At 40.9% G+C, this 288,358-nt stretch overlaps 2 pseudogenes; one reads left to right on the top strand and one right to left on the bottom strand.

The window, feature by feature from the left end:
• Positions 1-101,342: 101,342 nt before the first annotated feature.
• LOC150003015 (selenide, water dikinase 1 pseudogene) lies at positions 101,343-102,449 on the top strand (annotated as a pseudogene).
• A 100,887-nt stretch (positions 102,450-203,336) lies between these two features.
• Positions 203,337-203,771, bottom strand: LOC150003014 (small ribosomal subunit protein bS6m pseudogene; annotated as a pseudogene).
• Positions 203,772-288,358: the final 84,587 nt, after the last annotated feature.

Raw genomic sequence — 288,358 nt, 5'->3', positions numbered from 1 at the left:
TACGCCATATGTGGTTGTGAAGCAGGTCTCTGGCCCTAAGCAGCTGCCCGCAGCCTGGCTCCTGGCTTAGAAGAGGGAAAACAGCTGAAGAAGGAGGGCTGGGTGTCACTTTTCCTCCATTTGTCTTGGAGGCTGACATGGGAGAAAACCCCAAAGGGCCGAATGTACCCTCACAGTTTCACCACAAGTATCCTGACTGGGCATCTGGTGCCGAGCTGATAGTGCAGGCCCGGCCGCAGCCCCGCCGGAAACCGCGCTGCCAGCGGTTGGAGGCCGCAGGCCCAGACAGGAAGTGCACCCGGACGTACCCCAGGGCCCATAGCCTTGGCACAGGCCTGCTGCCTTGGACCAGGCCCAGCGCCATTTTGAAGCTGGGCTGGACTCTGGGACTCTGGCTCAGGATATAGGGACTGGTCTGTCTCCTGCCTGCATAGGCTTGGGAAATGATAGGAAGGGAAGACAGAAACTCCATATTGGGCTAGATAGAAACCAGAGTGGAGCATAGCCTCTTCCTTACCAAGGCCAAACCCTCCATGGTGCCCCACACCAAGCCCTTTAAATTCTCAGCTTCCATCCAGTAGTTGGTTCCATATTTACCTTAACAGGCCCAGTACTAAATGCAGGGAACACAGAAGCGAACAGAATGGTATTAGGCATCAGGAAAAGCAGACGGAATAGGGGGCATAGTTAGGAATAATCAGTGTCTTACCTGTGGGTGATGATGCCTATGGGTGATGATGGAGAGGGAGGAGTCCATTTTCTGGCCTCATTTTTTGCCTTTCATTCAGGAGATGGAATATAGACAATTCTTCTAGGATGAGAAAGACAGTAGCTCATTCAAATGTTGGTGGGAAATAAGGAAATCATAGGAAGAGAAAGGTTGCAGATCTACGTGAGAAGGGGCCAATAGAGAGGAAGTCCCGGCAAGTGATTGAGGACTGATGGGAGAGCTTTCAAGGGAGGTCTCTGAGCAATTGGCCCTGCCTCCCACCAGCACCTCAAGGACACTGGTAGAGGACTGTATGAGCTTCTCCAGGATGGCCTCCCTGTCCCTCTGGGGGGCCTCTGCCTTACACGGTTTGGCACTGCTCTCGAAGTGCAGTGGACTGCTTGCCTCACTAGACCAGGAGCTCACTCAGTAGAGTTAAGGAGGCAGCATGACAGTGCCTGTGATTCATTTAACAAATGTCTTTATTATGTAACAGACTCAGCGCCTAAAGGCATCAGGGGTATAGTAAGTGGGACAAAGCCTTGTGTGACTTTTAGAAAGTCAAGAAACAAAAATCTTTCAGGTAGTAATGAATGCTACAAAGGAAATAAAATCGGGTGATGTGATCAGTTGATTTAGTTTGAAGGGTTGGGGAGATGTTTTTGGGAGGAGACAGCTGGAAAGTGGGAAGTGAGGCATAGTAGAGTCTTGGCTGTAAAAGTGAGTGAATGCTGCTCTTTCCCTCTTGGTCTCTTCCCCACCCTGCCCCATCCAGACTCTGGTGGCTGCAAGTCAGGTTTCATGGCACACCTCTCCAGGGTGACCCAGCTTCCCTCTCCCTAGGCCTGGGCCCTGGCACTTGCTTTCTTTCCCAGTCCCTGTTGTTGCACTGCACCCTCCCCTCCTATATATCAAGGCATGGTTATACCCTTGCCAGGCTTCTGATGAGGTATGTGACCCACTCAAGACTCGGCTGGTTTCTGTACCCTGAGCCCCACACTGCTTGTATGGAGATTGGGGACATAACGATATGAGGCCTGAAAGAACTCAGTAATGAGGTGCAAGTAAAGTCTTATAACAGTGCTGGCTCAAAAAATGGAGTCTCCTTAACACATACTAGAATGATCAACATATCCCTTGAAAGAGCGTAGCTATTTACAAAGTGCCTTTATAAGTGTCTGTTACTTTTCAGGTGGCAGATGGGGATCTCAGTACATTGGGTTGTGGTCCAGCTCTGCAGCCAGTTCCTGGGCAGTCTTGGGCAAATCCCTTCCATCTCCAGGCCTAAAATCTTCCTGTATAATGACAGGCCTAAAGTCTTCCTGCACAGTGACAGAAATTTGCCTTCTAGTATTGACACTTTGGGATGCTGGGGCCAGGCATGTGAGGAAAGCCTCAGGAGCAGCCTTAATTGATGAGGAAGGAGGCACGGGGTTTTTTCTGTTTTGTCAAATTCTCCCTTTCCTCCATTGCTAGGCTGGGCTGTCAATGGGGAGAGCTGAACCTGATCTCTGCGAGGCTTGGTTTCTTGTTGCCCTGTCAGTGCGTGCTGGGGGCACTATGATGTGGAGCATATCCTTCCTGTCCCTTCATGACTAGCACTAGCAGAGGTGGATGGTCTCTTTCTTTGTCTCTATTTCATGTGTACCCTCATGGGAGGCAGCAAAGGCACACAGCCACAGGTGGGCAGCCATTCCAATGCTCGGGTGTACCTGCTCTGCCCACACCCATGGTTCTCACCAAGGCTCACAGACACTCATGCACAGATGGACACTCAGATATATGTGCACACATACTGTTTTGCTGACTCACATACACTTGATATTCACTGACTGTCCACCATGTGCTGGGTGCCGCCCTTGGCCCAGGGGAGACAGGGAATTGGGTAAAATTCCCACCGTCATAGACCATGGAAGTTCACAGATACAATATCATAATAACAGCCTACACTCAGAGCACTTACACTATGTGTCTCACTGCCCTGGTCACCTCGTGCATCTGACTCTGTTAATGGTTAGTAGTTCCTATTATCCCACTTTGCAGCAGAGGGAACTTGCACAGCAGGTGCCTTTTCTCACCCACAGTCTCCTCTGTGAGCACACAGGGCATGCAGGCTGCTCCAGGGGTACTCTCATTGCAGAAACATTTCCGTGCTCCCTCAGATCCTCCACATGGTGCTTTCACACACACCATTTATTCCCACAGCTTTCCCACCCCCTGCTCTTGGGTCCTACCTGGCTCATGAGGGCTTCCCTTCTGGATAGCACCTGTTTTCTCAGCCTCAGCTCCTGTTGCTCTGACCCATCCCCCTTAATGCTTGGCACTTCCCGCCATCAGGCTGGGAGCCCAGGGGCAGGGCTGTGCTGGGTTCACTGGTCTTGTGCTGGGTTTTCTGCCCAGCACAAGGCCAGTGGGAAGGTGGGTCTGTGCATGTAGTGAGGGACTATTGGATGAAAACTAGATGAAGGGACAACCTCTTACCTGCTGGTACCCAGAGCCCTCCTAGAGAGCTCCGGTTTTTCTGCATTGTGAGTCCAGGTTACTGGAGTGGGGTGCTGCTTGGAGCCAGGAGGGAGCCAGGGTGACAAGATGCAAAATGGGCTCTGCGGTGAGTGGACCCAGGTGAGGGACTCCCGTAGCATGGGGGTAGGATGAGGAAATTGTCAGAGGTGAAGACTGAGCCCTGAGGAGGAGACCCCTTTGAACTTGACAGGGCTAGAGAGGGTCAGTTTGGGCTGGGGTTCCTCTGCACACCTGGGGCACAGGAGGGGCAGAGACAACTCAAGGAAGGTGTTATGTTGGGCTGTGGTGTATGTGTTATGTGCATGTGTGCATGCTCCTGTGTGTGTGTGGTGGGAGGCAGCCTGGGGCAATTGACCTGACCATGGAGCATTGTCTAGTGAGAAATCTCCAGTATGAAACTTTGCAAATCACTTTTGACACATTAGATCAGTCACAGCACCTTCTCCATATACTGCACAAATCTTTTTTTTTATATTTCTGTTGCATTTTTACCTTTCTTGAAATAATAAAGCATAATGTGCTTAAAATGTCACTTAGTCTATCTTTAGTATTAAAATGGCTGCACAAAAATTCTAACAAAATTGTTTCAGGTGAAGTTAAAGACAACTAAGTGTTATTAGATCCATCTTATGGAAAAAACCAAATGAACGTTTTGACCATCCCAATCCGTCATGCTGTACCACTAGTGATGGATGCCCACTTGACCTATCTTCCTTCACCTCCCATGATTTGTCTCCCTGTGATGGATGCCCACAGGCTTCATCTTTCCTTTATTCCCAAGGAGGCTGCAAGGATGACTGGCCACAGACTGGGGTGGGAGGGCTAGTGGGCCACAGAAGCTCTTCTAGGATGGACACCATTTGTCCCTTTTCATGGTGTCCCTGCTGTTTTGTGCACTTTGCCTTCAGTGTCTTTTTAGTCCGTATAGCAGATCTGGGATGGAGGTGTAACTCATCTTCATTTACAGTGAGGACTGGAAGATAGAGTGGAGAAATGACTCTTCTGGGGCCAAACAACCATCAGACAAATCTGGGGCAAGACTTGGTGGTAAGGACTTGCAGAGCGCTGGGAACAGCTCTTAGCCTGGTCCAAAATGGGAGCACTTGGCCAAAGCTCCAGGCTGCTCTGAAGTATCAGTGTCTCCAGAGAGTAGCTATGTTCACTGTTGGAAAGGAGATAAAGGAAGGTGCAGTGCCTGGTCAAGGTGAGAAAAACTGACGCAGAGGGTAGTTCTTGAGAGAAAGTCCAGGATAGGGTAGCTCTGGTTTAATACCCCTGTAACACATAATCGTATTTGTTTATATTGTGTTGTATTTTTTATATTATCATTTATCCCCTTATAACCCTCTTACCCCTGTAGTCACCACACTTTTGTCCATGTCCATGAGTCCTTTTTCATTTTTGCTCCATCCGTCCACTCCTTAGCTCCCCACTCTAGCGCTGTCAGCCTCTTTTCTATCAATGAGTCTGTCTCTATTTTGCTTGTTAGTTCAGTTTGTTCATTAGATTCTACATATGAATAAGCCAGTCAGACAAAGACAAATACCATATAATTTTATACATAATCTACAAAGATAGCTGCTACTGAACTCCACGCTCTCTAGTCACTTGACTATCTGTGAGGGATGAAATTCCTTTATTTGATTTACATTCTTTTTTTTTTTTTTTTTCAGTTACCTTTTACTTAGGCAAGGGCAACTGGTTTTCCACTTATGGTAGTGATATAAAATTTCATTTAAAACTAAATTAGGCCTTGAACTGACCTGATTAGGGAGGAGGTGGTATAGCAGAGATCTCAGCCTTACTGGCTCTGGGCAGGCATCCTGTGTTGGTTGGGTAGCTTTGCTACTTGCTAAGAGGTGGCTATCTGGGAGGCTGGCATTTGGGGTGGTTTTGGAATCAGCAGGGTGTTTGAGAGCCTGAGTCTCATCCATAGAATGAGCATAGACAAGGTACTCAACTGCCCTGTGCCTTAATACCCCCACTCATAAATGGGGGTAATATTAACTTCTAACTGAGAGAGTCATTGTTGGTGTGGGGCTCAAATGAAGCAACAGTGGCAAGGCATTGGCCCATGGTAAACACTAGATAGGGGTGTGTTGTTATTTAGACTGGGGGATGGGAGCATATGGCACAGAATGTGAAGGTGGAACTTGATTGAATGCTGGCAAAACATACATCAAATTCAGTCTATTTCAGGGGGGAAGCTGAATCTCTTGTTTATTGTTTTTAAGAATTTATTTCTAGAGAGAGGGGAAAGGAGGGAGAAAGAGGGAGAGAAACTTCAATGTGCAAGAGGTACCTTGATCAGTTGCCTCTCACACGACCCCAAGTGAGGACCTGGCCGGCAGGCAACCCAGCCCCTGACTGGGAATCGAATTGGTGACCTTTTGGTTTGCAGGCTGGCAGCCAATCACTGAGCTATTCCAGCCAGGGCTAAGTCTCTTGTTTTATGCCACTCTTCACTGGACCCAATGGAACACAGGGGTAACTAAGAGGTGGCTATCTGGGAGGCTGGCATTTGGGGTGGTTTTGGAATCAGCAGGGTGTTTGAGAGCCTGAGTCTCATCCATAGAATGGGATAATCCCAGAGAGGAGGGCAAAGACTCCTTGACCGAACTCTCATCGACTCTTCTGAACTCTCTCCCCAGCTAGGCTTTGACTTTTGGGCTTCTATGTTCTTCTCTACATTGTCCAATTTTAGCAAAAATCCTGATAAGTTAGTTTAGCTAGAATCCCCAAACCGTGATATCTGATCAAGTTTCTTACGCACCACTGTCTCCCAGGTGATGTCTGATCACCTACTTGGCCTACCTTTAGCAAGAATCCTGTTAATTGATTTAACCAGAACACCACCCCTTTACCTCTGTAATTTTCTCTTAGTCATTTTCCACCCACTCTGTGGCTATAAATTCCCTCTTCTTTGTATTCAGGGTTGAGCTCCATCACTCTTCCCCACTATAAGACCTCATTGTAGGGGCCCTTTTTGAATAGTCTTTATTACTGTCTTTAACAAGTGCCATGAATAATTTTTTCTTTAATAGGGGTGATGGGAGACCATGCATGTAGAGCACACAGCAGGGCACTTGATAAATGCTGTTGTCCCCATCATCCCACAGGCCAGCCATTGGGCATCGAGTCTGGCTTCTTCACATTCTTCCATGGATGTGTTCTGTGGTCCTGGACAAAGTTTCTGCTCTGTTTTCAGGGCCTTGGTTTCTCCTTTGCAAAGTGTGGCAACAGGGCCCTGGCCCCTGAGTGGTGAGCAAGGTTCAGGTAAGAGCTCACCTTGCTCCAAAGACCTGAGGTTGGTGGGAATTCTGGGCCCATCACCACCAGATGGCGATCCTGCCCAGGAAATCCCTTCTCCCCAGGAGTAGGCTGGGCAGTGACCAGATCACAGAAGCTGGGCATTTCTCACTAGCTGTGGGTCACTTTTTCCAGTTGGTGGCTGGTGCTCTGGCATGGAGAAGCTCTGTTGAGGGTGGCCAAATTTTACTTTTGAAGGGTGAAGAAGTGTGGTGCTTGCATGAAGGGTGTAGTAGGTGACAGCCTGGGTGTTGGAACCAGCTGTCTAGGGTTTAGATTCTGGCTCCTACTCTCACTGGCTGTGTATAGTCTTACCTGCCTCAGTTTCCTTATCTGTCACAAAGGCTTATCACTGGATCTACCACATAGGGCTCTTATGAAGACCAAACAAGTTGATGGTTGCAGAGCACTTAAGCAAGTGGGCACCAGATAAATGTCAGCAATTATTAGGAAGTTCCTGTTCCAAGCCAGGCCCCTTGATATAACTGGACATCCTCATACCATTGGTTCTTCACAATTACCTCATAGGAGGAGGCTCCTAAAGAAAGTGGAGCTTGGGAAAAGACAACCAAAGTTTCCACCAAGATGGAAAGGTCCCAGCAGTGTTTGAACTTAGTTCTACCAGCTTCCAATCAGGGGTGAGTTATACCACATAGTCTTGCAGCAATGGACTGAGAGCCTCCTGGACCTCTAGAGGGAGCTTTGGTCAGGTCCTATGGGGACAGGGGACATTCTCAGGCTAAAGTCCCTGCCCTGGAAGCATCCTGTAGCACTAGGAGATGACCTTCCTGGAATCCCAGCTAGATTCCATGCTCCTTGACATGTGCCAGGTTAATTTCTCCCTCCATGTTTATGCTTGTGCTGTGCCTGCTACCTTAACCCCCTCTCCTATTCAAATCCTCTCTATCCTTGAAGGGCCAGGTGAATTATGTTCCTCCATAAACTTCATGAAACCTTTCCCAGTGACTCCGACAGCCGCTGATTGCCTTGGTCTGCAAGGAAACTTCCTTTTTTTTTCTGCCTGGAAAAAACTTTTATTCATTCTTTAAAATCCAGCCCCCCAGCATTACCTCTGAGAAGCCTTACTGCTGCTCTCCCCTCTCTCTTAGATGGAGACAATTACTGCTTTGCTGGGCTTTCTGTGCATTCAAATTACAATGTCAAAACAGTGTCACTGCATTGGTTTACATTCGTATTCTGTTTTAAAAACTGGAAAAATAATACATGATAATGATCAGAAGGGTCATTTTCTACTAGCCCCCAGTTGCCAACCTCCCTCTACCAGAGGAAAACTTGTTAGCAAAGTCTTGTGAATCGCCAGGAGACTCTCCATGCCTATACAAGAGTGCTCACATTGTTTCATTGTGCTGCAGTGATATCTCTCTGTGCATTACTCTACGCCTAGCTCCCTGGGGCTTGGATCTGAGTCTGACTTAGGTGGGTGCCCTGAGCCAGCCCTGGGCTAGGCCAGAAAAGATGCTTAGAAGTTGTTGTTGGGCTGGTTTTGCACATAATCCTGACTCGCCTCATGTAACCTGTGACCCAGTGAGTTGTCTGGCTGCTGACTGCAGGTTGCACCAGCTGGCTGGCAGATATATTTTATCTTCCTGTAGAATATTATTATCATTATGAAAAGTTGAATTGATGGTCAACATTTTTCTTTTTAAAATAATTTTTTACTTTTCAATTGAAGTTGACATACAATGTTATATTAATTTTAGATGTACAACGTAGTGATTACAAATTCATGTAACTTACAAAGTGATCATCTGGAACAGCCAAATACCCATCTGACACCATACATAATTATTACAGTATTATTGACTATGTTTTCTAATGCTGTACTTTACATCCCCATGACTTTTTAAAATAATTTTTTATTTTTCTTTAACCCTCACTTGAGGATATTGTTTTTATTGATTTTATTTTTATTTAAAAAATGTTTTATTTATTTTTAGAGAGGGGAAGGGAGGGAGAAAGAGAAGGAGAGAAACCTTGATGTGAGAGAGAAACATCAGTTGGTTGCCTCTCATATGTGCCCTGAACAGGAACTGAACCTGCATCGCAGGCATGTGCCCTGATGAAGAATCAAACCAGCAAGCAACCTTTCGCTTTGTGGAACAACACCCAACCAACTGAGCCACAATGGTCAGGGCATGTTTTTATTGATTTTAGAGAGAGAGAGGGAGAAATACAGATTGGCTACTTCTCGTACACCACCGACTGGGGATCAAACCCACAACATCATTCATTATGTGCCCTGACCAGTGATTGAACCCATTTGGAATATGGGACCATGGTCCAACTAACCAAGCCACCTGGCCAGAGCCGTGTTTTATTTTTCAATTACAGTTGACATACAATATTATATTAGTTTCAGGTGTACATCCTAGTGATTAGACATTATACAGCTTAGTAAGTGATTATCCTGGTACGTCTTGTACCCATCTGACACCATACCTAGTATTAGAATATTATTTACTATGTTTCCCAAGCTATGCTTTACATCCCCATGACTAATCTTTAATAACCCAATTTTTACTTCTTAATCCCTTCACCTTTTTCACCAGTTTCCCCAACCTCCCTCCCATCTGGCAGCTGTCAAAATGTTCTCTGCACCTATGAGTCTGTTTTTGTTCTGTGTGTTTGTTTATTTTGTTTAGATTCAATTATTGATAAATATGTATTTACAACCATTTTATTATTCATATTTTGATCTTTTTTATCTTCTTAAAGAAAACCTTTTAACATGTTATGTAATACTGATTTGGTGGTGATGAACTCTTTTAGCTTTTTCTTGTTTGGAAAGCTCTTTATCTGTCCTTTGATTATAAATGATAGCTTTTCTAGGAAGGGTAATCTTGCTTGTAGGTCCTTGCTTTCCATCACTTCAAATATTTTTTGCCAGTCCCTTCTGGCCTACAGAGTTTTTGTTGAGAAATCAGCAGACAATCTTGTAGGCAACTAACTGCTTTTTTTTCTTGCTGCTTTTAAGATTCTGCCTTTGCATTTTAACCTTTGGCATTTTAATTATGATGTGTCTTGGTGTGAGTTTCTTTGGATTTATCTAACTTGGGACTCTCTGCCCTTCCTGGACTTGTATGTCTATTTCCTTCACCAAATTAGGGAAGTTTTCTGTCATTTTTTTCAAATACGTTTTCCATTTCTTTCTCTCTCTCTTCTCCTTCTGGGACACCCATGGTACAAATGTTGGTATGCTTGAAGTTGTCCCAGAAGATTCTTACACTATCTTCATTTTTTTTAAATTCTTTTTTCTTTTTCCTGTTCTGAGTTATATTCCAAATTACTGATTTGATTCTTGTTTTCATGTACTCTACTGTTTTCTTTTAAATTTTATTTATTGATTTAAAGGGGGGGAACATCAATTTTTTTTTTTTTAAGATTTTATTTATTTTTATAGAGTGGGAAGGGAGGGAGAAAGAGAGGGAGAGAAACACCAACGTGTGGTTGCCTCTTGCTTGCCCGCAACTGGGAACCTGGTCAGCAACCCAGGCATGTGCCCTGACTGGGAATCGAACCGGTGACCTTTTGGTTTGCAGGCCAGCGCTCAATCCACTGAGCCATGCCAGCCATGGTTCAGTTTGTTGTTCCACTTATTTATTCGTTCATTTGTCGATTCCTGATTCTTGTATGTGCCCCGATCAGGGATTGAACCCGCAACCTTGGCATATTGGGATGATATGCTAACCAACTAAGCTGTGTCCAGGCCGACTCTACTGTTTATTCCTGGTAAATTATTCATTTTAGTTTTTGTATTCTTGATTTCTGACTAGTTATTTTTTTTGGATTTCATGTCTTTTTTTATCCTGTTGAAGTTCTCACTGAGGTCATTGAACATCTTTATAGCCAGTGTTCTGCATCTTGTAGATTGCTTGTCTCCATTTTGTTTAGTTCTTTTTCTGGAGTTTTGTTCTGGTCTCTCATATGTGACATGTTTCTTTGTCTCCTCATTTTGGCAGCCTCTTTGTGTTTGTTTTTATGTATTAGGTAAAGCTGCTACATCTCCTGGGCTTGGTAGAGTGGTCTTATGTAGTAGGTATTCTGTAGGTTTCAGTGGAACAGCCTCCCCAGTCACCCAAACAAACCACTCAAGGTATACCCACACACACACAATGTGTGGGGTGTTTACGCCCTCCTGTTGTAGGTGAGCCTTGATTGCTGTTGGCATGTCAATGGGAAGGATTTACTCCGGGCCGATCATCTTCAGGAACTGACTGAACACTAACCACTGTGGAGGGGCCACCCCACAGAGCAGAACTTATTCCAGCGAGGCTCTGGTGCTCACTGAGTCCACCCCTTGAGTATGTCACTTGTGGAAGTGGTTGGGTGTTGATGCTCCTCAGGTGGGACCTCTGTAGCCAAGATATCACTTCTGATTTTTATTTGCCATATGTGGGTGTAGGACCAGCCAATACAATGTCTCCACCCCTCCTCCAGTCTCCTGTGGCTTATTAATTCCCTAATTATAGGACTTCTATTCAGCCAGACTTTAGGCAGTTCTGAACAAGGGTTGTTCTGTAGTTTAGTTGTAATTTTGATGTGGTTGTGGGAGAAGGCGAGTACCACATTTACGTATGCCACCATTTTGACTGGAAGTTTCATGTCCAATATTTAAGAGTCAGGAGAGATTCCCTAAATTTGAATTTTCTATACCTCTTGAAAAAATTCAGATGATTGGGCCACATGGGGCCTCTGCTCTGCCCAGTCCAAATAGCCTCTGGTGCTCCTACTGCCAGTACCACTCCGGTCCTTATACTGGAATAGGCCCTTAGACCCCGCATGTGTGGCCATAACTGGCCACTGAGTGAGGATGACAGGCTTGCAGAGAAATCATGAGTGACAGGGGTATGTACCAGCTGAGTGACAGATGGGGGTTGGAGGGATGATTGAGAAGGAACCAGGTGTCATCTGCAGACCCTAGGCCCAGTCCTCTTGGATGATGTCACCCAGGATAGTACTGAGGTGGAAACCTAGGCTACACATAGATGGTGCAATATGTGGCAGTGCCTGCCCTGCCATGGATGCCAGTGGCCCTGGCCATTGGGTACAGACACATGGGGGAGCTGTTCCAGGGTAATCTATAGGAACACATGAGCCAGGGGCAGGTCGACAAGGTGTGGGGCACTCATGGGATGTAGCCGAGTTCACATAGCACTGAGGACAGTGAATAACAAGCATAACACAGGTTGTTCACTGCATGGAAGGACAGGGGCTGGGAATGAATGGGGGCGGTAGGGTCTGGGGCACATGGGGCCTGTGGTTCAGACCTTCCCAAAGCTGGAAATACAACTTAAAAAAGTAGACTTAAAAATTTAAAGATGGAAACTCAATTACCTAGGAAGCAATCTAAGTGTACCAGTGGGTCTTCAGTATACCATGTCTGATTGGCTAGTACCATCATTTCTTCTGAGAAAAGGTTTTATTTTATTTTATTTTCCCTAAAAAGTGGGAATCTCATCATCTCAGAGTACAGGGAAGCCCTTTCGATGAATACATTTTGCTCTATAGAAAACCCACTGGGTTGCTCTCAGGCTTCTGGTTCCCTGGCAAGGAGACTGGTGTAAGGGAGGTCCTGAACCTGGTGACTCCAAAGGCACTTTGGGCCTGCCTTTCCCCTACCATGTCCGGGCCTGAAGTCTCTGTCCAGCTGCAGTAGAGGGAAGCTCTGCAGTGCTGGGAGGGGGATGCCAGCACATTGGTCAAGGAGGCTGGCTGGGTCTGATGGAGCCCTGGTTGGCCCAAGGTTCTAGACCTGGGCATGGAGGCTCAGGAGTCAATCCAACTATGGGATGCTTTCAGGCTGAGAGGTCCTGTGAAGGCTCCCATCCATTTGCCTGCACATCAAGGGTCTGCTCAAGGCCAAGGCCAGCTCAACAGTAAACCTGGCTGCCATGATGCTCGCTCAGCCTCACATCTCAGGGTACCCAGGGCCAGGCCCTGCAGGTTCAGGGGTAAGGCTGAGGCTGAGGGGTTGGGGCAGACTGTCTCTTCTCTTACTTGTTTCTGGTTGAGGCCTCTGTCTTCCCTTTCCCAATGTGCCCCCATATGCCCTAGCTCCCTCTGTGGGGGTGCAGCATTGGGAGGTTGTTGACAATTTGTGCATTAATCTCTCTGTCTAGGGCCTCCTGGTCAGGTGGTGCTTATCAGGGTTACACTCCTGTCAGATGGGCCTTCCGGAGCCCAAGGGCGAGGGGGTGGGGGCAGCAGCAGGAGCCCCTGCTGCAGGGCCTGGAGGCTGCCTCACTATTCTTGGGCCTTCATATCCTCTCACCACCACTACCCCCACCTCTGCCCCTGCGGCTGCCTTCTTTACCACATCAGGATACAGAACATTGCATGAATTCCGGTCTTAATGGAATTATTTCAGAATTCTGGTCAACCGCAAACTTAGGGTATTTCACAAACTATCTATCACTGCTGTGTGGTGGAAAGAACCTGGGCTGGGGGCAAGTAACGAATACAGGGAGGCCCCTGTCTACCGCATGTGTGGGGGTGGTTGAGTCCCTGCCCACCTTGCTGCTCCTCCCAGCGGCACCCACAGCTTTGTAGGCAGATGCCCCCCGTGTCTACTGGGGTGTTAGGGTAGAGGTGGGTTCAGGAGAGGCACATGGGCCAGGCCCTGGGATGGAAAGAATGGATGGGGGAGAGGCAGAGTAGTGGGTGGAGAGCACCCAGGTTTGGGGTCCACTCCCGGCTCCACCACTTACTAGTAGTGGGACCTTGGCAAGCACTTTGTGAGGCTCTGTTGCCTCAACTGTAAAATGGGGTTATGATACTCACCTTTCAGTTCAACAGATATTCAGAGACCAGCAGGACTCCAGCCCTTGCTAATTCTTCTAACTCTTTTAGGACTGTTACAGGATGCATGTATAAATGCCTGGCTAATAGTAGGTACTTAGTAACTGCTAGCTGCAAGAGTAGTACTAGTAGCAGTAGTACTACTTGAGGTCATGCTTATAACTCTGGGATAGTAAATATATCATCTGTATACTGTGAGTCTCATTCCACATCATGCAGACATGGACAAAAAATCATCAATACACTCTCTCCTTTAAGCTTTGACAGTACCTCAGAATCCTTGTTGTCACAGTGCCCAGGCAACACTATCAACTTCCAAAGTAGGCGGATAAGAGGAAGCTTCTTTGTTTTTCTGGCCCCAATTGATGGGAGTGGTGAAAGTTGGCAGGGCACGGGGTCCCCACTCTGCTTCCTGTTTCCTAAAATTCTTGAAAGATCTAAGCCCTTCTTCCAGGGAGCTGCCTTCCCAGAAGGCCTAAGCAGAGCAGGGGTTGGAGGGGTCAATCCCATCTCCTCCTTCATAGGCTTCCCTCAGACCAGGATGAGGAGGCCTCAGTGCTGAGGGGTGAGGGTGGGGGTATATGATATAGAGGCCTGGGCTTACCTGGCACAGGATTTGCTTCTCACAAGGATCCGGGATTCTAGGTTGTTTGCTCAGCAAGATGCTCCCAGGTGACATTGACCAGGTTGTGCTGGAGTACCTGGAGGGTTGCTGCGAGACCCTGAGCCAAGCCTGGTGCCAACCCTGAACATGAGGAAGCAGGCCCCATGCCCTGGGAAGCTCTGTTCCTCCTGAGGGCACTAATAAGGGTGATGGAGGGATTATTTGAAGTCATGATGGACCCGGCAAACCCAGGACTTCTGTCCTTATGGCAACTCCTGAGGGCTAACTAAATTAGTCCCCACACCTGTTTCTTTTTTGTTGTTTTTAAAAATGAGGATGACTGTCTCATGTCCCACTGCTGCCCTTCTGAGTCCTTCACTAGGTGGTCTGTGCATCTGTAGTCTCAGATCTGAGCAACTGTATTCTTCCATAAACAACAAGAGTATACTACCATATTGCCTAGAGCACCTGGCTCCGCCCCCTCCTTTTTTTTTTTTTTTTTGAGATTGTAAATATTGGCTATATTCATCTGCCTCATTCTTATATTTTTAAACTTTTTATTTTGGAATAAATTTAAACTTACAAAAAAGTTATGAATAAGAATAATATAAAAATCACCTGTATATCATTTACCTCCTTTCACTCATTTACATTTTACTTTATCATTTTCTTTTGCTTTCTTCTCTTCCCCCCTCTTCTCTACTCTCTATATGTCTGTCTGTAAGTGTATGTAAGCACACAGTATTATGTATATTGTGAAAATATAATATATATCTTTGAACCATTTGAGAATAAGTTCTTTAAAGATTTTAGTATGCATTTCCTAAGAATAAAGGTTTTTTTTTTTTTTTTTTTTTTTTTACAGAAACACAACACAGTTATTATAGCCTCAACACAGTACTTTAATCTACTGTCTGATCTTATCCTGCCCATTGTCCCAATAATGTCCCTCAGACACAGACCCAGCTGAGGGTTAGGGACTGCATTTAGTTTTCTTGGGACTTGTTAAAGCTTCCAGAGCACGTCATCACCCTCATTGAATGAACTCTCCCAATGATGGGCATTTCAGATATTCCTACTGAACACCCTCATATGTACGCCTCTGGTTGACAGGAGAGACACCCATACAATGAATTCCTAGGAGTGGATTTGCTGGATCAAAAGACACATGTCTACCACATTGCCCTCTGATTTACCCCTCCAGGAGGGTAGGACATGCCACTGTCCCACAGCTTCACCCACACAGTGTCTTTGTGCATTTTTGTACCTCTTCAGTCCCCATCATTATGTCTGACAAAGTTCAAAAAGAAAGATGGAAAAAAATTATGAATTTTAAGATGTCTGAATTTGCCTATAGACCAACTATTATATGGCATTAATAAAATATGTTGTTAGTGATTGTGATATATTTTGACTATGTAGAAAAAGGTTCTAATTCCTTTAAGATGTATACTGGAATATACAGAGGAGCAGTAATATGGAGTTTGTGATTTACTTTAAAATATGTCAGCATAAAAAGTGAAGTGAATTAAGGCTGAAGAGGTGGTTTCAGGGGTGGGAATGGGGCCAAAGGGTTCAGTGGGAGGCAGCAGGTGGTGCAAGGTGTCTGGAGGTGTGGCCCTTTGGCATCCTGTCTTTCCTTCTCTTCCTGTCCCCTGGTACTGGAGGTATTTCATAGGAGAGTTGAGTTTGGGATGCATTTGGGACTGGAAGAGGGCAAGGTGATACTGGAGAGTGATGGTGTTTTGGGTGAGCTGTTGAGTCAGAAATGATGGCACAAACCACTGTTATCATTACTAATAGCAACTTATTAAGAGCTAGGTGTGAGGACTTTGGGCCAGGATGGAGACCTAGATAGACTCGCTAGCTCTCCCTCCACAGCTAAGAAGGAATACAACTACCTCAAAACTATAGACAACCAGAAGTTCCAGAAAATCGAGCTGCATGGAAGTCCAACAAAGATATAAAGAAGAAATACTCATCCAGACAGGTAGGAGGGGTGGAGCCAGGGTGGAGAGGACGCGGTGTGGTGGTGGCAGCGGCAGCAATGGCAGGCTGGCAAAAAGCGCAGTCACACATTTTAAAAAGTCAGGAGGGACACCTGGGAGCGCTCCTAGCACCAGACCAGACTGCACAGCTCACGGCTCCAGCGCTGGGGAAAATAAAGTCTTATTGATTCTGACTGTGCAAACCAGTGCGGGTTGGGGTGGAGGAAGAAACTGCTGGTCCCTCTGCAGAGTCCTCTTGTTTAAAGGGCCCCCAGGGTCCTAAAATGTCTGCTGACCCACCCACTCTGGGAACCACAACCAGGGCAACAACTAGAGGGGCACCAGTCCAATACAGAACTGGGAGAAGTGCCTGGAAAAGGGGCGAGTGCTGGGCAAGCAGCATTGTTCTCCCTCAGACCCCTCCCCCACATACAGCACCACAAAGTGGTGAAACAGGTTGCTCATACTGATGAATACTTAAGGCTCCACCCCTGACAACGTAACAGGTGCAACAGTTCTACCTAAGACACAGAGACAAACAAACACAGAAGCCTGTCAAGATTAGGAGACAGAGAAGTATGGCCCAAAAGAGGGAACAGATCAAGGTTCTAGTGGGAGGACTGAGCAATGAGGAGATAGCCAACCTAACAGATGCAGAATTCACACCACTAGTGATAAAGATGCTCACAAGTTTGGCAGATATGCTAAAGTACAGCAAACGCATAAGGGAAGAAGTGAAGGCTATGCTAAATGAAATGAACAAAAATCCACACAAAATCAATGGTGAAGAGAAGAAAACTGGGGTTCAAATCAATGATTTGGAACATAAGGCAGTAAAAAAACAGTCAACCAGTACAGAGTGAGGAAACAAGAATTGAAAAAAGTGAGAGGCATAGGAACCTCTGGGACAACTTTAAACGTGCCAACATTCAAACCATAGGGGTGCCAGAAGGAGAAGAGCAAGAGCAAGAAATTGAAAGCTTATGTGAAAAAATAATGAAGGACGACTTCCAAAATTTGGCAAAAGGAATAGACATACAAGTCCAGGAAGCACAGAGAGTCCCAAAGAAGCTAGGTCCAAAGAGGACCACACCAAGACACATCATAATGAAAATGCCAAAGCTTAAAGATAAAGAGAGAATCTTAAAAGCAGCAGGAGAAAAACAGAGCATCACCTACAAAGGAGTGCCTATAAGACTGTCAGCTTATTTCTCAAAAGGAAATTTACAGGTAAGAAGGGACTGGCAAGAAGTATTCAATGTGATGAAAGGCAAGGACCCACAACCAAGCTTACTCTATCCAGCAAAGCTATCATTTAGAATGGAAGGACAGATGAAGTACTTCCCAGAAAAGATAAAGCTAAAGGAGTTCATTATCACCAGGCTATTATTATATGAAATGTCAAAGTGACTTACTTAAGAAAGACAAGAAAAAAATTATGAAAACTTAAATGACAACAAACTCACAACTATCAACAACTGAATCTAAAAATTAAAAACAAAATCCAACTAAGCAAACCAGAATAGGAATAGAATGATAGATATGGGGATCATTTTGAGGGTTATCAGATTGGAGAGGGAAGGGAGAGAAATGCAGAAATGGTACAGGGACTGAGAAGCATAATTGATTGGTACAAAATAGATCAGGGGAAGTTAAGAATAATATAGGAAAGGATGAAGCCAAAGAATTTATATGCCCAACCCATGGACATGAACTAAGGGGGTTGAGATTGCTGGAGGGAAGGGGGGTACTGGGCAGAGGGGAGCTGAGGGAAAAATAATTTGGACTACTGTAACAACATAATCAATAAAATATACTTTAAAGAAAAGAGCTAGGCACTATTATTATACCCATTTTAAAAGTAAGAAAACTGAGCAAAAGACAGGTCAAGGAGCTTACCACAGACACTCAGCAGGGATGGAGGAGCCACTCTAAGAAACTCAGGCAGTCTAGGTCCAGAGTCTTGCTTTTGACCACCAGCTGAATGGTTATGGGGGTGTTGGATTATCTGGAATCTTCAAGACACATCACATTTTAAAGTTGCATTGATTTAGTCTGAATTATCAAACTTGTATAACTTTGTAGAAAGTTTTCAAAATAACAAAACTAAAATAAACAAACAGTCTTTCACCACAGAACTACCATACTTACCATGATCATTCTGATGTGCTTTTACCCAGTGGACAGTTTTATGAAGATAACTTTTTCTTCCCTCCCTCCCTCCTTCCCTCCCTCTTTCTATGATTTTCTAAGGCTAGATTTCCAGAAATAGATGGATGAGGCAAGGGGGATAAATTTTTTTAGGTTTTAAAAAAATAGTTCTTGGCAGCTATTGTGTGATGCCCAATCCTAAACAAGGGAATTCCTATCAGTGGAGGCTGAATATAGGAGTTTCACCGATCAGAAGGTGTATCTTAGATCCCTTCTCAGAGGCTTTTGGGAAGTGCTGACATCCAGACATCATTATCACTGATGGTTTCTTTTATCTAAAGCACTTTCAGGAAGTGCCACGGTCTGTCAGAGAGTGACACAGTCCCAGACTCAGCTTTGCTTTTGGGTTTTCTCTTGAGAGATAGAGGCGTACCACAGAGAGCAGGCAAGTATAGGGCACACTGAATGCACTGAAGGACCACCTTGAAAGTATGACTGAAGGGTAGAGTCTGAAGGCCCCAAGACCTGAGATTGCAATGCCAAGCCTCCTAGGAACACTGCTGTGTCAGGCCGTGCAGGTTGTGCACTGCCAGAGGTACCATTTACACAGACTATGACTGAACAGGGCCCCTGGAAATGAGCATTGTATCGCCTTGACAACTTTATAAGGCAGCTCTGGCTGAGCTGGTAAAGCGCATGAGTGAACAAGACAGGTGTCTGCAGATGGACTCCATATAAATATTCTTCACTTCCTTCAAAAGAAAACTCATATCTGCTTGCTTTACTTCCTATTTTTGAATTTTTGATAGACACGTTACCAAGAACTATGTCTCTGCCATAAGAACAACAGTGTAAGCATTTTAGAAATGAAAACAGTATCTTACCTTCAGTGGCAGTGGCAATAATAAATAGTGGGAACTGATGAACTGGTGATCATACACACTGCGTAAAGGGGTGGCTGCTACTCAGCTCCAGTGGATTGGGGCTATGGGGAAATTTAGCTGTTTCAGTAGCTTAATCTCTGTGTGTCTCATTTTCCTCAACTGAAAATGGAGATAACAGTAGAAACTTTTGCAGTCATTGCAAGGATAAATTAATGTAAGTTTAGCACTTGAACCTGTGCCTGGCTGTATATGTTCCTGTGGTGACTTCCTGTTGATCCACAGATGACAGTGGGAGGGAAATATGTTCTTTAACCAAATGGATCAATAATAGTAATAGCAAATAACAGTTGCAGTTTGTAAGGCCCTTTTCATCAATATTATTTCATTTAATTTAATCCTTACAATCATCCAGGGGTTTTTGACTCTAAATTTCAGATGAGGAAACTGAGGTACAGAAGGTTTTAAGTGCTTTGCCCAGGGTCACACAGCCTGGAGGTGATGTTATTTCCAGCCCATTGCTTGGGACAAATGCTGAGTGGTCTGGAAAGTTATTTTAGGAGTGGAAGAGTTGCTTCTTCAAAAATCATCTCTTGTGAGGGGATGTGCAGATGATGTTTCAGGTGAACACAGTTTTGCCTTTCTGGGCGTGTTTTCTCCCTAAAGGTGTGAGAAACACTCATAATAAAACACTGAGACACAGGACTTCAGCCGCAAAGCGAGGCGTTTACTCACAAGTCTACAGAAACGGTGCACAGCCAGCCAGGGGCATGCATGCTGAAGCAGAAAAAGCAAACTGGTTTTATCCTAACACGAGTAGTACCCCCTATTGCTCCCCTCTTTCTCCATTAACTGGATACTCTGGAGTTAACTAAGGGTAGTCATTAAGTAAGGGTAATCTGATGATAGGTCTGTCTCTACCTCTCCTTTGAAGATTCTTAAACTTGTTTGCTGAGTTGTCTAGCTACATTTCACATTTCTTTGTCTTTGGTGATGAATATCTCCCTTCCTTTGATCTCAGAGACATTTGTGATGATCTGTGGAATGTTATTTTCTGACTTGTATACTTATATTCTCCCTTTGTTTTACTGTTGACTTGGAGACCAACCCCCTGATTCACGATTCAACTACAGTTGGCCTTAGCTATTAATTATTTCCTACTGGCTTGAGAGTCACTAGCTTCCTTGTCCTTTACAACTCCCCCTATCTCTTTTGGAAAATTGACTACTCAAACCTGTAATTTGTCCCTTCAAACCTCACAAGGATTTCTTGTCTCTCTGCCTCATAGCAAGAATTTCCTTTGGCCTCCAGAGGAGGAGATTATTTTGCTGATAAGTTACTGGCATCTGTTTAGTTAGTGCAGTCTCAATTAATCTCTGAATTAAACCTCTGATGCAGGGAATAATACAGCAGCCTAAAGCAGTAAGGATGCCAACTACTACTGTGAGGGAGTAGAGAGCTGCCATGATCATTCCTTTCTATTTGCCAAACCAATTTTTTAACTATCCTGTTATAGGATCATGGTTTCCTGAATTTTCTGACAGTTCATTTGCTAGGGTGGTCAGTCTCTGTAGAGCCTTAGTGATAATTCCATCAGGAGCTGTATTATTGGGGATAAAAGTGCAACACTGTCCCCCAAGCATTACACATACACCTCCTTTTTCTGCCAACATCATATCCAGTGCAACCCTGTTCTCCCAGGTCATTTGACTGGTGACATCTAATTGTTGAGCTATTCCTGTTACAGCATCCCTGGTATAATTGATAAACCTCTGCTGGTTATAATAAATATAGTTTACCCAATCAATATTCTTATTGTTGGCCACCAGAAGAGGACTGACTCCAAACCTGCTGCTATTTGATTTCTAGCCTTAAATTCATCTGGAACTCCTCTAGGGGCCCCAATGGCATCAATGTAGATATGAGGATTGAAAGATTCACCAGGTGCTGTTGACCTCTTTTTCCTCACCATTCTATAGTCAAAGTCCCTCCCATCTCTTTGGGGCCTTGGAGGAACCAAAGCCATTTGCATAACTAAGATACTAGCTACCAGCCATAGATATGCAAAGGCATCTTGAAGCTGTCCCCTTCACCCACCCCCCAACCGCAGACTCTGGGGAACTTTTTGGGACCCTACTCTGTAACACTGACCCCCCTCAGACTTAAGACCCTTTATTGGACTTCTGCCCAAGATGGAGGCATAGACAGACACACTGCGTCTCCCTTCACAAACTAAGAAGGAATACAACTACCTCAAAACTAGAGACAACAAGAAGTTCCAGAAAATGAAACTGCATGGAAGTCCAGCAAACAAAGATATAGGGAAGAAATACTCATCCAGACAGGTAGGAGGGGCAGAGCCGGGGCGGACAGGACGCGGTGTGGTCGCAGCGGCAGATGCAGCAGTGGCAGCAGCGGCAGTAGCAGGCTGGCAGAAAACGCAGTCACATGTTTTAAAGTCAGGAGGGACACCTGGGGAGCACTCTCAGCTCCTCACCGGACCTAGCAGCTCATGGTCCAAGCACCGGGGAAAATCAAGTCTCATTACTTCTGACTGTGCAGACCAGTGGGGGTTGGGGTAGAGGCAGAAACTGCCAGTCTCTCAGCAGAGTCCGCTTGTTTAAAGGACCCCTATGTTCCTAGAACATTCACAGACCCACCTATTCTGGGAACAACAGCCAAGGCAGCAGCTAGAGGGGCACCAGTGTGGTGTGGAAGTGGGAAAGGGGCCTGGAAAAGGGCTAGTGCTGGGCAAGCAGCATTGTTCTCTCTATGACCCCTACCCCACATAAAACACCATAACGTAGTGAAACAGGTCACCCTGTACTGATGACTATCTAAGGCTTCGCCCCTTACAACGTAACAGGATGGACAGCACTACCTGGGATGTGGAGGCAAACAAACACAGGAGCCTGTCAGAATGAGGAGACACAGAAGTATGGTGCAAAAGGGGAAATGGACCAAGGTTCCAGTGGGAGAACTAAGTGACAAGGATATAGCTGACCTAACAGATGAGGCGATAGACAAACTAACAGACCCAGAATTCAAAACCCTAGGGATAAAGATGCTCACAGGCTTGACAGATATGCTTGAGTATGGCAAACGCATAAGAGAAGAAGTGAAGGCTATGCTAAGTGAAACAAAGGAAAATCCACACAAAACCAATGGTGAAGGGAAGAAAACCAGGGTTCAGGTAAATGATTTGGAACATAAGGAAGAAAAAACAGTCAACTAGTGCAGAATGAGGAAGCAAGAATTGAAAAAAATGAGGAAAATTCCCAAATTTTGTGAAGGAGATGGACATACAGGTCTGGGAAGCACGGAGGGTCCCGGGCGAGCTGGACCCAGAGGGGACCACACCAGGATGCATCATATTTGAGATGCCAAAGGTGAAAGATAAAGAGAGAGTCCTGGGAGCAGCAAGAGAGAGGCAGAGAGTTGTCTACAGGAGGGTGCCTATCGGACTATCAGCTGATTTCTCAGAGGACACTTTGCAGGCAGGAAGGGACCGGCATCAGTATTCAATGTGATGAAGGGCAACATGCAACCAGGACTACTCTATCCAGCGAGGCTGTCATTTGGAATGGAAGGGCAGATGAAGTGCTTCCCAGACAAGGTAAAGCTAAAGGAGTTCATCATCACCAAGCCATTATTATATGAAATGTCAAAGGGACTTACTTAAGAAAAAGAAGATCAATACTATGAACACTAAAATGAGAACAAACTCACAACTATCAACATCTGAATCTAAAAAATAAAAACAAAATCCAACTAAGCAAACCAGAATAGGAACAGAATCATAGGTATGGGGATCATCTGGAGGGTTATCAGCTGGAGCAGGGGTGGGAGAAATGGGGATATGGTGCAGGGACTGAGAAGCATAATCGATTGGTACAAAATAGACAGAAGGGAGTTAAGAATAATATAGGAAAGGGTGAAGCCAAAGAACTTATATGCACAACCCATGGACATGAACTAAGGGGGGTGGGATTGCTGGAGGGAAGCGGGGTACCAGGCAGAGGGGAGCAAAGGGGAAAAAACTGAAACTACTGTAATAACACAATCAATAAAATATACTTTAAAAAAGTGTTAAAATAATCCAGAAAAAAGACCCTTTATTTATTTATATACATATTTTTTCATTTTTAAATTATTGTTTGTTACAGTTGTCACATCTTCCCCGCATTGCTCTCCCTTGCCCTGCCCACCTTCCTCCTCTCCCACAGTCAGTCCTCACACTGTTGTCCATATCCATGGGTCATTTACATTAGTTCCTTGACTAAACCCTTCCCCTTCTTTCTCTCCTTCTTGTCCTCCCTCTTAAGACCCTTTATAATCTTAAAAGGGACAATGGGCTAAGGTCTTGTGCTCCTCTCACTGCTTCAAGCTGGACATGGTCATTGTCCTATCTATCCTTGGGACTAGAAATCCCTAATAGAGTGGGAGTGTGGAGGGGAGGGTGGCCTTCCCACATGGGGAGGGATCTTGTAAAGTCCAGGTCGGTTGCTGTCCCCAGGCATGCTCGGTTTCCAAGGGCTGGCACTTCTGAAAAAACTGGCATCCTTGTCATATTCTGGGGGCAACAGGTTTGGCAACAGAGTTAAAAGGCATAATTAAAACTGTAGCCACTAGATGACAAAAGGCAGGTATTAAGTTTTCAATGTCCCACATTAGGAAAAAAATGGCTTCTTTGTTTGAGGGTGTGCAAGGCGCGTCACACCTGTTCAAAGCCCCTTTGCCCACTAAACTTAGTTTGGGATGAGGGAAATAGTTTAGGTTTCCCCCTCTCAGACCTCTGGACCCTTTCTGTCTAAGCCATTAGGACAGAAAAAGAGAAACCAGTTTTAAAGTGAAGCCCACAGACCACCCTATACTTCACCAACTCAACCACTTAGTTTAACCAGACTGTTGTCTCTCAGGAGACAACAGTGCAGCTGGGCTTCTTAAGTGAGGCCTATACATACAGACAATTACTTGGGTAATGAGATTATAGACTTATGCTTTATGTAAACAGAAGGAAGAATACACGTGTTAATTCACACAATACAACCCACAAACCAGACTCTGAGTCTGTAAGACTGTGGAGACATCCAGTCACAGGGCCTTTGATGAAATTATTTTAATAGTGACAATTTGACAGATCCTCCTTGTTTGTAAATTGAGCATCCTTGATGATGTTACAAACCCAGTTTCAATTTCCAAATGAAAACAAACTTTAAAGACAGTTAACTGGCCTAGTCTAATGTCTACTAATGAGTACTGTGATTTTCCTTGAATCACTATTTTTCTCCTTAATATTGTCCTCATTGTCATTAAAGGACTACAGTAAGTCCAGTTTTAAGTAAGCCTGTTTATTTCCATAAAAACAACAAGAGCAGCAATTGATTATATATTATCTTTAAGTCTGCTTTGCTGGAGCTCACACAAGGAACCTTCAGGTTAACTTTTAGTCTGCCCTTCTGGGAACAGAAGCTGAGCCACACACCTGCCATCTGGCCTAGCTTGTAAAACCCATGCTTTTTTCAAGTCCTTTGGGTTTTCCATTGTGCCTTAAGGTTCCTTCTAGGCATCTTTCAGGAAAGCAATCTTTATTCCTTCCCTGGAAAGATTGCCGTGAACAGCACAACCAACCAAGGTATCAAGCTTGTTCCTCATGGGCTTTCATTAGCTTTGAGAGTCAATTCCAGTTCCTTGGGGCTTTCTGGTAACAACCAGAGCCTACGCATGACATTCCAGTCAAAGTCTTGGTTAACAAAACCACCATTAGTAACTGGTCTTATTAGTTTTATGCAAAGAAACCTTACATCATTACTTAGTTTTTCAGAATGCCAAATTTTGGAGGGATCAAGCAGGGAGAAAAATATACAGTGTGAAGGAAAATCTTTGTCCTTCTAATATTCACTAAAATTGTATTTCCATGACTTATACTTTCTTTCGTATACTTTCCTTCATGTGAAGTTTTAACTTTCCCTGGGAAACCTCAGTTTTTCCTTTCACAGTATAAACAGAGTAATAATTCAAAACACAGAAAGCTAGGCACTCGCAGAGCAGAAAAAGATGGCAGTGGAGTAGGTAGCGGTGTTGTCTGCTCGCTCCCATTGAAGAAGGACTTGGAGTACAAACACAGGGAGGAGTGAGTGAGTGTGGATTTCAGATAGTGCAAACAGGGAAGGGAGTGTGGGAGTGGCGTGAAGGAGGGCAGGATGGAAAGTTCGGCTGCGCTCTCCAGGCTGTCTCTGGGCCTCCTAGACTGGCGCGTCTGCTGTACCGCACCTGAAAGGGGAAGCTGCTGACCAGCTCATTAGCTGGGAGCTGCTTGGAGGCTTCCCTCTGCCAAGGGCGCACCAACCACCAAAGTCCCGCAGTGAGTCAACGAGGTTTGGCTGAAATAGCCGGAGGCATGGGAAGACAGTGAACAGCCTGGACTGTGAGAAACTATGAACTGAGTCTAGGTGGGGACTCCCTTGGCTGCAACCTGGGGCTGAAAGCTCTGCACTCTGGGTGCTCATGCCAGAGCTCCACCAAACAAAGGGGCAGATCTGAGCCACCAAGAGGGGCCCATACTGGAAAGCTGTGGCAGAACTGCAGACTCCGTAGGGACTCCAGGTGGGCAGGTGGTGCACGAGCTGGTGCTGCAGCTCAGGAATGGAGACAGGACTGGAGGCTGAGCAGGCAGCAGGCCCAGGAGTAAGAGACTAGCAACCCCAGAATCAAGCTGGATCTCCTCACAGCCAGCCAGCGAGAAAAGATTTGAAACTCATGGAACTTTGACCAGGGTTGAATCCAGAAAAAGAAGACTGCGCCCAAAGGTTGAACTGAGTAAAAACTTTTTCTTTCTTTCTTTCTTTCTTTCTTTCTTTCTTTCTTTCTTTCTTTCTTTCTTTCTTTCTTTCTTTCTTTCTTTCTTTCTTTCTTCTTTCTTTCTTTCCTTTCTTTTCTTTCTTTCTTTCTTTCTTTCTTTCTTTCTTTCTTTCTTTCTTTCTTTCTTTCTTTCTTTCTTTCTTTCTTTCTTCTTCCTTCCTTCCTTCCTTCCTTCCTTCCTTCCTTTCTTTCTCTTTCTTTCTTTCTTTCTTTCTTTCTTTCTTTCTTTCTTTCTTTCTTTCTTTCTTTTCTTTCTTTCTTTTTCTTCCCTTTTTTCTTTCCTTCCCCCTTTTCTTTCTCTCTTTTTTCTCCCTCTCTCTTTTCTTTTTTTAAAAACTTTTTCTTTAACCTGTTTCCTATCTTCTCTCCCTCCTATCCTTCTTTAATTTTTGTTTGTTTGTCTGTCTGTTTTGTTTATCCTCCCTCTCACACTAAACATATAGCATGTAATTGCTATATAAATATAATATTATACACTTCCACTTTCTCACTTCATTCTGCATTCTTCCCTCTTTTTAAACATACAATGTAAATATTACTTACTGTCTCACATAGCCTAGACCCAACTTGCTACTATTATTCCATCATCTTCTTTCTCAAAAATTGTCTTTCTTTCATTTAAAACAACTCTTATCTGTTTCTCCTATAGTGTAATAGTCTTAACCTCTTTACATTTATATTAATACTGGCTCCTTTGCTGCTGATAGTGGAATTGTGGGTGGGGGATAATTTTGAGGGTGTGGGTTTCTTGCCTGGGGTGTGTGTTTATGTTTTAACAGCATCTCCACAAAAGAACTCAAGACAAGGTGGGCAGAGTGACTCTCAATCAACTAGCCAGAGGGAAGGATCCACCAAAGAGTAACTGAAATATAACCAGGCATCTTAAACAAATGGCATAAAGGGCATCCCAAGAGCGTCAGGCTCAGGAGATCAAAGAGACTGCACCACTGAATCTCCCAGGTCTCCTATGAAGAATCTCATACCATGAAGGCGGGAAATCAAAGCAGACAAATCTAATAAACCAAAACAACCAAGAAGAAGAATCCGAAAGATCCAAGATGGCGGAAGAGTAAGTGGAAGCTACACTAACCTCCCAGGACCAGTCTGGATTTACAACTTAACTTTGGAGAAATCATCTGGAATAACCAACTGAACACTACCTGGAGAGAAGTCTTATAACCACGGAGAGACAGAAAAGGCCGCTATGTAATAGAACCTCTGGGCTGCTCTTATTGAAACAAAACCCACAGGCTGTTTAGTTAGGGGCCCGATTGACCACCGCCAGAATTACAACTCTCAGTACTAGAGTTTAATGAAAAGAAAAAGAATTGTTTATTTAACAGTTAAGTAGATTTAGATTATTTGCTGATTTCTGCGGTTGAGTCTTATGTTCTTTAAAATACCCACAAACACATAGTTCTGCCTCCCGCTACCAAACCGGGCCAGCCTTAGAAAAGTCGGAAACACCGTTTCCCTACTTCCTAGGCACAGTTCAGCTTTACCAGTAGCTGCCAATCACTCAAATCTGATTGGGGAGGTTCTTTCTGTGCTGTGGTGCCCTCCAGTTCTCAATGCAGAACCGCCTGGATTCTCAGCCTCCTTGTAAACTGCCTTCTTCCTGCAAACCATCTAGCTCTCCTCTCCTTCTCAAAACTGCATGGCAAGAGCCTCTTAAAGCAGCCTGGAGAGCCCTCTCAAAACTGCATGGAGAACTTAGCTTCTTTAATCCGCATGGAGAACCTAGCTTCTCAAAACCACATTGAGAAGGCCCCTTCACCAAGCTGCATGGAGGGAGCGTGAGAGAGAGAGAGCAACCTGGAGAGCCCCCTCTTCCAAACCACATGGAGGGAGAGCGAGAGAGAGCGAGAGAGCCAGAGCGCGCTAAAATGTCTGCAGCTGCTTATATATCCCTGACTGTGTCCTCTGATACAGTGGGTGTTGCAACCAGTTCTGACCATTCACAGAACCCTACACAGGTTCTGTAGGCTTCTTCTGTACCATCCCACAGTTCAAAACTCCTCCCATCTTCTTGGGCCTTGGAAGTATCAAAGCCATTTTGCATAACAAAGACACTAGCAACTAGTCCCAGGCATGCAAAGGCGTCTTAAAAGCTGCTTCCTTTACCCCATCCCCCAGCCACAAACACTGGGGTTTGTTTTTGGACACCCCTGTTTCTGTAAAAGCTACATCACAATGTGACCGGTCGGGAGTGCGGAGACGTGGAAGAACTGGCTTGGCTCCCATGGGTAGCAGCTGAAGGGACTGAGAAACAGCTCAGCAGCTGGGGGTTCCCCCTGAGAAGGGCAGGGTCTGAACCCCAAGCTGGACTTCCCAGCCTACAGCAACAGAGTGGAAAGTAAAATAGTATACAGCTGTGAAAAGCAAAAAGCCACAGGGTTTCTTGCAGCCATAGAGAAACAGCTGGAGAAAAAGAGCTCTTAAGCGGATCACATACAAAAATATTTTGGCCCCCACTTACCCTGGGCTCAATCAGAGGGAAGGCAGAGAGGACTAGAGTTGCTTGGGGAGAATTTGGCACGGGGGCTTTGAGGGGAGAACCGGAGGAGCAGTCGACCGGGTCCCAGTGCTGACTCACCCCCAGTACTGCAGGCAAACCATTCCCCTCTTGAGTGGCATCAGCCTGAGGGGAAGCAAAGGCCCTGCCTACAGGAATTAAGCTGCCACACCTTCGGTTCTTAAGCCTGAAGGCTAATCACAGATTGAATAGATTAATAACTAAAGGAGACAGACAAAGGCAGTAGATCCCTGGAAGTCTCCAACAGGCTGCCTAGGGCCAGACTGGTACACGATCTGATGCCACCGGGGGCAGATCCAGGAAGTGCAGATCAATCTAAGAAGCAGCAACAAACAATAACAGTCACAGAAATGGGGAGACAGAGAAACAATCCCACATCAAAAGGGAAAGTACAATCCCCAGAAAGAGTGCTAAATGAAATAGAGAAAAGCAAACTATCAGATATGGGATTCAAAACATGGATTATGGGGAAGATCAATGAGCTCAGCGAGCTCAAGGAAAACTACAAAGAACTCCAGGGGAATTACAAAGAAGTCCAGGGAAACTACAAGGAACTTACTGAGAATTACACCAGTGTGAAAAAGGACATAGAAGCTATCAATAAGAGCCAGGAGGAAATGAAGAATACAATTTCTGAATTGAAGAACACAGTAGAAGGAATTAAAAGCAGGCTAGAGGAAGCAGAAGATTGAATCAGTGAGCTGGAGGACAACATAGACAAAAACTCCCAGACAGTACAACAAAATGAAAAAGGACTGAAAAAGAATGAAGAGGTTTTAAGATAGCTGCAGGACAACATGAAACATAATAATATCCGTATCATAGGAATTTCAGGAGGAGAAGAAGAGCAAGGGATAGAAAACCTGTTTGAAAAACTAATGACAGAAAATTTCCCAACATGAGGAGACAAAGAGTGATGCAAGTCCCAGAAGCACAGAGGGTCCCAATGAAGATGAACCCAAACAGGCCCACTTCAAGACACATCATAATTAAAATGGCAACATTCAATGACAAAGAGAGAATTCTAAAAGCAGCAAGAGAGAAACAACTACTAACATACAAGGGAGCTCCAATAAGGCTATCATTAGATTTTTCAGCAGAAACACTACAAGCCAGAAGGGAATGGCAAAAAATATTCTAAGCAATGAAAAATAAAGGCCTACAACCAAGAATACTCTACCCAGCAAGGCTCTCATTCAAAATGGAAGGTGAAATAGTAGTTCCAAGACAAAAGAAGGCTAAAAGAATACATCTCCACCAAACCAGCAATGCAAGATATGCTAAAGGGTCTGCTTTAAGAAGGTGAAGAAACAGAGAGGAACATGAGTACAAAGGGGAAAATGACAATGAATAAGTACCTATCGGTAATAACCCTAAATGTAAATGGATTAAATGTTCTAATCAAAAGGCATTGGGTAGCTGAATGGATTAGAAAGCATGACCCACATATATACTGTCTAATAGAGACCCACCTTAGAACAAAAGATATACATAGACTGAAATGAAGGGATGGAAAAAAGTATTTCAAGCAAATGGACATGAAAAAAAAAGCTGGGGTAGCAATACTTATATCAGACAAAACAGATTTCACAGCAAAGGCCATAAAAAGAGACAAAGAAAGACATTTCATAATACTTACAGGAAAAATCCATCAAGAAGATATAACCCTTGTAAACATATTTGCACCCAACTTAGGAGCACCCAAATATGTAAGGAAAATTTTGAAAGACTCCAGGAAAGATATAGACAGCAACACACTCGTAGTAGGGGACTTTAACACCCCATTGTCAACAAAGGACAGATCTTCGAAGCAAAGAAACACCAAAGATATTGAGGCACTGAACAACACTCTAGATCAAATGGACTTAGTCAATATATATAGAAGTTTTCACCCCAAAGAAGCAAAATATACATTCTTCTCAAGTGCACATGGAATAATTTCAAAGATAGACCACATAGTAGGACACAAAACAAGCCTCAATAAATTCAAGAAAATTGAAATTATATCAAGCATCGACTCAGATCACAATAGCTTAAAATTGGAAATCAACCTCAAGGAAAAACTCAAAAACATTCAAACTCATGGAGAATGAATAACATGCTATTAAATAATGAATGGGTTAACAATGACATCAAGGAAGAAATCAAAAAGTTTCTGGAAACAAATGATAATGAACACACAACATCTCAAAGCCTATGGGATACAGCGAAAGCAGTCCTGAGAGGAAAGTTCATAGCAATACAGGTCTACCTAAAAAGATAGAAGAATCTCTAATAAAAAATTTAACCTTATAGCTACAAGAACTAGAGGAAGAACAACAAGCAAAGCCCAGGACGAGTAGAAGGAAGGAAATCATCAAGATCAGAGCAGAGTTTCCCTGGCTGCTGTGGCTCAGTGGATTGAGCGTCGGCCTGCGAGCCAAGTGTCGCTGGTTCGATTCCCAGTCAGGGCACATTACTAGGTTGCACATCACGTCGCCAATTAGGGGCGCCAGTGAGAGGCAACCATACAGTGATGTTTCTCTCCCTCTCTTTCTCCTTTCCCCTTTCTCTAAAAATAAAATAAAACAAACAAATAAACAAATAAATAAAAAATTAAACAAACAGAGAAACAACAACAAAAAAAAAACCTGTCCAAATTGCAGATTCATGGGCAAAGTAAACATTATTGTTAAAAAAAAAAGATCAGAGCAGAGTTAAATGACATAGAGACTAAACTAACAGTTCAAAAGATCAACAAAAGTAGGATCTGGTTCTTTGAAAAGATAAACAAAATTGACAAGCCTTTAACCAGGCTCATCAGGAAAAAAAGAGAGGACCCAAATAAATAAAATCAGAAATGAAAGAGGATAAATCACAACCGATACCACAGAAATACAAAAGGTTGTAAGAATTTATTAAGAACAATTGTATGGCAAGGAATTTGACAACATAGAGGAAATGGACAAATTTCTGGAAACACATAATCTTCCAAAACTGAATCAAGAAGAAGCAGAAATCTTGAACAGACCAATAACAACTAATGAAATTGAAGCAGTAATAAAAAAAACTCACGGCACACAAAAGCCCTGGACCGGATGGCTTCACAGGTGAATTCCACAAAATATTTAGAAAAGAACTAACTCCTACTCTTCCCAAACTATTCCAAGAAATCCAAGAAGAGGGAAGGTTCCCAAACTCTTTCTATGAAGCCAGTATTACCCTAATTCCAAAACCAGGTCAAGACACAACAAAGAAAGAAAACTACAGGCCAATATCACTGATAAACATAGATGCTAAAATCCTCAACAAAATATCGGCAAACAGGATCCAACAACACATTAAAAAGATCATACACCACGACCAAGTGTAATTCATCTCAGGGATGCAAAGATGATTTAATGTTTCCAAATCAATAAATATAATACACCACCTAAACAAAATGAAAGACAAAAATCAGATGGTCATATCAATAGATGCAGAAAAAGCATTTGATAAAATATAACACCCATTTATGATGAAAACATTCAGCAAAATGGGAATAGAGGGAACATACCTCAACATAATAAAGGCCATATGCAGGAAACCTGAAGCCATCATCATACTCAATGGACAAAAACTGAAAGCATTCCCCCTGAGATCAGGAACAAGGCAAGGATGTCCACTCTCTCCACTCCTATTCAACATAGTGTTGAAGGTCTAGCCACAGCAATCAGACAAGAAAAAGAAAAAAAAAGGCATCTAAATTGGGAAAGAGGAAGTAAACTGTGATTATTTGCAGACGACATGATAGTATACATAGAAAACCCTATAGACTCCACTAAAAGACTACTCGACATAGTAAGCGAATTTGGCAAAATAGCAGGGTACAAAGTAAATATACAGAAATCTAAGGCATTTCTATACACCAACAATAAAAAAACAAAATCCCGCTTACAATAGCAAGAAGAAAAATAAAGTATCTAGGAATAAACTTAACCAAAGTGATGAAACACCTGTATTCAGAAAACTACATAACACTGAAGAAAGAAATTAAGGAAGATACAAATAAATGGAAGAAAATACCATGTTCATGGTTGGGAAAAATCAATATTATTAAAATGTCCAAAACACCCAAAGCAATTTACAGATTCAACGCAATCCCTATTAAAATACCAATGACATATTTCACAGACCTAGAAAAAATACTTCAAAAAATTTATATGGAACTGTTAAAGACCCCAAATAGCCAAAGCAATCTCGAGACAGAAGAACACAGCAGGAGCAATCACAATACCAGACATCAAACTATACTACAAAGCCACTGTGATCAAAACAGTCTGGTACTGGCATAAGAACAGACATATAGATCAATGGAACAGAATAGAGAGCCCAGAAATAAACCCAGGCCTATATGGTCAACTAAAATTTGACAAAGAGGGAAGGAGCATAAAATTGAGTGAGAAGAGCCTCTTCAACAAATGGTGCTGGGAGAACTGAACAGAGACGTGCAAAAAAGATGAAACTAGACCACCAACTTACATCACACACCAGAGTAAACTCAAGATGGATCAAAGACTTAAATGTAAGCTGTGACACCATAAAAGTCCTAGAGGAAAACATAGACAAGAAAATTTCAGATATCTCACGTAGCAATATTTTCACCGATACATCTCTAAGGCAAGAGAAATTAAGGGAAAAAAAATGGAACTACATCAAACTAAAGAGTTTCTCCTCAGCAAAAGAAAACATTAGCAAGATGTAAAGGAGACCAACCATATGTGAAAACATATTTTTCAATGATACTCAGACAAGGGATTGATCTACAAAATATATAAAGAACTTACACATCTCAACACCAAGAAGACAGACAGCCCAATTAAAAAATGGGCAAATGACCTGAACAAACACTTCTCTAAGGAGGATACACAGAGGGTCCATAGACACATGAAAGAATGCTCAATATCACTAACCATCAGAGAGATGCAAATAGAAACCACAATGAGATACCACTTTACACCTGTCAGAATGGCCCTCATCAACAAATCAACTAAAAACAGGTGCTGGCAAGGAAGTGGAGTAACGAGAACCCTACGGCATTGTTGGTGAGAATGCAAACTGGTGCAGCCACTGTGGAAAACAGTGTGGAATTACCTCAAAAAACTAAAAATGGAACTTCCTTTTGAACTAGCAATTCCACTGCTCGGATTATACGCCAAGAATCCTGAAACCCCAATTCAAAAGAACTTATGTACCCTTGTTTCATAGCAGCACTGTTTACAATAGCTAAGTGCTGGAAACAGCCTAAGTGCTCATCTGTAGATGAGTAGATTAAAAAACTGTGGTCCATTTACAAAATGGAATACTATGCAGCAGAAAGAAAGAACAAAGTCCTACCATTTGCGATGACATGGATGGAACTAGAGAGAATTATGCTTAGTGAAATAAGTCAGGCAATGAAAGAAAAATACCTTATGATATCACTAATACAGAAGACTAATGAAGAACACAAACAAACGAACATAGTAGAACAAGGAACAGAATAACAGTTACCAGGGGGGATGGGGAGGGGGAGAAGGGGGATAAGTAAGAGAAGGGTCTAGTCGAAGAACATGTATAAATGACTCATAGACATGGACAATGGGGTGGGATATGACTGTGGGAGAAGGGGTGGGCTGGGTCGGGGGGAGCAATGGGGGAAAATGGGACAACTGTAATTGAAAAACAATAATTTAAAAAAAAAAAGAAAGAAAGCTAGGCACTCTCATTAGTATGTCCATGGCCTCCTAGAGAGATGTGCCCTTGGCAGAGACATGCTCACTTGCTCAGGCTGGAATGCTCATTAGCCCTGAATGACTCTTCCTGGGTCCTGGGGTATCAAAGGCATGTTCCCTGATTGGTTTGCAGACAAACTTCCCTAGGTCTTATCGGCTGAAAACAGATACAGAGAATTCCAGAATAGAACAGAACAAAATTCAGAACAATAAAATTTAAAACACATTACACTTATAAAATCAGAACATAAGCACCCCCATTGCCTCGGACTGTGAGGGCTGGAGGGGTTGGGGACAGAGGAGCAGGCTCCCGGTCTCTCAGCAGAGAGTAAATGGCAGAAACCATCTTGGACCCCCACCCCACACAAAACACCACAGCGTGGTGAGAAGGGTCGCTCGGTTGTGACAAGTGCATGGGGCTCTGCCCCCTATAGTGTAGGAGGTGTGACAGCCTCACCCAGGAAGCAAAGGTAAACACAGAACTGTCAGGATGGCAGGGATTATGTTAGAGATCCTGGTGATACAGCTGACCAGACAGCAAATATCTAATTAACGGATCAGCAGATAGGAAATCTTTCTGAGGCACAGTTCAGAGCCATTGGTTATATGAACGCTTACAGACCAAACAGCAGATCTTACACAAGATGGGGAAGGAATGAAGGCTAGTCCTGCTGAAATGAACAAAAACACATACAAACTCGTGATGAGGCAAAGAAAACCAGGGATCAAATCAACAAATCGAAACATGGGGAAGGAACAGTCAACCAGTGCAGAAAGAGGAAACGAAAAGTGAGGAAAATGAGGAGAGGCTCAGAAACCTATGGGACAGCTACAAGCAGGGCAACATCTGAATCATAGGGTTGCCAGAAGGTGAAGAAGATCAAGAAATTGAAAAATTATGTGAAAAAATAATGAAGCCTAACTTCTCTAACTTGGGAAAGGAAATAGACTTACAGGTCTGGGAAGCACAGAGAGTTTCAAAAACACTGGACCCAGGGAGAACCATATAAAGATACATTATAATCAAAATGTCAAAAATTAAGGATGAAGAGAGAGTCTTAAAAGCAGCAAGAGAGAAGAAGGGAATTGCTTACAAGGGGGTCCCAATAAGACTCTCAGCTGATTTCTCAAAAGAAACTCTGCAGGCAAAAAGGGACTGGGAAGAAATATTCAAAATAATGAAAAACAAAAATCTATACCCACGATTACTCTATCCAGCGAAGCTGTCATTCAGAATAGAAGGGCAGAGAAAGTGCTTCCAGAACAAAGTAAAACTGAAGGAGTTCATCGGATCCAAACCACTGTTATATGAAATATTAAAGGGACTTGTTTAGGAGAAAGAGGATCAAAACTATGAACATTAAAATGAAAACTGTATCACAACAACCAACAACATAAGCTAGGGAATTGAAACAAAGGCAAACTAAGTAGGCAACGAGAGTGTGAAAAGAATTATAGGTATGGGGAACATTTTGGGGGGTGTCAGCAGTGAGGGGGAAGAGGAGAAAGGGAGGGAGATGGTACAGGAATTAAGAAGCATAATAGGAAGGAGTGGAGTAGATAGGAAGATATTGAGAAGAACTATGTGCACAACCAATGGGCATGGACTAAGGAGGGGACAACTGGACAGAGGTGTGTCATTGTTTGGAGGGGAAGGAAGAGAAAAGAAATTGGAATAACTGTAACAGCATAATCAATAAAGCATATTTTTTAAAAGTTTTAAAAAATCGGAACACAAACAGCTGAGGTTTCCTTTTCCTAGGTTTAAAAACTTTCATAACTCTTTCCATTATTTTTACAACTTTTCACAGACCCGCAACATTCACAAACTTTCTAAATACCCTTTATGGATTTAACCATAACATGCTTCCAATTCTTGTTCTTTTCCACACTGTGAAGGACTATGCTTAAACTGAGTCTTTGGTAGCAAAAGTTCCTAGATGTGCAGCTTTCTGAAGCTTCTGCTTCTCCTCTATTCTAATACACACTTTTTGAGCTTCCCTGAGAAGTTCCTCAATTGGTCTATTGTTCCATTCATCTCCCTTCTACAATTTCTTACATATATCTGACCAGCTTTTTGTTACAAAGGTGACTTTTAAGAGTCCCTGCCCTACAACATCCTCTGTATCTCTAGAATACTTTCTTATCTGGTCCCTGAGCCTCTGTAGGAATGCCAATGGAGTCTCATCTCTTTCTTGCTGTATCTCAAATGCCTTGGAGACATTCTGTGTTCTGGGAATGGACTCCTTGATTTTCCTGATGATGAGACTTCTAAGGTCATTCATCTGAGCCCTATCCTCCAGCCTGTTACCTTGTTTCCCCCCAAATAAGACATCCCCCCAAAATAAGACCTAGTGCAATTTTTTTCAAGTTTGGAAATATAAGGCTTCCCCTGAAAATAAGACCTAGTGGCAGTCATTGCTACAGCTCCCTCAATGACCTACATTAGCGTTAGCAGATCATTTAGCTAGGTCTTACCTTGTGTGGGAGGCATCTGCTGTCCGGAGAACATGAAAGCGGGAACACTGCAGCCGCTTCTCCGAGGACCGTTGTGCACGGGTGAGCTGGAAGAGGCCAGCCACTGCAGCTGCCACGTTTGCTGTACACAGAAATAGTCACAAGAAATTCTTGATGGAATTCAGAGTTTGGCTGGTTATGCTGATGTTTGTGATGACATGACTACAGTATATTAATAAATGTTGATTTTTTTGTTCAACAATAAATGTGAATTCTTGTTCATGGAAAAATAAGACATCCCCTGAAAATAAGATGTAGCACATCTTTAGGAGCAAAAATTAATATAAGACACTGTCTTATTTTCAGGGAAACACAGTATTATCCCATCCAGTATCTATCTATATTGGGAAACTTTTATTCGGCTGGGACAGTTTCCTGACCCAGAGGATCCTTTTTTCAGCAGACTGTCTGATCATTCTCCTTTCTCCCCCACTGCAGAGGATGTCTAGAATAGACATTAAATCTGCCTCTGTGTAAAAACAACACTCTTCTTTAAGATATGGACATATCCCCACTGCTGAAGCAGAGGAGGTTGAGGGCCCTCCAGTTTTGTAGAGCTATCCCTGCTAGAGATTCTAGTTGTTCCTGGAGTGCAGCCAGGGTATTCTCACTCATAGATAGTGCTTCAGCTGTGTCATGGGAAAGTTAGTGCTGTATACCTAGTGAGGTGCCCCCTCTTACAACCCTGGAGGTGATGCCGATTGGCAGTTGAGCTGTGTGTCGCCTCCTCTGCCATTGTTAAACTGTCTGTGTGAGAAGAGGGGAGAGCAGCCTCTACCGCTACCACTTCCACCACAGTTTGAAGAAAAATGTCGTGAGTTTTAAAAGTGTTACTTTTTTTTCTTTTCTGCATGGGAGAGGCAGGCACTCTGCACTTTCTGTAACTTGTAATAACCTTGAGTAGGAAGTTAATTACCCAATTTATCTTAGGACCTAGTAGCTTTTTAGAGGGTTAGATGGCCGCTTGGCTAGCAGACTTAACATTGTCCTTCCTTGCAGCTTTTGCAAGGAGTATTCAGATGCAAATTGAATTGCTAGAAGTCACCTGGGATAGAAAGAAATGCTGCAAGCTTTGGGGGAATAAGGAAATTCTTAAGGTCCTGTTTGCATTGCTTTAATTCCTTTTTAAATCTAGAGTAAGTTTCTGCTGGTGCTGTGGGTGTCATGGGAATGGCTACTGGCTGGGCACCTGTTAGGTGTCCCTGGCCTGATCCATTTGTACTGTCTGTCCACAGTGTCTCTTCCCAGTTGGCTGCTGGTTGGCCAGGGCTATAAGGCAACGGGAGACTGGACAGAGGGTCCGAGGGTTTATCTTCTTTTTCTTTTACAGGGAAGAGATCTGGGGATCTACTGGTAGGTGGTAACCAGCAGAGAGCGTATTCCTCCTTTTCCTTAGAAGCTGATGCCTGATCACTCACATATAAGATGAGGGCTTAACAGACCCAAGTTTCATCAGACCCAAGTAGAGGCCAGAAAACAGATTGCCCCTTAATTGGTTCCTTTGGCCAAAGGAGACAACTTTATTTTACCATTTTTTGTTTTTCCTTATTCTGAATGTGGGTATCCTCTCCCCAACGCTCTAACATTCTCCCTAATGGACTATCAGGTGGAATGTCTATAAGGTCTTTCTTTGCCCTATTTCTTTGAATTTCCCTGGGCTCAGAATTTTTATTTCTCATCCTCAGTCGATTCCTGTGGCTGAATCTTGCTGTGTCCTTCAACCCCACTTACTGGAGATTTCTTGAACACGAACCCTCTTTGTGTTCTTAACCTATCTTTACTGGAGATTTCTTGAACGCTAATCCCGTGAGCTCAACCTCCCTGTACTGGAAGTTTCTTGTCTACGTCCTGTATGCTCAACCCCCCATATTGGGGGATTCTTGCACACAGTATGAGCTCAGGTACACACACTCGACCTCTGAGGATGACCACCAAGGCAGTACTTAAGTCCAACTTTTTTACTTTGGCCCATGCAGGAAGTTGCCTGGTTGTTGCGGTGCTTGCTTTTTCTTCCCTGCATTGGTTCTACTGCTGTCCCAACAAGAGGTCTTAGGTCCATGTCCAGACACTGTAAGGCAGGCGGGTCTTGGGTTGAGCAGGCCACCCAAAAATGGGTAGAAGGCATCTTCCCGCCTCGGCTCAGAGTCCCTCCCTGCACATAGGCGGAGGATCCCAGATGAGCCCCCAAATTGTGAGAAATGTAGTGCCTCCCTTCTCCCCAGTTTCTCCAGTAACGATACTCCGGAGTTATAATCTAATGCAATTAACTAAGGGTAGTTATTAACTAAGCATACTCTGACAATGGATCTGTCCCTAGTTCTCTGTTGAAGATTCCCTAACTTGTTTGCTGAGTTGTCTAGCTGCATTTCCTATTTCTCTGTGTTTGGTGATGAATATCTTCCCCCTTTGATCTCAGAGACATTTGTGATGTCTGCGGAATGTCATTTCCTGACTTGTATACTTATATTCTTCCTTTGTTTTACTGTTGACTCGGAGACCAACCCTGATTCATTATTCAGTTACAGTTGGCCTTAGCTGTTAATTATTTCCTACTGATTTGAGAGTCACTAGCTTCCTTGTTCCTAAGAAAGGGAAGGGGTTGCAGGCAAAGTGGGAGGGATGTCCCTCAGAAGGCTGGAGAACGCTGCTCCATGACTTTGGTTCTCTAAGGGAAGAAAACCACATTTCCTGAGCACCCACCACATGCCAGACATTGTCAGAATATTCAGGTCTGTATGTTGTCAGGCCTGAATTTCCAGGTGCAAGTGCAGACCCCTTTTGACAGGTGAGGAGACCAAGTTTCAGAGAGCTGGAGCCACTTTCTCAAAGGCATGGCCAGATGGGAGACCCTGAAACTTCCACCACACTCCAAAAGGGTAGAGAAAGAACTCCTTGGCAGCCATTGTTTTCTTCTGCCCTCTGTTCTCCAAGACCCACCCTCCTAGGACTGAGTCCTCCTTCTCAGTACAGCTTCCTGTGTGGTTCAGGGAAGACACTGTGATGGCCCTATGTGGCCCCCTCAGAGAGCATGGGGCAAATCACTGGTCCATGGAGCCTTCCTTCTCCTCTTCCAAGGGATTCTCTCCTTTATCCCATCTACTGCATTCTTGATGCTTACAAGAACTCTTCTAATCAAGGCTAAGCTCATGAAGCTGCAATAAGTACATGAACTTTTAAGAGTGGAAGTCTTTATTAAGATGATTGTGAATTCACTTGTCATTTTAAGAAAGAACATTGAGAGAGCCTGTGAACCTTTATCCAGTTTCCCCAATGGTGACATCTTGTAAAACTATAGTATGACATCACAATCAGGATATCGACGTTGATGTCACCCACTAATCTTGTTTTGATGGCCTGTTTTATCTGCACCATGTTGTGTGTGTGTGTATGCATGCACTCATGCTGTGTTTAGTTCTATGCAATTTAGCACCTGTATAGGTTCACATATTCACCACTATAGTGAGGATAGAAAAGAGTTCCTGCACCATAGGCTCTTTCTTGTGGCCCTTTCACATGGATTTCAATGAAGAGGTGGAGACCTGGAATTGACCACCCTGGTCTCCAGGTTTGAGCTTTTCAGCAGCCCTGGAGGTTGGCACAGGCATCCCTTTTTGCAGTTACTTTGCCCACAATGGTGCAGCTGGGATCCAGGAGCCAGGATTGGCCCGGGACATGTAACATCCACAGACCTTTCTCTTTGCCTTAACCACATTATCAATAAGAATACTACTACTACTACTACTATAACAGTTATACATGTTTGTTTAAAAAAAAATCAAACAGGACTGAAGGGGATACAATGAAAAGTACAAGAAGACCTCTGTTTTTCTACCTTCCTGAACGGGAACACCTGTTTTCTAATGTATTTCTCAAGTTATTTTTTATGCATTTCCAAGTCCATATATGAATATTCTTTTTTTTAAAAAAGATTGACTCATACTAGATATTTTGTTAGAAATTCATTTTCATTTAACCATGAATCGCTCCATGTCTCTATATGTCTCTACATATAGATCTTTCTTCATTTACTTTCTTTTAAAATCTAAATGATTGATTTTAGAGAGAGAGAATGTAGAGAAAGAGAGAGAAACATCAGTGTGGTTGTTCCACTTGTTTATGCATTCATTGGTTGATTCTTTTTTTTTTTACATTGTATTTTATTGATTATGTTGTTACAGTAGTCCAAATTTTTTCCCCTTTATTACCCTCTGCCCAGAGACCCCCTTCTCTCCAGCAACCCCACCCCCCTTAGTTCATGTCCATGGGTCATGCATATAAGTTCTTTGGCTTCACCGTTTCCTATATTATTCTTAACTACCCCCTGTCAATTTTGTACCAAACAATTATGCTTCTTAACCCCTGCACCATTTCCCCATTTCTCCCCCTTCCCTGTCACAGCTGATAACCCTCCAAATGATCCCCATATCTATGATTCTGTTCCTATTTTGGTTTGCACAGTTGGATTTTGTTTTTATTTTTTATATTTAGTTGTTGATAGTTGTGAGTTTGTTGTCATTTTAATGTTCATAATTTTGATCTTTTTCATAAGTAAGTCACTTTGACATTTTATATAATAATAGCTTGGTGATGATGAACTCTTCTAGCTTTACCTTGTCTAGAAAGCACTTTTGCTGCCCTTGCATTCTAAATGATAGCTTTGCTGCATAGAGTAATCTTGGTTGTAAGTCCTTGCTTTTCATCACCTTGAATACTTCTTGCCAGCCCCTTCTTGCCTGCAAAATTTCTTTTAAGAAATCAGCTGAGAGTCTTATAGGCACCCCTTTGTAGGAAATGCTCTGTTTTTCTCTTGCTGCTTTTAAGATTCTCTCTTTATCTTTCACCTTTGGCATTTTAATTATGATATGTCTTGGTGTGGGCATTTTGGGGTGTAGCTTGTTTGGGACTCTCTGTGCTTCCAGAACTTGTATGTCTATTTCCTTTGCCAAATTTGGAGAGTTTTCCTTCATTATTTTCTCACATAAGTTTTCAATTTCTTGCTCTTTCTTTTCTTCTTCTGGCACCCCTAGGGTTCAGATGTTGGCATGTTTAAAGTTGTCCCAGAGGTTCCTAAGCCTCTCTCATTTTTTTCAATTCTTGTTTCCTCATTCTGTACTGGTTGACTGTTTTGTTTTTTTTCCCCCTTATGTTCCAAATCATAGACTTGAACCTTGGTTTCCTTCCCTTCACCATTGGTTTTGTGTGACTTTTCCTTCGTTTCATTTAGCATAGCCTTCACTTTTTCCCTTATGCGTTTGCCATACTTAAGCATATCTGTCAAGCCTGTGAGCATTTTTATCACCAGTGTTTTGAACTCAGAGTCTGTTAGGTTGGCTATCTCCTCGTTTGTTTGTTTGGCTATCTCCTCGTCACTTAGTTCTCCCATTGGAACTTTTGCCGTTCCCTCTTTTGGGCCATACTTCTCTGTCTCCTCATCTTGAAAGGCTCCTGTGTTTATTTGCCTCTGTGTCTAAGGTAGAGCTGTCGTTCCTGTTACGTTGTAAGGGGCAGCGCCTTAGGTATTCGTCAGTAGAGGGCGACCCATTTCACCACGTTGTGGCTCTGTTTGTGGGGGTGGGGTCTGAGAGGGAACAATGGCACTTGCTCAGCACTTGCCCCTTTTCCAGGTACTTCTCCCACTTTGTATGGGAGGACTGGAGCCTCTCTAGCTGTTGCCCTGACTGTTGTTCCCAGAGTGCGTGTATCTACAGACGTTCTAGGACCACGGGGGCCCTTTAAACAAGCGAACTCTGCTGAAAAACTGGCAGTTTCTGCCTCTGCCTCAACCTCCACTGGTTTGCACAGTCAAAAGCAATGAGGTTCTATTTTCCCTGATGCTGGGATTATGAGCTGCGTGGTCTGGTGTGGGGCTGGGAGTGCTCCCCATGTGTCCCTCCCAACCTTTTAAAATGTGTGACTGTGCTTACCACTGGCCCTCCACCCTGGTTCTGTCCCTCCTACCTCTCTGGATGAGTATTTCTTCTTTATATCTTTGTTGGACTTCCATGCAGCTTGATTTTCTGGAACTTCTGGTTGTCTCTAGTTTTGAGGTAGTTGTATTCCTTCTTAGTTGTGGAGGGAGACACAGCATGTCAGTCTAGGTCTCTGTCTTGGTCGGAATTTCATTGGTTGATTCTTGTATGTGCCCTGACCAGGGGTAGATCTGGCATCCTTGGTGTATCAAGATGACACTTGAACCAAATGAGCTACTTGGCCAAGGCCTAAATGTATTTTAAAAGATAATGCATTCATTTCATTTAAGACCCAAAAGGTATGAAAGAGCACACAATGAGAGACCCCTCCTCTCCCTCCTCCCTCAGTTATGCTCTGTGGAGAGCCAATATTATTTGTTCCTGTGAGTGCTCCTAAAGACAGCTTTCCCGTATACCAGCAAATATGTATATAAATGCTCCCCTCATTTATTTCACTGAGATAATCAACATATAACATTATATTATCATCAGGTGTACAACATAATGATTTGATATTTGTATATATTGTGAAATGATCACCACAATAAGTCTAGTGAACATCCATCACCACACAGTTATAAAACTTCTTTTCTTGTGATTAGAATGTTTAAGGTCTACTCTCTTAGCAACGCAAACATGCAGTAAGTGCTATTATCATCTATAGTCATCACACTGTACATTACATCTCTGTGACTTCTTTATTTTATAACAGGAAGTTTTTACCTTTTGGTCCCCTTTACTCATTTCACCCACCCTCACTCCTTGCCTCTGTTCTCTGTATTTATGAGCTTTGTCTGTTTGTTTTATTTTTTAGATTCCACATACAGTATAAGTGAAATCATACAATATTTGCCTTTTTCTGTGTGACTTATTTCACTTAGCATAATTTTTTCAAGGCCCATCCATGCTGTTGCAAATGGCAGAATTCCTTTTTTTAAAACTCCTCACTCAAGGATATGGTTTTGTTTTTTTAAAATTGATTTTAGAGAGATGGGGATGGAGACAGAGAAACATCGGTGTGAGAAACATTGATTAGTGGCTTCCTATATGCACCCTGTTGAGGGATCAAACTCTCAAACTTTTGGTGTACAGGATGACACTCCAACCATCTGAGCCCCTGGCTAGGGAAGGATTTCTTTTTTTAATGGCCGAATAATATTCCTCTTCCCCTCTTTATACCAGGATTCTGCACCTAGATTTTTCTCCCTGAACAATATCTCTTGGAGACCCACTGGTAGTTTCTTCCCTCTCTTTCATTGCAGTATTCTATTGCAGTATTATACACATACACACACACACACACACACACACACACATATACTGTAACATATTTAAGCTGACTCCTATTTTTATCCATGTAGGCTGATTCCAATTTTTCTTTGTGTGTACTACAGGAGATGAGAATCTTTAATGGTAGAATTCTGTGCACAGTGACAGCACAGATGACGAATTTAAGGGACCCAAGATGGCAGAGGAGTAAGTGGAAGCTACACTAACCTCTTCCCAGGACAATCTGGAATTACAACTAAACTGTAGAAAAATCGTCCTGAAAAACTAACTGAACACTAGCTGGTGAGAAGCTTATAACCAAGGACAGACACGAGAATTTGGGGACAGGAGTTCCTGAGCACTCTTGTGAACATTTGTGACCATCAGATGTCAGGTGTCCTAGAGCAGTGGTCCCCAACCTCTTTGGCACCAGGGACTGGTTTCCTGGAAGGCAATTTTTCCATGGACAAAGGTGGGGGAATGGTTTCGGGATGATTCAAGCGCATTCCATTCAAGCTCACCTCCTGCTGTGTGGCCTGGTTCCTAACCGGCCCAGACCAGTACCAATTCACAGCCTAGAGGTTGGGGACACTTGTCCTAAAGGATCAGGGAGCCTCTCTACCCAGCTGTCATGGGGACATGTGTCAGCAAGTTTCCTACCAGTGACATTTACAGATGGGTGACTCAGAATGCTATTCAATATGTATCTTGCTTCCTTCTGCCCTTCACTTTTTCTAGATTCTCCTTCAATCCTCCCCACCCAGTGAACAGAACCAAATCTAGGATCCTGTAAGGACCTCCAGGTATTGAGTCAAGAATGTCATCGCAAACCAAAACTGTGAGAATTTAGGTTCCTTATTGGGTTTATTTCTAGATAAATGGGAGCTGAGAAAATTTGACTAAGACTTCTGATTTGAGATCTTATGATCAGGGACACAGTAGCAACTTTTGCTCTTCCTGGGGTGGTGGTGAGAGAGTCGCAGTTCTGCTTTGGCAGTTGATGAATTTGTGTGAACTTGGCAACAACTCAGGCTTAAAGAGATCAGCTGGGCTCTAGCCTGGTGTCATGTTTACCTTTTTTTATTATTTTTGGTAGTGTGGGTTTTGAAAAGGGAAATTAAATACCAACAATTTAATAGACATACCCTTAAAGCATCTAATTTTGTTAAGTCGGAATATTTCACTGAACATTTTCTGTGGAATTCAACTCTCCCACGTGACCCCAGGAATGGTTTGAACTTGGATTGTGGATTTTAAATATTTCAATTTTACTGGGTACATGGCATAGATGAACATAGCAAAATCTGATGTTTGCATTTGGTTAGTGCCCTTTGAGGATCCGACCCTTAAAAATGCCAGGGGTCACTATGTCTTCTCAGTCTTAGTGTGAGGAACCATGACAAGCTTTTGTAATAGCTCAAGTAGGACCCTAATGACAACATTGGGGCTGTGCTGCCTCCAAGTCTAGGTTCACTGGCTCCAGGGTCTGCCCATACTGGCAAAGGAAAGTTTCTATGGATTTGTTTTCAGAACGTCCCAGCACTGTCATCCCAGCCTCTGGGGTAATAGTCTCAAGCAGATTCCAGTTCCCAACAGGCCTCTCTGCTCATGACCAGGTTGCCTTCAAGTGCTTCTTCAATTTCCCCAGAACTCTAAATCTACCCCTTCTCACACTTAGCTCCCCACCCTATGATTTCTTTGGGGCTGTGCCTCTCCCCTTCATGCTTCACCCATGTTCATATCTCCCCCTGAGGGAGGAAGCTCCTGTAGGCTCTGCCATTTGCAGGCCTCTCCCTTTCATCTCTCCCTGTGAGATCTAGTTCTCTTTCACAGCCCTTCTTCTTCCTTAGGGAACCGTGCAACACAAGGATGTGGGAGTCTCATCAATATTGCACATAGGTGGGTCTCAAGTTCCGATCTTCAAAATTGTCTCTAAAAGAGGTCTAACACCAAGAGAATGAAAAAAAACAAAAAACAAAAAAAGCCACAGACTGAGAGAAAATCTTTTCAAAAGACATATCTGATAAAGGACTTCTGTCCAAAACATACAAAAAACTCTTAAAACTCAACAACAAGAAAACAAGTAACCTGATCCAAGATGGCAACAGAGTTGCTAGCAGCTCTGTCCACTTGCTCCCAGACTCGGACTGGACTTGAAGTCAAAACACAGAGTGGGGAGTGAGTGAGAGCATCTGTGGGTGAGCATGAATGTGGACAAGAACATAGGGAATGAAATGGGGTGGGAAAAACTGGCCCTCTTGCAGGGCTCCCGGGATCTGGCGGCCTGTGCTTTCTAAGTGGAGCCCCCATGGCTGCCCAGCACAGCGCCTCTGGCTGCACAGAGTAGGGGCAGCTGCAGATTGGCTCAGGAGCCAGCTGCGAGCTACTGGGGTGGAGAGAGAAAGCCTGAGAGGTGCAGCCCCCCAAAACAACTTGGTAGGAGCAGGCCCGCCCTAGGCTGAAGATCTCTGGAGGGAGCAGGGTCAGCACTCTGCTACTGCCCAGTGTTATTGTATAGCTGCGGGGCTTTTCCCAATGCTATCTGGGAAAGGTCCAGAGAGAAACTTTACATAAAACTGTTGGAGGCTCTGAAAGATGGTGGCCAGCCCTGGCTGTGAGAGACTGTGATTTTGGGGGAGGGGGAGTGCATGGAGAAGAGGTCCCCCAGGGACCAGCGCTACAGTGTGGAGGCCACACAAGGACTTTTAAAAGGGGCGGCGGAGGTGAGACCCGAGACTTGGCAGGGACCTGGGGGCTTGCACACCTGTGCACAGGGCACAGCAGCTCTGCTAACCAAAAACTCAGAGCGATAGGGTACATTGAAGGAATGGTGGGACACTACCCAGCACAGATTGTGAGCAGAGGGATGTACAGAGTTGAAAATTTGGGCCGAACCTCAAGCAAGAAAGTGTCAGACTCAGGACTGGGAGGCAGGAGCTGAATGCCTGAGATTTGCTGCAGCCAGCCAGATCCCCTCACAGACAGATGAGCCCAACACCCACTTGTGGGATTACAGGAACTGCAGATCAGTGAGTCCAGGTTCAGGAATTTCCTGCTAGGAACATTTCCACAGGGCAAAGAAGAGAAAGCTCAGAAAAGGCCCTTCACCAGGCACCAGGAGCTACACAGTTCCTTAGCCCTGATCTACTAAACCCAGCAGAGCAGAGAGAATAGAGGCAGGTGCAACAAGGTGCTATCTTCTTGCTTGCATAGCTTTTTAACATTCATAACTTGCTCTTCAAGTTTGGGCCTATTATGTCACCGGGTTTTATATTATAGTTTATTTCAAATCTCATATTTTTCCTTCCCTTCTCTTACTCCATTTTACCTTCTTCTTTTCTCTTCTTATTTTTTACTTAAATTCTACTTTCTCTCTTATGACAAATTGTTTCTATTCCACATTCTTACAGTCTCTCCCCATTCCAGCCTCTCAAAATCATTTGTGATTGTCATTAGTCATCTCACATTCTTTTTCTCATTCTTAAAATATTCTTATTCTTTCTCTACCTTTATCAATATTTCCTCATTAGTTGCGGATAAGGTGGTGATTGTTGCACTTCTTCAACTTATTTCTAGATAGTCACTATTTTTGTATTTCAAATCTAATTTTTACTGTTCCCCTCTCCTACTCTATTTTGACTTCCTCCAGCCCTTTCTATTTTTGTTTTAAATGTTAATTTTCCCCTATCTTAGCCTGTTTCTCATTTCTCACTCTTAAAATTTCTTCTCCCGCTATCCTCCCAAAATAACTTCTCTTTCTTCTAGACATCTCTTAAGCTTTTCTTTCCCCCCACTCTTATTCCCATCCCACCTATATAGGTCTTAGCTCATTTGTTATTTATAGTACTGTGGTGGATTTTTTTCTCCAGTTAGGTCCCAATAAAATAAATAAATAAATAAGTTGTTTTTCTTTTTCTCACTACACACACACACACACACATGCACGCACATTTTCATAATTTTGGTTTAAACCTAATACTATACACCTCCCTTCTCATACTCCATTCTGCCTTCCCTCCTCCCTTTTTTAATTTATGATGTAAATTTTACTTTCTCTCTTTACTCTGTCTCAATTCCCTACTCTTACTATTGCTCCTCCCTTTACCCTTGAAAAACCACCTTTCTTTTAGTTAGTCCTTTTATATTCACTTTCCCTTCCTTATAATAGTCTTAATCTCTTGCCACTCTTGTTAATATTGGCTTATTTGCTGTTGATAGAGTGGTTGTAGGTCGGGGTTATATTTGGATTTGTTTCCTGGGCAGTTTGATTTTGTTCTGGTAGCACCTGTACAACAGTATACAAAACAAGGTATGCAGAGTGACTCTCAGTCAGCCAGCAGGAGGGAAGGACCCACCAAAGAACAACCCAACAACAACCAAAACCCAATTACAACAAGAGAGCTGACATAAATGGCATAAAGGGCAGCACAAGAGCATCAAGCTTCGGAGCTCAAAGGGACTGCACCCCTAAGTCCCACAAGTTTCCTACCACAGAAGGCCACACCATGAAGATAGGAAGTCAAATCGGATCAATCTAATATGCAGAAACAAACAAGAAGAGTCATCTAACATGGGGAGAAAAAGAAACAACCCTCAATAAAAAAGAAAGGAGGAATCCCCAGAAAGACTGTTAAACAAAATTCAGGCAAGTAAACTATCAGATATCTAGTTCAGAATGAGGATTATAAGGATTCTTAAGGCACTCAGTGAGAACTACAAAGAACTCCAGGGGAGCTATAAGAAACTTACTATGAACTACACTAGCATGAAAAAGGACATAGAAATTATCAATAAGAGGCAGGAAGAAATGAAAAATACAATAAAGATGAAATGAAGAACACTGTAGAAAGAATTAAAAGCAGGTCAGATGAAGCAGAGGGTTGAATCGGTGAACTGGACGACAAGGTAGAAAAAAGTTCTAGACAGAGCAACAAAATGAAATAAGACTCAAAAAGAACAAAGAGGGGTTAAGGAAGTTGCAGGACAACATAAAACAGGTCACCCTGTACTGATGAAATCCTAAAGCTCCGCCCCTTACAATGTAACAGGAGCTACAGCTCTACCTTAGACACAGAGGCAAACAAACACAGGAGCCTTTCAAGATGAGGAGACAAAGAAGTATGGCTCAAAAGGGGGAACTGATCAAGGTTCCAGTGGGAGAACTAAGTGACGAGGAGATAGCCAACCTAACAGATGCAGAATTCCAAACACTGGTGATAAAGATGCTCACAGGCTTGACAGATATGCTTGAGTACGGCAGACACATTAGAGAAGAAGTGAAAGCTATGCTAAGTGAAATGAAGGAAAATCCACACAAAATCAATGGTGAAGGGAAGGAAACCAGGGTTCAAATCAATGATTTGGAACATAAGGAAGGAAAAAACAGTCAACCAGTACAGAATGAGAAAACAAGAATTGAAAAAAATGAGGAGAGGCTTGGGAACCTCTGGCACAACTTTAAATGTAACAACATCCGAATCATAGGGGTGCCAGAAGGAGAAGAGGAAGAGCAAGAAATTCAAAACTTATGTGAAAAAATAATGGGGGAAAACTTTCCAAATTTGGCAAAGGAAATAGACATTCCAGTCCAGGAAGCACAGAGAGTCCCAAACAAGCTAGACGCAGAGGGGACCACACCAAGACACATCATAATTCAAATGTCAAAGGTTCAAGATAAGGAGAGAATCTTAAAAGCAGCAAGAGAAAAACAGAATGTCACTTACACAGGGGTGCCTATAAGACTGTCAGGTGATTTCTCAAAAGGAACTTTGCAGGCAAGAATGGGCTGGCAAGAAGTATTCAAGGTGATAAAAAGCAAGGACTTACAACCAAGATTACTCTATGCAGCAAAGCTATTATTTAGAATTGAAGGGCAGATGAAGTGCTTCCCAGACAAGGTAAAGCTAAGAGAGTTTATCATCATCACCAAGCCATTATTATATGAAACGTCAAAGGGACTTACTTAAGAAAAAGAAAATCAAAACTATGAACACTAAAATGAGAATAAATCCACAACTATCAAAACTGAATCTAAAAAATAAAAACAAAATCCAACTAAGCTAACCAGAACAGGAACAGAATCATAGGTATGGGGATCTCTTGGAGGGTTATCAGCTTGAAGGGGGTAGTGGTACAAATAAGGAAATGGTGCAGGGATTAAGAATCATAATTGATTAGTACAAAATAGACAGGGGGAAGTTAAGAATAATATAGGAAAGGGTGAAGTCAAGGAACTTATATGCATGACCCATGGACATGAACTAAGGTGGGGTGGAATTGCTGGGCAGAGGGGAGAAAGGGGAAAAATAATTGGGGCTACTGTACATAATTAATAAGATACTTAAAAAAGAATTTCATGGTATTGAATTTGACTGGAAGTGTGAACTCATATATATTATGTTAAAATATCAAATATATTTTATTCAATAAAAGACCACAAAATAAATCCATTCATTAGTAGTAAGCACATTTATACTAAAATTGTGCTCTCTAAACACCGTTCTTCACTGAGCGAAAACAGAGGTTCATGGAGAAATGCTTGATTCCTGGTCTGGGATAGTAGAAGCACAAAATGAGTTTGGAACATCTGGTCATGTGAGAGGGCAAGGTAGCTACTGAAGATGACCAGTGTCATGTCCAAAAGATTCAGGAGACAACTTGAATAATTCCTACTGGCCAAAGATGGGACAACCACCTGGGCATCAATAAAAAAAGCAACTGTAATAGACTGTAAACACATCACATCATATGGTGCTACAAACAAACACAAACTTACTCTCACCGTTGGGAACCTACTCATTAATCTGAAAAAAAAAATAAAGGTACATAAGAGGAAAAGAACTGAGCATTTATTCTTTTCTTATATCAGCTGTACCATTGGGTAATCTAGTAGTAGATAAGAGGAACTTTTTCTTTACAGATTTATTCCTACTATTGAATGAAGAAGCATAATGAAAATAGAATGCCACCATTTCCCCACCGTGGGGAATGTTTGAAGCTGTAGCTTCCCAGTGAAGCAGGTAATCTCATTTTCCAATTCAGTTTATTAGGCTTCTTAATGTCTGATTTCCTTTGCTTCTGTCCTTTATTAGTATCTTGTTACCTACAGTAACAAGAGTTCTTTATTTGTCAATTTAACAAAAAATATGTCTATGTTTCTCCAGTCACCTTATTTTTTTAATGTATTTTATTGATTATATTATTACAATAGTTCCAATTTTCTCCCCTTTACTCCCCTCCACCCAGCATCTCCCTCCCCCAGCAATCCCCCCCCCAAGTCCATACCCATGGTTCGTAAAAAATAACTCCTTCCAGTCACCTTATTTTATATAATATGGTTTACCTAAAGATTTACTGGGAAAACCTGAGGCCAATTTTAATTTTTTTAAGTAGAGAAATATGTTATTTATTTATTTTTTTACTTTATTTTTATTGCTGACACTATTACAGATGTCACCATCCCCATACCCCTTGCCCACCTCCACTCAGTCCCTGCACCACTTCTCTCTGGCCATCATTACACTGTTGTGTCTGTATATGGGTTATGCATATATGTTATTTGACTAATCCCTTTTGCAACCCTAATTAATGTAGGCATCGATCAACTTCTGCTAGCATTATAACAGAGAGACAACCAGGCATGACATGCCTCCTGATGAAAGAACAATCACCATCTGTGAGATAGTCTTGCCTGCAGAAATCAAACCTGAATCTGATCCTGCTTCTAGCTCCAATTACCAATTTTAGAGAATGCAGAGAGGAACATCTAATTCCCATGCTTCTCAAACTCCAGAATGTTAATGAATCACTGGGAAGCTTGTGAAAATGAAGTTCTGATCCAGCAGGTCTGGGGTGAGCCTGAGACAGTTTGCATTTCTATCAAGGTCCTGTATGCTGCTGCTGCTGCTGCTGCTGCTGTAGCACGTTCACTCCGAGCAATGAGGGTTAGGTGACCCCCCATGGAGATGCAAACAGCAAAATCTGCACTAAAGAACACGTTTTCCCCCCCAACATATAAATTTCAAGAAAGAAAGGAGATTAAAGAGCCTTAGACATATTAACCAGTCATAATGGGTGATTCTTGTTTGGATCTTGATTTCAACAGACAAACTTAAAAAAAGTGGTGACATTTATTAAATAATTGGAAATTTGAACATTGACAGGGGCTGCTTTAACAAAGTACTGCAAACTGGATGACTTAGAATAACAGAAATGTATTGTCTTGTATGTCTGAGGCTATAAGTTCAAAATCAAGCAGGTACTGGCAGGGCTTTCCTTCCTCTGAAGTCACCAGGGAAAGATCTTTATTTGCCTTTGGTAGCCCCAGATGTTCTTTAGCTCACGAACGCATAACCTCAATTTTACATCGCATTCTCCTTGTATCTCTTCCATCATATTTCCTCTATGTATGTCTATCTTGGTGTCCAAGTTTTCTTCTTATTAGGACACCAGTCAGATCAGATTAGGGTTCATCCTAATGACCTCATTTTAGCTTGATCATCTGTATAAAGTCACATTCCTCACATTCCTAGGTACTGGGGGTTAGGATTTCAACATACAAGGGGGCACCAAAAACAAAAAAAACAAAAAAAAACCCAGAATTATCTTCTGGATGGAGGGCTCCCTGTAGTACAGGCTTCCCCTGCTAGTTGAGTGTTCTAGGAACCTATTTGTATCAATGTACCAGCTGGTGTTGTGAGAAGCTGCATTCAGATTCAGTGAACTGTTTTTGAAGACTCAAAGCATTTGCTCATTTCACGGTGGGTGATTTACGAGTGTATCTGCCCACACCTTGCTGAGTTTTCAGCAGTTTTTGATCAAAAACAGCATGACCCTCATGCCCCATCCTCCCTATCACCTGATCTCGCCCATAACGACTTTATTTTTTGTTTCCCCGGATGAAAAAAGTCCTTAAAGGAAAATGTTTTGCCAATGTGGAAGAGGTGAAAACACAAAAAACAAACAAACAAAAAAGCCCCAACAATATGGCAGAAGCACTAAAAGGCATCAGAATTGATGAGTTCAAAAACTGTTTTGAGCAGTGTCTTGATAGATGTATTGCATCAAATGGAGAGTACTTTGAAGGTGACTGAGGTTTAAATATGTAAGAATAAATACACAATTTTTATAAATAAATTCACTTTTTTTGTCCTCATCTTTTTTTTGGGGGGGGGGGGGATACAATTCAACCCACAACACTAGATTTTTGATAATATTAAGAAACTAATGTTAATTTTTTAAAAAGTGTTATAATGATACTATGATTATATTTTAAAAGTTTATTTTTCCTTCAGAGAAACATTCTAAAATATTTACAGATGAAATTCTATAATGTATATTCGTGGTTTGCTACACAACAACATGGGAGCAATTATGGAGTAAATACATGACAACAATAAAGCAACATTGGCTCTGAGTTAAAATTGCTGAGCCTAGGTGATGGATGGGTATATGAGGAGCCATTAAATATTCTGTTTATGATTACAAAAGTTTGAAGGTTTTGATAATAAAAGTAAAACAAAAATATGAATAACAAACAACAAAATGAAAAACTTCCCACAGAGCTGACTTGGCCCTATCTCTATACCCCATATAGGGTCTCCCCCAGGCCCACCTTCTCCCACTAGAGAAGTCCCCTCATATAGGCAGCCTGACTGGGGCTTCCCTCATGAGTTCCCCAGGAACCTCTGGGGCCCAGACATCCTGGTGGGCTGCAAACAGCTCTTCTCCCCCTGAAATTTCCTCCACTCCCCTTCCATGCTGTACCTCCCCTCAGTCAGCTTTCCCTGCACAGGAAAATGCCTGGCTGCAGTCTTTGCCCTCTTGGGGGCAGCCACTGCTCAGGGAAGAGATGCTTGGCCCCAGTGCAGCAATAGGCTGTGTGCTCAGGTGGGTGGTGGAGGGCAGTGCCCTGGGCCTCATCTGCTACACCCAAGGGCAGGCTACATGGCCTTTGAAGGGACAGTAGCTTGGGGATTTGTTTCCTCTGAAAAGAATTTGGCATGGTTCTATTTGTGGTCATTTCTTTCCTAGCTCTCTGAGGTACTCTGGGCCAGGCCTCAGGTTCAGGGCATTAGGACCTAATGGTCCTCTATCAGGGATGCTCTGTTTGTTGGGGAAAGAAAACCACAAGCAGAGAGTGGCCTCTCCCTCCAGGAGTGAGACAGCCTTACAAAATATTAAACAATATAGACAAGACAGAATAGCATTGTGATAAATTTTAGAATCTTATGATTGTTTAAATTGCACAGATTAACACCTTTAAAGAAAAAAAACAAGATAGGATATTATAAGAAGGTAATATAAGAAGTGTGAAAACAAGGCTTAGATAAAATGGCCCCTGACCTCTTATGAGTCAGCTCACAGACCCCTGTCTTGCCAGTTTTCCACAAGAGCTCTCCTCAGAGGTTCACCCCTGGGACTCTCCACAGGCAGGCATGTCTCCCAGGAATCCTCCCTCATACCTATGATCCCACAGGGCTAAAGGGGAGGAGGGAGGAAACTAAGGAAGAAAGGTGGCTTCTTAGAGCCTCCTAAGGACAAGGGTCTTGGCCACAAGGCCTCCCAGCCCAGGCTGTCATTGCTGGAGGACTGCATCCTATCTTTCTTCATACAAAGCTGCAGAGAGGCTGGTTGTAGGTCAGCCACAGATGTGCTTCAACTTGTTCATCATGGTAAATTCTTTCCACAACTGTTTGTTGGCACCTACTGTCAACTACAGTTCTAAGTCTCTGGGAAACAACAGTGAATGCAAGAGTCCAAAACCCCTGATTCTAGAAGAGGGGCTGACAAACAATAAAGACAGCAAAGAAGTAAATTGGATAAGTGTTAGAGATGTATACAATGAAAACATTGAACAAGGGAGCAGAATAAGGGGGTAGCTGTGGCCATCATGCAGATGTCATCTAAAAAACCCATAAGTTTAGGATCTCTTGAAGAATAGGATTCTCTAGCAACCCCCTGGGCTTGGATCCTGACTGGCAAGTAAGAGCTGAGGCCACAGCTATGGTTCTTTTCATTAGCCACAGTCCACAGCACTCCTTAACACCTCCCATAGTCCACCTCACTCATTTATTTCTGCCTGTTCATGTGGATGTCAACCTGGGATAGGAGTGTACACATGATTGTCCTTCAGCATTTTCAAGTTTGAGGCAGGGATACTCAGACTTTAATGTGTTTTAATCACTTGGGGATCTTGTGAAAATACAGGTTCTGATTCAGTAGATCTGAGGTGGTCCCTGAGATCTGTTTCTGATAAGTTCTTGGGTGCTGCTGATGCTGCTAGTCCACAGATCACACTTTGAGTAGCAAGCGGTTCATTGACCTAATCAATTTACTTAGGACTATTTAAAAAAATCCTTCTTGTCTTTTATAAAGTACAACTGGTCCAGGCTGGTCTTTGTTTTGTAAAATTTACTGCTAACTTCATGCTGTGGTCCAAGGATTACATCAGTCTGTGATACTATGAGCTCACCCCAGAGGCTTCTACCCTGTCCACACATTAGAATCACCTTGAAATGTTTCTAAAATATCCCATCCCAGACAAATTTAATCGCTTAACTAGAATGGCTATAAATGCTTCACAGGTGATTGCAGTGTGTGATCAGGGCCAGAAGTCAGAAAGGTGCCTGCAGCGCATGAGAGGAGGCATCAGGAAGCATCATGGAACAAGTGACATGGTGGGTTTCCTGTGGACTGTGTCAAATGAGAAAGTGATAGTGCTGGAGTTGGACAGACAAAGGGCCCAGGATCAGGGGAGGATGAAAAAAGGATTCAGAATTTGAATGAAGTGATTCAAAAAGACCCCACAGGAGCCTCCTCAAGTACACTTTGTTTTCACAGTGACTTTGGTACCAGGACTTAAGTAGATGGGAAGAATCTCAGGGATGCAGAGGCCCCTGCAACTTGCAAGGTGGGCATTTTGAGACATGTGGGGTGGGTCAAAAAGGACTCAAGTCCTAGAAGTTTGCCTCGTTTGTGAATTCTACACAGAACTGGATTTGTGTTTTAGAAAAACTGTGCTGTGTGGTGTGGGGAAGGCGGGTCAGAGGCTAGAGTTAGGAAAACCAAGTTAGGAGGCTCTTGGCTTGTTGGGAAATGACAAGAGCATGTCATGAATTAGGGGTTTGAGGAGCTGCTGTGGGAGTGTGGGAAGACCCTTGGGGAGGCCCCAGAGTTTTCCAGTGCTCTCTACAGACAACTTTCCCAGTCTTAGACCTGTTGATTGCATGGGACCATAATGGGGTCCATGGTCAACTGAGGAGGGGGCTGGCTAGGAAGTTCAGTCACCTTTCAACTAAGATGATTCTTGCTCCCAACCTTATTTCTTCAAGGTTTGGAACTTAATTCTCATTGTCACCATTCATGACATCATCAGTGGAGGGAGTATTCTGTAAGTTTTCCTGATTGTCTCAATGCTTACTAAGAGGAAAGTGAGAAGATCATGAGTTATGTCACCACCACTTTTGTGTCTCATGGTTGTGTTGTGGAAGAATGCTAAAGAGAATAAAATTGATATTGCTTTTCCCAGAGATCTTCTTTGGTTTGTAATATATTGTGCTTTCAGGTTAGACATCTATGGGCTTTTATTTATTCTGCAAAATCAAATTGGTTTGATTTCCAGTTTCAGGAACCATGTTCTTTTCACTCATCCCAAACATGTAGCACACTCCAGTGTTTATAAGAGTAAAGCAAACTCTAGGAGGCAGACAGGAACTATAGATAGCTAGCATCAGCAATCTGAGGGAGGGATGCTCTTTATGCAGTAAAATGCCTTTCTGAAGTGTGTGGGGAGGATAAGAGTTGTGGTTTGGAAGGAGATGAGAAAATAAAGAGTTATGCTGTTGTGCTAAGAAATGAGCTGACATTTGGGAAAGCTGAGATAAAAGGGGAAGGAATAAGGAGAGGGGAAGACTGGAACCCATGGAAAAGGGAGCCAACAAGAAATTCTTGGTGATGAGATTGCCACAGAACTCTTAGTTACTCCTATTAATTACTCTTAATTAGGCTGTTTCTATCCAATTGAGGTGTACATTGCTGTCACTTAAACTGCCCTAAAGCTTCAGAAAAATCACCATATTTCTGGTGTCTTCCATGAGTGATCTTGGATGTACAGGGGAGTGGATTAAAGAGAAGGGTGAAGTTTCATCTTCAAGTCACTGTGGAGATGAGGGAAGACACAGGATGCAGAGGAATGAGTGAGGACAGAGTCAATGTGGAGTCACAGATGGCCAAGATAATGAGAATCCCAGGGCACCTATGGGAATGGAGAGTATTGGGCAGGTCACAGGATGAAGAATTGGTGATGTGAGCCAATGCTACTGAGCTCCTGAATCCAGAGGCAACATACACATATGTAGGACCCACCACATCTACACCCTACAGGGTGAGATAGCCACATGTCAGGTCACATCACTAAACTCAGCTCTCAGATCATTTCTTTAGTAGTCAGGTCTTTTATTTTTTGGTTTTAAGGGAACAGAAACTCAACCCAAACTGATATAAAGAGGGGAAAAATAACTGACTGGTTAATTCATTTAAAAGAGTCAGGGCAGGGGTAGTTTCAGGCATGACTGACTTAGGGGCCCATAGGTCAGCAGTGAAACCAATACCTAAACATGTTTAGGTATTAGATCATAGAATCTAAAGGTATAGGTATAGGCTTTAACTAAGTGTTTCAGTTGCTTTGGTTGTCAAATAGCTTATAGTCAAAGATTAAGAAAATATTAGCCATATTCTGAAAGGCTGCCTCTAGAGCAAATTCCAGGAGAAATGTCTAAAAGCACTTTGCTTGAGATAACATAAAAATACAGCTAGTTAAGCACAAAACAATGATAGCTTAAACCAGCATTTTTTAACCATTTTTTTTAATGTCATGACATACATAATTACTAAAATTCTGTGGCACACCAAAAAATAAATTTTTTGCCCATCTGACGAAAAATAGGTATAATTTTGATTCAGTCACACTAATTGGCTATTGTTGTGTTGGCTGTTGTATTTTTTTTTAAGTATATTTTATTGATTATGTTGCTATAGTAGTTCCAATTTTTTCCCCTTTGCTCCCCTCTGCCCAGTACCTCCCTGCCCTCCAGCAATCCCACCCCCCTTAGTTAATGTCCATGGGTCGTTCATATAAGTTTTTTGGCTTCAACCTTTCCTATATTATTCTTAACATCCCCCTGTCTATTTTGTACCAACCGATTATGCTTCTAGCCCCTGCATCATTTCCCCATTTCTCCCCCTCCCCCCTCCCAGCCGATAACCCTCCAAATGATCCCCATACCTATGATTCTGTTCCGTTCTGGTTTGCTTAGTTGGATTTTGTTTTTATTTTTTAGATTCAGTTGTTGATAGTTGTGTGTTTGTTGTCATTTTAGTGTTCATAGTTTTGCTCTTCTTTTTCTAAAGTAAGTCCCTTTGACATTTCATATAATAATGGCTTGGTGATGATGAACTTCTTTAGATTCACCTTGTCTGGGAAGCACTTCATCTGCCTTTCCATTCCAAATGACAGCTTTGCTGGCAGTTGTCATTTTTTAAAAATTTGACAATCTAAGGGAAAAGAGGTCAGTGCTCCTGCCATGGCACACTGGTTGAAAATTGTTGGCTTAAACAATGGCAATAGTCACAAGATGTCTAGTTTCTGCTTTTTTTGCTTTAAAGATAACATCACTGACACACAATTATGAGAAATTTTGTGAAATCTTGATTCTTCAACCCAGCACCCCTTGTTTTCACAATATAACTTTGGTTGCTGATGCACTGTTTGTCAGCAGGAGGAGATAACTCTAGGGCCACAAGGAGAATTTACGTTTGTTTTGTAGAAGGAATAAATGCCTTTAGGAAAGTTGTGACCAGCTGCTGCCATCCAGAAGTCTGGTTGTACAAAATATTATCTGTGACTGAAGAAACACAAACTTTCCCATTGATTCCTTTGAAATTTGTCCTCTCTTACTCCCTAGCTACATAAAAACTCCCTATGTTTGCTTTTTTGGGAAGACAGATTTAAGAGTTCTTGCTTTCCCATCCTCTTGCTTTGGCCAAATTGAATAAACCTTTCTCTATTTCTAAGTTTGGCTTACCAGTGTTAGGCTTATTAGCTCAGCAGGCACACAAACCTGAAATTTGGGGGGTGATGCAGTTAAAACAGGACTCCAGGCTTTTCCAGCTCTTGGCTTCTGGTTTTTTTGCTATTCCCTATATTCTCAGGCAGAAGCCTCTCCTGGTGGTGGCAAGACTGAAATGCAGAATTTTGAAGTGTGTGGGAAATTTAAAAGAAAAAGAAAAAAGAAATATTACTGAATAATACCAAGAGAAACCTGTGGGCAAGGTGTAGCTGGAGGAAGTTTCTATAAGCAAAAGGAGGGTTTAACTGTGAGCCTTTGCCTTTGGAGTTAAACTCCTTGTCGCAAGAGAAGAGGAAAAGTTTCAGTGGAGTGAGGCAAGAGGAAAAGTAAGTGGGTGGAGGGCATTTGGGCTAAAAGAGGGCTTTCCTGAGGCAAAATTTGTTCTTGGCCTAAGCCTTGCATGGTCTTACCTTCATTTCTCAGGCTACCTTGCAGCTAGGATGACCATGTGACCAGTTCTGGTCAATGAGACATAAGCAGCTATCTGTTTGGAGAATTTCAGGCAAAGCTTTTGTTGTCTTTGGAAAGGACTATGCAGCCAAAGTCAGTGCTGACTCTTCCCCTGCTTCCTCCCTTGAGGTCTGGCGGCTATCTTCTGAGCCTTCTTTTTTTCTTCTGTGAGTGAAGATATATCTTAGAGTCCCAGCTTGGGAAAGGGTTTAGCTCTCTCTAAACCATATGGATTAAGAATATATTTTTAAATGATAGAAGCAATACATATTCAATATAAAAGTTAAAATAACATTCAGGTATGTATAGTAAAAAGTGGAAGTCACTCAGCCCCTTCTCCCTCCAGTCCCAACTCTACCAAGGTAGCCTCAGATAACAGAATGGGGAGAAGTCCCATGACCTTTTCCTGGACTCTATAGACTATGCTGAAACTTTTCCAGCTGAATTCTGTGACCTCAATCCACATGAACACACATAGATCAGCCTCATTCCTTCAAGTAGCTCCAGAGAAGTTCCATGGTGGGCTGTATCATAGTTTATTTAGAATGGACATTGAGGGGATCAACTAATATTATTTTTAGCTTCATTGCCCATTTTCCCAAGAAAAAAGAAGCCATTATCATTGTCCTTATTAACTGGCATTTAGTGGGTAGTCACTGTAGACAGGACACTGTGATCTTTTGAGGGACATGGACCAAAACCAGACAGAATCCTTGTTCTGAGGGGTTGGCTGGGTCAATATATCAAAAACTAAGACCACAACTGAGCACCAAATGAGTAAGTTTGGGAGGAGGGAGTGGGAATGGGTGGTTGTCTGGGGTGGTCCTCACATGAAGGAGAAGTCTTTGGAGCTGATTCTGGAAGGCTAAGTGGCAGGGAGGGCTACTAGGTGGGATAGCAGGATGGTCAAAGGTGCCGAGGCAGGGAGAATGAGCAGACTTGTTTCTCCAGACACACCCCAGGGTGTCTGGGAAGAATCATTTTTCCCAAAAGAGGTAAAATTAAGGTCCCAGAATTCATTATCTGGCCTTTTCCAGGGCTCACAGACTCATACCTGCTTCTGTGGTGGTATTTTTTTCCCTTTCTTTCTCATTCTCAACTTTTTTAAACATAAAAATAGTTGTGAAGTGTTCAAGATGCCTTTCTTTAATGACATCTTAGCCCTTAGGTTCCATCAGAGCACTGCTGGCAAAGAATGTCCCCTGTCACCATGGTTGCTTGCCTTTATTTGAAGTGTCTGGCTGAGCTATCTTCTTGTGACATGCTTCTTTCAGAGCAAATTATTCATGCCCTCTCAGACCCTACTGTTTTCCCAGCCCCCACTCGTTCATCCTGCAGGTGTGAAGACAGGCCCTGCCTTTGTGTGTACAAAGCGTGTCCCCTTCCCTCTGCTCCCTCTTGGATCCTCTCCAGGCCTGTCAAGTTTTTCCTGTTCTGAGGAGTGCAGGCTGATGTCTCTTGTCATCCAGGAGAGGGCTGTGCAGCCCCCAGCCCACCTTTAATCTCCACCTCCACAAAGGGCAGCCCTGTCACTCAGGGGGACTGCCATCCACCCCTCCTCAGGCAGGAGGAAGCAGGGCTAGCAGAACAGCCACAGTCCTCCAAAGGACAGGCTGCTAGGGGAGGGAGCAGGGGCCCTGGACAGAAAGATGGATGTTGTGAAGCCATCTTGGGCTACCAGGATCATGGAACCAAGCTTATATTGGGGAAATGTGATGGCCCTGTGCATCAAGTGAAATTCCAGATCTGATAGCTAGTGGTTAGTGATGGGTGGCATCAGGTGACAGCCTCAGGACCACTATAGGAAAAAGAAATGACCTACAGAAATAGGGTCAGCAGCTCTATTCTCCCCAATTCTTCCCCTGCCTTCTGGATGAACAGTAATGAAAATATGATGGAGAAAGGCAGGAATGCAGTGAGCTGACTGGGACTGGCTGGGTGCTGGGCCAGCTCATTTGCCTTTTTCTGTACAGATATTTCCTCATTTGTACAAAGGGGAACATAGCGTGGCAGCACCTGCATAGAGTAGGTGCTCACTGTTACTATTGGACCATGGCACAGAGCAGAAGTGAAAAGCTGGGCCTGCAGACAGGCTTTCTCTGAACTACCCAGTGTTTAAGAATTTATTGTTCAAGTTACTAACATGGGAAAATGTGGAGATTACATATGTAAATCTGGCCACACCTTACTTCAAGGTAACAGAAGGCTGGAGTTGAGTGGTACCTGTCTCCTGAAGGAGGTACAGGTACGCCCAGCTCTCCTCAGCCCCCACTGCTCCCTATCTTTGCACACCTGGCCAGAATTGTCCAGTTTTGTGCTTTGCCCAGCCCCTGGAAGCATTGAGGGAGCTCTGGTCCTAGAATAGACTACTAATGGTTTCTATGATCTGTGTAGCTTCTTTGAGCCTCAATTTCTTCATTTTATAAAATTGGACTCACATCTGCATTAAAGGAAAACAAAAGAGGCATATGTACATCACTAACTCTGCACCTGGCACAAAGAGTAGATCCTTAACAAAAAGGAAGATGTCATTACTGAGTTTTGGTTGTCATTGTTTGTTATGGGACTGGTGTGGTGTGTACTCCATGGGGCCATACTCCTCCCACTTCCATGGGTGGGTCAGAGGGCAGTATAGTACTGAGTCAGTCAGGCTCTTGGGCTCCCAGAGCCTCTGCTACAACCCACAGGGAAATGTAGCAGAGGAGCAGCCAAAGGGTTCTGCAGGTGGCTGTGTCTACGCAGAGGCGGACCCTCCTGGAAACCCCCTGTCCCCAGAAGCTGGCTTCTCGGAAGGGAAGACAGGTGCTGGGTGCCAATTCAGAGCTCCCTACTGTAAATTAATCCACACAAGCAAGTGCTTCCTGTTCAGTTTGGGACAATGGACAATAAATGCAGCCAGTCCTCTGGACTCCTCCCCCTGACCTCAGAGGTTTTGGAAAGAATTTCCCAGTATACACACATCGCAGGTGTATGTAGCACTCTGCATTGTTCTAAACTTGGAGCTGAACTGGGCCCCTTTCTCTCAGGAGTCTCAAGCTCATTCTGGAATTGAGCCCAAGGAACCTTCACTCTTACCCCAAGACACACGTTTCCTGGGGAAGTAGACCCCTACATGACATATATTGAATAAGCTTCCTTTGGTTTAATTTCACTTAATGCATTCATAAATCCCCTACTACGCACAGAGCCTCTGCACTTCTCAGCATATCACCAAAAAGCTGCTGTTTAAACTGAGAACCACATATACATGCTGTGAAGCAGGCACTCAAGTCAAGCGATATGCACCTGGACAGGTTCCAATATTCCCATCTTACTTGGGAGGCTTAAACATGGGTACTGTTTTATATCACTGGCAAGTAAGGACAATTAGGAGCGTTATTAATTACAGTAATTTTCAACCCCAAAGATAATCATTATGTAAGCAAGACTGGCTTGGATTGTTTTCATGGGCCAATGTAAGCTCTAGTGGAGGCTGGTTTCTTGAGAGAAGAGTCCTACAGGTTAGGGGGACATGAGGCTTCTTTTTAACTCCTAAGGCAGATTAACCAGGACCATGTGGTTTGACTGCAATATGGGCACCAGTGCATGCACTGGCCAAGGAATTAATAGTCATTCTGCCTTGCCTGGGGTGTGTTTAAATCTTGTCTTATTAAGAATAAAGGACTAGTGCATTCTTAAGAGAAAGGAGGAGAGGAGAGCTGGGAGATCCATTCTGAAAGGCTTTGGGTAGGATTTGGGTCTGAGGAACTCTCTGTATGTGTGACTTTCCCATTTTTTCTACATGAAATCTGAGCTGCTGGTGAGGCCAAGGGACCTGCCTGGAGCTCAGGAAAAGAGTGAGCAGCCTCCTTGCCCTGGGTCAGCTCTGCATCTGTCCAGCTCATAGTGAGCAGGTGCTTTGAGGCAAATATGTCCTGAAAATTCCTGCCCCCAAGAAGCTTTTATTTGTGGATACTGGGACTGCCTGTGGAGCATGGCTTATGGAGTTGCTGAGGCTGGGTGGGTGCAGATGAAGCTGTGGGCTCTGTTACTTTTTCTGATGTCATCCCTACAGCCGGGCTTCTCTTGCTCTCACCTCTCTGGGGAGGCCCCATTTGAAGAGCCAGTCCTTCCTGCCTTCCTGTCCCTTCGTGTGAGCAATAATAAATCTCTCTCTCTCTCTCTCTCTCTCTCTCTCTCTCTCTCTCTCTCTCTCTCTCTCTCTCTCTCTCTCTCTCTCTCTGTTTCAATGATGATTGGATTGTTGGAATCAAAGAGGCCCCCTGGTGAGTCAGGCATTTCCCATTGCCCTATTTCAGCATCCTCTACTCTTAGCACTGAGATTTTTCCACGTCCTATTTGGAACTGATAGGAAACCCTTTCATTGTTTTACTATATGGATATTAGCACTGATGAAGGAAGCACTCAGTCAGATAATTTGGCTGCTGCAGTGAATTGGCTTCTAACATGAGTGTGCCTAGAATCAATGTGTCCCCACCCCCCAGTGACCCCCAGACTTGCAGCCACTGGGGCACTCTCAGCCAGTATGGACAGGGGCTCTGGGCAGCCAGGGGCTTTGCCAGCTGAGAGACAAAGGAGTCTGTGATGAGTTTGGCTCCTGTCCCCACTGCCCTTGTCCCCCCATCCCACACTACCATTTAAAACAGACCTCTTTTTCTGAGAGAGAGAGAAGGAGAATCCTTTCTTGAGTGCCCACAATAGGATAGGACTCTGCTTGGCCACCTCTCCCTCTCAGTACTGATTTCCAGTTAGGTTCTCTGAAGCCCTGGGGTTCTGGAGATAATTCCTGGAGACCTCTGAGCAGCTTCCTTTTGATCTAATTTCCTTTTTTAAAAATTAAAAAAAAGATTCTATTTATTGATTGTAGCGAGAGAGGAAGGGAGAAAGAGAAATATTGATTTGTTGTTCCACTTATTTATTCATATTGACTGATTCTTGTATGTGCCCGTCAGAACATGGCGGTCCAGGCAAGTGCGATCAGCAGGAGGGAGTGCAGCTTTTACCGTGGCTTCTACCGCGGCTGTGCAAGCTCTGTGCACAAAGGCTCCCTCCTTCAGCCCAGTTCCTTTGGGGCATCTGCTGCCTACACTACCCATTCATTGTCAAAATATGGCGGCAGCTGGAGCATCCACTAGACTTTTGATATATGCAAATGAGCTGTATGCAAATTAACTCAGTCCCAGCTTCCCCAATGAGAAATTGGAATAGACTTTGCTCGTTCCCAGAAGAAATGTTAATGGACCTATCATGACATATAGACTGAGAAAAAGCTGGGAAATGTAAATAACTTATTGAATGTGTTGCTGGGCAAAATTCACCCTAACCAAAATGTATGTTCAGAAAGATGTGGAAACGGCACCTGTAAGCACAGAACAGGAAATTCCAACTCGCTCTTAAAATGATTTGGGAGTTCTCTTCTTCTTTCTCTCCTGTCTTGTACTAGTGGGTTCCTTGAGGTGGACTGGCAGCTTCTCTCTTTTCTCTAACTCCTTTCTCTTCCTTCTCTGAATAAACCTAAGTGTGAAAACCTGAGTGATTTCTCAGAGCAAAGGCAACCTGGCAGTTCCCTGACTGGGATTAAACCGGCAACCTTGGTGTACGGGGAGAATGTTCTCAACAACTGAGCTACCCGGCCAGGGTTCTGACCTATTTTCCATGAGCACTTTCTGTGTAAGAATATTTGAGTGAAGCATTTGCTGCTAAAAAAGTCATTGGAAGAACCATTGCCTGACCACAACTTTCTAAGGTAAGTATTTTATTTTGCAATTAGATATTTGTGGATGGTAAGGCTGGACTGTCAGTCTATGAGGATGAGTTCTGTATCTATCATGTTCACTGCGCTCTCTGGGCCCCTAAATGAGGGCTTAACCTAGTAGATGCTCAATAAAAATCTCTTGAGTGAATGGTTGTCATCTTTCTCCCTCTCAGGCTCAGGGATGGTAAGTGATTTTCTCAAAACACGAAGCAGGATTTGAACTAAATTTTTTCTCTTTCCGGGAGAGGCTGCAGCTCTGGGGATGGGGATTGGGATGGGGATGGGGATTGTGGGGAGAAAGATGACCAGTGTTCCCCACAGCATTCTTATTTCTGGTAAGAAAGGATTTCTCCTTGATAACTTCTGACCCATTTTTTAGTTAAAATGACAAGCCATGTCCACATCCCTGGTTAAAGGTGCTTGTCCTCCAGGAAACATATGTATTTGGACAGAGTCATCTGTTTAGGAGCTGCTCCAGAGGAAAGGGCCATACTGCCTGGCAGGTCTCAGGTCTCTCCTTTCTGCTGGGTCCTCGCCTGACTCTTGAATCCTAGCCACAGCTGCATTTTGAATGTCTAGTATATTCCAGGTCCTAAGCCAGGTGCGTGGTGCAAAAATAATGTCCCATTTCAAGGTCTATTTTAAAAATGAAAAAGCCCATGATTATGAAAATATTTATTCATTAACATAACCTCCTTTGCTTTCTAGAACCTCATTCCATCTGCCAACTAGCTTATAAATGCCACGCTTGTAAAATTCTCTAGATTTTGAAGCAAAATATGAATCCAATTCATTTTCAACCTCTTCTCTTGATGTCAACCTAAGACCATCAAAATGGTTCTGTAGTCCCCGAAACAAGTGATAATCAGAAGGAGCAAGGTCAGGAGACTGTGGAGGATGAAGCAATATTTCCCAACCAAGCTCTTTCAAGAAATTTTTGGTGAGTGGAGCTGTGTGAGGATGAGTATTATCATGATGGAATATGACACCCTTTCTGTTGACTAAGGAGGGTCGCTTTTGGTTCATAGCTGCTTTCAAACGACAAAGTCGTTCACAGTAAAGGTTAGCAGCAATTGTTTGATTGTTCTCTAACAGTTTGTAATGGACAATTCCTTCCATATCCCACCATACTCCCAACATGATCTTCTTCAGATGAAGTCCTTCTCTTGGTTGTTGAACTCTTCTTTCTCCTTGACTGATCCACGATCGGTGGTGTTTAACGTTATGGTAATGGATCCACTTCTCAGCACCTGTAACAAGTCTACCTAAAAACGGTGCCTGAAGGTGTCATGAAAGCAATGATTCACAACAAGCAACATGGTGTTGCAGATTCTCTGGAGACAGTTTGTGTGCGGCCCATTTTCGAACTACTGAAACCTTTCCGATCCTTTTCAGCTGGCGTAACACGGTTGTATGGGTTACATTAAATTGTTCTGCAAGTTCCTTGGAGGTAATAATGGTGGGGTTTTCTGTGACAACAGCTTCCCACACTTCGGAATCAAGTATTTTTGGATGACCCTCTATTGGCTCGTTTTTCAAACTGAAATCCCCACTTTGGAAATGGGAAAACCATCTCCTGCAACTTCTTTCAGTCACTGCATCGTCCCCATAAGCTCTTTGAATAGACTTTGCTGCTGTACTCGCATTGACACCTTTATGACACTCATAGAGTAAAACATTTCTAATGTGGTCTTTAGATAGGACAAACATGGGTGCAAATATTGCAGGTGATTATGAACAATACTTTGATAATTTGAAAAAGTATAAATTAGTCACTGTGACATCAAAAAATTATAAGAAGAGGCACAAATTTAATAAATATGATCTAAAACTTTCTTTAAAAAAATTTGGACATTACTTTTGCACCAACCCAATATATTATGGACAGTCTTCAAAATAAGCCTTACATAACAGAGGTTGGATGTCCTGCTCAAAGTCACACAGACCTGGTGATTGTAAACCTGGGCCCTTCTAGGTCTCTAAGATGCTCAGCTTTGATAACTTAATAGGTTGGGCATTCAGAAGGCTTTGGGGAGCTTGTGGAAAAACACAGATTTCAGGCCTTACCCTTGGTGATTCTGATTCAGTGGGCAGGGGGTAGGGTCTAGGAATCTTCATTTTGACAATTGTCCAGGTGATTGCCACATGGAGGCAGGTTTGTAAATTGCTGGTAGATGATTCGTTGTCTAATCACCTCTCCTGGCTTAGGTGTGGAGAGTTGCTTTTGTTCCATAGTCTGACTGAGATAATGATGCTGGTGGGAAAACAATGTTTCTTTAATTCCAAAAATCTTACCCAGAAGGGTGAGTCCTAGGGCCCAGACTATTTTATCCTGAGATAAATTTAAAGTCTTATGTCTCGTCATCTTTTAGCTTAATTTTATTTATTTATTTTAACATGGTGAAATAAACATAATATAGATAGCATTTACCATCTTAACCATTTTCAGGTGTTCAGTTCAGTGGCATTTAGTACAATCACATTGTTGTGCAACCATCACCACTATCCATGTCCAGAGCTTTTTCATCTTCAAACTGAAAATGAAACTGAAATGAAACTTTCAGTTTTCATTAAAACCTGAAAGTCTGTGTCTATTAAACAGTAACTGCCCATGCCCTGCCCCAGAGCCTGACAACTACCATTCTACTTTCTGTCTCTATGAATTTGATTCTTCTAGGGACTTCATATAAGTAGAATCATACAGTATTTGTCACATTATGACTGGCTTATTTTGCTTAGCATATTGTCTTCAATGTTCATCCATGTTGTAACGTGTATAAGAATTTTCTTTTTAAGGCTTAATAATATTCTGTAGTATGCGTACATCACATTCTGTTTGTTATTTATGCTATAATGAACACCTGGGTTGCTTTAGCTTTATTTTCTTTTCCCCTCCACCCAGTACCCTACTTCCTTCCAGCAATCCCATCCCCCTTAGTCCATGTCCATGGGTCATACATGTAAGTTCTTTGACTTCACCCTTTCCTATATTATTCTTAACTTCTCCCTATCTATTTTGTACCAACCAACTATGCTTCTTAATCCCTGCACCATATACCATTTCTCCCTCTTCCCCTTCCCAGCTGATACCCCCAAAATGTTCCCATACCTATGATTCTTTTCCTATTCTGATTGTTTGCTTAGTTATTGTTTTTACTTTTTAGATTCAGTTGTTTTTAGTTATGAGCTTGTTGTCATTTTAATGTTCATAATTATGGTCTTTTTCTTAAATAAGTCCCTTTAACATTTCATATAATAATGGCTTGGTGATGATGAACTCCTTTAGCTTTATCTTGTCTGAGAAGCACTTTTTTAAAAAAAAATTTATGTTTTGATTTTTCAATTACAGTTGTCCCATTTTCCCCCCATTGCTCCCCACCACCCAGCCCATCCCTTCTCCCACAATCATATCCCTCCCCGTTGTCCATGTCCATGAGTCATTTATACACGTTCCTTGAATAAACCCTTTTTATCTGCCCTTCCATTATAAATGATAGCTTTGCTGGATAGAGTCATCTTGGTTCTAAGTCCTTGCTGTTTATCACTTTGAATACCTCCTGTCAGTTCCTTCTTGCCTGTGAAGTTTCTTTTGAGAAATCAGCTGACAGTCTTTTAGGCACCCCTTTGTAGGTAACTCTCTGCTTTTCTCTTGCTGTTTTAAGATTCTCTCCTTACCTTGAAACTTTGGCGTTTTAATTATGATGAGTCTTGGTGTGGTCCTCCTTGGGTCTAGCTTGTTTGGGACTCTCTGTGCTTCCTGGACTTGTTCATCCATTTCCTTCACCAAATTTTGGAAGTTTTCCATTATTACTTTTTCACATAGGTTTTCAATTTCTTCCTCTTCCTCTTCTCCTTCTGACACCCCTATGACTCAGATGTTGGCACGTTTAAAGTTGTCCCAGAGGTTCCTAAGCCTAGTCTCGCATTTTTTCAATTCTTATTTCTTCCTTCTGTATTGGTTGACTGTTATTTCTTCCTTATGTTCTAAATCATTGATTTGAACCCCAGTTTCCTTCCCTTCACCACTGTATTTGTGTGGATTTTCCTTTGTTTCATTTAGCATAGCCTTCACCTCTTCCTTTCTGCGTTTGCTGTACTTAAGCATATCTGCCAAGCCTGTGAGCATCTTTTTTACCAGTGTTTTGAATTCTGCGTGTGTTAGGTTGGCTATCTCCTTATCACTGAGTTCTCCCACTGGAACCTTGATCCATTTCCCCTTTTGGGCCATACTTCTCTGTTTCCTCATCTTGACAGGCTCCTGTGTTTGTTTGCCTCTGTGTCTTAGGTACAGCTGTCGCACCTGTTATGTTGTAAGGAGTGGAGTTTTAGGTATTCGTCAGTACAGGGTGACCCGTTTCACCACGTTGTAGCGCTGTATGTGGGGGAGGGGTCATAGAGGGAACAATGCCACTTGCTCAGCACTTGCCCCCTTTCCAGACACTTCTCCCACTTCCATATGGGACTGGAGCCCCTCTAGCTGTTGCCCTGGCTGTCGTTCCCAAAGTGGGTGGTTTTGCAGATGTTCTAGAACTCTGTGGGCCCTTTAAACAAGCAGACTCCACTGAGAGACCAGCAGTTTCTTCCTCTGTCCCAACCCCCACTGGTTTGCACAGTCAGAAGCAATGAGGCCTGATTTTCCCTGGCTCTGGGACCGTGAGCTGTGCAGTCTGGTCAGGAGCTGGGAATGCTCCCCAGGTGTCCCTCCCCACTTTTTAAAATGTGTGACTGTGCTTTCCGTGGTCCTGCTGCTACTGCCGCCCCTGCCGTCACCACCACATTGAGTCCTCCCCGCCCCTCCTACCTGTCTGGGTGAGTATTTCTTCTTTATATCTTTGTCCTTTGGACTTTCATGCAGCTCCATTTTCTGGAACTTCTGGTTGTTTCTAGTGTTGAAGTAGTTTTATTCCTTCTTAGTTGTGGAAGGACACCCAGCATGTCTGTCTACGCCTCCATCTTGGCCGGAAGTCCCTTTATCTTTATTTTTACATTATATGAATGTAGACCTAAAACTGAACATGTGCACTATCTACTTCCACAGCAATCAAATCAAATAAAATCAAATCAAATACATTAAATACAATTAAAATAAGGTAGTGAAATTTAAATAAACAACACACACATACATCACTAGATGACATTGTCTTATTGAAACCTTGTGAAAACAGGAAGAGAGTGCTGGTCATCTTGGTGCAGATTCCATAGAATCTGGCATGTTCTTTAACCACTGTGATGACACAGTTCTCCTACAGTTTTTTACTATTTGAACTATTGCAAAGCCTTACTTTTTATATCACACACAAATGCCATTTGCCTCTTTCCCATCACAAAAGCATCCTTTACATTTTATGCTCACCTTTGTTCTTTTCTTGGTGTTCTATGGCCATTAAAGTAGTACCTAATGGCTAACAGGCAATGACAGACCTGAATGCTGGTAATGTGATTGCCCTTGGTTAGAAATGAGCCATGCAAATTATTATGGAAAATGACTTCCCAATGTTAAAAGCTCTTGGTGAACCAGAAGAGGCTGGAGACTACATTCATGGGCCCCAGTTTGAGAAACACTGGTTTAGCCTCTTGTTCAGGCTGCTTCTTCCTGCTTGTGATGTCAGTTGTTGTCTGAAGTTACTATCTAGTCTTCCAGGTTCTCAGCAGACTTTCAGTCTGTCCTGGCTGACCAAAGGCAGCCCCTTATTCTATTTCAAAATCCTTAGTCTCTCTGAGACTTCTGTTTAGTGCTTGCTTCTCTACTTTTGTCAGTTCGTTATTGAGCAGAGATGCTGGTAGAGATCTGAAATTAGAGAAACCCACCTCTTTAGAACATAGGCTCTATCCATGCCCTGTGCATTTGGACGTCCTTCCCCCATGTTTTTCTTTTCCTTTTCCCCCATTCATGGACCTTGTAGAACTTGGATTATTTTTAGTGATATGAGTCACCATTTATTGAGCACCCACTATGTGCCACAGGCTAAAGCCAAGTTCTTGACACACATTGTTTCTTTGAATCATCACTACCCTTCAAGAAGGACCATGGTGTCCCCACTTTTCACATGGGACCTTCATAGACTTCAGGTAGTTTGCCCAGGGCCACATGTGCAGAAAGTGGCAAAGCCAGGACTGGCTGACTCCTCTGGGGCTCCACACCACCCTCACCAGTGGGGGAAATTCTTTGGGTAAAATTCTTGGGCCATTGCTATTTGATTCTGTCAGTAGGATAGAACTGGCTTTGAGGCCAGTTCCCAGGTGTGCCTGTCCCAGCATGGAAAGTTAGCTGGACTCTTCCAGGCCAGCACTTTTTCAAGCAGCTGGCACTGAAGGTGAACAGACATCTTTTTCCTAACATCAGTGTTTCCCTGATTGTGTAATAGCTGCAACTAGACTATAATATGACTAAATCTATTTTTTTTCTCTGTAAATGCCTGGTGGTCCATGTGGGTATGATGGGTAAACCAAGCTTTGGCAGAGGTGCTCCTTGGCACCCATAGCTACTTATTATTTTATTAATGTGGAAAAGTAGTTTCACATCCAAACAACAGCCTTACAAGAGAATTTTAGGAACACAAGTAGTTCATAAATTGGTACTTCTTGTCTTTGCTAGGGTGGAGGGGATGGATACAATAGGTAGTTTCAAACACTGAATGAGATAATACATACAAAAGCCTGTAGCACAGTGATTAGTACATTGAATCCACTCAAAAAAGTAGTCCCTGTTTAAGTATTATTACTGTTACTGTTATTTCATGTAAAGGCAACATCTGTGTGACTCAGGATATTAGGACTGGGACCAGTGAATTGCAGCTGATACATTTCTCATAAATAAAAGGCTTCTTAATTCATCAAGGCTGTTCAAAAATGGAACAGAGCAGTAGTGAGCCCCCTATCATTGAGAGTGTTCAAGCAGAAGTGAGCTATTGAAGAAGAGAATGTACAGTATGAAGGGGGGCTTGGGCCGTTGGACTTTGAAGTTCCAACCAAATGTCAGGTTCCAGCTTCTCTCACTCCCTCCACAAACTCGGGGTTGAGTCATGCTAACTCTCCACCTCATCTAGTACACACCTCTGTAAAATGCTTCATGACACCTTCAGTGGATTTGCTCAGTGAGCAGAACAAGGACTTTGGAGCCAGCAAGTTCTAAGTTTGAATCCTGGCTTTGCCACTGGCCAGGAGTTCAACCCTAGGCAAGGTATCAATACTTAACATTTTCTGTGCCAGCCAAATGGAACTAATAGTACTGATCATCTGGGGTTGTTGAGAGGATGAAATGGGATAACATATGTAGAGTGGTTAGTATGAAACGTGACTCCAGTTGTATCACTTACTGGCTGGGAAAGTCACAATTTCTCTGAGTGTCATTATTTTCTTTTTTTTTTTTTTTTGGTTTTTCAATTACAGTTGTCCCCTTTTCCCCTAATTTCTCTCCCCTACCCAACCCACCCCCTCTCCCGCAATCATATCCCTCCCTGTTGTCCATGTCCATGAGTCTTTTATACAGTTTCTTTGACTAAACCCTTTCCTTACTTATCCCCCTTCTCTCCCTCTCCCCTCCCCCCTATTGACTGCTATTCTGCTCTTTTTTCTATTTAGTTCCTTTGTTTGTGTTGCTCTTTAGTTTCCTGTATTAGGTGATATCATATGGTATTTTTCTTTCTTTGCCTGGCTTATTTCACTAAGCAAAATTCTTTATAGTTCCATCCATGTTGTTGCAAATGGCAGGAGTTCCTTCTTTCTTTCTGCTACATAGTATTCCATTGTGTAAATGTTCAACTCTGAAATTGGGGATGATGCCTAGCACAAGGTTATGGTCATTGTGACATTGGCAATCACTATGAGATACACCTCGCATACGGAGAGCCCTTGACAAATGATTATTCCAGGCTTAACCAAATCCTTCCCATGTGCCATTAAACCTTCTTCAATTTTCCTTTTTTGCTAACAATAACTAACATTTATTGAACACTTATTATGTTCTAGGCAGTGTTCTAAGTCACTTACATAAAATAACTAATATTTTTAAAGTATATTTTAATATATTGTTACAATAGTTCCAATTTTTTCCCTTTGCTCCCCTCTTCCCAGTACCCCCCCCCCCTGCCCCCAGCAATACCACCATCCCCAGTCCATGACCATGGGTTGTGCATAAAAGTTCTCTGGCTTCACCATTTCCTATATTATTCTTTTTTTTAAAAAAAATTAATTTTTATAACAATAAAAAATAACAATCCCCCCCTCTCAGACTTAAGACCCTTTATAATCTTATAAAGGACAATGGGCAAAGGTCTCATGCTCCTCTAGCTGCTTCAAGCTGGACATGGTTGTCGTTCTACCTACCCTTGGGTCCAGAAATCCCCAATAAGAGTGGGGATGTGGAGGGGAGGGTGGCCTTCCCACATGGGGAAGGATCTTGCAGATCCAGGTCAGTTGGCTGTCCCTGGACAACGGTGTGCTTGGTTTAAAAGGCTGGCATCCTTGTTGTATTCTGGGGGCAACAGATTTGGCAACAGGGTTAAAAGGCATCATTCAATTCATAACCACTAGATGACAAAAGGCAGGTATTAATTTTTCAATGTCCCACATTAGGGGGAAAAAAAAATGGCTTTTTGGAGGAAGGTGTGTAAGGCACATCACACTTGTCCAAAACCCTTTTGCCCACTATACTTAGTCTGGGCTGAAGGGAATATAAAATAACTCATATTATTCTCTCCAGAACCCTGTGGATGGGTAGTATATTATCTCTGCAACACAGAGGAGGAAAGAGACTCTTGGAGAGATTAAGTGGCTTTCTTAGAGTCACCAACTACTTAAATGGCAGAGCCAGGATTTGAATCTGGATCTCTTTGACTGCAAAGGTTTTGTTTAAGAGAGAATCAATGTGTAGACTTGCAGGTTGCTTGGGTGGCTGGACGCCTGATTTTCAGCTGCATCCCCTTTGCAGCTTTGGCAGCTGGCACCAGGATGCCAGACCATAGTCTCTCTGGGAATGGAAGGTGCTTACTGGCTCAGGAAGAGTTTGAAACCTCCCCTTTGCTCTTGCCAACGCCATGCTGCAGACCATGGGAAGTGCATTTCCCAGCATCAACACCCACAGCTCAGAGTACTAGAGCTCTAGACTAATGCAAAGTGGTGTGACCAACAGGCAATGTAGAGAGCAGTAGGAAGTCAGGAGGCAGCAGTTCTACCCTGGCCCATCTTCCAATGGCTGTGACTTTGGGCAAATTGGTTAAGCTCTCTGAATTTCCCCTTCCTCCCTTTTTAACATGAAGTGCCACTAGAGATTTCCAGATAGAAATTCCAACACATCATTTCTCTGACTGTTAGAACAAGAACTAGAAATATTATTTACATTGGCAGGAAAATGGGTTAGGACAAGACAGTCAAGAAGAGAGACCTCAAAATAAACTGAATATAAGGAAGTGGCTAAAATATTGACTAAGATTTCTCCTGAGATCCTGGAGTTCTAACTGCAGATAAACTGTTCCCTTTGGTGAGAACTAAAGGGTGATCATAGTGGGCAAATGAGCTGAGCTTGGGCCTAGGTGTAAGGAAGAGGAGGTGCTGACCAGGGGCTGTGCTTGGCTCTTCTTCCTCAGCAGATCTACAGAATCTGTTTTCTGTATCTTTCCTTCCCTGTTATATTTTGAGGCAGACACTTGGCAACCAAACCTTCTACAGTGATGCTGTCCTAACCTGTGACTGGATTTGGCACCTTTGTTTTCCATTTAGGTTTATTGTCTGCCATTAAAATATGCTGATACCAAATGGCAGTGCTATTTCCATCTGGCCTACAGGCTCAAGCAGTTTAATGGTAGTTGTGGGTTGCCAGAATTTGTATGTGTGGAAACAGAATTCAGCATTAGCATTTTGGCTGGTAGTTGCCCACTTTGTTCTTAATACTGTCTGCCTTCCCTCAAACTCTCATCAAAGGGGATATTAAATCATGAATGAGAACTCTTTGGGAATTAAAATAAGGTACTCTTTCTTCTGTGAAATAGGAAGTCATGGCTTTTTCTTTTAAAAAATGACATATGAGTTTTTGATTTTTGTAAAGATGACTAAGTGTGTTGTGCCAACCTGGGAAGCAAGTCTCAAGACATTTCAGAGGAATGAAATAACACAGAAGTGTTTGCTGACTACAATATAATGAACCTAGAAACAATGACTTAAAAGATAACTAAAAAACATTTAAAAAAATTGAAATGTTATGCATGTATTATGTAGATACCTATGTCCTTTTCCATTTTTGTTCAATCTCTCCAACCCCTACCACCACCCTTGGCTGTCATCCTGCTCTTTATCTATGAGTCTGTCTCTACTTTGCATGTTAGTTCAGTTTGTTCACTAGATTCCACATATGACTGAAATTATATAGTATTTATCTTTGACTGGCTTATTTCACTTAGCATAATGTTCTCCAGGTCCATCCATACTGTTGCAATGGGTAAAATTTTCTTCTTTTATATGGCTGGATAGTATTCCATTATGTAAATGTCCCATGGTGGTTTTATCCACTCATCTACTGATGGGCACTTGGGCTGCTTCCATATGTTGGCAATTGTAAGTAATGCTAAAATTTTATTAATGTTTACAGTAGAGAAGTTTAGAGTCTTTGCAATACTAAAATAGTACATCCTAAAACAATCTAAAGATTGTAGAGAAACTTTTTGAGTGTGTTACTTTTTAGATAAACATTGATCTGCTGCCTCTCACATGCTCCCCAACTGGGAATCTGGCCCACAAGCCAGCAACCTTTTGGTTTGAGGGATAACACCCAACCCACTGGGCCACACCAGTCAGGGTTGAATGTGTAACTCTCTATCTGACAAAAGTTTCAGATGTTAACTAAGCCTGAGATTCTAGGAGAAATTCCATCAAAAAGAAAACGCATGTTCTAAAAGTTACTGAGAAAGGTAAGAGTGTATTAATATGTGGATTTGACCATTTCTCCTTGTCTGTTTACTGCTGTTGTTTCTTCTGGTTTTCACTCATGTGATCTTGTCTCTGTCTGTGCCTCATTCAAGAAACTGAAGAAAAAGTGAAATCAGATAAAAATAAATCAGGCTGGGATTGAATCATCATCTTTTCAAATAATTTTTCTCCCCCAGTCTCTCAAGTAAAAAAAAAAAAAAAGAATTAAAAATAAAACTGAGTCAAAGAAAAAAAAGGTAGCAATTAAAAAGTATTTTAATGAATGATATTTTAAATATCACATATAAAAATGAGTGTAATGCAGTTAAAGTGATACTTAGAGGGAAAATTATAGTCTTAATACATATATTAGAAAAGAGGGAAGGTTGAAAATAAATGAAGCAAGCATTTATTTCTCTTTCTCTTTCTGGTTTTTAAGGTGCATTTAGAGAGCTTGACAGGTAAATGAGAACATGCTATTTTTGCATCTTGCCTATATCAGGTTTAACATTTTTGTGTGGCAGAATGTTGTATACATCACAACAAAAGTCCTCATCTAATCTCATATGTCAACAGCATTTAATATGGTTGATCACTTGTTCATTCTTATAATTCTTTATTGTAACTTTTTTCACTTGGTTGCCAGGCAGTAGTGAGCAGGAGCCAGCTCATATCAGCTTGCAAGAGTTGATTGTGTGCCAACAACCTGTTCAGTGACATCACATTGGTACCTTGAAATGGACTGTGGAAATAGGAAAACAAGTCAGTGTATTTTTTCTCTATCTATCAATCATTCCTCTATTATCGACCTATCTATATCTATCCACCTATCTATCATCTATCTATCATCTTCTATCTATCTACTCATCTGCCAATCATTGATTATCTATCTACCTATCTACCTACCTTCAGTGATCATGTTTACCAGTTTTAACACACCACTAGAACACCACTCTCTCTTGTTTCTACTCACTTTCACCAGTTGCTCTTAATCAGTGTCCAGAGCTGGTATTTCTCTGGAATGCTAAACTTCAGAGTGCCCCGGGACTCAGTCCTCAGACCTTGTCTCTTCCATCTACTCATTCCTTTGGTGATCTCTCTCAGTCTTTAAACACTAATGACTTCCAAACAAATCATCTCCATTCCTAATTACTTCCATGACTCCAGACTCATACATCCCACTGATGATTTCCACACTTTGGGTTGGTTATATTTGCAGTGCCCACTTAGATATCCAGGTGGATGCGAGGTGACTTTCCTGAGTAATAGCTTTCCAGAACATTGGAAAGGAGTTGCTCTCAACAAGGATAAAAAATCTGAGAGAGAAGCACATTAAAAAGGTAGGAAAGCAAAGTGGTAGTCACCAAAAGTGGTTAAAATATGTCTAGGAAGAATTGAGGTTTAAGTGCATTATTTAAAGTTGAGCATGTGGGATGAGTACGTTGGGGTTATGGGAGAGAAGGTTTTAGGTGACATGCCAATGGCCAAGAATATTTGTTTAAAGGTGTTTTAGCATAAGATTAAAAATCATAGTGACATAAAAGCTTTTTCTTAAAATGCTTTCAATTTAAAAACCAAGTGAGTCTAAAGGATAAATAGTAAGTAAATTATCATTTGCTTACAGGTGTTAGACAAATAAAGAAATAATGTGAAGGTGGTATGGGAATGACTGATGTTTGAGAACTCCATGATGCAATAATCAAACATTTCAAAACTGGAAGGAAGTGGGTGGTGAAAGCTAACTAAAATCAATATCCATTCTCAACTCTCTGCTCCCTTGGGGCCCTCCACTGTGGAGGCTGGAAAGCTAACTACTTCTGCAGACACTATTATAGCTAGAAGTGACATGTGACTCAGTTTTTGCCTATGATATATTAGCAGATATCTGCAGGAGGTGGCTTTGAGGAAGGCCTTTGAGGAAAGCCTTTTTCTTCTGATAAAAAGAGGTGGATTCAGAGGTGATTCCTATGGGCCATGTGGGTGACTGGGAGTCTCCACTTCCCTTTCCTTCTCCCCTCTCCCTTCCTCTCTCCTCTTGCTCCTATGGGCCCATGAGGTGGACCAGGAGTCACCTTTCCCCTACTCCCTTGCTCCTATGCGACCTTGAGTCAGTCTGGGAATTTCCTCTTCCCTCTACCCCACTTCCCCCTTTTTCCCTCAATTAAAAAAAAAAAGAGAGAGAGAGAGAGATGGATTCAATCAATTCAACACTTTGTCTTTCCTCCTTCTCCTTGCCTTGACTGTGGATTTAATGGTTGGAACTACAGCAGCCATCTGTGACAACAAAGAAAGAGAATCAATCACAGAGATTTCAGCCCAGGCATGCATCAGCCACTGAACAACATTCTGGATTTTTCATTATGTGAGAAAAATAAAGCCCTATTTGTTTAAGTAACTGAGAGATTTTTTTGTGCATGTATGTGACTGAACACAATTCTAACTGTCCCCAAGTCTATCATAAACTTAGCTACCTTATAATGATCTTCCTAAAATGTAAACATGATTGTGACCCTCTACTGCTTGAAACCCTTCCCTTGGGAGATACCATTTTCCTCTACCAGACTAGCAAAACAAAAAAGATTGAGCATGCTCCATGCTTTTTAACAATGTAGGGAAACAAGTCCTAGCATTCACAGTGGATGATACTATACATTTGTACAATACTTTGGGAGAATAATGGGTAATGTCTCTCTAAGTTAAATAATCTCATAACCTTCTTGCCAGGAATTCATTCCGCAGACTCAGCAGAGCACTGATCCCTCCATACCCTGACCCTAGCCCAGAGATACTCTTCACACTGGTTGGTGAAGCTAGGCACAGGAAAGCTGTGGGGCCTGTCCTAGTTGAGGCTCACATTTTTGTGACCAACTAGTGGCCGTGGATTTCTACCCCATTGCACAGGCTTGCGGCTGGGCCCTGCCTGACAGTAATAAAGAACGTGGAGACTTCACTTGCCTGCCACAACCCAGTGGCAGGAAACATTCCAAGAGCACCTGTTTCCTGAGGACCCTGTCAAGAGCTCCCAGACACCATCTGGGCACTGTCCCAGATGTTTGCATTAGGAGTTTAGAAAAACAATTCAACTTTGACTAATCACTTTTTAATTTTTTTAGGTGCATCCCAAACTCTCACCTCTGCCCCACTACCTTTTCTAGCTCCTCTCAGGAGTTCTCTAGGCTGACACACACACATAGATAATGCACTCACACATACACACACTCACCTATACACGCAGTCACCCCACCCCACCCCTACACACATTCACAAATACACCTCACACATTCACACATGCACACATTATGCACTCACCACACACACCACGCACTCATATACCATACACGTACACTACACACACACATATACCACACACATATACACATTCACCACACAATGCACTGACACACACAAAGTACTCACACATACACACATTAACCTATACACTCACCTGCACCCACATCAACTCATACACACACAGCACACGCACATGCCACACACAGACACACTCGTATGTATACACATTCACACACCCCAACTCACACCTTACATATACACAGAGACACTGTTACAAGTCACACACTTGCACATACACACACACACACACACACACACACACATCGCTTTTTACATAGTTCTGAAGACCAACCTACTTCTTTGAGGTTGGAAGGGAAAGGATCAGCTTAAGGCAGTAGTGGTCCCAAGAACATGATCTATGGAGCAGTGTTTATGAGCACAGATCCCAGAGCCAGGGTTGAATCCCAGGTTAAGTGCCATATGTGTTTGTTTAAAAAATTGCAACAAATAAAAGTAACACCAAATTCAGTACTGATATATAACATGATTTTCCTGATTGCATACTTCTGAATCAGTTCCCTGAAGTTCAGTGTTTCTCCTTTCATGGATGTCCTTGTTTTGCTGTACCTATGTGGGAACTGAGGTCTCCTGTAAAGCAGAGAAAACTAAAGCAGAGAAGTCTTGTCTCACTTTTGATGTCACACAGCCTGCCAGAGACTGGGGCAGGTCTGTTTCCATTGTGAACTGTCCAGGGAATGCCCCCAGCACAGTGCCCAGCAGTTTGCCGTATGGGGCTTTGTGAAGGGAAGCAGGACAGGTGGTCTCTGTTGGAGGCAGTGGGCATCACCACAGGAAACTGAGGTGACCTCAGTGAAGCCCACCAACTAGAGTTAAACACAGCCTGTCCAGCTGGACAAGGTCCAATTTTCGGGTGGCTTGAGGGCAAAGGCCCAGGAGGGGCTCTGGCACTGGTAGGGTGGAGGGTGCCAGGAGGAGGGCTGGCAGGCACTATGGTTGGCTGAGGCTTCCTCAAGCCTTGTTCTGGTCTGCTGCCAGGCCTGATGGCCCTAGCAGGGCTGACTTCTGAGAACAAAGCATCCTACAAGAATTCCGACTGGGTAATGTGATGCATTGTGGAAACTCGCAATTGCCAGGCCAACTCACCCCACCATTGTTTACAATTTGAGGGCCTCAAAGTCACCACTGGCACTTAAGATGGCAAGGACCCCCTTACTGGGCCCACCTCTGAAATTCCACCACTGCTTTGACGCTCACCTCACCTCTCCCCTTCCTGTCCTCAAAAGTGTTTTCCTCTGACCAGTGAGGGCAATGGGAGGAGGTGCTTCCTGCCTGGGCTTGACTGCTGGGCTGAGCAGAGACTCCCAGGCAGTTATAGCAGCGAAGATTTCCTTCCTGAAAAACACACCAGCCTCTGCTTTCTGTCCCTCTGTGTTTCTCTTCAGAGAGAGCCTGGGCTGCCTCTGGTTCTTAGCCCCTAGCTGTGGGCCCAGCCCACCTGGACAACCAGCCTCAGGGACAAAGGGAAAGTCAGCAGTCACTTGTGGGCAGGTGACCTGTCCTTGGTGAGGTCAGACTGCAGGACCCTGGCTCTCAGAGACAAACAGGGTAGCCACCACTAAATTATAATAGAAAGAGTCAGTTTCTTCCTCTGGGTTCCACAATCTGCTGAGGCTGCCTCAGAGTCCAAAGCTCCTGTGCTCCAGTTTTCTTATCTGTATATGAGAATCTTTTCCTCACTCCCTTATCTAATCTTTCCACAAATCCTGCTAGCTCTACCTTCACAAAGCGTCTAGAATCTGGCTCCTTGGTCCTAGCCCACCCTGAGCCCTCAAACCCTGCCTAGTTTCCTTTTGTCCCAATACAAGCTTGTCTCTACATGGCAAGCAGCAGGACCCTATTCAAACCAAAGTTTCCTCTTTGCTCAAAACCTTCCCAAGGCTTCCATGTCATTGAAAAGGAAGTCTTCCTCTCCCCTCCCTCTCCTTTCTTCCAACCTCACTACCTCTACCTCAGCCACAGTGGCTCCCTCGCTCCCCTCACACCCACAGGCACACACCTGCCCCAGGTCTTTTCAATGGCTGCTCCCTCTTCCTGAAAGGCAGTTACTTCAGGTATAAGCAAAGATTTGCTTTCTTATGTCCTTTGAATTTCTACTCAAAAGTTGACTTCTCCTTTTAACTCTCCTCTTTCCCACTCCTTGCTTCACGGTCTCCCAGGTATTTTCTTGCTTATTTAGCTGGAATGCCAGCAGAAAGGTGGAGGGTAGTAACACTTGCTGCTTTGGAACTGCTGAATCCTGACACCCAGAATAAAGCCTGGTCCTTAGAAGGTGCTTCTAAACAACTGTTTCATGAGGGAATGAAGAGCATCTGCCTTAACAGGTTATTACAGGATTTAACTCAGGTAATGCTTGTCAAGTCCTTAGATAGTTCTGACATGAGGAAGTACTTGGTGGATGATACTTAGTAGTAGTACTAGTTGCACTGTAGTTCTGATGGCTGTTTGTTGGAAATCCTTGGTAAACCAGCAACCATTTCCTCTTTCATTGATAACTCACCCCAACCCCCTCTGGGAACTGCCCATGTATTTTGCTGGGGCTGGCCCCATCTGGCTCTGGAGTGGGCCACTCTCAGCCATAGCTAGTCAGTGCCCTGCATTCCCTTGCCTATAGCAATGGGCTCAGAGATGCTGGTGGAGTACATCTAGGCTGAGTCTCCAAAATGATCCCAGAAAAACAGCAGAAATGACCTGAACTCTGCTACCATCAGGGAGTAGAAAATTATGAGGTTGCCATTAAAACTGCTAGTTCAAGAACATAGCATTTTAGGACTTCCAGCCAAGATGGAGGCCTAGACAGACATGCTGTGTCTCCCTCCAGAACTAAGAAGGAATAAAACTACCTCAAAATTAGAGACAACCAGAAGTTCCAGAATATCAAGCTGCATGGAAGTCCAACAAACAAAGACATAAAGAAGAAATACTCATCCAGACAGGTAGTAGAGGCAGAGCACAGGTGGAGAGGACATGGTGTGGTGGTGGTGGTGGTCGTGATGGCAGTGGCTGTAGCAGCAGGCCAAGGGAAAGTGCAATCACATGTTTTAAAAAGTGGGTAAGGACACCTGGGGAGCGTTCCAAGCTTCTGACGAGACCGCACAGCTCACCGTCACAGAGCCAGGGAAAACCAAGCCTCATTGCTTCTGACTGTGCAAAACAGTAGGGGTTGGGGCAGAGGAGGAAACTGCCAGTCTCTCAGCAGAGTCCACTTGTTTAAAGAGCCCCTATGGTCCTAGAATGTCTGCAGATCCACCCACCCTGGAAACGATGGCCAGGGCAACAGCTAGAGAGGCGCCAGTCCCATACGAAAGTGGGAGAAGTACCTAGAAAAGAGGCAAGTGCTGAGCAAGTGGCATTGTTTCCTCTATGACCCCTCCCCCATATACAGCGCCACTATGTGGTGAAACGGGTCGCCCTGTAGTGACAAATACCTGACTCTGTCCCTTAGAACATAACAGGAGTGATAGCACTACCTAAGACACAGAGGCAAACAAACACAGGAGCCTGTCAAAATGAGGAGACAAAGAAGTATGGCCCCAAAGGGGGAATGGATCAAGATTCCAGTGGGAGAACCAAGTGACGAGGAGATAGCCAACCTCACAGATGAGGAGATAGCCAACCTAACAGATGCAGAATTCAAAATACTGGTGATAAAGATGTTCACAGGCTTGACAGATATGCTTGAGTACAGCAAATGCATGAGGGAAGAAGTGAAGACTATGCTAAGTGAAACAAAGGAAAATCCACACAAAACCAATGGTGAAGGGAAGGAAACCGGGGTTCAAATCAATGATTTGGAACATAAGGAAGGAAAAAAACAGACAACCAGTACAGAATGAGGAAACAAGAATTGAAAAAAATGAGAGAGGCTTAGGAACCTCTGGGACAACTTTAAACATGCCAATGTCCAAATCATAGGGGCGCCAGAAGGAGAAAAGGAAGAGCAAGAAATTGAAAGCTTATGTGAAAAAATAATGAAGCAAAACTTCCAAAATTTGGTGAAGAAAATAGACATACAAGTCCAGGAAGCATAGAGAGTCCCAAACAAGCTAGACCCAAGGAGGACCACACCAAAACACATCATAGGTAAAATGCCAAAGATTCAAGGTAAAGAGAGAATCTTAAAAGCAGCAAGAGGAAAGCAGAGTTACCTACAAAGGGGTGCGTATAAGACTGTCAGCTGATTTCTCAAAAGAATCTTTGCAGGCAAGAAGGGGCTGGCAAGAAGTATTCAAGGTGTTGAAAAGCAAGGACTTACAACCAAGATTACTCTATACAGCAAAGTTATCATTTAGAATGGAAGGGCAGATAAAGTGCTCCCCAGACAAGGTAAAGCTAGAAGAGTTCATTATTGCCAAGCCATTATTATATGATATGTTAACGGGACTTATTTAAGAAAAAGAAGATCAAAACTATGAACACTAAAATGACAACAAACTCACAAATATCAACAACTGAATCTAAAAAATAAAAACAAAATTCAACTAAGCAAACCAGAATAGGAATAGAATAATTGGTATAGGGGTCATTTGGAGGGTTATCACCTGGGAGGGGAAAGGGGGAGAAATGGGGAAATGGTGCAGGGATTAAGAAGCATAATTGGTTTGTACAAATTAGACAGGGGGAAGTTAAGAATAATACAGTAGTCCCTCTCTGTATCTCAGTTTGCTTATCTCAGCCTCACTGTATCGCTGAATTTAAAAAAATATTATATTTAATTTATCGTGGATTTTTGCTATATAGTGAAATTTTATGGTACTGTATACATATGTTGTTAAAGTTACATAGGTTTAAGAGTGTAGAATATGTTTAAGAACATAAGTAGTGTTTATAAAAATGTGGAAAAGGCTAATAAGGGAGTGGGAAAGGTTAATAAGGGACTGGAAATAGATTATAAGTGTGTGGGAAGGGCTTATAAAGCCTCAAAATATATAAAAATACTAAAGTAAATGTAAGGTTTCTACTTCACGGATTTTCACCTATCACGGGGGAGTCTAGAATGTTATACCCATGATAAGTGAGGGAATACTGTATAGGAAAGGCTGAAACCAAAGAACTTATATGCATGACCTGTGGGAGGTGAGATTGCTGGGGGAAGTGGGGTACTGGGCAGATGGGAGCAAAAGGGAAAAATTGGGACTACTGTAACAATATTAATCAATAAAATATACTTCAAAAAAAAGAACACAGTGTTTTATCTGTGATTTAGCAATCAGAGGCCACTTTAGCTGTTACAGCTGCCAGTTGAATCCCATGAAACTGGAGCTGGACCCTAGAATATCATTGTAAAGAGACCCAGCACCTCTCTAACTATGCTAATGAGCAGAAACTCCTCAAAGGCCTCTGGAGATGGCCTCTTCCTTGTTTGCTTTCCAATTCACACATGAGTCCACCACATTGGTGGACCCTAACTGAACCTTGTAGTAAAGGTGTCTGGGAAATGATGTTTATAAGTTTGTAGCATCTGGATTTATAGTGCAACTCACAGAAGGAAGTAGGAATAGATGCTGGGGGCCCATCAGCTCTGCCCAGCCCCTACCCCAGATTCTTCAGGTCCAGTTCAAGGAAGCTTTCCTGACAAATCAGTGTGTAGGGCTGGGCCCCCCTCTCATATGCCCTCTTGGCATCCTGTACTTTTTCTAGTGCATACACTTTGATTTATACTGATGAGCGTGTGCTGTGACCAACAAGGCCTATATTTCCACAAGATTGCGTGTCAAGTAGGGATGCCTCCCTCCTGTGAGAGGTGGACGTGGCACAGGGAAAAGGCTTTAATAAGAGCATTACTGAAGGAACCCTACAGCCTTTCTCCCCACTCCTGAAGAATTTCCTGCTTGGATGGCCTTTCCAACAGCTACCACATGCTATTTTGAACTGCTTCCTGTTTTGGAGGTATCTGCCTTCTCTTCTGGAGCCCCTTGTTAGCACACTAGACTTTTACCTCTAGTCTCTCCAGATGCTTACTAGGTTGCAGTGCTTACACTTTCAGTTACATATATTTTTAAGAGATGTTTTTTAAAAAACACTGAATGTAATGCAGCTGTGAGGGAGGACATCTAGAGAAGAATATAGGTTGGCTTAAACTCCAAGAAGATGTAAGGAGGAAACACTTCCCAGGGCACCGGCTGAGGTTGCCTGGGCAGTGTCTAGAGCAACAAGAACCCTGATTTGTGTTCTACTCTGAACATAATTGAACTCTGGACTTTGGCTCTAGTAGTTGGATCTTGCCCTGAAGTAGAGAAGTGTCCACTGCTCTCTGGAGATGCACTAATATGGGTGAGTGGTTACTGCAAGGAGAGGAAAGAAGGGGGAGTAGGTGTGGGTGGAAACTGGAGCCAACAGCCCACCCACCATAACTTTACTCTTCCACTCTCCTCTCAGTCAGTTTTGGTTGTCTTCTGTGCCTTATCTCTACCAGCCAGCACACTTTGAGCTGCAGGCAACAGAAAGCCAGTGTCAACCTGGCACAGGTGGAAATTCCTATAGAGGGAGTGGGAGGAGTAGCACTTGCTTCAAGGGGCTCAGACATCAGAGGAGCCAGTCTCTCCTCAACTCTTGTACCCATCATGATACAAATGGCCCCTGGCCACTCTAGGGCCCGCTGTCTCCCTGGTTCAAATTTTTGTATGGCATTGCCTGCCAAAGTCCTGATATTTATCCCAATTGGACCAGGTGGCCTGGCATTTCTACCCTGAAGCAGAGCACAGTATCACTGGAGGTGGCAGGACCCCTGAATGTAAATTGGGGTTTAGGGGTCACTTGAAAAATGTTTATTGGATTAATGAATGGATGAATGAACAAACAAACCACTCAGCCTCAGGTGCTAATAAGAGATGGATTGCAAAAGTCTATATTGGTGGGGTGGGGGGAGAGCAATGGGGGAAAAAGTGGCACAACTGTAATAGAAAAACAATAAAAACAAATTAAAAATAAATAAATAAAATTTTTAGAAGCCTATATGGGGGAGGTCCTGTGTTTGGGGCTTGTACCTGGGGAAGGGGTATAGGCCAGAGACAAGAAGTCACAGGCACATGAAGGAGCTGCTTGGAGTTGTTTCCTCTCTCAGGTGAGAGGCCTGACCTGTGCCACTGGGCTCTTTCTGCACTATGCACAAGTCCTGCAGTGACCACCCTGTGCTCACCTTCCCATCATATTCAACAAAGTTCTTGTTTGGGAGACACCAAGGGGAGTAATTAGGTTTCTGTATGAGCTTCAGTGTTGAAGGTATGTGGGGCAGATTGCTAGCTCCCCCCCTTACCCATTGATAGCTGCTCTCCTCTTTCTATGGTCAGAGAACATGCAGCAAAGCACATGACCACTTTCTAAAATTATACCCCACAATCTTCTGTGGTCCCTCCATCCTGCTGCCTGGAAGGGGATCATGGGGATGGACCATCTTGGACCTTGTAGGGATGGTAGAAGAACAAAGCAAAAAAAGCCCGGGACACTGACATCCTGGAGACATGTCAGCCCTAGAAGTCTATGACCATACTAGTGGAGAGAAACAAATTTCTGTATTGTTTGTGCTACTCTTTTGTTCTATAATTGAACTAAAATAGGGAAGAGGCATCTCATGGGCTAAATGTCACGGGGGACCACAGAAGTCTGAGAGCGGTCCCCCAGAGAGTCGTCGTCATCGGCAGCTGTCCGTCTCGAGAGACAATGGCGTAGCTTCTTGAGAGTCTATCTGCACCGCCGAAAATGGCTGTGCAGTTCGACTCGGGAGTGACAATCCCTGCCGCACTTGTTACAGGTGAAGGCAGATGGCTGTTGTTGCTGCTGTTGACGCTGCTTCCGCCTCGATCTTTTCTGGACCGCCTCCTCGTTGCGCGCAGCCTCTGCACGTGACGTACCTTGCCTGACCACGAGCCTCCAGGCTAGGCGGTCGTCTGCTTGAACTTCCCATGTGTTGAGATTGATGGAGCATTGTGTCATGTCCTTTTTGCAGATGTCTTTGAACCGCAGTTTTGGGCGCCCTGTCATCCTCTTGCCTTCTGCTAGCTCGCCGTAGAGGAGGTCTTTGGGAATACGGCCTGCATCCATTCTTTTGACATGGCCGAGCCACCTGAGGCGTCTCTAAGAACTGCATGCAAACTGCTCATGTTGGCTCGCTTCAGCACCTCGGTGTTGGGGACCTTATCCTGCCAGGTGACATGCAGGACGCGTCGCAGGCACCTCACGTGGAAGCTGTTGAGTTTCCTTTCGTGCCTTGCGTAGGTGGTCCACGTCTCGCTGCCATAGAGGAGACTGCTGAGTACGCAGGCTTGGTAGATGCGCAGTCTGGTTTTCTCAGTGAGGCTGGAATTGTTCCACGCTCGCCGGTTCAGTTTGGCCATAACTGTGGCTGCCCTGGCGATTCTCCGATTGACCTCCAAGTCGACTGACAGAGAGCTCGAGATGGTGGACCCGAGGTAAGTGAAATCGTTGACAACCTCCAGGGTGTATCCGTCGATGGTGATGCATGGGGGAGTCCCCGTGCCTTGAGCCATAACGTTCGTCTTCGTCAGGCTGATGGCTAGTCCGAACTCCTTGCATGCGTGGGAAAGGCAAGTGACTAACTGCTGGAGTCCCTCTTCGGAGTGTGATGTCAAGGCTGCGTCATCGGCGAAGAGCATCTCACGGATGAGCACCTCTTTGACTTTGGTCTTGGCTCGTAGACGGGCCAGGTTGTAGAGCTTGCCATCGGATCTGGTGTGAATGAAGACACCCTCGCTGCAGTCCTTAAAGGCATATTGGAGGAGCATGGAGAAGAAGATTCCGAACAGCGTAGGCGCGAGGACGCAGCCCTGCTTTACTCTGCTGCTGACTGGGAAGGCCTCAGAGGTTGCGCCGTTGTAGGACACCGTGCTGTGCATGTTGTCGTGAAAGGACATGACCACAGCAAGCAGATGTGGTGGACAGCCAATCTTCCGTAGCAAGCTGAAGAGTCCGCTTCGACTGACCAGATCAAACGCCTTCGTGAGGTCGATAAAGGCGAGGTAGAGTGGTTTATGCTGCTCGAGACACTTCTCCTGCAGCTGGCGTAGGGAGAAGATCATGTCCACTGTTGATCGGCCAGCTCTGAAGCCACACTGGGACTCTGGGTAGACGCGGGAAGCAAGGGTCTGCAGGCGGGCAAGAGCAACCCGGGCGAATACTTTGCCGACGACGCTGAGGAGAGAGATGTCCCGGTAGTTGTTGCAGTCGCTGCGGTCTCCTTTGTTCTTGTACATGGTGATAATGTTGGCGTCTCTCATATCCTGGGGGATGTAACCCTCCTTCCAGCAGAGACAGAGTAGATGGTGGAGCGGAGAGTAGCTCCTAGCTAACCCACCAATGGGATTCTGTGCCCAGGATCTTTCTAACCTGCTGCCAACCCTGAACCTACTAAAGCCTCTGTGGCCCTCCTTTCTGTCCCGCTCTACACCAAAGACTATGTTGGCTGGAAGTACAGTACATACAGTGGGATGGCTCCCTCTCCTGGCCTGAAGCACAAGCTATGGGTGGTGGGGCCAGACCCAGAATAAGACCCGGTGCCCCCAGTTAATGCCCTTCCAAATTCAATCACTTTCTCTCTGTCCATGGCCACCCCTCCTGGAGGCCCATTAAGGAGCTGCCCACTACCTCCATCTCTGTTCTCAGCACAGAAACTCTCCTGCCATCTCCAAAACACCCCCACATGCCAGGAAGTACCAAGGATTCCCCATCTCTGAAAGGGAAGGCCAGATGTACTGCTACCTAGGTGAGGCCTGGCTGCCCTTCCAGAAACTCCCAGCCTCTTCCTGCCTGGCTTCCTGCCAAAGCCCTTCCTAGAAACTGGGCCCAACCTGCGCCCAGCCCAGGGTGCCAGTATTTCCACATTTCAGATGTGATTCAGCCAGCCTTCCCTGGGTAGAGCTCTTTTAAAAATTTTTTTCTATAACTTTCTCTTTATTTTTTAAATAATACTTTATTGATTATGCTATTACAGTTGTCCTAATTTTTTCCCCTCCACCCAGCACCCCCCACTCTCTCAGTCAATCCAGCCACCAGTGTTCATGTCCACGAGTCATGCGTATAAGTTCTTTGTTGTTTTTTTTTAATGTTTTTTATTGATTATATTGTTACAACAGTTCCAATTTTCTCCCCCTTGTTCCCCTCCACCCAGCACCCCCCACTCTCTCAGTCAATCCAGCCACCAGTGTTCATGTCCACGAGTCATGCGTATAAGTTCTTTGGCTACTCCATTTCCTATACTGTACTTTACATCCCCATAGCTATTCTGTAACTACCTATTTGTACTTCTTTAAAAATGTTTTGTTTTATTGACTCTAGAGAGAAAAGAAAAGAGTGGGAGAAAGGGAAAGAAACATCAATGTGAGAGAGAAACATCCACTGGTTGCCTTTAAAAAATTGTATTGATTATGCTATTACATTTGTCCTAAATTTTCCTCCTTTAGTCCCCTCCACCCAGCACCCACCACTCCCTCAGACAACCCCTCCACCATTGATCATGTCCATTGGTTATGCATATAAGTTTTTGGCTCCTCCATTTCCTATATTGTACAGATTTATATTTCTTAATCCCATTACCTCCTCACTCATTCATGCACACCCTTTTCCCAGTGTTATGGGAACTCCCCTGTAGGTAACTAATTGCTTTTCTCTTGATGCTTTTAAGATTCTCTCCCTATCTTTAACCTCTGGCATTTTAATTATGATTTGTTTTGGAGTGGTCCTCTTTGCATCCATCTTGTTTAGGACACTGCTTCCTGGATTTGCATGTCTATTTCCTTCATCAAATTAGAGAAATTTTCTTTCATTATTTTTTCAAATAGATTTTCTATTTCTTGCTTTTTCTCTTCTCCTTCTGGCACCCCATGTGAATGTTGGACCTCTAGAAGTTGTCCCAGAGGCTGCTATACTACCCTCATTTTTTTTGGATTCTTTTTTCTTCTTGTTCTGATTGGTTGCTTTATGCTTCCTTATGTTCCATATCATTGATTTGATTCTTGGCTTCATCCACTCTACTGTTGTTTCCCTGTAAATTGTTCTTTACTTCAATTAATGTATCCTTAGTTAGTGAATCTGTTTTATGCTGTTAAAGTGCTCACCAAGTTTCCAGAGCATCCTTATAACTAGTGTTTTGAACTCTACATCTGATAGACTGCTTATCTCCATTTCACTTAGTTCTTTTTTCTGGAGTTTTGATCTGTTCTTTCATTTGGGCCATGTTTCTTTGTCTCCTCGTTTTGGTATCACCCCTGTCTTTGTTTCTATGTATTACATAGAGATGCTTCGACTCCATGTCTTGGTAGTGTGACCTAATGTAGTAGGTGTCCTGAGGGTCCAGTGGCACAACCTCCCCTGTCACTCAAGCTGGGTACTCAAGATGCACCCTCTATGTGGGCTGAGTACACCCTCCTCTTGTAGTGAGCCTTGATTGCTGTTGACATATCAATGGGAGGGACTTACTAGTCCAGTCAGCTGCAAGGACTGGCTGTGACCACTTACCAACAACCTCCGCCCTCTGTGGAGGATCAGCTGTGCAGGGGCAGAGTGGTGGTGCTCTGACATGGTCTGTGTTGTCCACTGTGTGCGCTGGCCCTGAGGTTTCCCTGGTGGTGCAGGCCAAGGTAAGCCCCCACCTTTGTTTTGCTTGGACCCACCCCCCTGAGCTGATTGGTTGCCTCTTACACACCACACGACTGGGAACCAAACCTGCAATCCAGGCATGTGCCCAGACTGGGAATCAAACCGGTAATCTTTTGATTTGCAGGACAATGCCCAACCAACTGAGCCACATCTGGCTGGGGCCCTGTTTGTACTTCTTAATCCCCTCACCTCTTCACCCGTTCCCCCATATCCCTCTGCCATCTGGCAACCACCAAAATGCTCTCTGTATCCACAATTCTCTCCCTGTTCTTGTTTGCTTAGTTCATCTTTTAGATTCAATTGTTGATAGATATGTATTTATTGCTATTTTATTGTTCATAGTTTTTATCTTTTTCTTAAATGAGTCCCTTTAACATTTCATATAATAATGGTTTGGTTATGATGAGCTCCTTTAGTTTTTTCTTGTCTGGGAAGCTATTTATCTGCCCTTCCATTCTAAATGATAGCTTTGGTGAGTAGAGCAATCGTTGCTGTAAGTCCCTGCTTTTCATGACGTTGAATATTTCTTGCCAATCCCTTCTAGCTTGCAAAGTCTCTTTTGAGAAATCAGCCAATAGTCTTTTTTTAAAGGATACTTTAATGATTATGCTGCTACAGTTGTTCCAGTTTCTTTTCCCTTTGCTCCCCTCCACCCAGTTACCCCCTTCCTTAAACCCCCGCCCTTAGTTCATGTCTCTGTGTCATGCATGTACGTTCTTTGGCTTCACCCTTTCCTATACTATTATTAACATCCCCCTGTCTGTTTTATTTCTACCAATTATGTTTCTTTTTCTAAAAAAATTTCCTCTGGTCCTTTTATTTGAATATTTATGGTTTATAAAACAATAGGCAGGATTATACTATACATATGAATTGGATTTTGCAGATTTTAACCTAGTATTTCCCACATCCCAAAGAGCCTCAGGGATTTTGAGAAAGAATAACAAAGTAGGAGGGATTACAATACCTGATATCAAGCTATATTACAAGGCCACCATAATCAAAAACAGTCTGGTACTGGCATGAGAACATACATACTCATAGATCAATGAAACAGAATAGAGAGGCCAGAAATAAACCCAAGTCTCTATGGTCAATTAGTACTTGACAAAGGGAGCAGGAGTATAAAATAGGGTAAAAATAGCCTCTTAGATAAATGATGTTGGGAGATCTGGACAGGTATGTGAAAAATAATAATAATAAAACTAGACTACCAGCTTACATCAGTTATGGTTCTTGGTCCCTGAACTATTTTCCCCTATCTCCCCCTTCCCCCTCCCAGATGATAACTCTCCAAATGATCCTCCTACCTATGATTCTGTTCCTGTTCTGGTTTTTGCTTAGTTCATTTCTGTTTTTACTTTTTAGATTAAGTTGTTGATAGTTTTGAGTTTGTTGTCTTTTTTTTTTTTTTAGTTTGTTGTCATTTTAATTTCCATAGTTTTGATCTTCTTTTTCTTAACATAACTCCCTTTAACATTTCATATAATAATGGCTTGGTGGTGATGAACTCCTTTAGCATTACCTTGTCTAGGAAGCATTTCATCTGCTCTTCCATTCTAAATAATAGTTTTGCTAGATAGAGTAATCTTGGTTGTAGGTCCCCGCTTTTCATTACTTTGAATACTTCTTGCCAGTCCCTTCTTGCCTGCAAAGTTTCTTTTGAGAAATCAACTGATGTCTTATGGGAACTCCTTTGTAGGTAACTCTCCTCTTTTCTCCTGCTGCTTTTAAGATTCTCTCTTTATCTTAAACATTTAGCTTTTTAATTATGATATGTCTTGGTGTGGTCTTCTTTGGGTCCAACTTCTTTGGGACTCTTTGTGCTTTCTGGACTTGTATGTCTATTTCCTTCTCCAAATTAGAGAAGTTTTCTTTCTTTCTTTCTTTTTTTATGGAGGTCATTTTTTTTTTTTGTTGTTGTTGTTTGTTTATTTATTTTATTTTTAGAGAGAGGGGAAAGGGGAAAGAGAGGGAGAGAAACATCACTGTGTGGTTGCCTCTCATTTGTGCCCCCAACTGGGGATCTGATGTGCAACCTAGTAATGTGCCCTGACTGGGAATCAAACCAGCGACACTTGGCTCTCAGGCCAATGCTCAAACCACTGAGCCACATCAGCTAGGGTTGAGAAGTTTTCTTTCATTTTTTCAAATAAGTTTTTAACTTCTTGCTCTTCCTCTTCTCCTTTTGGCACCCCTATGACTCGGATATTGGTACATTTAAAAGAGTTCCATAGGTTCCTAATTATTTTCTCATTTTCTTCAATTTTTGTTCTTTCTGTTCTGGGTGAATGTTTATTTTTTCTTTTTATCCAAATCACTGATTTGAATCCTGGCTACCTTCCCATCACTGTTGGATGGTTTTTCTTTATTTCTCTTTGTATAACCTTCACTGCTACCTTTATTTTGTGGCAGTACTCAATCATTTCTCTCAGCATCCTGATTACCAGTGTTTGAACTCTGATAGGTTGGCTATCTCCATTTCGTTTAGTTCTTTTTATGAGGTTTTGTTCTGTTATTTCATTTGGGCTGTATTTTTTTGCCCCCTCAGTTTGGCAGCCTCCCTGTGTTTGTTTCTGTGTATTGGGTAGTGCTGCTTTGACTTCATGTCCTGGCAGTATGGCCTAATATAGTAGGTGTCCTGTAGGGTTTCATGGCGATATGCCCTTCGTGTGGGCTGAGTATGCTCTTTTCTTCTAATTGAGCCTTGGTTACTATTGGAAAATCAATGGGAGGGATTTAACTATGCCAGTCAGCTGCAAGGACTGGCTGTGATCACTTACCACCAACCTCTGCCTTTCATGATGATCAGCTGTACAGGGTTAGGGTGGTGGTACTCAATGTGGTCTGTAGCTGTCCACTGGGTTTGGTGGCCCTGGGGTTTCCTGGGTGGTACTAGCCTAGGTCAGACAGCACCTGTGTATTACCCAGGATGCCCTGCCTGAGCTGTAAAGCAATATAAAACAGCCATTACTTGTGCTGGGCTTTGAGATTCCTAGGCAAAGCCAAGCTGCTGGTGTTACTGGGTTGGAGCTCACTGAGGCGAGCTGTTGCTTGTGTGATAGGTTTTAGGAAGTTGTGCATCATGAGCCAAGATCAGCCATTCACATGGAAAAGTAACTTGGGTGGGCCTGTGTAAGTTGGGTGGAGCAGAGTCTCTGGGGATCTCCAAGGCAGGTGAAGATGCCTATGTCGCTATCTTGACTGGGTGATATATTGAGAATATAATACTCAGCTGACAGTCTTATGGGGACCTCCCTGTAGGTAATTAACTTCTTTTCTCTTGTTGATTGTAAGATCCTCTCTCTGTCTTTCAACTTTGGCATTTTAATTATGATGTGTTTTGGAGTGGGCCTCTTTGCATCCATCTTGTTTGGGACTCTGTGCTTACTTGACTTGCATGTCTTTTTCCTTCACCAAATTAAGGAAGTTTTCTTTTGTTATTGTTTCAAATAAATTTTCATGTTCTTGCTCTTTCTCTTTTTCTAATATCCCTATGATGTGAATGTTGGACTGCTTGAAGTTATTCAAGAGACTGATTAAACTATCCTCATTTTTTTGGATTATTTTTCTTCTTGTTGATCTGATTGGTTGTTTTTGCTTTCTTGTTGATATGATTCTCAGCTTCATCCACTCTACTGTTGTTTCCCTGTAAATTGTTCTTTATTTCAATTAATGTATTCTTTGTTTCTGACTGCATCTTTTTTATGCTGTTGAGGCCATCTTAAGTTCCTTGAGCATGCTTACAATAAATGTTTTGGACTCTATATCTGACAGATTGCTTATCTCCATTTAGTTTAGTTCTTTTTCTGGAGTTTTTATCTATTTTTCATGTGGACCATGTTTATTTGTCTCCTCATTTTGGCATGACCCCTGTCTTTGTTTCTATTTATTACATGGAGATGCTTTGACTCCATGTCTTGGTAGTGTGACCAAATGTAGTAGGTGTCCTGTAGAGTCTAGTGGTACAGCTTCCCGTATCACCCAACCTGGGTGTTTGAGATGCGCTATTTGTGTGGATTGAGTACGTCCTCTTCCTGTAGTTGAGACTTGGTTGCTGTTGTCAGATCAATGGGAGGGATTTATCCAGGCCAGTCAGCTGCAAGGACTGGCTGTGATCACTTACCACCAACCTCTGCCCTCCATGATGATCAGCTATGCAGGGACAGGGTGGTGATACTCCACATGGTCTATAGATGTCCACTGGGTGCAGTGGCCCTGGGGTTTCTTGAGTGGAGCAGGCCAAGGTTAGCCCCCACCTGTGTTTTACCTGGGGAACCCTGCCCAAACTATAAAGCAATCTGAGATGGCTTCTACTTGTGCTGGGCTTGGAGATTCCCAGGTGAAGGTAACATGTGAATCTAGGCTGGTTGCTGCTAGTGCTGGGTCTAGGACTCACTGAGGGCAGCTGCTGCTTATTTGATATTTTAGGAAGTTGTGAAGCATGAGCCAAGACCAGCCATTCACATGGAAAAGAAGCTTGGATGGACCCATGTAAGGTGGGTGAAGTGGAGTCTCTGAGATTCTCCAAGGTGGGTCAAACAGTGTTATCCAGGTTGATGGAGTCCCAGAATAGGCACTAGCTTGCCAGCTCTGTGGGGGGAGGCCTTAGAAAAGAGACAATTACCTGCTCACCTTGATGCCAGACACTTCAGTTTCTCCCTGCATACCACTGGTGCCTTTGAAACTGATTCCCTGGTGCTGGAACTCAGAGGAAGTAAGTCTGAGTAGATGAGTTGGAGTGTGAGTTCTTTAATAGAAACTGCTTGGTCTCCAGCAATTTCTTCCAGTGACTCAATCCCCACTGTATTTGCATCCAGAAGTTTTGGTACTTATCTTCCTGGCACTGAACCCTGGGGTGGGGGTCCTGGTGTGGGGCTGGAACTCCTCACTCCCAAGGTATCCCTTTGGTATTTTTATCACCATTCATGGTTGAGGGGCCAATGTATTCCAGGTCTGTGCTCCTCTTACCAGTCTGGATTGATGTAGTTTCTTTAATCCTGTAATTGTCAGACTTCCATTACTCAATTTCTGATGGTTATGAGTGGTGGTTGTTCTATATTTTAGTTGTAATTTTGATGTGGTCACTTGAAGAGGTGGGCCATGTTGACCTACACTGCCATCTTGACTGGATTTTTAGAGCTTCTCCTTTTACTCATGACACTGGAAGTTTGAAAGCAACTTGGGGCAAGAAGGAGACTGCAGACCATAGCCCCATGTTTACCCCATCCCTAAACCCACTAGAGCCTGAGATTTCCAAAGATGAGGGTAGATAATTAAGAATTTCTCTTTAAATGTTTATCTAAAATGGAAATAACAAAGCTTTGTTAATACATAAATGTAAATAGAATTGCAAAGTATGTAAGTTTAAAATAAATATATGGATATTGGGGTGCTTGATGAAAAGTTTTTTATTGATAAGGTGCATGATCAATATTTGGTGACCATCTGCCTAAGGCTATTTATTGTCAGCTGCACACCCTGAGACCATGTTCCTTTGTGAGGGCAAGGGGACCTGGGCTTCTAGGGAGGTAGAATGGATAACAGGGTCAGACTGTGAATATCAAGGAAGGCAGGGAGGGCTAACTGACCCTTGGCTCAGATTTGGTTGTATGTCAATTACAGTGACTTTGACTTACCTGGCACGTATCACATGATATACTCTTGGTACCTGTGTGAAGGGTGATGTCAACATTCCAGTATATCCTGTTTCTGGGGAAGGGGAAATAGAATTGGGATAATGGCCCCTACATTTACATAGCTGAATTCAGGGATTTCTGGTTGATGCAGCATATTTCCAAAAATTACATATTTGTTTTTTTGTTTGTTTGTATTTTGTAGGAAGGTGGAGAAAGTAATGTGTTCCTCTTACCCAACAACATATCTGTGGGCACCAGAGTGGGGTTGGTAGGGTATCTGCAGAGAACCAGTACAAGACCCAGGCAGCAATTCATAGCTTGTGACAAAGGAATGGGGCAGTGTGATCCTCCCTATGTTCCTGGTCCTTAGAGCTAGGGACCACAAAAGTTGGAAAATGAGAGGCAGGACTGCTGTGTAACCCAGTGGGAAGGCTTTCCTATCACTTAGATCTGGGTTCAAATCCAAGCTCACTCACTGTATTGTGAGTGATCTTGAGGAAGTGGCTTCACCTCTGTGAGCCTTGGTTTTATATAAAATGCAATGCTGCTTGCACCCAGGGTGGTTTTGAGGATTAAACAAGATGATATGTCTAGGGTGCAGAACACAGTTCCAGGCACACAGTAAAGCTGCTGACCAAGGTGATTATTGTAGACTCTGGGCCTAGGAAGTATGTGCTGGGAGGGGTCTGACCAATGTATTTAGGCTGTCTTGCTCCTGTTGGGATGATTCAGACAGTATCTATGGCTGATCTGAGTCAACAGGTGGGAGAGACTGTAGTTCAGGGCCTAGGGGTAGAAGCTGGTACAGGGGGAACTCCTGCCACACTATCCTTTTCCATTGCTGCAGGGCTCACCATTTGAAAGAAATTCTCTCCTCATGAAGCCCCTCAGTATGAGTGGATTTGGTAGTCTGGTGCTCAGCAGCTGTGTCATCACCTTCTGGTGTCCTTCCTGTATGGCAGAAACTAGAAAGCAAAATGATAACATTTCCAAACTCCTTTGTGGCTAGTGCTCTGGAAGTAATTGAGATTTGAGCAATTAAATACTCATCTATCCCCTTAGAATGATCTCTGGAGTAAGGAGTATAGAGGACATTTTTTTGATCAGAGCTTTTAATACATTGGTGAGTGGAACATCAGAACTTGAAAGGCTGTGTCATGACTATTCTTTTCAGGCCAGTGATGACTGTGGGAGATGGCCCCATTGAAATGAGCTCTTTGAATAGATTGTAGAAATAGCCATGATATCTTCCTATCCTTGTATCCACAGCACTTCGCAGCTCTCCAAAGTGACATCTATTTCTGCACATGTTATTTCCAGGTTTGAACGTGTGACCTGCTTTGGACAATGGAATAGTAACAAAATCTCAAGCTAGGGCTTGAAAAACACTTACACATTGAGTCTTGCTTGCCCTTTATTTCTGCTTTGCAACCAACCTCTGGTGAAAAATTCCAGGCTATATTAGTGGTAGCTGGCCATTTATCAGCTTGGTCTTTCTTGGGCACATCCAAGCCCAACACAAGTAGCAACCACCTGCAGGTCACACTGTAGCTTATGCCAGGTTGCCCCAGGCAGGGCTGATCTCTCCAAAGAGGTGCCAAGAACAGTTCACCTTGTGGCCAGCTTCAGGCTACACTGGAGCAGCACCAACCACTTCCATCAGCAACACACTTAAGGGGTGAACTCATCAGGCATCAGAGCCCTATAGGGTCAGCCGCTGAATAGCAGCTCCTTTACTGTGGTCATAGCGAGTCCTTGCAGTGCACTGGTCTGGGGATATATATCTCCCATTAATGTGCCATCACCAATCAAGGCCCAATTACAACAGGATAGTGCACACAGCCCCCAGAGTTGTACCTGGAGTGCCCAGATCAGGTGAACATGGAGGCTGTGCTACTGGGACCTACAAAACAACCACAATATAAGCCCACTCTACCAAGACTAGGAGACATAGCAGCACTCCTTATTCATAGAAACAAGTATAGGGAGGCAGCCAAAGTGAGAGGACAACAAAACATGTCCCAGATAAAAGAACAAAGCAAAATTCCAGAATAATAACTAAAAAAAAAAAAGGAAATGCAGAGTTTAAAACACTGCTTATAAGGATGCTCAATGATCTCAGTGAGAACTTCAACAAAGAGATAGAAAACATAAAAATGAAGATAGAAATCATAAAAAGGAGAACCAGTCAGAAATCAAGAATACACTAACTAAAGTGAAGAATACAATACAGGAAATCAATTGTAGAGTAGATAAAGCAGAGAATCAAATCAGTGATTTAGAAGAGAAGAAAGCAGAAAACACCCAATCAAAACAGCAAATAGAAAATACACACAAAAAAAAAAACAAAAAAATTAGGATAGTTTAAGGAGCCTTGGAAACAGCTTCAAGTGTACCAACATTACATCATGGAAATGCTGGGAGGAGAAGAGAACTTGAAAACCTATTTGAAAAAATAATAAGAAATTTCCTTTACCTGGTGAAGGAAATAGACATATAAGTCCAGGGAGTTCAGAGAGGTCCAAACAAGATGAACCCAAAGAGGTCCACACCAAGACACATCATAATTAAAATGGCAAAGGTCAAAGACAAAGAGGATTTTAAAAGCAGCAAGAGAAAAGCATTTATCTTCAAGGGAGCTCTAATAGGACTCTCAGCTGATTTCTCAATAGAAACTTTTCCTGCCAGAGTAATTAACATGAAATATTCAAAATGATGAAAAGCAAAGACATAACCAGAATTACTCAACTCTGCAAAGCTATCATTTAGAATGAAAGGACAGGTAAAGAGTTTGACCAGTATTACAATAAATGTTAAAGGGTCTTCTTTAAGAAGAAGGAGCTCAAAATATAAATAGTAACATAGCAATAAATACATAGTTATTAACAATTACCTTATATGAAAGTTGATTAAGTGCTCCAGTAAAAAGACATATGGTGGCTGGATGGATAACAAGACAAGACTCTTACATATGCTGTCTACAAGAGACTCACTTCAAATCAAGAGACACACATAGAGGGATTTCAGGATAGTGGCAGAGTAGGTAGAAGCTACACTCATCTCCTTTCAGGACCAAACTGGAATTATTACTAAATTAAAGAACAATCATCCTGAATAACCAACTGAAGACTAGCTAGAGCAGAATCTTATAACCATGGATTTACACAATAAGTCACATTGAACTGATAGAAAGAATGGAGATGTGAAAAGAACTGCCTCTGCTTCCATAACATTCAGCTGAGGTCTGGAGGGATAGCTCAACTGTGGGGAATCCCCCTCAGAAGCATAGGGCCTAAACTCCAAGCAAGGCTTCTCAGCCTAGAGCACTGGAGCCAGGAAGAGACACCTACATAACATATGGCTGTGAAAAGCAGTAGGACTGCTGTTTTTCAGGGTGAGAAGGAGTCCACTGGAGATACAGGCACCCTCTTAAAGGGCCAATGCACAACATTTCACGGTAGTCACTCATCCTGAGCTCTGACAGAAGAAGAGCAGAGTGGATTAGAGTTGCCTGAACAGAGTCTGGTGTTTGTGACTCTGCGGGAAGGAGCTGGGGGAGAGCCACCAGGATTTCTGTACTGAAGAGGCCATCTTTCTTGGTTGAAGCAGTCCCCTCTGTGTGGTTTCAGTCTAGGGGGAAGCAATTGCCCACCCTCTGAACTATCTCTTGTATGACCCTGTGGAGCTCAGGCCCTGCCTAAGAGCCAAGGTGTAGAGGTATGGGCAAACACAAAGGGTGTCAGTGACTAAGTTGTCTGGCTTTGAGGTGTGGGCCATTCCCCCCACTTTTCAATTAACCTGAATGGTGTTTCCTCCTCTTGGGAGATCCAAAAGAGCCACTCTCCTGGCTTCTGGTAGGTCCAACCTCTGGGCTCTGGAGGTCTCACCTAACTGATGCCTAGTGACTTTGTACTGATGAGGTTGGTACAAAATCTGGGATAGACTGAGTCATTTGGCTCTAGGGAAGAGACCACACACACCACCTTCCTTGAAGTCTGACTGGCACCTTCCTCTCACGGGTCATCCTCTACCCTCATTCTCCCAACTCTTCCAGAAACTCTTTCAGTGACTGAGCCTAACAGGCAGCCAGCAGGTGGAGGCAGGCAGAAGTGGATCTCATTGGGGTGACTTGAGACTTTTGTTTAACTGCCCCCAAACCCAGTGCTGGAAAAAGATGGCCTTGATGCACAGCTTGGTTCTTCCCCCATACACTCATGCCCAGAAGAGGCAGTCACAAACTGTGGATTACTTGTAGCTCCAAACATCTTGCTGAGGGCCAGGCAAAGATGGTGTCTGATATTGGTATGAACCAGAATCCCTCCCAAGAGGCCCAGAAGAACAGACCCAGTGACTGGCTTCAGACAAAATTAGAGCTTCACAAACAGAATATCCAATGAAACATTGCAGCAGGCACAAAACCATGCTGAGGAAAATTCTGCTTCATGTGGGGAGCACCTGTAAAGCAGCTCACACATTGTGGATCATGTTGAGCCTCATAGTCAGCTAACATAACTGTAAAGAAACCAGAAGACTAGGAGAGGAAAGAGAGGAGCCCAGCTGTGAGGTGTGTACCCCGAAGAACACTGTCTATGCGGGAGTCCTTTAACCCAGAAAGTTATGAATTGGACAAGAGCTTCCAGCTAACCAGATTCACTGAACTGAAGGGTACTGGCTGCAAACTACCCCAAGATGTCCTGCAGAAATTGCTTGAATCCTTACAAGAGAACCACTTCCAAGAAGATGAACAATTCCTGGGAGCAGTTATGCCAAGGCTTGGTATTGGGATGGATACTTGTGTCATTTGTTTAAGACATGGTGGTCTTTCCTTGGTGCAAACCACGGATTACATTTATCCTATCACTGATGACCCTTACATGATGGACAGGATAGTATGTGCCAATGTCCTAAGTGACCTCTGTGCAATGGGGGTCACAGAATGTGACAATATGCTGATGCTTCTTGGAATCAGTAATAAAATGACCGACAGGGAAAGGAATAAAGTGATGCCCCTAATTATACAGGGTTTTAAAGATGCAGCAGAGGAGTCAGGAACATCTGTAATGGGTGGCCAAACAGTGTTAAACCCCTGGATTGTTTTGGGAGGAGTGGCTACAACTGTGCCAGCCAAATGAATTTATCATGCCAGATAATGCGGTGCCTGGGGACACAAGTGGCAGTGGCAGAGCACCAGTGGCTGGATATTCCTGAAAAATGGAATAAAATTAATCTAGTGGTCACCCAAGAAGATGTGGAGTTGGCATACCAGGAGGCGATGATGAATATGACAAGGCTCAACAGAACAGCTGCAGGATTCATGCACATGTTCAATGCCCACGCTGCCACTGACATCACGGGCTTTGGAATTCTAGGCCATGTGCAAAACCTGGCCAAGCAACAGAGGAACAAGGTGGCCTTTCTGATTCACAATCTCTCTGTCCTGGCCAAGATGGCTGCTGCGAGCAAGGCCTGTGGAAACATGTTTGGCCTCATGCATGGGACCTTTGCGGACACATCAGGAGGCCTTCTAATCTGTTTACCACGTGAGTAAGTAGCTCAGTTCTGTGCAGAGATAAAGTCCCCCAAATACGGTGAAGGTCACCAAGCATGGATTATTGGGATCGTAGATAAGGGCAGCCATACAACCAGAATCATAGACAAACCCCGGATCATCGAAGTCGCACTACAGGTGGCCACTCAAAATGTGAATCCCACACCTGGTGCCACCTCTTAATCTAGACTGAAATAGGTATTTGGTTTTGTTTTAAAATAGATCTATTTTCTTTATCATCATTTCAATTAAAGACTAAAATAAACAACAACAACAATAAAGAAGCATGAAGGTCAACCCCACAAACAGATGGACCAATAGCAATCAAGACTCAATTACAACAGGAGGGCCCATATAATCTACAAAAGGAACATTCCTAGAGCACCCAGATCAGGTTATCAAGGAGACTATGTCACTAGATTCCACAGGACACTGACTACATAGAGTCAACCACCTGAAGACTGGGAGTCATGGCAGATCTATCTAATACATAGAAACAAACACAAAGATGCAACAAAAATAGTGAGACAAAGAAACAGAGCCCAAATGAAAGAACAGGATAACTCTCCAAAATAGAGCTAACTGAAATGGGGACTAGTGATTTATGAGGTATAGAGTTCAAGGTAATGTTATAAGGATGGTCAAGGAACTTAGTGAGAACTACAACATCATGAGAAAGGGCATTGAAAACATTAAAAACAAAACACCAGTCAGAAGTGAAAAATACAATATTTAACATAAAAATACACTGGAAGGCCCTAGGTGGCATGGCTCATTTGGTTGGGCATTAGACTGCAAAGCAAAAGGTCACTTGTTTGATTTCAGGTCAGGGTACATACCTGGGTTGTGGGCCAGGTCCCCAGTTGGAGCATGTGCAAAAGGTAACTTATCAATGTTTCTCTTTCACATTGAAGTTCCTTTCCCTCTCTTTCTCCCATGCTTCCCCTCTCTCTAAATAAATAAAATTTAAAAACTCTTTAAAAACAACACTCAGAGAGATAAATGGTACATTGGAAAAGCAGAGGATCAAATCAGTAATTTAAAAACCAAGGTAGAATATACACTCAATCAGTACCAAAAAGAAAAAAAAATTAAAAGAAATGAAGATAGTTTAAGGGATCTTTGGGACAACATAAAGTGTAAAATCATCTGCAACATAGGGGTACCAGAAGGAGAGAGAGAGAAAGGAATTGAGAACCTATTTGAAGAAAAAATGATTGAAAACTTTTTAATCTTGTGAAGGAAAAAGGCACACAAGTCCCAGAAGTGAAAAGAGTCCCAAACAAGATGAACCCAAAGAGACCCTCACCAAGATACATTATAATTAAAATGGCAAAGGTTAAAGGAAAAGAGAGCATATTAAAAGTTATAAGAGAGAGAAAGTTAGTTACCTACAAGGGAGCTCTCATAAGACTGTCAGCTGATTTCTAAACAGAAACATTTCTCAGACCAGAAGGGATTGGCAGGAAATATTCAAAGTGATGAAAAGCAGGGACTTGCAAGCAAGACTACTTTACCAGCAAGACTATTATTTAAAATTTAAGGAGAAAAGAGGAGATTTCTAGACAAGAGAAAGCTAAAGAAGTTTGTTAACACCAAAGCAGTATTATGAGAAAGGTTAAAGGGCATGCTTTAAGAATTAGAAGAATAAAACAAACAAACAAAGAAACATAGTAAAAGAATAAAATGGAAGATTGTTCCAGGGGATCCAGTCAAGATGGCAGCATAGGTAGACATGGCTTGCCTCTTCCCACAACCACAACAAAATTACAACTGAAATATAGAACAACTATCAGTCAGAACCATGAGAAATTGAGTTGAATGCAAGTCTGACAACTACAGAATTAAAGAATCTATATTCACCAAGATAGGTAGGAGGGGCACAGATGCAGAATGGATTGGTCCCTCACCCACATGTGGTGGATAAAAATATGGGAGGGATATCTTGGGAGCAAGGAGCCCCAGCCCTATGTCAGGCCCCACAGCCCAGGGTTCTAGTACAAGGAAAATAAGTCCCTATAACTTCTGGCTGCAAAATACAGAGAGGATTGAGTCACTGGAAGAAACTGATGGAGCCCCAAGCAGTTCATCTTAAAGAACCCACACAGGGGCTCATCTACTCCGACTTGCTCCATCTGAGCTCCAGCACTGGGGTAGCAACTTGAAAGGCACCAGTGGTGTGCAGAGAGAAACTGAAGTGTCTGGCATCAAGGCGAGAAGAAGCCATTGTCTTTCTAAACCCTCCACCACAGAGCTGGCAAGATGGTGCCAAATATGAGACTCCATCTCCTGGTTAACACTGACCCACCTTGGAGATCCCCAGAGACTGAGCTCCACACAAGTTAGGGGCCCACACCACCTGTTTCTTTATAAATGGCTTGTCTTGGCTCATGCTTCACAACTTCCTAAAAACTATCAAACAAGCGGCAGCTGGCCTCAGTGAGTTCCAGACCTGGCAACGCCAGTTGCCAACTTAGATTCACAGCTTGGATTCACCTGGGAATCTCCAAGCTCAGCACAAGTAGCAACCATCTCTGATTGCTTTATAGTTCAGGTAGGGTGGCCCTGGTAAAAACACAGGTGGAGGGTGACATTGGTCTACACCACCCAGGAAACCACAGGGCCAATGCAACCAGTGGACTGTGCAGGCTATGTGGAGCACCACCACCCTGTCTGTGCACAGCAAATCGTCATGGAGGGAGGAAGTTGGTGATCGGTGGTCAGTGGTCAAAGCCAGTCCTTGCAGCTGACTGGCTTGGATAAATCCTTCCCATTGATCTGCCAATAGTAACCAAGGCTCAACTAAAAGAGGAGGATATACTCAACCCACACAAAGGGAGCATCTCAAGTACCCAGCTTGGGAGATAAGGGAGGCTCTGCCACTGGACATAAAGGACACCTACTACATTAGGCTATACTACCAAGACACAGAGTCAAAGCAGCCCTACCCAATACACAGAAACAAACACAGGAGGCTGCCATATTGAAGGAGAAAAGAAATATGGCCCAAATAAAAGAACAGAACAAAACCCCAGGAAAAGAATGAAATGAAATGGAGATAGCCAAACTATGAGATGTGGAGTTCAAAATACTGGTGATCAGGATGTTCAGAGAAATGTTGAGTAGGACCACAAAATAATGGAAGAAGGGAAGGTAATACAAAGTGAAATAAATGACAACATACAGGGAATCAATAATGATGGGACAAAGCCAGAATTCAAATTAATGATTTGGAATAAAAGGAAGAAATAAACATTCATCCAGAACAGAAAAAAAAATTGAGAATTTAAAGAAGTATGATAGGATTAGATACTTCTGGGACATCTTTGAATGTGCCAACATGCAAATCATGGGGCTACTGGAAGGAGAAGAGGAATAGCAAGAACTTGAAGAGTTATTTGAAAAAACTATAAAAGAAAATTTCTCTAATTTGCCTAAGGAAATAGACACACAAGTCAAGGAAGCACAGAGAGTCCCAAGAAGTTGGACTCAAAGAGAAGCACACCAAGAGATATCATAATTAATATACTAATTGTTAAAGATAATGAGAGAATTTTAAAAGCAGGAGGAGAAAAGAAGAGAGTGACCTACAAAAGGAATTTCCATAAAACTATGCTGATTTCTCACAAGAAACCTTGCAGGCAAGAAGTATTCAAAGTGATGAAAAGCAGGGACCTACTTACAACCAAGATTACTCTATCTAGCAAAATTATCATTTAGAATGGAAGGGCAGATGAAGTGCTTCCCAGACAAGATAATGCTAAAGGAGTTCATCATCACCAAGCCATTATTATATGAAATGTTAAAGGGACTTATGTATGAAAAAGATAAAAACGATGGAAATTAAAAGGACAACAAACTGAGGAAGTGCAGATCAATCTAGAAAGCAGCAACAAACAAGAAGAGTCACAAAAATGGGGAGACAGAGAAACAATCCCACATTGAAAGGAAAGGAGGAATCCTCAGAAACAGTGCTAAATGAAATAGAGGAAAGCAAACTATCAGACATAGAATTCAAAACATGCAATATAGGGAAGCTCAATGAGCTCAACGAACTCAAAGAAAACTACAAAGAACTCCAGGGAAACTACAAGGAACTTACTGAGAATTACACCAGCATGAAAAAGGACAGAGGAGCTATCAATAAGAGCCATGAGGAAATGAAGAATACAATTTTGAAATGAAGAATGCAGTAGAAGTAATTAAAGCTGGCTAGAGGAAGCAGAAAATTGGATTAGTGAGCTGGAGGACAACATAAAAAAATATTCCCAGACAGTGCAACAAAATGAAAAAAGACTGAAATGAATGAAGAAGTTTTAAGAGAGCTGCAGTACAACATGAAAGATAACAATATCATGTCATAGGAACACCTGAAGAAGAAGAAAAAGAGCAAGGGATAAGAAACTTGTTTGAAAAAGTAATGACAGAAAACTTCCTTAACTTCGTGAGAGAAAAAGTAACAAAAGTCCAGGAAGTACAGAGGGTCCCAATGAATATGAACCAAACAGGCCCACTCCATGACACATCATAATTAAAATGGCAATATTGAAAGACAGAGAATCCTAAAAGCAGCAAGAGAGAAACAACTAATAACATACAAGGGAGCTCCAATAAGGCCATCATCAGATTTCTCAACAGAAGCACTACAAGACAGAAGAGAATGGCAAAACATATTTCAAGCAATGAAAAACAAAGGCCTATAACCAAGACTACTCTACCCAGCAAGGCTCTCTTTCGAAATGAAGGTGAAGTAAGGAGTTTCCAAGACAAAAGAAGGCTAAAAGAATACATCTCCACCAAATCAGCATCGCAAGAAATGCTAAAAGGAATGCTTTGAAAAGATGAAGAAAGAGAGAGAGAGAGAGAGAGAGAGAGAGAGAGAGAGAGAGAGAGAGAGAGAGAGAGAGAGAGAAACACAAGTACAAAGAAGAAAAGTGACAATGAATAAATACCTATAATAATAACCTGAAATGTAAATGGATAAATACGCCATCAAAAACATAGGGTAACTGAATCGATTAGAAAGCAGGAGACCCACCTCAGAACAAGAGATCTACACAGACTGAAAGTGAAGGGAGGAAAAAAAAAATTTCAAGCAAATGGACATAAAAAAAAGCTGGGGTATCAATACTTATATCAGACCAAACATATTTCACAGCAAAGGCCATAAAAAGAGACAAAGAAGAACATTTCATAATACTTAAAAAAAATCCATCCAGGTGATATAGCCCTTGTAATCATATAGGCACCCAACATAGAAGCACCCAAATATGTAAGGAAAATCTTGAAAGACTTGAGAAAGGATATAGACAGCAACACATTCATAGTAGGGGACTTTAACACCCCATTGTCAACAATTGGCAGATCTTCCAAGCGAAGAAACACCAAGAATATTGAGGCATTGAACAACACTCTAAAGAAAATGGACTTAATTGATTATATATATATATATATATATATATATATATATATATATATATATATAGAGAGAGAGAGAGAGAGAGAGAGAGAGAGAGAGAGAGAACATTTCACCACAAAGAAGCAAAATATACATTCTTTCCAAGTGCACAAGAAACATTTTCAAAGATAGACCACATGATAGAACACAAAGCAAGCCTCGACAAATTTAAGAAAATTAAAATTATATCAAGTATCTTCTCAGATCACAGAGCTGTGTACTGGAAATCAACCTCAAGGAAAAAACTCAAGAACATTCGAACTCATGGAGAATAAATAACATGATATTAAATAATGAAAGGGTTAACAATGACATCAAAAAAGAAATCAGAAAGTCTCTGGAAACAAATGATAATGAACACACAACAACCGAAAACCTATGGAATACAGGGAAACTAGTCCTGAGAGGAAAGTTTATAGCAATATAGGCCTACCTAAAAAGAATAGAAGAATCTCAAATAAAAAACCTAACCCTGCAGTTACAAGAACTAGAGGAACAACAACAAACAAAGCCCAGAGCAAGTAGAAGAAAGGAAATCATCATGATCAGAGCAGAATTAAATGACATAGGGACTAAATAAACAATTAAAAAGATAAATAAATCCAGGAACTGATTTTTTGAAAAGATAAACAAAATTGAAAAGCCTTTAACCAGGCTCATCAAGAAAAAATAGAGATGACCCAAATAAATAAAATCAGAAATGAAAGAATAGAAATCACAACTGAACTACAGAAATACAAATGATTGTAAGAAATTACTACAAACAACTATATGGCAAGAAACTTGACGACCTAGATGAAATAAACAAATTTCTAGAAACATATAATTTTCCAAAACCGAATTAAGAAGATGCAGAAAGCATGAACAGATCAATAACAACAATAGAAATTGAAAAAATAATAATAAAAAAAAATCTCCTGGCACACAAAAGCCTTGGAGCAGGTGTCTTCACAGGTGAATTTTCACAGGTGAATTTTACAAAACATTTAGGGAAGAAATAACTCATATCCTTCTCAAACTAATCCAAAAAATCCAAGAAGAGGTAAGACTCTCAAACTCTTTCTATGAAGCCAGTATTACCCTAATTCCAAAACCAGGTCAAGACACAACAAAGAAAGAAGACTACAGGCTAATATCACTGATGAATATAGATGTTAAATCCTGAACAAAATATTGGCAAACAGTATCCAGCAACACGTTAAAAAGATCATACACCATGATCAAGGGGAATTCATCCCAGGGATGCAAGGATGGTTTAATATTTGCAAATCAATAAACAATATTCATCTAATAAACAAAATAAAAGACAAAAATTATGTGATCATATCAAATAATTCTGAAAAAGCATTTGATAAAGTACAACACCTATTTATGATTAAAACACCAGCAAAATTGGAATAGAGGGAACATACCTTATCATAATAAAGGCCATATATGAGAAACGTGAAGCCAACATCATACTCAATGGACAAAAACTGAAAGCATTCCCCCTGAGAACAGGAACAAGACAAGGATGTCCACTCTGTCCACTCCTATTCAACATAGTGTTGGAAGTTCTAGCCACAGCTAACCAGAAAGAGAAATAAAAGGCACCCAACTTGGAAAAGAGGAAGTAAAACTGTCATTATTTGCAGATGACATGAAAGTGTACTAGAAAACCCTATAGACTCCACTGAAAAACGACTTGACCTAACAAGTGAATTTGGCAGACTAGCAGGGTACAAAGTCAATATACAGAAAACGAAAACATCTCTGTACACCAAGAATTAAATATCAGAGATAGAAACTATTTAAAAAATCCCATTTAACTGTAATTGAAAAACCAAAAAAAAAATTTAAAAAAAATTTCCCATTTACTGTAGCAACAAGAAAAATAAAGTACCTAGGAATAAATTTAACCAAAGAGATAAAAGACCTGTACTCAAACAACTACATTACACTGAAAAAAAAAAATTAAGGAAGATACAAATAAATGGAAGCAAATACCATATTTATGGATGGGAAGATACAACATCATTAAAATGTCCATACTACCTTCCCATAGCAATTTATAGATTCAATGCAACCCCTATTAAAATACCAGCAACATATTTTACATACCTAAAACAAATACTTCAAAAATTTATAAGGAACAAATAAAAGTCCCCAAATAGCCACAGCAATCTTGAGACAGAAGAACGTGATATAAGGAATCCAATACCTGACATCAAACTATACTACAAAGCCACTGTAATCAAAACAGTCTGGTACTGGCATAAGAACAGACATATAGATCAATGGAACAGAATAGAGAGCACATAAATAGACCCAGGTCTCTATGATTAACTAATATTCGACAAAGAGGGAAGGAACATAAAATGGAGTGAGAAGAGCCTCTTCACCAAATGGTGCTGGGAGAACTGGACAGGGACATGCAAAAAAAATGAAACGAGACCACCAACTTACACCACACACCAGAATAAACTCAAAATGGATCGAACACTTAAATGTAAGCTGTGACACCATAAAATTCCTAGAGGAAAACATAGGCAGGAAAATTTCAGATATCCTACATAACAATATTTTCACCGATACATCTTCTAAGGCAAGGGAAATAAAGGAAAACATAAACAAATGGGACTACATCAAATTAAAGAGTTTCTGCTCAGCAAAAGATAACATCAGCAAGATGAAAAGGGAACCAACCATATGAGAAAACATATTTGCCAATGATACCTCAGACAAGGGATTGATCTCCAAAATATATAGAGAACTTATATGTCTCAACACAAAAAGACAGACAACCCAATTTAAAAATGGACAAAGGACCTGAACACTTCTCCAAAGAGGATATAAATAAGTTTCATAGACATATAAAAGAATGCTCAACATCACTAGCCATCAGAGAGATGCAAATAAAAACCACAATGAAATACCACCTCACACTGGTCAGAATGGCCATCATCAACAAGTCTTCAAGCAACATGTGCTGGTGGGGAAAGGGAACCCTACAGCACTGTTGGTGGGAATGCAGACTGGTGCAGCCACTATTGAAAAGAACATAAAATTTCCTCAAAAAACTAAAATTTGGACTACCTTTTGAACCAGCAATTCCACCACTAGGATTATACCTGAAGAATCCTGAAACACCAATTCAAAACCTATGCACCCCTATGTTCATAGCAGGGCTATGTACAATAGCCAAGTGCTGGAAATAACCTAAGTGCCCATCTGTAGATAAGTGGATCAAAAAACTACATTTACACAATGGAGTACTATGTAGCAGAAAGAAAGAAAGAACTCCTTCCATTTGTGACAACGTGTATGGAACTAGAAAGAATTATGCTCAGCTAAATAAGCCAGGCAATGAAAGACAAATATCATATGATATCACCTAATACAGGAAGCTAATGAAAAACACTAACAAATGAGCAAAATTGAACCAGAGGCATGTAAACAAGAAGCAGACTAACAGTGACAAGGATTTGCGCGCGGAGGGAGAGTAAAGGAGTAAGAAGAGGAAAGGTCTATTCAAAGAACATGTATATATGACCCATGGACATGGACAACGGGGTGGGGATAGACTGTGGGAGAAGGGGTGGGCAGGGTAGGGGAAGAAATGGGGGAAAAAGTGTGATAACTGTAATAGAAAAACAAACAAACAAAAATTTTGGTGGGAAAATAAAAAAATAAAAGCAAAAAAAAAATGACAACAAACCCACAACTATCAACAACTTAATCTAAAAAATAAAAACAAATGAACTAAGCAAACAAACAGAATAGGAACAGAATCAAAGGTTGAGGATCACTTGGAGGGTTATCAGACGGGAGGGTGAAGGAGGAAAATGGGGAACTGGTTTAGGAACCAAGAAGCATAATTGGTAGAAACAATGTAGATATGGGGATGTTAATAGTATAGGAAAGGGTGAAGCCAAAGCACTTACATGCATGACTCATGGACATGACCTAAGGGGGGAATTGCTGGAGGGAAGGCAGAACTGGGCAGAGGGATGCAAAGGGAAAAATTGGAAGAAGTGTAACAGCATAATCAATAAAATGTTAAAAATAAAAAAGCAGTGCTATTTCCAATAGCCAAGTGCTAGAAACAGCCTAAGTGCCCATCATTAGATGAGTGGATCAAAAAACTGTGGTACATTTTACACAATGGAATACTATGTAGCAGAAAGAAGAAGGAATTCCTATTTTTTATGACAACATGGATGGAACTGGAGGGTATTATGTTTAGTGAAATAAGCCAGGCAATAAAAGACAAATACCATATGATCTTCCCTAATAAAGGAAATAAATGAACAGCACAAACAAATGAGCAAAATAGAATCAGAGGCATGTAAACAAGGAACAGACTGACCGTGACAGTGGGGGATGGGGAGAGGAAAAGTGGGGAAAGATGGGAGTGTAGTCAAGGAACTAGCATGAATAACCCATAAAATGGACAACAGGGTGGGAATTAAATGTGGGAGTGGGGGCGGGCTAGGGGGAGTAATGGGGGGGGGAATGGGGCTATTATAGTAGAAAAACAAGTTTAAAAAGAAATAAATAAAAAATTAAAAAGAATAAAATGACAATAAATACATACCTGTAAATAATCACTTTATTTATTATTATTATATTGTTTTTCAATTATAGTTGTCCCATTTTCCCCCCATTGCTCCCCTGCCAGCCCACCCCTTCTCCCACAGTCATTCCCCACCCCATTGTCCATGTCCATGTGTCATTTATACATGTTCTTTGAATAGACCTTTCCCCTACTTATCCCCTTTCTCTCCCTCTGCCCTCCCCACTGATAACTGTTATTCTGTTCCTTGTTCAATTTTGTTCATTTGTTTGTGTTGTTCATTAGTCTCCTGAATCAGGTGATATCATATGGTATTTTTCTTTCATTGCCTGGATTATTTTGCTAAGCATAATTCTCTCTAGTTCCATCCATGTTGTTGCAAATGGCAGGAGTTCCTTCTTTCTGCTACATAGTATTCCATTGTGTAAATGTACCAGTTTTTTAATCAGCTCAACTACAGATGGACACTTAGGCTGTTTCCAGCCTTTGGCTATTGTAAAAAGCACTGCTATGAACCTAGAGGTGCATAAGTTCTATATGTCTGTTTTGATTACAGTGGCTTTGTAGTATAGTTTGGTGTCAGGTATTGTGACTCCTTCTATTGCATTCTTCTGTCTTAAGATTGCTGTGGCTATTTGGTGTCTTTTTTGGTTCCACATAAATTTTGAAGTTTTTGTTCTAGGTCTGTGAAATATGTCACTGGTATTATAATAGAAATTGAATTGAGTCTGTAAATTGCTTTGGGTAGTATGGACATTTTAATGATGTTGATTCTTCCCAACCATGAACATGGTATTTGCTTCCATTTATTTGTATCTTCCTTAATTTCTTTCTTCAGTGTTATGTAGCTTTCCGAGTACAGGTCTCTTATCTATTTGGTTAAGTTTATTCCTAGGTACGACGTTATTTTTCTTGTTGCTATAGTAAATGGGATTTTTTTAGTTTTTGTCTCTGATATTTTATTGTTGGTGTACAGAAATGCCTTGGATTTCTGTATATTGACTTTGTACCCTCCTACTTTGCCAAATTTGCTTGTTATGTTGAGTAGTTTTTTAGTGGAGTCTATAGGGTTTTCTATGTACACTATCATGTTGTCTGCAACTAATTACAGTTTGACTTTCTCTTTTCTGATTTGGATGCCTTTTATTTCTTTTTCTTGTCTGATTGCTGTGGATAGAACTTCCAACCATGTTGAATAGGAGTGGAGAGAGTGGACATCCTTGTCTTTTCCTGATCTCAGGAGGAATGCTTTCAGTTTTTGTCCATTGAGTATGGTGTTGGCTTCAGGTTTCTCGTATATTGCCTTTATTATGTTGAGGTATGTTCCTCTACAGTATTCCCTCACTTATCATGGGTATTACATTCTAGATGCCCCACAATAGGTGAAAATCAGTGAAGTAGGAACTTACATTTATTTTAGTATTTATATATATTTTAAGACTTTATAAATCTTTCCCACACACTTATAAACAATTCCCAGTCCCTTATTAACCTTATAGTGAAAAATCTGCGATAAATAATTAAACATAATATTTTTTAAAATTCTGCGACAAGTGAACCACGATATAGAGAAGGACTACTGTATTCTAATTTTGCAGAGTGTTTTTTTTAATTTTTTTCTTTTTATTACATTTTATAGATTATATTGTCACAGTAGTTCCATTTTTTCCCCTTTGCTCCCCCCTGCCCAGCAACCCCCTCCCCCAGCAATCCCTCCCCTCCCCAGTCCATGTCCATGGTTCCTGCATGCAATCTCTCCAGTTTCTCCCTTTCCTATGTTACCATTATTTTAGGATTACTTCATTAATTGATTTTTTAATAACAATAATAAAAAAAGTAGCATTCACCCCCCCTTCAGACTTTAGACCCTTTGTAATCTTATAGAGGACAGTGGGCAATGGTCTCCTGCTCTTCTAGCTGCTTCAGGCTGGGTGTGGTCATCATCCTACCTATCCTATGGTCCAGAAATCCCTAATAAGAGTAGGGGTGTGGAGGGGACAGTGGCCTTCCCACATGGAGAAGGATCTTGCAGACTCCAGGTCAGCTGGCTGTCCCCAGACAATGGCATGCTTGGTTTAACAGGCTGGCATCCTTGTTGTATTCTGGGGGCAACAGATTTGGCAACAGGGTTAAAAGGCATCATTCAATTCATAACCACTAGATGACAAAAGGCAGGTATTAATTTTTCAATGTCCCCAATTAGGGAAAAAAGAGGAGCTTCTTTGGAGGAAGGTGTGCCAGGCTCATCATATCTGTCCAGAACCTTTTGTCCACTATATTTAGCTTGGGCTGAGGGAAATATTTTAGGTTTTCCCCCACTTAGACCTCTGGGTCTTCTCTGTCCAAGCCATTGGAATAGAAAAGAGAAACATGTTTTAAGGTGAAGCCCAAAGACCATCCCATTCTTCATCAACTCAGCCACTTGGTACAGCCAAACCATTCAGTCTCAGGAGGCAGCGATGCAGACAGGATTAAATGAGGCCTATATGTACAGACAATCACTAAGGTAGTGAGATTCTAGGCTTATACCCTTTGAAAACAGAAAACACATGTTAATTTATGTAGCATAAGGCACAAACCATTCTCTAGTTCTGTAAGCCTGTCTTAATGGGAAGACATCCAGTTGCAAGGCATTTGACATTCTTCTTGCCTGTAAATTAAGCATCTTTGATGATGTCACAGATCTAGTTTAATTCACAAATGCGAGGTAACTTTAAATGAAGAGACTTTAACAATGGTTAGCTGTATTACTTTATAGTCTACCAATGGGCATTGTGATTTTCCTTGGGTCACAATTTTTCTCCCTAAGCTTACCCACCCTGTCATTGAAGGGACCGTATTTGGTCCATTTTCAATTTATCCTGTTCATTTGCATGAACTCAACAAGAGCAGCAAATGATCACTTCTGATATTTAAGTCTGCTTTGCTGAAACTTACACATGGAATATTTAGGGTAACCTTCAGTCTGCCCTTCAGGGCGCTGATGTTGAGCCACGTACCTGCCATTGGCCTTGTCTGCAGACACGTGTCTTTTCCAAGTCCTTCAGGTTTTCTGTTGTGCTTTAAGGTCCCTTTTAGCCATCTCTCAGGAAAGCAACCTTCATTCCTTCCCTGGAAAGATTGTCATAAACCGCACATCCAACCTAGGTACCAAGGCTTTTTCCTTGTGCGCTTTTATTACCTTCTCAGGTCACCCTTGGTTCCTCAGAGCTTTTGGTAGCATCCAGAGTCCAAGTATGTCTTTTTTAGGCATGACATTCCAGTCAAAGTTTTGGTCGACAAGACCTCTATTAACAACTGGTCTTATTATTTTCATGCAATGAACCTTATGTCATTACTTACTTCTTCAGGGTGCCAATTTCTGGAGGGATCAGGTAGGGAGAAAAATATACAGTGTGAAGGAAAATCTTTGTCCTTCTAATATTCACTAGAATTGCATTTCCGTTCTTTATATTTTCTTTTTCTTTTTTTCTCTCTTCCTCCCACTAGAGAGGGAAAGAGAAAAAAGTAAAAATTGTTTGTTTATCTATTACATTTATCCCACATTTTTTTTCCTATTGCTTCCTCTCTCCCTGCCCACATTTTCTCCCACAGTTAGTCCCTACCCAGTTGTCCATATCCATGGGTCATATATACATGTTCTTTAACTAGACCCTTCCCCTTCCTTTTCCCTTCTCTCCCTCCCCTCTTCCCCCTTGTCATTGTTAGTCTACACCTTGTTGACATACCTCTGTTTCAATTTTACGCATTTGTTCATGTTGTTCATTAGTTTCCTGTATTAGGTGATAGCATAAGGTATTTTTCTTTCATTGCCTGGCTTATTTCGCTAAGCATAATTTTCTCTAGTTCCATCCATGTTGTTGCAAATGGTAGAAGTTCCTTCTTTCTTTCTGCTACGTAGTACTCCATTGTGTAAATGTAGTTTTTTGATCCACTCATCTACAGATGAGCACTTAGGTTGTTTCCAGCACTTGGCTATTGTGAATAGTGCTGCTATGAAGATTGGGGTGCATAGACTCTTTTGGATTGGTGTTTCAGGATTTTTTGGATATAGTCCTAGCAATGGAATTGTTTGTTCGAAAGGCAGTTCCATTTTTAGTTTTTTGAGGAAATTCCAAACTGTTTTCCATAGTGGTTGCACCGGTCTGCATTCCCACCAGCAGTGCACCAGGGTTCCCTTCTCTCCGCATCCTCACCAGCACAAGTTGTTTGTTGAATTGTTGATGATAGCCATTCTGACTGGTGTGAGGTGGTATCTCATTGTGGTTTTTATTTGCATCTCTATGATGGCTAGTGATGTTGAGCATTCTTTCATCTGTCTATGAACCTTCTGTATGTCCTCTTTGGAGAAATGTTTGTTCAGGTCCTTTACCCATTTTTTTATTGGGCTGTCTGTCTTCTTGGTGTTGAGTCATATAAGTTCTTTATATATTTTGAGATCAATCCCTTGTCTGAGGTATCATTGGCAAATATATTTTCTCATATGGTTGGTTTTCTTTTCATCTTGCTGATGTTTTTTTTAGCTGAGCAGAAGCTCTTTAGCTTGATGTAGTCCCATTTGTTTATTCTTTCCTTTATTTCTCTTGCCTTAGGAGATATAACCGTGAAAATGTTGCTACGTGGGATATCTGAAATTTTCCTGCCTATGTTTTTCTCTAAGACTTTTATGGTGCCATGACTTACATTTAAGTCTTTGATCCATCTTGAGTTTATTCTTGTGTGTGGTGTAAGTTGGTGGTCTCATTTCATTTTTTTGCATGTCCCTGTCCAGTTCTCCTAGCACCATTTGTTGAAGAGGCTCTTCTCACTCCATTTTATGTTCCTACCCCCTTTGTCAAATATTAGTTGACCATATAGACCTGAGTTTATTTCTGGCCTCTCTATCCTGTTCCATTGGTCTGTATGTCTGTTCTTATGCCAGTACCAGACTGTTTTGATTACCATGCCTTGTAGTATAGTTTGATATCACGTATTGTGCTTCTTCCTACTGTGTTGTGTCTCAAGATTGCTGTGGCTATTTGGGCTCTTTTTTTTTCCATATAAATTTTTGAAGTATTTGTTTTAGGTCTGTGAAATATGTTGCTGGTATTATAATAGGGATTGCATTGAATCTATAAATTGCTTTGGGTAGTATGGACATGTTAATGATGTTGATTCTTCCCATCCGTGAACATGGTATATGTTTCCATTTATTTATATCTTTCTTAATTTTCTTCTTCAGTGTTATGTAGTTTTGTGGGTAAAGGTCTTTTACCTCCTTGGTTAAGTTTATTCCTAGGTACTTTATTTTTCTTGTTGCTATGGTAAGTGGGATTTTTCTTTAGTTTCTATCTCTGATGTTTTATTGTTGGTGTACAGAAATGCCTTCAATTTCTGAATATTGTCTTTATACCCTGCTATTTTGCCGAATTTACTTATTAGGTCGAGGATTTTGTGTGTGTGTGTGTGCAGTCTATAGGGTTTTCTATGTACGCTATCATGTTGTCTGCAAATAATGACAGTTTTAGTACCTCCTCTCCTATTTGGATGTCTTTTATTTCTTTTTCTTGTCTGATTACTGTGGCTAGAACTTCTAAGACTATGTTGAATAGGAGTGGAGAGAGTGGACATCCTTGTCTTGTTCCTGATCTCAGGGGGATAGCTTTCAGTTTTTGGCAATTGAGTATGATGTTGGCTTCACATTTCTCATATATGGCCTTTATTATGTTAAGGTATGCTCCCTCTATTCCCATTTTGCTGAGTGTTTTTATCATAAATGGGTGTTGTACTCTGTCAAATGGTTTTTCTGCTTCTATTGATATTAACATGTGTTTCTTTTTTCCTTCATTTTGTTTATGTGGTGTATTACATTTATTGATTTGTGAATATCAAACCATCCTTGCATCCCTGGGATGAAACCCACTTGATTGTGGTGTATAATTCTTTTAATGTTCTGTTAGATCCGGTTTGCCAATATTTTGTTGAGAATTTTAGCATCTATTTTCATCAGCATTATTCACCGGTAGGTTTCTTTCTTTGTTGTGTCTTGAACTGGTTTTGGAATTAGAGTAATACTGGCTTCGTAGAATGAGTTTGGCAGTTTTCCCCCTTTTTGGGTTTTTTGGAATAGTCTGAGAAGCATAGGAGTTGTTTCTTTCTTAACTGTTTTGTAAAATTCACCTGTGAAGCTATCCGGTTTAGGGTTTTTGTGTTCCGGGAGTTTTTTGATTACTGTTTCAATTTCGCTGGTTGTTATTGGTCTATTCAGGTTTTCTGCTTCTTCTTGATTCAGTTTTGGCAGATTATATGTTTCCAGAAATTTCTCCATTTCATCTAGGTTGTCACATTTTTTGTGGTACAGTTGTTCATAATAGTTTCTTACAATTGTTTGTATTTCTATGGCATTAGTTGTGATTTCTCCTCTTTCATTTCTGATTTTACTTACTTTGGTCCTCTCTCTTTTTTTTCTTGATGAGCCTGGTTAAAGGCTTGTCGATTTTGTTTATCTTTTGAAAGAACCAGCTTCTACTTTTGTTGATATTTTGAATTGTTAGTTTAGTCTCTATGTCATTTAATTCTGCTCTAATCTTGATGATTTCTTTTATTCTAATTGCTCTGGGCTTTGCTTGTTTTTCTTTCTAGTTCTTGTTGCTGTAGGGTTAGATTTTTTATTAGAGATTTTTTCTTTTCTATTTAGGTAGGCTTGTATTGCTATGAACTTTCCTCTCAGGACAGCTTTCGCTGTATCCCATAGGTTTTTGGTTGTTGTGTGTTCATTATTATTTGTTTCCAGAAACATTTTGATTTCTTCCTTGATGTTGTTATTAACCCATTCATTATTTAATAGCATGTTATTCATTCTCCATGAGTTTGAATGTTTTTGAGTTTTTTTCCTTGAGGTTGATTTCCAATTTTAAGCCATTGTGATCTGAGAAGATACTTGATATAATTTTAATTTTCTTGAATTTGTTGAGGCTTGTTTTGTGTCCTATAATGTGGTCTATCTTTTCTTTTTTTTTTTTTTTTTTCACTTAACATTTTGCTTTCTTTTTTTTTTTTTAAAGTATATTTTATTGATTATGCTGTTACAGTAGTTCCAATTTTTTCCCCTTTACTCCCCTCCACCCAGTATCTCCCTCCCCCAGCATCCCCCCCCAAGTCCATACCCATGGTTCGTAAAAAATAACTATCCCTCCCTCTCAGATATTAAGATCCTTTGTAATCTTGTAAAGGACAATGGGCGAAGGTCTCAAGCTCCTCTAGCTGCTTCAAGCTGGACATGGTCGTCGTCCTACCTACCCTTGGGTCCAGAAATCCCTAATAAGAGTGGGGGTGTGGAGGGGAGGGTGGCCTTCCCACATGGGGAAGGATCATGCAGACTCCAGGTCAGTTGGCTGTCTCCGGACAACGGCGTGCTTGGTTTAGCAGGCTGGCATCCTTGTTGTGTTCTGGGGGCAACAGATTTGGCAAAAAGGGTTAAAAAGCATCATTCAATCCATAACTACTAGGTGGCAAAAGGCAGGGATTAATTTTTCAATGTTCCACATTAGGAGAAAAAAAAAAAAAAAAAAAAAGGGCTTCTTTGGAGGAAGGTGTGCTAGGCACATCTCTCCTGTCCAAAACCCTTTTGCCCATTTTATTTAGTTTGGGCTGAGGGAAATAGTTTATGTTTCCCCCCTCTCAGACCTCTGGGCCCTTTCTGTCCAAGCCATTAGGATAGAAAAGAGAATTCAGTTTTAAAGTGAAGCCCACAGACCACCCCATTCTTCACCAACTCAGCCATTTAGTTCAGCCAAACTGTTGAGTCTCTGGAGGCAGCGCTGCAGAGAGGATTAAGTGAGGCTTATGCGTACAAACAATCACTCAGGTAATGCGGTCATAGGCTTATGCCCTTTGAAAACAGAAAACAAATGTTAATTTATGTAACATAACCAACAAAAAAGTCTCTAAATCTGTAAGACTGTCTTATTGGGAAGACATCCAGTTGCAAGGCACTTGAAATTCTATTTGCCTGCAACTTGAATATCTTTGGTGATATCACAGATATGGTTTAATTTTCAAGTGAAACCATTTTTTAAATGAGAAGAAACTTTTAAGACGGTTAGCTGCCCTACTTTACAGTCTGCCACTGATCATTGTGATTTTCCTTGAATACTGATTTTTCTCCCTAAGATTACTCTCCTTGTCTTTAAAGGGACTACATTAAGTCCATTTTTAATTTATCCTGTTCATTTGCATAAGCATAACAAGAGCAGCAAATGATCACTTATGATCTTTAGTTCTGTTTTGCTGGAACTTACCCAAGGAACATTTAGGGTGGCCCTCAGTCTGCTCTTCAGTGCACAGAAGCTGGGCCACATACCTGGCATTCATCCTTGCCTGTAAACACCTGTCCTTTCCAAGTCTTTCTGGTTTTCCATTGTGCCTTAAGGTCCCTTCTAGCCATCTTTCAGGAAAACAACCTTCGTTCCTTCCCTGGAGAGATTGCTGTGGACCGCACAACCAACCATGGCAGCAGGCCTTTTATTTCGCGGGTTTTTATTACCTTTGAAAGTCATTCCCAGTTCCTTAGGGCTTTTTGGTAACAACATGAGCCCAAGCATGTCTCCTTTAGGCTTGACATTCCAGTCAAAGGCTTGTTCAGAAAAAGGAACCTCTATTAACAACTGGTCTTATTAGGTCTATGCAAAGAAACTTAAGTCATTACTTACATGTTTAGAATGCCAAACTCTGGAGAGATCAAATAGGGAGAAAAATATACAACGTGAAGGAAAATCTTTGTCCTAATATTCACTGAACTGGCATTTCCATTCTTCATATTTTCATTTTCCCCCACTAAAAAAAATTTTTTTGTTTGTTTTTCCATTACAGTTGTCTCACTTTTTTTTTTCCCCCTCTTGCTTCCCTGTATCCTGCCCCTCCCTTCCCCCACATTCAGTCCCCACTCAGTTGCCCATGTCTGTGGGTCATTTATACATGTTCTTTGATTTTACACTTCCCCTTCTTACCCCCTTTTCTCCCTCCCCCCTCCCCCCTTGTTACTGTTAGTCTACTCCTTGTTTACATACCTCTGGTTCAATTTTGCTCATTTGTTTGTGTTGTTCATTAGTTTCCTGTAATAGGTGACAGCATAACGTATTTTTCTTTCGTTGCCTGGCTTATTTCGCTAAGCATAATTCTCTCTAGTTCCATCCATGTTGTTGCAAATGGTAGAAGTTCCTTCTTTCTTTCTGCTACATAGAACTCCATTGTGTAAATGTACCACAGTTTTTTGATCCACTCATCTACAGATGGGCATTTAGGTTGTTTCCAGCACTTGGCTATTGTAAATAGTGCTGCTATGAACATTGGAGTGCATAGGTTCTTTTGAATTGGTGTTTCAGGATTTTTCGGATATAATCCCAGTAATGGAATTGCTGGTTCAAAAGGCAGTTCCATTTTTAGTTTTTTGAGGAAATTCCAAACTGTTTTCCATAGTGGCTGCACCAGTCTGCATTCCCACCAGCAATGCACCAGGGTTCCCGTTTCTCCGCATCCTCTCCAGCACAAGTTGTTTGTTGATTTGTTGATTATGGCCATTCTGACTGGTGTGAGGTGGTATCTCATTGTGGTTTTTATTTGCATCTCTCTGATGGCTAGTGATGTTGAGCATATTTTCATATGTCTATGGGCCCTCTGTATGTCTTCTTTGGAGAAGTGTTTGTTCAAGTCCTTTGCCCATTTTTTAATTGGGTTGTCTGTCTTCTTGGTGTTGAGTCGTATGAGTTCTTTATATATTTTGGAGATCAATCCCTTGTCTGAGATGTCATTGGCGAATATATTTTCCCATATGGTTGGTTTCCTTTTCATCTTGCTGATATTTTCTTTACCTGAGCAGAAACTTTTTAGTTTGATGTAGTCCCATTTGTTTATTCTTTCCTTTATTTCCCTTGCCTTAGGAGATATATCAGTGAAAATGTTGCTACGTGGGATATCTGAAATTTTCCTGCCTATTTTTTCCTCTAGGACTTTTATGGTATCACGGCTTACATTTAAGTCTTTGATCCATTTTGAGTTTATTCTGGTGTATGGTGTAAGTTGGTGGTCTAGTTTCATTTTTTTGCATGTCCCTGTCCAGTTCTCCCAACACCATTTGTTGAAGAGGCTCTTTTCACTCCATTTGATGTTCTTTCCCCCTTTGTCAAATATTAGTTGACCATATGAACCTGGGTTTATTTCTGGGCTCTCTATTCTGTTCCATTGATCTATATGTCTGTTTTTATGTGGTCTATCTTTTCAATGTTCCATGTGCACTTGAAAAGAATGTATATTTTGCTTCCTTGGGGTGAAATGTTCTGTATATATCAACTAAGTCCCTTTGGTCCAGAGTGTTTTTTTTTTTTTTCAATGCCTCAATGTCTTTGGTGTTTCTTTGCTTCGAAGATCTGTCTATAGTTGACAATGGTGTGTTAAAGTCTCCTACTATGAATGTGTTGTTGTGTATATCCTTCCTGAAGTCTTTCAAAATTGTCTTTACATATTTGGGTGCTCCTATGTTGGGTGCATATATGTTCATAAAGGTTATATCTTGGTGATTGATGTTTCCTTTAAGTATTATGTAATGTCCTTCTTTGTCTCTCTTTTTTTTTAATGTGTTTTATTGATTACAATGTTACACTTGTCCCAATTTCCCTTCCCTCTTCTCCCCTCCACCCGGTGGCACCCCTACCTTCAGTTGCCCCCCCTTTTTAGACCATGTCCATTAGTTGTGCATATAGTTCTTCTCAACCTCTCTCTGTCTATTCCATTCCCTCCTACCATGATTCTTAATTCCTATATCATCTCCCTCCCTCTCCCCCTTCCCCTTCCCTGCTGACCTCCCCCCAATATGTTCCCCATACCTATAGTTCTTTTCCCACTCTCGTTGCCTGTTTAGTTTGCCTTTGTTTCAATTCCCTAGCTTCTGTTGTTGTTTCTTGTGATGCAGTTTTCATTTTAGATTTCATAGTTTTGATCCTCCTTTTTCTAAACCAGTCTCTTTAACATCTCATATAACAGTGGTTTGGATCTAATGAACTCTTTCAGTTTTACTTTGTCCTGGAAACACTTTCTCTGCCCTTCTATTCTGAATGACAATTTCACTGGATAGAGTATTCGTGGTTGTAGGTTTTTGCTTTTCATTACTTTGAATATTTCTTGCCAGTCCCTTCTCACCTGCAGGGTCTCCCTTGAGAAGTCAGCTGATAGTCTAATTGGGACCCCTTTGTACATGATTCTTTTCTTCTCTCTTGCTGCTTTTAAGATTCTCTCTTTATCTTTAACTTTTGACATTTTGATTATAATGTGTCTTGGAGTGGTTCTCCCTGGGTCCAGTTGTTTTGGAACTCTCTGTGCTTCCTGGACCTGTAAGTCTATTTCCTTCCCCAAGTTTGGGAAGTTCTGCTTTATTATATTTTCACTTAATTTTTCAATTTCTAGTTCATCTTCTTCGCCCTCTGGCAAACCAATGATTCTTATGTTGGGCCTTTTATAGCTGTCCCAGAGGTTTCTGATCCTCTCATTATTTTCCTTGCTTCCCTTTTTTTCTCTCTGCACTGGTTGACTGTTTGTTCCTTCTCTGTGTTCTGGTTTGTTGATTTGAACTCTGGATTTTATTTCCTCACCATCTGTCTCATATGTGGTTTTTTTCCTTTCATTATGAGTGTTTTTCGATTCTTTCTCATCTTTTTCCATATATTTTGTTAATTCTGTAAGCCACCTGATGACAATGGCCCTGAAATGAGCTTCTGACAGGTTTCTTATTTGTTTATCTGTCAGATTCTTCATTTGTTGCCTGGTGAGCCTTGCCACCGGGATTTCTATAGTTGTCTGCCTCATTTTGACAGATGCGTTTTGTTTTCTTGGGCCGGCTATAGGGGGAAGTGCCTGTGTACTCGTCACGACCCAGCGACCGGTGGCAATCCGCAACCTTTTTCGCCGCGCTGTGGCCCTTTGTCATCACAACCCAGCGACTGACGCCGTTCCGCAACCTATTTCGCAGCGCTGTGGTGCTTTGTGTGGGGGCGGGGGTCCAAGATGGATTCACACAGTTATTCCGCTAGGAGACTGGGATCCGTTCTCCCGCCCTCTGGGCCTCACTGTTCAAGGCGATGTGGTGGCTGCTTTCCCCAGCGTTGGGGTTGCAAGCTGTCGGGGTTCAACTGCAGCTGGGATTGTTCTCCCTGCCGCTGTCCCTGGTGTGACCTCAAACAGCACCACCCACTTTCGCTCTTCCTACCTGCCCAAAGGGTGCCGCTGGTTTATAACTTCATACGTTGGGCTTCCGTGTAGTTTTATTTTTTGGAATTTCTAGTTATCTTTTGTTTTGAAGTAGTAGTATTCCTCTCTAGTTGTAGAGGGAGATCGAGTGTGTCCGTCTAAGCCTTCATCTTGGCTGGAAGTCCTTTGTCTCTTTTTATGGGCTTTGTTTTGAAGTCTGTTTTGTCTGATACAAGTATTGCTACCCCAGCTTTTTTTTTCATGTTCATTTGCTTGATAAAGTTTTTTTCATCCCTTCACTTTCAGTCTGTGTAAATATTGTATTTTGAGGTGTGTCTCCTGAAGACAGCAGATATGTAGGTCCTGTTTTCATATCCGTTCTGCTACCATATGTCTTTTAATTGGAGCATTTAATCCATTTACATTTAAGGTTATTATTGACAGGTATTTATTCCTTTCCCTTTGTACTGTGTTCCTCTCATTCTCTTGTTTTCTTTTTTTTTCTTATAGCATTCCCTTTAGCATCTCTTAGAGTGCTGGTTTGGTGGAGATGTATTCTTTTAGTCTTCCTTTGTCTGAGAAACTCCTTATTTCACCTTCTATTTTAAATGAGAGCCTTGCTGGGTAGAGTATTCTTGGTTGTAGGCCTTTGTTTTTCATTGCTTGAAATATTTTTTGCCATTCCCACCTGGTTTGTAGTGTTTCTGTTGAGAAGTCAGTTGATAGCCTTATCGTAGCTTCCTTGTATGTTATTTGCTGTTTTTCTCTTGCTGCTTTTAGGATTCTGGCTTTGTCTTTGAATGTTCCCATTTTAATTATGATGTGTCTTGGGGTGGGCCTGTTTTGGTTTATCTTCCTTGGGATCCTCTCTGCTTCCTGGATTTGCATGACTTTTCCTCTCATCAAGTTAGGAAAATTTTCTATCACTACTTTTTCAATCAGCTTTTGTATCCCTTTTTCTTCCTTTTCTCCCTCTTGTTTCCCTGTGATTCTAGTGCTGTTTTGTCTCATATTGTCCTGCGGTTCTCTTAAACTCTCTTCGTTCTTTTTAAATTATTTATTGTTTTGTTGTATTGTCTGGGAATTTATTTCTACATTGTTTTTTAATTCACTGATCTGATCTTCTGCTTCATTTAGCCTGCTTTTGGTTGATTCTACTGTGTTCTTCAGTTCAGAGATTGTATTCTTCATTTTTCCTGGTTCTTATTAATATATTAAATTTTCTTTTTTATGCTGTTATAGTTATCCATAAGTTTCTTGTAGCTTCCCTGCAGTTCTTTTTAGTTTTCTTGGAGTCGTTGATAATTTTCCCGAAGTCTGTTGTAGTTTTCTTTGAGGTTGTCAAGGTCATTAAGTTTCATAATAACCATTTTTTTGAATTCCGTGTCTGATAGTTGGCTTATGTCTGTTCTATCTATCTCTCTTTCAGGGGATTCCTCTTTTCCTTTCATTGGGAGGTTGTTTCTGCATCTCCCTGTGTTGAATTCTTCTTGTTTGTTTTTGTTTATTAGATTTGTCTACTTTGATTTCTCACTTTTGTGGTATGAGATTCTTTATATAAGATATGGGGGATTCAGTGGTGCAGTTTCTTTGATCTTCTGAACCTGATGCTCTTGTGTTGCCCTATATGTTGTTTGTTTAATCTGTCTGGTTGCATTTCAGCTACTCTTTGCTGGGTATTTTCCTCTGGTTAGTTGATTGAGAGTCACTCTACCCACCTTGTCTTGAGTTCTTTTTTGGAGGTGCTGTGAAAACGTAATCACACAACCCTGGCAAGAAACCCACACCCTCCAATATCTCCCCCAACTATAGTCTCACTATCAGCTGCAAATGAGCCAGTATTAATATACTTGTAGAGACATTATGACTCTTATTTCATAGGAGAAACAGATAGAAGTTGTTTTAAATGAAGAAATGGTGATTTTGAGAGGGAACGTGATAGAGTAAGAATATTAGCACTTGGGGTCAAGGCTATGCAAGACAGCAATTAACATTTACACTGTATGTTTGAAAAGGAGGAGAGGGTCACAGTATGGAGTGAGAAAGTGGAAGTGTATAGTATTAGTTTTATATAGTAAGTATATGCTATATGTTTATTGTGGAAGGAAAGATAGACACAACAGACATTCAAGCAGATATACGGCCAAAGATTGAGGCAGAGGGATATGGGGGTTAGAAGGTAGGAAACAGATTAGAGAAAGAATTTTTCCAGAATAAAAATACAGAATAGAAAATAACAAGAAAGGAAGAGGGAGAGGAGAGAGAGAGAGAACATAGAGAAGAGGAAGTAGGAAAGAGAAAGAAGAAGAAGGGGAGGGAGAAGAGGAAGGGGAATAAATTAAAATTAAAAAAGTTAAAAGATTAAAAAATGATATAAAATAGAGAGATAGAAATAAAGAGAGAATATATAGACAGAGAGGAATAGGAGATGTGAAAGGGAAGAAAAAAAGAAATGAATGGAGAGGAAGAGAGGGCAAAATTTTAAAAAGTAATAAAATTAAAAGTACTTAGAAGGAAAGAATTAAAGAAAGAAGAGTAGGGAGGGAGGAAGAGAATAAGGGGGGGAAGGAAAGAGAAAGAAAGAGGAGAGAGTAGAGAGGGAGAAAAATTGAAATTAAAAAACTGACAAAAGAGAGGATGAAGGAGAGAAATGCAAGAGAGAGAGAAAGAAGAGAAGGGGTGGGGAGGAAAGAGAAAAAGGATAAGAAGGGGAGGGAGAGGGAGGGGAATAGATTAAGATTAAAATTTTAAAATTAAAAGATTAGAAAATAAATTAGAATAGAGAGAAAGAAAGAGAGAATAGAGAGAGAGAGAAGGGAAAGAAGGAAAAGGGAAGAAAAACGAATGGAGAGGGAAGGGGGATGAAATAAAGACAGAAATTTAATAAAATTGAAAGTATCATAAAAGAGAGAAAGAGAGAGAAAGGAAAGAGAAGGAGGACTAGGATAACGGGGAGGGAAGGAAATAAGAAGAAAGAAATAGAAAGGAAAGGGAAAAAATTAAAATTAAAAAATTAAAGAATAGGATGAAGGAGAGACATGCTAAAGAGAGAGAAAGGAAGGAAGAGGAAGAGAGCAAAGAAGAGAGAATAGGAAATGAAGGGAGGGGCAGTAAGAGAAAGAGTAAGAAATAAAAGACTGAAAGGATTTTAACTCAATTCAACTTTTAGGCACAGTCTCTGTTGTTGTTGTTTTTTCTTTCTTCCTTCCTTCCTGGGTCCACCCCTAGTCAAAATTCCATGGGTTTCAAATCTTTTCTGGTTGATTGGCTGGCTGTGGGAAGATCCTGCTTGATTCTGGGGTTGCTAGTCTTTTATTTGTGGGCCTACCGCCACTCTGCTGTGAGCTGCGTTTAGTTGTCCCCTCCTATGGCACCCTCAGCCCTCCTCAGGCTTTTCCAGCTATGCCTTCCCACCGTTGGGCCAGCCTGCACCTGCCAGCAATTTCTGCCCAGCCTCCAGTGGTGTCTCTATTCCTGAGCTACAGCTTCTGCTCACTTCCCCGCCCATATGCCTGTGAGCTACCTCTCTTTTTGCTGCAAGACCGTCCCTTTGTTCTGCAGGACTCTGGTGTGATAGGTCAAAGTGCCAGGCCCAGCGGCACTCTCCTGCCCAGGAGCTCTCCCCCAGTCTGGAGCTCTACAGTGGCTTTCCTGTGTGGGCTCTTCTCCTTGCCCCAAAACTGTCTCTATTTCTGAGCTACAGCTTCTGCTCACTTCCCCCTCTATATGCCTGTGTGTGCTACCTCCCTCCCTGTCCCAACACTGTCCCTTTGTTCTGCAGGACTCTGGCGCAATTGGTCAATGCACTGGGTTGAGCAGCACTCTCCTGCCTATGAGTTATCCCCCGGTCTGGAGTTCCACAGCGGCTTTCCTGTGCAGGCCTGTCTCCTCGCCCCAAAACTGTCCCTTTGTTTTGTAGGGCCCTTGCGCAAGCGCCCCACATGCCCTGAATGCTGACCTTTCAGTCGGGGGTTGCAGCTGAGGAGGTTTCTCCCTAGACTCAGATCACACAGTTTCTCCCAGTCCTGGTTGTTCACTGTTTTCCCACACCTCTTGCATTTTCAGCCAAATCCTTTCCCTAACTCCCTACCAGACTTCACTGATCGGTGCCTCCCTAGCAGGGGAGCCTCCAAGCAGCTCCTGGCTAACGAGCACTCGGGCATGGTATGGCAGACAAACTGGGTCCTGGAGTGATTCAGACTGTAGTTCGAGGTAGACACCTCCACCCCCCTCCACGCTGCTCCTATGCTCCCCTCCCTGTTCACGCTATCTGAGATCCACACTCACTCAGTCACTCCTCTCCATGTTCACTCCTGAAGTCCCTCTGTAACAGGAGCGAGCAGAGAACACTGCCCCTACTCCACTGTCATCTTCTCTTCCTCCTTCGCAGAGTGTTTTAATCATAAATGGGTGTTGTACTTTATCAAATGCTTTTTCTGCATTTTTTGATATGATCATGTGGTTTTCGTCTTTCATTCCATCCTTGCATCCCTGGGATAAATCCCCCTTGATCATGGTGTATGATCTTTTTAATGTGTTGCTGGATCCTGTTTGCCAATATTTTATTGAGGATTTTAGCATCTATGTTTATCAGTGATATCAGCCTGCAGTTTTCTTCCTTTGTTGTGTCTTGACCTGGTTTTGGAATTAGGGTAATTCTGGCTTCATAGAACAAATTTGGGAGTATTCCCTCTTCTTGGATTTTTTGGAATAGTTTGAGAAAGGTTAGCATTAGTTCTTCCCTAAATGTTTTGTAAAATTCACCTGTGAAGCCATCTGGTCCAGGATTTTTCTGTGCCAGGATTTTTTTCATTACTGTTTCAGTTTCACTCTTTGTTATCAGTCTGTTCAGGCTTCCTACTTCTTGACTCAGTTTTGGAAGATTATGTTTCTAGAAACTTGTCCATTTCACCTAGGTTTTCAAGTTTCTTGCCATACAGTTATTTGTAGTAATTTCTTACAATCCTTCGTATTTCTGTAATATCGGTCATGATTTCTCTTCTTTCATTTCTGATTTTGTTTATTTGTGTCCTCTCTCTTTTTTTTCTTGATGAACCTGGCTAAAGGCTTGTTGATTTTGTTTATCTTTTCAAAGAACCAGCTCCTACTTTTGTTTATCTTTTGAATTGTTTGGTCTCTATGTCATTTAATTCTGCTCTGATCTTGATGATTTTCTTCCTTCTATTCACCCTAGGCTTTGTTCATTGTTGTCCTAGTTCTTGTTGCTGTAGGGTTAGATTTTTAATTTGAGATTCTTCTGTCCTTATTGCTATGAATTTCCTCTCAGGACTGATTTTTCTGTGTCCCATAGGTTTTGGGCTGTTTTTTGATCAATATCATTAGTTTCCAGAAACTTCTTGATTTCATCCTTGACGTCATTGTTAACGGATTCATTATTTAATATCATGTTATTCATTCTCCATGAGTTTGAATGTCTTTGATTTTTTTCCCTTGAGGTTGGTTTCTAGTTTCAAGGCATTGTGGTCTGAGAAAATGCTTAATATAATTTCAACGTTCTTGACTTTTTTGGAACTTGTAGTTTATCTTTGAAAATGTTTCATATGCATTTGAAAAGAATGTATATTTTGCTTTTTTGAGGTGAAAGGTCTATATATATCAGTTAAGTTCATTTGATGTAGTTTGTTGTTTAATTTCTAAATATCCTTGGTGTTTCTTTGCTTCAAAGATTGGTCTATGAGTGTGTTGTTGTTGATATCCTTCTTGTAGTCTTCTAATATTTTCCTTATATATTTGAATGCTCCTATGTTGGGTGCCTATATGTTTATCATGGTTATATCTTCTTGATGGTTTGTTCCCTTAAGTATTATGAAATGCCCTTCTTTTCTCTTTTTATGGCCTTTGCTGTGAAATCTGTGTTGTCCGATATAAGTATTGCTACCCTAGTATCTTTTTCATTTCCATTTTCTTGGAATACTGTTTTCCATCCCTTCACTTTCAGTCTGTGTAAATGTTTTGTTTTGAGGTGTGTCTCTCATAGACAGCATATATGCGGGTCATGTTTTTATATCCATCCCACTACCCTATGTCTTTTGATTGGAGCATTTACCTTATTCACATTTACAGTTATTATTGACATGTATTTATTCATTTCCCTTTGTACTTGTGTTCCTCTCCTCTTTTTTCTTTTTTTTCTTAAAGCATTTCCTTTAGCATGTCTTGCAATGTTGGTTTGGTGGAGATGTATCCTTTTAGTCTTCCTTTGTCTGAGAAACTCCTTATTTCACCTTCCATTTTGAATGAGAGCCTTGCTGGGTAGAGTATTCTTGGTTGTAGGCCTTTGTTATTCATTGCTTGAAATATTTTTTTGCCATTCCCTTCTGGCTTGTAGAGTTTCTGTTGAGAAATCAGTTGATAGGCTTATAGGATCTCTCTTGTATATTATTTGCTGTTTTTCTCTTGCTGCCTTTAGGATTCTCTCTTTGTCTTTGAATGTTGCCTTTTTAATTATGATGTGCCTTGGAGTGGGCCTTTTTGGGTTAATCTTCCTTGGGACCCTCTGTGCTTCCTGGATTTGCATGACTTTTTCTCTCATCAAGTTAGGAAAATTCTCTGTCGTTACTTTTTTCGTCAGGTTTTTTATCCCATGCTCCTCTTCTTCACCTTTTTGTATCCTTTTGATTCAAATATTTTTTTGTTTTTTGTTGTCCAGCAGTTCTCTTACACCCTCTTCACTCTTTTTCAGTTTTTTCACTTTGTTTTATTGTCTGGGAATTTTTTTCTACATTGTTTTCTAATTCACTGATCTGATCCTGTGCTTCATTTAGTCTGCTTCTTTTTTTTATTCTACTGTGTTCTTCAGTTCAGAAAATTGTTTTATTCATTTCTTTTTGATTCTTATTTCTAGTTTCTATGTCCTTTTTCATGCTGGTATAGTTCTCCATAAGTTCTGTGTAGCTTCCCTGGAGTTCTTTGTAGTTTCCTTGGTGTTCTTTGTAATTTCCCTGCAGTTTCTTGTAGTTTTCTTTGAGTTTGTCAAGTTCATTGAGCTTCCTTATAACCATTCTTTTGAATTCCATGCCTGATAGTTGGCTTATGTTTTTTCTGGGGATTCCTCTTTTCCTTTCTTTGGGAGGATGTTTGTGTGTCTCCCCATGTTGAATGCTTCTTGTTTGCTTTTGTATCTTAGTTGTCTGCTGTGATTTCCCACCTTTGTGGTATGAGGTTCTGTATAGGAGACCTGGGGGATTCAGTGGTGCAGTCTCTTTGATCTCCTGAGCCTGATGCTTTTGGGATGTCCTTTATACCATTTGTTTAAACTGCCTGGTTGTACTTCAGTTACTCTTTGGTGGATCCTACCCTCTGGCTAGTTGATTGAGAGTCACTCTGACCACCTTATCTTTTTTTTTTTAATGTTTTTTATTGATTATATTGTTACAACAGTTCCAATTTTCTCCCCCTTGTTCCCCTCCACCCAGCACCCCCCACCCCAGCAATCCCCCCCAAGTCCATACCCCTGGTTCGTAAAAATTAACTATCCCCCCCCCCTCAAATATTAGGACCCTTTGTAATCTTGTAAAGGACAATGGGCAAAGGTCTCAAGCTCCTCTAGCTGCTTCAAGCTGGACATGGTCGTCGTCCTACCTACCCTTGGGTCCAGAAAACCCTAATAAGAGTGGGGGTGTGGAGGGGAGGGTGGCCTTCCCACATGGGGAAGGATCATGCAGACTCCAGGTCAGTTGGCTGTCTTCGGTCAACGGCGTTCTTGGTTTAACAGGCTGGAGTCCTTGTTGTGTTCTGGGGGCAACAGATTTGGCGAAAAGGGTTAAAAGACATCATTCAATCCATAACTACTAGATGACAAAAGGCAGGGATTAATTTTTCAATGTTCCATATTAGGGAAAAAAAAAAAAAGGCTTCTTTGTAAGAAGGTGTGCTAGGCACATCTCGCCTGTCCAAAACCCTTTTGCCCATTATACTTAGTTTGGGCTGAGGTAAATAGTTTAGGTTTTCCCCCTCTTAGACCTCTGGGCCTTTTCTGTCCAAGCCATTAGGATTGAAAATAGAAACCCGTTTTAAAGTGAAGCCCACAGACCACCCCATTCTTCCCCAACCCAGCCATTTCGTTCAGCCAAACCGTTGAGTCTCAGGAGGCAGCGCTGCAGAGAGGATTAAGTGAGGCTTATGCATACAGATAATCACTCAGGTAATGCGATCATAGGCTTATGTCCTTTGAAAACAAAAACACGTGTTAATTTATGTAACATAACCCGCAAACAAGTCTCTAAATCTGGAGAAGAAAGTTTTAAGACGGTTAGTTGCCCTGTTTTATACTCTACTACTGATCATTGTGATTTTCCTTGAATAATAATTTTTCTCCCTAAGGTTACCCTCCTTGTCTTTAAAGGGACTACATTAAGTCCATTTTTAATTTATCCTGTTCGTTTGCATAAACATAACAAGAGCAGCAAATGATCACTTATGATCTTTAGTTCTGCTTTGCTGGAACTTACCCAAGGAATATTTGGGGTGACCTTCAGTCTGTTCTTCAGGGCACAGAAGCTGTGCCACATATCTGGCATTCATCCTTGCCTGTACACACCTGTTTTTTCCAAGTCTTTCTGGTCTTTCCTTGTGCCTTAAGGTCCCTTCTAGCCATCTTTCAGGAAAACAACCTTCGTTCCTTCCCTGGAAAGATTGCTGTGGACCGCACAACCAACCATGGTACCAGGCCTTTTATCTCACGGGCTTTTATTACCTTTGAAAGTCATTCCCAGTTCCTCAGGGTTTTCTGGTAACAATCTGAGCCCAAGTATGTTTCCTTTAGGCTTGACATTCCAGTCTAAGACTTGGTCAAAAAAAAAAGAACCTCTGTTGACAACTGGTCTTATTAGTTCTATGCAAAGGAACTTATGTCATTACTTACTTGTTTAGAATGCCAAACTCTGGAGGGATCAAATAGGGAGAAAAATATACAACGTGAAGGAAAATCTTTGTCCTAATATTCACTGAACTGGCATTTCCATTCTTCATATTTTCATTTTTCCCCCACTAAAAAATTTTTTTGTTTGTTTTTCCATTACAGTTGTCTCACTTTTTTAGCCCTCTTGTTTCCCTGCACCCTGTCCCTCCCCTCCCCCACATTTAGTCCCCACTCAGTTGCACCTGTCTGTGGGTCATTCATATATATATATATTTTTTAACTTGACCCATCCCCTTACACCTTTCTTTTCCTCACCCCCGCCCCCCTTGTTACTGTTAGTTTACTTCTTGTTTACATACCTCTGGTTCAATTTTGCTCATTTGTTTGTGTTGTTCATTAGTTTCCTGTAATAGGTGACAGCATAAGGTATTTTTCTTTTGTTGCCTGGCTTATTTCACTAAGCATAATTTTCTCTAGTTCCATCCATGTTGTTGCAAATGGTAGAAGTTCCTTCTTTCTTTCTGCTACATAGAATTCCATTGTGTAAATGTACCATAGTTTTTTGATCCACTCATCTACAGATGGGCATTTAGGTTGTTTCCAGCACTTGGCTATTGTAAATAGTGCTGCTATGAACATTGGAGTGCATAGGTTCTTTTGAATTGGTGTTTCGGGATTTTTTGGATATAATCCTAGCAATGGAATTGCTGGTTCAAAAGGCAGTTCCATTTTTAGTTTTTTAAGGAAATTCCAAACTGTTTTCCACAGTGGCTGCACCAATCTGCATTCCCACCAGCAATGCACCAGGGTTCCCGTTTCTCCGCATCCTCTCCAGCACAAGTTGTTTGTTGATTTGTTGATGATTGCCATTTTGACTGGTGTGAGGTGGTATCTCATTGTGGTTTTAATTTGCATCTCTCTGATGGCTAGTGATGTTGAGCATACTTTCATATGTCTATGGGCCCTCTGTATGTCTTCTTTGGAGAAGTGTTTGTTCAGGTTCTTTGCCCATTTTTTAATTGGGTTGTCTGTCTTCTTGGTGTTGAGTCGTATGAGTTCTTTATATATTTTGGAGATCAATCCCTTGTCTGAGATGTCATTGGCGAATATATTTTCCCATATGGTTGGTTTCCTTTTCATCTTGCTGATGTTTTCTTTAGCTGAGCAGAAACTTTTTAGTTTGATGTAGTCCCATTTGTTTATTCTTTCCTTTATTTCCCTTGCCTTAGGAGATATATCAGTGAAAATGTTGCTACGTGGGATATCTGAAATTTTCCTGCCTATTTTTTCCTCTAGGACTTTTATGGTGTCATGGCTTACATTTAAGTCTTTGATCCATTTTGAGTTTATTCTGGTGTATGGTGTGAGCTGGTGGTCTAGTTTCATTTTTTTTGCATGTCCCTGTCCAGTTCTCCCAACACCATGACCACCTTATCTTGAGTTCTTTTGTGGAGATGCTGTTAAAACATAAATACACAATTCAGGCAAGAGACATACACCCTTCAAATATTCCCCATCACAATCACACTATCAGCATCAAATGAGCCAGTATTATTATAAATGTAAAGATGTTAAGACTATTATACTATAGGAGAAACAGATAAGAGTTGTTTTAAATGAAAGATAGATAATTTTTGAGAGGGAAGATGATAGAATAATAATAGTAGCAAGTAGGGTCAAGGCTATATGAGACAGTAAGCAGTATTTACATTGTATGTTGAAAAAGGGAGGGAAGAATGCAGAACAAAGTGAGACATTGGAAGTGTATAGTATTAGGTATATGTACAAGTTATATGCTATTTGTTTAGTGTGAGAGAGAGGATAAACAAAACAGAAAAACAAACCCCAAAAAATTAAAGATGAAAAATAGGAGGGAGTGAAGGTAGGAAACCTATTAAAGATCCTGTTTTAACCTGGTACAACCTTTGGGTGCTGTCTTCTTTTTCTAGATCAGCCCCTGGTTAAAATTCCATGGGTTTCAAATCTCTTCTGGCTGGCTGGCTGTGAGGAGATCTACCTTGATTCTGGGGTTGCTATTCTCTCACTCGTGGGCCTGCTGCCACTCTGCTATGAGCCTCACTTATTTGAGTCTTCTCCCCTCTGGCCATGCATCACCCTCAGCCCTCCTCAGGCTTGTCTAGGAATGTTGTTCTGCTAGTGGGCCAGCACGCGCATGTCAATAGTCTCTGCCCAGCCTCAAGTCCTGTCTTTGCTCCTTTAAAAAAGTCTCTGTGTTGCCTCCAAGCTGCAGCACCGGTCTGTGTCCCTGCCTGTATGCCTGCGTGTGCCACTTGCCTGCGTACCGAGTCTGAAGTTCTACCACAGCTTTCCAGTATGGGCCCCTCTCCCACAGCTCAGTTCTGCTTTTTTGTTTGGTGGAGGCTTGGTGTGAGCACCCGGATCGCAGCATTGTCAGCCCAAGTTTGCCAGCCAAGGGAGTCCCCACCTAGACTCAGTTCATACAGTTTCTCATAGTCCTGGCTGTTCACTGTCTTCCCACGCCTCCGGCTGTTTCAACGAAACCTCACTGACTGCCTCTGGGACTTTGCTGGTCAGTGTGCCTATGACAGTGGAAGCTTCCAAGCAGATCCTGGCTAATGAGCCAGGCAGCAGCTGCCCCTTTCAGGTGCGGTAAATAACCATTTTAAATATAAATAGTTTTAATGTTCCAATCAAAAGATACAGGGACACTAAATGGATAAAAACCAGGAGCCATAAATATGCTGTCTACAAGAGACCTACTTCAAAATAGAAAATATACACAGATTCAAAGTAAAGGGATGGCAAAGATATTTCATTCAAATGGAAATTTTACAAAAGCTGGAGTAGCAATACTTCTATCTGAGAAAACAAACTTTGAAGCAAAGGCTGTAGTAAGAGTTGAAAAAGGGCACTGCATAATGATAAATGGAGTAATCCAACAAGAGAATATAACTTTTCTAAACATAAATGCACCTAACATAAATGCTTCTAAATATGTAAAGCAAATTTTGAGAAACATAAAGAATGAGAATGATAGTAATACAGTCATAGTAAGGGATTTTTTACTCCCCAATGACATCAATAAATATATCTTCCAGAATGAAAATTAACAACAGCAAAAACAAAAACAAAAAACAAAACAAACAAAAAACAATAACCTTAAATGACACACCTTTTTTGCATATTATTTACATAATTTAATGTCAAAATGAAGAGAATCTTCTTCAATCTTTGTGACTTTCTTACCAGTGTCTTTTAGTCTTTATTTAGTCCTGGTCACCTGACCCCAGCGGCTTGGGGGCCTGTGCCTGTCACTGTGAGTGAAGTCACACACACCCCCCCCGCTGGCTCTCAGCTGCATTAGTCCTTTTTCTTCTACTGCAAACCTCCACACTGACATGCTTAGTTGAATTTTGTTTTTATTTTTTAGATTCAGTTGTTGGTAGTTGTGAGTTTGTTGTCATTTTAGTGTTCATAGTTTTGAAGCACTTTATCTACCCTTCCATTCTAAATGATAGCTTTGCTGCCATTCTAAATGATAGCTTTGCTGGACAGAGTATTCTTGGTTATAAGTCCTTGCTTTTCATCACATTGAATATTTCTTTCCAGTCCCTTCTTGCCTGCAAAGTTTCTTTTGAGAAATCAGCTGACAATCTTATAGACACCCCTTTGTAGGTAACTCTCTGCTTTCCTCTTGCTGCTTTTAAGAGTCTCTTTTTATCTTGAACCTTTGGCATTTTAATGATGATGTGTCTTGGTGTGGTCCTCTTTGGGTCTAGCTTCTTTGGGACTCTGTGTTTCCTGGACCTGTATATCTATTTCCTTCACCAAATTTGGGAAGTTTTCCTTCATTATTTTCTCACATAAGCTCTCAATTTCTTGCTCTTCCTCTTTTCCTTCTGGAACCCCTATGATTCAGATGTTGGCATGTTTAAAATTGTCCCAGAGCTTCCTAAGCCTCTGCTCATTTTTTAAGTCCTTGTTTCCTCATTCTTTACTGGTTGACTGTTTTTTTCTTCCTTATGTTCCAAATCATTGAACTTCAGTTTTCTTTCCTTCACCATTGGTTTTATGTGGATTTTTCTTTGTTTCACTTAGCATAGCACTTACCTCTTATTTTCTGCATTTGCTGTACTTAAGCATATCTGTCAAGCCTGTGAGCATCTTTATCTCCAGTGTGTGAAACACTGCATCTCTTAGGTTGGCTATCTCCTCATCACTTAGTTCTCCAACTAGAACCTTGATCCATTCACTCTTTTGGGCCATACTTCTCTGTCTCCTCATCTTTCCAAGCTCCTGTGTTTGTTTGCTTCTGTATCTTAGGTGGAGTTGTTGCTCCTGTTATGTTGTAAGGAACGGAGCCTTAGGTATCTGTCAGTACAGGGTGACCAGTTTCACCACGTTGTGGCGCTGTGTGGGGGAGAGGGGTCAGAGAGGGAACAATGCCACCTGCTCAGCACTTGCCCCTCTTCCAGGCACCTCTGCCACCTCTGTACAGGACTGGCGCCCCTCTAGCTGTTTCTCTGGTCATCGTTCCCAGAGTGGGTGTGTCTGCGAACATTTTAGGACCATGGGACCCATCAAACAAGCAGACTCTGTTGAGAGGCCAGCAGTTTCTTCTTCTGCCCCAACCCCCTTTGGTTTGCACAGTCAGAAGCATCGAAGCTCTATTTTTACAGTGCTGGGACTGTGAGCTGTGTAACCTGGTCTGGTGCTCAAAACATTCCCCATGTGTCCCTCCCAAGTTTTTTTTTTTTTTAACTGTGTGGTTCCCTCTCACTTGTGCCCCCAACTGGGGACCTGACGTGCAACCTAGTACTGTGCCCTGACTGGGAATCGAACCAGCGACTCTTGGCTCGCAGGCCAACGCTCAATCCACTGAGCCACAGCAGTCAGGGCTCCTCCCAAATTTTTAAAACGTGTGACTGCGTTTTCTGCCACCCTGCTGCTACCGCTGCTACCGCTGCTACACCTGCTGCTGCAATGACACCGCATCCTCTCCACCTCGGCTCTGCCCCTCCTGCCTGTCTGGGTGAGTATTTCCTCTTTATATCTTTGTTGGTTGGATTTCCATGCAGCTTGATTTTCTGGAACTTCTGATTGTCTCTAGTTTTGAGGTAGTTGTATTCCTTCTTAGTTGTGGAGGGAGATGCAGCATGTCTGTCTATGCTTCCATCTTGGCCAGAAGTGAACTTAAATGACACACTTGATCACATGAATCTAATTGATATCTTCAGAGTATTTCATCCAAAAACTGAAGAATATACACTCTCTTCAAGTATATACAAAACATTTTCTAGTTTGAGCACATGTTAGGACACAAAACAAGTCTCCATAATTTTAAGAAGATTGAAATCATATCAAGCCATTTCTTTGACTATAATGGAATAAAACTAGAAATCAATCACAAGAATATAACTGAAAAAACACATAAAGATATGGTGGTTAAATAACATGTTAATAATAATAATTGTGTTAACAATGGGATCAAGGAAGAAATAAAAAAATATTTTTAAAGAAATGAAAATGAAAACACAGCAATCCAAAATATGTGGCATGCAGTGAAAGCATATCTTAGAGGGAAATTCATAGTATTAAAGGCCTACCTCAAGTAACAGGAGAAATTTCAAATAAAGAATCTAACTTTACACTTAGAGGAACTTGAAAAATAACAACAAAGACAGACCAAAGTGAGCAGAAGAAAGGAAACAATAAAGAGTAGAGTAGAAATAAACAAAATATAGTCAAAACAATACTACAAAAGGTCAAGAGCTGGTTCTCTAAAATTATAAACAAGAATAGCAAACTATTAATGACTCATCAACAAAAAAAAAAGGACTCAAATAAATAAAATCAGAAATAAAAAAGAAGTAACCACTGACACCAAAAAAGTACAAAGTATTGTAGAAAATATTATGAACAACTATATACTAACAAATTAGACAATCTGGAAGAAATAAAAATATTCCAAGAAACATACAATCTCCCAAAACTAAATCAGCAAGAATCAGAGAATATGAATAGACAGATTACAACTCATGAAATTGAAGCAGCAATTAAAAAGCTCCTAGCAGAAGAGGAAGATGGCGGAGGAGTGAGGGGAGGCTGCACTCTCAGGCTCCCGAAACCCGTCTGTAGTTTGGACTAATTGCAGACAGAACATCTCAGTGAGCAGCTAGACACTGGCAGAAGTCGAGCCTTGACATTGCTGGATTAGAGAAAAACCATCTGGGAACAACCTGTTTAGTGAGGATAGTGGAAGAATAAGGGACGAAACAGGATTCCTGACTGGGGTGGCTGCCTGAGCTGTGGCTGAAAGGACACAAAGGCTTTTTGGCGACCACAGACTTCCCCAGAGGGGAGTCAGGAGTCAGCAAAGGAAAACATCAGCAAGATGAAAAGGAAACCAACCATATGGGAAAACATATTTGCCAATGATATCACAGACAGAAGACTGATCTCCAAAATATATAAAAAGCTTATATGACTCAACATCAAGAAAACAAACAACCCAATTAAAAAATGGGCAAAGGGCCTGAAAAAACACTTCTCTGAAGAGGACATACAGAAGGTCCATAGGCACATGAAAAAATGCTCAATATCATTGGCCATCAGAGAGGTGCAAATAAAAACCCCAATGAGATACCACTTTACACCTGTCAGAATGGCCATCATCAACAAACAACAAATGATGGCGAGGATGTGGGGAAACGGGAACCCTCCTGCACTGTTGGTGGGAATGCAGACTAGTGCAGCCACTATGAAAAACAGTATGGAATTACCTCAAAAAACTAAAAATGGAACTGCCTTTTGAACCAGCAATTCCACTGCTAGGATTATACCCGAAAAATCCTAAAACCCTAATTCAAAAGAACTTATGCAGCCCTATGTTCATAGCAACCCTGTTTACAATAGCTAAATGCTGGAAACAGCCTAAGTGCCCATCTGTAGATGAGTGGATCAAAAAACTCTGGTACATTTACACAATGGAATACTATGTAGCAGAAAGAAAGAAGGAACTCCTGCCATTTGCGACAACATGGATGGAACTAGAGAGAATTATGCTTAGTGAAATAAGCCAGGCAAAGAAAGGGAAATACCATATGATATCACCTAATACAGGAAACTAAAGAGCAACACAACCAAAGGAACTAAATAGGACAAAGAGTAGAATAGTAGTCAATAGGGGGTAGGGGGGAGGTAGAGAAGGGGGATAAGTAAGGGAAGGGTCTAATCAAGGAACGTGTATAAATGACTCATGGACATGGACAACGGGGATGGATATGATTGTCGGAGAAGGGATGGGCTTGGTGGGGGGAGCAATTGGGGAAAAATGGGACAACTGTAATTAAAAAACCAAAAAATAAAATAAAATAAAATAAAAAGCTCCTAGCAAACAAAAGTCCTGGATTTCATTGCCTCACACGTGAATTTTATGAAACACCCAAACAACTAACACCTGTCATTCTCAAACAATTCCAAATATTTCAAAAGGAGGAATGACTCCCAAGCTCACTTTGTGAGGTCATCATTATCCTATTTCCAAAAACTGATAAAAACACTACAAAGAAAAAAAAACTTATAGGCTAATATCCTTGATGAACATACATGCTAAAATCCTCAACAGAATATTAGCAAAGCAAATACAGCAACACATTAAAAATGTAATAAGACATGATCAAGTGAGATTTATTCCAGGGATGCAAAGTTAGTACAATATCCACAAATTAATAAACATGATACATCACATAAAAAAATGAAGGATAAAATATTACATAATTGGACTTCAGTGAAGATGGTGGCATAGGTAAACATGACACACCTCCTTGTACTATATCAAAATTACAACTGAAATATAGACCAACCATCACTCAGAACCACAAGAAATTGAGTTGAATGGAAGGCTGACAACTATGGAATTAAAGAAACCATATTCATCAAGACTGTTAGGAAGGTCACAGTCATGGAGTCAGCTGGTCCCACACCATGTGTGGTGGATAAAAATATGAGAGGGATATTTCAGGAGCAAGGAGTTCCAGCCCAACACAAGGACCCCAGCCCAGAGTTCCAGTGCCAGGAAAGTAAGTCTCCACAACTTTTGGCTGCAAACACCAGTGGAATCCCAAACCATTCCTCTTAAAGAACCCACACATGTACTTACTCAGACTCACTCCCTCTGAGCTCCAACACCACGGTAGCAGCTTGCAAAGCAACAGTGTCATACAGGGAGAAACAGAAGTGTAAGGCATCAAGGTGTAAGCTTGGAGATAGGTTTCTCCCAGAGAGAAAGGCAGGCAGAAGCCATTGTCTTTTTCCTGAACCCCCTCCCCTGCACAGAGCCACTGAACCAGAAGGAGGGTGTCATATCTGAGACATTATTAACCTGGCTAATACTGTTTGCCACACCCCAGGGACTCAGTCCCACCCAACTTATTGGGACACCCAAGATGCTTTTCCATATGAATGGCGGGTCTTGGCTCATGCTTCATAACTTCCTAAATCCTCTCAAACTAGAAACAGCCAGCCTCAATGAGCCCTTAGGCCCCGTAACTACTTCTAAGTGGCCCCAGGCATAGCACTAGCAGCAACTAACCTAGATTCACAACTTGGCTTCACCTGGGAATCTCCTAACCCAACACAAGTAGCAGCAGTCTTAAATCACTTTATAGCTCCGGCAGGGTGGCCCTAGGGAAAACACAGGTCAGGGCTGACCTTCACTTGTGCCACATGGTAAACCCCAGAGCCTGAAAACCCAGTGGAGAGCTACAGAGCACTTGCCTCCAAATTACTGATCCTCAAAGGAGGGTGAAAGTTGGTGATCAGTGGTCACAGCCAGTCCTTGAAGCTGACTGGCCAGGGTAAATACCTCCTATTGACCTGCTAACAGCAGTCAAGACTCAACTTAAAAAGGAGGGAGTATTCAGCCTACACAAAGGGTGCATCTTGAGTATCCAGCTTGGGTGATAGGGGTGGCTGTGCCACTGGACCCTACTACAAGACACCGTCTACATCATGCCATGCTACCAAAACAGAGAATCATAGCAGCTCTACCTAATACATAGAAACAAATATAGAGAGACTGCAAAAGTGAGGAGGCAAAGAAACATGGCCTAAATGAGAGAACATATCAAAACTCTAGAAAAAGAACTAAGTGAAATGGAGATAAGCAATCTATCAGATGCAGAGTTCAAAACACTGGCTATGAGCATGCTCAAAGAACTCAGCGAACTCCTCAATAGCATAAAAAAGATCCAGTCAAAAATGAAGGATGCATTAATTGAAATAAAGAACAATTTACAGCGAAACAACAATAGAGTGGATGAAGCTGAGAAACAAATCAATGATTTGGAACACAAGGAAGCAGAAAACAACTTAGAACAACAAGAAGAAAAAAGAATTTTAAAAAATGAGGATAGTGTAAGCAGCCTCTGGGACAACTTCAAGCATTCTAACATTCTCATGATAGGCAACCAGAAGAAGGAGAGAGTGAGAAATTGGAAATCTATCTGACAAAATAATGAAAGACAACTTCCCTGTTTGGTGACAAAAATAGATATGCAAATCCAGGAAGCACAGAGAGTCCCAAACAAAATGCGTACACAGAGGCCCACTCCAAGACACATTATGATTAAAATGCCAAAGTTAAAAATAAAGTGAGAATCTTAGAATCGACAAGAGAAAAGCAGCAATTTATCTTCAGGGGAGTTTTCATAAGACTTCCAGCTGATTTCTCAAGAGAAACTTTGCAGATTAAAAGGGATTGGAAAGAAATATTCAAAGTCCTGAAAAGCAGGGACCTACAGCCAACATTGCTCTACCCAGAAAAACTTTCATTTAGGATCAAAGGGCAGATAAAGAGCTTCCCAGACAAGAAATATTAAAGGAGTTCATTACCACTAAACCATTATTATATGAAATGTTAAAGAGATTTTTGAAGAAAAAGATCAAAACTATGAATAATAAAATGCCAATAAATAAAAATCAATAAACAATTGAATCTAAAAAACAAACTAAAGAAACAAGAAGAACAGAGACAGAATCATAGATATAGAGAGCATTTTGATGGTTGCTATTTGGGTCTGGGGGAATGGGTGAAGAGGTGAGCATATTAAGGGGTACAAATACGTAGTTACTGAATAGCCACAGGGATGTAAAATACATATAGGAAATGGAGAAATGGAGTAGACAAAGAATATATGCAAACTATGGTTTAGGGAGTGCCTGAGGGAGTGGGGAGGTGCTGGGTTGAGTGATGCAAAGGGGAAAATTGGGACAATTGTAATAGCATAATCAATAAAATATAATTAAAACAAAAAATGTCACGATCATACCAATAGATTCAGAAAAATTATTATATAACTTCCAGCAACCATTTATGATAAAAACTCTTTAAAAAGTGAGAAGAGAGGAAACATAACTGAACACAATAATGGCCAATATGACAAACTCAGCCAATATTATATTATTGGGCAAAAACTAAAAGTGTTTCCATTAATATTGTGAACAAGACAGGGATATCTGCTTTCACCACTCTTATTCAACATAGTACTGGAATTCTGAACCACAGCAATCAGACAAGAAGAAGATATAAAAGGCACTCAAATTGGAAAGGAAGAAGTAAACTATCATTACATGCAGATGACATGACATTGTATAAATGAGAACCCTAAAAATTCCACCTAGAAATTACTAGAACTGACAAATTAATTCAGTAAAGTAGCAGGACATAAAATAAATATCCAGAAATCAGTTCCATTTTTATACACCAATAATGAACTATCAGAAAGGGAAACTAAGTAAACAGTTCCATTTACAAATGCTTTAAATATAACTAGGAATAGCTTTAGTCAAGGATGTACAAGACTTGTACTTGAAAAATTATAAGACAATGAAGAAAGAAATTGAAAAATATGCAAAAAAGTAGAAGCATATAACATGTTCATGGATAAGAAGAATTAACATTATTATTTTTTAAGTATATTTTATTTATTATATTGCTACAATAGTTCCAATTGTTTCCCCTTTGCTCCCCTCCACACAGCACCCTTCTCCCCCCAAAATCCCCCCCACAAGTTCATGCCCATTGGTCGTACGTACAAGCTCTCCTGCCTCACCCTTTCATATATTCTTCTTCTTCTTCTTTTTCAAATAATTAATTAATTATTTTAACAATAAAAAATAACGATCCCTCCCTCTCAGACTTAAGACCCTTTATAATCTTATAAAGAACAATGGGCGAAGGTCTCGAGCTACTCTAACTGCTTCAAGCTGGACATGGACGTCGTCCTACATACCGTTGGGTCCAGAAATCCCTAATAAGAGTGGGGGTATGGAGGGGAGGGTGGCCTTCCCACATGGGGGAGGATCGTGCAGACTCCAGGTTGGTTGCCTGTCCCTGGACAATAGCATGCTTGATTTAACAGGCTGGCATTCTTTTTCTTTCTTTCTTTCTTTTTTTTTTTTTACAGACAATCACTCAGGTAATGTGGTCATAGGCTTATGCCCTTTGAAAACAGAAAACACATGTTAATTTATGTAACATAACCCACAAACAAGTCTCTAAATCTGTAAGACTGTCTTATTGGGAAGACATCCAGTTGCAAGGCACTTGACATTCTACTTGCCTGCAATTTGAATATCTTTGATGATATCACAGACATGGTTTAATTTTCAAGTGAAACCATTTTTTAAATGAGAAGAAACTTTTAAGACTGTTAGTTGCCCTACTTTTTGTCTACTACTGATCATTGTGATTTTCCTTGCATAATGGTTTTTCTCCCTAAGATTATACTCCTTGTCTTTAAAGGGACTACATTAAGTCCATTTTTAATTTATCCTGTTCGTTTGCATAAACATAACAAGAGCAGCAAATGATCACTTATGACCTTTAGTTCTGCTTTGCTGGAACTTACTCAAGGAACATTTAGGGTGCCCCTCGGCCTGCTCTTCATGGCACAGAAGTTGAGCCACATACCTGGCATTCAGCCTTGCCTATACACACCTGTCCTTTCCAAGTCTTTCTGGTTTTTCATTGTGCCTTATGGTCCCTTCTAGCCATCTTTCAGGAAAACAACCTTCGTTCCTTCCCTGGAAAGATTGCTGTGGACCGCACAACCAACCATGGTACCAGACCTTTTATCTCACGGGCTTTTATTACCTTTGAAAGTCATTCCCAGTTCCTCGGGGCTTTTTGGTAACAACCTGAGCCCAAATATGTCCCCCTTAGGCTTGACATTCCAGTCAAAGACTTGGTCAACAAGACCTCTATTAACAACTGGTCTTATTAGTTCTATGCAAAGAAACTTATGTCATTACTTACTTGTTTAGAATGCCAAACTCTGGAGGGATCACATAGGGAGAAAAATATACAACGTGAAGGAAAATCTTTGTCCTAATATTCACTGAACTGGCATTTCCATTCTTCATATTTTCATTTTTACCCCACTAAAAAAAAATTTTTTTTGTTTCACCATTACAGTTGTCTCACTTTTCCCCCCTCTTGCTTCCCTGCTCCCTGCCCCTCCCTTCCTTCGCATTCAGTCCCCGCTCAGTTGCCCATGTCCGTGGGTCATTTATACATGTTCTTTGACTTGAACCTTCCCCTTCTTACCCCCTTCTGTCCCTCCCGCCTCCCCCCTTGTTACTGTTAGTCTACTTCTTGTTTACATAACTCTGGTTCAAAGTTGCTCATTTGTTTGTGTTGTTCATTAGTCTCCTGTAATAGGTGACAGCATAAGGTATTTTTCTTTCGTTGCCTGGCTTATTTCGCTAAGCATAATTCTCTATAGTTCCATCCATTTGTTGCAAATGGTAGAAGTTCCTTCTTTCTTTCTGCTACATAGAACTCCATTGTGTAAATGTACCACAGTTTTGTGATCCACTCATCTACAGATTGGCATTTAGGTTGTTTCCAGTACTTGGCTATTGTATATAGTGCTGCTATGAACATTGGAGTGCATAGGTTCTTTTGAATTGGTGTTTAAGGACTTTTCGGATATAATCCTAGCAATGGAATTGCTGGTTCAAAAGGCAGTTCCATTTTTAGTTTTTTGAGGAAATTCCAAACTGTTTTCCAGAGTGGCTGCACCAGTCTGCATTCCCACCAGCAATGCACCAGGGTTCCCGTTTCTCCGCATCCTCTCCAGCACAAGTTGTTTGTTGATTTGTTGATGATGGCCATTCTGACCGGTGTGAGGTGGCATCTCATTGGGGTTTTTATTTGCATCTCTCTGATGGCTAGTGATGTTGAGCATTCTTTCATATGTCTATGGGCCCTCTGTATATCTTCTTTGGAGAAGTGTTTGTTCAGGTCCTTTGCCCATTTTTTAATTGGGTTGTCTGTCTTCTTGGTGTTGAGTCGTATGAGTTCTTTATATATTTTGGATATCAATCCCTTGTCTGAGATGTCATTGGTGAATATATTTTCCCATATGGTTGGTTTCCATTGCATCTTGGTGATGTTTTCTTTAGCTGAGCAGAAACTTTTAGGTTGATGTAGTCCCATTTGTTTATTCTTTCCTTTATTTCCCTTGCCTTAGGAGAGATATCAGTGAAAATGTTGCTACGTGGGATATCTGAAATTTTCCTGCCTATTTTTTCCTCTAGGACTTTTATGGTATCACAGCTTACATTTAAGTTTTTGATCCATTTTGAGTTCATTCTGGTGTATGGTGTAAGTTGATGGTCTAGTTTCATTTTTTTGCATGTCTCTGTCCAGTTCTCCCAACACCATTTGTTGAAGAGGCTCTTTTCACTCCATTTGATGTTCTTTCCCCCTTTGTCAAATATTAGTTGACCATATGAACCTGGGTTTATTTCTGGGCTCTCTATTCTGTTGCATTAATCTATATGTCTGTTTTTATGCCAGTACCAGACTGTTTTGATTACTATGGCCTTGTACTATAGTTTGATATCAGGTATTGTGATTCCTCCTACTGTGTTCTGCCTCAAAATTGCTGTGGCTATTCGGGCTCTTTTTTGGTTCCATATACATTTTTGAAGTATTTGTTCTAGGTCTGTGAAATATGTTACTGGTATTTTAATAGGGATTGCATTAAATCTATAAATTGCTTTGGGTAGTATGGACATTTTAATGATGTTGATTCTTCCCATGCATGAGCATGGTATATGCGTCCATTTATTTGTATATTCTTTAATTTCTTTCTTCAGTGTTATGTAGTTTTCTGAGTACAGGTCTTTTACCTCCTTAGTTAAGTTTATTCCTAGGTATTTTATTTTTCTTGTTGCTATGGTAAATTGAATTTTTCTTTCAGTTTCTATATCTGAGTTTTTATTGTTGGTGTATAAAAATGCCTTCGATTTCTTAATATTGACTTTGTATCCTGCTATTTTGCTGAATTCACTTATTAGGTTGAGTAGTTTTTTTGTGGAGTCTATAGGGTTTTCTATGTACACCCTCTTCTCATCTGCAAATAATGACAGTTTTACTTCCTCTTTTCCAATTTGAATGCCTTTTATTTCTCTTTCTTGTCTGATTGCTGTGGCTAGAACTTCCAAGACTATGTTGAATAGGAGTGGAGAGAGCAGACATTCTTGTCTTATTCCTGATCTCAGGGGGAACGCTCTCAGTTTTTGCCAATTGAGTATGATGTTGGCTTCAGGTTTCTCATATATGGCCTTTATTATGTTGAGGTATGCTTCCTCTATTCCCATTTTGCGGAGAGTTTTTACCATAAATGTGTGTTGTACTTTGTCAAATGCTTTTTCTGATTCTATTAATATGATCATGTGATTTTTGTCTTTCATTTTGTTTATGTGGTGCATTACGTTTATTGATTTGTGAATACTAAACCATCCTTGCGTCCCTGGGATGAATCTTACTTGATCGTGGTGTATGATCTTTCTAATGTGTTGCCGAATCCGGTTTGCCAATATTTTGTTGAGGATTTTAGCATCTATGTTCATCAACGATATTGGCCTGTAGTTTTCTTTCTTTGTTGTGTCTTGACCTGGTTTTGGAATTAGGGTTATGCTGGCTTCATAGAACGAGTTTGGGAGTCTTCCCTCTTCTTGTATCTTTTGGAATAGTCTGATGAGGATAGGAGTCAGTTCTTTCCTAAATGGTTTGTAGAATTCACTTGTGAAGCCATCCATTCCAGGGCTTTTGTGTGCTGGGAGTTTTTTGATTACTGCTTCAATTTCACTAGCTGTTATTGGTCTATTCAGACTTTCTGCTTCTTCTTGATTCAATTTGGGAAGACTATAGGTTTCCAGGAATTTGTCCATTTCCTCTAGGTTGTCAAATTTCTTGCCATACAGTTGTTCAAAATAATTTCTTATAATCCTTTGTATTTCTGTTGTATCAGTTGTGATTGCTCCTCTTTCGTTTCTGATTTCATTTATTTGGGTCCTCTCTCTTTTTTTCTTGATGAGCCTGGTTAAAGGCTTGTCAGTTTTGTTTATCTTTTCAAAGAACCAGTTCCTACTTTTGTTGATCTTTTGAATTGTTAGTTTAGACTCTATGTCATTTAATTCTGCTCTGATCTTGATGATTTCCTTCCTTCTACTTGATCTGGATTTTAGTTGTTGTTCTTCCTCTAGTTCTTGTAGCTGCTGGGTTAAATTTTTTATTAGAGATTCTTCTAGCTTTTTTAGGTAGGCCTGTATTGCTATGAATTTTCCTCTTAGGACTGCTTTCGCTGTATCCCATAGGTTTTGGGTTGTTGTGTGTTCATTATCATTAGTTTCCAGAAACTTTTTGATTTCTTTCTTGATGTCATTGTTAACCCATTCATTATTTAATAGCATGTTATTCATTCTCCATGAGTTTGAATGTTTTTGAGTTTTTTCCTTGAGGTTGATTTCCAATTTTAAGGCATTGTGATCTGAGAAGATGCTTGATATAATTTCAATTTTCTTGAATTTGTTGAGGCTTGTTTTGTGTCCTACCATGTGGTCTATCTTTGAGAATGTTCCATGTGCACTTGAGAATTATGTATAGTTTGCTTCTTTGGGGTGTAAACTTCTATATATATCGACTAAGTCCATTTGATCTGGAGTGTTGTTCATTGCCTCAATATCTTTGGTGTTTCTTTGCTTTGAAGATCTGTCCATTGTTGATAATGGGGTGTTAAAGTTCCCTACTATGAGTGTGTTGCTGTCTATATCTTTCTTGGAGTCTTTCAAAATTTTCCTTATGTACTTGGGTGCTCCTAAGTTGGGTGCATATATATTTATAAGTGTTATATCTTCTTGATGGATTTTTCCCTTAAGTATTATGAAATGCCGTTCTTTGTCTCTTTTTATGGACTTTGCTGTGAAATCTGTTTTGTCTGATATAAGTATTGCTACCTCGGTTTTTTTTTCTTGTCCATTTGCTTGAAATACTTTTCTCCATCCCTTTACTTTCAGTCTGTGTAGATCTTTTGTTCTAAGGTGGGTCTCTTGTAGACAGCATATATGTGGGTCATTCTTTCTAATCCATTCAGCTATCCTATGTCTTTTAATTAGAGTGTTTAATCCATTTACATTTAAGGTTATTACTGATAAGTACTTATTCATTGTCATTTTTCCCCTTTGTACTCGTGTTCTTCTGTCTCTCTCTGTTTCTTTATCTTTTTAAAGCAGACCCTTTAGCATCTCTTGCATTGCTGGTTTGGTGGAGATGTATTCTTTTAGCCTTCTTTTGTCTTGGACGCTCCTTATTTCACCCCCCATTTTGAATGAGAGTTTTGCTGGGTAGAGTATTCTAGGTTGTAGGCATTTGTTTTTCATTGCTTGGAATATTTTTTGCCATTCCCTTCTGGCTTGTAGTGTTTTTGCTGAGAAATCTGATGATAGCCTTATTGGAGCTCCCTTGAATGTTATTAGTTGTTTCTCTCTTGCTGCTTTTAGGATTCTCTCTTTGTCTTTGAATGTTGCCATTTTAATTATGATGTGTCGTGAGGTGGGCCTGTTGGGGTTTATCTGCATTGCGACCCTCTGTGCTTCCTTAATTTGCGTGACTCTTTCTCTCCTCATTTGAGGGAAGTTTTCTGTCATTAGTTTTTCAAAGAGGTTTTCTATCCCTTGCTCTTCTTCTTCTCCTTCTGGAATTCCTATGATATGGATATTATTACGTTTCATGTTGTCCTGCAGCTGTCTTAGAACCTCTTCAGTCTTGTTCTGTCTTTTTTCATTTCGTTGCATTGTATGGGTGTTTTTGTGTACGTTGTCCTCCAGCTTGCTGATCTGATCTTCTGCTTCCTCTAGCCTGCTTTTAATTCCTTCTACTGTGTTCTTCAATTCAGAGATTGTATTCTTCATTTCCTCCTGGCTCTTATTGATAGCTTCTATGTCCTTTTTCATGCTGGTGTAATTCTCAGTAAGTTCCTTGTAGTTTCCCTGGAGTTCTTTGAGGTTTCTACTGAACTCATTGAGTTTCTCCATAATCTATGTTTTGAATTCCATATTTGATAGTTTGCTCCCCTCTATTTCATTTAGCACTCTTTCTGGGGATTCTACCTTTCCTTTCGATGGGGGGTTGTTTCTTTGTCTCCCCATTTTTGTGACTCCTATTATTTGTTAGTGATTCTTAGAATGATCTGCACTTCCTGGATCTGCCCCTGGTGGCATCAGATCCTTTACCAGTCTGGGCCTAGGCATCCTGTTGGAGACTTCCAGGGACCTACTGCCTTTGTCTGGCTTCTTTAGTTGTTAATCTATTCAATCTGTGATTAGCCGTCTGGCTTAAGGACCGTGGGTGTGGCAACTTAATTTCTTTAGGCAAGGCTTTTGCTTATCCTCAGGCTGACACCACTTGGAGGTGGGGGGTATCGTCTGCCTGCAGTACTGGGGATGAGTCAGCAGTGGGACCCGGTTGGCTCCCTCCCCAGTTCTTCCCTCAAAGCCACCACACCAAACTCTCCCATGCATCTCTAGTCCTCTTTGCCTTTCCTCCGCTCGAGCCCAGGGTAAGTGGGGGCCAAAATATTTTTATATGTGATTTGCTTAAGAGCTCTTTTCCTCCTGCTGTTTTTCTCTGGTTAGCAAGAAACCCTGTGGCTTTTTGCTTTTCACAGCTGGATACTATTTTACTTTCCACTCTGTTGCTGTAGGCTGGGAAGTTCAGCTGGGGGTTTAGACCCTGCTCTCTCAGGGGGAACCCCCAGCTGCTGAGCTGTTTCTCAGTCCCTTCGGCTGCCACCTTCGTGAGCCCAGCCAGCCCTTCTGCATCTCCGCACTCCCTACCGGTCACGTTGTGATGTAGTGGCCTATCCTGTCTCTCCGTGGTTAGAAGACTTCTCTCCAGTTAGTGTTTGGTTGGTTATTCCAGATGATTTCTCCAAAATTAAGTTGTAAATTCATACTAGTTCTGGGAGGAGATTAGTGTAACTTCCACTTACTCTTCCGCCATCTTCTTTCTCTCTCCTGGCCTTCTCTCTTAACCCCAGTATATCATGGCTATTGAGCCGGTCCACAGGAGACCCTTCGTGGTGCAGCCAGAGGTGCTAGGCAGGGGTGGGGGCCCAGGCAACTCTGCTTGGAAAGTGTGGCCCTCAGTTTTTGCTCTCTCCTGTGCTGTTCCCATGCTCCTGTCCCTGTTTGCCCTATCTGAAGCCCACTGTCACTCATTCTCTGCTCTATGTTTGTACTCCAATTTCATTCTGCAATGGGAGCACACGAACAAGGCTTCTAACTACCGTGCCACCAACTTTCTTTTCCAGTAAAATTATTTTAAATACAACTATTTAAAGTATTTGGAGTTGACTCTAAGGGTATACAGCACATGAAAAATATTTATTCAAGATAATTACTAAACATCAGTAATAGTCTGTGTTTTTTTAAAAAAGACCCCCCCTTTCTCCATCTACCTCCTAATTCAATGAGACAGAAACTCCATACCAGATTACTATAGCAAAGAATATAGGGCTTCCTTTTTTTTTTAAGGTAATTTTACTGGGGACCTGGTCTGCAACCCAGGCATGTATCCTGACTGGGAATCAAAGAAGTGACCTTTCAGTTTGTAGGCCGGTGCTCAATCCACTGAGCCACACCAGCCAGGGCTAAGGCTTCCTTTTGCCTGCTCTCAGTTAAATGTCTCTCTTCCTGGAAGGGGCTTCAGATTTTCTCATCTTGTTTTTAACTACCTATTGTCTGGCTAAATTCTGACCAAATGCTGATGAGAAGTGGGGGTCCCTTTTCTGCTCAATTTCCACTTGTGTGACAAAGATTCTGTCTATGGTATGTCACCACTGAGAATGCTAGGCTCCCTATTGCCCTTTCACTAGCTTGTGGGCTGGGGAGTCCACACTGGAAGAGAAATCCAAGGAAACCTGGGGTTGCTGACATTTCCCTGCACTGGTTGCTTAGCACCTAAAACTGGGGTGTCATCAGAGAAAATCATGCCAAAGTCTCCATCCTAAGCAATAGAGTCATTGCTTAAAGAATTTTTCCAGAGAGAGTAGCAGGCCATAAAACAGAAAACTCCAGATCCCCTTCCAAAAGAACTGTCTATTTGAAACAGAATTTGGAGGAACTCAGCCTAAGAGAATTCTCAAAAATAGTGGAAGTTCTCGTGAAAAGCAACTGGGGGGCGGTGCTTAGAGATTAATTGGAGATATAGACTAAACTGAAAGATGGCTAGTTTTCTGGAGAAAACCATGGAAAGAGTCAATTGTGTGGAGTCCTTTTGGGGTCAAAACAAAACTCAGACACTGACATTGGGAAGTATCTGCAGGTTAGGCCAATTATAGAATCAGAAGGAACACAGTCCACATAAGACTGCCTCACTTCTGCCACCAGTTGCAAGTGTGGGGTTACCCCAGGTCACCCTGAGTTATAATAATTCACTAGAAGGACTCTCAGAACCCGCTGAGAGCTGTTATAGTAACAGTTATAATTTATTATAGGGAAAGGATACAGATAAGATCAGTCAAAGAAAAAGGTGCATAGGACATAGTTTAGGAAATGTACCAAAGTGGGGCATTTATTGTTATTTCCTTTTGGAGTCAGTATATGTTACTTTCCTGGCATTGATGTGTGATGATACACATGGAATATTTCCAACTATGGAAGCTCACCTGAACCTTAGTATCCAGTTTTTATAGGTTATCTACTAAATAGACATGATTCATTGATTGCCAACATTACAGATCCCAGTTTCCAGCTCAACTGGTATTTCTGACCCAAAGCCCCCACCCTAAATTACATTGTTGGTCCTTCCAGTATGGTCAGCCCCTACCCTAAGGTGGAAGCAGTCCTCACACTAAATCACAGTTAGACTATCCAATGTGCACAAGACCCACACCTAGACAAACAAAGATACTCCTATGAGACATAAAATTTCAAGGCTTTAGAAATTACCTCCCAGAAGTTGAGAGCAAAGGCCAGACATATTTTGGGTAAGGTTAAATTCTTCATTACGCACTATTATCTTCAAAAGAGCCTGAATTTGGTATCTGTTTATGGAACAATTTATGCTCAAGGGAAATGATGAAAACAACAGAGCAATCAATCTTAACTATCAAAACTTAACAGCTGGATAGAATCAGAGCAAGGAACAAAAATAATGATATCTGTCTAAATCTTTCCTATTCCAGGGTCACTCTGGGCCTACCCAAGGTTGCAATACCTAAGATACAAAATCAGGGTGACAATGATAAATGACAACTAATATAATCTAGCCGGTTGCTAAAAGTAAACAAGCAAATAACATGAAGCCTTGGGCAGTAGGGGGGATGGTGCCCAGAGTTGCTACAATACATGATCTAAAAAGAGAAATTTCCAACAAAAAATTATGAGATATGCAAAGAAACAGAAAAGTATGATTCATACATCAGTAAAAAGGCAGGAATCAGAAAACACCTGCAAAAGTTACCAGATACTGGATTTAACAAAGCCTTCAAAAGAGTCATTATAAATATGTTTACAGAAGAAGAAACCATGCTTAAAGAAATAAAGGTAAATATAATGACAATATTGCATCAAATAAAGAATAAAAGATAGAAATATAAACAGAAAAAAATTTTAAAAAGATAATAAGCAGAAATTCTGAAATAGAAAATTATCATAACTAAAATAAAAAATTCATGGGAAGGACTCAATAATAGATTTGAAATGGCAAAAAAAAGAGAGAAAACGAAGATAGATTGATAGAGATTATGCAATCCAATGAACAAAGAGAAAAAAATAAAGAAAATGAAACAGTTTCAGAGAAACTATTAAACACACCAACACACACCAATAAGTAACTGAAAAAGAAGAGAAAAAAAGAGCAGAAAAAATATTTAAAGAAGTAATAATTGAAGACATCATATTAATAGGAAAAAATATTAACCTGCTAGAAAGCTAAACAAATTGGAAATTGGAAACTTAAAAGAGATATCAACCAAGTATATTATAATATCATAAAAATGTTGAAAGTTAAGCACGAGGAGACAGTCTTGAATGCAACAAGAGAAAAATGACTTGTCATTTACAAAGGCACCTCAATAAGATTAACAGCTGATTTCTCATGAGGCAATGGATGCCAGAGGTCAGTGGGATAACATATTCAAACTGAGTAAAGAGAAAAACTATCAACTAAGAGTCCTATATCTAGCAAAGCTATCTTTGAAAATAAGTGAAGGAAAAAATTCTTAAATAGAAAAAATAGAGAATTTCTTGCCAGCAGACCTGCCTTACAAGAACTTCTAAAATGAGTTGTTGAGTACAGGATGGCGGAGGAGTGAGGGGAGGCTGCGCTTTCAGGCTCCCGAGACCGGTCTGCAGTTTGGACAAATTGCAGACAGAACATCTCAGTGAGCAGCTGGACACTGGCAGGAGTTGAGCTTTTGCACTGCTGGATTAGACAAAATCCATCTGGGAATAACCTGTTTAGTGAGGATAGCGGAGGAAAAGGGGACGAAATGGGATTCCTGATTGGGGTGGCTGCCAGAGCTGCAGCTGGAAGTACACAAAGGCTTTTTGGCGACCACAGGCTACCCCGGAGAGAAGTCAGGAGGAGAGCGGATCTCTGCCCGCTGGCAGAGACGGGACTCGACCAAGTGGCATTGGCGCTGAAGGACAGGAGACAGCGTGCTGCCGGGCAAGTGAGAACATAATTCTCCTTTATATTTTTCTCTAGTGGACTGCGGAGAGGGGTGGAAAGTTTGGGGGTGGTAGGCCATTCTTGAGGAGCGCAGGCACAGAGGCGCGCTCATCAACTTCCCAACCCTACCCTTGGGTTGCGGGGACACGCATAGGGAAGTGCTCTCATTCACTGGCCCAGGTGTGTGGGGCACTGAGTCCAGATGTCCCTCGGACACTCGCCAACAGACATAAGATCAGTGCCCCAACGGGCACAGGGAGGGCCCACTGAACACGCAGAAGACCATGCACAGACACCCCTAGCCAGCACCAGTGGGTGCCAGGCTTCAGGCCAGAAAGCAGACTACTACCTCAGGCTCTGCTCCTGCAGCCCAGACAAGTGAGGGAAGGTGAGCAGCTGCAGCACTGGAACAGCGGGCGGCAGCGACTCACAGATGCTCACTTCCACTGAGCACAAGTGTCCGGGGCCCCGCCCTAAGAGGCAAGAGACCAACTCCCGAAACTCGGCTCAGTGGGACTAAGGGCACGGGTGCGCGAGCGCGAAAACACCTCAGCCCGGGGACAATAGGCACCTATCGCGGGGCAAGCTCTCAGGCCACCCCGCGCACACAAGGACACCTCAGCGTGAGTGTGAAAACACCTCAGCCCGGCTACAATAGGCACCAATCGCGGGGCAAGCTCTCGGGCGGCACTGCGCGTGCAGGGGTGCGCGTGCAAGGACACCTCAGCTGGCTCTAGCAAGCAGCAAGGGAGTGTGCCATGCTGGCCACCCCGGGCACACAACATTACTGCAAGGAACAAGAACCTCTGAACTGCCACACTACACCAGCTGCGGACGCAGAAAAAGAAAATGACACACCAAGGCTGAACTGAGTAAAAACATTCCTTTTTTTCTTTTTCTTTGTTTTTCTTTTTTCCCTTTTTCTTTCTTTCTTCTTTCTTTTCTTTCTTTCTTTCTCTCTTATTTTCTCTCTTCTTTTTTCTTTTTCTTTCTTTTCTTTTTTTCCCTTCCTTAAAAAAAGGAAAGAGGAGGAGAGGAGAGGAGGGGAAGAAAAAAGAAAAGAAAAACAAACTATATCTCTAATGCATTTTATATAACCTCTCCTTCTCATCCTTTCTCTTTAATCATTGTTTATTTGTTTGTGTGTCTAGTTTAGCCCCCTACACTCTAAATAATAGAATGTAAATACTATATAAACCCAATACAATGCAATCCCACTTTCTTACTATATTCTGCATTTTCCCAACCTTTTCTTCTATTTTTATTAACATACAATGTAAATATTACCTACTGGATTGCATAGTCTCAACTATTATTAATCTATCATCCCCTCTATCAAAAATCATATTTTTCCTCCCTAAAACAACTATTATCTATTCTTCTTATAGTATAAAAGCTCTAATCTCTTTACATTTATATTAATACTGGCTTGTTGGCTGACGATAGTGGGATAGAGGGTGGGTGATATTTTTGAGGGTGTGAGTCTCCCGCCTGGGCTGTGTGACTATGTTTTTAACAGCATCTCCACAAAAGAACTCAAGACAAAGTGGATAGAGTGACTCTCAGTCAACTAGTCAGAAGGAAGATCCTACCAAAGAACATCTGAAATATAACCAGACAGCATAAACAAACGACATAAAGGGTAACCCAAGAACATCAGGCTCAGGAGATCAAAGAGACTGCATTACTAAACCCCCCGGATCTTCCATAAAGAATCTCACACGACAAAGGTGGGAAGTCAAAGCAAACCATCCAAAAAAATAAAAATAAAAAACAAAAACAAACAAGAAGAATCCAACAATGTAAGATGCAAAAATAACCCCTCAATGAAAAGAAGAGAAGGAATCCCCAGAAAGAGGGGTAGATAAATAGACATAGCCCAAATGTCAGACAAGGAATTCAAAACAATGGTGGTAAAGAAGCTCAATATACTCGACATCCTTAAAAACAACTATGAAAACCTCGAAGAAAGTTATCAGCAGCTCCAAAAAAATTACAGGGAACTTGCAGAGAACTACACCAGCATAAAAAAAGACATAGAAACTGTTAACAAGAACCAGGAAGAATTGAAGAATTCAATCTCTGAACTGAAAAACAGTAGAATCAGTCAAAAGCAGACTAAACAAAGCAGAGGATCGGATTAGTGAGTTAGAAGATAATGTAGAGAAAAACTCCCAGACAATACAGCAAAATGAAAAAAGATTGAAAAAATATGAACAAGATGTAAAGGAATTACAGGATAGCATGATAAGAAATAATATCAGGATCATTGGAATTAGAGAGGGAGAAGAAAAGGACCATGGAATTGAAAAACTGATAGGAGAAATAGTGACAGAAAATTTTCCGAACCTGATGAGAGAAAAAGTTATACAAGTTCAGGAAGCACAGAGAGTTCCAATGAAGAGGAACCCCAAAAACCCACTCCAAGACACATCATAATTAAAATGACATCATTCAAAGACAAAGAGAGAATCCTAAAAGGAGCAAGAGAAAAACAGCAAATAACATACAAGGGAGCTCCGATAAGGCTATCGACAGATTTCTCAACAGAAACATTACAAGCCAGAAGGGAATGGTCAAAAATATTTCAAGCAATGAAAAACAAAGGCCTACTACCAAGAATACTCTACCCAGCAAGGCTTTCATTCAAAATAGAAGGTGAAATAAGGAGTTTCTCAAACAAAGGAAGACTAAAAGAATACATCTCCAGCAAACCAGCATTGCAAAAGATGCTAAAGGGAGTGTTCTAAGAAAAAAGAAGAAAAAAAAAAAAAAAAGAGGAGAGGAACAGAGATACAAAAGGGAAATGAATAAATACACGTCAAAAATAACCTTAAGTGTAAATGGATTAAACGTTCCCATTAAAAGACATAGGGTAACGGAATGGATAAGAAAACAGGACCCACATATTTGCTGTCTTCAAGAAACACACCTCAAAACAAAAGATTTACACAGACTGAAAGTAAAGGGATATAAAAAAATATTCCAAGCAAACGGACCGGAAAAAAAAGCCGGGATAGCAGTCCTGAGATCAGACAAAACGGATTTCAAAGCAAGGGTAATCCATCAAGAAGATATAACACTGATAAACATATATGCACCCAACATAGGAGCACCCAAATACATAAAGAAAATAGTAGAAGACCACAAGAAGGATATTAACAACAACATACTCATAGTAGGGGACTTCAACACTCCATTATCAACAATAGACAGATCATCGAAGCAAAGAAACACCAAGGATATACAGGCATTGAACAACACACTAAACCACATGGACTTAACTGATATATATAGAACTTTTCACCCCAAAGAAGCAAAATATACATTCTTTTCAAATGCACATGGGATATTTTCAAGGATAGACCACATGATAGGACACAAAACTCGCCTTAACAAATTCAAGAAAATTGAAATCATATCAAGCGTCTTTTCAGACCACAATGCCTTTAAACTAAAAATCAACCTCAGAGAAAAAAATCAAAGACAGCCAAACTCATGGAGAATGAATAACATGCTATTAAATAATGAATGGGTTAACAATGACATCAAAGACCAAATCAAGAAATTTCTAGAAACTAATGATAATGAACACACAACAGCCCAAAACCCGTTGGACACAGCAAAAGCAGTCCTGAGAGTGAAGTTCATAGCAATACAGGCCTATCTGAAAAGGCTAGAAGAATCTCAAATAAAAAACCTAACCATAAAGCTACAAGAACTAGAACAACAACAAACAAAGCCTAGGGCAAGAAGAAGAAACGAAATCATCAAGATCAGAGTAGAATTAAATGACATAGAGACTAAACAAACAATCCAAAAGATCAACAAAACTAGGAGCTGGTTCTTCAAAAAAATAAACAAAATCGACAAGCCTCTAGCCAGTCTAATCAAGAAAAAAAGAGAGAAGACACAAATAAACAGGATCAGAAATGAAAGAGAAGAAATCACGACTGATACCACAGTAATACAAATGATAGTTAGAAATTACTACAGACAACTGTATGGCAACAAATTTGACAACCTAGAAGAAATGGACAAATTTCTAGAAACATACAACCTTCCAAAACTGAATCAAGAAGTGGAAAGTCTCAATAGACCAATAACAAAGAAGGAAATTGAAACAGTAATCAAAAATCTCCCTCCACACAAAAGCCATGGACTGGATGGCTTCACAGGTGAATTCTACAAAATATTTAGAAAAGAACTAACTCCTATCCTCCTCAAACTATTCTGAAAAATCCAAGAAGAGGGGAAAATCCCAAACTCTTTCTATGAAGCCAGTATTACTCTAATCCCAAAACCAGGTCAAGACACAACAAAGAAAGAAAACTACAGGCCAATATCACTTATAAACACAGATGCTAAAATCCTCAATAAAATATTGGCAAACAGGATACAGCAATACAGCAGAAAGATCATACATCACGATCAAGTGCGACTCATCCCAGGGATGCAAGGATGGTTTAGTATTCGCAAATCAATAAATATAATACATCACCTAAACAGAATGACAGATAACAATCACATGATCATATCAATAGATGAAGAAAAAGGATTTGAGAAAGTACAACACCCATTTATGATGAAAACACTCAGCAAAATGGGAATAGAGGGAGCATATCTTAACATAATCAAGGCTATATATGAAAAGCTTGAGGCCAACATCATACTCAATGGACAAAAACTAAAAGCTTTCCCCCTGAATTCAGGAACTAGACAAGGTTGTCCACTCTCTCCACTCCTATTCAACATAGTGTTGGAAGTCCTAGCCACAGCAATCAGACAAGAAATAGAAATAAAAGGCATCCAAATTGGGAAAGAAGAAGTAAAACTACCATTATATGCAGATGACATGATAGTATACTTAGAAAATCCTATAAACTCCTCTAAAAGACTACTCGATATAATAAGCGAATTTGGCAAAATAGCAGGGTACAAAATAAATATACAGAAATCTAAGGCATTCTGTACACCAACAATAAAATATCAGAGACAGAGACAAAAAAGAAAATACCATTTACTATAGCAACAAGAAAGATAAAGTACCTAGGAGTAAACTTAACCAAAGAGATAAAAGACCTGTACTCTGAAAATTACATAACATTGAAGAAAGAAATTAAGAAAGATACAAGTAAATGGGAGCAAATACCATGTCTTGAATGGGAAGAATCAACATTATCAAAATGGCCATACTACCCAAAGCAATTTACAGGTTCAATGCAATCCCTATTAAAATACCAATGACATATTTCACAGACCTAGAACAAATCCTCCAAAAATTCATATGGAACTAAAAAAGACCATGAATAGCAAAAGCAATCTTGAGACAGAAGAACACAGTAGGAGGAATCACAACACCAGATATCAAACAATACTACAAAGTCGCTGTGATCAAAACAGTCTGGTACTGGCATAAGAACAGAAATATAGATCAGTGGAACAGAATAGAGAGCCCAGAAATAAACCCAGGCCTCTATGGTCAACTAATATTTGATAAAGGAAGAAGAAACATACAATGGAGTGAGAAGAGCCTCTTTAACAAATGGTGCTGGGAGAACTGGATAGGGACTTTCAAAAAAATGAAACTAGACCACCAACTTACACCATACACGGGAATAAACTCAAGATGGATCAAAGACTTAAATGTAAGCCATGACACCATAAAAGTCCTAGAGGAAAACATAGGCAAGAAAAATTCAGATATCTCACATAACAATTTCTTCACAGATACATCTCCTAAAGCAGGAGAAATAAAGAAAAAAATAAACAAATGGGGTTACATCAAACTAAAGAGTTTCTGCTCAGCAAAAGAAAACATCAGCAAGATGAAAAGGAAACCAACCATATGGGAAAACATATTTACCAATGACATCACAGACAGGGGACTTATTTCCAAAATATATAAAGAGCTTATATGACTCAACATCAAGAAAACAAACTACCCAATTAAAAAATGGGCAAAGGACCTGAACAAACACTTCTCCGAAGAGGACATACAGAAGGTCCATAGGCACATGAAAAAATGCTCAACATCATTGGCCATCAGAGAGATGCAAGTAAAAACCACAATGAGATATCACCTTACACCTGTCAGAATGGCCATCATCAACAAATCAACAAACAACAAATGCTGGCGAGGATGTGGAGAAATAGGAACCCCACTGCACTGTTGGTGGGAATGCACACTGGTGCAGCCACTATGGAAAACAGTATGGAATTACCTCAAAAAACTAAAAATGGAACTGCCATTTGATCCAGTGATTCCACTGCTAGGATTATACTCGAAAAATTGAGGCAAGCAATTCATCAGACATATAATTCAAAATAATGGTTATAAGGATGCTCAAGGAACTCAGTGACAGCTACAAAGAACTTAGTGGGACTACATCAAATTTAAAAGTTTCTGCACTGCTAAAGGAACCATCATCAAAATGAAAAGGGAACCAACTGTATGGGAGAATATATTTGCTAATGATACATATAACAAGTGTTTGATCTCAAAATATATAATGAACTCATATGACTCAAGATCAGGAAGACAAACAACCCAATTAAAAAATGGGCAAAAGATGTGAATAGACATTTCTCCAAGGAGGACATACAGGTGATCCATAGACATATAAAAAGATGCTCAACATCATTAGCCATCAGAGTGCTGCAAATTAAAACCACATTGAGATATATCACCTCACACCTGTCAGAATGGCCATCATTAATAAATCAACAAACAACAAGTACTCTTGAGGAGGTGGAGGAAAGGGAACCTTAGAGCATGGTTGGTGGGAATGCAGACTGGTAAGCCATTATGGAAAACAGCATGAAATTTCCTTAAAAATCTAAAAATGGAACCGCTTTTTGATCCAGCAATTCTGCTGCTGGGAATATACCCTAAGGATCCTGAGTCACCAATTCAAAAGAACTTCTGAACTCCTATGTTCATAGTGGTGCTATTTGCAATAGCCAAGTGCTGGAGGCAGTGTAAGTGCCTGTTCAGTAAACGAGTGGATCAAAATACTGTGGTACATTTACACAATGGAATGCTATGCAGCGGAAAGAAAGAAGGAACTCCTACATTTTGCAACAGCGTGAATGGCACTGGAGAGTATTATGCTAAGTGAAATAAGCCAGTTGGTGAGAGACAGATACCATGTGATCTCACCCATAACAGGAATCTAATAAAATAAAAAAAATAAACTAATGGACAAAATAGGACCACAGGCAAGGATACAATGACCAGAGGGGAGGGTGGAGGGAATTAATGGTGGAATGAAGGGGAAGGGACTAGACAAAGACATGATGAATGACCCTCATACATGGACAACAGTGTGGGAATTGACTGTGGGAATGGGGGGGCAGATAAGGGCAAAGGGGGAAAAATAGAGACAACTGTAATAGAATAAAAATTAAAATAATTTTAAAAATTCAACACCTTTTTATGATTAAAAAAAGCAGCACCAAAAAAGCTTGGAATAGAAGGAAGCTTTCTCATCTTGATAAAAAAGTATATAAAAAACCCATAATTAACATCATACTTAATGGTGGAAGACTGGATACTTTCCCTCTGACAACAGGAACAAGATAAGAATGTTCAGTCTTGTCACTTATATTCAATATTGTTATAGAGATTAGGAAAGTTAGATAATTAAAATAAATAAAGTTATCCATATTAGAAAGGAAGAAATAAAACTATTTAATAACAGATGACAAGATATTGTATATAAAAATACTTAGGAAACCACTAAAAGACTATTGGAACTAATAAATTCAATATGTTTGGAAGTTACAGATTAATATACAAAAATAAATAGTATTTTTATACACTTGCAAAGAACATCTGAAAGTAAAATTAAGAAACTATTCAATTAACAATAGGACTATAAAGAATAAAAACTTAGCAATAAATTTAACAAAAAAAGTGCAAAATTAAATAGCATGATATTAGCAGGAAAACAGACACATAGACCAATGAAACATAATTGAGAGCCTAGGAATAAACCCACTTGTATATGGGCAAATAATATTTGACAAAGGAGCTGAAAACATACAATGGAGAAAAGAAAGCATCTTCAATATATGGTGCTGGCAAATTGCAAAGCCGTATGCAGGAGAATGAAACGACTGCTATTTTTGACACCATACACAAAATTTAACTCAAAATTGATGAAAGACAAATATAAGACTTGAAATAATAAATTACATAGAAGAAAAAATAAGTACAAAACTTATGGGCCTTGATCTTAGAGAGGATTTTATCAATTTGACCCCAAAGGCAAGAAAAGTAAAGGCAAAAATAAATAAATGGGACTACTATATATCAAGCTAAAAAGCTCTTGCACAGTAAAAGACACCACCAAGAAAAGAAAAGACAATTAACCAAATGAAAAAGATATTAGCAAACAACAGCTCTGGCAAGGTGTTAAAATCTAAAATATATAAAGAGTCCATACAACTCAACACCAAATGAACAACTTAATTAAAAAATGGGCAGAGGGAACTTTTGGCCAACATGGAGGCATAAATACACCTGATGTGTCTTCTCACAACTAAGAAGGAATTTACAACGACTTCAAAAATAAAAATAAAACAAAACAGAAAATCCAGAAAATTGAAACTACAGGGAAGTTCAGCAAAGAAATAAAGAAAAAGTAATCAGCCAGAAAGGTAGCAGGGGCAGAGCCAGGGCAGAGCCAGGATAGAGAAAGAAGATCAGAGCAGCAGCTGCAGGGATGTTGCTTGGCAGGCCGCACTGCTGGCGGGCAAGCAGCTGGTGGGAGCACGGCAGGCAGGTGCAGCTAGCAGGAGCTGTGGCAAAAAAAAAAAACACAGTAATACAGTTTAAACCCAAGAAGTGATCCCAGCCCCAAACCAGATGGATCAGAGTCCCAGACCAGACTGTGTAGCTTGCGATGCCAGCACCAGGGAAAATAGAGCCGTAATGCTTCTGACTGTGAAAGCCAGTGGGGGTTGGCGCAGCTTGCTTAGTATGGGAAGGGGGAGCTTGCTTAGTACGGGAAGGGGGAGAAGTGTCTGGAAAAGTGACAACAGCTGGCACTTTTCTCTCTCAGACCCCTCCTCCACATATAGGGCAAAAATGCAGTGAAACAAGTCATCAGCACTAACGAATACCTAAGGCTCTGCCCACTATAATGTAACAGGTACGATAGCCCTAATCAAGAGGCAAACATAGAAAGCTGTTAAGATGAGGAGACAGAGAAGTACAGCCCAGAAGGGGGAGTGGATCAAGGTTCCAGTGACACAGCTAAGCAATGAGCAGAAAGCGCACTTAACAGATGAGATAGAGAACTTAACAAATGCATAGTTTAAGGCGTTGGTGATAAAGATACAGACTTGACAAAAAAAGTTAAACAGGATGGGGAAAGAATGAAGGCTATCCTGGCTGAAATGAAGAAAAATCCACACAAAACAAGTGGCGAAGGGAAGCAAAAGAGTATAAACCAACAAATTGGAACACAAGGAAGAAACAAACAATCGACCAGTACAGAAGGAGGAAATGAGAATAGAAAAAAATGAGGAGAGTCTTAGAAACCTTTGGGATAGCTTTAAATATGCCAACATGAGCAGAAAGCGCACTTAACAGATGAGATAGAGAACTTAACAAATGCATAGTTTAAGGCGTTGGTGATAAAGATACAGACTTGACAAAAAAAGTTAAACAGGATGGGGAAAGAATGAAGGCTATCCTGGCTGAAATGAAGAAAAATCCACACAAAACAAGTGGCGAAGGAAAGCAAAAGAGTATAAACCAACAAATTGGAACACAAGGAAGAAACAAACAATCGACCAGTACAGAAGGAGGAAATGAGAATAGAAAAAAATGAGGAGAGTCTTAGAAACCTTTGGGATAGCTTTAAATATGCCAACATCCAAATTATAGGGTTGCCAGAAGGTGAAGAGGGAGAGTGAGAAATTGAAAAATTATGCAAAAAAAAAAATGAAGGAAACTTCCCTAATTTGGGGAAGAAAATGGACATATGCATCCAAGAATCACAGAGTCCCAAGCAAACTAGACCCACGGAGGACCACACCAAGACACATCATAATCAAAATGCCAAAGGTTAAGGATAAAGAGAGAATCTTAAAAGCAGCAAGAGAGAAGAGGAGAATTGCCTACAAAAGGGTACCTATAAGACTGTCAGCTGATTTCCCAAAAGAAATTTTGCAGGCAAGAAGGCACTGGCATGAAATATTCCAAGTGATGAAAAACAATAACCTACAACCAAGATGAATCTATCCAGCAAAGCTATCATTCAGAATGGAAGGGAAGATAAATTGCTTCCCAGACAAAGTAAAGCTGAAGTTCATCATCACCGAGCCATTATTATATGAGATGTTAAAGGGGCTTATTTAAGGAAAAGAAGATCAAAACTAAGAACATTAAAGTGAAAACAGTATCACAACTATCAACAACAGAAGCTAGGGAATGGAAACAAAGGCATACTAAGTAGACAGCCAGAGCAGGACCAGAATCATAGGTATGGGGAGCATATTGGGGGAGGTCATCTGGGAGGAGAAGAGGAGGGAGGGAAATGGTGCAGTAATTCAGAAGCATAGTAGGAGGGTGCAGAACGGACAGGGGGATGTTGAGAAGAACTTTGTGCACAACCCATGGACATGAACCAAGGAGGGGGGAGGAGACTGCTGGAGAGAGGGTGGTTGCTGGGTGGAGGGGAGCAAAGGGAAAAGAAATTGGGATAACTCTAACAGCATAATCAATAAAACATACAAAAATAATAAATAAACACATTTATATGTTATATGTATTATATATTGTATTTTAGAGAGAAAAAAATGGGCAGAGGAACTAAACACTTTCTCAAGTGGACATACAAATGGCCAACAGATATATGAAAAGATGCTCAACTCCATTAGCTATTAGGAAAATGCAAATCTAAACTACAGTGAGCTAGTTTCTCATATGTGTTAAAATGGCTATTATAAACAAGAAAAATATTGGCAAGTGTTGGAGAGGTTGTGGAGAAATAGGAAGTTCATTAACTAGTGCTGGGAATGTGAACTGGTACAGCCACTATGGAAAACAGTATGGGGGTTCCTCAATTAAAAATAGAGTTACTGGAGAGAAGATGGCGGAGGAGTGAGGGGAGTCTGTGCTTGCTTGCTCTCGATATCTCTCTGTAGTTTAGGCTAATTGTGGACAGAACATCTCAATTAACATCTGGATACTGGCAGGAGTTGAGCCTTGGCACTGTTGGATCAGAGAAGACCATCTGGGACTGACCTGTCTGGTGAGGATAGCGGAGGAGAAAGGGATGAGATGGGATTCCTGACTGGCTTGGCTCCCCGAGCTGTGGCTGACAGTGTGCAAAGATCTTTTAGTGACCCTAGGTTTCCCCAGAAAGGAGTTGGGAGGAGAGCAGGCTCTGCCCACTGGCAGAGCCAGGAGTGGGCCAGATGGCAACTGGCTCTGAGAGCCAAGGAACAGCATACTGTTGTGTCTGTATGGATGTGTTTTTCTTTTTTCTTTTTCCCTTTTGATTTTTTTTTTTGCAGAGCAGGGATGAGAGGCTAGGGGCGGGGTGAGATTCTTGAGGAACGTAGGCACAGAAGTGTACTCGCCTACTACCCAAACATCCCCCTGGGTTTCACGAGCATGCACATGGAAGTGCCCCAGTCTGCCCACACAGGTGCACAACCAACCTGCCTGCCAGGGTTCCCAGGCACCCCAAGCCTGCACCAACAGGCCTGCAACAAAGCTGCCTGCTGCCATGCCCAGGCAGCCCTGGCCTGCCCCAACAGGTGTGAAACCAACCCATCAACCAGTGCACAGAGGCCTCCCCATCCACCGGAAGAGGCAAGCAACCAGTCTTCCCACTGTTTCCCCTGTGCCGGTGTGCAGAAGAGCCGTGGACTCCACCCACCAAGGTGCGCAATGGGTCACCCCACCCCTGGCCAGCACAAGGGAGTGCACTATCCTTGGCTGACCCAAAGGAAGGTAAAGTGAACTAGAGGCACTCTGTAATAAGTTGTGAGCACTGGCTCTCAAGAAAGAGCTAGGAGAGCAGTGGACTAGGTCCCAATGCAGAATCATCCCCAGTGCTATGGGAAAAATCACGTAAGCAGAGTGCTCCCCTCCAAAGGGCATCAGCTGAAGGAAGCAGCTCAACAACTGTATACAAGAAGGTCACACCACAAAGGCAGAAAATAATAGCAGATCAATCTGAGAAGCAGAAACAAGACCAGTCCCCAAAACGGGGAGGTGGAATAACAACCCACCAAACAGAAGCAACAGCCTACCAAAAGGAAAGGAGGAATTCCCAGAAAAGGGATAGATGAAATAGAAGCCAGCGAACTATCAGACATGAAATTCAAAACAATAGTAACGAGAAAGCTCAATGAACTTGACAAACTCAAAGAAAACTACAACGAACTGCAGAGGAACTACAAAGAACTTCAGGGAAGCTACAAGGAACTTACAGAGAACTACACCAGCATAAAAAAGACACAAAAATTATCAATAAGAACCAGGAAGAAATGAAGAATACAATTTCTTAACTGAAGAATACAGCATAATCAGTCAAAAGCAGGCTAAACAAAGCAGAGGATCAGATCAGTGAGTTAGAGGACAACATAGAAAAAATTCCCAGATAATGTAACAATATGAAAAAACACTGAAAAAGAATGAAGAGAATTTAAGAGAACTGCATGACAACATAAAATAAAACAATATCTGTATAATACGGATAAAAGAAGGAGAAGAATAGGAGCATGGATAGAAAGTCTGATTGAAAAAGTAATGACAGAAAATTTCTTAACTCCATGAGAGAAAAAGTCATGCAAGTCCAGGAAGCACAGAGGGTCCCAATGAAGATGAGCCCAAAAAGGACCACTCCAAGGCAAATCATAATTTAAATGCCAACATTCAAAGACAAAGAGAGAATCCTAAAGCCAACAAGAGAAAAACAGCAAATAATATACAAGGGAGCTCTGGTAAGGCAGTCAACAGATTTCTCAACAGAAATACTACAAGCCAGAAGGGAATGGCAAAAAATGTTTCAAGCACTGAAAAACAAAGGCCTACAACCAAGACTACTCTACCCAGCAAGGCTCTCTTTCAAAATGGAAGGTGAAATAATGAGTACCCCAGATAAAGGTAGACTAAAAGAATACATCTTCACCAAAACAGCATTGCAAGACACGCTAAAGGAAATGATTTTTAAAAAAGGAAGAAAAATAGAGAGGTAGAGGAAAACAGGTACAAAGAAAAATGAATAAATATCTGTCAATAATAACCTTAAATGTAAATGGATTAAGTGCTCCAATCAGAAGACATAAGATAGTGAAATGGATACAAAAACATGACCAATATATATGCTGTCTACAAGAAACACACCTCAAAACAAAAGATTTGCACAGACTGAAAGTGAAGGATGGAAAAAGTATTTCAGGCAAATGGACAAAAAAAAAAAAAAAAAAAAGCTGGGGTAGCAATACTTATATCAGACAAAAGAGATTTCAAACAAAGGCCATAAAAAGAGACAAAGAAGGACATTTCATAATACTGAAGGGAACAATACATCAAGAAGATATAACCCTGGTAAACATATATGCACCCAACATAGGAGCATCCAAATATAGAAGGAAAATCATGGAAGACTACAAGGAAATTACCAACAGCAACACACTCATAGTAGGGGACTTTAACACCCCATTGTCAACAATGGACAGATTTTCCAGCAAAGAAACATGAAAAATAGTGAGGCATTGAACAACACTCTAGATCAAATGGACTTAATTGAATATATATATATATATATATATATATATAACCCTGGCTGGTTTGGCTCAGTGGATTGAGCGTCGGCCTGCGAGCTAAGTGTCGCTGGTTCGATCTTCCAGTCAGGGCACATCAGAGAAGGAAAACTCTGACTCCAAAAAACCTCCGCTGCCTTGCGGCATACCTCTTCAGGGGAAAGGCTAAGGGAGTAAACCCCGACAGAAAATCCGGAGCCGGAGTCCCTAAGGCGGTTTGACATTGTAGTCAACACCGGCAACTCCTGAAGCGCACCTGAAGCCAAGCTGTATTGACTCCGTCTTTCCCTTGGATCCTTCAGCTGCGAAGAGAGGGGGGGTCTGCTGCATGGGCAACAGCAGACCCTCCATATCACCCTGCCCAGGCTCTGTAGCTTCAGCTTCACTGGAGAGGACACTCCAGCGTCATCGCAAGATGTCGATTCAACACGGGAGGAGACAGATACCGTGTCACTCCCGAGTCGGACTGCACAGCCATTCTCGGCGGTGCAGATAGACTCTTAAGAAGCTACACCATCGTCTCTCGAGATGGACGGCTGCCGACGACCGATATATATATATATATATAAATTTTCACCCCAAAGAAGCAAAATATACATCCTTTTCAAATGTACATGGGACATTTTCAAAGATAGACCACATGGTAGGACACAAAACAAGCCTCAACAAAATCAAGAACATTGAAATTATATCAAGTATACTCTCAGATCACAATGCCTTGAAACTAGAAACCAACCTCAAGAAAAAAATTCAAAGACATTCAAACTCATGGAGAATGAAAAACATGCTATTAACTAGTGAATGGGTTAACAATGACATCAAGGAAGAAATCAAGAAGTTTCTAGAAACAAATGATAATGAACACAAAACAGCCCAAAACCTAAGGGACACAGCAAAAGCAGTCCTAAGAAGGAAGTTCATAGAAATACAGGCATACCTAAAAAGGATAGAAGTATCTTAAATGTAAAATTTAACTCTACCGCTACAAGAACTAGAACAAGAACAAGCAAAGCCCAGAGCAAGTAGAATGAAGGAAATCATCAAGATCAGAGCAGAATTAAATGGCATAGAGACTAAACAAACAATTCAAAAGATCAAGAAAAGTAGGAGCTGGTTCTTTGAAAAGAAAAACAAAATGGACAAGCTTTTAGCCAGGCTCATCAAGAAGGAAAGAGAGAGAACCAAAATAAACAAAATCAGAAATGAAAGGTGAGAAATAACAACCGATATCACAGAAATACAAAGGATTGTAAAAAATTACTACGAACAACCGTGTGGCAAGAAACTTGGCAACCTCGATGAAGTGGACAAATTTCTAGAAACATATAACCTTCCAAAACTGAGCTAAGAAGAAGTAGAATGCCTGAACAGACCGATAGCAAAGAGTGAAATTGAAACAGTAATCAAAAAACTTCCAGCACAGAAAAGCCCTAGAACAGATGGCTTCACAGGCGAATTTTACAAAAAAGAACTTATGCCTATCATTCTCAAACTACTCAAAAAACTCCAAAAAGAGAGAAGACGCCAATACTCTTTCTATGAAGCCGGTATTACCCTAATTTCAAAACCAGGTCAAGACACAGGAAAGAAAGAAAACTAGAGCCCAATATTACTGATGAACATAGATGCTAAAAATTTCAACAAAGTGTTGGCAAACCAGATCTAGCAACACATTAAAAAGGTCATACACTATGATCAAGTGGGATTCAACCCAGGGATGCAAGAATATTTTAATATTTGCAAATAAAAAAATGTAATACACCACATAAACAAAATTAAAGACAAAAACAACGTGGTCATATCAATAGATGCTGAAAAGTCATTTGATAAAATACAACACCCATTTATGATGAAAACACTCAGCAAATGGGGATTAGAGGGAGCATACCTCAACATAATAAAGGCCATATACTAGAAATCTGAAGCCAACAACATACTCAATGGAACAAAACTTAAAGCATTTTTCCTGAGATCAGGAAAAAGACCAGGATGTCCACTCTCTCCATTCCTATTTAACATACTAGTGAAAGTTCTAGCCACATCAATCAGACAAAAAAGAGAAATAAAAGGCATCCAAATTGGAAAAGAGGAAGTAAAACTGTTATTATTTGCAGATGACATGAGAGTGTACAAAGAAAACCCTATAAACCACGAAAAATGTACCCGATATAATAAATGAAATTAACAAAAGAACAGGGTTCAAAGTCAATATTCAGAAATTGAAGGTATTCCTGTGCACCGAAAATAAAATATCAGAGATAGAAACTAAAATAAATCCCATTTACTATAGCAGCAAGAAAAATAAAGTACCTAGAAATAAATTTAACCAAAGAGATAAAAGACCTGGACTCAGAGAACTACATAACACTGAAGAAAGAAATTTTAAAAAGATAAAAATAAATGGAAGCATATACCATGTTCATGGATGGGAAGAATAAACATCATTAAAATGTCCATACTACCCTAAGCAATTTATAGATTCAATGCAATCCCTATTAAAATACCAGTGATGTATTTCACAGACCTAGAACAAATACTTCAAAAATTTATATGGAACCAAAAAAGACACCAGATAGCCACAGAAATCTTGAGACAGAAGAACGCAATAGGAAGAATCACAATACCTGACATCAAACTATACTACAAAGCCACTGTAATCAAAACCACCTGGTACTGGCAAAAGAACAGACATATAGATCAATGGAACAGAACAGAGAGCCCTGAAATAAACCCAGGCCTCTATAGTCAACTAATATTTGATAAAGGGGGAAGGAACATAAAATGGAGTTAGAAGAGCATCTTCAATAAATGCTGCTGGGAGAACTGGACAGGGAAGTGTAAGAAAATGAAACTAGACCACCAACTTACACTACACACCAGAATAAACTCAAATGGATCAGAGACTTAAATGTAAGATGTGACATCATAAAAGTCCTAGAGGAAAACAGAGGCAGGAATATTTCAGATATCCCATGTAACAATATTTTCACTGATACATCTCCTAAGGTAAGGAAATAAAGGAAAGAATAAACAAATGGGACTACATCAAACTAAAAAGTTTCTGTTCAGCAAAAGATAACATCAGCAAGATGAAAGGGAACCAACCATATGGTAAAACACATTTACCAATGATACCTCAGACAAGGGATTGATGTCCAAAATATATAAAGAACTTACACGTCTCAACACCAAGAAGACAAACAGCCCAATTAAAAAATTGGCAATGGACCTGAACAAACACTTCTCCAGGGATGGTATACAGAGAGTCCATAGGCATATGAAAGAATGCTCAACATCACTAGCCATCAGAGAGATGCAAATAAAAACCACAATGAGATACTTCTTCACACCAGTCAGAATCAACATCATCAACAAATTAGCAATCAGCAAGTGCTGGCAAGGATGTGGTGAAATGGGAACCCTAGTGCACTGTTGGTGGGAATGCAGACTGGTGCAGCCACTATGAAAAACAGTATGGAATTTCCTCAAAAAGCTAAAAATGGAACTGCCTTTTGAACCAGCGATTCAACTACTAGAATTATACCTGAAAAATCTTGAAACACTAATTCAAAACAACCTATGCACCCCTATGTTCATAACAGCACTATTTACACTAGTCAAGTGCTGGAAACAGCCTAAGTGCCCATCTGTAGATGGTGGGTTAAAACACTGTGGTACATTTACACAATGGAATACTATGCAGCAGAAAGAAAGAAGGAACTCCTGCTTTTGAGACAACGTGGATGGAACTAGAGAGAATTATGCTTAGTGAAATAAGCCAGGCAATGAAAAACAAAACAAAACCATATAATGTCACCTGATACAGGAGACTAATGAACAACACAAACAAATGAACAAAATTGAACAAGGAACAGAGTAACAGTTACCAGGGGGGAGCAGGGAGAGAAAGAAGGGTGTAAGTAGGGGAAGGGTTTTATAAAGGAACTAGTATAAATAACCCATGGACACGGACAACGTGGTGGGGATTGACTGTGGGAGTAGTGGTGGGCTGGGTGAAGGGGAGCAATGAGGGAAAAAGTGGGACAACTGTAGTAGAAAAACAAGAAAATTAAAATTAAAAAAAGATGCATAATTGGTTGGTACAAAATAGACAAGGGCGAGTTAAGAATAATACAGGAAAGGGGAAACCAAAGAAATATATCACCACCCATGGCGATGAACTAAGGGGGTGTTTGCTGGGGGTACGGGGGTACTGGGCAGAGGGGAGCAAAGGAAAAAATGGGACTACTATGATAACATAATCAATAAAATATAGTTAAAAATAATTTGTTATTCTTACTATTTTATACTATGGACTATGAAACAGGGTTACTATTTCAGAGTGAATTAAATGAAATGGTCTGTTTAAAAGAAAAAGAGTTACTGTATGACCCAGCAACTACTCTTTTGGATATCTACCTCTAAAACTTGAACAAACTTATTCAGAAAGATATATGCACACCTACATTCATCACAGCATTATTCATAGTAACCAAGACATGGATACAACCAAAGGGGTCCTTGCTAAGTGATTGAATAAGGAGGATGTGGTACATATATACAGTGGGATACTACTCAGCCATAAGAAAAAATAAAACACTATCATTTGTGACAACATGGATGGATTTGAGAATATCATAATAAGCAAAATAAGTCAGACAGATAAAGAAAACTTTGTGATTTCACTCATTATGTGGGATATAAAACTGAAAGCAACAAATAAGCAAGTAAGAAAAACAAACAAAAACACTTAGATATAGACAACATTATGGTGGTTACCAGTAGGAAGAGGGTGGAGGGTAGTAAAAGGTAAAGGGGCTCAAATATATGGTGACAAAAGATTTAACTTTGAGTAGTGAGTACATACGTATGCAGTATAGCAATGAGGTATCAGAATTGTACACTTGTCCTGCCCTGGTCGCTCAGTTGGTTGGAGAATTATCCTGTACACCAACAGAAGTTTTGATTCCCAGTCAGAACACACACCTAGGTTGCAAGTTGATCTTTGGTCAGGGCGTGTATTTGAGGCAACTGATCAATGTTTCTAACACATCGATATTTCTCTCTCTTCTCTCTCTCTCTCTCTTTCTCTTTTCCTTCCTCTCAGGTGAGAATTTTTAAAAATTGTAAATACCAGCCTGTATATAATCATTAACTAATGTCACCCTGATGAATTTGATTTATAAAGAAGAAAAAAAATTACACTACAAAACATTGTTGAAGGAAACTAAATAAAATCTATATAAACAAACAAAAAATCATTCTGTATTCATGGATTGTAAGACAATATTATTTAGGTGACAAAAATCTCTAAATTCATCTACAGATTCAATGCAATCCTTATCAAAATTGCAGATGCCTTCTTTGTAATAAATTAAAAAATAATTCTTAAATTCACATGGAATTACAGGGAACAAAAACACCAAAAACAATTCTGAAAAAGAGGAACAGGACTCATACTTTCTGATTTCAAAATTTACTACAAAAAACAGTAATCAAGACAATATGGTACCAGCATAAGAATAGGCACATATGAAACAATGGAATAGAATTAAGTCAAGAAATAAACTCATGTGTCTACAGTTAACCTATGTTTGGCAATGCTTCCAAGATGAGGAAAAAATAGTCTTTTCAACAAACAATACTAAACAACTAGATAGCCATATGCAGAAGAATGAAGTTGAACTTTACATTACATCATACACAAAAATAACTCAAAATCAATCAATGACCCAAATATAAGATCTAAAACTATACAATTATTAGAATAAGAATAAGGATGTATTTTTATAACGTTGGATTTGACAATAGAGCCTCAGATATGACACCAAATACATGAATAAAAAATCAGAAAAAAATATATAGTGGACTTAATAAAACCTTAAAACTTTGTGCTTCAAAAGACATTATTTAAAAAGTGAAAAGACATCCTAAATAAAGGAAGACAATATTTGAAAATCATATATCTGATAAGGTGCTTGTATATATTGAATATATAAAGAAAACTTACAACAATAATAAAAAAACAAATAACCCATTTAAAAGTGGGCAAAGGACTTGAATAGACATTTTTACAAAGAAGATATACAAATGTCCAATTAACATATAAAAAGATTGATATCATTAGTTATCAGGGAAATGCAAATCAAAACTACAAAAAGATACTACTTCTTCCCCAAAAGGATGGCTATAATCAAAAGTAAGACAATAATGTGTATAAATTGGAAGCCCCACACATTGATGGTTTAAGCATAAAATGATGCAGTCACTTTAAAAAACAGTCTAGCAATTCTTCAAATGGTTAAACACAGAATTACTATATGACTCTTAGGTTCCTACTCAGGAAATGAAAATATATGTTCACACAACTCAAAACAATGTTTATAAAAGTACTATTCATCAAGCCAAAAGGTATAAACTCCCCAACTATTTATCAATAACAATTGAATAAGTAAGATATGTTCAATCCATTTGATGTAATACATATTAGTCAGACATAGAAAGGAATTACCGATGCAAGTTGCATCATGGAAGAACCCTAAAACTACTGGGTTTTTTTTTTTTTGTGTATGTGTGTGATTTTTCCCAAATCACTCACCTCCACCCAGCCCACCTCTTTTCCCACAATCATATCCCTCCCTGTTGTCCATGTCCATGAGTCATTTATACACGTTTCTTTACTAAACCCTTCCCTTACTTATCCCTCTTCTCTCCCTCCCCCTCCCCCCTATTGACTGTTATTCTGCTCGTTGTCCTATTTAGTTCGTTTTTTAATGTTGTTCTTCAGTTTCATGCATTAGGTGATGTCATATGGTATTTTTATTTCTTTGCCTGGCTCATTTCACTAAGCATAACTCCCTAGTTCCATCCATGTTGTCACAAATGGCAGGAGTTCCCTCCTCTCTGCTGCATGATTCCATAGTATAAATGTACCACAGTTTTTTGATCCACTCATCTATAGATGGGCACTTAGGCTGTTTCCAGCACTTAGCTATTGTAAACAGTGCTGCTATGAACATAGGGGTGCATAAGTTCTTTTGAATTAGGGTTTTAGAATTTTTCAGGTATGAGCCTAGCAGTGGAATCGCTGGTTCAAAAGGCAGTTCCATTTTTAGTTTTTTTAAGGTAATTCTATACTGTTGTCCATAGTGGCTGCTCCTGTCCGCATCACCACCAAGAGTGCAGTAGGATTCTTGTTTCTCCACATCCTTGCCAGCACTTATTGTTTGTTGATTTGTTGATGATGTTGATTCTGACTGGTGTAAGGTGGTATCTCATTGTGGTTTTTATTTGCATCTCTCTGATGCCTAGTGATGTTCAGCATTCTTTCATGTGTCCATGAACCTTCTGTATGTCCTCTTTGGAGAAGTGTTTGTTCAGGTTTTTTCCATTTTTTAATTGGGTTGTCTATTTTCTTGATGTTGAGATGTGTTAAGTTCTTCATATATTTTGGAGATCAGTCCCCTGTCTGAGATATCATTAGCAATTATGTTTTCCCATATGGTTGGTTTCCTTTTCATCTTGTTGATGCTTTCTTTTGCTGAGCAGAAATTCTTTAGTTTGAGGTAGTCCCATTTGTCTACTTTTTTCTTTATTTCTCTTGCCTTAGGGGATGTATCCGTGAAGATATTGTTATGTGGGATATCTGAAATATTCCTCCGTATGTTTTCCTCTTGGGCTTTTATGGTGTCACGGCTTACATTGAAGTCTTTGATCCACCTTGAGTTTATTCTTGTGTGTGGTGTAAGTTGGTGGTCTAGTTTCATTTTTTTTGCACGTAAATGTCCTTTTCTCCCAGCACCATTTGTTAAAGAGACTCTTCTCACTCCATTTTATGTTCCTTCCTCCTTTATCAAAGATTACTTGACCATAGAGGCCTGGGTTTATTTCTGGGCTCTCTATTCTGTTCCACTGATCTATGTGTCTGTTCTTATGCCAGTACCAGACTGTTTTGATCACAGTGGCTTTGTAGTATTGTTTGATGTCTGGTATTGTGACTCCTCCTGCTGTGTTCTTCTGTCTCAAGATTGCTTTTGCTATTCGTGGTCTTTTTTGGTACTATATGAATTTTTGGAGTATTTGTTCTAGGTCTGTGAAATATGTCATCGTTATTTTAATAGGGATTGCATTAAATCTATAAATTGCTTTGGGTAGTATGGCCAATTTGATGACGTTGATTCTTCCCATCCATGAACATGGTATTTGCTTCCATTTATTTGTATCTTCCTTAATTTCTTTCTTCAATGTTACGTAATTTTCAGAGTACAGGTCTTTTATCTCTTTGGTTAAGTTTATTCCTAGGGACTTTATTTTTCTTGTTGCTATAGTAAATGGTATTTTCTTTTTGGTCTTTGTCTCTGATATTTTATTGTTGGTGTACAAAAATGCCTTAGATTTCTGTATATTTATTTTGTACCCTGCTATCTTGCCAAATTTACTTATTATATCAAGTAGTCTTTTAGTGGAGTTTATAAGGTTTTCTAGGTATACTATCATGTCATCTGCATATAATGATAGTTTTACTTCTTCTTTCCCAATTTGGATGCCTTTTATTTCTATTTCTTGTCTGATTGCTGTGGCTAGGACTTCCAACCTTATGTTGAATAGAAGTGGAGAGAGTGGACAGCCTTGTCTTGTTCCTTGTATAAGGGGAAATGCTTTCAGTTTTTGTCCATTGAGGATGATGTTGGCTTCAAGTTTCTCATATGTAGCCTTAATTATGTTATGATATGCTTCCTCTATTCCCAGTTTAATGAGTGTTTTCATTATAAATGAGTGTTGTACTTTATCAAATGCTTTTTCTGCATCTACTGATATGATCATGAGATTTTTGTCTTTCATTTTGTTTCGGTGATTTATTATATTTATTCATTTGGAAATATTAAATTATTCTTGTGTCCCTGGGATGAATCCACTTGATCCTGGTGTATGATCCTTTTGATGTATTGCTTGATCATGTTCGCCAACACTTTCTTGAGCATTTTAGCATCTATGTTCATCAGTGATATTGGCCTGTCGTTTTCTTTCTTTGTTGTGTCTTGACCTGGTTTTGGAATTAGGGTAATACCAGCTTCATAGAAAGATTTTTGGAATTTTTTTCTCATCTTGGATTTTTTTGGAATAGTTTAAGGAGGGTAGGAGTTAGTTCTTCCCTAAATGTCTTGTAAAATTTGCCTGTGAAGTCATCTGGTCCAGGGCTTTTGGGTGCAGGGAGATTTTTGATTACCGTTTCAATTTCCTTCTTTGTTATTGGTCTGTTGAGACTTTCTACTTCTTCTTGATTCAATTTTGGAAGGTTATATGTTTCTAGAAATTTGTCCATATCTTCTAGGTTGTCAAATTTCTTGCCATACAGTTGTTTGTAATAATTTCTTGCCATTGTTTGTATTTCTGTGGTATCAGTCGTGATTTCTCCTCTTTCATTTCTGATTTTGTTTATTTGGGTCTTCTCTCTTTTTTTCTTGATGAGCCTGGCTAAAGGCTTGTTAATTTTGTTTATTTTTTCAAAAAAACCAGCTCCTAGTTTCGTTGCACTTTTGAATTGTTTGTTTGCTGTCTCTGTCATTTAATTCTGCTCTGATCTTGATGATTTCCTTCCTTCTCCTTGCCCTAGGCTTTGTTTGTTGTTGTTGTTCTAGTTCTTGTAGCTTTAGGGTTATATTTTTTATTTGAGATTCTTTTATCCTCCTCAGATATGCCTGTATTGCTATGAACTTCCCTCTTAGGACTGCTTTTGCTGTGTCCCATAGGTTTTGGGCTGTTGTGTGTTCATTATCATTAGTTTCCAGAAATTTCTTGATTTGTTCTTTGATGTCATTGTTAACCCATTCATTATTTAATAGCATGTTATTCATTCCCCATGAGTTTGGATGTGTTTGATTTTTTTCTCTGAGGTTGATTTTTAGTTTCAAGGCATTGTGGTCTGAAAAGATGCTTGATATAATTTCAATTTTCTTGAATTTGTTGAGGCTAGTTTTATGTCCTATCATGTGGTCTATGTTTGAAAATGTCTCATGTGCATTTGAAAAGAATGTATATTTTTCTTCTTTGAGGTGAAAAGTTCTATATGTATCAGTTAAGTCCATGTGGTTTAGTGTGTTGTTCAATGCCGGTATACCTTAGTGTTTCTTTGCTTCAAAGATCTGTCTATTGTTGACAATGGAGTGTTAAAGTCCCCTACTACGAGTGTATTGCTGTTAATATCCTCCTTGTTGTCTTCTAGTATTTTCTTTATATATTTGGGTACTCCTATGTTGGGTGCATATATGTTTATCAGTGTTCTATCTTATTGATTGATTGTTCTCTTAAGTATTATGAAATCTCCTTCTTTGTCTCTTTTTATTGCCCTTGCTTTGAAATCTGTTTTGTCTGATATGAGTACTGCTACCCCAGCTTTTTTTTCACGTGTTTTTTTTTTTTGGAATACTTTTTTATATCCCTTTACTCTCAGTCTTTGTAAATGTTTTGTTTTGAGGTGTGTTTCTTGTAGACAGCATATATGTGGGTCCTGTTTTCTTATCCATTTTGTTACCTATGTCTTGTAATTGCAGCATTTAATCCATTTACATTGAAGGTTATTATTGACATGCATTTATTCATTTCTTTTTGTACCTCTGTTCCTCTCCTTTTTCTTTATTTTTTTCTTCTTTTTTCTTAGAACATTCCCTTTAGCATCTCTTGCAATGCTGGTTTGGTGGAGATGTATTATTTTAGTCTTCCTTTGTTCGAGAAACTTCTTATTTCACCTTCCATTTTGAATGAGAGCCTTGCTGGGTAGGGTATTCTTGGTTGTAGGCCTTTGTTTTTCATTGGTTGAAATATTTTTGAACATTTCCTTCTGGCTTGTAGTGTTTCTGTTGAGAAATCTGTCGATAAGCTTATTGGAGCTCCCATGCATGTTATTTGCTCTTTTTCTCTTGCTGCTTTTAGGATTCTCTCTTTGTCTTGGAATGTTGCCATTTTAACCATGATGTGCCTTGCAGTGGGTTTTTGAAGATTCCTCTTCATTGGAACTCTCTGTGCTACCTGAACTTGTATAACGTTTTCTCTCATCAGGTTTGGAAAATTTCTGTCACTATTTCTTCTATCAGGTTGTTTATTTTTGTTCTTCTGTTCCCTCTTTAATTCCAATTATTCTGATATTGTTTTTTTTGTATACTATCCTATAATTCCCTTACTTCTTCTTTATATTTTTTCAATCTTTTTTCATTTTGCTGTATCGTCTGAGAATTTTTTTCTACATTATCTTCTAACTCACTGATCCAATCCTCTGCTTCGTTTAGTCTGCTTTTAACTGATTCTACTGTGTTTTTCAGTTCAAAGATTGCATTCTTCATTTCTTCCTGGTTCTTGTTAACAGTTTCTATGTTTTTTTTTATGCTGGTGTAGTTCTCTGCACGTTCCCTGTAATTTTCTTGGAGCTGCTGATAACTTCCTTGGAGGTTGTCATAGTTGTTTTTAAAGTTGTCGAGTATATTGAGCTTCATCACCACCATTGTTTTGAATTCCATGTCTGACATTTGGGCTATGTCTGTTCCATGTACCTCTCTTTCTGGGGATTCCTCTTTTCTTTTCATTGAGAGGTTATTTCTACGTCTTACCATGTTGGATTCTTCTTGTTTGTATTTTTTGGGTTTGTCTGCTTTGACTTCCCACCTTTGTGGTATGTGATTCTTTATAGGAGATCTGAGGGTTTTAGTGGTGCAGTCTCTTTGATCTCCTGAGCCTGATGTTCTTGGTGTACCCTTTATGTTGTTTGTTTATGCTCTCTGGTTATATTTCCGATGCTCTTTGTTAGGATCTTCCTACTGGCTAGTTGATTGAGAGTCACTCTATCCACTTTGTCTTGAGTTCTTTTGTGGAGATGCTGTTAAAATCATAAACACACAGCCTGGCAGGAGACCCACACCCTCAAAAATATCCCCCACCCTCTATCCCGCCATCATCAGCAAATGAGCCAGTATTAATATAAATGTAGAGAGATTAGAGCTTTTATATTATAGGAAGAATAGATGAGTTGTTTTTTGGGAGGAAAAATATGATTTTTGAGAGAGGGGATGATAGCTTAATAATAGTTGAGACTATGCAAGACAGTAGGTAATATTTACATTGTATGTTAATAACAATAGAAGAAAAGGAGGGAAGAATGCAGAATATAGTAAGAAAGTGGGATTGTATAGTATTAAATTTATATAGTAGTTATATTCTATTTACTTAGAGTGAAAGGGGGGCTAAACGAAATAAACAAACAAATAAACAACAATTAGAGAGGATGAGAATTAGAGATTGTATAAAACAGATTAGAGATATAGTTTTAGTTTTTATTTCTTTTTTGTTCTTTTTCTTCTTTCTCCTTCCCTCCCTTTAAGGAAAAAAAAAAAAAATGAAATGTTTTTACTCAGTCCAGCCTTTGTGTGTTGTCTTCTTTCTCTGCATCCACAGCTGGTCTAATGAGGCAGGTCAGAGGTTTCTTTTTTTTTTGCAGCCGTGGTGTCCGCCCGCGGTGGCCTGCATGGCGCATTCCTTTGGCGCCTGTTGGAGCTAGCTGAGGTACCTTTGTGAGCGTGCCCATGAGCACGCAAGGCGGCCCGAGAGCCCGCCTCAGGCCTGTGGAGCTGTGTTCTGGGAATTGGTCTCTCGCCTCTTAGGGTGGGGCCCCAGACACTTGGGCACAGTGGAAGTGAGTGATTGGCGCCTATTGAAGCCAGCCAAGGTGCTCCTGCACTCACATGCCTGTGCGTGTGCAAGGTGGCCTGGTCTCTCGCCTCTTAGGGTGGGGTCCTGGACACTCATGCACAGTGGAAGTGAGCATCTGTGAGTCAATGCCACCCGCTGTTCCCACACTGCAGTTGCCCGCCATTCCCACATGTGCCGGGGTGGGTACGAGCAGAGCCTGAGCAAGTGGTCTGTGCTCCGTCCTGGTGCACACTGGAGCTGGCCAGGGGTGTCTGCACATGGTCTTCTGCGTGTCCAGTGGGCCCTCCCTGCGTCCGTTGGGGCACTGATCCCACGTCTGTTGTGGCGTGTCTGACGGGCACCCGGACCCACGCACCTGGGCCAGTGAATGAGGGCACTTCCCTATGCGCACCCTAGCGACCCAAGGGTAGGGTTGGGGAGTGGACGAGTGCGCCTCTGCGCCTGCTCTCCTCAAGAATCTCCTGCCACCACCAAGCTTTCCACTGCTCTCTGCAGTCCACAGGAGAAAAATATAAAGGAAAATTATATTCTCACTTTCACAGCAGTATGCTGTCTCCTGTCTTTCAGTGCCAATGCCACCTGGTTGAATCCTGTCTCTGCTAGTGGGCAGAGATTCGCTTTTCTCCTGACTTCCCTCTGGGGAAGCCTGTGGTTGCCAAAAAGCCTTTGTGTACTTCCAGCTGCAGCTCGGGCAGCCACCCCAGTCAGGGATCCTGTTTCGTCCCTTTTTCTTCTGCTGTCCTCACTAAACAGGTTGTTCCCAGGTGGTTTTTCTCTAATCCAGCAGTGCCAAGGCTCGACTCCTGCCAGTGTCCAGCTGCTCACTGAGATGTTCTGTCTGCAATTAGTCCAAACTACAGACGGGTCTCGGGAGCCTGAAAGTGCAGCCTCCCCTCACTCCTCCGCCATCTTCTCCCTAGATTCAATATTTGATAGATATGTATTTGTTGCCATTTTATAGTTCATATTTTTTAGTTTTTCTTCCTTTTCTTAAAGAAGATTCTTTAATATTTTATATAATACTCATTTAGTGGTAATGAACTCCTTTTGCTTTTTCTTATCTGGGAAGCTCTTTTTCCATCCTTTATTGCTAAATGATAACTTTGCTGGTTAGAGTAATTTTGGTTGCAGGTCCTTGCTTTTCATCACTTTGACCATTTCTTGTTAGCCCATTCCAGCCTACAAAGTTTTTGTTTAGAAATCTACTGATTGTCTTATGGGAGCTTTCTTGTAGGTAATTAACTAGTTTTCTCTTGCTGCTTTTAATATTCTCTGTTTGTCTTTAACATTTTACATTTTAATTATGATGTTCCTTGATTTGGCCCTTTTTGGGTTCATTTTATTTGGGACTCTCTGTGCTTCCTAGACTTCTATGTTTATTTTCTTCACCAAGCTAAGTAAGTTTTCCTTCATTATTTTTTTTTTTACATAGTCTTCAATTTCTTGTTCTCTCTCTTCTTCTGAGACCCCCATTATGCAAAAGCTGGTACACTTGAAGCTATCCAAGAGGCTCCTTATGTTATCCTCATTTTTTGAAAAAATTTTTTAGTCTTTTCTGCCTTTTTATTTTTCAACTCTCTGATTTGATCTTCTGCTTCATCTACTCCACTGTGGATTCCCTATACCGTATTCTTCATTTCAGTTAATGTATTCTTCATTTCTGATTGGTTCTTTTTTATGGCTTCTAGTTCCATTTTTATGTTTCTTATCTCTTTGTTGAAGTTGTCACTAAGTTTATTTACTCTTTCCTTAAGTTTATTGAACATCCTTATAACCAGTGTTTTGAACTCTACATCTAGTAGATTTCTTGTCTCCATTTTGTGTTTTTTTTTTTTCCTGGAGTTTTGTTCTGTTATTTCATTTGGGACATGCTTCTTTGTGCCCTCATTTTGACAGCTTTCCTGCGTTTGTTTCTATATATTAGGTAGAGCTGATATGTCTTGTAGGCTTGGTAGAGTGGCCTAATGTACTAGGTGTTTTGTAGAATTCAGTGACATAGCCTTATCAGTCACCTAAGCTGTGCACTTGAGGTGCATATCCCCTGTATGGGCTGTACATCTTCCTCCTTAGTTGTGCCTTTATTGCTATTGGCATGTCAATGGGAGGGTTTACCCCCAAGCCAGTCAGCTGCAAGGACTGGCTGTGACCACCAACCACCAACCCCTGACCACTATGGAAGATCAGCTCTGTAGGAACCCACCCCAAAGAGAAAAATTTACTTCATCAGGGCTCTAGTGCCTGCTGAGTCACCTCATTAGTATCCTGCTTGTGGAGGTGGTTGTGCTTTCATATGGTCTGAAGCTGTCCACTGAGTACATTGGCTTGGGAGCCTCCAGAGAGGTGCCGGTCAAGATTATCCACTTTCTGTGTTCTGCTCAAGGCCAATTAGCATTAGCTACAAAGAAATATGCAGATGGCTTCCACTTGTGCTGGGCTTGAAGGTGACCAGGCAAGGCCAAGCTATGAATCAAGCCAGGCTTCTGCTAATGCCAGACCTGATGTCACTTAGTGAGAGGTATGGGACTTACTGAAGTCAGATAATGATTATTTGAGAGATTTCAGAAAAATCTGAAGCATGAGCCAATACAGGCCATTTGTATGGGAAAGTCCTTGAAAATAGCTTGGGTAGGCATGAAAGTTGGGTGGGGCAGGGCATCAGGGAATCATCACAGTGGGGCAAACAGTGTGAGAAAGGTTGATGAAGTCTCAAGTATAGCACCAGCCTGCCAACTCAGGAGAGGGCTCATCAAATGAACAGTGGCCTCTTCCAGGACTTCTGACTGGAAGAAAGCTGCCCCACCCCCAGTTCTCACTCTGATGCCAAGAAATTCATCCTCTCTGTATGTCTCTTGTGGCTTTCAAGCTTCTGCTCCAGTGCTGGAGCTCAGAAAGAGTAAGTCTGAGTAAGTCCATGCATTAGCCCTTTAGGAGAATCTGTCTGGGGCTCCAGAAGCCCTTTGTTTCCCTCAGCTTCAATCCCCACTGGTTTTTACAGCCATAAATTATGGAGAATTCTCTTCCTGGATCTGGAACCCTGGGATGGGGATACTAATGTGGGAGTGGGACACCTTGTTCCTCAGGGGATATGTTTTCAGCTGAGAAATACCCCCTGATTTTGATCTGCCACATGTGGATGAGGCACAAGCCAGTTCCATGTGTATGCCCCTCCTACCAGTCTCCTATGGCTTCTTTAATTTCTGAGTTGTAGGACTTCCATTCACTCAGATTTCTGAATGGTGGCTACTATGTAGTTTAGTTGTAGTTTTGATGTAGTTGTAGGAGGAAGCAAGTACTGCATTTACCTATGCTACCATCTTGACTGGAAGTCCAGTTCAATGTATTTTTTTAAAATTTATTTTATTTGTATTGCTTTTCTATTACAATTCAGTTCAATGTATTTTCAAAACACAATATAATGCATGTACCTGAATATTCACTACAGCTTCATTTATGATAGCGAAGGATTGAAAATAACCAAAAAATGTCCATCAACTAAGGATACAGTAAACATATAAAACTTACAATAAAATTTTACGTAACCATTAAAAGTAAAGATCCAGGTTGGTGCAAAAGTAATGTCTGACTCTTTTAAAAGAAAGTTTTAGATAGTATTTATTAAAGTTGTTCCTCTTATAATTTTTGATGTCACAGTGACTAATTTATACCTTATTTTTTCAGATTGTCAAAGTATTCTTCATAATTGTCTGCAATATTTGCACCCATGTTTGTCCCATCTAAAGACCACATTAGAAATGTTTTACTCTATGAGTTTTATAAAAGTGACAATGCAAGTACAGCAGCAAAGTCTATTCAGAGAGCTTATGGGGACAATTCAGTGACTGAAAGAAGTTGCAAGAGATTGTTTTCCCATTTCCAAAGTGGGGGTTTCAGTTTGAAAAACGAGCCAAAAGAGGGTCGTCCAAAAAAACTTGATTCCGAAGTGTGGGAAGCTGTTGTCACAGAAAAGCCCACCGTTACCTCTAAGTAACTTACAGAACACATTAATGTAGCTCACACAGCCATGCTACACCAACCAAAAAGGATCAGAAAGATTTCAGTAGTTGGAAAATGGGTCACACACAAACTGTCTGCAGAGAATCTGCAACAGCGTGTTGCTTGTTGTGAATCATTGCTTTTGCAACACCTTCAAGCACATTTTTAAGTAGGCTTGTTACAGGTGCTAAGAAGTGGATCCTTTACCATAATGTTAAATTCCACCAATCGTGGATCAATCGAGGAGGAAGAAGAGTTCAACAACGAAGAAGAGGACTTCATCCAAAGAAGATCATGTTGAGTGTATGGTGAGATATGGAAGGAATTGTCCATTACAAACTATTAGGCAACAATCAAACAATTACTGCTCATCTTTACTGTGAACAACTTCATTGTTTGAAAGGAGCTTTGAACCAAAAGCAACCCTCCTTAGTCAACAGAGAGGGTGTCATCTTCCATCACGATAATGCTCGTCCTCACACAGTTCGACTCACCAAGTTTCTTAAAGAGCTTTGTTGGGAAATATTGCTTTATCCTCCCATTCTCCTGACCTTGTTTCTTCTGATTATCACTTGTTTTGGGGACCACAGAACCATTTTGATGGTCTTAGTTTGACATTGAGAAGAGGTTGAAAAATGAGTTGAATTCATATTATGCTTCAAAACCTAAAGAATTTTACAAGTGTGGCATTTATAAGCTAGTTGACAGATGGAATGAGGTTCTAGAAAGAAAAGGAGGTTATGTTAATGAATAAATATTTTCATAATCAAGGGTTTTTTTAATCTTTAAAATAGACCTCGAAATTGGACATTACTTTTGCACTAAACTTATATTAAAATACTGACATGGAAAGGTGTACAAGATGCATTAGAAAAGTGAAAAATCAAATTTTATGCCCATCTATATATCTGTGCTTCATTTATGTAAAAAGAAAAAGTGTTCTTTGATATGCCATTTGTGTGTTTTTAAATGCAGAGTAAATAGTCTGGAAATATAAACATGTCAAATTTTCACAGTTGGAGAAGAAATGGGATCAGAAAAGAAGCAATGTGTGCTTTAAAAAACACATGGTAGGAGAAATAAGGTGGCGGAAGAGTAAGTGGAAGCTACACTAACCTCCTCCCAGAACTAGTATAGATTTACAACTTAATTTTGGAGAACTCATCTGGAATAACCAACCGAACACTAGCTGGAGAGAAGTCTTATAACCACAGAGAGACAGAAAAGGCCACTACATTACAACGTGACTGGAAGAAAGTGCGTAGATGCGGAAGGGCTGGCTGGGCTCACACGAGTGGTAGCTGAAGGGACTGAGAAACAGCTCAGCAGCTGGGGGTTCCCCCTGAAAAGGGCAGGGTCTAAACCCCCAGCTGAGCTTCCCAGCCTATAGCAACAGAGTGGAAAGTAAAATAGTATCCAGCTGTGAAAAGTGAAAAGCCACAGGGTTTCTTGTTAGCGAGAGAGAAACAATGGGAGGAAAAGAGCTCTTAAGTGGATCACATATGAAAATATTTTGGCCCCCACTTACCCTGGGCTCAAGCAGAGGGAAGGCAGAGAGGACTGGAGACACTTGGGGAGAGTTTGGTACGGTGGCTTTGAGGGGAGAACTGGGGAGGCAGCAGACCGGGTCCCAGTGCTGACTCATCCCCAGTACTGCAGGCAGACCATCCCCCCCGCCCCCTCCAAGTGGCATCAGCCTGAGGGGAAGCAAAAGCCCTGCCTACAGGAATTAATTTTCCACATCCACAGTCCTTAAGCCTGATGGCTAATCACAGATTGAATAGATTAACAACTAAAGAAGGTAGACAAAGGCAGTAGATTCCTGGAAGTCTCCAACAGGCCGCCTAGGCCCAGACTGGTACAGGATCTGATGCCACCAGGGGCAGATCCAGGAATTTCAGATCATTCTAAGAAGCACCAACAAACAATAGGAGTCACAAAAATGGGGAGACAAAGAAACAACCCCCCAATCAAAAGTAAAGGTAGAATCCCCAGAAAGAGTGCTAAATGAAATAGAGGGGAGCCAATTATCAGATAAGGAATTCAAAACATAGATTATGGAGAAGCTGAATGAGCTCAGTGGAAACCTCAAAGAACTCCAGGGAAACTACAAGGAACTCCAGAAGAACTACAAGGAACTTACTGAGAATTACACCAGCATAAAAAAGGACATAGAAACAATCAATAAGAGCCAGGAGGAAATGAAGAATACAATCTCTGAATTGAAGAACACAGTGGAAGGAATTAAAAGCAGGCTAGAGGAAGCAGAAGATCGGATCCGTGAGCTGGAAGACAATGTAGACAAAAACTCCCAGACAGTGCAACAAAAAGAAAAAAGACTGAAAAAGAATGAGGAGCCTCTGAGACAGCTGCAGGACAACATGAAACATAATAATATCCATATCATAGGAATTCCAGAAGGAGAAGAAGAGCAAGGGATAGAAAACCTCTTTGAAAAACTAATGACAGAAAACTTACCTAACTTGAGAAGAGAAAGAGTCACGCAAGTCCAGGAAGCACAACAGGTCCCAATGAAGATGAACCCCAACAGGCCCACTTCAAGACACATCATAATTAAAATGCCAACATTCAAAGACAAAGAGAGAATCCTAAAAGCAGCAAGAGAGAAACAACTAATAACATACAAGGTAGCTCCAATAAGGCTATCATCATATCCAGCAAAGCAGAACTAAAGATCATAAGTGATAATTTTCTGCTCTTGTTGTGTTTATGCAAATGAACAGGATAAATTAAAAATTGACTTAATGCAGTCCCTTTAATGACAAGGACAGTAATCTTAGGGAGAAAAATTGTGATTCAAGGAAAATCACAATGCTCAGTGGTAGACTATAAAGTAATGCAGCTCACCGTCTCTAAAATTTCTTTTCATTTAAAATTTGTTTTCAGGGAGGAAGATGGTGGAGATGTGAGGGGAGGCTGTGCTGTCAGGCTCCCGAGACCCGAGACCTGTCTGTAATTTGGACTAATTGCAGACAGAACATCTCAGTGAGCAGCTGGACACTGGCAGGAGTCCAGCCTTGGCACTGCTGGATTAGAGAAAAACCCTCTGGGAACAACCTGTTTACTGAGGACAGCGGATGTAAAAGGGATGAAACGGGATTCCTGACTGGGGTGGCTGTCTGAACTGCAGCTAGTACACAAAGGCTTTTGGCGACCACAGGCTTTTCTAGATGTAAGTCAGGAGTAAAGCAGATCTCTGCCCAGTGGCAGAAACGGGACTCAACCAGGTGGCATTGATGCTGTAAGACAGGAGACAGCATGCTGTTGTGCAAGTGAAAATGTAATTTTTACTTTGTAATTTTCTCTTTTGAACTGCAGAGAGGGGGGGAAAGTTTGGGGGTGATAGGACATTCTTGAGGAGCGCAGGCACAGAAGTGTACTCGCCCACTCCCCAACCCTCCCCTTGGGTCTCACGGGCGCGCATAGGGAAGTGCCCTCATTCACTGGCCCAGGTGTGCAGGGCCGCGCGTCCGGGTGCCACTTGGACTCACTCCAACAGACCTAAGATCAGTGCCCCAACGGGTTCAGGGAGGGCCCACTGGACATGCAGAAGACTGTGCGCAGTCGCCCCTGGCCAGCTCCAGTGGGCGCCAGGCCAGAGTGCCAGGCCAGAGCGCAGAGCACTTGCTCAGGCTCTTCTTGTGCTGGCACTAGCGGGGGCAGAAGAGTGGGAGGCTGTGGCATGGAAACAGCGGGCTGTAGCGACTCACAGACACTCACTTCTACTGAGCACAAGTGTCCAGGGCCCCACCCTAAGAGGCGAGAGTCCAACTCCCAAACGTGGCATGACAGGCCTGAGGCTAGCTCCCTGGCCGCCTTAGGCGAGCACAGGTTTGCACAGGTGCTTGAGCGCTAAAGCACCCACCAATCGCTCACTTCCGCTGTACCCACTGTCTGGACCCCAGCACTGGGAGGCGAGAGACCAACTCCCGGAGAGCAGCTTGGCAGGCCTGAGGTGGACTCTCAGGCACCTTGTGTGCAGGGGCACCTCAGCTGGCTCCAACGGAGCCTAAGGAACGCACCGTGCCGGCCACCGTGCGCACACTGCTGCTGCAAGGAATAGAAACCTCTGACCCACCACATTAGACCAGCTGTGGACATAGAAAAAAAAGAGGACACACAAAGGCTGAACTGAGTAAAAACATTCCTTTTTTTTTTTTCTTTTTCTTTTTCTTCCTGACAGAAAAAATAATTATATCTCTAATTTGTTTCATACAATCTCTCCTTCTCATCCTTCCTCTCTAATTGTTGTTTATTTGTTTGTGGGTCTAGTTTAGCCTCCCTTTCACTCTAAAGAAATAGAATATAACTAGTATGTAAATCCAATATTATACAATTCCACTTTCCTACTATAGTCTGCACTCTTCACTTTTTTTCTTCTATAGTTATTAACATAGAATGTAAATATTACCTACTGTCTTGTAAAGTTTCAACTATTATTAATCTATTATCCACTCTCTCAAAAATCATATTTTTCCTCCCAAAAAACAACTCTTATCTATTCTTCCTATAATATAAAAGCTCTAATATCTCTACATTTATATTAATACTGGCTCATTGGTTGACGATAGCGGGAAAGAGGGTGGGAGATATTTTTGAGGGTGTGGGTCTATTGCCTGGGCTGTGTGTTTATGTTTTTAACAGCACCTCCACAAAAGAACTCAAGACAAAGTAGATAGAGTGACTCTCAATCAACTAGCCAGTAGGAAGATCCTAACAAAGAGCATTGGAAATATAACCAGAGAGCATAAACAAACGACATAAGGGCTACACCAAGAACATGAGGCTCAGGAGATCAAAGAGACTGCACCACTGAAACCCCCAGATCTCCCATAAAGAATCTCATACCACAGAGGTGGGAATTCAAATCAGACCAACCCAAAAAACAAACATAAACAAGAAGAATCCAACATAGTAAGACGCAGAAACTACCTCTCAATGAAAAGAAAAGAGGAATCCCCAGAAAGAGAGGTACATGGAACAGACATAGCCCAAATATCAGACATGGGGTTCAAAACAATGGTAATGAAGAATCTCAATATACTCGACAAACTTAAAAAGAACTATGACAACCTCCAAGGAAGTTACCAGCAGCTCCAAGAAAATTACAGGGAATGTGCGGAGAACTACAGCAGCATAAAAAAAGACATAGAAACTATCAACAAGAACCAGGAAGAAATGAAGAATGCAATCTTTGAACTGAAAAACACAGTAGAATCAGTCAAAAGCAGACTAAACGAGGCAGAGGATCGAATTAGTGAGTTAGAAGATAATGTAGAAAAAAATTCTCAGACGATACAGCAAAATGAAAAAAGATTGAAAAAGTATGAAGAAGAGGTAAGGGAATTACAGGATAGCATAAGGAAGAACAATATTAGAGTCATTAGAATTAAAGAAGGATCAGAAGAACAAAAAATAGAAAAACTGATAGGAGAAATAGTGACAGAAATTTTTCCCAAACTGATGAGAAAAAAAGTTATACAAGTCCAGGAAGCACAGAGAGTTCCAATAAAGAAGAACTCAAAAAAAAAAAAAAAAAAAAACCCACTGCAAGGCACATCATGGTTAAAATGGCAACATTCCAAGACAAAGAGAGAATCCTAAAAGCAGCAAGAGAAAAACAGCAAATAACATACAAGAAAGCTCCGATAAGGCTATCGACCGATTTCTCAACAGAAACACTATGAGCCAGAAGGGAATGGTCAAAAATATTTCAAGCAATGAAAAACAAAGGCCTACAACCAAGAATACTCTACCCAGCAAGGCTCTCATTCGAAATAGAAGGTAAAATAAGGAGTTTCTCAGGCAAAGGAAGACTAAAAGAAGACATCTCCAGAAAACCACCATTGTGAGAGATGCTAAAGGGAATGTTCTAAGAAAAAGGAAGCAAAAAAAAAAAAAAAAAAAGAAGAGATGAACAGAGGTAGAAAGGGAAATGAATAAAACATGTCAATAATAATCTTAAATGTAAATGGATTAAATGCTCCAATTAAAAGACATAGGGTAACAGAATGGATAAGAAAACAGGACCCACATATTTGCTGTTTACAAGAAACACACCTCAAAACAAAAGATTTACACAGACTGAAAGTAAAGGGATATAAAAAAATATTCCAAGCAAACGAACCTGAAAAAAAAAGCTGGGGTAGCAGTACTCATATCAGACAAAACAGATTTCAAAGCAAGGGCAATAAAAAGAGACAAAGAAGGACATTTTATAATACTTAAGGGAACAATCCATCAAGAAGATAGAACACTGATAAACATATATGCACCCAACATAGGAGCACTCAAATACATAAAGCAAATACTAGAAGGCCACAAGAAGAATGTTAACAATAACACACTCATAGTAGGGGACTTCAACACACCATTATCAACAATAGAGGGATCATCAAAGCAACGAAACCCCAAGGATATACAAGCACTAAAAAACACACTAAACCACATGGACTTAACTGATATATATATACAACTTTTCACCCCCAAAGAAGCAAAATATACATTCTTTTCAAATACACATGGGACATTTTCAAAGATGGACCACAAATAGGACACAAAACAAGCCTCAACAAATTCACGAAAATTGAAATCATATCAAGCATCTTTTCAGACCACAATGCCTTGAAACTAAAAATCAACCTCAGAGAAAAAAATCAAAGACACCCAAACTCATGGAGAATGAATAACATGCTATTAAATAATGTATGGGTTAACAATGACATCAAAGAATAAATCAAGAATTTTCTGGAAACTAATGATAATGAACACACAAAAATCCAAAACCTATGGGACACAGCAAAAGCAGTCCTAAGAGGGAAGTTCATAGCAATACAGGCATATCTGAAGAGGATAAAAGAATCTCAAATAAAAAATCTAACCCTAAAGCTACAAGAACTAGAAAAACAACAAACAAAGCCTAGGGCAAAAAGAAGGAAGGAAATCATCAAGATCAGAGCAGAATTAAATGACATAGAGACTAAACAAACAATCAAAAAATCAACAAAACTAGGAGCTGGTTCTTCAAAAAAATAAACAAAATCGACAAGCCTCTAGCCAGGCTCATCAAGAAAAGAACAGAGAAGACCCAAATAAACAAAATCAGAATTGAAAGAGGAGAAATCACGACTGATACCACAGAAATATAAACAATTGCAAGAAATTATTACAAACAACTGTACGGCAAGAAATTTGACAACCTAGAAGATATGGACAAATTTCTTGAAACATATAACCTTCCAAAACTGAATCAAGAAGAAGTAGAAAGTCTTAACAGACCAATAACAAAGAAGGAAATTGAAACGGTAATCAAAAATCTCCCTTCACACAAAAGCCCTGGACCAGACGGCTTCACAGACAAACTTTACAAAACTTTTAGGGAAGAACTAACTCCTACCCTCCTCAAACTATTCCAAACAATCCAAGAAGTGGGAAAAATCCAAAACTCTTGCTATGAAGCCAGTATTACCCTAATCCCCAAACCAGGTCAAGACACAACAAAAGAAGAAAACTACAGGCCAATATCACTGATGAACATAGATGCTAAAATCCTCAACAAAATATTGGCAAACAAGATCCAGCAATACATCAAAAAGATAATGCACCACGATCAAGTGGGATTCATCCCAGGGATGCAAGGATGGTTTAATATTTGCAAATCAATAAATATAATATACCACCTAAACAAAATAAAGACAAAAATCACATGATCATATCAATAGATGCAGAAAAAGGATTTGAGAAAGTACAACACCCATTTATGATGAAAATACTCACCAAAATGGGAATAGAGGAAGCATGCCTGAACATAATTAAAGCTATATATGAGAAACCTGAAGCCAACATCATATACCCAATGGACAAAAACTGAAAGCATTCCCCCTGAAATCAGGAACTAGACAAGACTGTCCACTCTCTCCACTTCTATTCAACATAGTGTTGGAAATCCTAGCCACAGCAATCAGGCAAGAAAAAAAATAAAAGGCATCCAAATTGGGAAAGAAGAAATAAAACTATCACTATATGCAGATGACATGATAGTAAACCTAGAAAACTCTATAATCTCCACTAAAACACTACTCGATATAATAAGTGAATTTTGCAAAATAGCAGAATACAAAATAAATATAAAGAAATCTAAGGCATTCTGTACACTAAAAATAAAATATCAGAGACAGAGACAAAAAAGAAAATACCATTTACTATAGCAACAAGAAAAATACAGTACCTAGGAATAAACTTAACCAAAGAGATAAAAGACCTGTACACTGAAAATTACACAACATTGAAGAGAGAAATTAAGGAAGATACAAATAAATGGAAGCAAATATCATGTTCTTGGATGGGAAGAATCAACATCATCAAAATGGACATACTACCCAAAGCAATTTACAGATTCAATGCAATCCCTATTAAAATAACAATGACATATTTCACTGACCTAGAACAAATACTTTAAAAATTCATATGGAACCAAAAAAGACCCCGAATAGCAAAAGCAATCTTGAAACAGAAGAACAGAGCAGGAGGAATCACGATACCAGACATCAAACAATACTACAAAGCCACTGTGATCAAACAGTCTGGTACTGGTATAAGAACAGACATATAGATCAGTGGAACAGAACAGAGAGCCCAGAAATAAACCCAGTCCTCTATGGTCAACTAATATTTGATAAAGGAGGAAGGAACATAAAATGGAGTGAGAAGAGCCTCTTTAACATATGTTGCTGGGATAACTGGACAGGGACTTGCAAAAAAATGAAATTAGACCACCAACTTACACCACACACAATACACTCAAGATAGATCAAAGACTTCAATGTAAGCCGAGACACCATAAAAGTCCAAGAGGAAAACATAGGCAGGAGAATTTCAGATATCCCATGTAACAATATCTTCACAGATACATCTCTTAATGCAAGAGAAATGAAGAAAAAAATAAAGAAATGAGATTACCTCAAACTAAAGAGTTTCTGCTTAGCAAAAGAAAACATCATCAAGATGAAAAGGAAACCAAGTATATGGGAATACATATTTGCCAATGATATCACAGACAGGGTACTGATCTCCAAAATATATAAAGAGCTTATATGGCTCAACATCAAGAAAACAAACAACCTAATTAAAAAATGGGCAGAGGACCTGAACAAGCACTTCTCCAAAGAGGACATACAGAAGGTCCATAGACACATGAAAAAATGCTCAACATCATTGGCCATCAGAGAAATGCAAATAAAAACCACAATTAGATATCACTTTACACCAGTCAGAATGGTCATCATCAACAAATCAACAAACAACAAATGCTTGCGAGGATGTGGAGAAACGGGAACCCTACTGCTCTGTTAGTGGGAATGCAGACTAGTGCAGCCACCATGGAAAATAGTATGGAATTACCTCAAAAAACTAAAAATGGAACTGCCTTTTGAACATACGACTCCACTGCTAGGATCATAACCGAAAAATCCTAAAACCCTAATTCAAAAGAACTTATGCAGCCCTATGTTTATAGCAGCCCTGTTTACAATAGATAAGTACTGGAAACAGCCTAAGTGCCCATCTGTAGATGAGTGGGTCAAAAAACTCTGGTACATTTACACAATGGAATACTATGTAGCAGAAAGAAAGAAGGAACTCCTGTCATTTGCGACAACATGGATGGAACTGGATAGAATTATGCTTAGTGAAATAAGCCAGGCAAAGAATGCAAAATACCATATGATATCACCTAATACAGGAAACTGAAGAACAACACAAACAAACAAACTAAATAGGACAAAGAGTAGAATAGTAGTCAATACAGGGGAGGGCGGAGGGAGAGAAGGGGGATAAGTAAGGGAAGGGTCTGGTCAAGGAACGTGTATAAATGACTAATGGACATGGACAACGGGGAGAGGGATATGATTGTGGGAGAAGGGGTGGGTTTGGTTGAGTGGAGCAATGGGGGAATAATGGAACAAATGTATTGAAAAATCAAAAAACTAAAGAAAAAAAGTTGAAAATCATCACATTAAAAAGAATAGTAAAATTTGTTTTCATTTGAAAGTTAAACTATGTCTGTGGTATCATCAAAGATATTTAATTTACAGGCAAGAAGAATGTCAAATGCCTTGCAACTGGATGTCTTTCCGAGAAGACAGTCCTACAGATTTAGAGACTTGTATGTGGGTTATGTTACATAAATTAACATGTGTTTTCTGTTTTCAAAGGGCATAAGCCTATGATCTCATTACCTGAGTGATTGTCTGTATATATAGGCCTCACTTAATCCTGTCTGCATCGTTGCCTCCTAAGACTCAATGGTTTGGCTGAACTAAGTGGCTGGGTTGGTGAAGTGTGGGGTGGTCTGTGGGCTTCACTTTGAAACTGGTTTCTTTTTTCTGTTTTAATGTCTTGGACAGAAAGAGCCCAGAGGTTTGAGAGGGGGGAAACCTAAAATATTTCCCTCAGCCCAAACTAAATATAATGGGCAAAAGGGTTTTGAACAGGTGAGATGTACCTGGCACACCTTCCTCCAAAGAAGCCCTTCTTTTCCCTAATCTGGGACATTGAAAAATTAACACCTGTCTTTTGTCATCTAGTGGTTATGGATTGAATGATGTCTTTTAACTCTGTTGCCAAATCTGTTGCCTCCAGAATACAACAAGGATGCCATCCTGTTAAATCAAGCATGCTGTTGTCTGGGGACAGCCAACCGACCTGGAGTCTGCACGATCCTTCCCCATGTGGGAAGGTCACCCTTTCCTCTACACCTCCACTCTTATTAGGGATTTCTTGACCCAAGGGTAGGTAGGACGACACCCATGTCTAACTTGAAGCAGCTAGAAGAGCTCGAGACCTTCGCCTATTGTCCTTTATAAGATTATAAAGGGTCTTAAGTCTGAGGGAGAGGGATTGTTCTTTTTTATTGTTTAATTAATTAATTATTAATTATTTAAAAAAAGAAGAATAATATATGAAAGGGGGAGGCAGGAGAGCTTGTATGTATGACCTATGGGCATGGACTTGGGGAGGATTGTTGGTGGAGGGGGGATGCTGGGTGGAGGGGAGCAAAGGGGAAAAAATTGGAACTATTGTAACAATATAATCAATAAAATATACTTAAAAAAAGAAAAAAAACACACGATATCTATTTTTCAGAAGAATCAACCTTTTTTATTTTCCATTTAAACATATAAGATAAATAATAGTACTTGAAACTTACCTCTGGGATTAAGGTGGATGATTTGAAAATTGTACTTAGTTATTAATGAAATTTATAGCCTTTATATATATTAAAATTATAAATGCACATTCTATGATATAGGATTCCATTTCTTTGGAAGTAAAACCTTGTTTATATATTGTTTAAATATGCTAGAAGTCATTAATGAAGATGTTCATTATTTGTAAGAGTAAAAATATAAAAATGAACTTAGTGTCCATTCATAGAGGAAGAGGTAAATAAACCAGTGTAATCATTCTTTATAAAGCAGTAGTTACAGAGAATAGAGTTATTCTATACTTATTAGTATGAAGAAGCCTCCAAGATATATTCTTGAATGAAAAAAGCAAGGTACAGCATTAAATGCAAAGTGTAACATTTACATAAATAACTCCTCCTAAATAGGTGTACACATATATTTACATAAGGCTTATGAAAATGTCTAGAAGGATGCATTTTAACCTGATGTCAATTTTTGTCATTCTTGAAGATGGTGAATCTTTTTTTTTAAACATGTTTTATTGATTATGCTGTTACGGTTGTCCCAATTTCTTTTTCTTCTGCTCCCCTCCAGTTGTACCCCCCCTTAGTCCATGCCCATTTGTTGTGCATATAGTTCTTTTCAACCTCTTCCTGTCTACTCCACTCCCTCCTATTATGCTTCTTAATTCCTGCATCATCTCCCTTCCTTTACCCCCTTCCCCCTCCCTGCTGACCTCACCCCAATATGTTCCCGAAACCTTTAATTCTTTTTCCACTCTCATTGCCTACTAGTTTGCCTTTGTTTTGATTCCCTAGCTTCTGTTGTTGGTTGTTGTGATACAGTTTTCATTTTAATGTTCATAGTTTTGATCCTCCTTCTTCTAAACAAGTCCCTTTAACATCTCATATAACAGTGGTTTGGATCTAATGAACTCCTTCAGTTTTACTTTATCCTGGAAGCAATTTCTCTGCCCTTCTATTCCGAATGACAGGTTCACTGGATAGAGTAATCGTGGCTGTAGGTTTTTGCTTTTCATTACTTTGAATATTTCTTGCCAGTCCCTTCTTGTCTGCAGAGTCTCCTTTGAGAAATCAGCTGACAGTCTAATTGGGACCCCTTCGTACATAATTCTCTTCTCTCTTGCTGCTTTTAAGATTCTCTCTTTATCCTTAATTTTTGACATTTTGATGATAATGGGTCTTAGTGTGGTTCTCCCTGGGTTTAGTTTTTCTGGAACTCTCTGTGCTTCCTGGACCTGTAAGTCTATTTCCTTCCCCAAGTTAGGGAAGTTCTGCTTCATTATGTTTTCACATAATTTTTCAATTTCTAGTTCTTCTTCACCTTCTAGCAATTCTATAATTTGAAGGTTCACTTTCTTATATTTGTCCCAGAGGTTTCTGAACTTCTCATTTTCCTCACTTTTTGTTTCCTCTTTCTGCACTGGTTCACTGTTTGCTTCTTCCCTATGTTCCAATTTGGTGGTTTGATCCCTGGTTTTCTTTCCCTCACCACTTGTTTCATATGTGTTTTTGTTCATTTCAGCAGGACTAGCCTTTATTCCTTCCCCGTCTTGATTAAGTCCCACTGTTAATTCTGTAAGTTGTCTTATAACTATAGCTCTGAACTGAGCCTCAGAAAGGTTATCTATCTGTTCTTATGTTAATTCATGTATTTGCTTTCTGGTCAGCTGTGTGATTGATGTCTCTATCATTATCCCTGCAATCCTGACAGGTTTGTTTACCTTTCCTTCTTAGGCGGGACTGTCACACCTGCTACACGCTATAGGGGGCAAAGCCCCATGCACTCATCACTACTGGGCAACTCTTCTCACCACACTGTGGCACTTTGTGGGGGGGTGGGGGTCCAAGATGGACTCCTGCTGTTCACTCTCCACTGAGAGACCAGGAACCTCCTCCTCTTACCCAACACCCTCTGGGCCTCACAGTCCAAGGCAATGGGGGTTTGCCTTCCCTGACATTGGAATCATGAGCTGATGGGTCTGGACTGCAGCTGGAGATGCTTCCTTGTCACTTCTCTCCTCCCCTTAAGTACGGGTGTCTGCTTATCACAGTCCCACCACCATTGCTGCAGCTGCCGCTTACAGCACAGCTTGATCTCTCTGCCCGGGCTTCACCCCTCCTACCCGTCCGGATGAGCACCACTTGTTTATAACTTTATATGTTGGACTTCCATGTAGCTTTATTTTCTGTAACTTTTAGTTATTTCTGTTTTTGCAGCAGTTATATTCCTTAGTTGTGGAGGGAGATGGAGCATGTTAGTCTAGGCCTCCATCTTGGTGGGAAGTGAGATGGTGAATCTTAAGTGTAAGATTTCAGTTTGAGGACTTAATGTGGCCAGGTATTGGGATTGAAATAAAACCAACTTTTCTTTTATTGATCATTTACCGTATACCAGGGGTTCTCATGTCCTTCATCTCATGTAATCCTCAGAGGGGAAATCACAGGCTAAGAGAAGATAAATGACTGACCTGAGATTACACAGACCAATAACAGAGCTGGGATTCATATTCAGGTAGGTTTGATTTCCAAGCTTATTCTCCATCCATTCTTTACTGTTGGAGGAAGATGTGGAGCTCAGGGGAGCAGGAGGGGCTTGACAGATCTGCTCCCCAAGGACATCTACCTCCGTGCTCAATTTTAAAATTCCTCACTTCACTCTCCTTCTCAGGAATGCTGATGATTTCTCTGTGCAGGTGAAAGGCATGTCCTGCATAAAGCACAGATACTACTTCGATTATCTTTGTGACACCAAGCATGTGATTGTCTAGTTCCTTGCATGATAATAAACTCACTCTGTTTTGGCATTCTATCCCACTATGGAGAGCTCATGGAGGGAGTTTTTTGATATGGGACTGGGATCTTCCAGCCTGTGATTTCCCCTCTAATCCCAGCTTTGCCACCTGTGTCCCTGAATGCCATCTGCTTTCTCTATATTGGGACAGCCCTGCAGATACTTAGAGAATCAGTGAGTGAGTCTCCTCATATTACTCTTCAGGCTCTGAGCCACATCAACTCCTTACAGGATGGGATCTGCAGGCTCCTCCCCATTCTAGTTGTCTACTCCAGAACCCTTCCCCAGGTTTCTCTGTCCATCTCTAAAGTGAAACCTCCTATCTGGGAGATCTGGGAGTCTGAAGAGCAGCTGATAACCAAATTTGACTATTTTCTGGAGTTTATAGAATGTGAAAGAGAGAGTAGCCCTGGAGACCCTCACAGGAGAAGATACCAGGACTGCTTGGCCTTGTGGGTCATGTGTCACCAGGGTGACTTAAGGGAAGATCTGTTCTTGACATCCCATAGCCTGAGACAGACACTCTTTAGACTGCTAATGGGGAACCCAAGCCTGTGGCCATTGTGGCAAAGCCAGGAGTTTCTACTCCAGGACACATCTCACAGTGGTTTCCGTAAGTTGATGGCTATTGCATAACTCTTTCACCAACTGCCTTGCTGGATATGTTTTGCAATCCAGTACGCTGTGCCACATGTGTCTCCTGGCATGGCTAGTCCTCCCACAGAGGCAGGAGGAAGTCTGAGAGTGAAAGACAACTGACAGCACCTCCCAGGAACCTGTCAGCTACAACACACACTCCTTTCTCTCAAGGTCATGCCTACAGGCCCCTGCTGGGCAGAGCAGGAGGCTACCAGGGTCCCACTCTTCTCCAGTCAGAAAATACTCCCCAGAGCATCCAGAAGAAGGTGTGGATTTCTGAGAAGCCACCATCATATGCCAAGAGAACTCTTCTTGGTGTTCACGATAGATGCCAAAGCATTCCATTGGAGGGAAGACCCCACCAATTACCCTATAGGCAGAACTACACTAGACCATGTGCCAGGAGAGCACCCACAGGTGCATGCAGTGAAGCTCAACACCATTCAGAGCAGGCATGACAGAGAGTGAGTTCTGAGGGATGGTGTGGGCTCTCTGACCATTCTCAGAGAGGAGGATGATACATTGGCTTACCAAAGAAAAGAGATGAATCCCACTAGCCTATGCATTTCTCGCCAAGTACAGCTGTGAGGGGCTGACCAAGGGGCTTGAGGGTTGCCATTTGCTTACAGTTCTTTGTGTGCTGGCATCCCGCATATCAGAAGATGATTCAGATAGCTTTGTGGTGCTCACAAAGCAAAAACTGGAAATCTCTGGGAAAATGCAGCCAGGTATGGGGAGAGGACTAAGGACACTTTCACTTCCTGAAAATGTTTTTGATGTAGGCAGGAAGTGTAGTGGACACTGTAATATGTCCTGTAGATACCCAGCTCATCCCCCAGCTGCTGGGGGTGCTGGTTGCTGCTGATTCCCAGCTGAGTCTCTATCCAGAAATTACTTATAGCTAAAGAGAGCTGCCTCTCCCAAGGCCAGATCCCTTCTTGGAGAAATCCTGCATCCAATGACTGGTCAGTGTATGAGTCTAAAGACCCAGCCCCATTTCTCCAACTCAGGATAACTCTGAAGACTACCCCAGCCCCAGAGCTCCCCTTGAGGTTGGCTGAGTCTTTGTGGTGACGGCATCACTGCCCATCTTCTCATTCTGCCCAATATTATTCCCCTCGTTCCCTCACAGGGTGCTGATTTTGAAGGCTTCCCAATAAACCTCCTGACATTTGTTTCCTTGGTATCCAATCTAGGAGAGTATACTAAGCCACAGAGGAGTCCTACTGTACTCAAGGTTGTAGACCAAACTAATTCAAATATTTGCTATTTAAACTAGTGGTTTCTTTGTTCATTAGTGTTAGTATATTTCAGCCAAGTCCTCCTTGCCAACCTTGTTGGAGCAGTATTTGGACTGCCTAAAACCAAAAATGGCACTCTCTGGTTGGAAATAGAAAGAAGTTGGCAATTAATGAGAAGATTTAAAGATATATCAGTGCCTAACTGAGACTTTCTAGTGAGGATTACTAAGAAGATAAATGTTGAACAGTAGAGTTGTTTTGGGGATAGACACTTGGCAAATTACAATACTTTATTTTGGGAGATATCTAAAACATTTTTGAAACAGAAAAACCATCTGACTGACTTTTTTACAGTTTGAATAATATTTTATTTTGCATGGTTACAGTTTGACTACCTCAAAATCCAAGAGAGTTTTATTAGTTTTGTTGTTCAAAATGGTGTCAGCAGGTAAAAGATCTTACTGACAAAAAGATTACATTAATGTAACAAAATCAAGAATGATGTACTGATACCACACAGATTAACAAAGTAGCGCTAAGCAAGCCATTCCCTCACCCCTCACAGAAAAAGGAGACCAAGAGCTAAAAGTACCTTAGAAAAATCAAATGGTACCTGTAACACACTCTTATATAGAGGTCAAGCTTGTCTGAGATATCATTGGCAAATGTTTTCCCATACGGTTGGTTCTCTTTTCATCTTGCTGATATTTTCTCTCACTGAGCAGAAACTCTTTAGTTGACGTAGTCCCATTTGTTTTTTCTTTCCTTTATTTCTCTTGCCCTAGGAAATATATCAACAAAAATATTGCTACATGGGTAGCTGAAATTTTACTGCCTATGTTTTTCTCTATAACTTTTATAGCGTCTTTGCATACATTTAATAGAGAACTCTAGTGCACTTTTGGTGGAAATGCAGACTGGTGCAACCACTATGGAAAACAGTACAGAATTTACTCAAGAAACTAAAAATTGAACTGCCTTTTGATATAGTGATTCCACCACTAAGATTATACCCAAAGAATCCTGAAACACCAATTCAAAAGAACCTATGCACCTCTATGTTCATAGGGGCACTATTTACATCTGCCAAGTGCTGGAAACAGCCTAAGTGTCCATCAGTAGATGAGGGAATCAAAAACTGGTACATTAATAAAGTGGAATAATATGCAGCAGAGAGAAAGAAGGAATTCCTGCCTTCTACGAGAAAGTGGATGGAACTGGAGAGTATTATGCTTAGTGAAATAAGACAGGCAGTGAAGGAAAAACACCACATGATATCACCTAATACAGGAAACTGATGAACAATACAAACAAATGAGCAAAACAGAACCAGAGGCATGTAAACAAGGAGCAGACTGAAAGTGACCAGGGGGAAGTGGTCAGGGGAAAAGGGGGGATAGAAGACAAAGGGTCTAGTCCAGGAACTAGTATGAATGACCCATGGACATGGACAACAAAATGGGTATTGAATGTGGGGGGGCGGTGTAGGGGGGACCAATGTGGGAAAATGGGACAAATGTAATAGAAAAAAATAAAATATTTTAAAAATAAGGTCAAGTTTGTAAATTTAATAATCATGGTGCTCAAAAGTGAGAGGATTAAATATAAGACTAAAATCTGGTAAATCTTCTGATTTCCTCTTCTTTGTGGAATATACCTTTCCTCCAAGTGGGACCTGGACAATCTCTTCACACTCCTCTACTTCTTGGGTCAGAGGGTATTTTACAATATTTGGTCTAATTACATCAGTATCTTGAGACAAGTGCTCCATTATGCTTTCAACAACTGTTGTTGTACATAAGTCTACCAAGAAATACCTTTCTCTGTTGTGCTGCAAACTGTGGGCACAGGTCTTATAAGGAAGTGCTTATTCACCCAGGTTTTTCAAATTCCTCACTATTGCCCCTTTGTCTATCAGGGCTTCTATTTTATGTTTCAAAGAAGCAGTAGTTTCTGGCCACTGCATGGCTTTTAGGACCAAAGCCAGTTCCTAGCAGGGCATGCTCAAATGCAGGGTGCACAGACTCTGGGCTGAGCTGGCTCCCATGATGGTGGAGAGGCAGGGACCACCGGGACCTGATAAAGTGCTGGGTATGAAGGCTTCCAGGCAGAAAAAGCCCCATCTGATTGTCTTTTAACTTCTATAGCAAAAGTTACATTTATTGCCCTATATTCAGCCAGATAAAAACTAGGACTAGCCATAAGCATTTTACTAACCCATCTAGCAGAAATTATTTCATACACATGTATGGGACTGACCCATTTACTAAATAACCTAACATTTTTCATCAGAGCAGTTGGGAATCTCAAACCTTCTTAAAAGAAAAATGAGGAAGAGGTATTGCTTCATTTAACTTAAAAAAAAAATCTGAGAGTGGCTTTAGATATAGCTTGTTCAAGGGGCTTAAATTTTGTCATCAAAACTGTTTTTTTCCTTTCTGTTTTCTTTATGAGACTACTTTCAGATGGTATTTCCTCTCATGTGGCAAAGTAGTGGCAAAAGTCTGGACTAACACCCTCCACAGTTCAGGAGTTAAGTGGAAAAGTGAATTTTATTTCCAGCTGCCTAAGCAGAAGTCCTGGGATTCATCTTGGTTGGTCCAATTAGCTTGGCTTTAGCCAACATTGAACCAATTACTATACCTTGAGGGAATTGCCATGACCTGCTTGGTCATGTTTAAGATTCACCTGCAAATATTTACTGAGTATCTAGTTGGTGTTAGACCCTGTCATAGGTTCTGGGATTACATAGATATTGTGGTCATTCATTTGCCCTCAAGAACTCTCTAGTAGGATAAACTTACATTGTAAGAAGTGGAGCTTTCACAGCTTTCAGCTGGCCTGCCTGGAGAGAGATATGAGGACTGGAGATCCTAGAAGAGCCATGACACTTTGCACCAAGGCAGGAAGACCTAATATCCTGAATATTTCTTCAGCATGGAGCCCAAAGTGGTTTTGTTTAGGCCTCATGAGCCATTGAAGGAGTTCCCCAAATAATTAGAATTTATTTGGCTGCAAGGAAGAGAAAACCTAGTTGCAGGTGGCTTAAATATCAAAGAGTTGTCTGTCGGCAGCCGTCCGTCTCGAGAGACGATGGTGTAGCTTCTTAAAAGTCTATCTGCACCGCCGAGAATGGTTGTGCAGTCCGACTCGGGAGTGACACGGTATCTGTCTCCTCCCGTGTTGAATCGACATCTTGCGATGACGCTGGAGTGTCCTCTCCAGTGAAGCTGAAGATACAGAGCCTGGGCAGGGTGATATGGAGGGTCTGCTGTTGCCCATGCAGCAGACCCCCCCCTCTCTTCACAGCTGAAGGGTCCAAGGGAAAGACGGAGTCAATACAGCTTGGCTTCAGGTGTGCCGCAGGAGTTGCCGGTGTTGACTACAACGTCAAACCGCCTTAGGGACTCCGGCTCCGGATTTTCTGTCGGGGTTTACTCCCTTAGCCTTTCCCCTGAAGAGGTATGCCGCAAGGCAGCAGAGGTTTTTTGGAGTCAGAGTTTTCCTTCTCTGATGTGCCCTGACTGGAAGATCAAACCAGCGACACTTAGCTCGCAGGCCGACGCTCAATCCACTGAGATTCTGGAAATAGGCATTCTTAGGTTGGTTTATACAGTGACTCAGGGACATCATTCAATACCCCTGGGCTGCCTACCTCTGCCAAACTTGGCAGGTTAGTTTTCATCCTTAGGATTGGCTCTTCAAGGCCAGAAGATGGTTGAATCAGACCCAGGATTCATATCCTTATAAAGAAATGTCTGAAAGCCAGATGGAGGCAGAGTCCCTTCCTTGTGCATCTTTACAAAGAGAAAGCATTTCCCATAAGCACCCCAGAGGACCACCTCCTATATTCAATTGACCTTAATTGTGGCACATGGTCATGCCTAATCAATATAGGACTCAGGTTTGGTGGCTGTAACAAACATCTACAAGTAGCAGTGGCTTAAACAAGAGAAATATTTATTTCTCTCTCAAGGATACATCCAAGTAGGTAGTCTAGACTGATGACTGTGTCCACAATGAACAAGGACTTTCTATGTTATGTCTTCCATTTTTAACTTTGAGTCTTTATCTTGTGAAAAAGATAGCTATGTCAATCCTCCCATCATGTCTTCATGTCAGCCAGCTGGGAAGTGAGAAGGTACTGGAGACACTTCACTTGCCCTTAAAGTAATGACTTGGAAGTTTGGGTGTAATTTTTGTTCATTTACCATTGGTTCAGTTTAATCACATATCCACTACTAGGTGCAAAGGACACTTGGAAATGTAGACTTTATTCTGGGCAATTCTGTTACTAAAAGAAGAAGACAGAAGGGATATTAAGAAACAATCAGCAGTCTTTGCCACATAATGGAATTATTATAAAGATTGATACAGGCTAGACTGATCATGATTCACCCCCTGGGGTTGGAAAGAAGACTAGCCTTTCTTAAACACATGGCTGCCCAATACATAGGCAAAATTTGGATTTGATCAGAAAAGTAGATGGAGGAGAATAATGGTTGATAAGTGTGGTAGGCAAAATAATGGCCTCCTAATTATGTTCATTTCCTAATCCTCAAAACTCATGAATATTAATTGATGTGGAAACTGGAAATTTGTAGATGTAATAAAGTTAAAGATCTTGAGATGGGGAGGTTTTCCTGAACTACATGGGTAGGACTGATGTAATCACAGAATCTGATTTAACCACATGGTTCTTTAAGACAGACACGGAATGGTAAGAGTCAGAGAAGGCAATATGATTACAGAAGCAGAGACTGGAGTGATAAACTTTAAAGATGGAAGAAGTCCTGGTCAGGCGGCTCAGTTGTTTGGAGGATTGTCCCCTACACCAAAAAGATTGTAGGTCTGATAGCCAATCAGGGCACATACCTAGGTTGCAGGTTCAATCATTCATCAGAGAGCATACAAGAGACAACCAATTGATGTTTCTCACATTGATGTTTCTCTCTCTCTGTCCCTCTCTTCCTCTCTCTCTAAAATCAATAAAATAAATTAATAAGAAGATTGCCACAAACCAAAAATTACAGGTGGGCTCTAGAGACTGAAAAATTCAAGATTTCCCCCTCAGAGCTTTTAGAAGGAATTGGCCTGATAACACCTTGACTTTAGCCCAGTGAAAGCGATTTTGGACTTACGATCACCAGAATTGTAAAATAATAAATTTGTGTTGCTTTAAGTCACTAAATTTTTTGTAATTTGTTACAACAGCAATAGGTAATGCAGATTATAATACTAGAATTGGGATGCTGCTATAAAAAATGTGGAATTGGCTTTGGGATTGGGTAATAAATAGGGGTTAAAAGAATATTGAGGAGCATAATAGAAAAGGTCTAGATTGCCTTCAGTAACCTATTAATCAAAACACAAACATTAAAGATGCTACTGGTGAGGACTCAGAAGAAATCGAGGACCAATTTGTTAGAGACTAAGAGAAAATGGATACTTCTTATCTAATGTCAGAAAGTTTAGCTGAATTGTATCCTATAACTATGTGTAAAACTGAACTTGCAAGTGGTAAAGTCGGATATTTAGTAGAGATTTCCAAGCAAAGTAATGAAAATGTAGCAAGGTTTACTTGTTTGTTTTCCTGCTTATAGTAAAATGTCAGAGAAAATAGACAAATTGAGAGAAGGACTGTTAAGCAAAAAGGAATCAGTACTTGAAGACTGAGGAAATTTTCAGCCTATGCATGTTTTAAAATATGCTAAAATTAGGAGATTCACCGTCAGAAAAGTGTGATCTGGAGAGAAAGCCAAGAATGGTTGGTCAATCTTATTCTAATGCCTCAGAAGGATCAAAAAGTCAGTACAGTTGACTGGGGTTCCAAGATGGTGTAGATGTAAGTGGAAACTGCACAAACCTCTTTCTAGGACCAAATTGGAATTACAACAGACTTGTAGAGAAATCATCCTGAATAACCAACTGAACACTAGCTGGAGAGAAGCCTTATAATCAAGGACAGACAGAATAAACCATTTCACCATAATGAGACTGGTAAGAAGTGTAGAGGAGGTACAAGAAGGCTGGCTAGGCACCCATTAGTGGCAGGTGAATTTTCAGAAGGATATTTCAGCAGCCGTGGATTTTACTCCGAGACATGTGCGGTCTAAACCCCAAGCTGAGTTCCCTAGCCTATAGCACCAGAGCTGGGAAAGGAACCCAGATAACATTCACTTGTGAAAACAGCAGAGTGCCTGCCCATCAGGGGGAGATGACTAGAGATGCAGAGAGCCTCTTAAAGGGCCAATGCACAAAATTCCATTTGCAGTCACTAACCCTGGGTTCCAGCAAAGGGAGTGCACAGTTGACTAGAAACACATCAGGAGAGTTTGAGGCTGATGGCTCTGGGGAAAGAACTGAAGAAACAGCCACCAGGATCTCCGTGCTGAGTCATTTTCTATACTGCAGAAGCCATCTTTCTCAAGTAGAGCAGTCCCTTCCAAGTGGCATCAGCCTGAGGGGAAGCAATACGTCTGCCCTTAGGAATTATTCTGCCCCACCTGTGAAGCTTAGGCTTGGATGCTGAGGACAACAGCAACTTAATCTCATTGATGAATCTCAACAGTTTACTTAATCTCAAGTAAGGAAGATCTCTGGGAACTCTGAGAAATTGGCTGACACTCCCTTGCCTCATGCTGGTAAAAGCCAGCCTGGTGAGCAGCCTGTTTGTTTGGTTTTTTTTTTTTCTTTTTCTTTCTTTCTTTCTTTATTTTATTTTTTATTTTTGGTTTTTCAATTACAGTTATCCCTTTTTATCCCAATTTCTCTCCCCCACCCGACCCAACCAACACACCCCCTCTCCCGCAATCATATCCCTCCCCGTTGTCCATGTCCATGAGTCATTTACACGGGTTCTTTGACTAAACCCTTCCCTTACTTATCCCCCTTCTCTCCCTCCGCCCTACCCCCTATTGACTGCTATTCTGCTCTTTGTTCTATTTAGTTCTTTTGTTTGTGTTGTTCTTTAGTTTCCTATATTAGGTGATATCATATGGTATTTTTCTTTCTTTTTCTGGCTTATTTCACTAAGCAAAACTCTTTCTAGTTCCATCCATGTTGTTGCAAATGTCAGGAGTTCCTTCTTTCTTTCTGCTACATAGTATTCCATTGTGTAAATGTACCACAGTTTTTTGATCCACTCATCTACAAATGGGCACTTAGGTTGATTCCAGCACTTAGCTATTGTAAACAGTGCTGCTATGAACATAGGGGTGCATAAGTTCTTTTGAATTGGTGTTTTAAGATTCTTTGGGTATAATCCTAGTAGTGGAGTCGCTGGTTCAAAAGGCAGTTCCATTTTTAATCTTTTGAGGTAGTTCCATACTGTTTTCCATAGTGGCTGCAACAGTCTGCATTCCCACCAACAGTGCAGTAGGGTTCCCGTTTCTCCACATCCTCACCAGCACTTGTTGTTTGTTGATTTGTTGATGATGGCCATTCTGACTGGTGTAAAATGGTATCTCATTGTGGTTTTTATTTGGATCTCCCTGATGGCTAATGATGTTGAGCATTTTTTCATGTGTCTATGGACCTTCTGTATGTCCTCTTCGGAGAAGTGTTTGTTCAGGTCCTTTGCCCATTTTTTAATTAGGTTGTTTGTTTTCTTGATGTTGAGTCATATCAGCTCTTTATATGTTTTGGAAATCAGTCCCCTGTCTGTGATGTCATTGGCAAATATGTTTTCCCATATGGTTGGTTTCCTTTTCATCTTGCTGATGTTTTCTTTTGCTGAGCAGAAACTCTTTAGTTTGATGTAATCCCATTTATTTATTTTTTCCTTTATTTCTCTTGCTTTAGGAGATGAATCCGTGAAGAAATTGTTACGTGAGATATCTGATATTTTCTTGCCTATGTTTTCCTCTAGGACTTTTATGGTGTCATGGCTTACATTTAAGGCTTTGATCCATCTTGAGTTTATTCTCGTGTGTGGTGTAAATTGGTGGTATAGTTTCATTTTTTTGGATTTTCCCTGCACCATATGTTAAAGAGGCTCTTCTCACTCCATTTTATGTTCCTACCTCCTTTATCAAATATTATTTGACCATAGAGGCCTGGGTTTATATCTGGGCTCTCTATTCCGTTCCACTGATCTATATATCTGTTCTTATGCCAGTACCAGACTGTTTTGATTACAGTGGCTTTGTAGTATTGTTTTATATCTGGTGTTGTAATTCCTCTTGCTGTGTTCTTCCATCTCAAGATTGCTTTTGCAATTCGGGGTCTTTTTTGGTTCCATATGAATTTATGGAGTATTTGTTCTGGGTCTGTGAAATATGTCATTGTTATTTTAATAGGGATTGCATTGAATCTGTAAATTGCTTTGGGTAGTATGGCCGTTTTGAGGATGCTAATTATGCCCATACAAGAACATGGTATTTGCTTCCATTTATTTGTATCTTCCTTAATTTCTTTCTTCAATGTTATGTAATTTTCAGAGTATAGGTCTTTTATCTCTTTGGTTCAGTTTACTCCTAGGTACTTTATTTTTCTTGTTGTTATAGTAAATGGTATTTTCTTTTTTGTTCTGTCTCTGATATTTTATTGTTGGTGTACAGAAATGCCTTAGATTTCTGTATATTTATTTTGTACTCTGCTATTTTGCCAAATTCACTTCTTATATCAAGTAGTCTTTTAGTGGAGTTTATAGGATTTTCTAGGTATACTATCATGTCATCTGCAAATACTGATAGTTTTACTTCTTCTTTCCCAATTTGGATGCCTTTTATTTCTATTTCTTGTCTGATTGCTGTGGCTAGGACTTCCAACACTATGTTGAATAGGAGTGGAGAGAGTGGACATCCTTGTCTAGTTCCTGAATTCAGGGGGAATGCTTTCAGTTTTTGTCCATTGAGTATGATGTTGGCCTTAGGCTTCTCATACATAGCCTTAATTATGTTAAGGTATGCTCCCTCTATTCCCATTTTGCTGAGTGTTTTCATCATAAATGGGTGTTGTACTTTCTCAAATCCTTTTTCTGCATCTATTGATATGATCATGTGATTTTTGTCTTTCATTCTGTTTAGGTGATGTATTATATTTATTGATTTGCAAATATTAAACCATCCTTGCATCCCTGGAATGAAGCCCACTTGATCGTGATGTATGATCTTTTTGATGTATTGCTGGATCCTGTTTGCCAATATTTTATTGAGTATTTAGCATCTATGTTCATCAGTGATATTGGCCTATACTTTTCTTTCTTTGCTGTGTCTTGACCTGGTTTTGGGATTAGGGTAATACTGGCTTCATAGAAAGAGTTTGGGATTTTCCCCTCTTCTTGGATTTTTCAGAACAGTTTGAGGAGGATAGGAGTTAGTTCTTCCCTGAATGTTTTGTAGAATTCGCCTGTGAAGCCATCTGGTCCAGGGCTTTTGTGTGCAGGGAGATTTTGGATTACTGTTTCAATTTCCTTTTTTGTTATTGGTCTGTTGAGACTTTCTACTTCTTCTTGATTCAGTTTTGGAAGGTTGTATGTTTCTAGAAATTTGTCCATTTCTTCTAGATTGTCAAATTTTTTGCCATACAGTTGTCTGTAGTAATTTCTAACTATCATTTGTATTTCTGTGGTATTAGTCGTGATTTCTCCTCTTTCATTTCTGAATTTGTTTATTTGGGTCTTTTCTCTTTTTTTCTTGATTAGACTGGCTAGAGGCTTGTCGATTTTGTTTATTTTTTTGAAGAACGAGCTCCTAGTTTTGTTGCTCTTTTGGATTGTTTGTTTAGTCTCTATGTCATTTAGTTCTGCCCTGATCTTGATGATTTCGATCCTTCTTCTTGCCTTAGGCTTTGTTTGTCGTTGTTGTTCTAGTTCTTGTAGCTTTATGGTTAGGTTTTTTATTTGAGATTCTTCTATCCTTTTCAGATAGGCCTGTATTGCTATGAACTTCCCTCTCAGGACTGCTTTTTCTGTGTCCCACAGGTTTTGGGCAGTTGTGTACTCATTATCATTAGTTTCTAGAAATTTCTTGATTTCTTTTTTGATGTCATTGTTAATCCATTCATTATTTAATAACATGTTATTCAATCTCCATGAGTTTGGGTGACTTTGATTTTTTTCTCTGAGGTTGATTTTTAGTTTCAAGGCATTGTGATCTGAAAAGATGCTTGATATGATTTCAATTTTCTTGAATTTGTTGAGGCTTGTTTTGTGTCCTATCATGTGGTCTATCTTTGAACATGTCCCATGTGCATTTGAAAAGAATGTATATTTTTCTTCTTTGGGGTGGAAAGTTCTATATATATCCGTTAAGTCCATGTGGTTTAGTGTGTTGTTCAATGCCTGTATATCCTTGGTGTTTCTTTGCTTGGATGATCTGTCTATTGTTGATAATGGAGTGTTGAAGTCCCCTACTATGAGTGTGTTGTTGTTGATATCCTTTTTGTGGTCTTCTAGTATTTGCTTTATGTATTTGGGTGCTCCTATGTTGGGTGCATATATGTTTATCAATGTCGTATCTTCTTGATGGATTGTTCCTTTAAGCATTATGAAATGTCGTTCTTTGTCTCTTTTTATTGCCCTTGCTTTGAAATCCGTTTTGTCTGATATGAGCACTGCTACCCCGGCTTCTTTTTCTGGTCCATTTGCTTGGAAGATTTTTTTATATCCCTTTACTTTCTTTTTTTTTTTTTTTTTTTTACATGCTGTGTCTTTTTTTTTTTTTTCAGATTTAATGTGTTTTATTGATTAAAATATTACATTTGTCCCAATTTCCCTTCCCTCTGCTCCCCTCCACCCGGTGGCCCCCCTCCCTCCAGTTGTCCCCCCCTTTTAGATTATGTCCATTAGTTGTGCATACAGTTCCTCCCAACCTCTCTCCGTCTATTCCATTCCCTCCTACCTTGATCCCCAATTCCTATATCATCTCCCTCCCTTTCCCCATTCCCCCTCCCTGTTGACCTCCCCCCAATATGCTTCCCGTACCCACGGTTCCTTTTCCACTCTCGTTGCCTATTTAGTTTGCCTTTGTTTCATCTCCTTAGCTTCTGTTTTTTAAACCAGTCCCTTTAACATCTCATATAACAGTGGTTTGGATCTAATGAACTCTTTCAGTTTTATTTTGTCCTGGAAACACTTTCTCTGTCATTCTATTCTGAATGACAATTTCGCTGGATAGAGTATTCGTGGTTGTAGGTTTTGGATTTTCATTACTTTGAATATTTCTTGCCAGTCCCTTCTTGCCTGTAGGGTTTCCCTTGAGAAGTCTGCTGATAGTCTAATTGGGACCCCTTTGTACATAATTCTTTTCTTCTCTCTTGCTGCTTTTAAGATTCTCTCTTTATCTTTAATTTTTGACATTTTGATTATAATGTGTCTTGGAGTGGTTCTCCCTGGGTCCAGTCTCTTGGGAACTCTCCTTGATTCCTGGACCTGCAAGTCTATTCCCTTCCCCAAGTCTGGGAAGTTCTCCTTTATTATATTTTCACTCAATTTTTTAAGTTCTAGTTCATCTTCCTCATTCTCTGGCAAACCAATGATTCTTATGTTGGGCCTTTTATAGCTGTCCCAGAGGTTTCTGATCCTCTCATTGTTGCTTCCCATTTCCTCTCGCTGCATTGGTTGACTGCTTGTTCCTTCTCCATATTCCAGTTTGTTGAAATGAACTCTGGATTTTTTTTTCTCACCATCTATTTCGTATGCGGTTTTGTTCCTTTCGTTATGAAAGTTTTTCGCTTCTTTCTTATCTTTTTCCTGCTCTTTTGTGAATTCTGTAAGCCACCTGATAACAATGGCCCAGAACTGAGCCTCTGACAGGTTTCTTATCTGTTCATCTGTCAGGTTCTCTATCTGCTGCCTGGTGAGCTGTGTCACCGGGATTTCTATAGTTGTCTGCCACATTTTGACAGATGCGTTTTGTTTTCTTGGGCCGGCTGTCGGGGGCAGTGCCTGTGTACTCGTAATGACACAGCGACCGGCGCCGTTTGGCGTCACAAGTCAGCGACGGGCGCCTGTCTGCGACCTATTTCGCAGCCCTGTGGTGCTTTCTTTCTTTGGGGGCGGGGGTCCAAAATGGATTCACACAGTTATTCAGCTAGGACACCGGGATCCGTCCTCCCGCCCCCCTGGGCCTCACTGTTCAAGGCGATGCGGTGGCCGCTCTCCCCAGCGCTGGGGTTGCGCACTGCCAGGGGCTTGACTGCCACCGGGATTTTTCGCCCCCCGCCACTCCGCAAACAGCTTTGTCCTCTTTAACTCTTACCTGCCCGAATGGCACCGCTGGCATATAACTTCATATGTTGGGCTTCCGTGTAGTTTTATTTTCTGGAATTTCTAGTTATCCTTTGTTTTGAAGTAGTTGTATTCCTCTCTAGTTGTAGAGGGAGACTGAGCGTGTCCGCCTAAGCCTCTATCTTGGCCGGAAGTCCTCCCTTTACTTTCATTCTATGTAAATCTTTTGTTCTGAGGTATGTTTCTTGTAGACAGCAAATATGTGGGTCCTGTTTTATGATCCATTCCGTTACCCTATGTCTTTTAATTGGAGCATTTAATCAATTTACATTTAAGGTTATTATTGATGTGTATTTATTCATTGCCCTTTGTACCTCTGTTCCTCTCCTCTCTTGTTCTTTTCTTCTTTTATCTTAGAACACACCCTTTAGCATCTCTTGCAATGCTGGTTAGGTGGAGATGTATTTTTTTAGTCTTTCTTTGTCTGAGAAATTCCTTATTTCACCTTCCATTTTGAATGAGAGCATTGCTGGGTAGAGTATTCTTGGTTGTAGGCCTTTGTTTTTCATTGCTTGAAATACTTTTGACCATTCCCTTCTGGCTTGTAATGTTTCTGTTGAGAAATCTGTTTATAGCCTTATCGTAGGTCCCTTGTATGTTATTTGTTGTTTTCTCTTGCTGCTTTTAGGATTCTCTCTTTGTCTTGAAATGTTGCCATTTTAATTATGTGCCTTGGAGTGGGTTTTTGGGGGTTCCTCTTCAATGGAACTCTCTGTGATTCCTGAACTTGTTTAACTTTTTCTCTCGTCAGGTTTGGAAAATTTTCTGTCACTATTTCTCCTATCCGTTTTTCAATTCCATGCTCCTTTTCTTCTCCCTCTCTAATTCTGATGATCCTGATATTATTTCTTATCATGTTATCCTGTAATTCCCTTACATCTTGTTCATATTTTTTTAATCTTTTTTCATTTTGCTGTATTGTCTGGGAGTTTTTCTATACATTATCTTCTAACTCACTAATCCGATCCTCTGCTTCGTTTAGTCTGCTTTTGACTGATTCTACTGTGTTTTTCAGTTCAGAGATTGAATTCTTCAATTCTTCCTGGTTCTTGTTAACAGTTTCTATGTCTTTTTTTATGCTGGTGTAGTTCTCTGCAAGTTCCCTGTAATTTTCTTGGAGCTGCTGGTAACTTCCTTGGAGGTTGTCATAGTTGTTTTTAAGCATGTCGAGTATATTCAGCTTATTTACCACCATTGTTTTGAATTCCATGTCTGACATTTGGGCTATGTCTATTTCATCTATCTCTCTTTCTGAGGATTCCTCTTTTCTTTTCATTGGGGGGTTATTTTTGCGTCTTATCATCTTGGATTCTTTTTGTTTGTTTTATTTACTTATTTGTTTTTTGGGGCGGTATGGTCTGCTTTGACTTCCCTCCTTTGTGGTATGAGATTCTTTATGGGAGATCTGGGGGTTTCAGTGGTGCAGTCTCTTTGATCTCCTGAGCCTGATGTTCTTGGGTTACCCTTTATGTCGTTTGTTTATGCTGTCTGGTTATATTTCAGATGTTCTTTGGTAGGATCTTCCTTTTGGCTAGTTGATTGGGAGTCACTCTATCCACTTTGTCTTGAGTTCTTTTGTGGAGATGCTGTTAAAAACATAAACACACAGCCCAGGCAGGAGACCCACACCCTCAAAAAATATCCCCCACCCTCTATCCCGCTATCGTCTACCAACGAGCCCGTATTAATATAAATGTAAAGAGATTAGAGCTTTTATAGTATAAGAAGAATAGATAAGAGTTGTTTTTAGGGAGGAAAAATATAATTTTTGATAGAGGGCGTGATAGATTAATAATAGTTTGGACTATGCAACCCAGTAGATAATATTTACCTTGTATGTAATAAAAATAGAAGAAAAGGATGAAATAATGCATAATATAGTAAGAAAATGGGATTGTATTGCATTGGGTTTATATAGTAATCATATTCTATTATTTAGAGTGATATGGGGGCTAAACTAGACACAGAAACAAATAAACAATGATTGAAGAGAAAGGATGAGAAGGAGAGGTTATATGCAACACGTTTGAGATAAAGTTTGTTTTCCTTTACAAGATTACAAAAGGTCTTAATATCTGAGAGGGGCGATAGTTATTTTTTACGAACCAGGCGTATGGACTTGGGGGGTGGATTGCTGAGGGAGGGAGATGCTGGGTGGAGGGGAGTAAAGGGGAGGAAATTGGAACTGTTGTAACAATATAATCAATAAAATACATTTAAAAAAAGTTTGTTTTCCTTTTGGAAAGGAAAAATAACCAACAAAAAAATAAGAAAGAAAAGAAGAAAGAAAGAGAGAAAAGAAAGAAGAAAGAAATAAAAATAAAAAACATAAAATCCCAAGAAAAAAGAAGAAAGAAAAGAAGAAAGAATGAAAAAAAAAGAATAAATAAAGAAAGAAGAAAGAGAAAAAAAGGTGAAAAAAAAAAAAAGGGATGTTTTTACTCCGTTTTAGCCTTGGTGTGTTGCCTTCTTTTTCTGATTCCTCAGCTGGTCTAGTGTGGGGGTTCAGAGGTTCTTGTTTCTTGCATCACTGGTGTGCACCCGCGGTTGCTGCAATGGTGTGTGCCCATGGCGGCATGACGCGTTCCCTTGCTGCCCACTGGAGCCAGCTGAGGTGTCCTTGGGCAGGCTCCCCTGCATGGGCGAGGCGGCCCAAGAGCTTGCTCTTCGATTGGCGTCTATTGTCCCCAGGTCGAGGTGTTTCCGTGTTCGGGCCGAGGTGTCCCCGCGCGCGTCCCTGCATGCGCAGGTGGCCTGATAGCTTGCACTCCGATTGGCGCCTATTGTCCACGGGCTGAGGTGTTTTCGCGCTAGCATGCCAGTGCCCTTAGTCCGGCTGAGCCGAGCTCCGGGAGTTGGTCTCTCACCTCTTAGGGCGGGGCCCTGGACACTTTTGCACAGTGGAAGTGAGTGTCTGTAAGTCGCTGCGCCGCTGTTCCCATGCTGCAGCCAGCTGCCTTCCCTCACCCATCTGGGTGGGCACGAACAGAGCCTGTACTAGTGGTCTGCTTTCCGGCCTGGGGACCATCGCCCACGGGAGCTGGCTAGGGGTTTCTGTGCACGGTCCTCTCCGTGTTCAGTGGGCCCTTCCTGTGCCCGTTGGGGCACTGATCTTATGTCTATTGGGGAGTGTCTGAGGGACGTCTGGACTCACTGCCCCACACACCTGGGCCAGTGAATGAGAGCACTTCCCTATGCGCGCCCTTGGGACCCAAAGGTAGGGTTGGGAGTGGATGAGCGCGCCTCTGCCCCTGCGCTCCTCAATAATGGCCTACCACCCCCAAACTTTCCTCCCCTCTCCACCGTCCACTAGAGGAAAATATAAAGGAGAGTTATGTTCTCACTTGCCTGGGAGCACGCTGTCTCCTGTTCTTCAGCGCCATTGCCACTTGGTCAAGTCCCGTCTCTGCCAGCGGCCAGAGATCCGCTCTCCTCCCGACTCCTCTCTCGGGTAGCCTGTGGTCGCCAAAAAGCCTTTGTGTACTTCCAGCCACAGCTCGGGCAGCCACCCCAGTCAGGAATCCCCTTTTGTCCCCTTTTCCTCCGCTATCCTCACTAAAGAGGTTGTTCCCAGATGGATTTTCTCTAATCCAGCAGTGCCATGGCTCGACTCCTGCCAGTGTCCAGCTGCTCACTGAGATGTTCTGTCTGCAATTAGCCCAAACTGCAGACGGGTTTCGGGAGCTTGAAAATGCAGCCTCCCCTCACTCTTCCACCATCTTCCTTCTTTCTTTATTTTTGCATACAAACAGGCCCAATAGAGGGAGCCCCAATCTGTGGATCACAGATAGCTCTAAACAGGTTGCCCAAAGACAGTCACAGGCTGCATCTGACATAAGTCTGAACCAGAGATTTTTCAGATCTACCTAATACATAGAATAAACTCACAGGCAGCCAAAATGGGAAGACAAAGAAATAGACCCCAAATGAAAGAATAAGAAAATCCTCCACAAGAACTAAATGAAGGAAAGGCAAGCAATTAGTCAGATATGGAGTTTAGAGTAATGATTATAAGATATTCAACATCATGGAAAAAGACATAGAAACAATAAAAAATGACCACTCAGAAATAAAGAATGCAATATCTGAAATAAATAAGACACTGGAGATAATAAAGAGTAATTTAGGTGAATTAGAGGATTGAATCCCTGATTTGGGAGACAAGGGAAATAAACATCCTATGAGAGCAGAAAAAAATAAAATAAAAAGAATGAGGAGAGTTTATAAAACCTTTGGGAAACATGAAGCATAAGAATATTCAGATCATGGGAATACCAGAAGGAGAAGAGGGTAAGCAAGGAATTGAGAGTCTATTTAAAGAAATAATGACTGAAAACTTCCCTAGTCTGGTGAAAGAAAAAGACAGGCAAGTACAGGAAATGCAGAGAGTCTGAAACAAGATGGACCCAAAGAGGCCCACACAAAGACACATCATAATCAAAATGACAAAGCTTAAAGAAAAGAGAGAATCCTAAAATGTGCAAAACAGGTAGTTTGTTACCTACAAGTGAGCTCCAATCATATTGCTTTCTGAAACATTCCAGGCCTGAAGGAATTGGCATAAAATATTTAAAGTGATGAAAAGCAAGGACATACAACCAAGGTTACTGTACCCACTAAGGCTATCATTTAAAATTGAAGGAGAAATAAAGAGCTCCCCAGACAAGAAAAAGCTAAAAGTCTGTTAATACCAAACCAGTACTGCAACAAATGTTAAAGATATTGCTATAAAAAGGAGAAAAAGAAAAACAGAGAAAAATAGTGCAAAAATAAAATGGCAATAAATATGTATCTATCAATAGCCATCTTAAATGTAAATAGTTTAAATGCTACAACAAAAAGACTAGTATAGTAGAATGGATAAGAAAACAAGACTCATATATATGCTGTCTCTAAAAGACCCACCTGAGAACAAAAGAGACACACAGACTAAAAGTAAAGGGATGAAAAAAAATTCTTTTATGCTAATGGAAAGAAAAAAAAGCTTGAGTGACAATACTTATATCTGAAAAAATAGACTTTAAAACCAAGGCTATAGTAAAGACACAGAAGCACACTACATAATCATAAAGGGAACAATCCAGCAAGAGTTTATAACCCTAGTAAACATTTATGCACCCAACACAGGAGAACCTAAATATGTAAAGCAAGTATTAGGGGATTTTAACACTCCATTGATTTCAGTATATAGATCTTCCAGACAGAAGACCTCAGGAAAACAGTGGCCTTAAAAAAAACATTAGATCAAATGGATTTTAATTGATATATTCAGAGCATTTCACCCCCAAACATCAGAGTATACATATTTTTCAAGTGCACATGGCATGTCTTCTAGGATAGAACACATGTTGGGTCAAAAATAAATTCTCGTTACATTTAAGAAGATTGAAATCATATCGAACATCTTCTCTGACAGTGCTATCAAGCTAGAAATCAATCACAAGAACACTGGAAAATAACAAAGACAGATCAAGGATGGCAGAGGAGTAAGTGGAAGCTACACTAACCTCCTCCCAGAAAGCATCTGGAATTACAACTTAATGGTGGAGAAATCATCTGGAATAATCAACTGAACACTAGCTGGAGAGAAGTCTTATAACCATGGAGAGACAGAAAAGGCCACTTCATCACAACATGATTGGTAGAAATTGTGGAGTTGTGAAAGGGCTGGCTGGACTCCCACAGGTGGCAGCTGAAGGGACTGAGAAACAGCTCAGCAGCCAGTAGTTCCCCCTGAGAAGGGCATCGTCTAAACCCCCAGCTGGGCTTCCCAGACTACAGCAACAGAGCAGAAAGTAAAATAGTATCCAGCTGTGAAAAGTGAAAAGCCACAGAGACTCTTGCTAGTCTGAGAGAGACAGCTGGAGAAAAAGAGCCCTTAAGCAGATCACGTATGAAAATATTTAGGCACCCACTTACACTGGGCTCAAACAGAGAGAACTAGAGACACTTGGGGAGAATTTTGTGTGGTAGCTTTGAGGGGAGAACTGGGGGAGCAGCCAACTTGGTCTCAGTGTTGTCTCATTCCCTGTGCTGCAGGCAGACCATTCCCCTCCAAGTGGTATCAGCCTGAGGGGAAGCAAAATCACCACCTACAGGAATTAAGCTACCACACCCTTGGTCCTTAAGCCTGACAACATATCACAGATTGAATAGAATAATGACTAAAAGAGACAAACAAAGGGAGTAGATCTCTGGTAGTTTCCAACAGGCTGCCTAGGCCCAGACTAGTACATGATCTGACGCTACCAGGGGCAGATCCAAGAAGTGCAGATCATTCTAAGAAGTAGCAACAGAAAAGATGAGTCACAAAAATGGGGAGACAGAGAAACAACCAACCATCAAAAGGAAAAAAAGAATCCCCAGAAAGAGTACTAAATGAAATAAAGGGAAGCAAACTATCAGACATGGAATTCAAAAGATGGATTATAGGGAAGCTCAATGAGATCAGAGAGCTCAAAGAACACCATGAAGAACTCCAGCGAAACTACAAGGAACTCCAGGGAAATTACAAGAAACTCACTGAGAATTATGCCAGCATGAAAAAGGACAGAGAAACTATCAATAAGAGCCAAGAGAAAATGAAGAATACAATTTCTGAATTGAAGAACACAGTAGAAGGAATTAAATGCAAGCTAGAGGAAGCAGAAGGTCGGGTCAGTGAGCTGGAGGACAATGTAGAAAAAAATTCCCAGAGAATGCAACAAAATGAAAAAGGACTGGGAAAGAATGAAGATGTCTTAAGACAGCTGCAGGACAACATGAAACGTAATAATATCTGTATCGTAGGAATTTCAGAAGGAGAAGAAGAGGAGCAAAAGTTAGAAACCTGTTTGAAAAAGTAATGACAGAAAACTTCCCGAACTTGATGAGAAAGAGTCATGTAAGTCCAGGAAACACAGAGTGAGAGAAAGAGTCACACAAGTTCAGAAAGCACAGAGGGTCCCAATGAAGATGAACCCCAACAGTCCCACTTCAAGAAACATCATAATTAAAATGGCAACGTTCAAAGACAAAGAGAGAATTCTAAAAGCAGCAAGAAAGAAACAACTAATAACATACAAGGAAGCTCCAATAAGGCTATCATCAGATTTCTCATAGTAACAATACAACCCAGAAGAAAATGGCAAAAAAATATTTCAAGCAATGGACACCTGTAATTAAAAAATCTAAAAATTAAATATTTAAATAAATAAATAAATAAATAACAGAAAGAAAAAAGAAAAAAGAAAAAAAAAAAAAAAAAAACGAAGACCTACATCAAAGACTAATCTACCCACCAAGTCTCTCATTCAAAATGAAAGGTAAAATAAGGAGTTTCCAAGACAAAAGAAGGCTAAAAGAATACATTTCCACCAAACTAGCATTGCAAGAGATGCTAAAGGGTCTGCTTTAAGAAGATGAAGAAACAGAGAGAGACAGAGAGAAACACAAGTACAAAGGGGAAAATTGACAAGGAATAAGTACCTATTAATAATAACCTTAAATGTAAATGGATTGAATGCACCAATGAAAACATAGGGTTTCTGAATGGATTAGAAAGGATGACCCACCTTAGAACAAATGATCTACACAGACTGAAAGTGAAGGGATGAAAAAAATATTTCAAACAAATGGACATGAAAAACAAAAAGCCAGGGTAGCAATACTTATATCGGGTAAAACAGATTTCACAGCAAAGGCCATAAAAAAAAGAGAAAGGAAGACATTTCATAATACTTAAGGGGAAAATCCATCAGGAAGATATAACCCTGGTAAACATATATGCACCCAACATAGGAGCACCCAAATATGTAAGGAAAATTTTGAAAGACTTCAGGAAGGATATAGACAGTAACACACTTATCGTAGGGGACTTTAAAACTCCATTGTCAACAATGGATTGATATTCAAAGCAAAGAAACACCAAGGATACGGAGGCATTGAATGACACTCTAGGTCAAATGGACTTATTTGATATATATAGAACTTTTCACACTAAAGAAGCAAAATATACATTCTTTTCAAATACACATGGGACATTTTCCAAGATAGACCACATGATAGGATACATACAAGGGTCAACGAATTCAAGAAATCTGAAATTATATCAAGCATCTTCTCAGATCACAATGGCTTAAAACTGGAAATCAACCTCAAGGAAAAAACTCAAAAACATTCAAAGACATGGAGAATGAATAACATGCTATTAAATAATGAATGGGTTAACAATGACATCAAGGACTAAATCAAAAAGTTTCTGGAAATAAATAATAATGAACACACAACACCCCAAAACCTATGAGATACAGTGAAAGCAGTCATTAGAGGAAAGTTCACAGCAGTACAGGCCTACCTGAAAAGGATAGAAGAATTTCTAATAAAAAATCTAACCCTACAGCTACAAGAACTAGAGGAAGAAAAACAAACAAAGCCCAGAGAGAGAGAGAGTAGGAGGAAGGAAATCACCAAGATCAGAGCAGAATTAAAAGATATGGAGACTAAAGAAACAATTCAAAAGATCAACAAAAGTAGGAGCTGGGATGGGATGATCCTCCAACCAACTGAACCACCCCTGGTCAGGGATAAATTGACCATTTTTAATCTCTCAGAAATACGATATTAGTGAGCAGCTGGACATTGGTGGGAGTTGAGCCAAGGCACTGCTGGATTAGAGAAAATCCATCTGGGAACAACCTGTTTAGTGAGGATAGCAGAGAAAAAGGGGACGAAATGGGATTCCTGACTGGGGCGGCTGCCTGAGCTGTGGCAGGAAGCACACAAAGGATTTTTGGCGACCACAGGCTGCCCGGAGAGGAGTCAGGCGGAGAGCAGATCTCTGCCCGCTGGCAGAGATGGGACTCGACCAAGTGGCATTGGCGCTGAAGGACAGGAGACAGCATGCTCCCAGGCAAGTGAGAACATAACTCTCCTTTATATTTTTCTCTAGTGGACGGTGGAGAGGGGAGGAAAGTTTGGGGGTGGTAGGCCATTCTGGAGGAGCCCAGGCGCAGAGGCGCGCTCATCCACTCCCCAACCCTACCCTTGGGTCGCAGGGGCGCACGTAGGGAAGTGCTCTCACTCACTGGCCCAGGTGCGCAGTGCCGTGAGTCCAGGCGTCCCTCGGACACTCCCCAACGGACATAAGATCAGTGCCCCTACGGGCACAGGGAGGGCCCACTGAACAGGCAGAGAACCGTGCACAGACACCCCTAGACAGCTCCCGTGGGCGCAGGGCCCCAGGCTGGAAAGCAGACCACTGGCGCAGGCTCTGTTTGTGCCCGCCCAGACGGGTGAGGGAAGGCGGGCGGCTGTAGCACGGGAACAGCGGGAGGAGGCGACCCACGGACACTCGCTTCCACTGAGCACAAGTGTCCCCGGGCTGCCCTAAGAGGCCAGAGACCAACTCTCGGAGCTCGGCTCAGTGGGACTGAGGGCACGGGGCGGCGCGCGAGCGCGAAAGCACCTCAGCCCAGGGTCAGTGGGCGCCAATCCCGGGGAAAGCTCTCGGGCCGCCCGCTAGTGCAGGGATGCGTGCAGGGATTCCTCGGTGCGAACGGGGAACTGCCGCAGCCCAGCGACAGCAGGAGCCAATCCCAGTGAAAGCTCTCAGGCCGCCTGCGAGTGCAGGGACGCGCGCAGGGATTCCTCGGCGCGAACGCGAAACTGCCGCAGCCCAGCGACAGCAAGAGCCAATCCCGGTGAAAGCTCTCGGGCCGCCCGCGAGTGCAGAGACGCGCGCAGGAATTCCTCGGCGCTAACGCAGAACTGCCGCAGCCCAGCGACAGCAGGAGCCAATCCCAGGGAAAGCGCTCGGGCCGCCCGCGAGGGCAGGGTCGCATGCAGGGACACCTCGGCGCAAACGGGGAACCACCGCGGCCCGGCAGCAGTGGGCTCCAACCGCGGGGCAAACTCTTGGGCCGCCTGAGCGCGCAGGGGCTCGCGCGCAAGGGCTCGAGCGGAAGGGCAGCTCAACTGGCTCCAGCGGGCAGCAAGGGAGCGCGCCGTGCCGTGCCGGCAACCGCGGGCGCGCACCATAGCGGCAACCAGGGGCGCACACCAGTCCTGCAAAAAACAAGAACCTCTGACCTGCCACACTAGACCAGCTGCGGACCCAGAAAAAGAAGGCAACACACCAAGGCTTAAACGGAGTAAAAACATCGCTTTTTTTTTTTTTTCCAAATTTTTTCTCCCAAATTTTTTCTCCCTTGTTCTTTCTTTCTTCTTAATTATTTCTTTTCTTTGCTTCTTTATTCTTTTCCTGGGGTTTTTTTGGGGGGGGTTTTGGGGGGTATATATATTTTTTTTTTCAATATTTTTTTTCTCTCTCTTTTTTCTTTCTTTCGTTCTTCTTTATTCTTTCTTTTCTATCTTTCTTTGTTCCTTTCTTTCTTACCTTTTGGGGTTTTTTTGGGGGGGTTTGTGGTAAATTTTTCATTTTCTTCTCTTTCTCTCTTTCTTCTTTTCTTTCTTCTATTTTCTTGGGGATTTTTTTGGGGGGGTGTTTTTCCTTCACCTCTTCCAATAATAACAAACTTTATCTCTAACGTGTTGCATATAACCTCTCCTTCTCATCCTTTCTCTTTAATCGTTGTTTATTCATTTGTGTGTCTAGCTTAGCCCCCCTATCACTCTAAATAATATAATATAATTACTATATAAACCCAAATACAATACAATCCCACTTTCTTACTATATTATGTATTTTTCTATCCTTTTCTTCTATTTTTATTAACATACAATGTAAATATTACTAACTGGCTTGCACAGTCTCAAATATTATTAATCTATCACCCCCTCTATCAAAAATTATATTTTTCCTCCCCCAAAACAACTCTTATCTATTATTCTTATAGTATAAAAACTCAAATCTCTTTACATTTATATTAATACGGGCTAGTTGGCTAACGATAGCAGGATAGAGTGGGGGATACTTTTTGAGGGTGTGGGTCTCCTGCCTGGGCTGTGTGTTTATGTCTTTAACAACATATCCACAAAAGAACTCAAGACAAAGCGGATAGAGTGATTCTCAACCAACTAGCCAGAAGGAAGATCCTATCAAAGAACATCTGAAATATAACCGAACAGCATAAACAAATGACATAAAGGGTAACTCAAGAACATCAGGGTCAGGATATCAAAGAGACGGCACCACTGAAACTCCCAGACCTTCAATAAAGAATATTACACCACAAAGGAGGGAAGTCAAAGCAGACTACCCCCCCACCCAAAAAAAATTAATTAAATAAATAAAAACAAAAAGAATCCAACATGGTAAGACGCAAAAATAACCCCTCAATGAAAAGAAAAGAGGAATCCTCAGAAAGAGAGATAGATGAAATAGACATAGCCCAAATGTCAGACATGGAATTCAAAACAATGGTGGTAAAGAAGCTCAATATACTCGACATCCTTAAAATCAACTTTGACAACCTTCAAGGAAGTTACCAACAGCTCCAAGAAAATTACAGGGAACTTGCAGAGAACTACACCAGCATAAAAAAAGACATAGAAATTGTTAATAAGAACCAGGAAGAACTTAAGAATACAATCTCTGAACTGAAAAACACAGTAGAATCAGTCAAAAGCAGACTAAACGAAGCAGAGGATCGGATTAGAGAGTTAGAAGATAATGTAGAGAAAAACTCCCAGACAATACAGCAAAATGAAAAACGATTGAAAAAATATGAACAAGATGTAAGGGAATTACAGGATAGCATTAGGAAAAATAATTTAAGGATCATCGGAATACGAGAAGAAGAAGAAAAGGAACATGGAATTGAAAATCTGATAGGAGAAATAGTGACAGAAAATTTTCAGAACCTGATGAGAGAAAAAGCTATGCAAGTCCAAGAAGCAATGAGAGTTCCAATCAAGAAGAACCCACAAAAACCCACTCCAAGGCACATCATAGTTAAAATGGCAACATTCCAAGACAAAGAGAGAATCCTAAAAGCAGCAAGAGAAAAGCAGCAAATAACATACAAGGGAGCTCCGATAAGGCTATCAACTGATTTCTCAACAGAAACATTACAAGCCAGAAGGGAATGGTCAAAAATATTTCAAGCAATGAAAAACAAAGGTCTACAACCAAGAATACTCTACCCAGCAAGACTCTCATTCAAAATAGAAGGTGAAATAAGGAGTTTCTCAGACAAAGGAAGACTGAAAGAATACATCTCCACCAAACCAGCATTGCAAGAGATGCTAAAGGGAGTGTTCTAAGAAAAAAGAAGGAAAAAACAAGAGAGGAGAGGAACAGAGGTACAAAGGGAAATGAATAAAGAAACGTCAATAATAACCTTAAATGTAAATTGATTAAATGCTCCAATTAAAAGACACAGGGTAACAGAATGGATAAGAAAACAGGATCCACATATTTGCTGTCTACAAGAAACACACCTGAAAACAAAAGATTTACACAGACTGAAAGTAAAGGGATATAAAAAATATTCCAAGCAAACGGACTGGAAAAAAAAGCCGGGGTAGCAGTCCTCATATCAGACAAAATGGATTTCAAAGCAAGGACAATAAAAAGAGACAAAGAAGGACATTTCATAATACTTAAAGGAACAATCCATCAAGAAGATATAACACTGATAAACATATATGCACCCAACATAGGAGCACCCAAATACATAAAGCAAATACTAGAAGACCACAAAAAGGATATCAACAACAACACACTCATAGTAGGGGACTTCAACACTCCGTTATCAACAATAGACAGATCATCCAAGCAAAGAAACACCAAGGATATACAGGCATTGAACAACACACTAAACCACATGGATCTAACTGATATATATAGAAATTTCACCCCAAAGAAGCAAAATATACATTCTTTGCAAGTGCACATGGGACATTTTCAAAGATAGACCACATGATAGGACACAAAACAAGCCTCAACAAATTCAAGAAAATTGAAATCATATCAAGCATCTTTTCAGATCACAATGCCTTGAAACTAGAAATCAAGCTCAGAAAAAAAAATCAAAGACACCCAAACTCATGGAGATTGAATAACATGCTATTAAATAATGAATGGGTTAACAATGACATCAAAGAAGAAATCAAGAAATTTCTAGAAACTAATGATAATGAGCACACAACCCAAAACCTGTGGGACACAACAAAAGCAGTCCTGAGAGGGAAGTTTATAGCAATACAGGCATATCTGAAAAGGCTAGAAGAATCTCAAATAAAAAACCTAACCACAATGCTACAAGAACTAGAACAGCAACAACAAACAAAGCCTAGGGCAAGAAGAAGGAATGAAATCATCAAGATCAGAGCAGAACTAAATGACATAGAGACTAAACAAACAATCCAAAAGATCAACACAACTAGGAGCTGGTTCTTCGAAAAAATCAACAAAATCGACAAGCCTCTAGCCAGTCTAATCAAGAAAAAAAGAGAGAAGACACAAATAAACAAAATCAGAAATGAAAGAGGAGAAATCACGACTGATACCTCAGAAATACAAATGATAGTGAGAAATTACTTCAGACAGCTGTATGACAAGAAATTTGACAATCTAGAAGAAATGGACAAATTTCTAGAAACATACAACCTTCCAAAACTGAATCAAGAAGAAGTGGAAAGTCTCAACAAACCAATAACAAAAAAGGAAATTGAAACAGTAATCCAAAATCTCCCGGGACACAAAAGCCCTGGACCAGATGGCTTCACAGGCGAATTCTACAAAACATTCAGGGAAGAACTAACTCCTATCCTCCTCAAACTGTTCTGAAAAATCCAAGAAGAGGGGAAAATCCCAAACTCTTTCTATGAAGCCAGTATTATCCTAATCACCAAACCAGGTCAAGACACAACAAAGAAAGAAAACTACAGGCCAATATCACTGATGAACATCGATGCTAAAAACCTCAATAAAATATTGGCAAACAGGATCCAGCAATACATCAAAAAGATCATACATCATGATCAAGTGGGCTTCATTCCAGGGATGCAAGGATGGTTTAATATTCGCAAATCAATAAATATAATACATCACCTAAACAGAATGAAAGACAAAAATCTCATGATCATTTCAATAGATGCAGAAAAAGCATTTGATAAAGTACAACACCCATTTATGATGAAAACACTCAACAAAATGGGAATAAAGGGAGCATATGTTAACATAATTAAGGCTATATATGAGAAGCCTGAGGCCAACATCATACTCAATGGACAAAAACTGAAAGCATTCCCCCTGAACTCAGGAACTAGACAAGGATGTCCACTCTCTCCACTCCTATTCAACATAGTGTTGGAAGTCCTAGCCACAGCAATCAGACAAGACAAAGAAATAAAAGGCATCCAAATTGGGAAAGAGGAAGTAAAACTTTCATTATATGCAGATGACATGATAGTATACATAGAAAATCCTATAAACTCCACTAAAAGACTACTCGATATAATAAGTGAATTTGGCAAAATCGCAGGGTACAAAATAAATATACAGAAATCTAAGGCATTGCTGTACACCAACAATAAAATAGCAGAGACAGAGACAAAAAAGAAAATACCATTTACTATAGCAACAAGAAAAATAAAGTACCTAGGAGTAAACTTAACCAAAGAGGTAAAAAACCTGTATTCTGAAAATTACATAACATTGAAGAAAGAAATTAAGGAAGAAACAAATAAATGGAAGCAAATACCATGTTCTTGGATGGGAAGAATCAACATCATCAAAATGGCCATACTACCCAAAGCAATTTACAGATTCAATGCAATCCGTATTAAAATAGCAATGACATATTTCACAGACCTAGAACAAATACTCCATAAATTCATATGGAACCAAAAAAGACCCCGAATAGCAAAAGCAATCTTGAGACAGAAGAACAGAGCAGGAGGAATCACAATACCAGATATCAAACAATACTACAAAACCACTGTAATCAAAACAGTATGGTACTGGCATAAGAAGAGACATATAGATCAGTGGAACAGAATAGAGAGTCCAGAAATAAACCCAGGCCTCTATGGTCAACTAATCTTTGATAAAGGAGGAAGGAACATAAAATGGAGTGAGAAGAGCCTCTTTAACAAATGGTGCTGGGAGAACTGGATAGTGACCTGCAAAAAAATGAAACTAGACCACCAACTTACACCACACACAAGAATAAACTCAACATGGATCAAAGAGTAAATGTAAGCCGTGACACCATAAAAGTCCTAGAGGAAAACATAGGCAAGAAAATATCAGATATCTCACGTAACAATCTCTGCACGGATACATCTCCTAAAGCAAGAGAAATAAAGGAAAAAATAAATAAATGGGATTACATCAAACTGAAGAGTTTCTGCTCAGCAAAAGAAAACATCAGCAAGATGAAAAGGAAACCAACCATATGGGAAAACATATTTGCCAATGACATCACAGACAGGGGACTGATTTCCAAAATATATAAATAGCTGATATGACTAAACATCAAGAAAACAAACAACCCAATTAAAAAATGGGCAAAGGACCTGAACAAACAGTTCTCCGAAGAGGACATACAGAAGGTCCATAGACACATGAAAAAATGCTCAACATCATTAGCCATCAGGGAGATGCAAATAAAAACCACAATGAGATACCATTTTACACCAGTCAGAATGGCCATCATCAACAAATCAACAAGCAACAAGTGCTGGCGAGGAAGTGGAGAAACGGGAACCCTACTGCACTGTTGGTGGGAATGCAGACTGGTGCAGGCACTATGGAGAACAGTATGGAATTACCTCAAAAGATTAAAAATGGAACTGCCTTTTGAACCAGCGACTCCACTACTAGGATTATACCCGAAGATTCTTGAAACACCAATTCAAAAGAACTTATGCACTCCTATGTTCATAGCAGCACTGTTTACAATAGCTAAGTGCCAGAAACAGCCTAAGTGCCCATCTGTAGATGAGTGGATCAAAAAACTGTGGTACATTTACACAATGGAATACTATGCAGCAGAAAGAAAGAAGGAACTCCTGACATTTGCAACAACATGGATGGAACTAGAGAGAATTATGCTTAGTGAAATAAGCCAGGCAAAGAAATAACAATACCATATGATGTCACCTAATACAGGAAACTAAAGAACAACACAAACAAATGAACTAAATAGAACAAAGAGCAGAATAGCAGTCAATATGGGGGAGGGGAGAGGGAGAGAAGGGGGATAAGTAAGGGAAGGGATTAGTCAAAGAACCCATATAAAAGACTCATGGACATGGACAATGGGGAGGGATATGATGGCGGGCGAGGGGGTGGGTTGGGTGGGGGAGAGAAATTAGGGGAAAAGGGGACAACTGTAATTGAAAAACCAAAATAAAAAAAATAAAAATAAAAAAAAAGTAGGAGCTGGTTCTTTCAAAAGATAAAAAGAATCAACAAGCCTTTAACCAGGCTCACCAAGAAAAATAGAGAGGACCCAAAAAAATAAAATCAGAAATGAGATAGAAGAAATCACAACCAATACCACAGAAATACAAAGACTGTAAGAATTATTATGAACAACAGTATGGCAAAAAATTTGACAACCTATGTGAAATGAACAAATTTCTGGAAACATATTATCTTCCAAAACTGAATCAATAAGAAGCAGAAAGCCTGAAGAGATCAATAATCGCTAGAGAACTTGAAACAGTAATCAAAAAAACCCCAGCACACAAAAGCCCTGGACCGGATAGCTTCACAGGCAAATTTTACAAAACATTTAGGAAAGAACTAACTCCTATACTTCTCAGACATTCCAAAAAAATTGAAGAAAAGGGAAGACTCCCAAACTCATTCTATGAAGCCAGTTTTACCCTAATTTCAAAACCAGGTCAAGATACAACAAAGAAAAAAAGGTACAGGCCAACATTGCTGATGAACATAGATGCTAAAATCCTTAACTAAATATTGGCAAACCGGATCCAGCAACACATTGGAAAGATCTTACACTAGATCAAGTGGGACTCATCCCAGAGATGCAAGGAGGGTTTAATATTTGCAAATCAGTAAAAATAATACACCACATTAAAAAAATGAGAGACAAAAATCACATGATGATATCAATAGATGCAGAAAAAGCATCTGATAAAGTACAACACTGATTTATAATGAAAACTCTCAGCAAAATGAGAATAGAGGGAGGATATCTCAACATAATAAAGGCCATATATGAGAAATCTGAAGCCAACATCATACTCAACGGGCAAAACCTGAAAACATGTCCCCTGAGGTTAGAAACAAGACAAGGATGTTCACTCACTTCACTCCTATTCAAACTAGTCTTGGAAGTCCTAGCCACAGCAATCAAACAAGAAAGAGAAATAAAAGGCATCCAAATGGGAAAAGAGGAAGCAAAACTATCATTATTTGCAGTAGACATGATAGTGTACATAAAAAACCTATAGACTTTATTAAAAAACTACTCGACCTAATAAGTGAATGTGGCAAATAGGGTAGAAAGTCAATATTCAGAAATCAAAGGCATTTCTGTATGTCAGAGATATAAACTAAAACAAAACTCCATTTACCATAACAACAAGAAAAATAAAGTACCTAGAAATAAACTTAACCAAGGAGGTAAAAGATCTGTACTCAGAAAACTACAGAACACTTAAGAAAGAAATTAAGGTAGATACAAATAAATTGAAGTATATACCATGTTCATGGATGAGAATACTCAACATCATTAAAATGCCCATACTAGCCAAAGTAATTTACAGATTCAATGCAATCCCTGATAAAATACCAATGACATTTTTCACAGCCCTAGAACAAATGCTTCAAAAATTTATGTGGAACCAAAAAAAGAGCCCAAAAGCCAAAACAATCTTGTGACAGAAGAACACAGTAGGAGGAACCACAATACCTGGTATCAAGCCATACTACAAGGCCACGGTAATCAAAACAGTCTGGTACTGGCATAGAACAGACATAGATCAATGAAAAAGAATAGAGAGCCCAGAAATGAACCCAGGTCTACATGTCAACTAATATTTGACAAAGGGGGAACAAACATAAAATGGTGTGAAAAGAGCCTCTTCAACAAATGGTGTTGGGAGAACTGGACAGGGACATGCAAAAATATGAAACTAGACCACCATCTTACACCATACACCAAAATAAACTCAAGATGGATCAAAAACTTACATGTAAGCTGTGGCACCATAGAAGTCCTAGAAGAAAATATAGGCAGAAAATTTTCCGCTATCCCACATAGCAACATTTTCACTGATATATCTCCTAAGGTAAGATAAATAAAGGAAAGCATAGATAAATGGGATTACATAAAACTAGAGAATTTCTTCTCAGCAAAACAAAACATAAGCAAGATGAAAAGGGAACAAACCAATTGGGAAAATATATTTGCCAACGATACCTCAGACAAGAGATTGATCTCAAAAATATATAAAGAACTTATATGACTCATCACCAAGAAGACCAACAACCCTATTAAAAAATGGGCCAAGGATCTGAACAAATACTTCTCCAAAGAGGACATACGGAGGGTCCATAGACACATGAAAGAATACTCAACATCACTAGCCATCAGAGAGATTCAAATAAAAACCAAAAGGAGATACCACGTCACACCAGTTAGAATGGCCATCATCAACAAATCAACAAACAGCTCTCCCTCTACAACTAGAGAGGAATACAACTACTTCAAAACAAAAGATAACTAGAAATTCCAGGAATTAAAACTACACAGAAGCCCAACGTACAAAGTTATAAACCAGTGGCACCCTTTGGGCAGGTAAGAAGAGCGAAAGGGGGCGGAACTATTTGCGGTAGCACCAGGGACAGCGGCAGGGAGAGCAGTCTCAGATGCAGTCTAACCCCGGCAGTTTGCGACCCCAACGCTGGGAAAAGCAACCACCACATCGCCCTGAACAGTGAGGCTCAGAGGGCGGGAGGACGGATCCCGGTCTCCTAGCAGAATAACTGCGGGAATCCATCTTGGACCCCTGCCCCCATACGAAGCGCCACAGCGCTGCGAAATAGGTTGCAGAAAGCCACTGGTCGATGGGCAGTGACAACAAAGCACCACAGCGCAGCGAGAAAGGTTGCTGGACGACCGCCAGTCGCTGGGTTGTGACGACAAAGAGCCACAGCGTGGCAAAAAAGGTTGCGGATCACCGCGGGTCACTGGGTTGTGACGAGTAGACAGGCACTGCCCCCTATAGCCGGCCCAAGAAAGCAAAACGCATCTGTCAAAATGAGGCAGACAACTATAGAAATCCCGGTGGCGCAGCTCACCAGGCAACAGATGAAGAACCTGACAGATGAACAAATAAGAAACCTGTCAAGGCTCAGTTCAGGGCCATTGTTATCAGGTGGCTTACAGAATTAACAAAAGATCTGGAAAAAGATGAGAAAGAATTGGAAAACCCTCATACTGAAAGGAACAAAACCTCATACGAGACAGATGGTGAGGAAATAAAATCCAGAGTTCAAATCAACAAACCAGAACATAGAGAAGGAACAAACAGTCAACCAGTGCAGAGAGAGGAAATGGGATGCAAGGAAAATGATGAGAGGATCACAAACCTCTGGGACAGCTATAAGAGATCGAATATATGGATTATCGGATTGCCAGAGGGCGAAGAAGAAGAACTAGATATTGAAAAATTAAGTGAAAATATAATAAAGCAGAACTTCCCAAACTTGGGGAAGGAAATAGACTTACAGGTCCAGGAAGCACAGAGAGTTCCAAAACAACTGGACCCAGGGAGAACCACTCCAAGACACATTATAATCAAAATGTCAAAAGTTAAAGATAAAGAGAGAATCTTAAAAGCAACAAGAGAGAAGAAAAGAATCATGTACAAAGGGGTCCCAATTAGACTATCAGCTGACTTCTCAAGGGAGACCCTGCAGGTGAGAAGGGACTGGCAAGAAATATTCAAAGCAATGAAAATCCAAAACCTACAACCACGAATACTTTATCCAGCGAAGCTGTCATTCAGAATAGAAGGGCAGAGAAAGTGTTTCCAGGACAAAATAAAACTGAAAGAGTTCATTAGATCCAAACCACTGTTATATGAGATGTTAAAAGGACTGGTTTAGTAAAAGGAGGATCAAAACTATGAACACTAAAATGAAAACTGCATCACAAGAAACAACAACAGAAGCTAGGGAATTGAAGCAAAGGCAAACTAAACAGGCAATGAGAGTGGAAAAAGAACTATAGATATGGGGAACATATTGGGGGGAGAGGTCAGCAGGGAAGGGGAAGGGGGAGAGGGAGGGAGATGGTATAGGAATTAAGAAACATTGTAGGAGGGAATGGAATAAACAGAGGTTGAGAAGAACTATATGTACAACCAATGGACATGGACTAAAAGGGGGGGACAAGGGGAGGGAGGGGGCCACCTGGTGGAGGGGAGCAGAGGGAAGGGAAATTGGAACAAATGTAACACTGTAATCAATAAAACACATTTAAAAAAAACAAATCAGCAAAAAACTTGTGCTGGTGAGGATGCAGAGAAAAGGGAATCCTAGTGAACTGCTGGTGGAAATGCAGACTGGTGCAACTGCTATGGAAAACAGTATGGAATTTCCTCAAAAAACTAAAAATGGAACTGCCTTTTGAACCAGAAATTCCATTGCTAGGATTATATCCGAAAAATTCTGAAACACCAATTCAAAATAGCCTATGCACCCCTATGTTCATAGTAGCACTATTTACAATAACAAAGTGCTGGAAACAACCTAAGTGCCCACTTGTAGATGAGTGGATTTAAAAAATGTGGTACATTTACACAATGGAGTACTATGTAGCAGAAAGAAAGAAGGAGCTTCTACCATTTGGAACAACATGGATGGAACTAGCGAGAATTATGCTTAGTGAAATAAGACAGGCAATGAAAGAAAAATATCTCATGCTATCACCTATTACAAGAGACTAATGAACAACACAAACAAATGAGCAAAACTGAACCAGAGATATGTAAAGAAGGAGTAGACTAATAGTGAGAAGGCAGAGGGGGGAGGGAGAGAAGAGGATAAGAAGGGGAACGGACTAGTCAAAGAATATGTATAAATAACCTATAGACATGGACAACTAGGTGGGAACTGACTGTGGTAGAAGGGGTGGGCTTGGTGCGGGGAAGCAATAGGGAAAATAGTGGGACAACTGTAATGGGAAAACAAACAAACAAAAATTTTTAATGGGAGAAAAAAAGAAAATATAAAGAATGGAAATGCAATTTTAGTGACTATTAGAAGGACAAAGATTTTTCCTTTACACTTTTTATTTTTCTCCCTACCTGATCCCTCTAGAATTTGGCATTCTGAAGAAGTAAGTAATGACATAAGGTTCTTTGCATAAAAATAATAAGACCAGTTGTTAATAGAAGTTTTGTTGACCAAGACTTTGAGTGCAATGTTATGCCTGAGGGAGATATGCTTGAGTTATGGTTGTTACCAAAGAGCCCTGAGGAACTAGGATTGACTTTCAAAAGTAATAAAATACCACAAGAAAAAAGGCTTGGTACCTTGGTTGGTTCTTCGGTCCATGGCAATCTCTCCAGGGAAGGAATGAAGGTTGATTTTCTGAAAGATGGCTATAAAGGACCTTAAGGTATAACGGAAAACCTGAAGGACTTGGAAAAGACAGGTGGTTACAGGCAAGGCTGAATGACATGTATGTGGCTCAGCTCCTATGCCCTGCAAGGCAGACTGAAGGTCACCCTAAATGTTCCTTGTGTAAGTTTCAACAAAGCAGAACTAAAGATCATAAGTGATCATTTGCTGCTCTTGTTGTGTTTATGCAAACCAACATGATAAATTAAAACTGGATTTAATGCAGTACCTTTAAGGACATAAAGGGTTATCTTAAGGAGAAAAATCATGATTTAAGGAAAATCACAATGCTCAATGGTAGACTATAAAGTAGTGTAACTGTCTTTAAAGTTTCTTTTCATTTAGAATTTGTTTTCATTTGAAAGTTAAACTAGGTCTGTAACATCATCAAAGATGCTTAATTTACAGGGAAGAAGAATGTCAAATGCCTTGCAACTGGATGTCTTTCCAATAAGACAGTCTTGCAGATTTTGAGACTTGTTTGTGGGGTATGTTGCATAAATTAACACGTGTTTTCTGTTTTGTTTTTTTTTAATGTTTTTTATTGATTATATTGTTACAACAGTTCCAATTTTCTCCCCCTTGCTCCCCTCCACCCAGCACCCCCCTCCCCCAGCGATCCCCCCCAAGTCCATACCCCTGGTTCGTAAAAATGAACTATCCCCCCCCCTCTCAAATATTAGGACCCTTTGTAATCTTGTAAAGGACAATGGGCGAAGGTCTCAAGCTCCTCTAGCTGCTTCAAGCTGGACATGGTCATCGTCCTACCTACCCTTGGGTCCAGAAAACCCTAATATGAGTGGGGGTGTGGAGGGGAGGGTGGCCTTCCCACATGGGGAAGGATCGTGCAGACTCCAGGTCAGTTGGCTGCCTCCGGTCAACGGCGTGCTTGGTTCAACAGGCTGGTGTCCTTGTTGTGTTCTGAGGGCAACAGATTTGGCGAAAAGGGTTAAAAGACATCATTCAATCCATAACTACTAGATGACAAAAGGCAGGGATTAATTTTTCAATGTTCCATATTAGGGAAAAAAAAAGTTTCTTTGTAAAAAGGTGTGCTAGGCACATCTCGCCTGTCCAAAACCCTTTTGCCCATTATATTTAGTTTGGGCTGAGGTAAATAGTTTAGGTTTTTCCCCCTCTCAGACCTCTGGGCCCTTTCTGTCCAAGCCATTAGGATAGAAAAGAGAAACCCGTTTTAAAGTGAAGCCCACAGACCACCCCATTCTTCCCCAACCCAGCCATTTAGTTCAGCCAAACCGTTGAGTCTCAGGAGGCAGCGCTGCAGATAGGATTAAGTGAGGCTTATGCGTACAGATAATCACTCAGGTAATGCGATCATAGGCTTATGTCCTTTGAAAACAAAAAACACGTGTTAATTTATGTAACATAACCCGCAAACAAGTCTCTAAATCTGGAGAAGAAACTTTTAAGACGGTTAGTTGCCCTGTTTTATACTCTACTACTGATCATTGTGATTTTCCTTGAATAATAATTTTTCTCCCTAAGGTTACCCTCCTTGTCTTTAAAGGGACTACATTAAGTCCATTTTTAATTTATCCTGTTCGTTTGCATAAACATAACAAGAGCAGCAAATGATCACTTATGATCTTTAGTTCTGCTTTGCTGGAACTTACCCAAGGAATATTTGGGGTGACCTTCAGTCTGTTCTTCAGGGCACAGAAGCTGTGCCACATATCTGGTATTCATCCTTGCCTGTACACACCTGTTTTTTCCAAGTCTTTCTGGTCTTTCCTTGTGCCTTAAGGTCCCTTCTAGCCATCTTTCAGGAAAACAACCTTCGTTCCTTCCCTGGAAAGATTGCTGTGGACCGCACAACCAACCATGGTACCAGGCCTTTTATCTCACGGGCTTTTATTACCTTTGAAAGTCATTCCCAGTTCCTCAGGGCTTTCTGGTAACAATCTGAGCCCAAGTATGTTTCCTTTAGGCTTGACATTCCAGTCAAAGACTTGGTCAAAAAAAAAAAAAAAAAAAAAGAACCTCTGTTGACAACTGGTCTTATTAGTTCTATGCAAAGGAACTTATGTCATTACTTACTTGTTTAGAATGCCAAACTCTGGAGGGATCAAATAGGGAGAAAAATATACAACGTGAAGGAAAATCTTTGTCCTAATATTCACTGAACTGGCATTTCCATTCTTCATATTTTCATTTTTCCCCCACTAAAAAATTTTGATTTGTTTTTCCATTACAGTTGTCTCACTTTTTTAGCCCTCTTGTTTCCCTGCACCCTGTCCCTCCCCTCCCCCACATTTAGTCCCCATTCAGTTGCACCTGTCTGTGGGTCATTCATATATATATATATTTTTTAACTTGACCCATCCCCTTACACCTTTCTTTTCCTCCCCCCCGCCCCCCTTGTTACTGTTAGTCTACTTCTTGTTTACATACCTCTGGTTCAATTTTGCTCATTTGTTTGTGTTGTTCATTAGTTTCCTGTAATAGGTGACAGCATAAGGTATTTTTCTTTTGTTGCCTGGCTTATTTCACTAAGCATAATTTTCTCTAGTTCCATCCATGTTGTTGCAAATGGTAGAAGTTCCTTCTTTCTTTCTGCTACATAGAATTCCATTGTGTAAATGTACCACAGTTTTTTGATCCACTCATCTACAGATGGGCACTTAGGTTGTTTCCAGCACTTGGCTATTGTAAATAGTGCTGCTATGAACATTGGAGTGCATAGGTTCTTTTGAATTGGTGTTTCGGGATTTTTTGGATATAATCCTAGCAATGGAATTTCTGGTTCAAAAGGCAGTTCCATTTTTAGTTTTTTTAGGAAATTCCAAACTCTTTTCCACAGTGGCTGCACCAATCTGCATTCCCACCAGCAATGCACCAGGGTTCCCGTTTCTCCGCATCCTCTCCAGCACAAGTTGTTTGTTGATTTGTTGATGATTGCCATTTTGACTGGTGTGAGGTGGTATCTCATTGTGGTTTTAATTTGCATCTCTCTGATGGCTAGTGATGTTGAGCATACTTTCATATGTCTATGGGCCCTCTGTATGTCTTCTTTGGAGAAGTGTTTGTTCAGGTCCTTTGCCCATTTTTTAATTGGGTTGTCTGTCTTCTTGGTGTTGAGTCGTATGAGTTCTTTATATATTTTGGAGATCAATCCTTTGTCTGAGATGTCATTGGCGAATATATTTTCCCATATGGTTGGTTTCCTTTGCATCTTGCTGATGTTTTCTTTAGCTGAGCAGAAACTTTTTAGTTTGATGTAGTCCCATTTGTTTATTCTTTCCTTTATTTCCCTTGCCTTAGGAGAGATATCAGTGAAAATGTTGCTACGTGGGATATCTGAAATTTTCCTGCCTATTTTATCCTCTAGGACTTTTATGGTGTCACGGCTTACATTTAAGTCTTTGATCCATTTTGAGTTTATTCTGTTGTATGGTGTGAGCTGGTGGTCTAGTTTCATTTTTTTGCATGTCCCTGTCCAGTTCTCCCAACACCATTTGTTGAAGAGGCTCTTTTCATTCCATTTGATGTTCTTTCCCCCTTTGTCAAATATTAGTTGACCATATGAACCTGGGCTTATTTCTGGGCTCTCTATTCTGTTCCATTGATCTATATGTCTGTTCTTATGCCAGTACCAGACTGTTTTGATTACCGTGGCCTTGTAGTATAGTTTGATATCGGGTATTGTGATTCCTCCTACTGTGTTCTGCCTCAAAATTGTTGTGGCTATTCGGGCTCTTTTTTGGTTCCATATAAATTTTTGAAGTATTTGTTCTAGGTCTGCGAGATATGTTGCTGGTATTTTAATAGGGATTGCATTGAATCTATAAATTGCTTTGGGTAGTATGGACATTTTAATGATGTTGATTCTTCCCATTCATGAGCATGGTATACGCTTCCATTTATTTGTATCTTCTTTAATTTCTTTCTTCAGTGTTATGTAGTTTTCTGTGTACAGGTCTTTTACCTCTTTGGTTAAGTTTATTCCTAGGTATTTTATTTTTCTTGTTGCTATGGTAAATGGGATTTTTCTTTCAGTTTCTATCTCTGAGTTTTTATTGTTGGTGTATAAAAATGCCTTCGATTTCTTAATATTGACTTTGTATCCTGCTATTTTGCCGAATTCACTTATTAGATTGAGTAGTTTTTTTGTGGAGTCTAAAGGATTTTCTATGTACACTATCATGTCATCTGCAAATAATGACAGTTTTACTTCCTCTTTTCCAATTTGGATGCCTTTTATTTCTCTTTCTTGTCTGATTGCTGTGGCTAGAACTTCCAAGACTATGTTGAATAGGAGTGGGGAGAGCGGACATCCTTGTCTTGTTCCTGATTTCAGGGGGAATGCTCTCAGTTTTTGCCCATTGAGTATGATGTTGGCTTCAGGTTTATCATATATGGCCTTTATTATGTTGAGGTATGCTCCCTCTATTCCCATTTTGCTGAGAGTTTTTATCATAAATGGGTGTTGTACTTTATCAAATGCTTTTTCCGCATCTATTGATATGATCATGTGGTTTTTGTCTTTCATTTTGTTTATGTGGTGTATCACGTTTATTGATTTGCGAATATTAAACCATCCTTGCATCCCTGGGATGAATCCTACTTGATCGTGGTGTATGATCTTTCTAATGTGTTGCTGGATCCGGTTTGCCAATATTTTGTTGAGGATTTTAGCATCTATGTTCATCAGCGATATTGGTCTGTAGTTTTCTTTCTTTGTTGTGTCTTGACCTGGTTTTGGAATTAGGGTTATACTGGCTTCATAGAACGAGTTTGGGAGTCTTCCCTCTTCTTGTATCTTTTGGAATAGTCTGAGGAGGATAGGAGTTAGTTCTTTCCTAAATGTTTTGTAGAATTCACTTGTGAAGCCATCTGGTCCTGGGCTTTTGTGTGCTGGGAGTTTTTTGATTACTGCTTCAATTTCGCTAGCTGTTATTGGTCTATTCAGACTTTCTGCTTCTTCTTGATTCAGTTTGGGCAGACTATAGTTTTCCAGGAATCTGTCCATTTCCTCTAGGTTGTCAAATTTCTTGCCATACAGTTGTTCGTAATAATTTCTTATAATTCTTTGTATTTCTGTGGTATCAGTTGTGATTTCTCCTCTTTCATTTCTGATTTTATTTATTTGGGTTCTCTCTCTTTTTTTCTTGATGAGCCTGGCTAAAGGCTTGTCAATTTTGTTTATCTTTTCAAAGAACCAGCTCCTACTCTTGTTGATCTTTTGAATTGTTACTTTAGACTCTATGTCATTTAATTCTGCTCTGATCTTGATGATTTCCTTCCTTCTACTTGATCTGGGTTTTGCTTGTTGTTCTTCCTCTAGTTCTTGTAGCTGCTGGGTTAAATTTTTTATTAGAGATTCTTCTAGCTTTTTTAGGTAGGCTTGTATTGCTATGAACTTTCCTCTTAAGACTGCTTTCGCTGTATCCCATAGGTTTTGGGTTGTTGTGTGTTCATTATCATTGGTTTCCAGGAACTTTTTGATTTCTTCCTTGATGTCATTGTTAACCCATTCATTATTTAATAGCATGTTATTCATTCTCCATGAGTTTGAATGTTTTTGAGTTTTTTCCTTGAGGTTGATTTCCAATTTTAAGGCATTGTGATCTGAGAAGATGCTTGATATAATTTCAATTTTCTTGAATTTATTGAGGCTTGTTTTGTGTCCTACCATGTGGTCTATCTTTGAAAATGTTCCATGTGCACTTGAGAAATATGTATATTTTGCTTCTTTGGGGTGTAAACTTCTATATATATCGACTAAGTCCATTTGATCTAAAGTGTTGTTCAGTGCCTCAATATCTTTGGTGTTTCTTTGCTTTGAAGATCTGTCCATTGTTGACAATGGGGTGTTAAAGTCCCCTACGATGAGTGTGTTGCTGCCTATATCTTTCTTGGAGTCTTTCAAAAGTTTCCTTACATATTTGGGTGCTCCTAAGTTGGGTGCATATATATTTATAAGGGTTATATCTTCTTGATGGATTTTTCCCTTAAGTATTATGAAATGCCCTTCTTTGTCTCTTTTTATGGACTTTGCTGTGAAATCTGTTTTGTCTGATATAAGTATTGCTACCCCGGCTTTTTTTTCATGTCCATTTGCTTGGAATACATTTTTCCATCCCTTTACTTTCAGTCTGTGTAGATCTTTTGTTCTAAGGTGGGTCTCTTGTAGAGAGCATATATGTGGGTCATTCTTTCTAATCCATTCAGCTACCCTATGTCTTTTAATTGGAGCGTTTAATCCATTTACGTTTAAGGTTATTACTGATAAGTACTTATTCATTGTCATTTTCCCCCTTTGTACTCGTGTTCTTCTCTGTTTCTCTCTGTTTCTTTATCTTCTTAGAGCAGACCCTTTAGCATCTCTTGCATTGCTGGTTTGGTGGAGATGTATTCTTTTAGTCTTCCTTTGTCTGAGAAACTCCTTATTTCGCCTTCCATTTTGAATGAGAGCCTTGCTGGGTAGAGTATTCTTGGTTGTAGGCCTTTGTTTTTCATTGTTTGGAATATTTTTTGCCATTCCCTTCTTGCTTGTAGTGTTTCTGCTGAGAAATCTGAGGATAGCCTTATTGGAGCTCCCTTGTATGTTATTAGTTGTTTCTCTCTTGCTGCTTTTAGGATTCTCTCTTTGTCTTTGGATGTTGCCATTTTAATTATGATGTGTCTTGAGGTGGGCCTGTTGGGGTTCATCTTCATTGGGACCCTCTGTGCCTCCTGGATTTGCGTGACTCTTTCTCTCCTCATGTGAAGGAAGTTTTCTGTCATTAGTTTTTCAAAGAGGTTTTCTATCCCTTGCTCTTCTTCTTCTTCTGGAATTCCAATGATACGGATATTGTTACGTTTCATGTTGTCCTGCAGCTGTCTTAGAACCTCTTCAGTCTTGTTCAGTCTTTTTTCATTTTGTTGCATTGTCTGGGAGTTTTTGTGTACGTTGTCCTCCAGCTCGCTGATCCGATCTTCTGCTTCCTCTAGCCTGCTTTTAATTCCTTCTACTGTGTTCTTCAATTCAGAGATCGTATTCTTCATTTCCTGCTGGCTCTTATTGATAGCTTCCATGTCCTTTTTGATGCTGGTATAATTCTCAGTAAGTTCCTTATAGTTCTTCTGGAGTTCACTGTAGTTTTTCTGGAGTTCTTTGTAGTTTCCGCTGAGCTCATTTAGCTTCTCCATAATCCATGTTTTAAATTCTGTATCTGATATGTTGCTCCCCTCTATTTCATTTAGCACTCTTTCTGGGGATTCTACCTTTCCTTTTGATGGGGGGTTGTTTCTCTGTCTCCCCATTTTTGTGATTCCTTTTGTTTGTTGGTGCTTCTTAGAATGATCAGTTCTTCCTGGATCTGCCTCTGGTAGCGTCAGATCATGTACCAGACTGGCCCTAGGCAGCCTGTTGGAGACTTCCAGGGATCTACTGCCTTTGTCTCTCTTCTTTAGTTGTTACTATACTCAATCTGTGATCAGCCGTCAGGCTTAAGGACCGTGGGTGTGGCAACTTAATTCCTGTAGGCAGGGCTTTTATTTCCCCTTAGTATGACACCATTTGGAGGGGGATGGTCTGCTGCTGTACTGGGGCTGAGTCAGCACTGGCTGGTCCATGGAGGAGGTTAGTGTAGCTTCCACTTACTCCTCCACCCTCCTGGATCTCCGTCTGTGTTGTCCTTGATGATATTTCTTTAATCTGTCTGGTTGTATTTCAGCTACTTTTTGGTGGATCTTTTTCTCTGGTTAGTTGATTGAGAGTCACTCTGCCCACCTTGTCTTGAGATCTTTTGTGAAGGTGCTGCTAAAACATAATCACACAACCCAGGCAAGAAACCCACACCCTCCAATGTCTCCCCCAAATACAATCCCACTATAGGCTGCAAATGAGCCCGTGTTAATATACTTGTGGAGATACTGGGACTCTTATTTCGTAGGAGAAACAGAAAGGAGTTGTTTTAAATGAAGGAAGGGTAATTTTTGAGCTGGAAGTTGATAGAGTATTAATATTAGCAATTGGGATCAAGGTTATGTAAGAGAGCAATTAACACTTACACTGTCTGTTTGAAAAGGAGGGGAGGGTTACAGTGTGGAGAGAGAAAGTGGAAGTGTATAGTATTAGGATTATATAATCGGTATATACTATATGATTAGCGTGGGAGGTAGGGTAGACACAACAGACATCCAGGTAGACAGACAGCCAGAAATTGAAAGAGAGGGCTGGGGAGGTTAGAAGGTAGGAAATAGATTGAGAGAGAATTTTTTAAGGATAAAAATACAGAGTAGAAAATAGCAAGACAGGAAGGGAGAGAGGAAAGAGAGAGAGAAAGTAGAGAAGAGAAGGGTAGGAGAGAGAACAGAAGAAGAAGGGGAGGTAGAAGAGAGGGGACTGGATTAAAATTCTTTTTTAAATTATATGTTATAAAAAAGATTAGGAGATTAAAACATGATATAAAGTTGCAAGATAGAGAGAAAAGGTGAATAGAGAGAGAGAGGAATAGGAGATAGGAAAGCAAGAGGATTTGGGAGGAAAAGAGCTCAGAGGAGGGAAGGAAATCAGGAGGAAGAGGAGATATTAGGGAGGGGAGGATTGAAATTGAAGAGTTGGCAAAAGATAGGATGAAGGAGAGAAATACAAGAGGTAGGGAAAGAAGTGGGGGGGTGGGGTAGAAAAAGAGAAGGGGTAAGAATAGGAGAGTAAAGGGAGAGGGGGATAGATTAGAATTATAATTTGAATATTAAGAGATTAGAATATAAAGTGTAATAGGGAGAGAGAGAGATTATGTATAGGGAGAGAAGGAAAATAAGGACAAGAGATGAAAGAAAAATGAATGTAGACTGAAGGGGGACAAAATAAAGAAAGAAATTTAATAAAGTTGAAGGTGAGTAGCGCAGAGAAAGGAGAGGGTGAGAAAGGGAGAGAACTTAAAATTATAAAATTAACTGAGAATAGGATGCAGGGGAGAATGCTAAGGGGAGAGAAGGGGGGAAAGGGGAGGGGAGAAAAGGAGCGAGAATAAGAAGGTACTGACGGTAGGGGTAGTTAGAGATAGAGTGAGAGATAAAAGAATGAGGATTTTAACTCAATTCAACTTTTATGCACAGTCTCTGGGTGTTTTTGGTTTGTTTGTTTTTTGGTTTTTCCTTGCTTCCTTCCTGAGTCTTCTCCTATTCAAAATTCCATGAGTTTCAAATCTTTTCTGGTTGGTTGGCTGGCTGTGGGAGGGTTCTGCTTGATTCTGGGGTTGCTAGTCTTTTTTTCGTAGGCCTACCACCGCTCTGCTGTGAGCTGCCTTTAGTAGTCCCCTCCTGAGGCAGCCTCAGCCCTCCTCAGGCTTGTCCAACTACTCCTTCCCTCTGTTGGTCCAGCCTGTGCCCGCCAGCAATCCCCGCCCTGCCTCCGGTCCTGTCTCTATTCCCAGGCTACAGCTTCTGCTCTCTTCCCTGTCTATATGCCTGCGCACCCCACCTCTCTCCCTGTCTGAAGACCGTCCTTTTGTTCTGCAGGACTCTGGCACAGTCGGTCAAAGTGCCGGGCCCAGTGGCCCTTTCCTGCCCAGGGCCTCTCCCCTTGTCTGGAGCTTTGCAGTGGCTTTCCTGCCTGTGCTCTTCTCCTTGCCCCAAAACTTTCTCTATTCCGAGCTACCGCTTCCGCTGGCTTCCCTGTCTATCGCCTGCGCACTCTATCTTTCTTCCCGCCACAGCACCGTCCCTTTGTTCTGTGGGACTCTAGTGTGGTCGGTCGGCGCAGCACTCTCCTACCCCGGAGCTCTCTGCCGGTCTGGAGCTCCGCAGCAGCCCTTCCCTGCGGGCCCTTCTCCTTGCCCTAAAACCGTCTCCTCTCCAGGACCTCTGCCTCCGCCCTCTTCCCTACCTACACACCCTGCGCGTCCCACCTCTCTCTTAGCCCCAAACCTGCCCTTTGTTTTGTGGGATTCTAGCGCGACTAAAGAGCAAACACTGATTTCAAGACCACAGTTCTCCCCCGGTCCGGAGTTCCGAAACAGCTTTTCTGTGCGGCCCCTCTCCTAGCCCCAAAACTGCTCCTTTGTTCTGTAGGGCCCTAGCGCAAGTGCTGGGCGCGCCCGGGATGCCGAGCTTTCCGTCGGAGGTTGCAGCTGAGGATGTTTCTCTCTAGACTCAGGTCACACAGTTTCTCCCAGTCCTGGTTGTTCACTGTTCTCTCCCTCCTCTGGCTTTTTCGGCCAAATCCTCTCCCTAACTCCCTACAAGAACCCACTCCCGGCTAGTGAGCTCTCCGGCTTGATACTGCAAACGCACGGAGTCTCAGAATGACTCAGCCTGCAGTTTGTGACAAACCCCTCCACCCCCCTCCACGCTGCTCCCACGATCTCCTCCCCGTTCACGTTATCAGATATTCCCACTCACTCAGTCATTCTTCCCCGAGTTTGTTCCTCCTGGATTGTCTCCTTAACAGGAGCGAGCTGAGAACACTGTTCCTACTCCACGGCCATCTTGGTCCCCCTCTCCAGCTGTTTTCTGTTTTTAAAGGGCATAAGCCTATGATCTCATTACCTGAGTGATTGTCTGTATGTATAGGCCTCACTTAATCCTGTCTGCGTCGCTGCCTCCTGAGACTCAATGGTTTGGCTAAACTAAGTGGCTGGGTTGGTGAAGAATGGGGTGGTCTTACAGAAAGGGCCAAGTGGTCTGGGGGGGGTGGACCTAAAATATTCCCCTCAGCCCAAACTATGTATAGTGTGCAAAATGGTTTTGAACAAGTGTGACGTGCTTTGCACATCGTCCTCCAAAAAAATCCCTTTTTTTCCCCTAACATGGAACATTGAACGATTAATACCTGCCTTTTGTCATCTAGTGGTTATTGATTGAATGATGTCTTTTAACCCTGTTGCCAAATCTGTTGTCCCCAGAATACAACAAGGATGCCAGCCTGTTAAACCAAGCACGCCATTATCTGGGGATAGCCAACTGACCTGAAGTCTGTGAGACCCTTCCCCATGTGGGAAGGCCACCCTCCCCTCCACACCACCACTATTATTAGGGATTTCTGGACCCAAGTATAAGTAGGACGATGACCATGTCCAGCTTGAAGAAGATAGAGGAGCACGAGACCTTCACCCATTGTCCTTTATAAGATTATAAAGAGTCTTAAGTCTGAGAGTGGGGATTGTTATTTTGTATTGTTATTTTAAAAAGAATAGCATAGGAAAGAGTGAAGCCAGAGAACTTGAATGCACTACTCATGGGCATGGACTGGCGGGGAGGAGTTGCTGGGGGAGGGGAGGTGCTGGGTAGAGGGGAGCAAAGGTGAAAAATTGGAACTCTTGTAACAGTATAATCAATAAAATATACTTTAGAAAAAGAAAATACACAAAGGCATGGAAGCTAAATAACATGTTATTCATTAATGAATAAACCAACAATGATATATTTTTTTAAAAGATACCCTAAACAAATGAAAATGAGAACACAACAATCCAAAATCTGTGGGACACAGGGGCAAGAATCCTAAGGGGAAATTCATAGCATTACAGGCCTATCTAAAGAAACAAGATAATGTTCAAATAAACAATCTAACTTTATATTTAAAGAAACTTAAAAAGAACAACTAGCAAAGCCTAAAGTGAGTTGAAGGAAGGAAATCATAAAGTTCAGGGCAGAAGTAAATGTATAAATCTAAAAAATGATAAAAAAGATCAATGTGTCCAAGAGTTGGTTCTTTGAAAAGATAAATAAAATTGATAACCTTTCACCAGACTCATCAAGAAAAAAAAGGAGACTCAAAAAAATGAAATCAGAAATCATAGAAGAGAAGTAACAACTGACACCAAAAATACAATGGATAATAAGAAAATAGTACAAACAACCATATGCCAACCAATTGGACACCTGACCAAAATGGGTAAATTTCTAAAGATATAATATCCCAAAACCAAATCAGGAAGAATTACAGAATCTGAATAGGCAGAATACACCTAGTGAAATTGAAGCAAAAAAACAAACAAACAAACAAACAAACAAACAAAAAAAACAAACAAAAAAATAAAACCAAAGAAACAACAGCAAGAATTGAAAGAAAAGATGGCATCAGAGGAGGTAGCAGTGTTCTCTGCTTGCTCCCATTGCAGAAGGACTTGGATTACAAACAGGAAGTGGAGTGAGTGCATGCAGATTTCAGAGAGTGCAAATATGGAAGGGAGTGTGGAAGAGGCGTGAAAGAGGACAGGAAGCTCAGCTCATGCATCTCCAAGTGGAGTCGCTGGACCTCCCAGCCCAGAGCCTCTGCCACACCAGACCCAAAAGGGGCAGCTGCTGACCAGCTCATTAGCTGGGATCTGCTTGGAAGCTTTCCCCTGCCATAGGTGCACTGACCAGCAAAGTCCCAGAGGGAGTCAGCGAGAAGGTTTGGTTGAAACAGTCGGAGGCGTGGGAAGGCAGTGCACAGACAGGACTGTGAAAAACTGTATGAACTGAGTCTAGGTGGGGATTCCCTTGACTGGCAACCCTGGGCTGATAACTCTGTGCCCTGGAGTGCTCCCACCAATACTCCACCAAACAAAAAAGCAGAACTGATCAGGGGAGAGGGGCCCATATGGGAAAGCTGCAGTGGAACTGCAGACTCTGTAGGAACCCCAGGCAAGCAAATGGCATGCGCAGCCTTCTAGGCAGGAACACAGGCCAGTTCTGCAGCTTGGAGGTAACACAGAGACTTTTTTGGAGGAGCAGAGACAGGACTTGAGGCTGGGCAGAGACTATTGGCATGGACATGCTGGCCCACCAGCAGAACAGCATTGCTAGACAGGCCTGAGGAGGGCTGAGGGTGCTGCAGGACCAGGGGGGAGGGGACTCAACTAAGTGCAGCTCATAGTAGAGTGATGGCAGGCCTACGAGTGAGAGACTAGCAACCCCAGAATCAAGATGAGTCTCCTTATAGCCAGCTAGCCAAAGGACACTTGAAACCCATGAAATTTTGACCAGGGGTGGAGCCAGCAAAAGAAGAAAGTGCCCAAAGGTTGTACTGGGGAAAACTCTTTCTTTAATCTGTTTCCTACCTTCTTTCCTTCCTATCCTTCTTTAATTTCTTGTTTGTTATCCTGTTTTGTTTATTCTCTCTCTCACACTAAACATCTAGCATATAACTGCTGTGTAAACCTAATACTATACACTCCACTTTCTCATTTCATTCTACATTCTTCCCTCCCTTTTTCAACATACAAAGGAAATATTACTTACTGTCTTGCATAGCCTTGACCCTACTTGCTACTATTATTATTCTATCATCTACTCTCTCAAAAATCATCTTTATTTCATTTAAGACAACTAATATGTTTCTCCTATAATATAATAGTCTTAACCTTTTTACATCTATATTAATACTGGCTAAATTGCAGCTGGTAGTGTGATTGTGGATGGGGGATATTTTGGAGGGTGTGCGTTTCTTGCCTGGTTTGTGTGTTTGTGTTTTAACAGCATTTTCACAAAAAACTCAAGACAAGGTGGTCAGAGTGACTCTGAATCAACTAGCCGGAAGGAAGGATCCACCAAAGAATAACTGAAATACAACAGACAGGTTAAACAAATGGCATAAAGGGCAACCTAAAAGCATCAGGATCGGATCAAAGGGACTGCACCACTGAATTCCCCTGGTCTCCTATACAGAAACTTATACCACCAAAGCAGGAAATCAAGGCAGACAAAATCTAAGAAACAGAAACAAACTAGAAGCATCCAACATGCAGAGACACAAAAACACCTCCCAATGAAAGGAAAAGAGGAATCCCAAAAAGAGAGGTAGATGGACCAGATATAAGCCAACTATCAGACATGGAATTCAAAAGAATAGTTATAAGGAAGCTCAATGAACTTGACAAACTCAAAGAAAATTACAATAAACTCCAGGGGAATTACAAAGAACTACAGGGAAACTACAAAGAACTCAAGGAAGGCTACAAGGAACTTACGGAGAACTACAGCAGCATAAAAAAGAACATAGAACCTATCAATAAGAACCAGGAAGAAATGAAGAATACAATTTCTGAGCTGAAGAACACAATAGAATCAATCAAAAGCAGGCTAAATGAAGCAGAGGATCAGGTCATTGAGTTAGAGGACAATGTAGAAAAAAATTTCTAGACAATACAACAAAATGAAAAAAGGCCAAAAAAGAATGAAGAGGTTGTAAGAGAATTGCTGGACAACACGTAATGAAAAAATATTCGATTCATAGGGATACAAGAAGGTGAAGAATAAAAGCATGGGATAAAAAACCTGATTGAAAAAATAATGCCAAAAAATTTTCTTAAATGATGAAAGAAAAACTTATGCAAGTTTAGAAAGCAAGAGGGTCACAATGAAGATGAATGCAAATAAGCCCACTTCAAGGCACATCACAATTTAAACAGCAACATTCAAAGACAAAGTGAGAATCCTAAAAGCAGCAAGAGAAAATAGCAAAAAACATACAAGGAAGCTCCAATAAGGCAATCAACTGATTTCTCAAAAGAAACACTACAGGCCAGAAGGGAATGGTCAAAAATATCTCAGGCAATGAAAACAAAGTCCTACAACCAAGAGAGCTCTACCCAGCAAGGCTCTCTTTCAAAATGGAAGGTGAAATAAAGAGTTTACCAGACAAAGGAAGACTAAAAGAGTACATCCCACCAAGCCAGCATTGCAAGAGATGCTAAACGGAATGATTTAAGAAAAAGAAGAAAAAAAGAGAGGGAGAGAAACACAGGAATAAATGGAAATGAAAAATACCTGTCAATAATAACTATAAATGTAAATGGATTAAATGCTCTAATCAAAAGACATAGGGTAGCAGAATGGATATGAAAACATGACCCACAAATATGCTATCTACAAGAAACCCACTTCAAAACTAAAGATTTTCACAGACTGAAAGGGAAGGCATGGAAAAAAAGTATTACAAGCAAATGGACATGAATAAAAAGCTGGGGTAGCAACAATGATATCAGACAAAACGGATCTCACAACAAAGGCCATAAAAGAGACAAAGAAGGACAATTCATAATACTGAAGGGAACAATCCATCAAGAAGATGTAACCCTGGTAAATGATATGCACCCAACAGAGCAACACCCAAATATATAAGGAAGATACTAGAAGACTACAAGAAGGATATCAACAGCAACACATTCATACTAGGGGACTTTAAGAATGGACAGATCTTCCAGCAAAGAAACATGAAGCATATTGAGGAATTGAATAACACTCTAGATCAAATGGACTTAACTAATATATATAGTACATTTCACCCCAAAGAAGCAAAATATACATTCTTTTGAAATGCACATGGGACATTTTCAAAGATAGACCACATGATAGGACACAAAACAAGTCTCAACAAATTCAAGATATTGAAATTATATCAAGCATCTTCTCAGACCACAATGCCTTGAAACTAGAAACCAAGATCAAGGAAAAGAGTCAAAGTCCAATTCATGGAGAATGAATAACATACTGTTAAATAATAAATTGGTTAACAATGAATTCAAGGAAGAAATCAAGTACCTTCGGGGAACTAATGATAATGAACACACAGCAGCCAAAAAACTATTGAACACAGCAAAAGCAGTCCTGAGAGAAAAGTTCATAGCAATACAGGCCTACCTGAAAAGGATAGAAGAATCTTAGATAAAAAATCTTACTCAACAGCAACATGTACTTGAACAACAAAAACAAACAAAGCTTAGGACAAGAAGAAAGAAGTAAATCATCAAGATCAGGGCAGAATTAAATACATAGAGACTAAACAAACAGCTCAAAAGATCAACAAAACTAGGAGCCGGTTCTTTGAAAAAATAAACAAAATCGACAAGCCTTTAGCCAGGCTCATCAAAAAAAAAAAAAAAAAAAAAAAAAGAGAGAGAGAGAGAGACAGAGAGAGAGAGAGAGAGAGCAGATCCAAATAAACAAAATCAGAAACGAAAAAGGAGAAATAACGACTGATACCACAGAAATACAAATGATTGTACGAAATTACTACAAACAATTGTATGGCAAGAAATTTGAAAACCTAGATGAAATGGAAAATTTTCTAGAAACCTATAACCTTCCAAAACTGAATCAAAAAGAAGTAAAAATTCTCAAGAGAATAACAACAAAGAAGGAAATTGAAACAGTAATCAAAAATCTCCAAGCAAACAAAATCCCTGAACAGGATGACTTCTCAGGCGAATTTTAAAAAACATTCAGGAAAGACCTAACTCCTACTCTCCTCAAACTATTCCAAAAAATCCAACAAGAGGAAATAATCCAAAATTTTTTCTATGAAGCCAGTATTACCCTAATTTCAAAACCATGTCTAGACACAACAAAGAAAAGAACTACAGGCCAATATCACTGATGAACATAGATGCTAAAATCCTGAACAATATATTGGCAAACATGATCCAGCAAAATATCAAAAAGATCATAAACTTAACCAAAGAGATAAAAGACTTGTACTCTGAAAATTATGTAACACTGAAGAAAAAAATTAAGGAATATACAAATAAATGAAAGCAAATATCATGTTCTTGGATGGGAAGAATCAACATCATCAAAATGGCCATACTACCCAAAGCAATATACAGATTCAATGCAATCCCTATTAAAATACCTGTGATGTATTTCACAGACCTAGAGCAAATATTTCAAAAATTTATAAGGAATGAAAAAATACCCCAAATAGCCAAAGCGAACTTGAGACAGAAGAACACAGCAGGAAGAATCGCAATACCAAACATCGAACATCATTACAAAGCCACTGTGATCAAAACAGGCAGTTACTGGCATAAGAACAAACATATAGATCAGTAGAACAGAATAGAGAGTCCAGAAATAAATCCAGGACTATAGAGTCAACTAATATTTGATAAAGGAGGAAGGAACATAAAATAAAGTGAGAAGAGCCTCTTTAACAAATGGTACTGGGAGAACTGGACGGGGACGTCCAAAAAATGAAACCAGACCTCCATCTTACACCATACACCAGAATAAACTCAAGATGGATCAAAGACTTAAATGTAAACCATGACACCATAAAAGTCTTAGAGGATAATATAGGCAAGATAATTTCAGATATCCCATGTAACAATATTTTCACGGATAAATTTGCTAAGGCAAGAGAAAAAAAACCAAACAAATGGGAGTACATCAAACTAAAGAGTTTCTGCTCAGCAAAAGAAAACATCAGCAAGATGAAAAGAAAACCAACCATATGGGAAAACGTATTTGCCAATGATATCACAGACAGCTGACTGATCTCTAAAATATATAAAGAGCTTATATGGCTCAAAATCAAGAAAACAAACAACCCAATTATAAAATGGGCAAAGGACTTGAACAAACACTTCTATGAAGAGGACAAACAGAAGGTTCATAGAAACATGAAAAAATGCTCAACATCATTAGTCATCAGAGAGATGCAAATAAAAATTACACTGAGATACCACTTTACACCAGTCAGAATGGCCATCATCAACAAATCAACAAACAAGTGCTGGCAAAAATGTAGAGAAATGGGAACCCTACCGCACTGTTGGTGAAAATGCAGACTGGTGCAACCACTATGGGAAACAGTATGGAGTTACCTCAAAAAACTAAAAATGGAACTGCCTTTTGAACCAATGATTCCACTGCTAGGATTATACCTAAAAATTCCTAAAACCCTGATTTGAAAGAACTTATGCGCCCCTATGTTCATAGCAGCACTGTTAAAAATAGCTAAGTGCTTGAAACAGCCTAAGTTCCCATGTGAAGATGAGTGAATAAAAAAATGGTGGTACATTTACACAATAGAATACTATGCAGCAGAGAAAAAAAGGAATTCCTCCCATTTGCGACAACATGGATGGAACCAGAGAGAACTAAGCTTAGTGAAATAAGCCAGGCAAGGATATAAAAATAGCATATGACAGCACCTAATACAGAAAACTAAAGAACAACATAAACAAATGAACTAAATTTGACAAGGAGCAGAATAACAGTCAATAGGGGGGATGGGGAGGGAGAAAAGTGCGATAAGTAAGGGAAGGGTTTAGTCAAGAAACATGTATAAATGACTCATGGACATGGACAACGGGGAAGGATATGATTGTTGGAGAACGGGTGGGCTGCGTGGGGAGGAGCAATGGAAAAAAATGAAACAACTGTAATTGAATAACAAAAAAATAATATTGTAAAATATTGTAATATTGTAAAATAAGAATTGTGAAAAATTATTACAAACAACTGTAGGCAAGAAATTTGACAACCTAGATGAAATGGACAATTTTCTAGAAATATGTAATCTTCCAAAACTGAATCAAGAAGTAGAAAGCCTAAACAGACCGATAACAAAGAGTCAAATTGAAACAGTAATCAAAAAATTCCTGGCACATAAATGCCCTGGACTGGATGGCTTCACAGGTGAATTTTACAAAATATTTTGAGAAGAAGTAACTCGTACCTGCTGACACTATTTCAAAAACCCAAGAAGAGGTAAGACTCTCAAACTCTTTCTATGAAGCCTGTGTTATCCTAATTCCAAAACCAGGTCAAAACACAACAAGGAAAGAAAACTACAGGCCAATATTGCTGATGTACATAGATGCTAAAATCCTCAAAAGTATATTGGCAAACAGGATCCAACAATACATTAAAAAGATCATAAACCACGATCAAGTGGGATTCATCACAGGGATGCAAGGATGGTTTAATATTCGCAAATCAATAAATATAATATACCACCTAAACAAACTGTAAGACAAAAATCACATGATTATATCAATAGATGAAAAAAAAGTATTTGACAAGGTACAAAACCCATTTATGATGAATACACTCAGCAAAATGAAAATAGAGGGGGCGTACCTCAACATAATTAAGGCTATATACGAGAAACCTGAAGCCAACATCATACTCAATGGACTAAAATTGAAAGCATTCCTCCTGAGATCTGGAACAAGACAAAGATGTCCACTCTCTCCACTCCTATTCAAAATAGTGTTGGAAGTTCTAGCCACAGCAATCAGACAAGAAAGAGAAATAAAAGGCATCCAAATTGGAAAAGAGGAAGTAAAACTGTCATTATTTGCAGATGACAAGAGGGTGTACATAGAAAACCATATAGAAAACACAAAAAAAACTACTCTACATAATATGCAAGTTTGGCAAAATGGCAGGGTTCAAAGTCAATATTCAGAAATTGAAGGTATTTCTGTACACCAACATAAAATATCAGAGATAGAAACTAAAAAAATTCCATTTACTATAGCAACAAGAAAAATAAAGTACCTAGAATAACCTTAATCAAAGAGAAAATACCTGTATTCAAAAAACTATAAAACACTGAAGAAAGAAATTAAGGAAGATATTAATAAATGGGAACAAATACTATGTTCATGGATGGGAAAAATCAACATCATCAAAATATCCCTACTATACAAAGCAATTTACAAATTCAATGCAATCCCTATTAAAATACCAATGACGTCTTTCACAGACCTAGAACAAATACTTCAAAAATTTATATGGAACCAAAAAAGAACCCGAATAGCCACAGCAATCTTGAGGAAGAAGAACAGAGCAGGAGGAAACAGAATACCAGTCATCAAGCTATACTACAAAGCCACTGTGATCAAAACAGTCTGGTACTGGCATAAGAACAGACATATAGATCAATGGAACAGAATAGAGAGCCCAGAAATAAACCCAGGTCTATATGCTCAACTAATATTTGATAAAGGAGGTAGGAACATAAAATGGAGTTAGAAGAGCATCTTCAATAAATGCTGCTGGGAGAACTGGACAGGGAAGTGTAAGAAAATGAAACTAGACCACCAGCTTACACCACACACCAGAATAAACTCAAAAGTGATCAAAGACTCAAATGTAAGCTGTGACGCCATAAAAGTCCTAGAGGAAAATACAGGCAGGAAAATTTCAGATATCCCACGTAGCAATATTTTCACCGATACATCGCTTTAGGGAAGGGACATAAAGGAAAGAATAAACAGATGGAACTACATCAAACTAAAGAGTTCCTGATAACCAAAAGAAAACATCAGCAAGATGAAAAGGGAACCAAATATATGTGAAAACATATTTTTCAATGATACCTCAGACAAGGTTTCTTTTTTTAATTTTTTTATTTTTATTAAATTATCTTTGCTTAACTGGGATAAAATCCAGATTGGCTTTTTTTTGGTTTTTGGTTTTTCAATTACAGTTGTCCCATTTTTCCCTCATTGCTCTCCCCCACCCAGCCCACCTTTTTTCCCACAATCATATACCTCCCCGTTGTCCATGTCCATGAGTCATTTATACACGTTCCTTGACTAAAGCATTCCCTTTCTTTTAATGTGTTTTATTGATTATAATGTTACATTTGTCCCAATTTCCCTTCCCTCTTCTCCCCTCCACCCGGTGCCCCCCTCCCTCCAGTTGTCCCCCTCTTTTAGACCATGTCCATTAGTTGTGCATATAGTTCTTCTCAACCTCTCTCTGTCTATTCCATTCCCTCCTACTATGATCCTTAATTCCTATATCATCTCCCTCCCTCTCCCCTTCCCTCTCCCTGATGACCTCCCCCCAATATGCTCCCCATACCTATAGTTCTTTTTCCACTCTCGTTGCCTGTTTAGTTTGCCTTTGTTTCAATTCCCTAGCTTCTGTTGTTGTTTCTTGTGATGCAGTTTTCATTTTAGTGTTCATAGTTTTGATCCTCCTTTTTCTAAACCAGTCCCTTTAACATCTCATATAACAGAGGTTTGGATCTAATGAACTCTTTCAGTTTTATTTTGTCCTGGAAACACTTTCTCTGCCCTTCTATTCTGCCATGTCCTTTCTTATCCCCCATCTCTCCCTCCCCCTCCCCCCTATTGACTGTTATTCTGCACTTTGTCCTATTTAGTTCGTTTGTTTGTGTTGTTCTTTAGTTTCCTGTATTAGTTGATATCATATGATATTTTTCTCTAGTTCCATCCATGTTCTTGCAAATGGCAGGAGTTCCCCTTTTCTCTCTGCTACATAGTATTCCATTGTTTAAGTGTACCACAGTTTTTTGATCCACTCATCTACAGATGGGCATTTAGACTGTTCTAGCATTTAGCTATTGTAAATAGTGCTGCTATGAATGTAGGAGTACATAAGGTTTTTTTAAATTAGGGTTTTAGGATTTTTCAGGTATGATCCCAGCAGTGGAATTGCTGGTTCAAAAGACAGTTCCATTTTTAGTTTTTTGAGGTAATTCCATACCATTTTCCATGGTGGCCGCAGCAGTCTGCATTCCCACCAACAGTGCAGTAGGGTTCCCGTTTCTCCACATCCTCGCCAGCACTTGTTGTTTGTTGATTTGTTGATGATGGCCATTCTAACTGGTGTAAAATGGTATCTCATTGTGGTTTTTATTTGCATCTCCCTGATGGCTAATGGTGTTGAGCATTTTTTCATGTGTCTATGGACCTTCTGTATGTCTTCAGCGAAGTGTTTGTTCGGGTTCTCTGTCCATTTTTTAATTGGATTGTCTGTTTTCTTGATATTGAGTCATATAAGCTCTTTATATATTTTGGAGATCAGTCCCCTGTCTGTGATGTTATTGGCAAAAATGTTTTCCCATATGATTGATTTTCTTTTCCTCTTTCTGATGTTTTCTTTTGCTGAGCAGAAACTCTTTAGTTTGATGTAGTCCCATTTGTTTATTTTTTCCTATATTTCTCTTGCCTTAGGAGATGTATCGGTGAAAATATTGCTATGTGGGATATCTGAAATTCCCCTGCCTATGTTTTTTTTCTTTAGGACTTTTATGGAGTCATGGCTTACATTTAAGTCTTTGATCCATCTTGAGTTTATTCTGGTGTGTGGTGTAAGTTGGTGGTCTAGTTTCATTTTTTTGCAAGTTCTTGTCCAATTTTCCCAGCACCATTTGTTAAAGAGGCTCTTCTCACTCGATTTTATGTTCCTTCCTCCTTTATCAATGATTACTTGACCATAGACGCCTGGGTTTATTTCTGGACTCTCTATTCTGTTCCACTGATCTATATGTCTGTTCTTATGCCAGTACCAGACTGTTTTGATCACAGTGGCTTTGTAGTATTGTTTGATATCTGGTGTTTTGATTCCTTCTGCTGTGTTCTTCTGTCTCAAGATTGCTTTTGCTTTTCGGGGTCTTTTTTGGTTCCATATGAATTTATGGAGTATTTGTTCTAGGTCAGTGAAATATGTCATTGGTATTTTAATAGGGATTGCATTGAATCTGTAAATTGCTTTGAGTAGTATGGCCATTTTGATGATGTTTATTCTTCCCATCCATGAACGTGATATTTGCTCCTATTTATTTGTATCTTCCTTAATTTCTTTCTTCAATGTTATGTCATTTTCAGAGTACAGGTCTTTCATCTCTTTGCTTAAGCTTACTCCTAGGTACTTTATTTTTCATGTTGCTATAGTAAATGGTATTTTCTTTTTTGTTTCTGTCTCTGATATTTTATTGTTGGTGTACAGAAATGCCTTAGATTTCTGTATATTTATTTTGTGCCCTGCTATTTTGCCACATTTACTTATTATATCAAATAGTCTTTTAGTGGTATTTATAGGGTTTTCTAGGTATACTATCATGTCATCTGCATATATTGCTAGTTTTACTTCTTTCCCTATTTGGATGCCTTTTATTTCTTTTTCTTGTCTGATTGCTGTGGCTAGGACTTCCAACACTATGTTGAATAGGAGTGGAGAGAGTGGACAGCCTTGTCTAGTTCCTGATTTCAGGGAAATGCTTTCAGTTTTTGTCCATTGAGTATGATGTTGGTTTCAGGTTTCTCATATATAGCCTTAATTATGTTAAGGTATGCTCCCTCTATTCCCATTTTGGTGAATGTTTTCATCATAAATAGGTGTTGTACTTTATCAAATGCTATTTCTGCATCTACTGATATGATCATGTGATTTTTGTCTTTCATTTTGTTTAGATGATGTATTGTATTTCTTTATTTATTGTATTTCTTTATTTGTGAATATTAAACCATTTTTATATCCCTGGGATGAATCCCACTTGATCGTGGTGTATGATGTTTTTGATGTATTGTTGGATCCTGTTTGCCAATATATTTTTGAGGATTTTAGCATCTATGTTGATCAGTGATATTGGCCTGTAGTTTTCTTTCTTTGTTGTGTCTTGACCTGGTTTTGGGATTAGTGTAATACTGGCTTCATAGAAACAGTTTTGGATTTTTTCCTCTTCTTGGAATTTTGGAATAATTTGAGGAGGGTAGGAGTTAGTTCTTTCCTGAATGCTTTGTAAAAATCGCTGTGAAGCCATCCAGTCCAGGGCTTTCATGTGCTGGGAGATTTTTGATTACTGTTTCAATTTCCTTCTTTGTTATTGGTCTGTTGAGACTTTCTACTTCTTCTTGATTCAGTTTTGGACGGTTATACGTTTCTAGAAATTTGTCCATTTCTTCTAGGTTCTCAAATTTTTTGCCATCTAATTGTTTGTAGTAATTTCTTACTATCATTTGTATTTCTGTGGTATCAGTCGTGATTTCTTTTGTTTCATTTCTGATTTTGTTTATTTGGGTCTTTTCTCTTTTTTTCTTGATTAGACTGGCTAGAGGCTTGTCGATTTTATTTATTTTTTGGAAGAACCTGCTCCCAGTTTCATTGATCTTTTCAATTGTTTGTTTGGTCTCTATGTCATTTAATTCTGCTCCGATCTTGATGATTTCCTTCCTTCTCCTTGCCCTAGGCTTTGTTTGTTGTTGTTGCTCTAGTTCTTGTAGCTTTAGGGTTAGATTTTTTATTTGAGATTTTTCTATCCTTTTCAGATATGCCTGTATTGCTGTGAAGTTCCCTCTCAGGACTGCTTTTGCTGTGTCCAATAGGTTTGGGGCTGTTGTGTGTTCATTATCATTAGTTTCCAGAAATTTCTTGATTTCTTCTTTGATGTCATTGTTAACCCATTCATTTTTTAATAGCATGTTATTCATTCTCCATGAGTTTGGGTGTCTTTGATTTTTTTCTCTGAGGTTGATTTTTAGATTCAAGGCATTGTGGTCTGAAAAGATGCTTGATAGGATTTCAATTTTCTTGAATTTGTTGAGGCTTGTTTTGTGTCCTATCATGTGGTCTATCTTTGAAAATGTCTCATGTGCATTTGAAAAGAATGTATATTTTTCTTCTTTGGGGTGAAAAGTTCTATATATGTCAGTTAAGTCCATGTGGTTTAGTGTGTTGTTCAATGCCTGTATATCCTTGGTGTTTCTTTGCTTGGATGATCTGTCTATTGTTGATAATGGAGTGTTGAAGTCCCCTACTATGAGTGTGTTGTTGTTAATATCCTTCTTGTGGTCTTCTAGTATTTGCTTTATGTATTTGGGTGCTCCTATGTTGGGTGCATATATGTTTATCAGTGTTCTATGTTCTTGATGGATTTTTCCCTTAAGTATTACAAAATGTCGTTCTTTGTCTCTTTTTATTGCCCTTGCTTTGAAATCCGTTTTGTCTGATATGAGGACTGCTACCCCAGCTTTTTTTTCAGGTCCGTTTGCTTGAAATATTTTTTTATATCCTTTTACTTTCAGTCTATGTAAATCTTTTGTTTTGAGGTGTTTTTCTTGTAGACAGCATATATGTGGGTCCTGTTTTCTTATCCATTCCGTTACCCTATGTCTTTTAATTGCAGCATTTAATCCATTTACATTTAAGGTTATTATTGACATATATTTATTCATTTCCCTTTGTAACTCTGTTCTTCTACTCTTTTTTTGCTTTTCTCTCTCTCTCTTTTTTTTTTTCCTTAGAATATTCCCTTTAGCATCTCTTGCAATGCTGGTTTGGTGGAGATGTATTCTTTTAGTCTTCCTTTATCTGAGAAACTCCTTATTCCACCTTCTATTTTGAACGAGAGTCTTGCTGGGTAGAGTATTTTTGGTTGTAGGCCTTTGTTTTTCATTGCTTGAAATATTTTTGACCATTCCTGTCTGGCTTGTAGTGTTTCTGTTGAGAAATCAGTCGATAGCCTTATTGGAGCTTTCTTGTAAGTTATTTGCTGTTTTTCTTTTGCTCCTTTTAGGATTCTCTCTTTGTCTTGGAATATTGCCATTTTAACTATGATTTGCCTTGGAGTGGGTTTTTGGGGGTTCCTCTTCATTGGAACTCTTTGTGCTTCCTGGAATTGCATAACTTTTTCTCTCATCAGGTTCGGAAAATTTTCTGTCACTATTTCTCCTAGCAGTTTATCTATTTCTTGTTCTTCTGAACCCTCTTTAACTCCAATTACTCTTATATTCTTCTTCCTTATGCTATCCTGTAATTCCCTTATCTCTTTTTCATACTTTTTTAATCTTTTTTCATTTTGCTGTATCATCTGAGAATTTTTTTCTACATTATCTTCTAATTCACAAATCCGATCCTCTGCTTCGTTTACTCTGCTTTTGACTGATTCTACTGTGTTTTTCAGTTCAGAGATTGCATTCTTCATTTCTTCCTGGTTTTTGTTGATAGTTTCTATGTCTCTTTTTATGCTGGTGTAGTTCTCTACAAGTTCTTTGTCATTTTCTTGGAGCTGTTGGTAGCTTCCTTGTAGGTTGTCATAGTTGTTTTTAAGGTTGTCGAGTATATTGGGCTTCATCACCACCATTGTTTTCAATTCCATGTCTGACTTTTGGGCTATGTCTATTCTATCTACCTCTCTTTCTGGGGATTCCTCTTTTCTTTTCATTGAGAGGTTATTTCTGTGTCTTACCATGTTGTATTCTTCTTGTTTGTTTTTGTTATTTGGATTTATCTGCTCTGCCTTCCCATCTTTGTTGTTTGAGGTTCTATATTGGAGAACTTGGGGTTTCAGTGGTGAAGTCTCTTTGATCTCCTGAGCCTGATGTTCTTGGTGTACCCTTTATGTCATTTGTTTATGCTGTCTGGTTATATTTCAGATGCTTTTGTAGGATCTTCCTTCTGGCTAGTTGTCTGAGAGTCACTCTATCCACTTTGTCTTGAGTTCTTCTGTGGAGATGCTGTTAAAAATATAAACACACAGCCCCGGCAGGAGACCCGCACCCTCAAAAATATTCCCCACCCTCTCTCCTGCTACCGTCAGCCAACGAGCCAGTATTGATATAAATGTAGAGAGATTAGAGCTTTTACTCTATAGGAAGAATAGATAAGAGTTGTTTTAGGGGAGGAAAAATATGATTTTTGAGAGGGGGATAATAGCTTAATAATAGTTGAGACTGTGCAAGACAGTAGATAATATTTACGTTGTATGTTAATAACTATAGAAGTAAAAAAGGGTAAGAGTGCAGAATATAGTAGAAAAGTGGAATTATATAGTGTTGGATTTATATAGTAGTTATATTCTATTTGTTTAGAGTGAAAGGGAGGCTAAACTAGGCCCGCAAACAAATAAACAACAATTAAAGAAGAAGGATAAGAGGGAAAGATTATATAAAACAGATTAGAGATATAGTTTTTTTTTTCCTCCTTCCTTCCTCTCCTCCCTCCTCCCCTCCTCTTTCAGGAAGAAAAGAAAAAGGAAAAAGAGAAAAAGAAAAAAAAAGGAATGTTTTTACTCAGTTCAGCCTTCGTGTGTCATCTTCTTTTTCTGCGTCCACAGCTAGTCTAATGTGATGGGTCAGAGATTCCTATTCCTTGCAGCAGTGGTGTGCGAGAGGTGGCCAGCACGGTGAAATGCAAGGCGTCTGAGAGCCCACCTCAGGGCTGCCGCGCCGTGCTCCTGGAAAGCCCTCGAGGTGTTTTTTCACTCGAGTGCCTGTGGCGCGCCCAAGGTGGCCAGGGAACTAAGCTCAGGCCTGCCGCACCGCACTCCGAGAAAGCAGGCCACACGGCGCTCCAGGAAAGCTGGTGAGGTGTTTTTTCGCTTGAGTGCTGGTGTGCACCCAAGGCGGCTGGGTAGCTAGCCTCAGGCCTGCAGCGCCGTGTTGCCGGAGTTCGTCTCTTACCTCTTAGGGCAGGACCGCAGACACTTGTGTTCAGTAGAAGTGAGTGTCTGTGAGTCTCTGCTAGCCGCTGTTCCCACTCCACAGCCACCCATCGTTCCCGCACCGCCTGTGCGGGCATGCGCAGAGCCTGGGTAAGTGCTCTGCGCTCCAGGCTCCAGCCTGGTACTTCGGCCTGGCGCCCACCGGGCTGGCCAGGGGCAACTGCGCACAGTCTTCTGCGTGTCCAGTGGACCCTCCCTGCGCCCATTGGGTCACAGATTTTATGTCTGTTGGGGTGTGTCTGAGGGGCACCTGGACGCGTGGCCCTGCACACCTGGGCAAGTGAATGAGAGCACTTCCCTATGCGTGCCCCCATGACCCAAGGGGAGGGTTGGGGAGTGAGCAAGCGCACTTCTGTGCCTGCGCTCTTTAAGAATGTTCTATCACCGCCAAACTTTTCCTCCCTCTCTGCAGTTCACAAGAGAAAAATACAGAGGAAAAATTACGTTTTCACTTGTACAGCAGCACGCTTCCAGCGTCAATGCCACCTGGTTGAGTCCCGTCTCTGCCAGAGGGCAGAGATCCGCTCTCTTCCTGACTCCCCCCTGGGGAAGCCTGTGGTCGCCCAAAAGCCTTTGTGTCCTTCCAGCTGCAGCTCAGGCAGCCACCCCAGTCAGGAATCCCATCTCTTCTCCTTTTCTTCCACTATCCTCACCAAACAGGTCGCTCCCAGATGGTTTTTCTCTAATCCAGCAATGCAAAGGCTCAACTCCTGCCAGTGTCCAGCCGTTCACTAAGATGATCTGTCTGCATTTAGTCCAAACCACAGATGGGTCTCAGGAGCCCAAGAGCGTAGCCTTCCCTCACTCCTCCACCATCTTCCCCTCAAGTGATTGGTTGGTTTCTGCTTTCTTGTATTCCAAATCATGATTTAAATATTGGATTTATCCACTCTACCGTTGTTTCCCTGTAAATTGTTCTTTATTTCTATCAGTGTATCCTTCATTTCTGACTGGATTTTTTTATGCTGCTGAAGTCCTCACTGAGTTCCTTGAGCATCCTTAAAGCCATTGTTTTGAACTCTGCATCACCATCTTTTTTTGTCTCCCCCTTTTGGCAGCATTCTTGTGTTTGTTTCTCTGTATTAAGTAGGCTGCTTTCACTCCATGTCTTGGTAGTGTGGCCCAATTTAGGGGGTGTCCTACAGTGGCATAGCCTCCCCTATTACCCAAGCTGTGTACTCAGGTTCACCCTTCATATAAGCTGAATACACCCTCCTCTTGTAGTTGAACCTTTGTTGCTGTTGGCAGATAAATTGGAGGGTTTTACCGGGCCACTCAGCTGCAAGGATTGGCTGTGACCACCTACCACAAACTTCTGCTCTCCGCGGAGGATCAGCTGTGCAGGGGCAGGGAGGTGGTGCTCTGACATGATCTGTAGCTGTCCACTAAGTGTGCTGGCCATGGCATTCCCTGGTGGTGCAGGCTAAGGCCAGCCCTCACCTGTAATTTGCCCAGGACCACTCTGCCAGTGTTATAAAGCAATCTGAGATGGCTGCTACTTGTGTTCGGCTTGGAGATTCCCAGGAGAAGCCAAGCTGTGAATTTAGGCTGACTGCTGCTAGTGCTGGGCTCTGAATCAGTGAGGCCAGCTGTTGCTTGTTTGATAAAATTTAGGAGGTTGTGTGGTATGAGGCAAGACCAGCCATTCATATTGAAAAACAACTTGGGTGGGCTTGTAAATTGGGTGGAGTGGAGTCACAGGGGATCTCCAGGGAGGATCAAACAGTGTTATCCATGTTGATGGAGTATCAGGTATGGCACCAGCCTGCAGGTTCTGTCGCTCTGTGGTGGGAGGGTTCAGAAAAGAGACAATAGCCTCTTCTCACCCCAATGCCACACTTGAGCCTCTAGCATAGCACTATTGGTGCCCTTCAAGCTGCCACTTTGGTGATGAAGCTCAGAGGGAGTCAAGCTGTGTAGGTGAGTTCATGTGTGGGTTCTTTAAGATAAAATGCTTGGGGCTCCAGCAATTTTTTTCATTGACTAAATTTTCACTGCTTTTTTCAGCCAGAAGTTGTGGGGACTTATATTCCTGGCACTGAAACCCTGGACTGGGGAGCCTGGTGTGTGGCTAGGACTCCTCTATCCTGAGATATCCCTCCCAAATATTTATCTACCACACCTGGGCGTATGACCCAGCCCATTCTGCCTCTGTGTCCCTCCTACCAGTCTGGATGGATGTGGTTTCCTTAATTCTGTAGTTGTCAGACTTCCATTCAACTCAATTTCTGATGCTTCTGAGTAGTGATAGTTGTTCTATATTTTAGTTGTGTTTTGTGTGGTTGTATGAAGAGTTGAGCCATGTCTGCATACACCACCATCTTGACTGGAAGTCTCTAGTGTTCTTTGTGTCTTGCTATAACCTTCGTTTTAAAGTCTATATTGTTGGATAAAAGTATTGATATCAGCTTTATTTTCCTTCCCATTTACATGAAATATCTTTTTCCATCCCTCTTCTTTTAATCTGTGTGTATCTTTTGTTGTGTGAGGCAGAGTCGAAGCGGACTCTTCAGCTTGCTACGGAAGATTGGCTGTCCACCACATCTGCTTGCTGTGGTCATGTCCTTTCACGACAACATGCACAGCACGGTGTCCTACAACGGCGCAACCTCTGAGGCCTTCCCAGTCAGCAGCGGAGTAAAGCAGGGCTGCGTCCTCGCGCCTACGCTGTTCGGAATCTTCTTCTCCATGCTCCTCCAATACGCCTTTAAGGACTGCAGCGAGGGTGTCTTCATTCACACCAGATCCGATGGCAAGCTCTACAACCTGGCCCGTCTACGAGCCAAGACCAAAGTCAAAGAGGTGCTCATCCGTGAGATGCTCTTCGCCGACGACGCAGCTTTGACATCACACTCCGAAGAGGGACTCCAGCAGCTAGTCACTTGCCTTTCCCATGCATGCAAGGAGTTCGGACTAGCCATCAGCCTGACGAAGACGAATGTTATGGCTCAAGGCACGGGGACTCCCCCATGCATCACCATCGACGGATACACCCTGGAGGTTGTCAACGACTTCACTTACCTCGGGTCCACCATCTCGAGCTCTCTGTCAGTCGACTTGGAGGTCAACCGGAGAATCGCCAGGGCAGCCACAGTTATGGCCAGACTGAACCGGCGAGCGTGGAACAATTCCAGCCTCACTGAGAAAACCAGACTGCGCATCTACCAAGCCTGCGTACTCAGCACTCTCCTCTATGGCAGCGAGACGTGGACCACCTACGCAAGGCACAAAAGGAAACTCAACAGCTTCCACGTGAGGTGCCTGCGACGCGTCCTGCATGTCGCCTGGCAGGATAAGGTCCCCAACACCGAGGTGCTGAAGCGAGCCAATATGAGCAGTTTGCATGCAGTTCTTAGCGAGAGACGCCTCAGGTGGCTCGGCCATGTCAAAAGAATGGATGCAGGCCGTATCCCCAAAGACCTCCTCTACGGCGAGCTAGCAGAAGGCAAGAGGATGACAGGGCGCCCAAAACTGCGGTTCAAAGACATCTGCAAAAAGGACATGACACAATGCTCCATCAATCTCAACACATGGGAAGTTCAAGCAGACGACCGCCTAGCCTGGAGGCTCGCGGTCAGGCAAGGTACGTCACGCGCGGAGGCTGCGCGCAACGAGGAGGCGGTCCAGAAAAGATCGAGGCGGAAGCAGCGTCAGCAGCAGCAACAACAGCCATCTGCCTTCACCTGTACCAAGTGCGGCAGGGATTGTCACTCCCGAATCGGACTGCACAGCCATTCTCGGCGGTGCAGATAGACTCTCAAGAAGCTACGCCATCGTCTCTCGAGACGGACGGCTGCCGACGATATTCATTGTCATTTCCCCCCTTTGTACTCGTGTTCCTCTCTGTCTCTCTCTGTTTCTTCATTTTCTTAAAGCAGACCCTTTAGCATCTCTTGCAATGCTGGTTTGGTGGAGATGTATTCTTTTAGCCTTCTTTTGTCTTGGAAACTCCTTATTTCACCTTCCATTTTGAATGAGAGCCTTGCTGGGTAGTGTATTCTTGGTTGTAGGCCTTTGTTTTTCATTGCTTGGAATATTTTTTTGCCATTCCCTTCTGGCTTGTAGTGTTTCTGCTGAGAAATATGATGATAGCCTTATTGGAGCTCCCTTGTATGTTACTAGCTGTTTCTCTCTTGCTGCTTTTAGGGTTCTCTCTTTGTCTTTGAATGTTGGCATTTTAATTATGATGTGTCTTGAAGTGGGCCTGTTGGGGTTCATCTTCATTGGGACCCTCTGTGCTTCCTGGACTTGCATGATTCTTTCTCTCCTCATGTTAGGGAAGTTTTCTGTCATTAGTTTTTCAAAGAGGTTTTCTATCCCTTGCTCTTCTTCTTCTCATTCTGGAATTCCTATGATACGTATATTATTACGTTTGATGTTGTCCTGCAGCTGTCTTAGAGCCTCTTCAGTCTTGTTCGGTCTTTTTTCATTTTGTTGCACTGTCTGTGAGTTTTTGTCTACATTGTCTTCCAGCTCGCTGATCCGATCTTCTGCTTCCTCTAGCCCGTTTTTAATTCCTTCTACTGTGTTCTTCAATTCAGAGATCGTATTCTTCATTTCCTCCTGGCTCTTATTGATAGCTTCCATGTCCTTTTTGATGCTGGTATAATTCTCAGTAAGTTCCTTATAGTTCTTCTGGAGTTCACTGTAGCTTTTCTGGAGTTCTTTGTAGTTTCCACTGAGCTCATTGAGCTTCTCCATAATCCATGCTTTTACTTCCATATCTGATAGTTGGCTCCCCTCTATTTCATTTAGCACTCTTTCTGGGGACTCTACCTTTCCTTTCGATGGGGGGTTGTTTCTCTGTCTCCCCATTTTTGTGACTCCTATTGTTTGTTGGTGCTTCTTAGAATGATCTCAGGATTCTTTGTGTAATCCTAGCAGTGGAATCCCTGGTTCAAAAGGCAGTTCCATTTTTAGTTAGGTTTTTTTTTTTTTTTTTAGTAAATTCCATACTATTTTCCATAGTGGCTGCACCAGTCTGCATTCCCGCCAACAGTGCACTAGGGTTCCTGTTTCTCCACATCCTTGCCAGCAGTTGTTGTTTGTTGACTTGATCTCTGGATTTTATTTCCTCACCACTTGTCTCGTACATGTTTTCGTTCGTTTCAGTATGAGTGGCTTTCTTTCCTTCCCTGTCCTGTTCCAAATCTTTTGCTAATTCTGTAAACCACCTTATAACAATAGCTCTGAACTGAGCCTCTGAAAGTTTTCTTATTTGTTCGTCTATCAGGTTCTTCATCTGCTTCTTGGTGAGCTGTGTCACCAGGATTTTAATCGTTGTTTCTTTCATTTTGACAGATTTGTGTTTTGCTTTGCTTCCTGGGCTGGCTGTGGGGGGCGGAGCCCTGTGTACTCATTACTACCCAGCGACCCGCGGTGATCCTGACCTTTTTCACCATGCTGTGGCACTTTGTGTGGGAGCAAGGGTCCAAGATGGAGTCCTGCAATTATTCTCCATTGGAAAACCAGTATCCATCCTCCTGCCCTCTGGGCCTCACCGTCCGATGCAATGGGGGTGCTGCCTTTCCCCACATTGGGGTCGCGAGCTGCCGTGGCTTGACTGCAGCCAGGATTGCTCCCCCTGCCACTCTCCCCACTGCTACCACAAACAGCACCACCTGACTTTTCCATTCCAGTTCTGATTTCACCCCTCTTACCCATTCAGGCAAGCACCGCTGGGTTATAACTTCAAACGTTGGGCTTCCATGTAGTTTTATTTTCTGGAATTTCTGGTTATCTTTTGTTTTGAGGTAGTTATATTTCTTTCTAGTTGTAGAGGGAGACCGAGCGTGTCTGTCTAAGCCTCCATCTTGGCTGGAAGTTCCATTAATTTTTCTATGGTCATATATAAGTCTCCATATTTCAGATTTTTTAGGAACTACAAAAATTGGAGTATTCCAAGGACTATTGGAAGGTTCAGTATGCCCTGCCTCAAGTTGTTGTTGAACTATTTCATGAAGTTTTTCTAATTTCTCACCCTTTTGTGGCCACTGGTCAACCCACACCAGTGTGTCTTTAAGCCAGGTGAGAGGTAGAGGAGATCCTGGGACAGTAGCCATTAGGGAAAATGCGGCAGGGTAATTTTCATTTCCCATTGAGTAAGAAGGTCTCTTCCCCAATATATTTAATGGGGCCGAGAGGACATAGGGTTGAATACACCTCTGTTGGTCATCTGGGCCATAACACCAGAACAACCAGGCTCTTCTCTTAGGCTGGGCGAGACTTCCTATGCCTGTTAGGGAGTATGAGCCTCTATTAGGGGTCATTCCAAGGGCCATAATTGGTTAAAAATCACTGAAACATCAGCTCCAGTACCTAATAGTCTGGAGAAGACTTTACCCTTAATTTTAACCTCAATTATAGGTTTATTTAATTGAATTGAGGTTGTCCAAAAGACAGATTGATGATTTGCACTTTCAACATTCCCCTCTCCCCATAAAGCATTCTGGGTTTTGGGTACTATACGGTTGAAGAGAAGAAGCTGTGTTATACAGGTGCCTGGAGGGATAACATGATATCCTGAAGCCTACAGCATTATTTCAATTTCTCCTTCATAGTCTGAATCAATAATACTTGGTTGAACTAAAATTCCTTTAGTAGTAACACTGGATTTTCCTATAATTAGTCCTACTGTGCCTTTAGGCAATGGCCCCCATATCCCAGTAGGAGCCAGGGAAATTTGATCCTGTTATTTAAAATTAATTCCCGGGTGGAGACCAGGTCCATTCCTGCACTTCCCCCTGCTGCAGCGCTGAGTTATGCAACTCAGCACCTCCCTGGGCCCAAACTAACTGGCTGCCTGTCTCTGTGGAGCTCCTGTTGTGGACTGGGGCATTTGAGCTCATGCCCCCCTGTCTGTTCCCCTGTTTTTGTAAGACGTTGCTATCTTTATCGAATTTTGATCGGCATTGATTGGCCCAATGCTTGCCTTTTCAGCAGCAGGGGCACAGCTGATTAGGAGCTTTTGGTTTTTCTGAATTCTTAGGTGCAAGATGGCATTCTCGCTGTATATGCCTGGGCTTGCTGCACCGAAAGCATTTTTGGTTTTTAGAAATGGCAGCGGCTAGCAAGGTAGCCTTGTGCTCCTCAGTTCCTATATTTTGGCATGCATTTAAATATTGCCCTATGTCAGTAAAAGTAGATTTTACTAGGGTTAGCGCCTTTTTACAATCATAATTGGCATTTTCATAAGCTAGCTGAAGCAATAAGGTCTGAGCCATCTTCTTGCTTTCTACTTGCCTTTGGATTGCTTGTTCCAATCTATCTATAAAATCCATATGCACTTCCATGGCCCCTTGGTGAATGTTAACGAATGACCGGGGACCGCAGAGGTTGGATTCTTGGACTCACCTCCACACCTTCAAGGTGATTGCTGAGCACTGGACAAAAACCGGGGGATCTAAAGCGGCTTGCGCATTGGCTGTATTATATGCACCAATGCCGGTGGGCATTTCAAATTCAATAGGAATTTGGTGGTCTGCATTTATTGCTGCTTGGTGATTGCAGCAGTCAATATACTCAGTGAACCAAATTTTGTACTGAGTTGGGGTGAGAATAGTTCTGACTAAGCTCCTCCAGTCACAGGGAGTCATAGTGTACCCCTCAGTTATTGCCTCAATTATTCCAGATGTAAGAGGGGTCTGGAGCCTGTTCTCTTGACCACTCTTTCTTAGTTCTTTGAATATTCCAAAAGGTAAGGACTCATAAACTACTTGTCCTCTCTGGCCTTGTTTTACAACTACAGGAAAGGCTGAAATAGCCTTCCAATCTCCAGCTTATACCTCTTCCCGCAGGCAGCTGTGCATAGCTGAAGGTGTTTCATTAACAAGCGGTGGTGGTGGCAGCGCTGGTGCTGGCCAGCTTTCAGGTTCTTTGTCCCAGGGCGGGAGAGGCGCCATGGGCAGGGTGGTCCCAGCTTGCACCACTCATGTGGGCAGTGTATTTAATGCTTTCTTGGCAAAGTTATCATCATAGGTTTTTAATCTCTCCTTTTCCTTCTCTTGAATATCTGAGGTGGTGGCACCACCCTCCAAACTGGAACTTTCCTCCCCGCTTACTTTGCTTTCAGTTTTTACTGAAGGACAATGCAGGGGAGCTAAAGCTGTATAAACTACACCCCAAGTAACTAAATTCTGATGACCTATGGGGATCCCATTCTCCTGGAGACATTTAAGTTTCTGTCCTACTGTTTCCCAAACCTCTAAATCATATGACCCTTTATCTAGGAACCAGGGGCAGTGCAAATTTACTGCCCATAATAGATTAAGTAAATTCTTTTTTCCACCTTACATCATGCAGCTTTTAGGGACTGAAAGAGCCAGCAGAAACAAACCTTTTATTCTTTAGAAAGACACGTCCCCATGACAGAAAGAATACAGTAACAGAACTTTTATGAAATAAAGTTATTTAGCTCTCTCTCTCTCTCTCTCTCTCTCTGTCTGTCTCTCTCTCTCTCATTTAAATCCTAAGTTGAGAAATGCCACAGGGATGGGGCTGCGATTGTTTTTACAGTGTGCCTAGTGTTGCATGGACTTTGTCTTCCAGCTGGCAGGAAACCAGTGTTTCTGTCCCAGTCCACATTCCAGCTTATCCTGTCACAGGAGTCTTGTTCACTGGCGAGTACTCCTAGCGGGCATGTTAACTACTTGTCCCGTGCTCGCAGTGTTGTGGCAATTTTTTTGAGAGCAGAGAGAGTGAAAATGAACACGAGTATATAGACAAGGACAGAACAGCTTAGAAGTTTTTAGAAAAGAAAGGAGGAACTTTAGAAAAAGAAAGAAAGCTCCCATCCTTTAAGCACGCTGGCTGCCTTACCAATGAAGACGGTGCCGCTGTCCCTCTGTTTGGGATGATTTGGCCAATTTTCCCCTCGGTCTAGGCGTGCTGTCCATAGTCCTTGGCACATAGCCAGTGACACTTCAGCGAGTCCTCTGCCCCACTTTGGTGCACTACCTGAGAGAGATTCTGGATCCCTCAGAATGGTTGAAGAAACTACTCAGACACTCGCCATTTGAGGAAGAAAGGGAGAGTTTTTTTCTGAGGGACATTGACCCCATTTCTTTACTAGCCAGGGTTTTTATCTACTTTATACATGTGGAAATGCACAAGAAAAACATGCAGCCCTTCACCAAATGGTTGGGAGTAATAACAAAGGGAAATGCAAATCAATGCAGGGTTCAAACGCCCATGTATTTTACACAAGTCGAAAAACATTTCCTCTTACTTAATCTTTCTGTTTTTCACATTCTACTGGCAAGAAATGGGGCTATTCAGAGAAAAACAGAGCAGATTCCCTTTTCCTTAAAAGCCACTTTGCATTTCCTTTTTTGAAAAGTATATATTATTGATTATAATGTTAAAATAGTTCCAATTTATTCCCCTTTGCTTCCCACTGCCCAGCACCACCATCCCCCAGCAATCCCCCCGACCCCAGTCCATGCCCATGGGCCATACATACAAGTTCTCTGGCTTCACTCTTTCCTATATTATTCTTTTTTTAAAAATATTATTTATTTATTTTTTTAACAATAAAAAATAACAATCCCTCCTTCTCACACTTAAGACCCTTTATAATCTTATAAAGGACAATGGTAGAAGGTCTCGAGCTCCTCTAGCTGCTCCAAGCTGGAATGGTTGTTGTCCTACCTACCTTGGGTCCAGAAATTCCTAACGAGAGTGGTGATGTGGAGGGCAGGGTGGTCTTCCCACATGGGGAAGTATCGTGCAGACTCCAGGTCAATGGCTGTCCCTGGACAATGGTGTGCTTGATTTAACAGGCTGGCATCCTTGTTGTATTCTGGAGGCAACAGAGTTGGCCACAGGGTTAAAAGACATTATTCAATCCATAACCACCAGATGACAAAAGACAGGTATTAATTTTTCAGTGTCCCACATTAGGGAATAGAACGGCTTCTTTGGAGGAAGTTGTGCCATGTACATCTCACCTGTCCGAAACCCTTTTGCCCATTATATTTAGTTTGGGCTGAGGGAAATATTTTAAGTTTCTCCCCTCTCAGACCTCTGGGCCCTTTCTGTCCAAGCCATTAGGATAGAAAAGAGAAACCAGTTTCAAAGTGAAGCTCACATACCACCCCATTCTTCACCAATCCAGCCACTTGGTTCAGCCAAACCATTGAGTCTCAGGAGGCAGTGATGCAGACATGATTAAGTGAGGCCTATACATACAGACAACTCATCAGGTAATGAGATCATAGGCTTATGCCATTTGAAAACAAAAAACACGTGTTAATTTATGGAATATAACACACAAACAAGTTTCTAAATCTGTAAGACTCTTATTGGAAAAACATCCAGTTGCAAGGCATTTGACATTCTTCTTGCCTGTAAATTAAACATCTTTGATGATACCACAGACATAGTTTAACTTTCAAATGAAAACAAATTTTAAATGAAAAGAAACTTTAAAGACGGTTAGCTGCACTACTTTATAGTGTACCACTGAGCATTGTGATTTTCCTTAAATCACAATTTTTCTCCTTAAGATTACCCTCCTTGTCATTAAAGGGACTACATTAAGTCCATTTTTAATTTATCCTGTTCACTTGCATAAACACAGCAAGGGCAGCAAATGATCACTTATGATCTTTAGTTCTGCTTTGCTGAAACTTATGCAAGGAATATTTAGGGTGACCTTCAGTTTGCCCTTCAGGGCACAGAAGCTGAACCACATACCTGCCATTCAGCCTAGCTTGTAAGTACCTGTCTTTTCCAAGTCCTTCTGGTTTTCCATTGTGTGTTAAGGTCCCTTCTAGCCATCTTTCAGGAAAACAACCTTCATTCCTTCCCTGGAAAGATTGCCATGGACCCCACATCCAACCAAGGTACCAGGCCTTTTATCTCGTGGGCTTTTATTACTTTTGAAAGTCAATCCCAGTTGCTCAGGGCTTTTTGGTAACAACCAGAGCCCAAGCATGTCTCCTTTAGGCATGACATTTCAGTCAAAGTCTTCCATAACAAAACCTCTATTAACAACTGGTCTTATTAGTTTTATGCAAAGAAACTTATGTAATTACTTACTTCTTTAGAATGCCAAACTCTGGAGGGATCAGATAGTGAGAAAAATATACAATGTGATGGAAAATCCTTGTGCTTCTAATATTAACTGAACTTGCATTTTCATTTCTTCTCCTACTAAAATTTTTTTTTTGTTTTTCTATTACAGTTGCCCCACTTTTTCTCCTCTGTTGCTTTCCTGCACCCTGCCCCCATCTTCTCCAATATTCAGTCCCCACCCAGCTGTCCATGTCCATGAGTTATTTATACATGTACTTTGACTAGACCCTTCCCCTTCTTACTCCCTTCTCTCCTTCCCATCTTCCCCTTTGTTACTGTTAGTTTATTCCTTGTTTACATACCTCTGGTTCAATTTTGCTCATTTGTTTGTGTTGTTTATTAGTTTCCCGTAATAGGTGACAGAATAAGGTATTTTTCTTTCGTTGCCTGGCTTATTTCGTTAAGCATAATTCTCTCTAGTTTCATCCATGTTGTTGCAAATTGTAGAAGTTCCTTCTGTCTTTCAGTATTTATTCATTGTCATTTTCCCCCTTTGTACTCATGTTCCTCTCTTTCTCTCTCTGTTTCTTCATCTTCTTAAAGCAAACCCTTTAGATCTCTTGCAATGCTGGTTTGGTGGAGATGTATTCTTTTAGCCTTCTTTTGTCTGGAAAACGTCTTATTTCACCTTCCATTTTGAATGAGAGTCTTGCTGGGTAGAGTATTCTTGGTTGTAGGCCTTTGTTTTTTTTATTGCCTGGAATATTTTCTGCAATTCCTTTCTGGCTTGTAGTGTTTCTGCTGAGAAATATGATGATAGCCTTATTGGAGCTCCCTTGTATGTTACTAGCTGTTTCTCTCTTGCTGCTTTTAGAATTCTCTCTTTTTCCTTGAAAGTTGCCATTTTAATTATAATATGTCTTGAAGTGGGCCTGTTGGGGTTCATCTTCATTGGGACCCTCTGTGCTTCCTGGACTTGCGTGACTCTTTCTCTCCTCATGTTAGGGAAGTTTTCTGTCATTAGTTTTTCAAACAAGTTTTCTATCCCTTGCTCTTCTTCTCCTTCTGGAATTCCTATGATACGGATATTATTACGTTTCATGTTATCCTGCAGCTGTCTTAGAGCCTCTTCAGTCTTGTTCAGTCTTTTTTCATTTTGTTGAACTGTCTTGGAGTTTTTGTCTACATTGTCTTCCAGCTCGCTGATCCAATCTTCTGCTTCCTCTAGCCTGCTTTTAATTCCTTCTATTGTGTTCTTCAATTCAGAGATCGTATTCTTCATTACTCCTGGGTCTTATTGATAATTTCTATGTCCTTTTTAAAGCTGGTGTAATTCTCAGTAAGTTCCTTGTAGTTTTTCTGGAGTCCATTGTAGTTTCCCTGGAGTTCTTTGTAGTTTCCACTGAGCTCATTGAGTTTCTCCATAATCCATGTTTTGAATTCCATATCTGATAGTTTGCTCCCCTCTATTTCATTTAGCACTCTTTCTGGGGATTCTACCTTTCCTTTCGATAGGGGGTTGTTTCTCTGTCTTCTCTTTTTTGTGATTCCTATTGTTTGTTGGTGCTTCTTAGAATAATCTGCACTTCCTGGATCTGTCCCTGGTGGCATCAGATCCAGTACCAATCTGGGCCTAGGCAGTCTGTTGTAGACTTCCAGGGATCTACTGCCATTGTCTGTATCTTTTAGTTGTTAATCTATTCAATCTGTGATTAGCCATCAGGCTTAAGGACCATGAGTGTGGCAGCTTAATTCCTGTAGGCAGGCCTTTGCTTCCCCTCAGGCTGATGCCACTTGGAGAAGGAGAAATGGTCTGCCTGCAGTACTGGGGATGAGTCAGCACTGGGACCCAGTCGGCTGCCTTCCCACTTCTCCTCTCACAGCCACCACACCAAACTCTCCCCGAGCGTCTCTAGTCCTCTCTGCCTTCTCTCCGCTCAAGCCCAGGGTAAGTGGGGGCCAAAACATTTTCATATATGATCCACTTAAGAGCTCTTTTCCTCCCGCTGTTTCTCTCCGGCTAGCAAGAAACCCTGTGGCTTTTCACTTTTCACAGCTGGATACTATTTTACTTTTCACTCTGTTGATGTAGGCTGGGAAGCTCAGCTGGGGGTTTAGACCCTGCCCTTCACAGGGGGAACTTCCAGCTGCTGAGCTGTTTCTCAGTCCCTTCAGCTGCCACCCGTGGGAGCCCAGCCAGCCCTTCCATGTGTCTGCACTCCCTACCGGTCACGTTGTGATGTAGTGGCCATTTCTGTCTCTCCGTGGTTATAAGACTTCTCTCCAGCCAGTGTTCGGTTGGTTATTCAAGATGATTTCTCCAAAATTAAGTTGTAAATCTATACTAGTTCTGAGACGAGGTTAGTGTAGCTTCCACTTACTCTTTTGCCATCTTGTTTCTCTCCTGTTTGCTGTGTCTTAACCTGGTTTTGGAATTAGGGTAATATTGGCTTCATACAGTGAGTTTGAGAGTCTTTCCTCTTCTTATATTTATTTGAATAGTCTGAGAGGTATAGGAGTTATTTCTTTCCTAAATGTTTTGTAAAATTCACCTGTGAAGCCATCCAGTTTTGGGCTTTTGTGTACCGGAAATTTTTTGATTACTGTTTCAATTTCACTGGTTTTTATTGGTCAATTCAGGCTTTCTGCTTCTTTTTGATTCAGTTTTGTAAGATTATATGTTTCCAGAAAATTGTCCATTTCATCTAGGTTGTCACATTTCTTGTGATACAATTGTTCATAATAATTTCTTGCAATCCTTTGTATTTCTGTGGTATCAGTTGTGATTTCTCATCTTTCATTTCTGATTTTATTTATTTGGTGCCTCTCTCTTTTTTTATGATGAGCCTGGTTAAAGGCTTGTCAATTTTGTTTATCTTTTCAAAGAACCGGCTCCTACTTATATTGATCTTTTGAATTCTTAGTTTAGTTCCTATGTTATTTAATTCTGCTCTGATCTTGATGATTTCCTTTCTTCTACTTGATCTGGGCGTTGCTTGTTGTTCTTCCTCTAGTTCTTATAGCTGTAGGGTTAAATTTTTTATTAGAGATTCTTCTAGCTTTTTTAGGTAGGCCTGTATTGCTATGAACTTTCATCTAAGCCTGCTTTCGCTGTATCCCATGGATTATTTGATGTTGTGTGTGCATTTGTTTCCAGAAACTTTTTGATTTCTTCCTTGATGTCATTGTTAACCCATTTATTATTTAACAGCATGTTATTCATTCTCCATGAGTTGGAATGTTTTTGAGTTTTTTCTGTGACGTTGATTTCCAATTTTAAGACATTGGGATCTGAGAAGATCCTTGACATAATTTCAATTTTCTTGAATTTGTTGAGGCTTGTTTTGTGTCCTACCATTTGTTCTATCTTTGAAAATGTTCCATGTGTACATGAAAAAAATATATATTTTGCTTCTTTGGTGTGAAAATTCTATATATATCAACTTAGTCCATTTGATCTAGAGTGTTGTTCAATGCCTCAATATCTTTGGTGTTTCTTTGCTTGGAAGATCTGTCCATGGTTGACAATAGGGTGTTAAAGTCTCCTACTATGAGTGTGTTGCCTTCTATATTTTTCCTGACGTCTTTCAAAATTTTCCTTACATATTTGGATGCTCTTAAGTTGGGTGCATATATGTTTAAAGGGTTATATCTTCTTGATGGATTTTTCCCTTAAGTATTATGAAATGTTCTTCTTTGTGTCTTTTTATGGCCTTTGCTGTGAAATCTGTTTTGTCTGATATAAGTATTGCTACCCCAGCTCTTTTTTTTATGTCCATTTGCTTGAAATACTTTTTTCCATCTCTTCACTTTCAGTCTGTGTAGATCTTTTGTTCTAAGGTGAGTCTCTTGTAGACAGCATATACGCGGTTCATGCTTTCTAATCTATCCAGCTACCCTATGTCTTTTGATTGGAGCATTAAACCATTTACATTTAAGGTTATTGCCGATAGGTACTTATTCCTTGTCATTTTTCTCCTTTTTACTCGTGTTCCTCTCTGTCTCTCTCTGTTTCTTCATCTTAAAGCAGACCCTTCAGCATATCTTGCAATGCTGGTTTGGTGAAGATGTATTCTTTTAGCCTTCTTTTGTTTTGGAACTCCTTATTTCACCTTCCATTTTGAATGAGAGCCTTACTGGGTAGAGTATTCTCGGTTGTAGGACTTTGTATTTCATTGCTTGGAATATTTTTTGCCATTCCCTTCTGGCTTGTAGTGTTTCTGCTGAAATCTGATGATAGCCTTATTGGAGCTCCCTTGTATTTTATTAGTTGTTTCTCCCTTGCTGCTTTTAGGTTTCTGTCTTTGTCTTTGAATGTTGCCATTTTAATTATGATATGTCTTGAGGTGGGCCTGTTGGGGTTCATCTTCATTTGGACCCTCTGTGATTCCTGGACTTCTGTGACTCTTTCTCTCCTCATGTGAGGGAAGTTTTCTGTCATTAGTTTTTCAAATAAGTTTTCTATTACTTTCTCTTCTTCCCCTTCTGGAATTCCTATGATACAGATATTATTACATTTCATGTTGTCCTGCAGCTGTCTTAAACCCTCTTCGTTCTTTTTCAGTCTTTTCTCATTTTGTTTCACTGTCTGTGAGTTTTTGTCTACATCGTCTTCCACCTCGCTGATCCAATCTTCTTCCTCTAGCCTGCTCTCAATTCTTTCTATTGTGTTCTTCAGTACAGAAATTGTATTCTTCATTTCTTACTGGCTCTTCTTGATAGCTTCTATATCTTTTTTCATGCTGATGTAATTCCTACTAAGTTCCCTGTAGTTTCCCTGGAGTTCCTTGTAGTTTCCCTGGAGTTCTTTGTAGTTTTCCTTGAGTTTGCTGAGCTCATTGATCTTCCCTATATCCATGTTTTGAATTCCATATCTGATAGTTTGCTCCCCTTTATTTCATTTCGCACTCCTTCTGGGGATTCTTCCTTTTTTTTCGATGGGGGTTTGTTTCTGTGTCTCCCCATTTTTGCGTCTCTTATTTTTTGTTGCTGCTTCTTAGATTGATCTGCAGTTCCTGGATCTGCCCCTGGTGGCATCAGAATGTGTACTAGTCTGGCCCAAAGCAGCCTGTTGGAGACTAGCAGTGATCTACTGCCTTTGTCTATCTCCTTTAGTTGTTAATCTATTCAATCTGTGATTAGTCATCAGGCTTATGAAATGAGGGTGTGGCAGCTTAATTCCTGTAGGCAGAGCTTTTCCTTCCCCTGAGGCTGACACCACTTGGAGGGGAATGGTCTGCCTGCAGTATTGGGAATGAGTCAGCACTGGGATGTGGTTGCCTGCTCCCCCAGTTCTCCCCTCAAAGCCACCGCGCCAAACTCTCCACAACTGTCTCCCGTCCTCTCTGCCTTCCCTCTGCTTGAGCCCACGGTAAGTGGTGGCCAAAATATTTTTGTATGTGATCCACTTAAGAGCTCTTTATCTCTAGCTGTTTCTCCAGCTAGCAAAAAACGCTGTAGCTTTTCGCTTTTCACAGCTGGATACTATTTTACTTTCCACTCTTTTGCTGTAGGTGGGGAAACCCAGCTGGGGGTTTAGACCTTGCCCTTCTCAGGGGGAACCCCCGACTGCTGAGCTGCTTCTCAATCCCTTCAGCTGCCACCCGTGGGAACCCAGTCAGCCCTTCTGCATCTCCACACTCCCTACCAGTCACGTTGTGATTAAGTGGTTTTTTCTGTGTGTCCATGGTTATAAGAGTTCTCTCCAGCCAGTGTTCAGTTTGTTATTTCAGATGATATCTCCAAAATTAAGTTGCAAATCCAGACTGGTCCTGGGAGGAGGTTAGTGTAGCTTCCACTTACTCCTCCGCCATCTTGGATAAATTGCCAGTTTGCATTTCTATTCTAACTTTAAAACTCTCCAGAGGGTGGAATTCATAGCAAGCATGAATGACATGCTTAACTCAGGGTTAAGACCCTGTGTCCGGTGCCACACAGTGGTTGTCAAAGTCTTTTGAACCATGCCTGCCAGTCTCCCACATTCCTACCTCTTGGATTTTTTGGAATAGTTAGAGAAGGATAGGCATTAGTGCAGTCCAAAACCTTTTATAAAATTCTCCTGTTAAGCCATTCGGTCCAGGGCTTTTGTGTGCTGGGAGTTTTTCAATTACTGTTTTAATTTCACTCTTTGTTATTGGTCTGTTCAGGCTTTCTGCTTCTTCTTGGTTTAGTTTTTAAGATTATATGTTTTTAAACATTTGTCCATTTCATCTAGGTTGTCAAGTTTCTTGCCATATAGTTGTTTTTAGTAATTTTCTACAATCATTTGTATTTCTGGGGTATCGGTTGTAATTGCTCCACTTTCGTTTCTGATTTTGTTTGTTTGGGCCTTCTCTCGCTCTTTCTTGATGAGCCTGGCTAAAGGCTTGTTGATTTTGCTTATCTTTTCAAAGAACCAGCCCTTACTTTTGTTGATCTTTTGAATTGTTTATTTAGTCTCTATGTCATCTAATTCGGCTCTGATCTTGATGATTACTTTCATTTTACCCGCTCTGGGCTTTGTTTATTGTTGTTTCTCTAGTTCTGTAGGGTTTTAATTTTTATTTGAGTTTCTTCTATCCTTTTCAGGTAGGCCTATATTGCTATGCATTTCCTCTCAGGACTGCTTTTGCTGTGTCCCATAGGTTTTGGGCTGTTGTGTGTTCATTATCATTTGTTTTCAGAAACTTCTTGATTTCTTCCTTGATGTCATCATTAACCCATTCATTATTTAATAACATGTTATTCACTTTCCATGAGTTTGAATTTATTTGATTTTTTTTTTTGAGGTTGATTTCTGCTTTCAAGGCATCGTGGCCTGAAAAGATGCTTGATATAATTTCAGTTTTCTTGAATTTGTTGAGGCTTGTTTTGTGTCCTACCATATGGTCTATCTTTGAAAATGTCTCATGTGCATTTGAAAAAAGTGTATATTTTGCTTCTTTGGGGTGAAACGTTTTCTATATATGTTAAATCCTTTTGATGTAGTGTGTTCTTCAATGCCTCAATATTCTTGGTGTTTCTTTGTTTCCAAGATCTGTCTCTTGTTGATAATAGGATGCTAAAGTTCCCTACTGTGAGTGTGTTGCTCTTGATATTTTTCTTGTGGTCTTCCAGTATTTTCCTTATACATTTGGGTGATCCTATGTTGGGGGCATATATGTTTACCAGGGTTATATATTTTTGATGGATTGTTCCATTCAGTATTATGAAATGTACTTCCTTATCCCTTTTTATTGCCCTTGCTTTGAAATCCATTTTGTCTGAGATGAGCACTGCTACCCTAGCTTTTTTTTCATATCCGTTTGCTTGGAATATTTTTTTATATTCCTTTACTTTCAGTTTGTGTAAATCTTCTCTTTTGATGTGTGTTTCTTGTAGACAGCAAATATGTGGGTCCTGTTTTCTTATCCATTCTGTTACCCTATGTCTTTTAATTGGAGCATTTAATCCGTTTACATTTAAGGTTATTATTGACATGTATTTATTCATTTCCATTTGTACCTGTGTTTCTCTCCTCTTTCTTTATTTTATTTCTTAAAACGTTCCCTTTAACATCTCTTGCAATGTTGGTTTGGTGGAGATGTATTCTTTTAGTCTTCCTTTGTCTGGGAAACTCCTTATTTCACCTTCCAATTTGAATGAGAGCCTTGATGGGTAGAGTATTCTTAGATGTAGGCCTTTGTTTTTCATTACTTGAAATATTTTTGACCATTCCCTTCTGGCTTGTAGCGTATCTGTTGAGAAATCAGTCGATGGCCTTATCAGAGCTCCCTTGTATACTATTTGCTGTATTTCTCTTGCTGCTTTTAGGATTCTCTCTTTGTCTTTGAATGTTGCCATTTTAATTATGATATGCCCTGGAGCGGGGTGTTTTTTTTTTTTTTTTTTTTTTTTTTTTTTTTTTTTTTTTTTTTTTTTGGTTCCTCTTCATTGGGACTCTCTGTGCTTCTTGAACTTTTTTAACTTTTTCTCTCATCAGGGTGGGAAAATTTTCTGTCATTACTTCTTCTATCAGCTTTTCTATTCCTCTTTCCTCTTCTTCTCCCTCTTTTATTTCGATGATCCTGATATTATTTTTCCTCATGCTATACTGTAATTTTCTTACATCTTCTTCATACTTTTTCAATCTTTTTCCATTTTGTTGTATTATCTGGGAATTTTTTTCTACATTGTCCTCTAACTCAGTGATCCAATCCTCTGCTTCGTTTAGTCTGCTTTAGATTGATTCTACTGTGTTTTTCAGTTCAGAGATTGTATTCTGCATTTTTTCCTTGTTTTTGTAATAGTTTCTATGTTCTTTTTTATGTTGGTGTAGTTCTATGCAAGTCCCATTTAATTTTCTTGGAGCTGTTGGTAACTTCCTTGGAGATTGTTGTAGTTATTTTTGAGGTTGTTGAGTATATTGAGCTTCTTCACCACCATTGTATTGAATTCCATGTTTGACCTTTGGGCTATGTCTATTCCATGTACATCTCTTTCTGGGGATTCCCCTTTTCTTTTCATTGAGAGGTTGTTTCTGCATCTTACCATGTTGGATTCTTCTTAGTTTTTGTTTTTTTGGATCTCTCTGCTTTGATTTCCCACCTTTGTTGTATGAGATTTTATATAGGAAATCTGGGGGTTTCAGTGGTGCAGTCTCTTTGATTTCCTGAGCCTGAGGTTCTTGGGTTACCCTTTATGTCATTTGTTTATGCTGCCTGGTTATATTTCAGATGCTCTTTGGCAGGATCTTCACTCTGGCTAGTTGATTGAGAGTCATTCTGTCCACTTTTTCTTGAGTTCTTTTGTGGAGATGCTGTTAAAAACATAGACACACAGCCCAGGCAGGAAACCCACACCCTCAAAAATATCCCGCATCCTCTATCCCACTATCATCAGCAAATGAGCCAGTATTAATATAAATGTAGAGAGGTTAGGGCTTTTATACTATAGGAAGAATAGATAAGAGTTGTTTTTAAAGAGAACAGAGATGATTTTTGAGAGAGGGGATGATAGATTAATAATAGTAGCAAGTAGTGTTGAGACTATGCAAGACAGTAAGTCATATTTACATTGTATGTTAATAATAATAAAAGAAAAAATGGGAGAATACAGAATTTCGTAAGAAAGTGAAATTGTATAGTATTATATTTATATAGTAGTTATATTCTATTTATTCAGTGTGAAAGGGAGGCTAAATAAGACAGACAAACAAATAAACAAAAATTAAAGAGGAAGGATGAGAAGGAGAGATGGTATGAAACAAATTAAAGAGATAGTTTTAAAAAATGTTTTTGTTTTTTTTCCCTTTAATTTTTTGGTTTTTCAATTACAGTTGTCCCATTTTTCCCTGATTGCTCCCCCCCACCCAACCCACCCCTTCTCTCACAATCATATCCCTCCCCGTTGTCCATGTCCATGAGTCATTTATACACGTTCCTGGACTAGACCCTTCCCTACTTATCCCCCTTCTCTGCTTTCCCCCTCCCCCTATTGACTACTATTCTACTCTTTGTCCTATTTAGTTCGTTTGTTTATGTTGTTCTTTACTTTCCTATATTAGGTGATATGATATGGTATTTTGCTTTCTTTGCCAGGCTTATTTCACTAACCCTAATTCTCTCTAGTTCCATCCATGTTGTCGCAAATGGCAGGAGTTCCTTCTTTCTTTCTGCTACATAGTATTTCATTGTGTAAGTGTACCACAGTTTTTTGATCCACTCATCTATAGATGGGCACTTAGGCTGTTTCCAGTGCTTAGCTATTGTAAACAGGGCTGCTATTAACATAGGGATGCATAAGTTTTTTTGAATTAGGGTTTTAGGATTTTTCAGGTATAATCATAGCAGTGGAATCACTGGTTCAAAAGGCAGTTCCATTTTTAGTTTTTTCAGGTAATTCCATACTGTTTTCCATAGTGGCTGCACTAGTCTGCATTCCCACCAACAGTGCAGTAGGGTTCTCATTTTGCCACATCCTTGCCAGCACTTGCTGTTTGTTGATTTGTTGATGATGGCCATTCTGACTGGTGTAAAGTGGTGTCTCATTGTTGTTTTTATTTCCATCTCTCTGATGGCTAGTGATGTTGAGCATTTTTTCATGTGTCTATGGACCTTCTGTATGTCCTCTTCAGAGAACTGTTTGTTTAGGTCCTGTGCCCATTTTTTAATTGGGTTGTTTGTTTTCTTGATGTTGAGTCCTATAAGCTCTTTATGTATTTTGGAGATAAGTTCCCAGTCTGTGATATCATTGGCAAATATGTTTTCCCATATGCTTGGTTTCCTTTTCATCTTGCTGATGTTTTCTTTTGCTGAGCAGGACCTCTTTAGTTTGATGTAGTCCCATTTGTTTATTTTTTTCTTTATTTCTCTTGTCTTAAGAGATGTATCCATGAAGATATTGTTACGTTGGATATCTGAAATTTTCCTGCCTATGTTTTCTTCTGGGACTTTTATGGTGTCACAGCTTACATTTTAGTCATGATCCATCTTGAGTTTATTCTTGTGTGTGGTGTAAGTTGGTGGTCTAGTTTCATTTTTTTGCAAGTCCCTGTCCAGTTTTCCCATCACCATTTGTTAAAATGGCTCTTCTCACTCCATTTTATGTTCCCTCCTCCTTTATCAAATATTAGTTGACTGTAGATTCCTGGATTTGTTTCTGGGCTCTCTATTCTGTTCCACTGATCTATATGTCTGTTCTTATGCCAGTACCAGACTGTTTTGATCACAGCGGCTTTGTAGTATTGTTTAATGTCTGGTATTGTGATTCTTCCTGCTGTGTTCTTCTGTCTCAGGATTCATTTTGCTATTTGGGGTCTTTTTGGTTCCATATGAATTTTTGGAGTATTTGTTCTAGGTCAGTGAAATATGTCATTGGTATTTTAATAGGGATTGCATTGAATCTGTAAATTGCGTTGGGTAGTATGGCCATTTTGATGATGTTGATTCTTCCCATCCAAGAACATGATATTTGCTTCCATTTATTTGTATCTTCCTTAATTTCTTTCTTCAATGTTTCATAATTTTCAGATTACAGGTCTTTTATCTCTTTGGTTAAGTTTATTCCTAGGTATTTTATTTTTCTTGTTGCTATAGTAAGTGGTATTTTCTTTTTTGTCTCTGTGTTCGATATTTTATTGTTGGTGTACAGAAATGCCTTAGATTTCTGTATATTTATTTTGTACCCTGCTATTTTGCTAAATTCACTTATTATATCAAGTAGTCTTTTAGTGGAGTTTATAGAGTTTTCTAGGTATACTGTCATGTCATCTGCATATAATGATAGTTTTATTTCTTCTTTCCCAGATTTGGATCCCTTTTATTTTTCTTTTCTAAAAAATGTTTTTTAAATAAAAGTAAAAATTAAAATTAAATTTCGAAAATTAAAATATAATGAAATACAAATAAAAAAACTAAAATATAAATAAAAAATTTAAAAAAATACAAAAGTAAACTTTTTACTCAGTTCAGCCTTTGTTAGTCATCTTCTTTTTCTGGATCCACAGCTGGTCTAATGAGGCGGGCCAGAGGTTCCTTATCCTTGCAGCAGCAGTGTGCGCCTGTGTGCAGTGTTGGTCATGCACCCGGGTTACTCCTGTGCACCCATGGTGCCCGGTGTGTTCGTTTTGCGCCTGTTGGAGCTGGCTTGGGTGCTGGTGCGCACCTGCGGCTGCACGCGCAAGGTGACCTGCGCACTAAACTCTGACCTTCCTATCTGCCCTCCGGGAGTCAGTCTCTCACCCCTTGGGGTGTGTCCCTGGACACTTGTGCACGGTGGGAGTGAGCATCTGAGTAGCCGTCACTTGTTGTTCCCACGCTGCAGGTGCCTGCCATTCCTGCACCCGCCTGGGTGGGCACTAGCAGAGCTTGTGCAAGTGGGCTGTGCTCTGGCCTGGTGCCCACTGTGGCTGGCCAGGGGTGTCTGTGCACAGTCTTCAAATTGCCCTGTGGGTCCTCCCTGCACCCGTTGGGGCACTGATCTTATGTCTGTTGAGGTGTGTCTGAGGGGCACCCGTACGTGTGGTCAGCGACCTAGCTGAGCGCCTGGGCCAGTGAATGAGGGCACTTCCCTGTGTGCACCGCCCAACCCAAGGGGAGGGTTGGAGAGTGGGCAAACACACTTCTGTGCCTGCACTCCTCAAGAATGTCCTGTCACTCCCAACCTTTCCTTCCCTCTACGCAGTACACAAGAGAAAAATATAAAGGGAAATCACATTCTCACATACACGGCAGTACACTGTTTCTTGTCTCTCAGTGCCAGATGCCACCTTGGCCCACTCCTGGCTCTACCAGCGGGCAGAGATCCACTTTCCTCCTGATTCCTCTCTGGGGAAACCTGTGGTTGCCAAAAAGACTTTGTGTACTTCTAGCCACAGCTTAGGGAACCTACCCAGTGAGAAATCCCTTCTTGTCCCTTTTCCCTCCGCTATCCTCACCAAACAGGTTGTTCTTAGATGGTTTTCTCTAATCCAGCAGTGCCAAGGCTCGACTCCTGCCAGTGTTCAGCTGCTCACTGAGATGTTCTGTCTCCAATTAGTCCAAACTATAGGCAGGTCTCAGGAGCCAGAAAGCGCAGCCTCCCCTCACTCCTCTGCCATCTTCTCCCCCCTTACCCTATGTCTTTTAAGTGGAGCATTTAATCCATTTATATTTAAGGTTATTATTGACAGGTATTTATTCATTTCCCTCTGTACCTGTGTTCCTGTCCCTCACTTTTTTCTTCTTTTTTTTTAAAGCATTCCCTTTAGCATGTGGCAATGCTGGTTTGGTGCTGATGTATTCTTTTAGTCTTCCTTTGTCTGGGAAACTCCTTATTTCACCTTCCATTTTGAAAGAGAGACTTGCTGGTAGAGTAGTCTTATTTGTAGGGCTTTGTTTTTCTTTTTTTATTATTATTATTTTTTCAGGTGTTTTATTGATTATATTGTTACAACAGTTCCAATTTTCTCCCCCTTGCTCCCCTCCACCCAGCACCCCTCTCCCCCAGCAATCCCCCCCAAGTCCATACCCCTGGTTCGTAAAAATTAACTATCCCCCCCCTCTCAAATATTAGGACCCTTTGTAATCTTGTAAAGGACAATGGGCAAAGGTCTCAAGCTCCTCTAGCTGCTTCAAGCTGGACATGGTCGTCGTCCTACTTACCCTTGGGTCCAGAAAACCCTAATAAGAGTGGGGGTGTGGAGGGGAGGGTGGCCTTCCCACATGGGGAAGGATCGTGCAGACTCCAGGTCAGTTGGCTGTCTCCGGTCAATGGCGTGCTTGGTTTAACAGGCTGGTATCCTTGTTGTGTTCTGGGGGCAACAGATTTGGAGAAAAGGGTTAAAAAACATAATTCAATCCATAACTACTAGATGAAAAAAGGCAGGGATTAATTTTTCAATATTCCATATTAAGAAGAAAAAAAAAAGGGGGCGCTTCTTTGTAAGAAGGTGTGTTAGGCACATCTCACCTGTCCAAAACCCTTTTGCCCATTATACTTAGTTTGGGCTGAGGTAAATAGTTTAGGTTTTCCCCCTCTCAGACCTCTGGGCCTTTTCTGTCCAAGTCATTAGGATAGAAAAGAGAAACCCGTTTTAAAGTGAAGCCCACAGACCACCCCATTCTTCACCAACCCAGCCATTTAGTTCAGTCAAACCGTTGAGTCTCAGGAGGCAGCGCTGCAGAGAGGATTAAGTGAGGCTTATGCGTACAGACAATCACTCAGGTAATTCGATCATAGGCTTATGTCCTTTGAAAACAGAAAACACGTGTTAATTTATGTAACATAACCCACAAACAAGTCTCTAAATCTGTAAGACTGTCTTATTGGGAAGACATCCAGTTGCAAGGCACTTGAAATTCTATTTGCCTGCAACTTGAATATCTTTGATGATATCACAGACATGGTTTAATTTTCAAGTGAAACCATATTTTAAATGAGAAGAAACTTTTAAGACGGTTAGTTGCCCTATTTTATAGTCGACTACTGATCATTGTGATTTTCCTTGAATAATAATTTTTCTCCCTAAGGTTACCCTCCTTGTCTTTAAAGGGACTACATTAAGTCCATTTTTAATTTATCCTGTTCGTTTGCATAAACATAACAAGAGCAGCAAATGATCACTTATGATCTTTGGTTCTGCTCTGCTGGAACTTACCCAAGGAATATTTGGGGTGACCCTCAGTCTGTTCTTCAGGGCACAGAAGCTGAGCCACATATCTGGCATTCATCCTTGCCTGTACACACTTGTTTTTTCCAAGTCTTTCTGGTTTTTCATTGCACCTTAAGGTCCCTTCTAGCCATCTTTCAGGAAAACAACCTTCGTTCCTTCCCTGGAAAGATTGCTGTGGACCGCACAACCAACCATGGTACCAGGCCTTTTATCTCACGGGCTTTTATTACCTTTGAAAGTCATTCCCAGTTCCTCAGGGCTTTGTGGTAACAATCTGAGCCCAAGTATGTTTCCTTTAGGCTTGACATTCCAGTCAAAGACTTCGTCAAAAAAAAAAAAAATGGAACCTCTATTGACAACTGGTCTTATTAATTCTATGCAAAGAAACCTATGTCATTACTTACTTGTTTAGAATGCCAAACTCTGGAGGGATCAAATAGAGAGAAAAATATAAAACGTGAAGGAAAACCTTTGTCCTAATATTCACTGAACTGGCATTTCCATTTTTCATATTTTCATTTTTCCCCCACTAAAAAAATTTTTTTGTTTGTTTTTCCATTACAGTTGTCTGACTTATTTAGCCCTCTTTCTTCCCTGCACCCTGTCCCTCCCTTCCCCCACATTTAGTCTCCACTCAGTTGCCCCTGTCTGTGGGTCATTCATATATATTTTTTTCTTTTTTTTTTTACTTGACCCTTCCCCTTACACCCTTCTTTTCCTCCCCCGCTCCCCCCTTGTTACTGTTAGTCTACTTC

Source organism: Furipterus horrens, unplaced genomic scaffold (assembly GCF_987537825.1).
Source record: "Furipterus horrens unplaced genomic scaffold, mFurHor1.1.pri manual_scaffold_8, whole genome shotgun sequence".
In the NCBI taxonomy this organism is placed as follows: Eukaryota; Metazoa; Chordata; class Mammalia; order Chiroptera; family Furipteridae; genus Furipterus; species Furipterus horrens.
Note: the sequence above shows the minus strand (reverse complement) of the source record. Positions and strands in the feature narration are given on the sequence as shown.